This window comes from Carassius gibelio, chromosome A22 (genome assembly GCF_023724105.1).
Source record: "Carassius gibelio isolate Cgi1373 ecotype wild population from Czech Republic chromosome A22, carGib1.2-hapl.c, whole genome shotgun sequence".
Taxonomy (NCBI): Eukaryota; Metazoa; Chordata; class Actinopteri; order Cypriniformes; family Cyprinidae; genus Carassius; species Carassius gibelio.
In genome coordinates, this window is record NC_068392.1 from 18,210,226 (window position 1) to 18,477,708 (window position 267,483).

The 267,483-nt window shown below is 38.2% G+C and overlaps 7 protein-coding genes, 1 long non-coding RNA gene and 1 pseudogene across 25 annotated transcripts in view; 4 read left to right on the forward strand and 5 right to left on the reverse strand.

The window, feature by feature from the left end:
• Positions 1–43,163: 43,163 nt before the first annotated feature.
• Positions 43,164–121,594, reverse strand: LOC127943031 (Fc receptor-like B). 3 transcript variants are annotated; one of them, XM_052539130.1, is made up of 13 exons: positions 121,499–121,594; positions 93,274–93,422; positions 53,629–53,664; positions 52,720–52,992; positions 52,516–52,647; positions 52,180–52,350; positions 49,667–49,948; positions 48,410–48,649; positions 48,209–48,325; positions 45,567–45,668; positions 45,248–45,304; positions 44,552–45,084; positions 43,164–43,369 (listed from the first exon to the last, which is right to left on the reverse strand). In XM_052539130.1, exons 2-12 carry the CDS (start codon positions 93,302–93,304, stop codon positions 44,987–44,989), a joined length of 1,539 nt encoding a protein of 512 aa, XP_052395090.1. In that variant the 5' UTR covers positions 93,305–93,422; positions 121,499–121,594; the 3' UTR covers positions 43,164–43,369; positions 44,552–44,986. The 3 variants fall into 3 exon arrangements, with proteins under 3 accessions (XP_052395090.1, XP_052395091.1, XP_052395093.1); XM_052539131.1 differs by lacking the exons at positions 93,274–93,422; positions 121,499–121,594 and adding an exon at positions 54,226–54,256 and having other exon boundaries at positions 49,718–49,948; XM_052539133.1 differs by lacking the exons at positions 93,274–93,422; positions 121,499–121,594 and adding an exon at positions 54,226–54,256.
• Positions 81,014–81,480, forward strand: LOC127943039 (uncharacterized). Its single transcript, XR_008149531.1, has 2 exons — positions 81,014–81,155; positions 81,242–81,480. It is a non-coding gene; the product is annotated as an uncharacterized LOC127943039 (long non-coding RNA).
• LOC127943028 (Fc receptor-like protein 5) lies at positions 84,363–121,549 on the reverse strand. Of its 8 annotated transcripts, none has more exons than XM_052539123.1 (12): positions 121,350–121,505; positions 120,754–120,789; positions 119,982–120,254; positions 119,778–119,909; positions 119,441–119,611; positions 115,646–115,927; positions 114,448–114,687; positions 114,338–114,363; positions 88,466–88,559; positions 87,221–87,322; positions 86,909–86,965; positions 84,363–86,745 (listed from the first exon to the last, which is right to left on the reverse strand). In XM_052539123.1, the coding sequence occupies exons 1-12, from the start codon at positions 121,378–121,380 to the stop codon at positions 86,648–86,650; spliced, it is 1,542 nt and encodes a 513-aa protein (XP_052395083.1). In that variant the 5' UTR covers positions 121,381–121,505; the 3' UTR covers positions 84,363–86,647. The 8 variants fall into 8 exon arrangements, with proteins under 8 accessions (XP_052395083.1, XP_052395081.1, XP_052395084.1 ...); XM_052539121.1 differs by having other exon boundaries at positions 87,221–87,337; XM_052539124.1 differs by lacking the exon at positions 114,338–114,363 and having other exon boundaries at positions 88,466–88,582; positions 121,350–121,549.
• Positions 121,595–129,846: 8,252 nt separating the features above from the next.
• LOC127943038 (V-type proton ATPase subunit e 2) lies at positions 129,847–131,099 on the forward strand. The gene is made up of 4 exons (XM_052539147.1): positions 129,847–130,046; positions 130,199–130,246; positions 130,452–130,551; positions 130,638–131,099. Exons 1-3 carry the CDS (start codon positions 129,943–129,945, stop codon positions 130,543–130,545), a joined length of 246 nt encoding a protein of 81 aa, XP_052395107.1. The 5' UTR covers positions 129,847–129,942; the 3' UTR covers positions 130,546–130,551; positions 130,638–131,099.
• Positions 131,100–153,445: 22,346 nt separating this feature from the next.
• LOC127943024 (ligand-dependent corepressor) lies at positions 153,446–195,473 on the forward strand. 2 transcript variants are annotated; one of them, XM_052539114.1, is made up of 7 exons: positions 153,446–153,566; positions 168,708–168,773; positions 170,703–170,782; positions 171,301–171,427; positions 172,572–172,880; positions 174,265–174,361; positions 181,458–195,473. In XM_052539114.1, the coding sequence occupies exons 1-7, from the start codon at positions 153,470–153,472 to the stop codon at positions 182,494–182,496; spliced, it is 1,815 nt and encodes a 604-aa protein (XP_052395074.1). In that variant the 5' UTR covers positions 153,446–153,469; the 3' UTR covers positions 182,497–195,473. The 2 variants fall into 2 exon arrangements, with proteins under 2 accessions (XP_052395074.1, XP_052395075.1); XM_052539115.1 differs by having other exon boundaries at positions 172,575–172,880.
• A 4,925-nt stretch (positions 195,474–200,398) lies between these two features.
• slit1b (slit homolog 1b (Drosophila)) lies at positions 200,399–242,561 on the reverse strand. Its single transcript, XM_052539111.1, has 37 exons — positions 241,963–242,561; positions 231,397–231,468; positions 231,073–231,144; positions 229,450–229,521; positions 222,590–222,661; positions 222,393–222,464; positions 222,228–222,299; positions 221,955–222,118; positions 220,101–220,245; positions 219,705–219,776; positions 219,404–219,475; positions 216,750–216,821; positions 216,446–216,589; positions 216,202–216,365; positions 215,359–215,382; positions 215,061–215,205; positions 214,617–214,691; positions 214,384–214,527; positions 212,437–212,580; positions 212,184–212,350; positions 210,988–211,126; positions 210,831–210,899; positions 209,645–209,716; positions 209,431–209,502; positions 209,282–209,353; positions 208,994–209,157; positions 208,792–208,916; positions 207,614–207,708; positions 207,399–207,538; positions 207,220–207,316; positions 205,465–205,602; positions 204,092–204,320; positions 203,251–203,381; positions 203,025–203,179; positions 202,646–202,946; positions 201,448–201,659; positions 200,399–201,376 (listed from the first exon to the last, which is right to left on the reverse strand). The coding sequence occupies exons 1-37, from the start codon at positions 242,166–242,168 to the stop codon at positions 201,132–201,134; spliced, it is 4,626 nt and encodes a 1,541-aa protein (XP_052395071.1). The 5' UTR covers positions 242,169–242,561; the 3' UTR covers positions 200,399–201,131.
• On the forward strand, positions 213,458–213,574 carry LOC127943635 (uncharacterized; annotated as a pseudogene).
• An 11,126-nt stretch (positions 242,562–253,687) lies between the features above and the next one.
• On the reverse strand, positions 253,688–261,982 carry LOC127943035 (Kv channel-interacting protein 2). 6 transcript variants are annotated; one of them, XM_052539142.1, is made up of 10 exons: positions 261,751–261,982; positions 257,540–257,642; positions 257,464–257,471; positions 257,305–257,429; positions 256,603–256,672; positions 256,407–256,477; positions 256,092–256,199; positions 255,890–255,994; positions 255,512–255,574; positions 253,688–254,080 (listed from the first exon to the last, which is right to left on the reverse strand). In XM_052539142.1, the coding sequence occupies exons 1-10, from the start codon at positions 261,827–261,829 to the stop codon at positions 254,033–254,035; spliced, it is 780 nt and encodes a 259-aa protein (XP_052395102.1). In that variant the 5' UTR covers positions 261,830–261,982; the 3' UTR covers positions 253,688–254,032. The 6 variants fall into 6 exon arrangements, with proteins under 6 accessions (XP_052395102.1, XP_052395100.1, XP_052395101.1 ...); XM_052539140.1 differs by lacking the exon at positions 257,464–257,471 and having other exon boundaries at positions 257,544–257,642; positions 261,757–261,982; XM_052539141.1 differs by lacking the exon at positions 257,464–257,471 and having other exon boundaries at positions 257,305–257,425; positions 261,757–261,982.
• A 2,575-nt stretch (positions 261,983–264,557) lies between these two features.
• Positions 264,558–267,483, reverse strand: part of LOC127943042 (armadillo-like helical domain-containing protein 3) — a 17,538-nt gene continuing 14,612 nt past the window's right edge. For all 3 annotated transcript variants that reach the window (XM_052539150.1, XM_052539149.1, XM_052539151.1), the window contains one exon: positions 264,558–266,270. In XM_052539150.1, coding sequence (XP_052395110.1) covers positions 266,178–266,270 — 93 coding nt within the window. In that variant the 3' untranslated portion in view covers positions 264,558–266,177. The remainder of the gene's footprint in view (positions 266,271–267,483) is intronic.

The following is a 267,483-nucleotide window of genomic DNA, read 5'->3' on the forward strand; positions in this document are numbered from 1 at the left end:
CTAGAACTGTATTGCTTGTGTGAGAGTGATTTACTCCGTTCAGGGCTTAACCTCACTGCTCTCACGGCGGGATTTTATACAGTTCCCATATACGTCTTAGCTGACGTAATGTTGAGTTACCGCCTCGAGAGGGAACGTCTCCGGTTACTATCGTAACCTCGGTTCCCTGAGAGGCGGGAACGAGACATTACGTTAGCCGCCGTGGTCGCTGTTTGATCAGCTGTGCTAGCGTTCAGTCGTGATTCTGACGTAATTTTCACGCCCATGCAATTTATACTGCACGCTTACCCGCCAGTATTTGCATGCTTCGCGTCAATTGGCCAGCTGTCCCCAGCTGGCGGTAGCCAATAAGATTTCAGTGAAAGTGGAGAAGGGAAGAGTTCCAATGGTCTCCATGGCCGTGACAGGATAGGACGAGCACTCTGGAAGTTCGGCTGAGACGTGAAAAGGCTCTGGAAGTTCAGCCGAGATGTGACGAGGCTCTGGTAGATCCATGGTGATTGGACTGGGTTCAGGAATATCAACTGTGGCTTGACTTTGTTCAGGAAGATCAACTGTGGCTTGACTTGACTCATGCAAGTTAATGGTGAGCTGACCTTGTTCATGAATATCAACTGTGGCTTCATTTCATTCAAGAAGATCAACTGTGGCTTGACTTGACTCATGAAGATCATTGGTGACCTGACCTTGCTCATGAAGATCATTGGTCACTTGACCTTACTCAGGATGGTCAATGGTAATCTGACTAGACTTTGGGAAATCAGCAGGGCACTGGTCAGTGGGGACATGACTGGACTCTGGAGCGTCCACGGGGACCTGAATGGTCTCTGGAGCATCCACAGGGACCTTACCCGACTCTGGAAAGTCAAAGGGAACCTGATCAACAGGGACCTGACTCAACTCTCGAGCGTCCACTGGGACCTGACTCTACTCTGGCAAGTCAATGGGGACCTGATCAACAGGGACTTGACTTTACTCCGGAGCGTCCACTGGGACTTGACTCGACTCTGGAGTGTCCCCCGGGACCTGACTCGACTCTGGAGTGTCCCCTGGGACCTGTCTCAACTCTGGAACGTCCCCTGGGACCTGACTCGACTCAGGAGCATCCACTGGGACCTGACTCGACTCTGAAGCGTCTACTGGGGCCTGACTCGACTCGATGCTGTAACGCTGGGTTGGCTGTCATCTTGTGTGGTGCCGCTGGTCTGGTGGCCATCTTGTGCAGTGGCACTGGGTTGGCGGCCACCTTGTGCATGGCGCTGGTCTGGCAGCCACCTTGTGCCATGGCGCTAGGCTGGGCGCCATCTTAGGCCATGGCTAATCTTAGGGCGCCATCTTAGGCCATGCTACCCCATATATATATATATATATATATATATATATATATATATATATATATATATAATTAGTCTACAAATAAATCTTATGCATTACAATTCTTTAATTTTTAATACTTGGCATGTTTGTGTGCTGCTGTGCGTCCCTGTGTTTAATTGAATAGTGGTGGCTGGTAACCGATCACGCACTGGAATGTTGATGTAGGGAGTTCTGTGCGTACTCGGCCCACCCTAGGAACTGATTCAAAGAGTCCTGATGGCCATGGCAGAAGGTATGCAGGAAGCGACCAATCTCCTGTATCTTCCTCTCCATCTGCCCATTGGACTGGGGATGGTATCCAGAGGACAGGCTGATGGCCACACCTAGGAGTGAATGGAAAGCTCTCCAAACCCGGGAGATGAACTGGGGGCCTCTGTCGGAGACGATGTCCTCGGGAATGCCAAAGTAACGGAAGATGTGGTTAAAGGGGGGGGGGGGGGGGGGGTGAAATGCTATTTCATGCATACTGAGTTTTTTACACTGTTAAAAAGTTGGATTCCCATGCTAAACATGGACGAAGTTTCAAAAATTAAGTTGTACGTTTGAAGGAGTATTTCTGTTCCAAAAATACTCCTTCCGGTTTGTCACAAGTTTCGGAAAGTTTTTTTCGAGTATGGCTCTGTGTGACGTTAGATGGAGTGGAATTTCCTTATATGGGTCCTAGGGCACGTCTGCCGGAAGAGCGCGCGCTCCCGTATAGCAGAGCACTGAGAGCAGAGTCATTCAGTGATCAGAGCGAGAGCAAAACTGAATCACTGAACAAACACACTGATCTACAACACAACAGAGAGCATTTCTCTTTCACAAACAGCACTAACTGCACACTTCCTCTCTCAAACTCATCTTTCACTCATATTTGAGTTTAGTGAATACATCTTATGTCATGAACTACAGCTGGGTTTGAAACTCTGAGATCAGACAGAAAGGAACACAAAAACACTTGATCATTTACATCATATAATAACTATTCACCTGAAACACATTAAGAGAGAATAATACTCACAGAGCAGAAGAGGAAGTGGACTGAGCTCCATACTGACTGAATGATGTCAGACGCTTAAAGACACAGAGTGTGTTAAAGACTCAAGACTTCCTGAAACCTGCGGTCAGATCTTTAGAAACCTCAGACAGATTGAAGACACACAAGTGTACCTCATGTGTTACAGAAGATCTTTGATAATGTTGATTAATCTTGTTTTCACAAAATGTCACACTGACTAACATGTAAGTTTTCTACAGAAATGTTGTCATGATCTTTTCAGTATTAAACTGAACAGTATTTATTTGCTAATATGAAAAGTTGTATTCTAGTGTGTTTGATGAACAATGGAAATGGAGCTATATACTGATTGCTCTTTTCAAATGGTGGTATTAGCTGGATTTATGTATTTACATGACAATGAAGTGAACAACAACAGCTTCCTCCCTCACTGGTTAGTGTAGTGGAGCTAAAATAAAACAAACCAAAACACAAATATGATCTTATATCCACCTATTTCTATTCTGTCAGGCCTCTGACACTGATATATTTGTACGTGTGAACACAGTTTAATATTCATACAGCAAGGCCAGGGATGAGGATATACCTAAAACCGTCAAACTGGCTGTTATTAAGCCTCTCATTAAAAACAACTTGATCCTACAGAATTAGTTAATTACAGACCTCAAATCTCCCTTTTCTGTCAAAAATACTAGAAAAGGCTGTCTTCCTTCTGAGAGAGAAATCATATCTGGAGGTATCTGAGGATTTCCCATCAGGATTTAGGTAGCATATCATATCATAGTATCATAGTATCACCGTATCTTACAGTTACAGATGACCTGCTCTCTCTGTAAGTGTAACTGGATCTGAGCGCTGTGTTCAACACTAATCAACCATACGTTTAGGCCGATAGACGATGCCATCTTCTGACATCATGTTCCCTCCCCCATCCCCTCTTCCACAATTCACCGCATCCCAGTGTTCGGAAAGGAAATGAAGTGTAGTACGGAAATCCTAAAGGGAATAAATAGCTTAAGTGATGGGAGATTTAATAAAATATACATTTCCAATATTTTTTCTTGGGTAGACTACACTGGTCACTGTATGTTTCACACTGTTGATTGTGTAGTGATTCAATCAGCTAAATCTGAGGAAAGAAAAAGCTGACATCAGACAAGTATCAATATTTAACTGAGAGAGTGATGTGAAAGAGGAAGTACAAGAGAAAGAATACATTTAAGCATTAAGTTTGCATAAAGACGCATTACTAAGAATTTTTAGTTGATGTTGTCGAGATGGCAAGTAAAGCACATGCAATGTGAGGAGAAGCTCATACCGGTGGGTTTCAGATTTTGTTTTTTTGCCTAAATTTGACATACTCAAATTTAAATGTTTGCCCTATACACATACAATGGAGGAAATACATATTTAATTTTAAAGAAAACCCTTTGAACTTCAAAATATTATTATTATTATTATTATTATTATTATTATTATTAATGTCTGTTATTCAGGTTCTATAAGGTCCAGCTCCTTTATTTGATGCCACGAAGAAGAAAAAAATCAAATAATCTTCTAAACAGGAGATATTGCATTATTGAAGCCAGTAAACTATCACTTTTTGCATCTATAAGTCTAATTTTGAGTTTCCTTTGCAAAAACAGGCTTTATAAATCATAATTACCTCAGAATGTACTATAAGCACTTTTTTAGATTTTAGATTGAATTATGTTACCTTTTAGTAGTAATATACAAAATGGCATAAACGAGTTGGACCAAATTTCACATTCTGTGTTTTCTACAATCAGTTTAATTCTTTCAGGAGACACAAGACTGTATAAATAATAAAATATATCTGATCTATCACAATCTAAAATAGAATCCACATCCTTCAGCTTTAAATCATTCCATTTATGTGTATTCTGTATTATTCTACTCTTCGGAGCATCTTTTGACACGTGATTGTCACACAATCAAATAATACATAGTCAAATTTCTAAGAATGAGAGCTTTCTTGTGATATATGACTTGACTGTTTTGTGAAATATATAAAATACACATTCTTAGGAAACTTTATTCACAGTCATTAGGTGGATATTCGTGTGTGGGATGATTACATTTCTAAGCATAATTATCCACCTTAAAACATAAAAATATTCTCTAAGCTTTCAAATTAACCCATATATGATCTGAAACCATATAAAGAAGGCAATGCAAATGAAGCATAAACATCTTTAACAATATTTTGGACCTGAATCCAGGTCTACAGATCTAATAAAGATTATTAATAAAGTGTAATCAAAATAAAATAAAAAAAATTAAAATGTATTCAAGTTTTTCTCAGTTGCTTAGACAGTAAAATACATCATTCAAGCCAAATGTCACAAACACAAAACACATTTTCTAAAATATTTCTCAGAACTATTAAAGCTATTCTTGTTTCACAACTCTATTCAGCATTTGACACCATGTCTTCCTGTTCAGCAGTGTTCACAAACCATTAATGCCACCAAAGCCTGTAGTTCTCACCATGTGTACGCTAACATGCAGCATTTTCACACTGCAGTCAGAACCACAGGATGAGTAAAAAAAGAATCACATGTGCATTCATTGGCTATGAATACAACAACAAACAAACAAAAACAAGAAACAACTCAAGAATTGTTTAAAATTGCATAGTCTTCTTTTTGACGGCATACTAACTGTATAAAATTTATGTCGATTACAGTAGCATTTTGTTCCAAAGAGCAAAACAATGAATACTTGACATTGTTAACGGAGATGATGATTTTGCAATTGTACCGTCTTGATCAATGCTTAATTTGCTTTAAACTGATGTTACCTGATTAGTAATAATGCTTTTGCTTAAGTACAAATATGTAAACCAATTATTAATGCTGTATGGAAAATGTAATGTGTGACTTCACTAACATTAATAAAACCGCTGACTGATTTAGAGTAGAAACATGCATGTATTAGAAATAGTTTTTTATGATAAATGGAAAATGTAGTAGTTAAGGTGTATGTTACAGACGGTTAAGAGACGAAGAAGAGGAAAAAAGGCTCAAAGATACTGAAAAAAATGAAAGCACAGTAAACAACTGAAAGCCTTGGGGAAGGACTTGGCAGCAGTCCAGGTGATGACATCAGAAGAACCAGAACCTTACCTACCTGAGAATAATAAATATAAATAAATAATAAATAAAAAGGTAAAAGGTGTATGGATAAGGAGACACCATAAAACAACATGTAAAACCTGATTTGCTGAAGAAAGTGGTCAAAGTTCATTTGCAAAACTGCAAAAATGTTTTACTGAGGCCCGTCTGTTATGAGGATGGGTTTGGGACGAACTCAGATGCAGACAGGATGTACTGAACACAAGATTTATTATACAAAAAGGGGAAAACAAAACCCACGAGGAGGGGGAAAACAAGGACTAGGGTAGACACTAAATAACTCTACAAAACACAATAAACAAGGTAAACAAAGACTCTGAACACTAACTACTAACAAACACTCACGGTAGTACAACGACTTCTTTGAGGGATTACAAGGACACGATATCTCAGGAGGCTGACAGGTAGAAAGAAAAGAAAGAAAGTGAAGTGACATTCAGCCAAGTATGGTGACCCATACTCAGAATTTGTGCTCTGCATTTAACCCATCCGAAATGCACACACACAGAGCAGTGAACACACACACACACTGTGAACACACACCCAGAGCAGTGGGCAGCCATTTATGCTGCGGCGCCCGGGGAGCAGTTGGGGGTTTGGTGCCTTGCTCAAGGGCACCTAAGTCATGGTATTGAAGATGGAGAGAGAACTGTACATGCACTCCCCCCACCCACAATTCCGTCCGGCCCAAGACTAGAACCCACAACCCTTCGATTGGGAGTCCAACCCTCTAACCATTAGGCCACGACTTCCATTAGGCCACGACTTCCAACGTAGGAACACATAAGTAGAACATTCACAGAGTGGAACAATGAACCGACGAAAGACAGAGCACACTAGGAGATCTAAATATATGGGGTTAGAATTGTTGCATTATTCCAAATAAATAGATTATTATCCATAAATAAATGTAACGAGATTCACAAAAATATATCAAATTCACAAATAAATGTAAAGAGTTTCACAAAAACATATAAAACTCACAAATAAATAAAATGAGATTTGCAAATAAAAAAATATATATTTACAAATGTGTTTAATGTCACAAACACAACTCTACCTGGCATTTATTTGTGAACCGCTGTCTGTGCATTTGTAAATTACTGCACGCATTTGTGGATCGCTTCCTGTGCATTTGTGGATTTGAAACACTTCTAGCGTCGATGTGCAGATAAATCCACAAATAAGTGGACTCCACCCACCGTCTACTTAACCCAATCAGACAACGCCCATGTTGCACTGACCAATCGCAGCACGCTCTCTCTCCAACCAATCACGTTTTGCCTAACAACCAGGGCGGGATCAGACACATGAATGCGAGTCACTCGCTACAGTCTCTTCAACATGGCCGATCAAGAGGAGTAAAGACAGGTGAGTGATGCTAACACAGTAATTAACTGAAGTTTTACCAGGTTCTTGATATGTCATCATTTGTCATAACTAGTGAGGTAGTTTGACAATTTACACCATGATTTAATAAGTTATTATTTGCTCTCAAGCACCATTTCGAAGACTGTCGCATTTGTCTGCCACATACATCAAGGGTGTCTTAATTCTAAAATGGACCATTATTCATTGTGAGGTGTAAATTGTTGTAATTTCTTTACTTTTGAATTTCTTTACTTGTGGCCTACAAAATGCGACCTCCTTGAGGAAGCAGCCATCGAAACAGTCAGCGGATTTATTTTACATTTAGAATTACTGAATTAGTTTATTAGATTAAATAAACTATTACTTAATATTGAGTGCAAGATGAAGAATATGTGAAGCTGCGGGTAGATTCGATGTGCGCCTGTAGTAAGGTTGCCAACTGCCCTAATTATACAGATATACGTTTGGGGTAAGATCTTCCACTGCATATTACATGAGACTCGGTTTTATTCCCCCTTGTCACCCCCTGCAGTGGCATCGTCTCAGATACTACGAGTATGTGTGAACTGAGGGTCATAAGCTGTTGTTACGTTACCTGTAATGCATGACATGTTAATTGAAATTAACTGTCGAAAAGAACCAGTTTTCGAAAAAAGAACCTGACTTCCCATCACTAGTGAAAAGTTGGCTTTCCTCATTATTATGTTCCGTTGTATATAACTGGAACGGTTACTCCATGCACCTTTAAACTACAGTCTGTTCAGTTAAATATTTGGCTGCAGTTTGTGTTTACTTACTGTTTGTTCAGGGCCTTTCTGCACAAGGTGAAAGTGCTGCTCGGGCATTAGTGCAGATCATCGCCAGGGATCTGACACCAGGGCCAAGCCGCTCCACTAATTACTATTATATATAATGCGCATTACTGTAGTAACATCCAAAATAAAACTATAACGTTATTTGTAATTTAACTAGTGTTTCCCAGTTTTCTACCTCTCTGGTGTTTTCTGAACCCATCCGTCCGTCTGTGTTATTAATTTTTTTTTTTTTAAGGTAATTAAATGACCACTTGGTCATGTAGCATGTTACATTTTAAAATATTGTTGGAATATTGGCTATCTGCTAAAAATAAAAAAAAATCTAAAGTACTGTGCTGTATTTACCAATTAGACTAATATTTCATTATGAACAAGGTTTATTGCATTGATCAAAATGTTCTGTGTTTGTTATTATGCATTTTAGGACAGTGAGACAGCAAATGACAGACTAATCCACTTTCTGAAGCTTGGATTACCCCAGGAAAACATCAGTAACATTTTAGGTGTCACTCATACAACTATCGTTCGTTGGATGAGAGAATGTGTTTGGCCAGAGACAGAATCCAATAATTAACCCTGAGGTAATTATTTCTTCTGACAATGCTTTATTGGTTTTGCTCTGTTTGATTAACCCCCCATATTTAAAATGATTTATTTGTTTACCTTTAGATGGAATATTCAGACTCAATGGCAGTTGAACAAGATGGTGGAGATGCTGACCATGTTCACTTTGCAGTCAACGTGCCTGTAATTCACAGGCCACAACTCGCAAATGAGCAAATTGACCCACTGCAAGTGTCTGATTCATTTGGAGTAGATGTATACCTCAAGACTCTCACATATGTACAGACTTTGATTGAATAAAGGGATATTTGAAGGTTTATTTCTGCTGCTCTAATTTTGACAGCAAGGTTGTAAATGTGTATATATAGTTGTATCTTAAGTAAAACTTGTGGAAACAACCTTTTAAGACATGTAAAATAATTAAATTTATTTTAAAATGTTATTGAAGTACTTTTTTTATTATTATTACTTGTACATAGAACCAGTGTCCAGAATTAAATGAGTCCAAATCCAGTGGAGGATGTGTTAGCACAAGCTTGCAATGTAGATGCAAAGTTATCCATTGTGGTTATTTCAGCTGGTATCATCAGGGTCCAGCTGCAGGTAGAAGCCTTGAAGTATCTTCCATTCCAAACATTTACCTGGATATTCTTGGATGGGACTTCCCATCCAGTCCAAAATGATGTAAGCTTTTGTAGCTGGTCTGTAGTAACTGTGTGGAAAAATAATCAGAAGATGCATACAAACAACTCTTAACATTTTAACATTTTATGGAAGGTTGTATGCATTAAAACTGTAAAACTGCAATGAGTCTTAGAATGAGAAGTTTGAAAAATACTTTTTACAGGATTTATATTGTAATTAAGCCATTTATAATACATATTAAAACAATAAATATCGCTAATTTGATTTGCAAAGTATTAATAAAAAATATAATCTTAAGAACATCTAAGTGTACTCTACTGTGCTCTTTTGAGACACCATAAACTAAAATGTGCTTTTAATATACTACCTCTATTTAAAACAATATGTATTTAGTTACCACTTGTAGTACAAGAAGTTCAGTTGGACTATAAGTGGTAACTAAATACATGTTATTAATACTTCCAATCATAGTAACCTGAACGACATACCAATTTTTCCTCAAATGTGCTTTATAATAAATTACAATAAATCTATGAACAGGCTGTGGTCATGTCATGCATTACAGGTAACGTAACAACAGCTTATGACCCTCAGTTCACACATACTCGTAGTATCTGAGACGATGCCATTGCAGGGGGTGACAAGGGGGAATAAAACCGAGTCTCATGTAATATGCAGTGGAAGATCTTACCCCAAACGTATATCTGTATAATTAGGGCAGTTGGCAACCTTACTACAGGCGCACATCGAATCTACCCGCAGCTTCACATATTCTTCATCTTGCACTCAATATTAAGTAATAGTTTATTTAATCTAATAAACTAATTCAGTAATTCTAAATGTAAAATAAATCCGCTGACTGTTTCGATGGCTGCTTCCTCAAGGAGGTCGCATTTTGTAGGCCACAAGTAAAGAAATTCAAAAGTAAAGAAATTACAACAATTTACACCTCACAATGAATAATGGTCCATTTTAGAATTAAGACACCCTTGATGTATGTGGCAGACAAATGCGACAGTCTTCGAAATGGTGCTTGAGAGCAAATAATAACTTATTAAATCATGGTGTAAATTGTCAAACTACCTCACTAGTTATGACAAATGATGACATATCAAGAACCTGGTAAAACTTCAGTTAATTACTGTGTTAGCATCACTCACCTGTCTTTACTCCTCTTGATCGGCCATGTTGAAGAGACTGTAGCGAGTGACTCGCGTTCATGTGTCTGATCCCGCCCTGGTTGTTAGGCAAAACGTGATTGGTTGGAGAGAGAGCGTGCTGCGATTGGTCAGTGCAACATGGGCGTTGTCTGATTGGGTTAAGTAGACGGTGGGTGGAGTCCACTTATTTGTGGATTTATCTGCACATCGACGCTAGAAGTGTTTCAAATCCACAAATGCACTGGAAGCGATCCACAAATGCGTGCAGTAATTTACAAATGCACAGACAGCGGTTCACAAATAAATGCCAGGTAGAGTTGTGTTTGTGACATTAAACACATTTGTAAATATATATTTTTTTTATTTGCAAATCTCATTTTATTTATTTGTGAGTTTTATATTTTTTTGTGAAACTCTTTACATTTATTTGTGAATTTGATATATTTTTGTGAATCTCGTTACATTTATTTATGGATAATAATCTATTTATTTGGAATAATGCAACAATTCTAACCCCATATAAATAGGGGAACAATTAAGACACGACAGGTGGCACAGATACCGCAATCACAACAAGACTAGGATAACAAGGGGGGCGGGGCAAGGGAACGAGACAACACAAGCACATGGCCCAAAGACAAGGCCATGTGCTTGTACACAAAACACGGGTCTGTCATGATCCTGCCTCAAGACTAGAGAAAAGTCGGGACATGAAGGCAGAATCATGACACCGTCTTGATAATAAAATAACCATCTAATCGTGATTATTTGATCTAATTGTGGTTGTTTCAGACAACCGTGATTATTGTGCTTTTTATACGTCACAAGAAGAGAACCAGTTGGGTTTTTATGCACTGTATAGCTTATTTCATCTGAAGTCTTTCAATACCTTAATGTGAGGGACACAATTGTATTTACATTGTTAAATTTAAGTTTACAGAAATTGATCTCCCTTCTGCTGCAGCCGTCAGTCATTCTCCGCTCAGCATTCAAACAGCACGTCACAATCAGTTATGACAGTCACTACTGTAAAACGCTCTCTCCAAGATGATATATTCCTATTATAATACTTGATGTGTAGATAAAGGTCTGGGGATTTGCATAAAATTACTGGAGTTTATTGATTGCTCTCTCAAGAACATCATTCTACACCCTAGATGTGCAGAAGCACTTTGACTCCATGTTGCTTCAAGTGCACCATTCTGCACCCAGGATGTGCATAAGAGCTTTTATCCGAAGGTTGCCGTTTTGAGTCTCGGTGCTGGCAGGAGTTTTAGGTGGCTGGTAGTGAATCAACAGCACTCTGTTCCCTCAATACCCATGGCTGAAGTGCCCCTGGAGCAAGGCACTGAATCCCCAGTTTCTCCCCGGGTGTTGGATATATAGCTGCCCACTGCTCCCGGTGTGTGTTCACTTCTCACTGCTGTGTGTGTGCACTTGGATGGGTTAAATCAAAATCCGACTATGGGTTACCATACATGGCACATGTCACGACTTTCACTAATAAATAAAAACCAGCAAATAGCCACCAGCACCAGGGCAGCAAATGTCCAAACGCTTCCTGAGTTTGTGACGAATAAGACCTGTCCTGGTCGGTGGAGTGACCCATCTGGTGATTAGGACTGTGATCGTGGGCAGTTCTGTCTGGGCTGTTAATTGTTTCGAAGTTGGTGGTAAATTGTGTGTGATTCCGGTTGGCCAGTGGTTTGACTTTGGGATTTGGCAATAACTGGAGCAGTGGTTGGCAGCTCAGAGTTGGCTGTGGGTTGGGATGTGTCGGTTTTCCATGTGGTTGGTTCTGTGTTGTTTTGAGAAGGAAGATATGGATTGGCTATTGGAGTCCAGATAAAATACTCTGTAAATAATGGTAAATAATGTTGAGGAAGCAAGTGCAAGCAAATGAATAGGATTTATTAACAATGAACAGAGAATAATGGCAGGAACAACAAGTATGTAGAGATGTCTGATTGTGATCCAGGAAGTGGCGATGAGTAGAGATATAAGGAGAGCATGACATAGGAACTGAGATGATCGGTCCATGGTGGTGTGGAGTGTATGGGGTTTCAGAGGTGCGAAGATCCAACGACGAGAAACAGAGAAGAAACAGGAACGAGAAACCAGGCATACGATCTGGAAACTTCAAACAACGCTCTGACAAACACAAGACAAAAGACAGGGCAATAAGTAGGGATCAGGTAATACGTGGCAGCTGTGGCTGATGAAAAATTTAAGGAGATACCCACATGAAACGATCGGTCCTGATGAGAGACACACAACACTCCACCAACATACTGCAAAGCAGAGGCGACGGTTTACCAACCGTGACAATATCTTTCAACTAAGGTCCAGGATGTGGTGGAATCGTACAGGTGGGTGTCTTTAGTGGTGTGATATTGAGCAATCAGCGTTTGAGCGCTGGAAATGGGTTTTACTGAGATTGGTGGAAGATCAGCAGTGTATCTAATATCTGGACTATCTGAAAGAACCTGAGTGGGTCTGAAATCCTGGTCTCCTCTGGGGTGGATGGGTGGAGGATAGGTCGGATCTGGTGGATAGAAGTTGTGTTTCTGGTAGTTTAGGAAGCTCTGGAGGTAACCGACAGCACAGCTGCAGACCCGGGGATTGTGGGTCAGATAAACATAAGTCAGCTCAGGTTTGGATGAGAAGAACCAATCAGGCATCAGCGAGACACTTTTATTCTCCAGGTCGAAGGTCTTGAGGCTGCTGGAGGACACATGCACCAGGAGATGCTGAGGCAGCACGGGCAGCTTGTTCTGAGACAGGTTAATGAACTCCAGACACGTCAGGTCACTGAAGGTGCCATCATAAAGGTAACAAATCTGGTTCCTGTCAAAGTAGATCTCCATCAGACCAGGAGTGCAGCAGAACACCAGTCCTCCCAAACCAGTTAACATGTTTCCAGAAAAACGCAGGAAGCTCAGCATCTCCAGCATTGGACCTGAAAGAGACAGAGTTTTTCAGAATGAAAGTTAGTTTAGTTAATTATTTAGTTATTAATTATTAATTATGTAATAAGCCAAAGAGAGCCATCTGACAGTCTTCTGGCTATTGGTTGCTTTTCTCATTAAGTTTCAAGACACTGATGTTTGTGTACAGATCAGCAAAGCTTGCTTGTTGTATTCCTCATTTGTAATTCACTCTGGATAAAAGCACTTATTACATGAATAAATGTACATTTTCCAGAAGAGATCAGATGTGCTAAAACACTAGTCTCATTTAAATCTAGACTTAAAACTCATTTTTTTAGCTGTGCATTTATTGAATGAACACTGTGCAATGGCCAAACTGATTGCATAATAATTTGATTGTTTTTTTTTTTTTTTTTTTTTTTTCATGTAAAATCATTTTCTAACTGTTTTAAATTCATTTTAAATTAGAATTTTTAAAAAAGTTTTAAAATTGCTTGTTTTATTCTTGTTATTATTTTTCTTCATTATTATTTTACTTTCTTTTATGTAAAGCACTTTGAATTACCATTGTGTACGAAATGTGCTATATAAATAAACTTGCCTTGTCTAAATGTGCCATATATGTTAACATTGTATATGTTTAACATTGTAATTACTTTTTTAATTATACGCAAGCTGACCATGTCGAGTATGTTACTCAGTTTGGAAAGATTTAACAAATCTTTGACATTCCATGCATTCACTGACTGATGGATTCTCACCTTTAAATGGAAAAGTCAATTTCTGTCACCACTATGAACCAACCATTACACAAAATATGAAGAATATAAATAAGCTGTCCATGACAGGTCTAAAGACCAGAACAAAAATACACTCTACAAAAAATTGCCTAATTATTATCAGAAAATTCCAGTAAATAGAGATAACTTTTTTTAAAATATATATATTTTTTATCGATATCACACAGCCCTAATTATGATAGTAGAGCAGAACAGAAACACTTTTATTTCTATGATAAACAAATACTAAGATATGCTTTCCATACTTTATGAACAAAAAGGTTTATACAGTCAGTGTCTTATCAAACTCTGCAGGGCACTGAATTTGAAGTTTGGAGACCCCTGCAGTATGCTAATGTATCAAGCCTTTTTAACCATGAGTGCACATTTTGATTTGCCACACTCCTGACTATCTTTTCCTGCACCTTATTTTGATCGACCAGCAAGTGTACCTAGCATGCATTCAAAGCATCGGAAATGAAACACTTATTAATTTATATACAATATATTCATAATTAACGCTAAGAAAAATACATTTAAAATACAATAATACTGTTCAACCAACAAAATTATATTTTATTTTAGTGATGTCAAATGATAGTAAAGAAAAAATTAGAACATGTTACAGTAGGTCACATGCTCTCAAGGCTCCATAGTGAGCTCATTTTAGAATAGAAAATACATATAAATTCAAGATATAAAAAAACTATATAATTGTACATCCAACCCCAAAACGAGGTTTATGTGTTTTTTTTATAAGGGGGTTATTATGCACTTTTATGAAACCAACAACTCAGAGACCAATACATCTGAGCGTCATGCATAACTGACAACGTTCTATTATGTGATGCATATTTTGTGTAGCTGGCATTATTGACCAGCATTGGAGTGTAGTATAATAGCCTTTATGCATGTGCTTTAGGTTCATTTTTGGAGGATTTGTGGAAAATGGAGAGACAAATCTGTACTTATTTCACTAAGTATTGATGACCAGTGACATGAGTGTAACAGAAGATCAGTTGTAGTAGAAAAACAAGTTGTTGAGGACCAAGAAGTATAGAAGCAATGAGGGTGAGGGCAGTGATGAAGAATAGGCAGGGGTGGATTTATTGAATAGGGGGTCTAGGCAAAATATAGGAATGGGGCCCAAAAAGAAGAAAAAGTATACAGTAAAATAATTGTACTCCTATTTGAAAAGCATTTAAGCGGGCCCAAGGTGGTCACCAAGCTTTCCCTAAAGGGTTAGTCCGCCCCTGAGAATAGGTTGTTGTGGAAGTGTTTTCAACAGGTATATATTTATATAATATCTTTAAACTGGGGTCATGGCTTGATGACCATGGGAAAATGTGGGTCCCAAGGCAAAACCAGTTGAAATCCACTGCAAACAGCGCAAATTTGGCACCATTTCACTATGACACTACTGCATTTTCAGAAAATAATGATATTTTGGTCTATCCATAAAGTAAAAGGGGTAATATGGCATTTCTAAAGAGAACATTATTTTGTGTATTTGGTGTAATGCAATATGTTTATGCAGTTTTAAGGTTAAAACTCCCTTCTATGCCCTGCCTTTCTGAAACACACCGATTTCATTGTTCTGAAAGGTGAGGTGTATACTGATTGGCCAGCTATCCAGTGCACATTGATTGGCTGAATGCCTCAAGCTTATGACAGAAATGTTTGCCCCTCATCATATACCATGATGCCATATCCCAGCACAGTGAGACAAAAACAATCAAATCCATTATAAACAAGGCACTTGTTACATCCAGTAAGGACCTAATGACTGTTTATAATGACTTATGTATACTGTGTTTTTTTTACACATTGTGTTGCATATCGCTCTGTGTAAACATAAAACCATGTCTTCATTTGTGATCAGAGAAAAGACAAACAACAAGGTCTACTCTACACTGCTCCAAACCCGCGTTTGAATAGTCAGTGGCAAATTCTTTAAATATTTAAAGTACTTACAGGCTGTGATTCAGAAGCACCAGACTGTCCTTGCTAAGTTGGAATTGCTCCACTTTACAGAAACAGACACAGGCATTGAGGGCTACTCTCACAGGAAACAGTCTTCATCCTCAGTAAAATGTGCTGCACAGATCTGAATATTTTGGTTGGACTGAACTGGAAAAGTGTTGTATATATAACTTAAACACTGATTTCTAGTCATATCCATTTTTGGAAGGCCAAACAAAGTAGGTTCACTTTCACAACAAAACACAGCGGGCCCTATTTTAATGATCTAAATGCAAAGTGTAAAGCGCACGGCGCAGGTGCACTCAGGGCGTGTCCAAATCCACTTTTGCTATTTTAATGACGGAAGAACGGTTGGCGAGCTCGGGTGCATGGTCTAAACGGATTGTCCCTATTCTCTTAATGAGTAATTGGGTGTTTTTTGGGAGTAACGTGCAATATACCAATCAGTCTCATCTTCCATTCCCTTTAAGAGCCAGTTGCGCTCGTGCCAGGACGGATTTGCCAATTACACGGTGGAATTTGGCAAGCGCATAAACAGTACGTGTCTCGGAGATGAAACGGAGCTGCTCGTGTGCGAGCAAATGGATAGCCTAATTTTGATACATGTGATGACTATCCATTATGACATGTACGCATTTATATATATATATATATATATATATATATATATATATATATATATATATATACATATATATACATACACACACACATATATACACACACACACACACACATATATATATATATATATATATATATATATATATATATATATATATATATATATATATTAGGTGTGGCACGGTTCGCTGACAAAACCACACACTGTTCAGCACGCGCTGGGACCGTGGTTCAACTTAAATCACCCAGGAGCTGATGAGACCTGAACTAGAGGTCTTCACAGTGCACCCGAGACCCGTTGACCCATGACCCGTACGGGTTCAGGTCTATATTTTAAATGATCATTCGGGTCCGGGTCCGGTCCGAATGTATTACTTTGGGTCCCAGGTCTGTTTAACATTGTGTGTAATTCCTGTGCGTCATCGGTCTCGGAGAACACCCGTCCGTGATCAGACACTCCTTGTGATTTTTGTAACTTGCAACTTGTAAAATTAGGAAATGAAAAGTGTGAGCCAAAAAAAAAAAACTCAAAAAATCTCTCTCTCTCTCTCTCTGCCCCCAGAGGCAGAGCATGCAGACTCAGAGTTCATGCAAGTGCAGGCACTGTAATAATGCTTGCAGACTTGACACTCATATTTAATATATTTCAAATCAGCAACTAAATCTTAGGTGAACTGTCACAGGAATATTTTCTATTACGCTCAAATTTCGTTAAAAAGCATATATTAGGTTGATCCATCTAGCACGCATGTGCAGTCTTGAGCAGGAGTCATGTTTCTATGGCAACCAGTGAGGGACACAATGAGTTTGACCGCCAAACTGCGCTTTACATTTTCTCCCATTTTATGATAACATAAATTAACCATTTAATCTTAAAGTTTTGTTGGTCAGATTCAGACTTGATGCAGAGCAGAGCAGAGAGCACAGAGATGATAGCAAATAAATAATGCCAGCGGCCATGGCACTGAACGAGCATGTCACGCAGTCTGGTCTCTGTTTCCCTGGGTGTCCACTAGTGGGCTCACTTCCCCTTAGGCACCTCACCGTAGGCACTACAATTCCCACTAGCCTTGTGACAGTAATTGCACCCCTGTTAATTGCACCAGGTGTCTTCACTTATTAGCCATTAGCCTCCCTATATTAACCAGTCTTTTCCTGTTGTCTGCATGGAGTCCTTTCCTTCCGTTTCTTTCTGTACCCAGTATTCTAGTCTTCCGAGATTCCTCACATTCCGAGTTCCTGTTCCTTCCCTTTTTGTTATTTTTTGGATTGTTTTCTGGTTTTGACCCCAGCTTGTTTGGATTACGATTTGGATTACCCTAAATAAACATACCTGCAATTGGATCTCTCTCTCCCTGTGTTTCACTGGGTCACAATCGTCACAGAGCAATGCTTATTATAGTTCAAAACAAACAGTTGAAGTTATTATGCAAGTTGACTCAAGTCAGTATGTACATGTGCACAGCTGCATTTGTCATCCATCACCGTGACATCAAGTGGACTTTTGAAGCTGAAATAATTAGTGGATTAAGCTTGGACTTGGAATAACGAGTGGAATAACGTGGAAAACTTTCTTGTTGGAGAATAGTAATGCATAAGAGTCAGGTACAATGAAGAGAGACTATGGCTCCTTAAATTAGGTAAGCAACAGGTTTATTGACTTGCAATTGCAATGTAATAGCAATTTAAGGTGGAATATGTGACAATCTGGTCCAGGCGGATCTGTGTCTTCCCGGCGGGTTCGGGTCCAGCTTTCAAATAATAGACGGGTCAGGGTTGGTTCTGTGTAGTACATTACGGGTCTCTTTCGGGTTCGGGATCAAATTTTTGGACCCATGAAAACCTCTAACCTAAACATTACATTTAACCTAAACTAATTTAAGCTTTGTCAGTTTAAACATTTAAGAGCCAAAGGACGCAAGCTTGCACACGCAGTGAGAAGAATTGTGCATGCACTTACCCGAAGCGTGCAAACCCGTGCCTCAGAAAGTACGCAAATATAAGCTCTCTCTGAAGTATTGTGTTTAAGTGGACAAATTCAAACAAAAATTATGTCAAAAGGCCCATCTTGGTAAGTATCCTACAGCAAACATAGCCGGCTGAACATAGGCTTGCTGTATCAGTGCATTCTCTTAAAGTGTTTATATTAAACGAACAGCAACAACAAAGAAATCACTCACTGATCTTGATTAAAAAGCTTTTGTAACTTTAATAAAGAATTTATTTTAATTTATACAGTCCAACATGCAATGCTGTTTTACATTTGATTACTTTATTCAGTTTCTGTACCTAAAATCTTATGCTAGACATGCTTTTGCTTGTAGTTGGATAGAATATTCTTCTTCTTTTTTTTAATTAGAATGTATAGTTTTTTTCATAAAAATAGCACATACCGAACTGTACCATAACTCTGAAACCTTGAAATAAAACCGAACCGTGAAACAGTTGAATTAGACAAAAAAAATATTATACATTGCAGTCCTTGGTATATACATTGCAATCCTTGGCGTATTTTGTCTGTAAGGATAAGCAGTGTGTACGCTCTTTAAATAACAAAGAAAAAAAATTGCACCAGACTTTAGACCAAGTTTGAGCTGGTCTATGGCGCAGTCTATTTTCAGCTCCTTAAAATAGCAATGCGTCTGAACACACCTCTTTTTTAGACCAGCACGCCCATGGGCGCAAAAATGAGCGCAAATGCATTTGCTAATTAAACGATGTGGCGCTGGATGGGGAAATGCGAATGGCACCAGACTGAAACTAGCAAACAGACTTGCGCTGCACCTTGTGTCGCATTGTGCCAGGTTAGATAAAAGGGCCCAGCATCTCGTCAACATAGTGGAAGTGGCAACATCAAGAATAAAAGTTAAGCCTTAAGTTAATAAAAGTTAAGGAAGTAGTAAACCGAAAGCGCTCTGCCAACGTGTCAGAATAAAAGTCACCATTTGGTGTTTGCAAAGTTTTTGTTATTTTCTGTTAAATAAATACGTCAGCAGTCTGGCCGACCCCTTTGTCCTCTTCCTTGCCGCACATGAACTTACTACACTGGTGCCGAAACCCGGGAAGGAAGAAGGACCGCCGCCGCCATGCAAAGCCCGTCCTCCACGCCGCTTGCGGATATCATCGCCTCCCTCGCGGTTCTGCACAGCGAACAACACCAGGCCCTGCTGGACCTGAGGACCGATCAGGAGAGATGCTTCCAGGCCATCGTTCAGGCCCAGCAGGAGGACCGCGAGAGGTTCCGGAGCTGGATTGATCGGGAGGTTCACGCAGAGGCCGCCGGGACGCCCACCGCCCCAATGCACCTGCCACTTCACAAGATGGGGCCCCAGGATGATCTGGAGTCCTTCCTGGAGCTGTTCGAAAAGTCGGCGGAGGCCTGCAGGTGACCCCGCGAGCAGTGGCGGGTGCGCCTCATTCCCCTGCTCTCCGGCGAGGCCCAGGTGGCCGCGCAACAACTTCCGGTGGCGAACGCCAGAGCAACATCGCCAGCGCTTCCGTTCCCTGGCAAGGCCCGCCGACCCCTCTGCCGCAAGTGGGTACTGGCCGAGGGAAGTGACGTGGAGCATGTCGTCGATCTGGTGGTGCTGGAGCAGTTCATCGCTCGGCTTCCCAAGAAGACGGTCGAGTGGGTCCAGTGCCACCGCCCCACGTCGCTGGACTCGGCCATCCATCTGGTGGAGGACAACATGGTGGCATGCCCAGGGGTCGGCGAGCCCCTGCCTTCTAACTCTCTATCTCCTTCTCTCTCTCCCCCCTCTCTCTCTCGCCCTGTCCCTCTCCCTCTCCCTAGGTCCCGTCAACCCGGCCCTCCTCGTGTCCGGATCGAACATGGACACTTCGTGAGCCCAAGGGCCCCTGCCTGCCGGAGGGGACAGTGCTTCCGTTTCTCCGCTCTCTCCGGGCCAATTCTCCAATCCACTCCCTGCCACTGGGGCGGCGGGTAGGTCTGGGCTGGCCTGTTCGCGTTGCGGGGACCCCGAGCATTTCGTGGACAGGTGTCCAGTGATGGAGGTGACGTCCCGGACGTCCCACAGGTCACCCCCGGTCAGGCTGGCGAGTACCAAATACCTGTGAGTATCAAGGGGGGTACATATCCGGCCTTGGTGGATTCAGGATGCAACCAAACCTCAATCCATCGAAGCCTGATTCAACCGGGGCATTGGATACAAGCCGCGTGGTTAAGGTGCGGTGCGTATGCGGGGATGTGGTGGAGTATCTGGTTGTCCCAATTATTATTCAATTCTGGGGACAAAAGCATAGTGTAGAGGTGGCGGATAGTCCCCACCTCCGGCATCCGATAATTTTGGGAACGAATTGGCCCGCGTTTACGGTTTTATTGGGGCCGTTATGTGCGGATGCCTCTTGGGGAAATAAGGCACGGAAGGAGACCGCGCGGGTACAGGTGGGAGAAACTGAGCCAGGACCGCTGGGGTCTGCTTCAGAGGAACTGAACGAAATCGGGAGACTGATTCTCTCGGAGCGTGATGACTTTCCTCTGGAGCAGTCTCAGGATGAGACGTTAAAACATGCATTTCAACAGGTCTGCTCCATCGATGGCCAGCCTCTCCAACCTCCCCCCCGCTCACCTATCCGTATTTTGCCATTTTAAAAGACCGGTTGGACAAAAGTGAATACAACCCAATCGTTCATTCCGAAGAGCCACAGGGAAATGCTTTTCCATGCGGCTCATTCTAACCCTATGGCGGGCCATTTGGGACAGGCAGCAACACTAAATCGCCTCATGACCCGTTTCTTTTGGCCGTGCATCCATGACAACGTGCGCAGGTGGTGCGCATCTTGTCTGGAATGTAAGTTGGTGAACCCACCGGCCGCCCCAAAAGCGCCTTTGCGCCCTCTTCCCTTAATGCAGGTCCCCTTCGAGAGCATTGGTATGGACCTCATCGGGCCATTAGAGCGATCGGCACGAGCACATCGCTTTGCATTAGTCATAGTTGATTATGCAACACGATATCCTGAAGCGGTGGCTCTCCGCAACATTTCCGCTAAAAGTGTTGCGGATGTCCTGTTTCGTCTTATCTCCCGGGTGGGGGTTCCAAAAGAAATCCTCACCGGTCAGGGCACCACGTTTATGTCACGTACGCTACGCGAACTGTACAGATTGTTGGGCATTAAATCGATTCGAACTAGCGTCTATCACCCACAAACCGATGGCCTGGTCGAACGATTTAATCGCACACTTAAATCCATGATCCGTAAATTCGTTCATGAAGACACCAAAAATTGGGAAAGGTGGCTAGAGCCCTTGTTATTCGCTGTGCGAGAGGTCCCGCAACCCTCCACTGGGTTTTCCCCCCTCGAGCTTCTCTATGGACGCCAGCCGTGGGGGGTGCTCGATGTACTGAGAGAAACTTGGGAGGAGGGACCATCTCAGGGCAAAAACGAAATTCAGTATGTGCTGGACTTGAGAACAAAACTCCACACATTGGGGCGGCTATCACTGGAGAATTTGTTACAAGCTCAGGACCGCCAGAGCCAGCTGTATAACAAGGGAACTAGGTTACGCAAATTTGCACCGGGAGAGAAAGTACTTGTATTACTCCCAACGTCGAGCTCTAAATTAATGGCTAAGTGGCAGGGACGGTTTGAGGTCGCACGACAGGTCGGAGATCTCGATTATGATGTAATACGGTCCGAAAGGAACGGGTCCCGTCAGACCTACCACCTCAACCTCCTTAAAAAAGTCAATGAGGCGGAATCAGTGATGTTGGCAACGGTGATTGGGGGGGAGGATGATCTCGGGCCAGAGGCGAATATCAAACCACAATCCCTCGCCCTGGCTCCAGGTGGAGATCACCTCTCACCGTCCCAACTCAATGATTTAACGAAATTGCAGGCAGAGTTTGCCGACGTCTTCTCGCCCCTACCAGGCCGTACTAACCTCATTCAGCACCATATCGAGACCGAGCCGGGCGTAGTAGTTTGCAGCCAGCCGTATCATTTACCTGAGCACAAGAAAAAAGTAGTTCAGACCGAATTAGGCGCTATGCTGGACATGGGGGTAATAGAAGAATCTAATAGTAACTGGGCGAGCCCGATGGTTTTAGTTCCGAAAACGGACGGCTCAGTCCGGTTCTGTGTAGATTACCGCAAGGTGGATGCTGTGTCGAAATTCGACGTGTATCCAATGCCGTGGGTTGACGAGTTGCTTGATCGGCTAGGCACGGCTCGTTTTTATTCGACATTGGACTTAACAAAGGGCTGCTGGCAGATCCCCTTGTCTCCATTGTCCAAAGAAAAGACAGCTTTCACAACGCCGTTTGGATTATACCAATTTGTTACCCTTCTGTTTGGCTTGTTCGGGGCCCCAGCTACCTTTCAGCGCCTCATGGATAGGACTCTGCGGCCCCATGCTGCATATGCAGCTGCCTACCTGGATGATATCATTATATTTAGTAATGATTGGCAGCAGCATATGCAGCATCTGAGGGCTGTCCTGAGGTCGCTGAGGGGAGTGGGGCTCACGGCCAACCCAAAGAAGTGTGCGGTTGGGCGTGTGGAAGATATCTGGGCTTCCACTTGGGCATCCCCAAATTGATAAGACAGCCGCTATTGCGACCTGCCCGCGTCCCAAGACCAAAAAGGAGGTAAGGCAGTTCTTGGGGCTGGCGGGATATTATAGACGGTTTATTCCTAATTATTCGGACCTCACCAGCCTTTTGACTGACCTTACTAAAAAGGAGGTGCCAGATACGGTCCAGTGGACGGAGCCGTGTTTGCAGGCCTTTACTCAGGTAAAGGCTGCTCTGTGTGGTGGGCTGTTGTTACACTCTCCTGATTTTTCTCTCCCTTTTCTGTTGCTGACAGACGCGTCGGACAGGGGGCTGGGGGCAGTCCTGTCCTAGGAGATACATTAGCCGGAAGCTCTCGAAGAGAGAGGCTAAGTACAGCACCATCGAAAAAGAATGTCTTGCCATAAGATGGGCCGTCCTCACCCTCCGCTATTATCTTATATTATCTCCACGCTCCGCTGCAGTGGCTCCACCGCATGAAGGATACCAACGCGCAGATGACTCGTTGGTATCTAGCTCTTCAGACTTTTAAGTTCAAGGTGATCCACAGGCCGGGTGTTCAGATGCCGGTGGCCGACTTCCTCTCCAGAAGAGGGGGGGGGGATGGCTCCCCTGCTTGAGATGGGCGGTGGGGGTATGTGGCAGGGGGGGCATGGTTTAGTGAAGTCTGCAGCGGGAGAGAGAATCAGGAGACGAGCAGTAAGTGAGTGGTTTGGGTAAAAATTATCATCACCTGTTTCTGTGTGGAGAGAGTATAAAACGCCAGGAGAGACGGAAGCAAGTGAGAGAGAGACGGGCTGCTGACCCGAACCGGAGACGGAAACCGGAAGTAGTAAACCGAAAGCGCTCTTCCAACGTGTCAGAATAAAACTCACCATTTGGTGTTTGCAAAGTTTTTGTTATTTTCTGTTAAATAAATACGTCAGCAGTGCGGCCGACCCCTTTGTCCTCTTCCTTGCCGCACACAAACTTACTACAGATACACACTGTTCATTGCGTCAGTCATTCATTCTCTGCTATTTCTGTCAATAAACCTGCTTACCCTTTACTTCCTGTTGTCTCCAGCTTGATCTGTGACTGAAGACCAGAACCATAACAGATACCTCCATAGATCCCCGATCACCCACTCCACTCACACCTCTCCAGCACCAACTCCTCAAACTGCCTCTGTCAGTACCATGGCCATGACTCCTTTCTTTGTGGGTACGTTATTGGCCAAGATGGAATTCTGGGGAGGTAAAAAGCCATTACAGAGTGGAATTGTCCCCAGTTGGGGAAAGAGCTCCAGAGCTTCCTAGGATACACACACTTCTATCGATGCTGCATTAAGGATTTCAGTCTGCTCTGAGCTAGATTAACCTCTTTGCTCTGAGGTAAGCCCAAGCCCAAGTCCCTGTCTTGGAACTCCTGCACCCAAGTAGCCTTGGAACAACTCAAGACTGCCTTCAGCATGGCCCCTATTCTTCATCTTCTCGATCCTCTGCTCACATTTTTGGTGGAAGTTGGGGCCATGCTGTCACAACTGTATGACTGTGAGCCTCCACGCCTCCGGCCTTGCGTGTACTACTCCAAGAAACTGACCCAAGCAGAGTAGAATTATGATATTGGTAAAAGAGACCTGCTCGCAATAAAACTGGCCCTGGAAGTGTGGCGGCTCTGGCTGGAGGGAGCTAATCATGCTTTTACAGTTGTCAGCAACCACAAGAACCTGCAATATCTTTGTGAGGTTAAAGGCTCAATACCTGTCAAGCCTGCTGGTTGCTATTATTCTACACCAAGTGTAAATTGGTGAATTGATGTATTCAAGAATGCACTCACCAGATGCACCCGCTAAACCAGAGCCAAATCTACCTCTAGCCCTAATTGCATGGAACATCGACAGAGCCATCCAAGCCACCACTCTCACTGAAACAGTTCTGCTTGGAGGCCCAGAAGGGAAGAGAGGGCTCAGTTCACAACGCACTGGACCCTCTCGCTTCTCCAAGCTTGTTACTGGTGGCCCAGTATGTCTGTAATGTCATCAGACATGTCTGAGGGTGCTCAGTCTGTTCCATGTCTAAATCTATTTTTCACCTACCAATACCTCAGTGGCCCTGGTCTTACATTGGGATCAGTTTTGTTACTGACTAACACCCACGTTCTAATGGCCAGTCGAGTAAATCGTACCTTCATCAGAATGGTATGAAACTTTGTGACTTCTATGGCACATGTTATTTGAACACACACAGACACAAAAATGAGGGCATGATTTGAAAAAGCTAAGTGGTCGTAAAACACACTCATGTTCTTCTGTCAAAAACTACCAACCATAGGAAATTAATACGAAATGAGAAAAATACAGAACATTTTTCTGTGTACAATCTAAAAAGCACCCACAATGTAGGAAAGAATTGCACAGCACTGAAGGGGTGAAACTCTAAAACATCTAGAGTGCAAAATAAACACACCAACTCACACGTGTGGACACACACAAATGTACACACACATACACACACCTATGAACTGGTGTGACTGTACTGCAACTACAGTACAGACCAAAAGTTTGGACACACCTTCTCATTCAAAGAGTTTTCTTTATTTTCATGACTATGAAAATTGTAGAGTCACACTGAAGGCATCAAGGGCTATTTGACCAAGAAGGAGTGTGATGCCTTCAGTGTGACTCTACAATTTTCATAGTCATGAAAATAAAGAAAACTGAAGGTGTGTCCAAACTTTTGTTCTGTACTGTATGTAAAATAAAATCAACAATGCAGTAAAAAAGGTGGACAGCAAGGAAGGGGTTACACTCTAAAACATCAAGCATGTAAAATGGATACATCCACTCACTCACACTTACACACACTCACATAACCATATAGCCAAAATGAGTCAGAAGACTGAAAAAAGGTTAAAATCAGACCAGACCCAGAAGGATTAAGCTCTGATAAAGCATTCCTGTTAATTTTTGTCATATATTTATAGAATGTTAATGTTTTGTGTAACATAGCGCTTTCAGGTTTGAATATAGTAATAATAATGCAAAATATATATCCGTTCAATATATATATATATATATATATATATATATATATATATATATATATATATATATATATATATATATATATATATATATATATATATTAGTGGTGGGCATAGATTAATTTTTTTAATCTAGATTAATCTCACTGTGATCTTGAAATTAATCTAGATTAAAGTGGCTCATTCGAATTCTGCCGAAGGCATTCAGAATATGTGTTACCCAAATAAAATTGACAAACAGTAAGTCTTTGACAAGGGGTTTATCAAGCTAGGTGGTGCATTAGAAAAGGGGCTCATCTCCTGTTTCCAAAATGCATCACAAAGTGCTTGAAAAGGCTATAAACGAATCACATTGCACAAGGTGCAAACAACATTACTCCTCTTTCACACCAATGTTTACATTTTTTTTTTCAAGTTTGTAGGTGTCAAGGTACAGAAACCAAATAATACCACTGGATAGTCTTCAATGTAAAAATGAAATATACAATCAAACCTACATTTATTCAGACACGTTCAATATTTCTCACATTATTACAGTTTTGCTATATATATCAAAAATTATATCTGGTTTCTGAATAATTTTTGGTTTGACTGTTAAAACTACAAAGAAATTCAGTCAAGAGCAGTGAGTGATTTTTATTTTCATTTTCTTGGATTAACATTACAGCAGCCAGCAGCTAAATTAGGCGCGGTCACTTTAAGAGACCATGAACACATCCAATATAATACACATCCCATTTTTTTCCTCAACTGTTTACTTTCACTTCAGAAATAACTAACAGTTTTTTCCGAGCATAGTTTGCAAGGTAGATATTTTGACATATTTTGTATGTATTTGTCGGCACAAGAGCAAAAATAAGCAAATTCGATGTTCAAGTGTTTTGAGACGTCTTTCTCTGCGCGAGCCCTGAACACCAGAACACCGTGGTGTTGAATTGGGCTCTTTCACATCTTTTTGTTTGTTCAAAGTGCGACTTGCATTTGTTCGTTCGGGTGCAGGAGGAACTTCGAGGTGAACTTCGCAGAAGAGAGCTCAGTTCAGTGTCACTGTCTGTAATACGCGGCTCTCTCTCTCTCTCTCTCTCGTGCGCACCTAACGGCACGCACTACTCCGTTCAGCTTTTCCGCGTCTTGTGTTTGGATGCTTTAATGTTTAAATCGACAAGCGGTACGGCTTAACAACACGTGAGAAAGATAAGCTTTCGTGTCGATGCGCAGCAGTGGCCCGTCAACTGTCATGAGCATCTTTTTAGGCTGTCCTCAGCCAGTCAGTTATATAAAATATCAAGGTGAAAGTCATCATAGCTTGCTTAGTATAGACCCAGCTCCCAACCCAACTTTGAGAATAGATTAACGGCGATATTTTTTTTTATCACCCGATAAGAGTCTTGCGATAATGGCCCACCACTAATATATATATATATATATATATATATATATATATATATATATATATATATATATATATATATATATATATATAAACCTTGACAAAAAGTAGTCTTTGAAAATGCCGTAGTATACATTTAAATCCACAACCTAGTAAAAGTCAACAATTATGTATAAAAACAACTTCGGAATTCACAAGCTTCTCTAGAGTCCTTTACAGGAATCTAATGGTTATGATATTACAGGTTTTTCTTTTTTGCTCTCACCAGGAGGTGCTATTCTGCCTACACAAATCGTAATTTAAAGGCATAATCTCTATTTTAATCTGAAATACTGCATTAATAGAAAAATAATTGTTTTCAATGGAAAAAATTTGATCAAGATTATTGCATAAATATTAATTAGTACCATATAATTCTCTCCAAAATATTTTTGAACAAAAATATATTAGATTGATTCTACTGAAGAAAATGCTGGTATCCTTCATGCGGTGGAGCCACTCCAGCAAAGCGTGGTCCGAACAGAGTGTGAATTCCCATCCCAGGAGATAATAGTGGAGGGTGAGGACGGCCCATCTGATGGCAAGACATTCTTTCTCAATGGTGCTGTACTTAGACTCACTCTTCGAGAACTTACGACTAATGTACAGCACAGATCAGTCAAGGGGCTGGTAAGGTCCGAATAATTAGGAACAAACTGTCTATAATATCCCGCCAGCCCCAAGAACTGTCTTACCTCCTGTTTGGTCTTGGGACATGGGCAGGTTGCAATAGTGGCTGTGTTGTTAATTTGGGGATGCACCTGTCCATGCCTCAAGTGGAAGCCCAGATATCTCCACATGCCAAATCGCACACTTCTTCGGGTTGGCCGTGAGTCCAGCCCCCCTCAGCGATCTCAGGACAGCCCTCAGATGCTGCATATGCCGCTGCCAATCATTACTAAATACTGTATAATGATATAATCTAAGTAGGCAGCCACATGTGCAGCATGGGGCCACAGAATCTTATCCATGAGCCGCTGAAAGGTGGCCGGTGCCCCGAACAACCCAAACGGAAGGGTAACAAATTGGTGTAATCCAAACGGCATTGTGAAAGCTGTGTTTTCTTTGGATAATGGAGATAAGGGGATCTGGCAATATCCCTTTGTTAATCCAATGTCGAATAAAAACGAGCTGTGCTTGTGCTCAGGTAAGCGATACAGCCGGCTGCGAACTACCACGCCCGGCTCCGTCTCGATATGGTGCTGAATTAGGTTAGTACAGCCCGGCAAGGGCGAAAACATGTCCGCAAATTCTGCCGGTAATTTCGTTAGATCAGTGAGCAGGGATGGCGAGAGGGATTGTGGTTTGACGTTTGCCTCTGGTCTAAGATCGTCCTCTCCATTAATCACCGTCGCCAACATCAATGATTCTGCCTCATTCCATATTTTTAGGAGATTGAGGTGATAGATCTGACGTGCCCCGTTCCTATCGGACCGTATTACCTTATTTTCGAGCTCTCCAACTTGTCGTGTGACCTCAAACAGTCCCTGTCACTTAGCCATTAACTTAGTGCTTGATGTTGGGATTAATACAAGTACTTTCTCTCCCAGTGCAAATTTGCATAATCTAGTTAGCTTGTTATACGGCTGGTTCTATCGATCCTGGGCTTGTAACAAATTCTCAATTGATAGCCGCCCCATACTGAATTTCATTCTTGCTTTGAGATTGCTACTCCTCCCAAGTATCTCACAGGACATCCAGCACCCCTCGGGCTGACGTCCGTAGAGGAGGTTTGTGGGACCTCTCGCACAGCGAATAACAAGGGCTCTAACCACTTATCCTAATTATTGCCGTCTTCTTGGACGAACTTACGGATCATTGATTTAAGCATGCGATTAAATCGTTCGAAAAGGACGTAGGTCTGTCGGTGAAAGACGCTGGTTCGAATCGATTTAATGCCCAATAATTCGTACAGTTCACGTAGCGTATGTGACATAAATGCTGTGCTTTGATCGGTGAGGATTTCTTTCGGAACCCCCACCCGGGAGATTAGGAACAGTGCCTCCACAACAATCTTAGCGGAAATGTGGCAGAGAGCTACTGCTTCAGGATATCGTGCTGCATAGTCAACTATGACTAATGCAAAGCAATGTCCCCGTGCAGATCGCTCTAATGGCCCGATGAGGTCCATACCAATTCTCTTTCTAGAAGGCAACAGATGGCTATTCGGAAGCCGAACGATGAACTGCTTCAGCACCAGGAGGTCGATGATGTGTTCCATGTCACTTCCCTCGGACAGTAGTCATTTGCCGCAGGAGTCCCGGAGTTGTTGGGCCATCGCGAATGGCCGACCGGATTCCCCCAGGTCCAGGGAACTGAACCGCTGATGATGTAGCTCCATGCTCCTGCTAACACGCTGGATGATGGCCCTCTTCAGGTCATCGAAGACCAGAAGGTTCGCTACCTGTACCTACCAGCCGCAAGCTTCAGAAGATTTTTCAAACAACTCCTCCTGGTAAATCCAGCTCCGGAACCTCTTGCGGTCCTCTTGTTGGGCTTGTAGGATGGCATGGAACCACCTCTCCTTATCCGTTCTGAAGTCCAGCGGGGCCTGATGTTGTTCTTGATGTAGGGCCGTGAGGGATGAAATGAAATGAAGCAAATGGTGTGGAGGATGGGCTCTGCATGGCGGCGGCACTCCTTCCTTTCCCAGGTTTCGGCACCAGTGTAGTAAGTTCGTGGGTGGAAAGGAAGAGGACAAGAGGTCGGCTTGACTGCTGATGACTTTATTAAAGGGGGGGTGAAATGCTCGTTTTCACTCAATATCCTGTTAATCTTGAGTACCTATAGAGTAGTACTGCATCCTTCATAACTCCAAAAAGTCTTTAGTTTTATTATATTCATAAGAGAAAGATAGTCTGTGCCGATTTTTCCCGGAAAAACACAAACGACTGGAGGCGTGACGTGTGGGCGGAGCTAAAAAAATCACTAGCGTTTGGAAGCTGTGACATTATTGTGAGGACAAAACCATAATCCAAAACAAACCATGGCTAACAGTCAGATTCAGCCGTTTATTTATGATCCAGAATCAGATCCTGAGGCTGAAACTGAACGAGAGCAGCAGCAGCAATGACTCGCTCCGAGCGGGGCTCGAACCCCGGTCTCTGGCATGGGAGGCGGACGCACTAACAAGGAGGCAGAAATATTTTAAGCAGTTTTACTCACTGCCTGCGGTTCCAACACACCATCGTGACCCTTTTTCGTTGGGATTGCATCATCCTTAAGAAATAAACGATATGCAAATCCGTCGTCAAACTGGGCCTTGTTTGAAAAACAAGCATCTTCGAAATGCAGGGAACAACTCCCTTGATGCACTGTAAAAATAAACTCCATCCACTGGTCCCTTAATGCTGTTTTTTCTTTGGTAATCTGTGCAGGGTTTTCTTGCCCTGGCAGCCAAAAACACACTCCTTTTGTGACATTTCGCGACGCTCTCGCTCTGATCAGTGTGCTCAGCCTCTCAGTGCTCTGCTATATGGGAGCGCGCGCTCTTCAGGCAGACATGCCCTTAGGACCCATATAAGGAAATTCCGCTCCATCTAACGTCACACAGAGCCATACTCGAAAAAACTTTCCGAAACTTGTGGCAAACCGGAAGGAGTATTTTTGGAACAGAAATACTCCTTCAAACATACAACTTAATTTTTGAAACTTTGTCCATGTTTAGCATGGGAATCCCACTCTTTAACAGTGTAAAAAACTCAGTATGCATGAAATAGCATTTCACCCCCCCTTTAATTAGTGGTGGAAATTATGATTCTTTCTAGAGATTTGTTCATTTTCAGTTCGTTCACCAAAATAATTCATTCAGAATCGTTCACTGATTCATTCAGTGATCATTTCTTCGTATTACACAAAATATGCCAGCAGGTGGCACAAAAAGAGTGTATTATGTGTTATGTCTTTAGTCAATGAACATATACACTTGTTACAAAAACTGATCTGGCTTTATTAAAAAGTGGTTATAATCGCATTCAATATATAAAGTCTAATTAAGTTGTTTAGATGTACAAAGCACAAGGTTTTGTTGCCTAATTAGCATTTTAATTGTTTGGTCAGACAATTTGTATATTATATATTCACATACATAAATCGGGGATTAAACGTGGAGTTGCTAAATATCAAAACAAGCGTATGTGCACAGTACTGTACCTATAACTGCGCTTTGCATTTTCTGAGATTGACATGCTAAATGGCAGACTAATCCGGTTTACTCTCATTCATTTTGTTCACGAACGAGATAAGCTATGTACCAGTTCATTTCATTCACGAACGATGTATCCGTTCATTCAGCTCGTTCACGAATGACATGCAGAGATGTATAGAAACGAAGTAGAACTACTTCACTACTGTACTTAAGTACTAAAAGGCGGTATCTGTACTTTACTAGAGTATTTTTTTTTCTCCTACTTCCACTTTTACTTCAGTACATATTTTCGCTGAGTTTAATACTTTTACTCCAATATTTTTTTTATGTGCTGCATCGTTACTCGTTACAATTATAAAAATGTTACGAATCATTCCATTACAAACCCACATTACCACTGCCAGAACTGTAGATGGCAGGTTTGATGAAGCTGGCACATCATTGAACGAATCAAGCGAGACTGCATGTGCTGACTGAACTGCTGTGAAGAGAGAGATGAATGCCGAGCCGAGCCAATGACTCGTTCCCGAGTCAAGAACCGGTTGCATCGGTTTTCGGATCACCAGTAGTTCTTTCTGACAGTTCGATTCAATAAACCAGTGTAAGAAAACAGTTCAACGATTCTTTAGCGCTCGACGTAATGGCGTCATTGGCGTTGACTGCAAGCCTTCGGTTTACCTGGTCTCATAACATTAGCACAGATTCAGTTCAGAATCAATCACCAAAAGAACTATTGCGGTTCAGACGCTCTGTGTGTCGGTTTGCTTCACGCTAAATCACACATGTACAATATCATCAACTCCTCGGTTCACGAATCGGACGCGTCTGACAAAAACGGTTCTTGACTCATGAACGAGTCAGTCTATCGTTCGTTATCTGGCTCGGCTCGGTGTTCATCTTCAGTTCTCTCTTCACATCAGTTCAGTCAGTGTACTGTTTGAGTCAATTAATTACTCCGGGATATTGGTTTGTTTGAACTCAGAGGGAGTGTCAGCCACATTAAAAAAGTTAACAGCTTAAGTCATTTGTGGATTAATGCGTATTGGAGACGCGAACCGTTTAAAACGATTCAGTTCGATTTGGTGAACGGTTTCAAAAAGATCCGGTTACATCGAATGATTCGTTCGCGAACCGGATATCACAAACTGCTTTGTATTTAACTGTCTTACAACAGAAACGGTAGAGAAGACAATGCTGAATAAAATCATAGTTTTTGCTATTTTTGGACCAAAATGTATTTTCTAACTGACCCTCTGATGTCACACTACTTTGATGATGTTTTTCTTACCTTTCTGGACATGGACAGTATACTGTACACACAGCTTTAATGGAGGGACTGAGAGCTCTCGGACTAAATCTAAAATATCTTAAACCGTATTCCAAAAATAAACGGAGGTCTTACGGGTTTGAAACAACATGAGGGTAAGTTATTAATGACATAATTTTGCAAATTGGGCGAACTAACCCTGTAACCATTTTTTTTTTTTTACAAAAAGTTAGTCAAAGGAATTGTGATTGTCCTTTAGGTTAATCATTTGAAATAGTAAAAACAATATGTTCAAACTTTTGACTACTTTCTTTAATAACTACATAACACAATACTTGTACTTTTACTTTCAGTACTTGAGTAGTACATTTTAAAATATACTACTTGCAATACTTAAGTACAAAAAATGTTGAATACTTTAGTACTTCTACTTAAGTATGGTGCTTAAAGAGCACTTCAACTTCTACTCAAGTCACTTTTTTGATAGAGCACTTGTACTTTTACTCAAGTCTGGGTCTCTAGTACTTTATACATCTCTGATGACATGTGTATCAGTTCAGTCATTTCATTCACGAACGAGATGTAGTAAATCATTCAACTCATTCACGAACGACATGGGTACCAGTTCAGTCATAAGATCTCTAGATCTAGTTCAGTCTCATGAAACTAGTTAATTGAAGGGCGTATTCGTTCATTACATTCAACAAATCACACGCTCTGTCACATCTCATACTCGCTATTGGCTCGAGGTTGAGTAATTCTTTGACAGGATGAAATGGTTCAGTTACCCGGTTCACTGAGCTGCGCATGCGCTGTTTATAGCACCGTGCTGCTGTCGAGGGAGGAACTTCACTGAACGAGAAATATGAGTCAGTGGATTATGTGTATGAGAACGATTCGTTCACCTAAAAGATTCGTTCAAAAAGAATGATTCGTTCACGAACGACACATCACTATTATTAATAAATAATAATATTTTCCAAGCACCAACGGTGACTCTTACACCGACATCAACATACCATCATAATCACTTCCGGGTTATACGTAAGCAGTCCTTAGCTGTGGCCAAATTCAGGGTCTGCATCCTCCTTAGGATCCTTCCTACCCGGTTGAAGGAGGATGGGTCCTCCGACGACCGCAAAAAACGGACGTCGGTGTTTGTGAATTTGGACAGCCTACCCTTCTTTCAGTTCCCTCCCTTAACCGTTGCTCATATCCTGTCGCCTAGTAACCGTGACAGCGCCAAGCAAGACGCGGGTGAAGAGCTCATCGTTCTCTCCCCGGAGCTTTATAAACACTTCTGTCTACTCTTTCGTCCTTAGAAGCGTTAAAAACAGCTTCAATCACTAACAAATAAGCTGTGTGTAAGGGGATATTCACACAGGCAGTAAGGAAGACGCTAGTTTACGAAAGTAAACTTTTTTTTTTTTTTTTTACATATACACGTACAAATGTAAAAAAAAAAAATACTTAACGCTAAAACAAAATGCCTAACTAGAAAACCACTGAAAATATATATTTTTGAAAAGCCAGTTTTTAAAAAACATCGAAAATAATACTCCTCCCCCACTCCGCTACCGCTCGCTTCGTCCTGCCGAAAAGAATTATGGGATAGGTAGGACGCGAAAGGATCCACCACACCCATCCTTCCAATTCGGGGAAAAGGAGGACACATTTGTGGGCCGCATTTGAAGGATCCTACGAATTTGGACAGCCTTCGTCGCGGCGCTGTGACGTAACATCCTTCAAATGCGTCCTCCGAAGGATGTAGACCCTGAATTTGGACACAGCTCTCCTCTCTCTCGACTACTCCTGTTTCTCCTGGCATTATATACCACGCCAATTAATGGAACAAGAGACAGGTGTTGATCATTTCCGTCCAAACCACTCACTCACCGTTCGTCTCCTGAGCCTCTCTCCCGCTGCAGACTTCGCTAAACCAATGCCCCCCCACCACAATAAATTACTTGTCTCATTCTTGATAGTTTATCATCTGAGATATGTCCAGCTTGATGAATTATTAGCCTATCTAACTCTAAAACTCATATTAAATCATAATTTACTTCCACAACTCACTGTGCATCACAGGCTTTGTCTCCAAATATCTAAGTTCTCATTTAAACTTGTTTTAACATATTTGCTATCCTTTATTATAAAAAAGCCCTTTTCTATAATTTCTCTTCCTTTCTTTTCTTGTATAATGTATTACCAATGTGGTAGATTATTATCTGCAGGTGTCTTTGATCCATCTGTTTATGCTGTAATTCCTTTAAACCATGTTATTTTCTTTTTCTGTCATTTTTCTTTTCCTTATTTACTATTCTTAAGTTTGGATCTAAAAGTATATTTACCAACTTTGCCATAGCAAATCTTGGGCTTTCACCAATATCATCATCACGGCAGTCTTCCCAGTATTTTTTCTGTTACAATACTGATCTGATAGAAAATACTTGTATTCACTAAATCCTTCTCACGTCCCAGAGCTACTTCAGCTTCTCTGATGGATTCACTATACCCCTTAAAATAGGAAAAGTTTTTCTTTTCTGATGGTTTCATAAAGAGTATATTTTAATTTTGTGAATTGTTCTTTGCATTCTCCATTTTACTCTTTTTTTTTATCCATTGATGACTTCCTGTTAGGTCCTTGGTTAATATTTTCTTTTTTTTATGTCAATTTCTTTGTTTACCACAAAGGTTGTATCTTTTTCATAGTCAGGATCAATATATTTTTTCCTTTGTGTCAAGACTCATTACAATCAAATTCCTATTGGATTTTGCTAAAATCCAAAATGCTATTAAAAATATAGCTATAACATAATTGTTACCAAAAAGATTGGTTTGGCTAAGCAGACCTTTTTCCATCTTCGCATAATTCCTGCACACCTCTCTGTGAGAGCCCAACATTTAAATTCAGCTTCTATCTCCTACAAAATACAACAGATGAGCATTCTCCAAAGTTTTCCTTAGTCATTAAACACTCAGTTTTCCCCTTCCAACTCTTGTTCCTTCTTCTACTACAGGTGCAGATTTTTAATTGCTCTCATAACTCATTCCATGAGTGAAGATTTTGTTCTCTTTCTATATGCTTTGAATGCAGGTATCTTTGCCTTTGCACATTCTGGACTTTCGCATCTTTATTTTATTTTTAGATGCCCCATTATTGTTTCTTCCGTGTTAATTATTATATTCTGTCCTTGCGCAATACATTATAGACATATGATATTATAGTCGAGACGTACAGTATACCTTTAAGATAATTGTTGATATACTTAAAATTTATTATTTACAGTAAAAGATTTGTATTCTTCACTTATTCTGCTATTGGAATTGACCAAAAATCATTTGCTAAATCTAGTTTTGAGAGAAATCTTCCATCTTTTAATCTTTCAACTGTATCACCAGCGTTGATTACATAGTGTCTATCTGGCTTAGTTATTCTGTTTAATGCTTTATAATTTGTTACTATTCTGTAAGTTTTATCAGGTTTGGCACTAATTGTATGGGACTATTTGTTATTGCAGATTTAACTTCTCTAAGAACTCCTTGTTCCACTAGTTTTTGTATTGTTTGATTGAATTCTTCTTTAGCCATTTTATTGATTGGGAATTGAAGTTGCGGCTTCTATATTCTACCTAATATCTCATGAGCATATTCACCACTATCTTTTCCACAATTATTTTTATATCTTCCATAAGGAGTTTCTCGTAAGAATTGTATTAACTCATCTTTTGCTCCTTGTGACCCTATCATTGTACTATGTATTCTTTTTAGTTCTTGTTCAATATTCACTTCTTTTCATCTTTTCATTTTTTTTAAAACCATGATGAAGCTGAAGTTGAATTTACTTCAAGAAGATCTTGCTGAATGCTCTGAGGAGGAGCACTAGTCTACACTCCATGTCGTTTTATCTGAAATTTAGAATGGTGTAGTAATTTTGGATACATTGTGTAGTTGTTTGGAATTATTCAGTGTTACCATTAAATATGCTATTTTTACACAAATATTATTTTAAATATCTTATATCACTTCTTTCTCCTTATATATGCACACACACACACACACACACACACACACACACAAACAATTAAAATGTCAAGGTGCAGTTTGTTTAGATTGTTTCCTGAAAATGATAGTTTATCAATGCTAGGTAAATAATGGTCAATTTGTCTTTTTCAGAATTTGTGTAACAAATGGAAAACATTCTGAATAGTATTGTAAAATGAATAATTGCATCCAAAATCAAAAGTTATATAAATAAATATAAAAAAGTACACACATTTATTTAAATAAAGGATGACATTAAGGCACAAAACCTGACCTTGACAGCTGAAACTGGTAACGAGTTATGTGCGTACTCAACCCATGAGAGCTGCTGGCTCCAAGAGGAGGGGTTCTGAAAAAAAAAAAAAAAACCTTGCAAAACTTGTTCTAGATCTTGATTGGCCCTCTCCGTCTGACCATTACTCTGAGGATTAAATCCAGAAGAACAGTCGCCCCCAGCAATTTACAAAATTCTCTCCAAAACTCGGAAACAAACTGAGGCCTCCTGTCAGAGTCCACGTCCATCGGGAGGCCATGTAAGCGATAAACGTGATCTATGACAGCAACCACTGTTTCTCTAGCAGAAGGTAATTTAGGCAGAGGAATGAAATGAGTTGCCTTCGAAAACTGATCCACCACGGTCAAAACCTGTAACAAAGGCTGAAGGAGTCCAGCAGGGGGTCGACTGGTAGATCTTCGAAACAGCACAGACAGAGCAAGCCAAAACAAAAAGACGAATGTCGCGATCCATGGCTGGCCACCAAAACCTTTGTTTAACAATAAACTTAGTACGATTAACCCCAGGATGGCAAGCTACCTTGGAATAATTACCCCATTGGATAACTTCAGACCTTAAAGCCTCTGGCACAAACAACCCACCCGGTGGGCATCTGGGCAGGGGCGTTACCCCTTGAGAGGCTGTGCGAACCTTCGACTCAATCTCCCACGTGACCGCAGAAATAAAAAAATAAAAATGGAAAGACGTGCAATCCAAAATATCAAAAATACTGGATAACGCGTCCGGTTTGATATTCTTAGATCCTGGAAGATAAGAAATAGACAAATCAAAACGACCGATAAAAAGAGGCCACCGAGCCTGCCTAGAGTTTCATCTTTTGGCAGGCTTGATGTATTCAAGATTTTTGTGATCGGTCCAAACAACAAAAGGAACCCCCAAACATTCCAACCAATGACACCATTCTTCCAAAGTGAGCTTGACTGCCAACAGCTTTCTGTTAGTAATGTCATAATTACGCTCGGTGGGGGACAACCAGTAAGAAAAATACACGCAAGGATGCACCCTACCGTCCATGAGGTAGCGCTGGGATAGAACCGCGCCAAACTCCACTACGAACTGCCGGGAAGTATCAGGAGCAATAAGGAAACTAAACAGCCTTTTAGTTTGGAAAATGCAGCTTCTGCTGCACTAGACCACCTGAAAGCAGTCTTGATGGAGGTTAAGGAAGTCAAAGGAGCGGCTAACTGGCTGAAATTGCGAATAAACCACCGGTAGAAATTGGCAAAGCCCAGAAACCTCTGCAGGGCCTTACGATTTACCACAGCCTGGATCTTGTCGGAATCCATCCGCACCCCCTCGGCCGAGATGATGTATCGGGCAAAAAAAATATTTATTCGCATTTATCAGTATATAGCAAGCAATGAGAAACATAGGAAGAAGATGGCATAACTCCGGATGAATAATGTCCAGACTGCTCAAGCTGCAGTAACTCTAACCCAGTGCAAGAGTCCCAGATGGGCGAGGAATAAGATCCAGAAAATACCAACTGGAGGAACAGAAACAACAACTAGACAGACAAGAATTTATGAACCAACAACACGAACAGGATTGCCAACCAAACTTAAAGGCAGTGCCTGAGTTGCAGCTGGTGCTCATAGACCGCAGCTGTGGTGCTAATTAACAGAGGCACAAAATCAGACAGAGACTTTTTTTTTTTTGATTTTCTCTATTCCTGTTATTCATTAACAAGTTTATTTCTAATAAATCACTCTCCTGATTTATTTATTATTCCTGTTAACATCCCTTTAATCACTGCTATTTCTGAATGCACAAACTGTCCTGTCCAAATTAAAGTTAAATGCATTATTTTAACCCCTCTTCTTATTGCTATATGAAATAAAGGATGACATTATTGTTTGGGCTTCTAACGATCCAGAGGTTAGTCTCACTGATCTTGGACTTTTTTATTTCTGCTATTTGCCTTTTCTCCTAGTACCTTAAAAATAGCACCCACATTACCTCCTCCTGTCTGCATTAACTGATCTCCATTAAGAACTACCATAACTAGTCTAGTTTCTTCTATTAAACCATCATAATCTATTTTTTTCCATTTTCCTTATTTTTAATCTCTGATTGTTTAGTTCATGTACAGTACTAATTCTGTTCTGTGCTTAATAAATTTTCTCTATCATTGTCATCATCTTCCTGTTGTTCTGAAAGATTCCCCTCAGCATGTTCTAAATTAAATATCTTCACTTCATCCATTTTTATTTGTTCTCTTGGTATTATATTTAACTCTTTTAGCAAGCTATTTTATAATTATATTATACAATACAGTATTTGCCTTAGGTATGTTAGGGGTAACCACAATCGAAAACAGAACCAAGAAGAGATCGGGGCAGGAAATGGAGAATCATAGTCGAAAAAACACAATCCAAGATCAGACACGGGAAGAACAAACACAAGGGAAAACGCTCGGAAATGCAAGACAGGCTAAACAACACTTCATAATGTGGTGGAGTGAGTGTGCTGCTTATATGTGTGTGTAAATGAGGTCCAAGTCAAGTCAAGTCAAGTCTGCTTTATTGTCAATTCTTCCACATGTACAGTACATACTGTACATACAAAGAATCGAAATTGCGTTACTCTCCGACCTCCGGTGCATACCAAAAACATTAAGAGTAGAGCCTAAAAATCTAGATATATAATACAAATATAAAATGTAGATACAACTACACAATAAGGGAATGTAAAAAAAAAAGAAAAAGACATAAAAGAAAATTTAAAATAAAGTTAAATAAAGCAGCGCAAGTGTAGCAGAGCAGGAGGAGATAATATAGAACCCTAGGAATACTAAAACCCTAAGGTGATGTATTAATGCTGACTACGCCAGCCCTTTAAAGTAAGGGGAATTAACAAATTACCAGATTTTTAGACACACAGGCTCGTTACCAGGTAGGGCATAGACTAGGAGGTATTAATGTACATTTTATTAGGTTTTCAATAATCAGAACACTTAAGACTAAAAATTTAGCTCAATAGAGCTAAACAACTACATTCAATACAATACACACAAAACAAAATGACAAACTTACCCGTGGCCAGGTAGGCTAGCTGTAAATTGATTATTCTTAACACCACACACACACACACACACACACGTGAGGCAAGTGATCACAAGGGGCAATACAAACTCAGTGCTCCAAACACCACCAAGGCTCTAGTACAGCCAGCCTCCTGACACGGGCCTAACACACAGAACACCAGTAATATAAAACATGCACAGTGCTTAAAAACAACAAACAATTGTCACAATAGCAAGCAACTAAGCAACAAAACAGCAACGCAGTCTTAATGTTGCTCCATATAGGAAAGGATCGTCCCAACCACCATAAGATGGAGCACTCCCAACAGACATTGTTCGTCCGACAGTTGGTCAGCAAGACAAGTTAAATGGTTGATCACAGAATGAATCTTAGCAGTTTATTCAATTACTTGACAATCATATTCAGGTGAGTAAACCAGGTGGAGGGTAATGACAGCCTTCACACCATCGCGAAGTTGCGAACAATTCCAACTTTTAGGCGGAAATAACGTCAGTTCCATGCTGAATGAGGTAGTGAGCAGACCAATGCTGCAAAAAGTGACTGGTGCATGACATCGTATATTAGTGGGAGTGGAAGGACCTGGGGATGTGGGATCTGGGGGGGGGGGGGGTGTTCATAGTTCAGTGGTGCCTGGGGCAGAAGAGGGGAGAGGGGGCAAGTTCGGGAGCAAGTTCAGCTTCCTAACAGCCTGATGAATGAAGCTGTCCTTCAGTCTGCTGGTCCTGGCCTGGAGACTCCGCAGTCTCCTCCCTGATGGCGTCAGGCTGAAGAAGCTGTGTGATAGGTGGGTGGGATCACCTGTGATGCAGAGGGTTTTGCAGGTGAGACGGGTTCCGTAAATGTCCTGGAGGGAGGGGAGAGAGACACCAATGATCTTCTCAGCTGCTCTCACTATGAGTTGCAGAGTCTTTCGGCAGGACGCGTTGCAGGCACCATACCACAAATTGATGCAGCTCGACAGGATGCTCTCGATGGTGCCTCTGTAGAAGGTGTACATGATGGGGGGGGGGACTCTGGCTCTCCTCAGTTTTCGGAGGAAGTAGAGACACTGTTGTGATTTCTTGGCCAGTGCTGCTGTGTTTTCAGTCCAGGAGAGGTCATGTGTGATGTGCACACCCAGGAACTTGGTGCTGCTGACTCTCTCCACAGTCACACCGTTAATGGTCAGAGGAGCGTGCTGAGTGTGCGTTCTTCTGAAGTCAACAACAATCTTCTCCACGTTCAGAGAGAGATTGTTTTCCCTGCACCACACGGCCAGGCGGCCCACCTCGCTCCTGTAGTTTGTCTCATATCTGTTGCTAATGAGACCCGCCACAGTCGTGTCATCTGCAAACTTAATGAAGAGGTTGGAGTTGTGTGACGGTGTGCAGTCGTGGGTCAGCAGAGTGAAGAGGAGGGGGCTCCATCCTTGGGGGGGCCCCAGTGTTCAGTGTGATGGTGCTGGATGTGTTGCTGCCGACCCGTACTGCCTGAGGTCTTCCAGTCAGAAAGTCCAACTGCCAGTTACACAGCGAAATGTTGAGCCCCAGTTGGACCAGCTTGTAGATGAGCTGTTGAGGGATGATTGTGTTGAATGCTGAACTGAAGTCAATGAACAGCATTCTGACACATGAGTCCTTTTTGTCCAGATGTGTGAGTGCTGAGTGGACGGCAGTGGCGATGGCATCATCGGTCGACCAGTTAGACTGATATGCAAACTGGAAGGGGTCCAGGGAGGGAGGGAGGGCAGACTTGATGTGGTGCATGACTAGCCGTTCAAAGCCCTTCATGAGGATGGTAGTAAGTGCAACAGGACGGTAGTCATTGAAGCAGGATGGAGATGGCTTCTTCGGAACTGAAATGATGGTGGTAGTTTTGAAACGTGGGAACAACAGCCTGACTCAGTGAGATGTTGAAAATGTCTGTAAAGACATAAGTGAGTTCTTCTGAACAGTCTCTCAGTACACGCCCAGGCATGTTGTAAGAACCCGGAGCTTTGTGTGCATTGATCCCGCTGAAGGATGCATTGATCCTGCTCCTCACGCTGTCTGGGGTCAGCTCCATCACCTGGTCGCCGGGAGTGGTGCTGTTTTGTTGCTCAAAGCGAGCGAACAAGGTGTTCAGCTTGTTCAGCAGAGAGATGTTGCTGCTACAGGTCCGACTAAAGGAGGTAGAGCTTTCTCACATTTGGCTCCAAAACTCTGGAATAGCCTTCCTGATAATGTTTGGGGTTCAGACACACTCTCTCTGTTTAAATCTAGATTAAAAACACATCTCTTTCGCCAAGCATTCGAATAATGTATCTCTTAAATTGTGAGTGTAATTGCATCTGATCAAATGCACATTCTTATTCATTAGCTCGGGTTAAACTAATTTTACTTTGTTGGATCAGCAGCTATGCTAATGATGTCTCTATTTTGTTTCTATGTTTTGCCACGGGATGTAACTAGGATTTACACAAGCTCCAGTCGGGATCCAGGACACCTGTGTAGAGATGATGCTGACCCTCAGAGGACCCCAGATGATGCTAACCCTGAATGAACAAACAGAACTAACAATTATTCCTAAATGTGTGACTGCATCATATAACAATTATTAATTAATAATATTAATAATGTTCATCGTCTAGCTGACTACGTCTTGTATTAATCTTTTCAAAAAATCCTGTCAAACGTGCACAAACTGACAGTCACTACCATAAGCTACTACTAAATATTGTAGAAACATTATTTTCTGTAAAGTTGCTTTGTAATGATTTGTATTGTAAAAAGCGCTATACAAATAAACTTGAAATGAATTGAAAAGGTCTGTTCTGCTCAACTTTAGAAATAGAGTCTTTTGGCAGGTGAGCTTCTTAGTTATAGTTAAGCATATGTTTATTGTATAAATACAAAAATACTAAAAAATATATATATATATATATATATATATATATATATATATATATATATATATATATATATATATATATAGTATAAAAAAATAAAAAAATAAAATAAAATAAAAACAAAGATATATAATTTGCTCGTTTGTTTAGAGGCATCGATCTCAAGACCGCTGGCACCGGAGAAGCTGTTCCACAGAACCAGTATCTGGTTTCCTCATTTCACTTCAGTCCCTTGTAGACAGCAGGTGGATTCCAGTGTCTTGTGACGTCATGAGGTCTGGAAATACCCTAAGAAGCTCTCTATAAGAAGCCTTCCATTTTCATTTTTCATATTTCTACTCTTTCTTATTTGATGCCTCCTGCTCTGAGTCTGAACACAGTGTTCAACAGTAGAATCACTTTTCATCATTTTTCTTTAGCAAAGCTCTTACTAATGTTTCATTTATAGCTATAATTTTGCTATTATATGCTATAAATATTTGTTTAATTAATATTTTTAAATAATTATAATGTGTGGTGTCCTTCTTAATAAACCACTTTCCTAATCAAAATAATTGCAATATATACAGATACACATCAATACAAAAGTATTACATATAAAGAAATAGGCAAACGTGCAATAGGACAATTGCATAATTTCCTCAACAACACAATTCCAATTAATAATACATAATTAATATTCAGAAAATTCAATATTAATTATCTTATTAATAAGCATTCCCATACTAAGAAATGAACAAAGACACAGAATCTCTGTAAATGACACTAGACAGATATATACATACTCCAATGCAGAACATTGTCTGCTGAATGCACACATGTGGATAAAGGATGTAAACACTGATAAAAGGGACAGAACACACATTAAAACAATTTTTTTTATGTTTCTCAGTTACTCTTCTCCCAATCCCAAGTAAATGTGTGTATTTCCTTTTGCCAAGGGATGAAGGGATGTGTAATCTGTGTAATAGGAGTGAGTGTGATGCTGTGATGGGACTGGAAGAAACTATAGTCTGCCCCGACCCAGATTACACTCCACAATAGATGTTTAATCCTGCTCATTTCCCAAAATGGCTTATTGTAGAAAGAAGAAAGTCAATCATTATGTTGTTTCTAGATCATTTGAGATGATCACATCCTGAGTAAATGGTGACCAGTTGTATAATGGGAGTGGGTGTGGGACACCGAGAACCATCTCAGACAATTAGGAGTCAGAACGTCATTAATATATATATATATATATATATATATATATATATATATATATATATATATATATATATATATATATACAGTATGAAAACAAAGATATATAATTTGCTCGTTTGTTTAGAGGCATCGATCTCAAGACCGCTGGCACCGGAGAAGCTGTTCCACAGAACCAGTATCTGGTTTCCTCATTTCACTTCAGTCCCTTGTAGACAGCAGGTGGATTCCAGTGTCTTGTGACGTCATGAGGTCTGGAAATACCCTCAGAAGCTCTCTATAAGAACCTTCCATTTTCATTTTTCATATTTCTACTCTTTCTTATTTGATGCCTCCTGCTCTGAGTCTGAACACAGTGTTCTACAGTAGAATCACTTTTCATCATTTTTCTTTAGCAAAGCTCTCACTAATGTTTCATTTATAGCTATAATTTTGCTATTATATGCTATAAATATTTGTTCAATTAATATTTTTAAATAATTATAATGTGTGGTGTCCTTCTTAAGTCTTGAGTAAATGGTGACCAGTTGTATAATGGGAGCGGGTGTGGGACACTGAGAACCATCTCAGACAATTAGGAGTCAGAACGTCATTAACATACAGAGCACAGCTGTTACAACAGGAGCAACTTCATTTATATTAAGGACAGTAAACTATAACTGTGTAAAATGTTTGAGCTTAGGATGTTAGTGGTTCATTTAGACCCAAGGTCTAACCCAAGGTCACATGTACTTTGTCTTTGCTGTGTTGTAATAATCATCTTTATTGAGATCTTCAGTGTCCTGGTTATTTTTTCTTACAGTACGTCCACTTACAATGTCTACAATTCATAACAGAGAAAAGAATAAGACATTTGTTTAAACTGAATTTGCTCCGCAAATATCCCAGTAAAATATAAGATAGATGTGATGATTTATAAAAGAACTACTGCATTATTAAATGATCAACTTGACATAATTACCTTCTGTAACATCATTAGTTACCTGTGCTTATGTCTTTATTTCTTGTGGCATCAAGAGAGTCATAAATATGAGCAGTTCCTGTAATAAATTAATGTATCATAAGAATTTAAGCCCACAGAAAAATACTGCTTTCATGTTGACACAGATTATAGCTCAAGTCAGCTAAATATGTCATGTGCTATTAACATTATAAGTTACATGTGAAATATTTTATGCATTATTGATAATGAAATGAAACTGAATTATATCAAATTGCTTTAGAAGAGGTGGAAACTATTTAATAACCTCATCTTGTAAAGACTAATGGTCAAATATTTAAGGTTAATGAGTAAAGACTGACCAGACGTGAGTGCTGTATATACGTCTTCACTCTGGTTCTTCTCTGATGTCTGACTGCTGTTCTTCTGTTGACTCACTCGAGAGCGAGACTGAGATCTTCCACCTAGACAAACAGAAACTGTTCAGGAGAAAATAAGGGGGTCAAAAATGACTTTAATCTCCTATTATGCAAAGAAGAAAAACACTTTTATAAAGTGTTTGAACACAGTTGTGTGGCTGCAGTGTTTTAAAGCAAAGAGGGCTTAATAAAAGAATGGAAGAGAGGATGGGGAAAGGAAATGAAGGGTAGACATTGTTTTTCTATACAACCAAACAGTAGAAACAGAAGGGCATGTTTTCCTCGAGTGCAAAAAGTATAAAAATAAAAGCACTTTTTGGAGTTGAAGTGGTTTCTGTTACTTCTTTGTTTTATCATAGTGACATTTCTTCAGTTTTTGTAGTAAACAGGACTGTATATAAGAGTTTAGTTCAAACTTTGACCTTTGGAGGGCAGTAATATGTCTAGTAGCATCTACACTGCCAGAAAGCTGACACAGTGCTTACTTTTAATTTTCAAAGGAAATGTCCTGGAAATATATCCACAAAAAAAAATAATAATATTAAAGTCCTATATATTTGTGCCAATCATTTTACTTCGGACAGCCTCACAATCGAGGGTCTGTTCAGAGCTGGAGTTGTGTAAAAATTGCTTCTGGAAGAGGATCAATTAGCTAAATCTAACGCTACAATCATCTCTGTCTGTTTTCAGTGACGCTGACTTCAAATCCTACCAGAATTATCATAAATAGAAGTCCAGCTATATCATTATTTTTTCATCTCTCCATGCTCCCCATCTGTGTATTTCATAAACACACATTTGTTATGCACAGTAAAATCAGATAACCGATTATAAAACAAGTGTGTTTTCTGTAAAGAGCTTGTAATAATAGTTGTTATTTGCAAAGGCCAACATTATTATGCCAGGTGTCCTAACGTTTCATCTTACCCCGTCAGATTGTCTAACCAGGGCTCACTTGCGCATGTGCACATCAGTATTGCATCATTCTTTCCTGCTGAACAACCAGTGTTTGGAATAACGCTGTTTAAAATAACGGCGTTAGGTAACAACGTTATTTTTTCAGTAACGGAGTAATCTAACTAATTACTTTTCCCGTCGTTATAACGCCGTTAACATTACTGGAAGATGAATGCGGTGCGTTACTATGCATTGATTTGTTGATTTCGGATGACGATGTAATCCGAACGCACCCCAGGCTCATGGGGCGGTCGAACTGCACTTTTCTCTCCATCGACTTCCATTCATACGCGTGCGAATGCGTCAGACCGGAAACGCAAGCTTATGTGAAAAATTTCGCATTTCGCTGCATTCCAAAGTTCAAGTTTGGTGAACTCTGACCTGCGAATTCGCATCACGTGAAGATGTGGGACCAGTAGAAGATCGATACGTCACTGCGTGACCTCTCTGTACAGAATTTCAAAAATGAAGGAAGCGCTATATAACTTTAGCTTTAGCGCAGCATCCTATTTTATATAATACATTTTTTAAAAGATTATAAAAAATAAAATAAAAAAGAATCTGCATGGTTTGTAGTGTCAACCGGAACAGATGATACATTTGAATGAAGACGTTTTATAATTTTTTATCGCAGAGAGTACAATATAATAAGACGCTTTCGACGCCGTCGCAAAAGACACAGTACAAGCACATATTAATCCATGTTGTGATAATTGAGGAGAGACCGTTTTATCTTGCTCCCGCCCATATTCGCAGCGGCGTCGGAAATAATTTCGCACGTCTACTGTGACCGCGCCTTCACACAGCGAGTGAGGAGGTGGGTTAATAACGAGATAAGCGATTATAATTGGCTAAGGCAGAGTCATGTGTTTCATGGTAGCCACCGGTGTCCATAGTGGCGTCAAACACACACTCACGCACGCACGCGAGATTCGCAGCAGCAACAGCAGCAGAGATGGCGAGTCAGGAGCAATCCGATGAAAGGTTGGCTTTTTCAAGGTAGAGATATAAGCACTACTTCAAATTCATTGCGGTCAAAGGCAAGAACGTGCATGTAATGTGTACATGTAATGTGATACACACGCATCTACAAAGCTAGTGGCCAAAAACACTTTTCTTACGAAGATAATACGTGGAAGTGCAGGATAAAACTCTTGCTGTCTGTTAACGTGCAATAAATATCGAAAGTTATGTACGAACACCTTTCTTTTCTACTTATTTCAACTGACTTGTGAAATTTTTTTACAGTAACGCAAATAGTTACTTTCCCTGGTAACGAGTTACTTTTATTATAGCGTAATTCAGTTACTAACTCAGTTACTTTTTTGGAACAAGTAGTGAGTAACTATAACTAATTACTTTTTTGAAGTAACGTTCCCAACAGTGTGAACAACACATAATTACTGTTTTTGCATTACTGTAAGGGTACTGTAGGTGTAGGCTTTAATAAAGCAGAATCTGATGGGTAGCATTTTTTTGTTGTCACATTATGTTACCTACTGTTTCAATTGGAGCACAAATCATCAGAACAGGATATTGAAACTACACCCTTTTCTAAAAAGGGAGGTGTGAACACTAGCTCAATATTTAATTGGCTTCAATAATACTTAATCTGGCAGAAGATGAACCTTTGTAGTTTCTGTAGCACCACAGCAGGACCAAGACGACAATGATCAAAACTGTGAGTCCAGCAGTCACTCCAACTATCACAGGATTGAGATCAGATCCTGATGTTCTGGAGGAAGCTGAGATCAACACATTGTACAGTCATATTAGTGCTGTATATTACACAGAAACATTTCAATAGTGTTCACAGTTCCTACTCTCACCTGTGACTGAGATCCAGCTCTCGGGTGACTCTCCTTTCTCTCTGTGTTTGCAGGAGTAGAAACCCTCGTCTGACTTTGATACAGTAGAAATTATCATCTCTGTAGTTTGACTCTGGATGAGTGTCCCATCTTTATAGAAATCAGCTCTGAGGTTTGGAGTTGAGTATTTATCTAAACAGCGTAGAGTCAGAGTCTCTCCTTCAGTCACAGGATGAACAGGACTCTCCAGAATCACATTAACTACAGAAACAGAGCAAACATCAGCTGTTGAATAGTAAGAATCAATGTGGTGACAATAATAATAATAATAATAATAATAATAACAACAACAATAATAATAATAATAATAATAATAACAACAACAATAATAATAATAATAATAACAACAACAACAACAATAATAATAATAATAATAATAATAATAATAATAATGCATTTTCTTTAGAGCTGCCATTCAAAACAAGAACAACTTACAAATGAATGACAATCATAAATTAAAAGGCAGTAATACAATAAAAGCAACATCTATTAAACTTTAAAATAATCCACAAAATAAAATTAATCAGGAAAAGATCATTTAACCCTTGTATGGTGCTTGGGTCTGTGGGACCCGTTTTCACGTTTTATCAAAAGACAAATTATACTATTAATTATTTTTTTCAAATTCAGACTCATTGGCCTTGGATCAAGACACACTGTACACACACCACCAGACCCACAAACACTGGCTGAGTAACAAAAATATGAAGATTTGAAAAGTAAGAAAATAATAACTATCACAAGCACTGTGTGGAAGAGATTTCCAGAGTCGAGGAGCAGCACAGGAGGAAATGAACAGCAGGAATAACAAGAGAAACAGACGAGGAAGATCTAATAGTGTGTGCACACCAAAAGCTAATTTAGTTATTTGCAAGAGTCAATTACACACAAAGTCAAAGCAAAGATGAGAATAGATGCAAATTTTCTTAGTGGAGTGGGGAGGGGGGTTATGAAATACATGTAAACAAATAAACATTTATTTTAGTTTAAATGACATGAGGGTAAATGACCAACAAGGGCTCCATGATTCTGGATAAATTGAGAAACACAATCATTTTTATTTTTTTAATGACAAAACTTAATACTCATAGGGTTAATAGTCTTGTAGACTCGTTGATATTTAGGAATGAGATTGCGTGGGTGAATGAATTGAGACACAATCCATCTATTTCTATTCAGTATTATCTGAACTGAATAAACAAAGAAACACAGACTCACGGTGTACAGTGATATTCACAGGATGAGTTTTCTCTCCAGATTCAGACTCACACCAGTACACTCCAGTGTCATCTGTGCTGGTGGATCTGATTGTACATGTAGATCCTGTTTGTGTTCCCCACACTGATGATGAACAATCTTCCAGCCGCCCACGGTCTGTGTATCTTCTCATTCTCCATCCAGTAGAGTTACTCTTCTTCTCACAGCTCAGAGAGAGAGAGACTAATACGAAGTGTTGAGTTCTGCTGGGACTGACGATCAGAGAGACTGGAGGAGAAACACCTGAGAAGACAATTACAACTACACTTCAGAAATCAACTCAAGACACTTTTATTGATCTAACACTTCACACAGCCTAAATAGTTTCAAAATCAGCTTTTCAGATAAATATTAAAGTTGTAATATCTGAAATCCATAAGTCATCACTGAGTATTTCTTTTTAAAATTCATAATCAAACTTGTATCTTAATATGCCATCAGCCAGGAAGCCGAAGACAACAGTGACAGCCAGCAGAAACCTCCATAAACTGTTACTAGTCATTTTACTAATAACCCATCATTTACCAAGAATCAAGGTCTGGTCAATGACGTACAATTTCATAATGAAAACTCTGTTTATTAAATAGATCAGATTATACATTTAATTATGTTCCCTCAAGTTCACTTGTGTAAGTAACACTTTTTTGGCACGGTAGTTATATTTTAGTTTTTCATGACAATTTTAGATAATGCTTTAGATTCAACACCCAAAGAACTTCGTCAGTAAACAGAATTTACAGTATCATTGTTTCTGTAATTGTAGTGTACCCATTCAGCCCCTCTGTGCAGGTATAAGGGAACAATATGCTAAGTTTGAGGAGTAAAAGGGGAACAGGGTTGACTTAGATTTAGAACAAGTGTATATTTATACAGTAATTACAGAGAAAATGTATTTTATTTATTATTATTATTATTTATTCTATTTTTTTTTTTTTTTTGCTATGACAAAGCACAGTTTACATCCACTGAAATATAAATGTTGTATGTATTTTTCTGCGAACAGCTGGAAAGAGGAAAGCTTGTTTTAAACTGATCCTTGATGGTATATCATACACAGTTATTTGGTGATAGCTGTGTTATGAAGCTGCTCGTGTGAAGTTGCTGAGATCGGTGAATAAGCTTTCATAAGGTAAGTAGACTCGTGAATTATAAATCATAGCAGAAACTCATTAACTCATTTCACTACATGTCCAGTTTTACTGTTCAGTCTCCATCATGTATCCTTTAATAATAGAATGGTTAAAAAAGACAATAATAAAATATGAATATAAAATTATAAAAAACTATATTGTCTTTCTAAATCGATATCAAACATAAGATTGTTGTTTAGGCCTTACATATCATGTAATATTAGAATAGGTTTCAAAATACTTACTGTATAAATGATGAATAATGTTACAGGTTGTTACTCCTTTATTCCCCAAACATCACGTATTATTCCTCTATACCTACACTGAGTTACTGAATAGGTTCACTATAATTACACAAACTCACACTGTAACTTCAGTTTACTTACGCAGTTCTTTGCAGGTTGTATATCTCGTTGTTAGTCCCTTATTCCCCAAATATTGTTCCCTTATACATACACATATGCTCTTTATAGATACACTACTATTACAGAATCACCATAAATACAGTACACTTACGTAGTTCAGACAGGAACCACTTTGGCAAGTTTACTTGAGTTTATTGAACACAATTTATCTTTGGTGGTATGGTTCCTTATGGGGCTTCTTACTCCCAGAATAATTGACATACTAGAGTTTTACCATTAACCCCCCGGGACCATGAATTTTAGAAATACATAACAATTAAGTCTTTAAAGCAAACAGTGATAATCATGTGGATGTGGCAGTGATACGTCTATCCTGTAGCCTGTTTATGAAGATGGGTAACACGCAGCGGTGAGGTCCATACCAGCTAAGATTTTTTGGAAGCCTTAGTGATCTGAAACAAAGAAGACGACAGCCAGAAGGTGCGCAGTAATGTGCTCATGCTCATAATGGGGAGGGAGGGAGGGTTGCGAGCCGTTGAGCATACTTACAGAGCAGTAGTGACACGTATATATATATGTCCCGTGTCTAATAGGAGAGAGGTGGTGATTGGAGCGATTTGACAGCTGACCGCATCAGCTGTTCACAGACTTGCCTCCGTGGCCTGACTGAACTAACGCTACGCTCGATTTCTTAGCGTAGTTCTAATCTAAAGGGTTACCTGATTTTCAGGTATTAGATTTAAACATTTTACATTTTTTACAGCTGACCCATGAATCAAGGTTGTGTTGGTTAGTTTGGTCTGTTTAGACCCTGCTAGTAGATACAGTATCTACACCTGACACCAGAAGCATCTTTCTCCATTGACACCATTAAACAGTAGCTGTATATTATGACAGGACAACATTTCAAGACAAACTCAAAAATATCAATGAAAATCTCCAGAGTGTCTCGTTCATTCTGTGTTCAGTCTGAACTCACCAGTGACCCACAGTAGCTGTGTGTTGCTGACGTCTGTGTTATATGCTGGTTTTCCTCTCTCTGCTGAACACACATAAACTCCTGTGTGTTTTAGATCAGCAGAACTGACAGTGTAGTGTCCTCCAGCTCCTCTTCTGCTGTCTGAGAGACGATTATAATGATTGCTGTTGTCTGTATGAAGTGAAAATGTGCAGTTAGCTCAAGAAATGAGAGTCGTATAAATGACCGTTGTTGGTATTATCAGGTATAATGGTATAATCAATATTTTTAATCTCTCTGTTTCTTTATGAAGCCAGTTTATTCAGATGTTACTACATGAATCTCATGATATCTTACCTGATGAGAGAGTTATAGTGAACCAGCTGAATGTCCAGCCTGTAGAGGAACCATTAACCTGACAGATCAGAGTCACTGAATCTCCTTCAGTCAACCACTTCTGTGGAGAAACACTTAACACTGCTCTGGGAACTGAAGATGAGAAATCACTCATTAATAACATGTTAAACTTGTGTGTGTGTGTGAAGAGATGATCAAACTCACCTGATACTGTCAGTGTAACTTCATCACTGCGGTGTGATGTCCGTGATCCTCCTCTCTCTAATCCATAACAGGAGTATTCACCTGCGTCAGACTCAGTAACAGGACTGAATGTGTGTTCCTGTAGTTCACTGGAAGCATAGCCTGATCTGTCATTATACCAGATGTACAGCCAGTTAGTGACTCCTTCACTATATACATCACATCTGAGAGTGACTGTCTCTCCTCTGAACACATGTTGATCAGGTTTGATGCTCACTGTGGCTTTTGGTTTTTCTGTACAATGACAAAAAAATTCACAATAAAAATAACATACTGCTTTTACTGTATGAACAGATACTTGAGTCTAAAACACACATAACTCAGATGAGACTGAAGTGTTGTTCTCTATGGCTGTTATAGTCTTTCGTCCCCTTGCAATTATAAGGTTCTATCTGACATTTTTGTCAAAATTGAGTTATTTACATATTCTTATTCTGCTACAATTTATTTACATTATGTGATGTTTTATTTTAAGTTGTGTACATTTTGGTATTTTTTATTGAAAAAACAAAAAGGTTCTATCTACAGAAGTCTGTGGAACACAAAAACTTTAAAGCTCAATATCTCAAAACTACTCAGAACGCAGATAGAACCTTATTATTCCAAGGGGACGATTTATGAAAGATCTGTCAATATACAATCATTGAGGATTTGGAAACATGATTTGTGAAAGTTTTGTCTCTCACTGTTTAGATTTTGATTTTACAGTATATAAGAAACATATCTGCTGCTTTTGAGACTGATAATTCAACTTGTGAAAGGACGCATTTATAATCATGATAACATGTAAGTAATTTCTAAACTAGTTGTAAGTTACTGTAGAATCAGTTATGTTGTATGTCATGAAATATATGAATCAAATCGACTCACCTTCAGTATGTTGAGAGAAGATGTTTGAGATCAGCACTAAAAACACAAAGAGAAACCTCATTACAATGTGAACATTGAGATGATAATTATAAAGATAAATTGAGTCTGTATATGTGTCTAGATAAACATGAAATCATCTGACTGGTATTTTATAGATTTGATCACAGCGGAGAAGTGTTTAGGGAACTTCACTCCAACAGTCTGATCACGAGCAGAAGAATAAAGACAAACTCTTACTAACTGTGAACTAGTGAATATTACAACAACAGCAACAATAACTGTAAAACAAACCAACAGAACTGATTCAACAGCATTACACATCACAAAACTGAATCACTGAGCAAACACACTGATCTACAACACAACAGAGAGCATTTCCCTTTCACAAACAGCACTAACTGCACACTTCCTCTCTCAAACTCATCTTTCACTCGTATTTGAGTTTAGTGAATACATCATATATCATGAACTACAGCTGGGTTTGAAACTCTGAGATCAGACAGAAAATACATGAATCTAGGAACACTAAAACATTTGATCATTTACATAATATAATAACTATTCCACTGAAACACATTAAGAGAGAATAATACTCACAGAGCAGAAGAGGAAGTGGACTGAGCTCCATACTGACTGAATGATGTCAGACGCTTAAAGACACAGAGTGTGTTAAAGACTCAAGACTTCCTCAAACCCGTGGTCAGATCTTTAGAAACATCAGACACACAAGTGTACCTCATGTGTTACAGAAGATCTTTGATAATGTTGATTAATCTTGTTTTCACAAAATGTCACACTGACTAACATGCAAGTTTTCTACAGAAATGTTGTCATGATCCTTTCAGTATTAAACTGAACAGTATTTATTTGCTAATATGAAAAGTTGTATTCTAGTGTGTTTGATGAATAAGGGAAATGGAGCAATATATTGATCGCTCTTTTTAAATAGTGGTATTAGCTGTATTTATATTACGAGGCCGTTGAATGCTTGAATCTGATTGGCTGAGGCAAGTTCTGAAGTGTCCAATTATCTTCAGTGAAACACACAGTGAATGTAGTTCCAGGTGGATTTAAAAATCTCTCCCGTCCAACTCCCACAAAAATAAAAAGCGTCCCAATCCCGGAAGAATGACCCCCCGCCCCCCCACTCACTCCCATGTTGTCGTTTTTTGGCAGGAAACTGTCAGTTACAGTAAAAAAAGATAAAAAATACAGTAGTCTACAGATCACTGCATGCCCACTTTAGTTGAGTAAAAATCCAAAATGTGGTATTTTGTTATTTTATTGAACAAAAAGCCATCTTATACATTGCACATTATGCATTGCACACACATTACATTTCATGCAAATCATCCATGCTAACACACACATTATCTACTTTATCTTTTTTTTTTTTTTTTTTGCTCATTTGAAAGTAGACATTTCACTCTCTATAGATTTATTTTTCATAAACACAATTTCAAAGTTTCTTGCTCTAGTTCACATGACCGAAATCTTGTTTGCTTTAATTATTTTACAGAAGCACAACGTTTCTTTGTTATTCTGAATGCACACAAATAAACAGTCTTGACAGATTCAAAAGATTTATTACTTTTATTTGTATGACCAAATATATTTTAAGAGCAAGTGAGAGTTGCCTCCATCTTCGAGCGCCGCTGTTCAGTTTCCACACACACTTCAATAGCACACATTTCTGTTGGTTAACATTAGATTGAGCGACCATGTAAAGTTATTACATCTTTTAGATGAAAAGCTATATTTGAGGTCTATGAATGATAAGTGGGCTTGTGGACGTCCTGCCCGATGTACGCTACTGTATGACATAGACCAGCCAATAATAATCTGTCCATCACATGAACATCATTCACACCAAAGCTAACAAACAGAAGAACATAAAGAGACAGGGCAAGTAGAATTGAGATCAAAATTAAAATAAAGGTCTACAGTTTAGAGATTATTTATTTTGAAGATAAGCTATATTTGTGTATAAAGTTGGGGATCAAAGTGTTATTACGATTCCCTGTCCTGCCCTATCCAGCTGACATTTCCTGTCCCGTCCCAATCCTGTGATTAATATTGATTTTGTTTCCAATCCCGCGTGATTCCTGTGACCCGTGAGAGTCACGAAAACATGTCAGCCTCTAGTTCCAGGCAGCTCTCCTGACCACTTTACAGTTACATATCACTTACACAGTTAACAGTAATAATGGTCACGCAGTTTGCACAAAAAGGCGTCAGCGTTGCCCTGATGATTTTATCAGTAAACCTTTATAGTCTAGCAACTTAAAGGCTAACATTATACATGAAATTTCTCACTAGCGAGGAGACAGAGCTGTTTAGAGATGCACAGAGGTCATGCTCTCTCTCTTTCTCTCTCTCTGTCTCTCTCTCTCTCTCTCTCTCTTGCTCTCTTTCTAATGACTTCATTAATAACTGCATTAGAATGCTATCAACAGCTCAAGCCTCCATTACCAGCTTTAAAATAACATGCTGAAACTAGCACAGGATGCGTTGGATGAGATGCGGAAGAAATAATCCTACTCACATTAGCGATTTAAGTATAAAAACCTAATAAAAAACCTGAATAAATGATCGGCCAATTATTTGTTGTCAATTATTCCTTACTTAAGTATTTACATGGCAATAAAGTGAACAACAACAGCTTCCTCCCTCACTGGTTAGTGTGGTGGAGCGGAAACAGAACAAACCAAACCAAAAATATGATCTTAACATCAACCTATTTCTATTCTGTCAGGCCTCTGACACAGATATATTTATACGTGTGAACACAGTTTAATATTCATACACCAAGGCCAGGGATGAGCATTAAAACTAATTTAATGATTATTTTTTCAATCTTAATGAATCCACCTTCACAGATGCACTATAGATCCCCTGAGGAACAGTTCCACTCATTCTCTGCTATAGGAGAGGAAGAAATGTGTGAATCTTTTAAATCATCTTAATCAACATCATGTATGTTAGACTTAGACCCGAAACCAGCCTCTTGTATAAAAAATAAAAAAATTAAAAAACCCAGAGTTACAGATGACCTGCTCTCTCTGTTAGTGTTACTTTCTCATTAGACTACTGCATGATTGTTGTTGCTAGGAAACTTTGTTTTATTTACTGTGTTTTTACTTTTTTGTGTTACTGCTAATATTAACGCTTAGCTAAATTTAAAGGGTTCATCCAAAACTGAAAATTATGTCATTAATGACTCACCCTCATGTTGTTTCAAACCCGTAAAACCTCTGTTTCTCTTTGGAACACAGTTTAGGATATTTTAGATTTAGTCCGAGAGCTCTCAGTCCCTCCACTGAAACTGTGTACAGTACAGAACAGAAGAGAAGACAATGCTGAATAAAGTTGAAGTTTTTGCTATTTTTGGACCAAAATGTATTTTCGATGCTTCAACAAATTCTAACGGACCCTCTGATGTCACATGGACTACTTTGATGGTGTTTTTCTTACCTTTCTGGACATGGAAAGTAGACCGTACACACAGCTTCAATGGAGGCACTGAGAGCTCTCGGACTAAATCTAAAATATCTTAAACTGTGTTCAGAAGATAAACTGAGGTCTTTTTTTGGGTGAACAAACCCTTTAACCACATAAATGCTGGTTTGGACAGTTTCAGAAATACATTATCTTTTACCATAAAACAATAAACATAATTTTTAGACGGCTTTTAACATTTTTATAATAACTTTTTAAATGAATTTCAACCTTTTTAATCACACTGTTTATATGCTCTGATAATTAAATGATAGGCCTACTACAATCATCACTTATCACCTCGTGCTTTTTTAACCGGGTTATACCTGGGACTCCCCAGTTTTGGTTTGCTAAATAGTGAGGCCTGGCCATAGCCAGTGAAACTACTTAATTAACTGTCGAGCAACAGATAAGGACAGCAGTTTGTAAGTGTTTTGTTCATTTTCTCATTAGACTACTGTGCCATCGTCGCTGCTTGGAAACTTTGTTTCATTTTCTGTGTTTTTTTACCGAGGTAAATACATGCTGAAGTGGCACTTGTTTTTGTTTTTGCCTATCACAGGACTCCCCAGTTTCGATCTGCTAAATAGTGAGGTGTGGTCAGCTGACTTCAATAATAATAACAGGTAAAAATATAAAAGTGGTAGTTTCACAGCGGCAGCTGTCGTGGCAGCCCTCGCATAAAGAGCGACGAGTAAAACCATCGACTCTACCTGCGTGACTCAACCAAGCAAGGACACCGACAAGGCGTATTGCTATTCTCACATTTCTTTACTTTTTGTATAGCTTGTTCTCAAATACTTATTTAGGTCACTTGTACTCACTATGTGCTTTCAGATCTCTACTATCATTACGAGACACTCTAACTCAGAGAGCACGCACTGTACGTAGAAGACAGGCGTATCCCAAAAATCTACGGCCTGTCCTCTACTATGACACTCTCTATTCCAGTTGGTCTCTGGAACTGCCAGTCTGCAGTTAACAAACCAGATTTCATTTATTCTATTGCTATTCATTCCTGTCTCATCCTCATGGCCCTAACTGAGACTTGGATCAAACCTGAAGATACTGCAACTCTAGCAGCCCTCTCCACTAATTTTACTTGTTCCCACACCCCTCGTACGACTGGGAGGTGTAGAGGAATCACATGCCATTACTGTAACCCACCATGTTAAAATCCACTTTGTTGTCATTTATCATTCCCTAGGTCAATTGGGAAATTTCCTGGAGGACTTGGATGTGTTACTGTCAAACTTTCCTGAGGATAGTACTCCTCAGGTACTGCTTGGCTAGATAAACCAGAGGCTGCTGACTATAACATTCACCTTGTTTGATCTCAAGCAAACATCTACTACAGTGAGTCACAAATCAGGTAACAAACTGGACTTCATCTACACATGCTGTTGCTCCATGGACAACTCTTCAGTTGCTCCACTGCACACCTCAGACCACTTCCTCATTACTGCTTACCTCGCACTTACTCCTGAACCAGCTCACTCTCCAACGCTGGTCACCTTTTGATGGAACCTACGCTCACCCTCTCCACATCGCCTATCCTTTATAGTTTCATCCTCACCTCCTTCACCCTCTCAGTTTTCAGCTCTGGACACAAACAGTGCTACTCACACTCTTTGCTCCACTCTAACATCTTGCATGGACAACTTTTGCCCACTGTCTTGTAGACCAGCACGCACCACCCCATCTGCCCCCTGGCTGTCCGATGCTCTCCGTGAACATTGCTCTAAACTCAGGGCTGCAGAGAGGAAATGCCAGAAATCAAAAAACTTTACTGACCTAAGTATGTATCAGTCTCTCCTCTCCTTTTGCACAGTAACCAATCTGGCTTCAAAAGTGGCTACTCAACTGAGACTGCTCTGCTCTCGGTTACTGAAGCCCTGCGACTAGCAAGAGCAGCTTCAAAACCCTCGGTACTCATCTTACTGGACCTGTCTGCTGCTTTTGACAATGTTAATCACCAGATTCTCCTGTCCACCCTCAGAAAGATGGGCATCTCTGGAACCACACTCCTGTGGGTTAAGTCCTACATCTCCGATAGATCCTTCAGCGTGTCTTGGAGGGGTGATGTTTCAAAGTCACACCACCTTGCTACTGGGGTTCCTCAAGGCTCATTACTTGGACCACTTCTCTTCTCCTCTACATGACGCCATTAGGATCTGTCATTCAGAAACATGGCTTTTCTTATCACTGCTACGCCGATGACACCCAACTCTACTTCTCATTCCAACCAGATGACCCAACGGTAGCTGCTCACATTTCAGCCTGTCTGAGTGACATTTCTAGCTGGATGAATGACCATCACCTTCAGCTCAACCTTACTAAGACAGAAGCTAACTCATCATTTCATCACAAATTCTCTATACAGCTGGGTTCGTCAACCATTACTCCTTCCAGGACAGACAGAAACCTAGAAGTTGTGATGGATCATCAGTTAAGCTTCACAGTTCACAGACCATATTGCTGCAATGACCCTGTCCTGTAGATTTGCCTTATACAACATTAGGAAGATTAGACCCTTACTGTTAGAGCAAGCCACCCAACTTCTTGTCCAGGCTCTTATATCTAGATTGGACTCTTGCAATGCTCTCCTGGCGGGTACTTCCTGCATGTACTGTCAAGCCTCTGCAATTGATCCAGGATGCAGCAGCGAGGGTTGTCTTCAATGAGCCAAAAAAGCTCACGTTACTCCTCTCCTCATCTGGTTACACTGGCTACCAGTAGCCGCTCACATCAAATTCAAGGTACTAATGCTTGCCTACAAGACGACCACTGGCATGGCACCAACATACCTAAACTCACTAGTTCAAATTTATGCGCCCTCCAGAAGTTTGTGTTCTGCAAGTGAATGACGCCTTGTGGTGCCATCCCAAAGAAGTTCAAAATCACTCTCACTGAACTTTTCCTGGACTGTGCCCAGCTGGTGGAATGACCTCAATTCGAACAGTCTTTACTCATTTTCAAAAAACACTCATCTTTTTTTTTGCCAGCACTTGACCAACTATTGTCCTCAAACCTTCATTACTCTGTTTATGTGGTAAGTAAACTTTTATGTACTGGCTATCGTTAGCAAGCGGCTACGCTTTTCGTGGCTCCATAGAATGCGTTATTTGTTTCACACTTCAGGCGACAGTGCAGACTACACTGGTCACTGTATGTTTCACACTGTTGTGTAGTGATACAGTCGGGAAAATCTGAGGAAATAAATAGCTGACATCAGACAAACATCAATATTTAACTGAGAGAATGATGTGAAAGAGGAAGTACAAGAGAACGAACAAATAGTTTGCATTAAGACACATTACTAAGAGTTTCTATCTGATGGTGTCAAGATGGCAAATAAACCACATGCAATGTGAGAAGCTCATTTTTTGTGGTCTTCAGATCTTGTTTTGTTAGTGCTTCTTGCAGAATGATAAATGCCAGTAATTTTGAACACATAATAGTTTTAATTTAATTTAAATGTCAATATCACCATCACTCATATTTGGTTAATCCCCTAGGGCCGGTGTTTTTATTTTTATTTTTTGGCTACTTTCACCTAAATTTTTCTAATTCAAATGTTTACCCTACACAGAATGGAGGAAATAATTGAATTGGAGACATTTTTCTTAAAGAAAACCATTTGAACTACAAAATATAAGTGTAATTCTTAATAAATAACATTTTATACATTTCAAATGTTACAATAAACACACACAAAAAAACATAGGCACTTTTTTTTTTTTTTGATGAATAAAGTCTCTTATTCAGGTTCTACAGTCCAGTTTAATATGTTTGATGCCACCACATTCTTCGAAATCATTAGACAGAAATGTGTGTGTGGGACAAATACATTTCTAAGCTTAATTTAACTGCTTTCAGTATCATAAAAATACATACATATTTAAGCTTTCAAATGAACCCATATATGGGCTGTTACCATATAAGGAAGGCTATGTAAATGAAGCATAATAATTTTTAACATGATTTTGGACCTGTATCCGGATCTGCAGTTTATAACGCTTTTTTTTTATTTCTGTTTTTTTTTTATCTCTATTCTTATTCCAGTTTTTCTCAGTTGCTTAGACACTAAAATTTATTATTCAAGCCAAATTTCACAAACACAAAACACATTTTCCTAAATATTTCTCAGAAACAATTAAAGCTATTCTTGTGTTTCACAACTCTATTCATCATTTGACACCATGTCTTCCTGTTGAGCAGTGTTCACAAACCATTAATGCCAACAAAGCCTGTAGTTCTCACCATGTGAACGCTAACATGCAGCATTTTCACACTGCAGTCAGAACCACAGGATGAGTAAAAAAAAGAATCACAAGTGAATTCATTGGCTATGAATTCAAGAACAAAAAACAAAAACAAGAAACAACTCCAGAATTGTTTAAAATTGCATATAACTGCATACTAACTATAATAATTGATGTTGATTACAGTAGCATTTTGTTCCAAAGAGCAAAATATTTAATGCTTGACATGCAAAACCTGATTCAGTAAAGAAAGGTCAAGGTTTGTTTGTTTCTACTGTGACACTGTGAAAATGTTTTACTTAGGCCTGTTGCGTAATTAAATAACCATCTAATAGTGATTATTAGATCTAACCGCGGTTATTTCAGACAAACGTGATTATTGTGCTTTTATACAACACAACACAAGAGGGAGTCATACACCAAAAGAAACAGAAGAGCACCAGTTTGGTTTTCATGCACTACAGTATATAGCTTATATCATCTGAAGTCAAGCAATATCTTAATGTGAGGGACAGAATTGTATTTACATTCTTAAATTTAAGTTTACAGAAATTACAGCACGTCACGTTCAGTTATGACACTCACTACTGTAAAACTCTCTCTCCAACATGATGTTTTTCTATTATAATACTAGGTCTGGGGATTTGTATAAAAGTGCAATGTATTCAAGTGTGATACGTTGTGATGTAAGAGTGTAACGTAAAAAACCACGTGACATGTAAGAACAAAAAGGTAGATAAAGCTCTAGTTCTAGAGCCATAGCGTGTCATCTCATTTATTGGTTATAAAACAACAATACATGGTTTTGCACACAGAAAGATTATTAGAAGCCTTTATTTTTCTCATGATTTATATCTTATTTAATGTATTTTGTGAGAATACAAATAGTTAACAGAATAAACATCTTTAAATTGTATAATGTGTACCAAAGGTTTTTTTTCAAGATATGTTTTGCTGCTAAATTATACAGTCAGCTAGTTTAATTTCATAGCTTATATATTTTTATTCAAATGTAATTTTTCTCTTTTGAGGAAGTGAATATTCAGTGGATTGTGTTTAATGCTAAAATGAACTTTTTGGCTTCACTGATTGTTTTGCAAGTATTCTAATTAAAATAGATAAATGAATAAAAGAGCGAGGGGAAGGTCAATATAGCAGACTCTTTGAATAAGAAAGCCATAATAACACATGAAAAACATATTCATCAACTGTCCAGAAGATGGAAGCAGTGATCCACACATGCTCCTCACATACAGCAGCACTCAAAATGATTTCAATGAAGTTATATTAAAAAATAACATTAAAAAATGGTTTCAATAAAATAACAACCAAACAAAGATAAATTAATGTATAATTTAAATATAAAACAGGAGAAATTCAGTCACAAAGATATTAATTATAATAATACTCTCAACAATTGTTGGTTTTCTGAAGATCAACATTCTGGTATCCTTATAAAATGACATTTGGGTCTACTGTTACGTCAACGTAAAGAGCAGGGATTCGGTTTGGCGAGCAGACTCAGAGCAGCATCGGTCCAATCAGAAGCAGGTGGGCGTGAGCGAAGGATTAGCGACAGATCGGGCTCTGTTGAATCAGACACTGATATCTTTTTATTTTAATCACAGAATAACGTAAGTTATGACTATAACTATGGATCTATGAGACCGAATGATGACCGTCACCACGGTCTTACCTTGAATGACGCCATTCTGCCAGCTCTCCTCGAGACCGAATGTAAACAATGTCAGGTGACTGACCCCTAGTGGTTGGTTCCCTATAAAACATCAGGATGAACCGAACACTTCCTCTTGCCTGGAACGCCTCAGTTCATCCCAAGTGACAAGAAATGGTGACGGTCATCATTCGGTCTCATAGATCCATAGTTATAGTCATAACTTATGATCTATTTCGACCTCACTCAGACCGTCACCACGGTCTTACCTTGGATGACTAGTGCCATCAATGTTCCGAGGGAATGTAAGCCTCTCCTTCTTTACATCCCTGCTTAGCGGCCGAGAGCAGAATTGTGGACCCAAGCGTAACTGGGTCCGCCACATTGACCCGGTAATACTGGGCAAAGGTACAAGGTGAGCTCCATGATGCCGCTGCACATATGTCCGTTAGTGCCACCCCCTTCAGTGCTGCCCAGGATGTGGCAAGACTCCTGGTAGAATGAGCTACCAGGTTCCCTGGGACTGGTAAGCTCTGACTGGAGTATGTGTGTGCAATAGTGTCTACTATCCAATGTGATAGGCGCTGTTTCGAGGCTGGTTTTCCGATACTTTTCTTATCGAAACACAAAAACAACTGAGTGTGTAAATGTCTTAACGACTGTGTCCGCTCAATGTATGTGCGAAGTGCTCGAACTGGACATAAGGTAGCAAGATCAAGTTCTGTACAAGAGAGATCAGGATCAGGTTGAAACGCTGCAAGTTCGATTACTTGATTGATCGTGCAAGTATTAAGAACTTTAGGCAGGAAAGCAGGGTTCGGCCAGAGAGAGACCCCTGAATAGTTTGCCTTCCATCTCAGACAGTCTTCACTTACTGCTAAAGAATGTAACTCACCCACTCTCTTTGCTGAACAGATAGCAAGAAGAAAAACTGTTTTCCACGTCAGTGATTTAAGATCCGCCTGGGCCAATGGTTCAAATGGGGCTCTAGTCAATGACTGTAGAACCATGGGAAGATCCCAGGATGGTGATCTCAGCCTTTTGTTTGGATAGAGGCGACGTGCACCTTTGAGAAATTGAGTAACCAACATGTGTTTACCAACTGATAAACCTTCCACAATACTGTGGAAATGGAAAATAGCCGCCACATAAACTCGTACGGTGTTGACTTTTTTTCCTGAGTCTAAAAGTGACTGAAGAAAGCATAAAATGGAATCGAGACCACAATTCATGGGGTCCAAGTTTTTGTCCTGACACCAGTTAGAGAACACACGCCACTTACTCGAGTAGTTATCCCAAGTGGAAGGCGCTTTAGCATTGTTTATGGTTCTCCTTTCTGCCTCCTCTAGCTGACAAGAGAGGGGCTCAGTAGGGGCCAAACCCAGAGTTGTAATGTGGCTGGGTTTGGGTGCAAGATCTGTCCCTCCACTTGAGAGAGAAGGTCTGTTCTGGTTGGTAGTGGCCATGGATGGCCCTGTACCAGACGTAGGAGAATTGGGAACCAATGTCTCTTTGGCCATTTCGGGGCGATCAGTAAGATCTTGCAACATCCAGATCCACCCTTTTGAGCACATGAAAAAGCGTATAATAAACCTCCCGGCCACTCGTGAGACAGTGCATCCAGTCCCAAAGGCCCTCCTTGGCCACTCAGAGAGAACCACATCTTGCAATGGGTTGTCTCGGCTGATGCAAACAGGTCGGTGTGGGCTCTCCCAAACCGGGTCCAAATGAGATGCACCACCTCCGGGTGTAATCGCCATTCCCCCAGGAGAGGTCCAGTTCGGGAGAGGAAATCCGCTGCCCGGTTCACTTTTCCAGGTATGTAAATTGCCCTGAGAGAGGCGAGTCTCGGGTGAGCCCAAAACAGAAGTCTCCTGGTTTCCTGAAGGCAGCGCAATGACCTGGTGCCTCCTTGGTGATTGATGTAATAAACTGCCGACATATTGTCGGTTCTTACAAGGACATGCCTGTCCTGTAGGAATGGAATCAAGTGTCTCAAAGACAGATAGATTGCTCTCAGCTCCAGCACATTGATGTGTTCCATAGTCCATGGGAACATCCATGAGCCTCTGACTGATCTTCCTTGCCAGACAGCCCCCCAACCTTTCAGAGAAGCATCGGTTGTCACCACCATTCTCCTCGCTGGTATATTTCCCAGAGGAACACCTTGACCCAACCTGCTGCTGCTTATCCATGGACGCAGAGCCTGAACACATTTCTGTGTGACTTTCAACTTCACTTGCCTGTGTAATTTTGGGTGGAGTTGAAATTTGTTGATCCACCATTGCAATGGTCGTGCTTTGAGCAGTCCCAGAGGCACTACCTTTATTGCTGCCAGTAGTACTTATACTATACGTCCTGTCATGATGATTTATGACTTTGACCTTTGACCTTTTGACAGGTTGAACTTCCGGTGACCTTATGATGGATGGGCGGGACAAATGAGATCAAGGGTTAACCTATGACCTTTCCACGCGTCGATCATGTGCTTTTGACAGAAAGTTTTACCCTATTGACCTAGTTAGTTCTAAATTATATTTTTTGACGGCTAGTTTAAACGGAAGATGAAAGACTCCTCACGCATCGATCATGTGCTTTTGACAGAAAGTTTTACCCTATTGACCTGTTAGTTCTAAATTAAAACGGTATATGAAAGACTCCCCACACATCGATCATGTGGTTTTGACAGAATCTGTTTGAACTTTGTGTTAGTTAGGTTGTTTGAAGTTTGTGTCAGTTAGCTTGTTTGAAGTTTGTGCCAGTTAGCTTGTTTGAACTTTTCTGTCAGTTAGCTTGTTTGAACTTTATCATATATGTGACATTCAGTTATTTCACATTTATATAATTCATATAATCTAAAACACATTTTAATTATTTCACATTTATATATATAAAACATTATATAATTTATATAATCTAAAACACATTTTAGTTATTTCACATTTATATATAAAACATTTTATAATTTATATAATCTAAAACACATTTTAGTTATTTCACATTTATATATAAAACATTATATAGTTTATATAATATACATAATCTAAAAACAATTTAACTAAGGTTGAAAAAACATTCTGTTCTTTTAAAAAAGGTTATAAATTAAACTGTATAAAAAATATACTGAAACCGACTGTTTCAGATAAAACAAGATCCAATTTTTTTTTCTTTTTAGAGAGCAGAAAAGAGATGTTTTCACACACCTTTGATCCTGACGCTCTGTGTCCCCACTGTCTGCGTTTGCACGCCACAGTGCACACTCGTCGGAATTTACCAACCAATCATAATATCTTCAAAGCCATTTTTTTATTAAAACCAAACGTATCTCACGCGGGAGTACCATGATTTTGACAGTTTTCTGACGGTTGACCTATGAATTACGGTTGGTGCGCGGCTAGCATCTCTTGTACCTCTCTCTCTCTCTCTCCCTCTCCCTCTAATGCCTGTGTACACACATTCGTCTCCAAGTCTTATTTTCTTCTTTTAATGAATATAAACACATTATACATTCACAAACAATATAAAACAAAACATTTACATTAGTTTTGTTCATCACTAAAAATCTACATTTTACCAGGATCGGGGAAAAAATATGTAATTGAACAGAATGAAGAATATGGTCTATTGAGGAACCCGGACGTGTCATTGACACAATTCAGTTAAATTCATTTCACATTATTTGTTGCAAGACATTTTCTATATTATATTTAAAACCTTTTATATCCATCTTTATATCATATCTTTTTCAAAAAGCTGTTTAATTATTTATTTTAACCGTACACCTACAGTACCACCATACAATAAAATGCTGCATGCACGTACACTTTTAAGCGATCTGAATTATGACTAGCCTATAAATTTCATCATAAGCCACACGTACCTTGTTATATCACTATAATATCCACGGCGCTATACAAATTTGTATTCTGATAAACCGTATAAACAAGCGGACATACGCGTGGACATATCAAGTTAAAAAGAGACTTATCTCTATTTTAAACAATATTAAATTATATATGACGGCATGTAACTAAACCGGAACATACATTTTAAACAAGTATTCATCGTTTTTATAAAACACATCGCAGTAACAGACATGTTACTAAACCAAAACAAATAATTTTATCATACATTTTTCTTTTAATCATGTATTCAATCAATACTTATACAACATATACAAACACATTTTAAACATATTTTAAACTAAAACTAATCATAAACGCAGCCTTCTCAAAATTACAGACATGTACAATCATGCTGATCACATATTATGGGATATTCAGACTTTTAGCCACTAATACGTTTTAGGATAATGAAAAACACCAACGTCTGAGGGGTGTCAAAATATCCCCAGTCCCCAAAACCCACTCAGACTCCAGGGGTTAAAGAATATGAAAATAAATAATTATATAATGACATCGGGCTACTAAAGCAATTCATTAAACGAAAAAAGGTATTCAACATTTAAGTTAATCAAACTTATAAAACACACCATACTCTTCTTTTTTTTAAAAGATAACTTATTTTAAATGTGATAGCATAGTATATATACAATAAACATTTCTGATGATACATATAAAAAATTATCCCTTACAGTTTTAGACCGGTGAGAGATGTCCAAACATGAATGAAATATCCCCAAAATAAAATAATACGACTTAAAAAATAAAATAAAAATGATTAAATCATAAACAGAATCTCACAGGTCCCCGTAGTGAAATGTATGTGAGACCTGAGGGGCTGCTTCACACACACCCTGCGCAGGCGAGGGTGGAGTTCCAGACCGCATGATCTAAGTCAATGGTGTACATTATTTCAAAGCTAACATTAATGTAATGTTTTTTAATAATCAGTACCCCCAGTACATCTGATGTCTGTTGATTCTTAATTCAACAAAATGATGATATATATTACCTAAAATATTTTATATTTTTATATAATATTATATAATAAAAATGATATCATATTATATCATTTCGTATATATGATTATATTATATTAGATGCGTCATGCATTAATCACTTTAGATTCTTTAAAGTTCTTATTTTTAGCACCATCTTCAAAGTTTTCATACCATCTCTCTCTCTCTCTCTCTCTCCCTCACACCCACCCACACACACACACACACACACACACACACACTCTCCCCTCCTCTCTCTCTCTCACACACACTCTCTCTCTCTCTCTCTCTCTATCTCTCTCTCTCTCACACACACACACACACACACACACACACACACACACACTCTCCCCCCCTCTCTCTCTCACACACACACTCTCTCTCTCTCTCTCTCTCTATCTCTCTCTCTCTCACACACACACACACACACACACACTCTCTTTCTCTCTCCCTTTCCCTCTCCCTCTCTCTCTCTCTCTCTCTCTCTCTCTCTCACACACACACACACACACACACACACACAATGAAACATGAAGCCAAAGTCTTTCTGTATGTTTTTTTAAAATAAAACTTAAAATATTGATTTAGCTTTAAATCTATGCTGAGGAGCTCGTTTGTTTGTCACAGTATAGACTGTGAAGTTTAGATGAAGTTGTTTTATCTTTTAGAAGAAAGACCCTCGATCGTATTCAACCATTAAAGATGGTTCAGGAAAGACCCACGCGTCCTAGAGATGTAATTTATGTGCGTTGCTACGGTCGTAAACCTTTCACATATCCACGGTACTTTCAGACACAGAGCAGGAAAGACATTTGCAGGCCCTCTGCTTAGCCGTCCCAAAATACCTCCATTTAAAAGCAAAAATATTAAAATGACCGCCTGTACATCTAACAGGCTGTAGTTCTATTTTATATATTTTGTATTAAAAGTACTTACTTTTGTATTTAAATCCTTATTTAAAACAATATATTTAACCGACAGTATCCCCCCAACGTGTGTTTTCCATCAGTTGTTTGCCCTTCAGCCTTATTACGTTGTGCTTTTCATTTACTGTAAGATCCCTTTACAATAGTGTAATGAAAGTTAACTTTTCTTAAAGTTTATAGTTGTATTTTACTATATCCCCATCCTTCTATCCTGTAGATTGTATGCGTACTGTAAAATAACAAATATACATCTTGCTTATAGTCAGTCAAATAATTACACCTACAATTTGAAACGTGTTTAAACACGTTGTGTGTCACTAAAGCAAGGCACACCGTCTATCGTCTTATTTTTTTTAATAACGCGATGACCGGCATCGTCTCTTCATATAATTTATGCACCCGAGTGCTTTTCTCTCCAGAGAGGAAAACCCTTTCTCTTTGGATATGTTTGGCAGAAACATAATTTCTACATCAGAAATTTTTTTAAATGTACGACTGAACTTTTCTCATTCGACAGAAATACTATTTTCAAATTATTTACCCGGCCTATAACACTCGGTGTAAATGTTCTTACCTAGAACAGAAAACATACGCTTTGACTATTTTGTAGGCATCGTGTAATGTTAAATGGTTTTCTAAAAAACAGTAATCACCAGCAGCTGTGATTTTTCAAAAAGAAAGAAATGTACGAGCTAAGGATGTTTCAACTATTATCATCATTTCCCTTTGACCCGGATAAAGCGGTAATTAATTTTCTATGCGAGTGAAACAATATACAGTTCTCATACTATTTGTGTAAATAGCTGTGCTAAAACATTTATGACTATTTTTTGCGCAGGCCAGCAGATTGTGTCAAGGGTGTTTCACATCTAAGAATCCCAATGTTTTGTAAATGACATTTTTCTTACACTTCGAGATTTAGCCGTATCAAGATTTTGGACGGACGTTCGCAATTTGTTTGTCGGACCGTACGTTTTTATGCGATCTTTGTGCGGCGTCATCGTAATAGGAATAAATGAAAATTAAGAAATTAAGTTACAGTTTTTCTCTTTGAGATATTTATTTTAGCTCAACTTTGTGTCTGTCCAAAAGTGTGATCGCATGAAGCATCGACGCAAAAATGAAGTCTAGCTGTTTTACCCTTAAAACTATTTCAACCTAAACAAATCAAACTGTACACTCGTTTAAGTTTGAGCGCGTTAAAGTTTCCACACTCTTGTGAGATACATTTTATCCATAACCTTTTGTGTATTCGAGCGACCAAATCACTAAGAAAGAGTATAGCAAGAAAACTAACGTTTACAACGCATATAGAATTCAGAATACAATTGTTAAAGTATTTTTTTTTTTTTGTTAAATGTTGATTTGTAAATGATATTTTTATTACTCCGTTAGATTTACTCATCGTGTTCGGATAGCGGATGACACAATTCACATTTTGTTTTAAGACTCCTGTAAGTTCATGCTAACTCTCGCGCGAGAAAGAGAGCGAGGTGAGCGTATTCTATTCATTTAAGAAAAATTATTAAACATTTGCCCAAACTTTTTTATTATTTTGACAAAACACGACACGACGACATTAAAGAATGTTATCAGTTCCTACGGCCATCTTCTTCGATTCAAATAAAGCAACATCTCTTGTGTACGTGTGTATGTGCTAAACATCTTTGCTTCTCCACTTCTCCAGATTTGTTAGATGGGCTACCGTTGTAATACAAACACATTTGAGAACTACGACGTTCTCACTTTTGTAACGGTTATAGAAAAATACCGTACACACTTTTGCATTTCATAATTCAGTGATTTTAGCTGTAATGGTCACATAAGACAAAAATTGTCAATGTGTGACTCGTAAACATGTATAATTTATTTATTTGTTTTTACCAGAGATAGTCGACCGATCTGTTGACACGTTGTTTTGCAGTTTTCCCTGACTTCGGTCAAACATACACTGCCTGTTCATAGGAATTTTACAGCATTGTCACAAGGTGACGATCTTTAGGGGCGGAACCAAAATTCGGGAAGTTTGGTTCCGCCCGGAAGTGTTTCCGCCCGGACCGGAAAAACAGAACACCGGAACTTCCGGTAGCGCCGTAAGAGGGAAAATCAGGGAATTCGATGCACCTGTGCCTAGTTAGGGACAGGGGTTGGTGATTGGAGGATACGCTGGACAAGGCAGTACTTAAGGCCAAGTTATTTCACAGTCTGGGAGCTCTTTCTGGTGTGTGTGAAGCACTGTGTCGTGCCCGTCTTGGTGCGCTGCTGGTGGCTGTCTAACTCTCTCTCCCTCAGGTTGGAATTGTATGATTGTGAAGACATCGCGAACCTTAAAGGTTGAGAAGTGAACGGATTATACGGCGAATTGAGACGACGTGAAAAAGGGGATTGGAAGCGGCATTGATGTGAGTACTAAGAGCAAGCCGAAAGTGCCCTGTATATTGACCTGGCGTTGTGTAGATCTCCCCAGGAGGAGGGCGGCCCTACCCCTAATATAGCGTGGTGGGAGAGCCGAAGGAAAACTTATTGAAGTAGTCACAACGACGACATCACTAGCTAGGCCGCATATTCCATCGCCAGATCCGAACCAAGCGAAGTGAAGGAAGACGGGTGTCCTTTTCGTACACTGAGTGTGGTGGGTGAGTCTTCGTGCTGTGAAAACCTATAATTTTGACGTGGTGCTGTATATTGCTGTGGGTTGCTGTGTATTGCCGTGTGTCCTGTCAGATAAACCCCCGCCTTCACGCACTCCGTCGCGGGAGGACAAGGAGACTGCTGGTTCTAGCCTAGTTCAGTACAGTATATGTTGTGAGCGTGCTTCAGATCTCCGGAGATAGCACGGTACGCTGTGTTCAGCCCAGAGGTGGGAGCTATTCAAAGCAAACTAACTGTGCTTTGTGTCCAATCTGATACCTGTGGAGAGAAAAGGAGAGAGAGTGAATAACACGAGGAGGAATAGAGCGAACCCTGTACTTACAGTACGTTGTGTCCAGCCCAGAGGTGAAAGCCATCCAAAGCAGAGTAACTGTGTTTTGTGTCCAAGTTGATACCTGTAGAGAGGAGGAGAGAGAGTGGATAACGCGAGGAGAAATAGAGCGAAACCTGTACTTACAGTACGCTGTGTCCAGCCCAGAGGTGAGAGCCATTCAAAGCAAACTAACTGTGCTATTGTGCCCAAGTTGATACCTGTGGAGAGAAAAGGAGAGAGAGTGGGTAACGCGAGGAGAGACCGAGGAAACCTGTACTTACGCCGCTGCCTGTGGAGAAAGAGAAAGCGAGTGAGCACCCAAGGAACGAACTGTGTGAACCAGTACTTACTGTGAGCTGCAATCAGTGAAGAGGTGAGAGCAAAACCAAGCCGAATTAACTGTGCCTTTGCGTCCCAGCCGTTGCTTGTGGAGGAAGAGAAAGGGAGCGAGCACCCCGAGAACGAACTGTGTGAACCAGTACTTACCGTGAGTTGTATTCAGCGAAGAGGAGGAAGAAGGAGGGCGCTACGGATACCTAAGACTCTGGCCGGGCCCCGAGTCCCACGCCCCGGATCCCCGTGGCCCCCTTGCTCCCTGACCTCTTCCCGGCCATAGCCCATCTGGAGGGCCGAGTCAGAGTTTAGTTTTAATTGCCCTTTCCCTATTCCCCAAGCTATTTTTAAATATTTAAATAAAGATTGTTTTATCACTTGTTCTCGTGTTGTTTGGCCATTGGGTTGGCTTTGGGGACCTCCTCGAGGTGGAAGTTGAGAAGGGGTGTGGCTTAGTCAAAGCATAGCCGCCCCTGGGTGTGACAGATTGACAATATCGCCCCAACATCGAGAGCTCTTGTTCATATAGCCGATGACCACATTCACATTGTTTCAGCATTTGCCACTTGACATTAAAGAGTAGGCCTATGCGTACTCCCCTTTGGTCGTAAGCATTATCATCTACCGTGCGCTGAGATTTTTCTGCTTTGTCCACTTTTGACGGATTTGACGGAGGGACTGTCACCTTGTTGTAACGTGTTTACGTTTAAGATGCATAAGATTGCACTACATTCAGCTGAAAAGGTTATACTCTTTTATACAGGAAATGTGTATCAGAATAACAATTACCTAATAGTGAAATCCACTCTTCTAAACTATTGTGAAAACTTTTAATGTTGATCTGGCCCAACAGCCATGTATCTTTTTCATTGTTTTTTAGATAAAGACTATTCTCAGAGTTTGGCCAACAGACAAAAACATGAACAAAACAGAGTACAAGATGATTAAATGATTGTCAAGAGTGTTTAAACTGAGATTGTGATGCACTTTAGAGCTTTTTTCTGGTCTACCTGTGTCACAAAGACACATAATAGCCACTACCTCGACTTTTAAAATGAGTCTTACCATCTTCTGTTATGACTGTTACACTTAATACAAACCCATCTACTACACTAAAGTTAGACATTAAAAATCATGGATGTCATGGATGTGGTATTTTCATCGTATGCATCTCTAAACAGTACTTCAATAAATAAACCGCTGTTGATAAGTCTTTCATTTAAGTGAGAGGCGGGATGATTTTGACCGTTTTAGTCATTCATCGCGCTTAAGGTCTGATTTGGAAACCGCGCTACGACTGGAACTGCGCATTGTCGCGTCTAAATGACCGTTCTTCTTTAAGAAAACACGAGGCGAGCAGTTTATGACATCTATTAATTCACTTCATTTTTTCACCACTGCAAATGTTTTGTTTAGCATACGTATTAGTTTTAGTCAGTTACATAGGTGTCACGCATGAAGTGTATAGTTATTTTAAATAATTATGATAGAGTTACAGGTTTAGGTTAGTGGCGTGCCTGTAAGCGGTGAAAACTTCGAGCATCGTAGACGACGGTGTTACTCAAACAGCCCATATCTTTTAACAAACTATTGTATTCCATGTTACTAAGACAAAATCTGTAACAGCGTTCATTAATATGTTGAAATGAAAATAAACATAAAAAACTTTATAATGACCGTGAGTTCAATATAGCCTAACACCGCATAGACAAATGTCTGTTCTAACGCTTTCGCCCTAAAATTGCAAGATTTCTTGACTTTGCCGTGTTATCGGACGCTAGAGCGAACTGTAAACCACACACTTTCTCATCGCATTACGCTACGAAACTGCACATGGTTAAAGCTATTACACCATAAACTGTCTAAAGTTGTTAATGTACAAGCACAGTAAACTATTTCTACAAAAAATATCATTGCACTACTGTTTTTGCATATAATACATCGTTCAACAATACTTTTGCACACTCATTGTACGATCCCTACATTGCATTCATATTTATATTCTGTATATACTCTTATCAATATCGTATATAGCAACTACACTGTATATTCTTTATATCATAGCTTTACTTACTCTGAACTTTTATGTATATAAAACACTATATTCTTGCACTTCTGGTGAGATACTAACTGCATTTTATTAGCTCTGTACTTGTACTCTGCATAATGACAATAATGTTGAATCTAATCTAATCTAAACAAGTACAATCGTACGCTTCCAGGACTTTGCTCATTCTTTCTGTTTAAATTTGTTTAAACGGACTTTCGCATTCTTATCTTATTTTCACCAACTAAGTGTTATTCTTAGGCCTCGCGGATTGTTTTCTAGTTTTGGCCCTCAACCTCTTTGTTCATACGTCGCGATATCTCTGTGAATTTGCTTGATTTCATAAAATATTTTATATTTTACGTTATATCATTATACTATCCTAGTTTATATCAGATACAACTTTGTTTCTTCATATTTCTCGCAGGTCAAACCCTAACCAGGGCCCTTCACCCTCCTCCGCTTTTTGAGCGCAACACCCACAACCTATTTTTAGTTTGAAGGTACAGAAGATCCACCGCTACTTCCTAGTGACTACGGCTAGTCTTTATCCCCTGTGAGCAGCTGACCTCATAAACTCTGCAGTTATCGCAGGTTTTCTTATGATCCGTGAACAAGGGTTTTACAGTGCGGTCGATGGAGTATCTGTCAGTATCTACGTGGACTGACAGAATCGGCTTCAACGATCAAATTTGTCTGAAACTGATGCACTCTCTAATTTTTCAAATAATAAGACTTCGACGGATCTGAACCATTTAAAAAAAAACATTGGATCGTCGTGGATTTTAAAAACACTGGATCATCGTGGATTTTAAAAACGCTCGGTTTACGTCTTTGAACAAATTCTGAAAAGGATGTCCGCCACTACCAGCGCTGCTGCGGATGAGCGAGTGGAGTGCTGCTGTGCCGAGGGAAAGATGTGTCCTGTAAAAGCCAACATAGACTCTATGTTTAAACAATGTTACAGAGAGCAAAAGGTTGATCTGATGCGTAAAATCATAGACGATGCGTCTGATCCAAATCATGATTTTACGACGGATTCCAAGCGAGTAACAAATCTCAAGAAAGAAATGGACGTTGTAAGAAGACTGAAAAATAATCCGTGGCCCGATTTGACGAGCTTGTATACGACCAGCAAGGCACCGATTTGTGTAACGACCAGAAAAATTCTGTATGTGACGGCCGAATGTAGCGACGAGATGTACATTAACGAGACTCTCTGTCTGTGTACGTGCATAACGGATTTGTGTGTGATGTTAGTCGCTAAACATTATGGTTTCGCAATACATGAAATTATTGAAACCGTCGTCAATTTCATAGTAGAACAAAACTTGAGGGCCTGCCGAGATTTTCTTTTCTGGCTAGATAACTTGTGATGTCATGTCATCCCTATTGTTTGTAATAACAATTTGATCACTTTCTTCATTACTTCATTGTAAATTCAACACTGTTTTGTTGAAATAAAAGTTTGAATCCTTTCACCGGATATTCTTTCTCAGAGTTCATTTTTTGGATTTTAATGATTTAGCACATTACAATGAGTAAACTGTTGCGGATACTCTAACGGGGGTAGATGTAAGAGAAATATGAAGAAACAAAGTTGTATCTGATATAAACTAGGATAGTATAATGATATAACGTAAAATATAAAATATTTTATGAAATCAAGCAAATTCACAGAGATATCGCGACGTATGAACAAAGAGGTTGAGGGCCAAAACTAGAAAACAATCCGCGAGGCCTAAGAATAACACTTAGTTGGTGAAAATAAGATAAGAATGCGAAAGTCCGTTTAACCCCTTTGCGTGCAAACATCGCTGACGGCCCCAGTTTATTATTGTTTCACTTTCACAGCACATTAAACATCACTGTCTTACTTCATCTGGACAAACTGTGCATCAATGGAAAGTTTAAAGACTCAAGCTTCGATATTTGACCAATATTTTGATAAAACATTGTTGCAGTGACAGATATTTAGTGATTTATGTCAGGAGTGCAAAATAATAAATCCGTAGTATGCCACATTTTGAATAGAAATTCACAACTCACTCATATTCAGTCACGTCAAGAGCGGTTTATTTGTGTTCACATAGACTCACTGAACAGCGTCAATAAGGATTTACAGACCAAAGATGCATATCTGCGGAGATATATGGATATATTTACTGATGTTTACTTCATATTTCTTCTGACAGAATCGTCATTTCTATTCATTTTCCACGGATTTACGCGATCAGATGATAAACAGCCTCTCCCAGCGATCTCTGTGTGAGTGCAGTAGTCACAGCTCGTGCGGTGTGTGACTCAGACTCTGATTGGGTCTTTCAAACGTCAATCTTAGAGTTTCATATCTGGACACCGCCCCATCGTGTCACATGCTTCCTGCACACTTCCTGGTAGTTATCTGGCCAAAACAACACTGAAACACCTCTGTACACACAAAATATCCGAATAATAAACCCGCGATTACGATAGTAAAGCTTGGTATGAGAATTTCTTGAGATCTGGGGCGTTTTTATAAAAAAAATCGAAAATGTACATCGGAAATGCTAACTTGTGCAGCGATGAAAAAGGCTACAAATAACATATTTTTACAACAGTAAACGACCAAATTCCACCCCTGATCGCTAAAGGAAGTTATTATAAACACTCGATCGGGGTTTAAAGTGAGTTTTGAGTAAAAGTGTACTAATAATTTCATAAATTGTCAGATGTAGCTTGATGCTAATGTTAACACCAATGCTACTAATAGCAGGTGCTTTTCTTCTTCATAATGCATTTTTGTCTCAATAATTCACGTAAGGTCGTAAGAAAATGTTTTGTTGTATTTTTATAGTAAGACTTTTGATAAATAAGGGCTAAATGCAAAGAGAGACTGAAGTGAGATCGCTGCTTTGTTGCTTTGTAAAGCCTGAAAAACCACAATCAAGGCTAATAAAGGTGGAATAAAAACAAAAGAATAATGATAAAAGAATAATGCGGATAATGTGTCATACTTGGCGGAGGTTTAATCGCACATTAAAAACCATGATCCGGAAATTCGTACATGAAGACGCGAAAAATTGGGACCGTTGGCTAGATCCCCTCTTATTTGCTGTGCGCGAAGTCCCCCAAGCCTCCACGGGGTTTTCCCCCTTCGAGCTTCTCTATGGACGTCAGCCCAGGGGGGTGCTAGACGTCCTGAGAGAAACTTGGGAGGACGGACACTCAGATAGCAAAAATGAAATTCAATATGTCCTGGACCTGCGCGCAAAGCTCCATACACTGGGGCGGCTCTCTATGGAGAATTTGCTTCAGGCCCAGGGCAGACAAAGCCAGCTATATAACCGGGGAACTAAGCTGCGAGAATTTGCACCGGGAGATAAAGTGCTCGTTTTACTGCCAACCTCTAGCTCCAAATTGTTAGCCAAGTGGCAAGGACCCTTTGAGGTCACACGGCGGATAGGAGATCTCAATTATGAGGTAGTACGGACAGATAGAGGTGACTCACGGCAAATCTACCACCTCAACCTCCTTAAAAAATGGAGTGGGGAGGAGTCAGTGTTGCTAGCGACGGTAGTGAGTGGGGAGGAGGATCTCGGGCCAGAGGCGATTAATAAAGGAAAACCCCTCGCACTGGCTCTAGGAGGGGATCACCTCTCGCCCTCGCAGCTCACTGACATCGCGCAGTTGCAGGTAGAATTTGCGGACGTGTTTTCGCCCCAACCCGGCTGTACAGACCTGATTCAGCACCACATTGAGACAGAGCCGGGTGTCGTAATTCGCAGCCGGGCGTATAGATTGCCTGAACTCAAAAAAAAGGTAGTTCAGACCGAATTAGAGGCTATGCTGGGGATGGGGGTAATCGAGGAGTCACACAGCAATTGGGCGAGCCCGATAGTTTTGGTGCCCAAAACGGACGGCTCGGTACGGTTCTGTGTAGACTATCGCAGGGTGAATGCACGTGCCAACGGGCCTTTACCCGAGTTAAAGCGGCCCTGTGTGGCGGGCCGCTCCTGCACTCTCCTAACTTTGCTTTCCCTTTTTTTTTGCAGACCGACGCGTCGGACAGGGGGCTGGGCGTGGTCCTGTCCCAGGAGGTGGGGGGGGGGAAGACCGCCCGGTGCTGTACATTAGTCGGAAGCTCTCCAAGAGAGAGACTAAGTACAGCACCATAGAGAAGGAGTGTTTGGCCATCAGGTGGGCAGTTCTCACCCTTCGTTACTACCTCCTGGGGCGGGAGTTCACCCTCTGCTCGGACCACGCGCCCCTCCAGTGGCTCCACCGCATGAAGGATACCAACGCGCGAATCACCCGTTGGTATCTAGCTTTACAGCCATTTAAGTTCAAGGTGATTCACAGGCCGGGGGCGCAGATGGCTGTGGCTGACTTCCTCTCCAGGAATGGGGGGGGTGGGGCTGCAGGCCGGATGGCTCCCCGGCCTGAGTCGGGCGGTGGGGGTATGTGGCGGGGGAGGCGTGGTTTAGCGAAGTCTGCTACGGGAGAGCGAGTGAAGAGACGAGCGGCGGTAAGTGGTTCAGGTGAGAAATTATTAACAGCTGGATCTTGTTGCAGTGATTGGCGTGGGGAACCAGTATTTAAGCAGCGCGACAGCCGGCAGAAGACGAGAGAGACGGGGACTCGTGAGTGTGCGAAGTGGAGGAGCTGTCGAGCCGGACAGACGCAGTAGCGAAGCCGCAGTATATTTATAGAGACGCGCACCTGCCACGCTGGTTTATTTTGTTGTTTGTTTCTTTTGTATAAGAGAATAAAGTCTCTAACAAGCCCCTACGCCGACTCTGGTCTCCTTCCTCTACCCTGAATGAACAATCATTACAAGGTCGTTGCCGGAACTGGATTCTGTATCCGCTTTTTATCATAGCGAGTACCCAACGATCTGAGATTTTCCTCTCCCAGCTGTCCATGCATAGCTGGGAGCAGATTCTGGCAGCTCTTCCAGGATTGCTACGCAGTTCCCCCATAGGGGCCTGAGCCCCTGGGGTTTCGCTTCTTTTGTGGTGCATCTCTAACTGATGTACGAGACCGAGCCATTTGGGAATGCCGTGGTGCTTGTCTGGCACTTTGGCTGCTATCAAACCTCTGAGAATGGGTATTTTGTCTTCTGTTGAACTCCCATGGTCCTGGCCGACTAAAATGGGGATGATGAGGGGGCTGAAAGCCTCGATATGATTGTCTAGCTGCCTTAGCGGGACCAAATGTGCGTTGCACTGATTCTCTTCTCTTCCGCGCTTGCTCAGCTTTATCAAGTGTCGTCTGAGAGTCTGGGTGAAACACACGGCCTGGTGTGACGGGCATGTATGTCAGTTCCTTCCTGATAGTATCAGGTAGGGAAGTCTGTGCTAACCAAATCTGTCTATGAGAAAGGATTGCAGATGACATAGATGCCCCAATGTCTCTAGTGAGCTGGGCGTGCGTAACCAGGGCTGCATCGACCAAACCCATAATGTCCCGATCTTCCGGATTTATAAGTTTCCGTAAAGAAGCCAGAATTATGGCTAAGGCATTACCAGATCGGGCTGCACGTGTGGCTGAGTTGTAGGTTCGACACACTAGGTTATCGGTCTTCTCACACTCTTTCCGGGGACAGCGTGGGTCATCAGTCACCCGGTCTAGACCCAAGGATGTTAAAGATGCCATTTCACGCTCCACCGCTGGCATACCGCCCATGCCGGTTTCGGCAGCATATTACATATTAGCAAAGCGTCTGCAACCAGCATTGAACTGGGGTGCAGCTTTGGGATGATTCCAGGCTTTGCTTAGCATTTGTGAATAGTCCTCAGTAACAGGAATCGAAAAAGATGGTTGAGACTGGGAGACCCCAGCCCACACACCTTGCACCACTGGTGTCGTTGATGCCTCAGCCTGGGTTTCCAAACCTAGAATTCTTGCAGCACTAAGAATTCTGTTACAAATGTCAGGTTGGTTACGGTCTCCATCAATAGCAGAAGACCTGGACTCATCTCCTTGATCTTCCTCACTCACATCCTGATCATTACTACCAAAATGAGAGTCATGAGCATGAAGAGAAATTGTGTCAGGAATGTTACCTCTTCCGCCCTGATTTGGAGGAATATCATCCTCAGAAACAACAGATGAAACGGCATGTTGTTGTCCACCTAACCCCCTATCGTGGGGTCTAAAATTATCCATTTTCCCAGCCAAATCCCGTAAAGTTGCTAGAATTTGCATCTGGGTGTCAACTTGAGGTTCTGAAGCCCTTGACCTTCTTCCATCAGAGCAGCTAGGTCCATCATGGACTTCAACAGGAGAATGTTCCCTTCTCCGTTTAAGAGAGCGTGCATCAAACACTGATCCTGATGCACCTCTAACATGAGCTGGCCATTCAAAAAGGCTAGCTCTCTGCACCCTCTCTTGTAGGGAGAACTCAGCTGCGGCCGGGCATGGTTTTCCAATGTCCTCCAGTAAATGGGCTATACCCAGACATGATGGACACTCGCGATGTCCATCCCGAGGATGCATATTAGCACGACAATAATGGCACAGAGGTTGACTCATGATTGTTAGACAGCTGCGTACAGTTGTAGCTCAGATAACACATAGGAATACTCCTGCGCACAGGAGTTTGCCAATGATATGTAAATGTGTGTATACACAATCAAAATTATATATATATAATATATATATATATATATATATATATATATATATATATATATATATATATATATATATATCCATGCATTATAATGTAACAGTGTTCACAGTGCATTATTCTGTGATTTGTCTGTAGATGCTATATGTAATTTAAATGAACAGTTTGTTTTGAATATTGACTATTATATTCATATCCATTACAGCTGGTTAATAGCCATACTGGCCCAAACAAACCCTCTATTTGGACCTCAGCTCAAAAACGAGACCATATGGTATCTGCGCTACTTCTGGGAGTAGATGGAGGTACACCGGTGTTCATATCAGCTTATGAGTTAAAAACTGGATTTATGAGTGTACAGATGTTTCTGATTCATTCTCGTGTCTTACAGGTGTCATCTGGAAGATTAAAGCCACTATCATAATCAATAAAACCCACAGAATAGTCAAGGATCGACTCCAAGGGAACAATATTGGTGTTATGAAACATGTTTAATGGCTTATTTAGTTTAAACTTGAACATGTTATGTACTTTATGCAACGTAAATAATAGAAAATGTGGAAATGATATACATGTACAAAGAAATGTAATAGTGCTATTCTTGTGATGTTTAAAGAATTAAGGAAATCAGTTTGTGTCCTTTGGATGTCTGAGAGTTGAGTATATGACTATGAGGAAATGCTTTTGTTTGGCATTAAGGCACATTTTAGTCTTTTTTATGATGTTGTCCTCACTTGCATGTGAACCTGTATCCATGTTTACTTGATTAAATTATTCTTTTTTTTTTGTGAAAGATTTTTATTTATAAATGTGGTAGTTTTTCAAAATATATTTAGACGTGTCCGATTTGTCAAAAGTCGGTTTAACAATTCACAGATTCCTTGAACCAAAAACCGAATTCGGAATGAATCATTTAGGCTGAGATTTGTGAACAGGTTCAACTGATTGAATGACTCAACAGAATGATTCATTCATGAATGAATAAAAATCACAAAGAAACAAATAAAAAACAATTTATTACCTGGTGTAGAATTCTAGATATGACTTCCTTTTTCAATATAAGTAATGTGCGATTCATGAATGAAAAATCTTAATGAATCTTTTAATGAATCAACTGAATCAATTTGAGAAATTCATTCACAAATTAGACTGAACTGGACCAAATGGCTCTAAAGTCAACTAAACAATTACTCACAGGACCGAATCTTTTGGAAATGTCAGATTAACAACTCAGTAATTTGTTAAACCAAAAACCAGTTTGTGAATGAAACATTCGAGCAGAGTCTGTGAACCAGTGTCACTGATTCATTCAAAAGATTTGACTCAATTCATTCATGAATCAGATATTTATACTTTCCGAAATAAATGTATTAATTAAAGTCTGATTCTTGAACGAATCACTACTCTGTCCATTCTTTTTAGTCAATGAAAGAGCCGATTAGCAGTAACGAATCAGACCAACTGGATCTAAGTGACTAAATGTTAGTCTATATGTGATTTTAACACCAGTTTTATCAAAAACTTTAAGTTGATTACTTAGAAAAGTCACACACAGCATGGCAGACAATCTGGCATGAAACATTGTTCCCACTGAGCTGAATCGCACACATCCTCCTCACACAATCAAATCATATAAGACATGTATGCTTTTTTATAAAAAAGAATAGCCAAAGCCTCAAGCATCACATTGTAATCTGTAATAAATCTGATTGAAAAAAAAAGGAAATACATTTCAAGTTGAAAATCTTCTCGTCTTAAAATTATTTTTAAGTTTAGGATTTAGGATGGTATTTTGAACCATTTGACTTGCCGTACATCCAGTCGTGCTTCTTGCGCACGCTAGTTCTGCACATACGTATAGTAACCAGACGGCAAGGAAGTCGACCGGAAGTTGAAGTCGGCCGCGTGCCGCCATCTTGTAGCAGAACTTCACTTGCGTTAGCATCCCATTGACATTCATTTTGGCGTCACTTTGACAGCGAATAACTTTACATCTGAGGCATTTAAAGACTCTGTTTGTCCATTATTTATTTCTAAAGATACACAACAGTGTCTAAAGGGCTCCATTACCTTATATGTTACATTATGGCCCCGTAGAAACAGTTTTTGTAAAAATAGGCTAACGATTGTGTCATAACCACTCGACTCTCTGTCACATTACCGTACAGACAGGAGGAGAAGCTCGCAGGCAATTAACTTAATATGGCGTACTGGCGTTACATTTTAAAATACTAAACAAAATAATTAATCAGAATACTTACTCCTGCTCACTCGCGACAAAGAACTCCCCGCTCAAGCTCGCCGTCTCTGCAAGATTAACGATGGCAGTTTGCACACACAGCTACTAGAAGATTTACATCTGTCAGACAGGTTGCTGACGTCATCAAGCTTAGTTTGAGTCTGCGCGTCAGCAACGGAAGTGCTAAAAAACGCTAAAAACGGGCTTCACTTGTCTCAATTGAGTTCCAATGGGGTCACTGTGTCCATTTCTTTTACTGTCTATGACAGTAACTCGGCAACTACGCAAGAATTATAGTATGTTTGCGTAAAGGGGAACTGACATTCCGCGGGGAACAGAATCGACTGCTACGCAGGCCTACACCGCATGGTGTGACATCATACTATCGTACACAATACAACATTAATGAAATGACATCCTTAGAAACAATATATATATATATATATATATATATATATATATATATATATATATATATATATATATATATATGTATATATATATATATGCAGAAATTAAAATATATCCAGAAATTAAAAAAAAATACTATATGTACCCTTGGATGGTCTTAAATATGTCACTGATTACAGAGAGTGCGCATCTCCCCAACGTTGCTCCCTGCACATCACCCAAAAAGGTCTGAAAACAGCACATGCGTATGTCCCATGCAAAATGCACACAGCACCACCTACTGACGACTCAAGGAAAAATGCAGGTATTCACTGTTTCTTCTGACTTGGTAATTTACAGAAAACAGAAAATAAAAATAAAATAAATGCAAAGGGAGAAATAAACTACTATACTTTTTACCACACGGTTACCATATACTCTTGTATGTTTGTGGGCTTTACTACCACCAAGCAGGATGTCCCCCACTTGACAGGGTTATAGCCCCTTAAGACTTCTCCAACCTCAGTAAGCATTTGCATCTAACTTACAAGATTCTTACTTATTATGTGCAAATTTAACCCTTTCTGGGCCTATACAATTTTACTACTCTAATAGTACTCAATTTTAGTCTACTCAAGTTTTTATAGGATCTGTTTCACCTATCAAACACTATAATCTCGTGTCTAGAACTTATTGTCTAGGATGAGCAATTGGTCATTGATCCTGGCCAGTAATCAATGATCTATATTCCCCCCACATGTTGGGCACCGTTTTACAGTGCTAATTCTTCAACACCTTCTACCTTATTTAATTATTCTCAGGTTAAGTAAAGCAAGTCAAATCAGTCAAAACTGGCGAGGCGAGCTTCTTAGTTATAGCTAAGCATAAGTTTATTTTATAAATACAAAAATACAAATATATATACAGTATAAACACACACACACACACACACACACATATATATAAAAACAAAGACCTATAATTTGTCAGCTCGTTTGTTTAGAGGCATCAATGTCAAGGCCGCTAGCACCGGAGAAACTGTTCCACATCTGGTTTCCTCATTTCACTTCAGTCCCTTGTAGACAGCAGGTGGATTTCAGTGTCTTGTGATGTCATGAGGTCTGTAAATACCCTCAGAAGCTCCCTTTAAGAAGCCTTCAATTTTCAATTTTCATATTTCTACTCTTTTTTTTATTTGATGCCTGCTGTTCTGAGTCTGCAACACAGCATTCTACGGTAACATCACTTTTCAACATTTTTCTTTAGCAAAGCTCTTACTAATGTTTCATTTATAGCTATAATTTTGCTATTATATGCTATAAATATTTGCTCAATTAATATTTTTAAATAATTATAATATAACGTGTGGTGTTCTTCTTAATAAACCACTTTACAAATCAAAATACTTACAATATATGCAGATGCAATACAAAAGTATTACATATAAAGAAATAGGCAAACGTGCAATAGGACAATTGCATAATTTCCTCAACAACACAATTCCAATGAATAATACACCATTCAGAATATTCAGAATCCTCCAATGCAGGACATTGTCTGCTGAATGCACATATGTGGATAAAGGATGTACACACTGATAAAAGTGAAAGAACACACATAAAGAAAACAACACATACACACACACACACACACAAACACAATGCCAATGTTTTTACACTTTTGACTTTTGGCTATGTTTGAACTCTCATAATGTTTAGTACATTTAGATAATCCCATTTGCTTTTATAGTTCTCAGTTACTCCACTCCCAATCCCAAGTAAATGTGTGTATTTCCTTTTGCCTAGGGATGAAGGGATGTGTAATCTGTGTGACAGGCAGTGTTGGGCAGTAGCGTCGCTACAAGCAGCGAAGCTACTAGTTTAACTACATTTCTCAGTAGCTTGGTCGTAGCTTCGCTGCTTTCTGAATCAAATAGCTTTTTAGTAGCGAAGCTCTTTTTTTTCCAAGTAGTGCGGTAGCTTCCACACAAGCTACATTTTCGCAAGCATTTATGAAGTTCAAACTCAAATCGGGAAATACAACGGCTAAGATCGCTGATCCTGGATCAGTAGTGACGCGACGGCGCTACTTCATCTTGTTCGTGTTTACGCTGGATAGCAACCAACCATCTTTATGATGCATTACCGCCATCTTCTGCTCCGGATGGTACCACTCCTTGGCCAGTTACGCAAAAAATTATTTGATGAAATGATGGCATAGGATGAGGTCGGAGAACAGTTAATCCCGAGGAGTGAGTTGCCGTGGCCGTACCTCAACAAGTACATGACACTGACCGAGATAACAGAGAGAAAATATGTTTTCAGATGCTGCTTGTAAAAATTATCAGGGTCCAGCCTGGCCAATTTTTTTGTACTGTTTGGAGGTCTTGCATTTTGTTCTGCAAAGTCCTACAGTATATTAAGCATGCCCATGTAACAGCTGCATACACTTACTTGTGCGCACATTGTTAATTACATGTATTTTGATTGTTTTTGTTGCCAAATTGATAAGGAACACAAAAAAACAATTAAACTAAACAATTACACCTGCCTATCTGTTTGACTGACAATTTTGAGCACTGAGATAGCATTAACTTGTAATAAAACGTGTTCAACATAAAAAATGTAATTTTAAAAGTAGCTTAGATGTAGCAAGCTACTGTTGATGTAGCTTAGCTTGCTACATTTCCCAGGGGGGTAGCTTCAGTGTAGTGAAGCTTCATTTACTGTAGAGTAACTGGTAGCTTAGCTCACTACATTTTCCAAGTAGCTTCCCCAACACTGGTAACAGGAGTGAGTGTGATGCTGTGATGGGACTGGAAGAAACTATAGTCTGCCCTGACCCAGATTCTACTCCACAATAGATGTTCAATCCTGCTCATTTCCCAAAAGGGCTCATTGTAGAAAGACAGTCAATCATTATGTTGTTTCTAGATCATTTGAGATGATCACATCCTGAGTAAATGGTGACCAGTTGTATAATGGGAGCGGGTGTGGGACACCGAGAACCATCTCAGACTATTAGGAGTCAGAACGTCATTAACATACAGAGCACAGCTGTTACAACAGGAGCAACTTCATTTATATTAAGGACAGTAAACTATAACTGTGTAAAATATTTGAGCTTAGGATGTTAGTGGTTCATTTAGACCCAAGGTCTAACCCAAGGTCACATGTACTTTGTCTTTGCTGTGTTGTAATAATCATCTTCATTGAGATCTTCAATGTCCTGATAATTCTTTCTTACAGTACGTCCACTTACAATGTCTACAATGAATAACAGAGAAAAGAATAGGACATTTGTTTTAACTGAATTTTCTCTGCAAATATCCCAGTAAAATATAAGATAGATGTGATTATTTATAAAAGAACTACTGCATTATTAAATGATCAACTTGACATAATTACCTTCTGTAACATCATTAGTTACCTGTGCTTATGTCTTTATTTCTTGTGGCATCAAGAGAGTCATAAATATGAGCAGTTCCTGTAATAAATTAATCTATCATAAGAATTAAAGCCCACAGAAAAATACTGCTTTCATGTTGACATTGATTATAGCTCAAGTCAGCTAAATATGTCATGTGCTATTAACATTATAAGTGACGTGAAATATTTTATGCATTATTGATAATGAAATGAAACTGAATTATATCAAATTGCTTTAGAAGAGGTGGAAACTATTTAATAATCTTGTAAAGACTTCTGGTCAAATATTTAAGGTTAATGAGTACAGACTGACCAGACGTGAGTGCTGTATATACGTCTTCACTCTGGTTCTTCTCTGATGTCTGACTGCTGTTCTTCTGTTGACCGACACGAGAGAGAGACTGAGATCTTCCACCTAGACAAACAGAAACTGTTCAGGAGAAAATAAGGGGGACAAAAATGACTTTAATCTCCTATTATGCAAAGAAGAAAAACACTTTTATAAAGTGTTTGAACACAGTTGTGTGGCTGCAGTGTTTTAAAGCAAAGAGGGCTTAATAAAAGAATGGAAGAGAGGATGGGGAAAGGAAATGAAGGGTAGACATTATTTTTCTATACAACCAAACAGTAGAAAAAGAAGGGCATGTTTTCCTGGAGTGCTAAAAGTATCATTTAAAAATAAAAGCACTTTTTGGAGTTGAAGTGGTTTCTGTTACTTCTTTGTTTTATCATAGTGACATTTCTTCAGTTTTTGTATTAAACAGGACTGTATATAAGAGTTTAGTTCAAACTTTAACCTTTGGAGGGCAGTAATATGTCTAGTAGCATCTACACTGACAGATAACTGACACAGTGCTTACTTTTAATTTTCAAAGGATATGTCCTGGAAATATATCCACAAAAAATAATATTAAAGTCTTATATATTTGTGCCAATCATTTTACTTCGGACAGCCTCACAATCGAGGGTCAGTTCAGAGCTGGAGTTGTGCAAAGATTGCTTCTGGAAGAGGATCAATTAGCTAAAGCTAAAGCTACAATCGTCTCTGTCTGTTTTCAGTGACGCTGACTTCACATCCTTCCAGAATTAGCATAAATAGAATAATTTTTTCATCTCTCCATGCTCCCCGTCTGTGTCTTTCATAAACAAGCATTTGTTATGAACAGTACAATAACTGATTATAAAACAAGTGTGTTTTCTGTAAAGAGCTTGTAATAATAGTTGTTATTTGCAAAGGTCAGCATTATTATGCCAGGTGTCCTAACTTTTCATCTTACCCCGTCAGATTGTCCTACCTCATTGGGCATGTTTCATGCTGAACAACACATAATTACTGTATTTGCATTACTGTAAGGGTACTGTAGGTGTAGGCTTTAATAAAGCAGAATCTGATGGGTAGCATGTTTTTGTTGTCACATTGTGTTACCTACTGTTTCAATGGGAGCACAAATCATCAGAACAGGATATTGAAACTACACCCTTTTCTAAAAAGGGAGGTGTGAACACTAGCTCAATATTTAATTGGCTTCAATAATACTTAATCTGGCAGAAGATGAACCTTTGTTGTTTCTGTAGCACCACAGCAGGACCAAGACGACAATGATCAAAACTGTGAGTCCAGCAGTCACTCCAACTATCACAGGATTGAGATCAGATCCTGATGTTCTGGAGGAAGCTGAGATCAACACATTGTACAGTCATATTAGTGCTGTATATTACACAGAAACATTTCAGTAGTGTTTACAGTTCCTACTCTCACCTGTGACTGAGATCCAGCTCTCGGGTGACTCTCCTCTCTCTCTGTGTTTGCAGGAGTAGAAACCCTCGTCTGACTTTGAGACAGTAGAGATGATCATCTCTGTAGTTTGACTCTGGATGAGTGTCCCATCTTTATAGAAATCAGCTCTGAGGTTTGGAGTTGAGTATTTATCTAAACAGTGTAGAGTCAGAGTCTCTCCTTCAGTCACAGGATGAACAGGACTCTCCAGAATCACACCATCTACAGAAACAGAGCAAACATCAGCTGATGAAGAGTAAGAATCAGTGTGGTGACAATAATAATAATAATAATAATAATAATAATAATAATAATAATAATAATAAATAATAATAATAACAACAACAACAATAATAATAATAATAATAATAATAATAATAAAAGCATTTTCTTTAGAGCTGCCATTCAAAAACACTCAAGAACAACTTACAAATGAATGACAATCATAAATTAAAAGGCAGTAATACAATAAAAGCAACATCTATTCAACATTAAAATAATCCACAAAATAAAATTAATCAGGAAAAGATCATTTAACCCTTGTATGGTGCTTGGGTCTGTGGGACCCGTTTTCACTTTTTATCAAAAGACAAATTATACTATTAATTATTTTTTCAAATTCAGACTCATTGTTCTCAAACTCGGGGTTTATGAAATATATGTAAACAAATAACAAATAAACATTTATTTGTTTACATGACATAAGAGTGACCAACAAGAGCTGCACGGTTCTGGATAAACTGAGAATCACAATCATTTTTATTTTTTAAATGACAAAACTCAGAGTTTGAGCAATGGTTTAATACTCAAAGGGTTAATAGTCTTGCAGACTCATTGATATTTAGGAATAAGATCACATGGGTGAATGAATTGAGATCAAAATCTGTCTATTTAAATTTACATTTATGCATTTAGCAGATGCTTTGCGACTTACAATGCATTCAGGCTAACATTTTCTCCTAAAATGTGTTCCTGGGATTCGAACACATTGCTAATGCAATGCTCTACCACTTGAAGAACGCATTTATATCTATTTATAGATATCAATTTTCTTTTATAATAAATATATTTAGTTAATAGAAATTTATACAAATTATATAGAATAGACATTTATATAAGTTTATATAAATTAAGTCTATTTATATCTGAATTATAAAATGAGGGCTTTGTGAACTGAATAAACACAGAAACACAGACTCACGGTGTACAGTGATATTCACAGGATGAGTTTTCTCTCCAGATTCAGACTCACACCAGTACACTCCAGCGTCACCTGTGCTGGTGGATCTGATTGTACATGTAGATCCTGTTTTTGTTCCCCACACTGATGATGAACAATCTTCCAGCCCCCATCCATCTGTGTATCTTCTATTTTACTAATAAGAAACCTCCATAAACTGTAACTAGTAATTTTACTAATAGACTATAATATACCTAGAATCAAGGTCTGGTCAATGACATAAAATTTCATAATGAAAACTCTGTTTATTAAATAGATCAGATTATACATTTAATTATGTTCCCTCAAGTTCACTTGTGTAAGTAACACTTTTGTGGCACGGTAGTCATATTTTAGCTTTTTATGACAATTTTAGGTAATGCTTTAGATTACAAGCTGCAAAGAACTACGTCAGTAAACAGAATTTACTGTATCATTGTTTCTGAAATTATAGTTTACCCATTCAGCCCCTCTATGCAGATATAAGGGAACAATATGCTAAGTTTGGGGAATAAAAGGGGAACAAGGTGGACTTAGACACAGAACAAGGGTATATTTATACAGTAATTACAGAAAAAAATATTACACTAGTTTAATTTAATTAATCGATGGCCAAATCTCCTTTTTATTATTATTATTATTATTATTTATTTATGTTTTTTTTTTTGCTACAAAACATCACAGTTTACATCCACTGAAATATAAATGTTGTATGTATTTTTCTGCGAACAGCTGGAAAGAGGTGAGCTTGTTTTAAACTGAACCTTGATGATATATCATACACAGTTATTTGGTGATAGTTGTGTTATGAAGCTGCTCGTGTGAAGTTGCTGAGATCGGTGAATAAGCTTTCATAAGGTAAGTAGACTCGTGAATTATAAATCATAGCAGAAACTCATTAACTCATTTCACTACATGTCCAGTTTTATTGTTCAGTCTCCATCATGTATCCTTTAATAATAGAATGGATAAAAATGCCTATAATGAAATATCAATATAAAATTATAAAAAGTACATTATCTTTCTAAATCAATATCAAAAACATTGTTGTTTAGGCCATACATACCACGTAATATTAGAAAAGGTAGCCTTAGTTTACTGTATAAATGAGGAGTAATGTTACAGGTTGTTACTCCTTTATTCCCCAAACATCACGTATTATTCCTCTATATCTACACTGAGTTACTGAATAGGTTCACTATAATTACACAAACTCACACTGTAACTTCAGTTTACTTACACAGTTCTTTGCAGGTTGTATATAGGGTTGTTAAGCCCTTATTCCCCAAATTTTGTTCCCTTATACATACACAAATGCTCTTTATTGGTACACTATAATTACAGAGACATACACTGTAAATACAGTATACTTATGTAGTTCTTAACGGGTTGTAATCTAAAGTGTTACCTGATTTTCCAGTATTAGATTTTAATGTTTTACATTTTTTGCAGCTGACCCATGAATCAAGGTTGTGTTGGTTAGTTTGGTCTGTTTAGGCTCTGCTAGTAGATACAGTATCTACACCTGACAGCAGAAGCATCTTTCTCCATTGACACCATTAATCAGTAGCTGTATATTATGACAGGACAACATTTCAAGACAAACTCTATAAAGATCAATGAAAATCTCCAGAGAGTCTCGTTCATTCTGTGTCTCAGTCTGAACTCACCAGTGACCCACAGTAGCTGTTTGTTGCTGATGGTTGAGTTATATGCTGGTTTTCCTCTCTCTGCTGAACACACATAAACCCCTGTGTGTTTTAGATCAGCAGAACTGACCGTGTAGTGTCCTCCAGCTCATCTGCTGCTGTCTGAGAGACGCTTATAATGATTGCTGTTGTCTGTTTGAAGTGAAAATGTGCAGTTAGCTCAAGAAATGAAAGTCGTATAAATGACCATTGTTGGTATAATCAGAGTATTCAGAATGATTCAGTATTTTTAATCTCTCTGTTTCTTTATGAAGTCAGTTTATTCAGATGTTACTACATGAATCACATTATATCTTACCTGATGAGAGAGTTTCAGTGAACCAGCTGAATGTCCAGTCTGTAGAGGAACCATTAACCTGACAGATCAGAGTCACTGAATCTCCTTCAGTCAACCACTTCTGTGGAGAAACACTTAACACTGCTCTGGGAACTGAAGATGAGAAATCACTCATTAACAACATGTTAAACTTGTGTGTGTATGTGAAGAGATGATCAAACTCACCTGATACTATCAGTGTAACTTCATCACTGCGGTGTGAGATGCGTGGTCTGTCTCTCTCTGCTCCATAACAGGAGTATTCACCTGCGTCAGACTCAGTAACAGGACTGAATGTGACTTCCTGTAGTTCACTGAAAACACGGCCTGAAGTGTCTTTAAACCAGACGTACAGCCAGCTAGAGACTCCTTCACTATATACATCACATCTGAGAGTGACTGTCTCTCCTCTGAACACATGTTGAGCAGGTTTGATGCTCACTGTGGCTTTTGGGTTTTCTGTACAGTGACAACAATTCACAATAAAAATAACATACTGCTTTCACTGTATGAACAGATACTTGAGTCTAAAACACACATAAATCAGATGAGACTGAAGTGTTGTTCTCTATTGCTGTAATAGTCATTTATGAAAGATCTGTCTATATACAATCATTGAGGATTTGGAAACATGAAAGTTGTGAAAGTTTTCCAACAGAAGAAGATCTCAATTTAGATTTCACAGAGAATATAAGAAACATATCTGTGTATGTTGTATGTCATGAAATATATGAATCAAATCGACTCACCTTCAGTATGTTGAGAGAAGATGTTTGAGATCAGCACTAAAAACACAAAGAGAAACCTCATTACAATGTGAACATTGAGCTGATAATTATAAAGATAAACTGGGTCTGTATATGTGTCTAGATAAACATGAAATCATCTGACTGGTATTTTATAGATTTGATCACAGCAGAGAAGTGTTTAGGGAACTTCACTCCAACAGTCTGATCACGAGCAGAAGAATAAAGACAAACTCTTACTAACTGTGAACTAGTGAATATTACAACAACAGCAACAATAACTGCAAAACAAACCAACAGAACTGATTCAACAGCATTACACATCACAAAACTGAATCACTGAGCAAACACACTGATCTACAACACAACAGAGAGCATTTCTCTTTCACAAACAGCACTAACTGCACACTTCCTCTCTCAAACTCATCTTTCACTCATATTTGAGTTTAGTGAATACATCTTATATCATGAACTACAGCTGGATCTGAAACTCTGAGATCAGACAGAAAAGACATAAATCTAGGAACACTAAAACACTTGATCATTTACATCATATAATAACTATCCACTGAAACACATTAAGAGAGAATAATACTCACAGAGCAGAAGAGGAAGTGGACTGAGCTCCATACTGACTGAATGATGTCAGACGCTTAAAGACACAGAGTGTGTTAAAGACTCAAGACTTCCTCAAACCTGTGGTCAGATCTTTAGAAACATCAGACAGATTAAAGACACACAAGTGTACCTCATGTGTTACAGAAGATTGTTTGATAATGTTGATAATCTTGTTTTCACAAAATGTCACACTGACTAACATGCAAGTTTTCTACAGAAATGTTGTCATGATCCTTTCAGTATTAAACTGAACAGTGTTTATTTGCTAATATGAAAAGTTGTATTCTAGTGTGTTTAATGAACAAGGGAAATGGAGCGATATATTGATTGCTCTTTTCAAATGTTGGTATTATACTACGAGGCCGTTGAATGCTTGAATCTGATTGGCTGAGGCAAGTTCTGAAGTGTCCAAGACTGGTGCCTCCATCTCCGAGCGCCGCTGTTCAGTTTCCACACACACTTCAATAGCACACATTTCTGTTGGTTAACATTAGATTGAGCGACCATGTAAAGTTATTACATCTTTTAGATGAAAAGCTATATTTGAGGTCTATGAATGATAAGTGGGCTTTTGGACGTCCTGCCCGATGTACGCTACTGTATGACATAGACCAGCCAATAATAATCTGTCCATCACATGAACATCATTCACACCAAAGCTAACAAACAGAAGAACATAAAGAGACAGGGTGATTAGAATTGAGTTCAAAATTAAAATAAAGGCCTACAGTTTAGAGATTATTTATTTAGAAGATAAGCTATATTTGTGTATAAAGTTGGGGATCAAAGTGTTATTATGATTCCCTGTCCTGCTCTCTCCAGCTGACATTTCCTGTCCCGTCCCAATCCTGTGATTAATAGTGATTTTGTTTCCAATCCTGCGTGATTCCTGTGACCCGTGAGAGTCCCGAAAACATGTCAGCCTCTAGTTCCAGGCAGCTCTCCTGACCACTTTACAGTTACATATCACTTACACAGTTAACAGTAATAACGGTTTAAGTACAAAAACCTAATAAAAAACCTGAATAAATCATCGGCCAATTATTTGTAGTCAATTGTTCCTTACTTATGTATTTACATGGCAATAAAGTGAACAACAACAGCTTCCTCCCTCAGTGGTTAGTGTGGAAGAGCTGAAACAGAACAAACCAAACCACAAATATGATCTTAACATCAACCTATTTCTATTCTGTCAGGCCTCTGACACTGATATATTTATACCTGTGAACACAGTTTAATATTCATACACCAAGGCCAGGGATGAGCATTAAAACTAATGCAATGATAATTTTTTTCAATCTTAATGAATCCACCTTCACAGATGCACTATAGATCTCCTGAGGAACAGTTCCACTCATTCTCTGCTATAGGAGAGGAAGAAATGTGTGAATCTTTTAAATCATCTTAATCAACATCATGTATGTTAGACTTAGACCCTAAACCAGCCTCTTGTATAAAAACAAACAAACAAACAAAAAAAAACACTTTTACTCACCTTAAATCTTAAATTTAAGGCAGTCTCCTCTCAGCTATGTTCCTCCTGAGAGAGTATCTGTGAGGATTTCCAGTCAGGATTTAGACCGTATCATAGTACTGAGACTGCTCTCATCAGAGTTACAGATGACCTGCTCTCTCTGTTAGTGTAACTTTCTCATTAGACTACAGCACTATCATGGTTGCTAGGAAACTTTGTTTCATTTACTGTGTTTTTTACTTTTTGTGTTACTGCTAATATTAACGCTTAGCTAAATTTAAAGAGTTAGTTCATCCAAAAATGAAAATTATATCATTAATGACTCACCCTCGTGTCGTTCCAAACCCGTAAAACCTCTGTTCATCTTCAGAACACAGTTTAAGATATTTTATATTTAGTCCGAGAGCTCTCAGTCCCTCCACTGAAACTGTGTACAGTACAGAACAGAAGAGAAGACAATGCTGAATTAAGTCAAAGTTTTTGCTATTTTTGGACCAAAATGTATTTTCGATGGTTCACAAAAATTCTAACTGACCCTCTGATGTCACATGGACTACTTTGAAGATGTTTTTCTTACCTTTCTGGACATGGACAGTATACCGTACACACAGCTTCAATGGAGGGACTGAGAGCTCTCAGACTAAATCTAAAATATCTTAAACTGTGTTCTGAAGATTAACGGAGGTCTATTTTTTGGGTGAACTAACCCTTTAACCACATAAATGGTGGTTTGGACAGTTTTCAGAAATACATTATATTTTACCATAAAACAATAAACATATATTTTAGACGGCTTTTAAATGAATTTCAACCTTTTTAATCACACTGTTTATATGCTCTGATAATTAAATGATAGGCCTACTACAATCATCACTTATCACCTCATGCTTTTTTAACCGGGTTATACCTGGGGCTCCCCAGTTTTGGTTTGCTAAATAGTGAGGCCTGGCCATAGCCAGTGAAACTACTTAATTAGCTGTCGAGCAACAGATAAGGACAGCAGTTTGTAAGTGTTTTGCTCATTTTCTCATTAGACTACTGCGCGATCATCGCTGCTTGGAAACTTTGTTTCATTTACTGTGTTTTTTACCGTGGTAAATACATGCTGAAGTGGCACTTGTTCTTGCTTTTGCCTATCACGGGACTCACTTTAGTTTCAATCTGCTAAATAGTGAGGTGTGGTCAGCTGACTTCAATAACAATAACAGGTACAAATATAAAAGCGGTAGTTTCACAGCGGCAGCTGTCGTGACAGCCCTCGCATAAAGATCGGCGAGTAAAACCATCGACTCTACCTGCGTGACTCAACCAAGCAAGGACACCGACAAGGCATATTGCTTTTCTCCCCTTTCTTTACTTTTTGTATAGCTTGTTCTCAAATACTTATTTAGGTCACTTGTACTCATTATGTCATTAGATCATTTCAGATCTCTACTATCATTACGAGACACTCTAACACAGAGAGCACACACTGTACGTTGAAGGCAGGTGTATCCCAAAAATCTGCGGCCTGTCCTCTACTATGACACTCTCTATTCCAGTTGGTCTCTGGAACTGCCAGTCTGCAGTTAACAAACCAGATTTCGTTTATTCTATTGCTATTCATTCCTGTCTCATCCTCATGGCCCTAACTGAGACTTGGATCAAACCTGAAGATACTGCAACTCTCACAGCCCTCTCCACTAATTTCACTTGTTCCCACACCCCTCGTACGACTGGGAGGTGTAGAGGTGTAGAGGAATCACATGCCATTACTGTAACCCACCCTGTTAAAATCCACTTTGTGGTCATTTATCATTCCCTAGGTCAATTGGGAAATTTCCTGGAGGACTTGGATGTGTTACTGTCAAACTTTCCTGAGGATAGTACTCCTCAGGTACTGCTTGGCTAGATAAACCAGAGGCTGCTGACTATAACACTCACTTTGTTTGATCTCAAGCATGCATTTACAACAGTGAGTCACAAATCAGGTAACAAACTGTACTTCATCTACACATGCTGTTGCTCCATGGAGAACTCTTCAGTTGCTCCACTGCACACCTCAGACCACTTCCTCATTACTGCTTACCTCGCACTTACTCCTGAAGCAGCACACTCTCCAACGCTGGTCACCTATTGACGGAACCTACGCTCACCCTCTCCACATCGCCTATCCTTTATGGTTTCATCCTCACTTCCTTCACCCTCTAAAGGCGGGCGTACACGGTGCGATTTTTGCTGTCGTACGAGTTCGCATGCGATTTTTTTCAGTGGTCTGGAAATCGCGTATTCTCATATGGTCGTGGCTCGTATCATTTGCGATGAATTACGAGCCGAGCAGAGTGGCTTACGAGCACTTCCCGATCTCTCGATCATTTTTTAACATGTCTAAAAAGTTTGTGAGCTATCGGTTTGAATTCGTGACATTGGTGTGGTTGAACGAGCCGATTGTTGATTTATCTGAAGTTGACCAATCACGAACTAGGAAAACCACAGAAGAAGAAAGACGAAGACGGCAGCGCCACGGCGAACCAGGAGGATAAACTCGCTGAAGTCTGACAGGAACAGCGAGCGCTGTATGTTTCTAGCAACGTGTACCATGCTTTTTAGTTACCCATTTCAGATATTTATAAACCATATACAAGAAAACACACACACATGGTGACCAAACGTCTCGGTTTCCTATTGCTGAAAAATAACCTGTACGTATAGGAAACAGTCACGGCTCGTATCAATATTTTATATGCATTTATGAGAGAGGGAGAGCAGTTATATTAGGCGTGTTCGACTTGAAGCAGCGCTGCACAGAATGATCACCTGTATGGCATCAAAGTACCGCGAGAGCGATTTGAAATGCAAGTCGAACGCGTCTATCAACTTTGTGCGATTGCTTCTGGAATTCGCGGGTTGTAAAATCGTGTTGTATATCATCTCGTCCATACGATTTTCAGATAAACTGTAAACTTTTGGCGCTCGCGTCTGGCGGAAGAACATTGTAACCGGAGCTACTTCTCTACGTTTACATCTATGGCGAGTCACGCAGGTACTGACATTATTGTCTTGACATTAAACCGGTCCTTGACGCTAAAAAGGTTGGGAACCGCTGGTCTAGACCACCCCATCTGCCCCCTGGCTGTCCGATGCTCTCCGTGAACATTGCTCTAAACTCAGGGCTGCCGAGAGGAAATGGCATAAATCAAGAAACTTTACTGACCTAAGTATCAGTCTCTCCTCTGCAAATGTCTTCACTGCTAAAACAACATACTACCATAACAAAATTAACATTTGAATCTTGCACAGTTTTCAAAACTTTCTCTTCTCTTTTCTGTCCTCCCCCTCCTCCTTCATCAGTTCTTACAGCGAATGACTTTTCTTCATAAATAATACAAGAACCATAAGTGACAAATTCTCCACACCAGGATAACTTCATAATGACTAATACACACTCACTCTCCTCCTTCTCTCTGAAAACTTATCCTGTCCAATCATCCTACTACTTGTCCACTTGATCCGATGTCCACTCACCTCCCTCAAACAATCTCTTCTTCAGTCATACCTTCGCTTACTCAGATTATCAACTCCTCTCTTCACTCTGGTACATTTCCCTCAGCTTTTAAGCAGGCTCGGGTAAGCCCACTGCTCAAGAAACCATCCAGCGCTTCTTGAAAACTACAGACCGGTATCCCTTCTTGCATTCACTGCAAAGACACTTGAGTGAGTTGGGTTCAACCAGCTTTCTATGTTCCTTGTCCAGAACAACCTCCTGGACAGCAACCAATCTGGCTTCAAAAGTGGCCAATCAACTGAAACTGCCCTTCTCTCGGTTACTGAAGCACTGCGACTGGCAAGAGTAGCTTCAAAATCCTCAGTACTCATCTTGCTGGATCTGCCTGCTGCTTTTGACACCGTTAATCACCAGATTCTCCTGTCCACCCTCAGAAAGATGGGCATCTCTGGAACCACGCTCCTGTGGTTGAAGTCCTACCTCTCCGATAGATCCTTCAGCGTGCCTTGGAGGGGTGATGTTTCTAAGTCACAACAACTTGCTACTGGGGTTCCTCAAGGCTCAGTACTTGGACCACTTCTCTTCTCCATCTACATGATGTCATTAGGATCTTTAATTTAGAAGTATGGCTTTTCTTATGACTGCTAGGCTGATGACACCCAACTCAACTTCTCATTCCAACCAGATGACCCGACGGTAGCTGCTCGCATTTCAGCCTGTCTGAGTGATATTTCTAGCTGGATGAATGACCATCATCTTCAGCTCAACCTTACTAAGCAAGAAGCTAACTCATCATTTCATCAGAATTACTCTAAACAGCAGGGTTCGTCAACCTTTACTCATTCCAGGACAGACAGAAACCTAGGAGTTGTGATGGATCATCAGTTAAGCTTCACAGACCACATTGCTACAACGTCCCGGTCCTGCAGATTTGCCTTATACAACATTAGGAAGGTTAGACCCTTACTGTTAGAGCAATCCACCCAACTTCTTGTCCAAGCTCTTGTTCTCTCCAGACTGGACTATTGTAATGCTCTCCTGGTGGGCCTTCCTGCATGTACTGTCAAGCCTCTGCAATTGATCAATTGAGCAAGCCTCACTAGTTCAAACTTATGCACCCTCCAGAAGTTTGCGTTCTGCAAGTGAACGACGCCTTGTGGTGTCATCCCAAAGAAGTTCAAAATCACTCTCACAGACCTTTTCCTGGACTGTGCCCAGCTGGTGGAATGACCTCAATTCGAACAGTCTTTACTCATTTTAAAAAAAACACACGTTTTTTTGCCAACACTTGACCAGCTATTGTCCACAAACCTTCATTACTCTGTTTATGTGGTAAGTAAACTTTCATGTATCTGGCTATCGTTAGCAAGCGGCTAACCTTTTCGTGGCTCCGTAGAATGCGTTATTTGTTTCACCCTTCAGGCAACAGTGCAGACTACACTGGTCACTGTATGTTTCACACTGTTGATTATGTAGTGATACAGTCGGGAAAATCTGAGGAAATAAATAGCTGACATCAGACAAACATCAATATTTAACTGAGAGAATGATGTGAAAGAGGAAGTACAAGAGAACGAACAAATAGTTTGCATTAAGACACATTACTAAGAGTTTCTATCTGATGGTGTCAAGATGGCAAATAAACCACATGCAGTGTGAGAAGAAGCACATTTTTTTGTGGTTTTAAGATCTTGTTTTGTTAGTGGTTCTTGCAGAATGATAAATGCCAGTAATTTTAAACACATAATAATTTTAATTTAATTTAAATGTCAATATCACCATCACTCATATTTGGTTAATCCCCTAGGGCCGTTTTTTTAATTTTTATTTTTATTTTTTGGCTACTTTCACCTATTTTTTTCTAATTCAAATGTTTACCCTACACACAGAATGGAGGAAATAATTGAATTGGAGACATTTTTTCTTAAAGAAAACCATTTGAACTACAAAATATAAGTGTAATTCTTAATAAATAACATTTTATACATTTCAATTGTTACAATAAACCAAAGCTATTCTTGCGTTTCACAACTCTATTCAGCATTTGACACCATGTCTTCCTCTTCAGTAGTGTTCACAAACCATTAATGCCACCAAAGCCTGTAGTTCTCACCATGTGTACGCTAACATGCAGCATTTTCACACTGCAGTCAGAACCACAGGATGAGTTAAAAAAGAATCACATGTGCATTCATTGGCTATGAATTCAAGAACAAAAAACAAAAACAAGAAACAACTCAAGAATTGTTTAAAATTGCATATAACTGCATACTAACTGTAATAATTGATGTTGATTACAGTAGCATTTTGTTCCAAAGAGCAAAATATTTAATGCTTGACATGCAAAACCTGATTCAGTAAAGAAAGGTCAAGGTTTGTTTGCTTTTACTGTGTCACTGTGAAAATGTTTTACTTAGGCCTGTTGCGTAATTAAATAACCATCTAATAGTGATTATTTGATCTAACCGCGGTTATTTCAGACAACCGTGATTATTGTGCTTTTATACAACACAACACAAGAGGGAGTCATACACCAAAAGAAACAAAAGAGCACCAGTTTTGTTTTCATGCACTACAATATATAGCTTATATCATCTGAAGTCAAGCCCTATCTTAATGTGAGGGACAGAATTGTATTTACATTGTTAAATTTAAGTTTACAGAAATTACAGCACGTCACGTTCAGTTATGACACTCACTACTGTAAAACTGTCTCTCCAACATGATGTTTTTCTATTATAATACTAGGTCTGGGGATTTGTATAAAAGTGTAATGTATTCAAGTGTGATACGTTGTGATGTAAGAGTGTAACGTAAAAAACCACGTGACATGTAAGAACAAAAAGGTAGATAAAGCTTGAGAGTTCTAGAGCCATAGCGTGTCATCTCATTTATTGGTTATAAAACAACAATACATGGTTTTGCACACAGAAAGATTATTAGAAGCCTTTATTTTTCTCATGATTTATATCTTATTTAATGTATATTGTGAGAATACAAATAGTTAACAGAATAAACATCTTTAAATTGTATAATGTGTACCAAAGGTTTTTTTTCAAGATATGTTTTGCTGATAAATTATACAGTCAGCTAGTTTAATTTCATAGCTTATATATTTTTATTCAAATGTAATTTTTCTCTTTTGAGGAAGTGAATATTCAGTGGATTGTGTTTAATGCTAAAATGAACTTTTTGGCTTCACTGATTGTTCTGCAAGTATTCTAATTAAAATAGATAAATGAATAAAAGAGCGAGGGGAAGGTCAATATAGCAGACTCTTTGAATAAGAAAGCCATAATAACGCATGAAAAACATATTCATCAACTGTCCAGAAGATGGAAGCAGTGATCCACACATGCTCCTCACATACAGCAGCACTCAAAATGATTTCAATGAAGTTATATTAAAAAATAACATTAAAAAATGGTTTCAATAAAATAACAACCAAACAAAGATAAATTAATGTATAATTTAAAAATAAAACAGGAGAAATTCACTTACAAAGATATTAATTATAATAATACTCTCAACAATTGTTAGTTTTCTGAAGATCAACATTCTGGAATCCTTATAAAATGACATATGGGTCTACTGTTACGTCAACGTAAAGAGCAGGGATTCGGTTTGGCGAGCAGACTCAGAGCAGCATCGGTCCAATCAGAAGCAGGTGAGCGTGAGCGAAGGATTAGCGACAGATCGGGCTCTGTTGAATCAGACACTGATATCTTTATATTTTAATCACAGAATAACGTAAGTTATGACTATAACTATGGATCTATGAGAGCGAATGATGACCTTCACCACGGTCTTACCTTGAATGACGCCATTCTGCCAGCTCTCCTCGAGACCTAATGTAAACAATGTCAGGTGACTGACCCCTAGTGGTTGGTTCCCTATAAAACATCCGGATGAACCGAACACTTCCTCTTGCCTGGAACGCCTCAGTTCATCCCGAGTGACAAGAAATGGTGACGGTCATCATTCGGTCATAACTTACGATCTATTTCGACCTCACTCAGACCGTCACCACGGTCTTACCTTGGATGACTAGTGCCATCAAGGTCACGAGGGAATGTAAGCCTCTCCTTCTTTACATCCCTGCTTAGCGGCCGAGAGCAGAATTGTGGACCCAAGCGTAACTGGGTCCGCCACATTGACCCGGTAATACTGGGCAAAGGTACAAGGTGAGCTCCATGATGCCGCTGCACATATGTCCGTTAGTGCCACCCCCTTCAGTGCTGCCCAGGATGTGGCAAGACTCCTGGTAGAATGAGCTACCAGGTTCCCTGGGACTGGTAGGCTCTGACTGGAGTATGTGTGTGCAATAGTGTCTACTATCCAATGTGATAGGCGCTGTTTCGAGGCTGGTTTTCCGATACTTTTCTTATCGAAACACAAAAACAACTGAGTGTGTAAATGTCGTAACGACTGTGTCCGCTCAATGTATGTGCGAAGTGCTCGAACTGGACATAAGGTAGCAAGATCAAGTTCTGTACAAGAGAGATCAGGATCAGGTTGAAATGCTGCAAGTTCGATTACTTGATTGATCGTGCAAGTATTAAGAACTTTAGGCAGGAAATTAGGGTTCGGCCAGAGAGAGACCCCTGAATAGTTTGCCTTCCATCTCAGACAGTCTTCACTTACTGCTAAAGAATGTAACTCACCCACTCTCTTTGCTGAACAGATAGCAAGAAGAAAAACAGTTTTCCACGTCAGTGATTTAAGATCCGCCTGGGCCAATGGTTCAAATGGGGCTCTAGTCAATGACTGTAGAACCATGGGAAGATCCCAGGATGGTGATCTCAGCCTTTTGTCTGGATAGAGGCGACGTGCACCTTTGAGAAATTGAGTAACCAACATGTGTTTACCAACTGATAAACCTTCCACAATACTGTGGAAATGGAAAAAATAGCCGCCACATAAACTCGTACGGTGTTGACTTTTTTTCCTGAGTCTAAAAGTGACTGAAGAAAGCATAAAATTGAATCGAGACCACAATTCATGGGGTCCAAGTTTTTGTCCTGACACCAGTTAGAGAACACACGCCACTTACTCGAGTAGTTATCCCAAGTGGAAGGCGCTTTAGCATTGTTTATGGTTCTCCTTACTGCCTCCTCTAGCTGACAAGAGAGGGGCTCAGTAGGGGCCAAACCCAGAGTTGTAATGTGGCTGGGTTTGGGTGCCAGATCTGTCCCTCCACTTGAGAGAGAAGGTCTGTTCTGGTTGGTAGTGGCCATGGATGGCCCTGTACCAGACGTAGGAGAAGTGGAAACCAATGTCTCTTTGGCCATTTCGGGGCGATCAGTAAGATCTTGCAACATCCCAGATCCACCCTTTTGAGCACATGAAAAAGCGTATAATAAACCTCCCGGCCACTCGTGAGACAGTGCATCCAGTCCCAAAGGCCCTCCTTGGCCACTCAGAGAGAACCACATCTTGCAATGGGTTGTCTCGGCTGATGCAAACAGGTCGGTGTGGGCTCTCCCAAACTGGGTCCAAATGAGATGCACCACCTCCGGGTGTAATCGCCATTCCCCCGGGAGAGGTCCAGTTCGGGAGAGGAGATCCGCTGCCCGGTTCACTTTTCCGGGTATGTAAATTGCCCTGAGAGAGGCGAGTCTCGGGTGAGCCCAAAACAGAAGTCTCCTGGTTTCCTGGAGGCAGCGCAATGACCTGGTGCCTCCATGGTGATTGATGTAATAAACTGCCGACATATTGTCAGTTATTACAAGGACATGCCTGTCCTGTAGGAACGGAATCAAGTGTCTCAAAGACAGATAGATTGCTCTCAGCTCCAGCACATTGATGTGTTCCATAGTCCATGGGAACATCCATGAGCCTCTGACTGATCTTCCTTGCCAGACAGCCCCCCAACCTTTCAGAGAAGCATCGGTTGTCACCACCATTCTCCTCGCTGGTATATTTCCCAGAGGAACACCTTGACCCAACCTGCTGCTGCTTATCCATGGACGCAGAGCCTGAACACATTTCTGTGTGACTTTCAACTTCACTCGCCTGTGTAATTTTGGGTGGAGTTGAAATTTGTTGATCCACCATTGCAATGGTCGTGCTTTGAGCAGTCCCAGAGGCACTACCTTTATTGCTGCCGCTATCATCCCCAGTAATCTTTGGAACTGTGCCAACTCCATCCGCTTGCCTAAGCGGAAAGATAGTGCCAGGGCAGATAACCTTGCTACCCTCTGTGGGGACAGATATGCTGTCATTGTTAAGGTGTTCAAAACTAACCCTACAAATACGGTCTCTTGCCGTGGTTCGACATTGCTTTTTTTGAAATTCATGCGGAACCCAAGCTCTTGTACATGGTTGATAACAGCCTCTGTATCTCTTAGAACCTTGTGACTGCTTGGTGCACAGATTAGCCAGTCGTCCAGGTATGGGAGGATCTTTATACCCACTGCCTGAAGAGGGTAAAGAACGGCTGACACCACTCTGGTAAATACACGGGGAGAGAGGGAAAGGCCAAAAGGAAGGACCTCGAATTGATATGCTTGGCCTTGAAAAGCAAAGCGAAGGAACTTCCTGTGATCTGGATGAATGGGCACATGAAAGTATGCATCTTTGAGGTCTAGAGTTGTAAACCACTCGTTTGGCTCTATAACCTCCAAGATTTGGGCGGTGGTCAGCATCTTGAATGGCAACACTTTTATGTATGCATTCAGACGTCTTAGGTCTAAAATGGGTTGGAGACCACCATCTTTTTTTGGGCACAAGGAAATAGTTAGAATAAAACCCAGTGTGCTGTTCGCAGGGTTGTAGCTGAGTAATTGCCTTCTTCCCAAGAATGGTTGTTATTTCTTTGGATAAAATTTCTGCCTGGACTGCGTCTTTGACCACAGTTAAGTGAATCCCTGAAAACGAAGGAGGTCGTTGCCGGAATTGGATTCTGTATCCGCTTTTTATCGTAGCGAGTACCCAACGATCTGAGATTTTCCTCTCCCAGCTGTCCAGGCATAGCTGGGAGCAGATTCTGGCAGCTCTTCCAGGATTGCTACGCAGTTCCCCCATAGGGGCCTGAGCTCCTGGGGTTTCGCTTCTTTTGTGGTGCATCTGTAACTGATGTACGAGACCGAGCCATTTGGGAATGCCGTGGTGCTTGTATGGCACTTTGGCTGCTATCAAACCTCTGAGAATGGGTATTTTGTCTTCTGTTGAACTCCCATGGTCCTGGCCGACTAAAATGGGGATGATGAGGGGGCTGAAAGCCTCGATATGACTGTCTAGCTGCCTTAGCGGGACCAAATGTGCGTTGCACTGATTCTCTTCTCTTCCGCGCTTGCTCAGCTTTATCAAGTGTCGTCTGAGAGTCTGGGTGAAACACACGGCCTGGTGTGACGGGCATGTATGTCAGTTCCTTCCTGATAGTATCAGGTAGGGAAGTCTGTGCTAACCAAATCTGTCTATGAGAAAGGATTGCAGATGACATAGAAGCCCCAATGTCTCTAGTGAGCTGGGCGTGCGTAACCAGGGCTGCATCGACCAAACCCATGTCCCGATCTTCCGGATTTATAAGTTTCCGTAAAGAAGCCAGAATTATGGCTAAAGCATTACCAGATCGGGCTGCACGTGTGGCTGAGTTGTAGGTTCGACACACTAGGTTATCGGTCTTCTCACACTCTTTCCGGGGACAGCGTGGGTCATCAGTCACCCGGTCTAGACCCAAGGATGTTAAAGATGCCATTTCACGCTCCACCGCTGGCATACCACCCATGCCGGTTTCGGCAGCATATTGCATATTAGCAAAGCGTCTGCAACCAGCATTGAACTGGGGTGCAGCTTTGGGATGATTCCAGGCTTTGCTTAGCATTTGTGAATAGTCCTCAGTTACAGGAATCGAAACAGATGGTTGAGACTGGGAGACCCCAGCCCACACACCTTGCACCACTGGTGTCGTTGATGCCTCAGCCTGGGTTTCCAAACCTAGAATTCTTGCAGCACTAAGAATTCTGTTAAAAATGTCAGGTTGGTTACGGTCTCCATCAATAGCAGAAGACCTGGACTCATCTCCTTGATCTTCCTCACTCACATCCTGATCATTACTACAAAAATGAGAGTGATGAGCATGAAGAGAAATTGTGTCAGGAATGTTACCTCTTCCGCCCTGATTTGCAGGAATATCATCCTCAGAAACAACAGATGAAACGGCATGTTGTTGTCCACCTAACCCCCTATCGTGGGGTCTAAAATTATCCATTTTCCCAGCCAAATCCCGTAAAGTTGCTAGAATTTGCATCTGGGTGTCAACTTGAGGTTCTGAAGCCCTTGACCTTCTTCCATCAGAGCAGCTTGGTCCATCATGGACTTCAACAGGAGAATGTTCCCTTCTCCGTTTAAGAGAGTGTGCATCAACCACTGATCCTGATGCACCTCTAACATGAGCTGGCCATTCAAAAAGGCTAGCTCTCTGCACCCTCCCTTGTAGGGAGAACTCAGCTGCGGCCGGGCATGGTTTTCCAATGTCCTCCAGTAAATGGGCTATACCCAGACATGATGGACACTCGCGAAGTCCATCCCGAGGATGCATAGTAGCACGACAATAATGGCACAGAGGTTGTCTCATGATTGTTAGACAGCTGCGTACAGTTGTAGCTCAGATAACACATAGGAATACTCCTGCGCACAGGAGTTTGCCAATGATATGTAAATGTGTGTATACACAATCAAAATTATATATATATATATATATATATATATATATATATATATATATATATATATATATATATATATATATACACATCTACTTAATTTCACCGCTGCGAACAGTGGAGACAGTGTGATAACTAAACTCCTTGATTCCTTTTTTTAAACTCCTTTTTTTTTTTTCTTTTTTTTTTAATGCAACACCTATCTATGCGCGAACGCACAGATAAAGACAGGTGACCGAGTCCCCTCCGCTGCGAACAGCAGATCACCAGGTAAACAAAAAAACCTCCTTTCAACTGATGTGAATATGGAGCAAAAAGTTACTCACCGCATCCGTACGCTTCTTAAGCGTCGGAATACAATCCCTAAAAAACAAATTTTAACATGAATCAAATTCGTTAAATTGTAATGTAAATAATACCAACCACTCACCTGAAAATATAGAAGAAAAATTGTGCTATTCTTGTGATGTTTAAAGAATTAAGGAAATCAGTTTGTGTCCTTTGGATGTCTGAGAGTTGAGTATATGACTATGAGGAAATGCTTTTGTTTTGCATTAAGGCACATGTTAGTCTTTTTTATGATGTTGTCCTCACTTGCATGTGAACCTGTATCCATGTTTACTTGATTAAATTATTCTTTTTTTTTTTTTTGTGAAAGATTTTTATTTATAAATGTGGTAGTTTTTCAAAATATATTTAGACGTGTCCGATTTGTCAAAAGTCGGTTTAACAATTCACAGATTCCTTGAACTAAAAACCGAATTCGGAATGAATCATTTAGGCTGAGATTTGTGAACAGGTTCAACTGATTGAATGACTCAACAGAATGATTCATTCATGAATGAATAAAAATCACAAAGAAACAAATAAAAAACAATTTATTACCTGGTGTAGAATTCTAGATATGACTTCCTTTTTCAATATAAGTATTGTGCGATTCATGAATGAAAAATCTTAATGAATCTTTTAATGAAGCAACTGAATCAATTTGAGAAATTCATTCACAAATTAGACTGAACTGGACCAAATGGCTCTAAAGTCAACTAAACAATTGCTCACAGGACCGAATCTTTTGGAAATGTCAGATTAACAACTCAGTAATTTGTTAAACCAACAGCCAGTTTGTGAATGAAACATTCGGGCAGAGTCTGTGAACCAGTGTCACTGATTCATTCAAAAGATTTGACTCAATTCATTCATGAATCAGATATTTATACTTTCCGAAATAAATGTATTAATTAAAGTCTGATTCTTGAACGAATCACTACTCTGTCCAGTCTTTTTAGTCAATGAAAGAGCCGATTAGCAGTAACGAATCAGACCAACTGGATCTAAGTGACTAAATGTTAGTCTATATGTGATTTTAACACCAGTTTTATCAAAAACTTTAAGTTGATTACTTAGAAAAGTCACACACAGCATGGCAGACAATCTGGCATGAAACATTGTTCCCGCTGAGCTGAATCGCACACATCCTCCTCACACAATCAAATCATATAAGACATGTATGCTTTTTTATAAAAAAGAATAGCCAAAGCCTCAAGCATCACATTGTAATCGGTAATAAATCTGATTGAAAAAAAAAAGGAAATACATTTCAAGTTGAAAATCTTCTCGTCTTAAAATTATTTTTAGGTTTAGGATTTAGGATGGTATTTTGAAACATTTGACTTGCCGTACATCCAGTCGTGCTTCTTGCGCACGCTAGTTCTGCACATACGTATAGTAACCAGACAGCAAGGAAGTCGACCGGAAGTTGAAGTCGGCTGGGGGCTGCCATCTTGTAGCAGAACTTCACTTGCGTTAGCATTCCCATTGACTCACATTCATTTTGGCGTCACTTTGACAGCGACTAACTTTACATCTGAGGCGTTTAAAGACTCCGTTTGTCCATTATTTATTTCTAAAGATACACAACAGTGTCTAAAGGGCTCCATTACCTTCTATGTTACATTATGGCCCCGTAGAAACAGTTTTTGTAAAAATAGGCTAACGATTGTGTCATAACCACTCGACTCTCTGTCACAATACCGTACAGACAGGAGGAGAAGCTCGCAGGCAATTAACTTAATATGGCGTACTGGCGTTACATTTTAAAATACTATACACAATAATTAATCAGAATACTTACTCCTGCTCCCTCACGACAAAGAACTCCCCGCTCAAGCTCGCCGTCTCCGCAAGATTAACGATGGCAGTTTGCACGCACAGCTACTAGAACATTTACATCTGTCAGACAGGTTGCTGACGTCGTCAAGCTTCGTTTGAGTCTGCGCCTCAGAAACGGAAGTGCTAAAAAACGCTAAAAACGGGCTTCACTTGTCTCAATTGAGTTCCAATGGGGTCACTGTGTCCATTTATTTTACTGTCTATGATAGTAACTCGGCAACTACGCAAGAATTATAGTATGTTTGCGTAAAGGGGAACAGACATTCCGCGGGGAACAGAATCGACTGCTACACAGGCCTACACCGCATGGTGTGACATCATACTATCGTACACAATACAACTTTAATGAAATGACATCCTTAGAAGCAATATATATATATATATATATATATATATATATATATGCAGAAATTAAAATATATCCAGAAATTAAAAAAAAAATACTATATGTACCCTTGGATGGTCTTAAATATGTCACTGATTACAGAGAGTGTGCATCTCCCCAACGTTGCTCCCTGCACATCACCCAAAAAGGTCTGAAAACAGCACATGCGTATTTCCCATGCAAAATGCACACAGCACCACCTACTGACGACTCAAGGAAAAATGCAGGTATTCACTGTTTCTTCTGACTTGGTAATTTACAGAAAACAGAAAATAAAAATAAAATAAATGCAAAGGGAGAAATAAACTACTATACTTTTTACCACACGGTTACCATATACTCTTGTATGTTTGTGGGCTTTACTACCACCAAACAGGACGTCCCCCACATGACAGGGTTATAGCCCCTTAAGACTTCTCCAACCTCAGTAAGCATTTGCATCTAACTTACAAGATTCTTACTTATTTTGTACAAATTTAACCCTTTCTGGGCCTAAACAATTTTACTACTCTAATAGTACTCAATTTTAGTCTACTCAAGTTTTTATAGGATCTGTTTCACCTATCAAACACTATAATCTCGTGTCTAGAACTTATTGTCTAGGATGAGCAATTGGTCATTGATCCTGGCCAGTAATCAATGATCTATATTCCCCCCAGTATAAACACACACACACACACACACACACACATATATATATATATATATATATATATATATATATATATATATATATATATATACACACACACACACACACATATATATATATATATATATATATATATATATATATATATAAAAACAAAGACCTATAATTTGTGTTTAGAGGCATCAATGTCAAGGCCGCTAGCACCGGAGAAACTGTTCCACATCTGGTTTCCTCATTTCACTTCAGTCCCTTGTAGACAGCAGGTGGATTTCAGTGTCTTGTGATGTCATGAGGTCTGTAAATACCCTCAGAAGCTCCCTTTAAGAAGCCTTCAATTTTCAATTTTCATATTTCTACTCTTTTTTTTATTTGATGCCTGCTGTTCTGAGTCTGCAACACAGCATTCTACGGTAACATCACTTTTCATCATTTTTCTTTAGCAAAGCTCTTACTAATGTTTCATTTATAGCTATAATTTTGCTATTATATGCTATAAATATTTGCTCAATTAATATTTTTAAATAATTATAATATAACGTGTGGTGTTCTTCTTAATAAACCACTTTACAAATCAAAATACTTACAATATATGCAGATGCAATACAAAAGTATTACATATAAAGAAATAGGCAAACGTGCAATAGGACAATTGCATAATTTCCTCAACAACACAATTCCAATGAATAATACATAATTCAGAATATTCAGAATCCTCCAGTGCAGAACATTGTCTGCTGAATGCACATATGTGGATAAAGGATGTACACACTGATAAAAGTGAAAGAACACACATTAAGAAAACAACACATGAACAGACACACAATGCCAATGTTTTTACACTTTTGACTTTTGGCTATGTTTGAACTCTCATAATGTTTAGTACATTTAGATAATCCCATTTGCTTTTATGGTTCTCAGTTACTCCTCTCCCAATCCCAAGTAAATGTGTGTATTTCTTTTTGCCAATGGATGAAGGGATGTGTAATCTGTGTAACAGGCAGTGTTGGGCAGTAGCGTCGCTACAAGCAGCGAAGCTTCTAGTTTAACTACATTTCTCAGTAGCTTGGTCGTAGCTTCGCTGCTTTCTGAATCAAATAGCTTTTTAGTAGCGAAGCTCTTTTTTTTCCAAGTAGTGCGGTAGCTTCCACACAAGCTACATTTTCGCAAGCATTTCTGAAGCTCAAACTCAAATCGGGAAATACAACTGCTAAGATCGCTGATCCTGGATCAGTAGTGACGCGACGGCGCTACTTCATCTTGTTCGTGTTTACGCTGAATAGCAACCAACCATCTTTATGATGCATTACCACCACCTTCTGCTCCGGATGGTACCACTCCTTGGCCAGTCACGCAAAAAATTATTTGATGAAATGATGGCATAGGATGAGGTCGGAGAACAGTTAATCCCGAGGAGTGAGTCTGTACATGACACTGACCGAGATAACAGAGAGAAAATATGTTTTCAGATTGTAAAAATTATCAGGGTCCAGCCTGGCCATTTTTTTTGTACTGTTTGGAGGTCTTGCATTTTGTTCTGCTAAGGCCTACAGTATATTAAGCATGCCCATACATTGTTAATTACATGTATTTTGATTGTTTTGTTGCCAAATTGATAAGGAACACAAAAAACAATTAAACTAAACAATTACACCTGCCTATCTGTTTGACTGACAGTTTTGAGCACTGAGATAGCATTGACTTGTAATAAAACGTGTTCAACATAAAAAATGTAATTTTAAAAGTAGCTTAGATGTAGCAAGCTACTGTTGGTGTAGCTTAGCTTGCTACATTTCCCAGGGGGGTAGCTTCAGTGTAGTGAAGCTTCATTTACTGTAGAGTAACTGGTAGCTTAGCTCACTACATTTTCCAAGTAGCTTGCCCAACACTGGTAACAGGAGTGAGTGTGATGCTGTGATGGGACTGGAAGAAACTATAGTCTGCCCCGACCCAGATTCTACTCCACAATAGATGTTCGATGTTGCTCATTTCCCAAAAGGGCTCATTGTAGAAAGACAGTCAATCGTTATGTTTCTAGATCATTTGAGATGATCACATCCTGAGTAAATGGTGACCAGTTGTATAATGGGAGCGGGTGTGGGACACCGAGAACCATCTCAGACAATTAGGAGTCAGAACGTCATTAACATACAGAGCACAGCTGTTACAACAGGAGCAACTTCATTTATATTAAGGGTACTAAACTATAACTGTGTAAAATGTTTGAGCTTAGGATGTTCCTTGAACCCAAGCTTCTACATGTACTTTGTCTTTGCTGTGTTGTAATAATCATCTTCATTGAGATCTTCAGTGTCCTGGTTATTTTTTCTTACAGTACGTCCACTTACAATGTCTACAATGAATAACAGAGAAAAGAATAAGACATTTGTTTTAACTGAATCTGCTCTGCAAATATCCCAGTAAAATATAAGATAGATGTGATTATTTATAAAATAACTACTGCCTTATTAAACGATCAACTTGACATAATTACCTTCTGTAACATCATTAGTTACCTGTGCTTATGTCTTTATTTCTTGTGGCATCAAGAGAGTCATAAATATGAGCAGTTCCTGTAATAAATTAATGTATCATAAGAATTAAAGCCCACAGAAAATACTGCTTTCATGTTGACATTGATTATAGCTCAAGTCAGATAAATATGTCATGTGCTATTAACATTATAAGTGACGTGAAATATTTCATGCATTATTGATAATGAAATGAAACTGAATTACATCAAATTGCTTTAGAAGAGGTGGAAACTATTGAATAACCTCATTTTGTAAAGACTAATGATCAAATATTTAAGGTTAATGAGTAAAGACTGACCAGACGTGAGTGCTGTATATACGTCTTCACTCTGGTTCTTCTCTGATGTCTGACTGCTGTTCTTCTGTTGACTCACACGAGAGCGAGACTGAGATCTTCCACCTAGACAAACAGAAACTGTTCAGGAAAAATAAGGGGGTCAAAAATGACTTTAATCTCCTATCATGCAAAGAAGAAAAACACTTTTATAAAGTGTTTGAACACAGTTGTGTGGCTGCAGTGTTTTAAAGCAAAGAGGGCTTAATAAAAGAATGGAAGAGAGGATGGGGAAAGGAAATGAAGGGTAGACATTGTTTTTCTATGCAACCAAACAGTAGAAACAGAAGGGCATGTTTTCCTTGAGTGCTAAAAGTATCATTTAAAAAGAAAAGCACTTTTTTGGAGTTGAAGTGGTTTCTGTTACCTCTTTGTTTTATCATAGTGACAAGCATAGACTGATCTCTGAGGCATTTCTTCAGTTTTTGTATTAAACAGGACTGTATATAAGAGTTTAGTTCAAACTTTGACCTTTGGAGGGCAGTAATATGTCTAGTAGCATCTACACTGCCAGAAAGCTGACACAGTGCTTACTTTTAATTTTCAAAGGAAATGTCCTATTAATATGTAAATGTCCTAAAAATAATATTAAAGTCCTATATATTTTTGCCAATCATTTTACTTCGGACAGCCTCACAATCGAGGGTCAGTTCAGAGCTGGAGTTGTGCAAAGATTGCTTCTGGAAGAGGATCAATTAGCTAAATGTAACGCTACAATCGTCTCTGTCTGTTTTCAGTGACGCTGACTTCACATCCTACCAGAATTAGCATTAATAGAAATCCAGCTATATCATTATTTTTTCATCTCTCCATGCTCCCCATCTGTGTATTTCATAAACACACATTTGTTATGCACAGTAAAATCAGATAACGGATTATAAAGCAAGTGTGTTTTCTGTAAAGAGCTTGTAATAATAGTTGTTATTTGCAAAGGTCAGCATTATTATGTCAGGTGTCCTAACGTTTCATCTTACCCCGTCAGATTGTCCTACCAGGACTCACTGTGCATGTTTCATGCTGAACAACACATAATTACTGTATTTGCATTACTGTAAGGGTACTGTAGGTGTAGGCTTTAATAAAGCAGAATCTGATGGGTAGCATGTTTTGTTGTCACATTGTGTTACCTACTGTTTCAATTGGAGCACAAATCATCAGAACAGGATATTGAAACTACACCCTTTTCTAAAAAGGGAGGTGTGAACACTAGCTCAATATTTAATTGGCTTCAATAATACTTAATCTGGCAGAAGATGAACCTTTGTTGTTTCTGTAGCGCCACAGCATGACCAAGACGACAATGATCAAAACTGTGAGTCCAGCAGTCACTCCAACTATCACAGGATTGAGATCAGATCCTGATGTTCTGGAGGAAGCTGAGATCAACACATTGTACAGTCATATTAGTGCTGTATATTACACAGAAACATTTCAGTAGTGTTTACAGTTCCTACTCTCACCTGTGACTGAGATCCAGCTCTCGGGTGACTCTCCTCTCTCTCTGTGTTTGCAGGAGTAGAAACCCTCGTCTGACTTTGAGACAGTAGAGATGATCATCTCTGTAATATTATTCTGGATGAGTGTCCCATCTTTATAGAAATCAGCTCTGAGGTTTGGAGTTGAGTATTTATCTAAACAGAGTAGAGTCAGAGTCTCTCCTTCAGTCACAGGATGAACAGGACTCTCCAGAATCACAACAACTACAGAAACAGAGCAAACATCAGCTGATGAACAGTAAGAATCAGTGTGGTGACAATAATAATAATAATAATAATAATAATAAATAATAATAATAACAACAACAATAATAATAATAATAATAATAATAATAATAATAAAAGCATTTTCTTTAGAGCTGCCATTCAAAAACACTCAAGAACAACTTACAAATGAATGACAATCATAAATTAAAAGGCAGTAATACAATAAAAGCAACATCTATTCAACATTAAAATAATCCACAAAATAAAATTAATCAGGAAAAGATCATTTAACCCTTGTATGGTGCTTGGGTCTGTGGGATCTGTTTTCACTTTTTATCAAAAGAAAAATTATACTATTAATTATTTTTTCAAATTCAGACTCATTGTTCTCAAACTCGGGGTTTATGAAATATATGTAAACAAATAACAAATAAACATTTATTTGTTTACATGACATAAGAGTGACCAACAAGAGCTGCACGGTTCTGGATAAACTGAGAATCACAATCATTTTTATTTTTTAAATGACAAAACTCAGAGTTTGAGCAATGGTTTAATACTCAAAGGGTTAATAGTCTTGCAGACTCATTGATATTTAGGAATAAGATCACATGGGTGAATGAATTGAGATCAAAATCTGTCTATTTAAATTTACATTTATGCATTTAGCAGATGCTTTGCGACTTACAATGCATTCAGGCTAACATTTTCTCCTAAAATGTGTTCCTGGGATTCGAACACATTGCTAATGCAATGCTCTACCACTTGAAGAACGCATTTATATCTATTTATAGATATCAATTTTCTTTTATAATAAATATATTTAGTTAATAGAAATTTATACAAATTATATAGAATAGACATTTATATAAGTTTATATAAATTAAGTCTATTTATATCTGAATTATAAAATGAGGGCTTTGTGAACTGAATAAACACAGAAACACAGACTCACGGTGTACAGTGATATTAACAGGATGAGTTTTCTCTCCAGATTCAGACTCACACCAGTACACTCCAGCGTCACCTGTGCTGGTGGATCTGATTGTACATGTAGATCCTGCTTGTGATCCCCACAGAGATGATGAACAATCTTCCAGCCCCCATCTGTCTGTGTATCTTCTCATTCTCCACCCACCAGAGTTACTCTGCTCCTCACAGCTCAGAGAGAGAGAGACAGATGTGAAGTGTTGAGTTCTGCTGGGACTGACGATCAGAGAGACTGGAGGAGAAACACCTGAGAAGAAAATTACAACTACACTTCAGAAATCAACTCAAGACACTTTTATTGATTTTACTTCACACAGCCTAAATAGTTTCAGAATCAGCTTTTCAGATAAATATTAAAGTTGTAATATCTGAAATCCATAAGTCATCACTGAGTATTTCAATTTAAAATTCATAATCAAAATTGAACCTTGATAAATCTGTCATTATGCCATCAGAAAGCCAAAGACAACTGTGACAGCCAACAAAAACCTCCATAAGCTGTTACTAGTCATTTTACTAATAACCTTTCATTTACCTAGAATCAAGGTCTGGTCAATGACGTACAATTTCATAATGAAAACTCTGTTTATTAAATAGATCAGATTATACATTTAATTATGTTCCCTCAAGTTCACTTGTGTAAGTAACACTTTTGTGGCACGGTAGTCATATTTTAGCTTTTTATGACAATTTTAGGTAATGCTTTAGATTACAAGCTGCAAAGAACTACGTCAGTAAACAGAATTTACTGTATCATTGTTTCTGAAATTATAGTTTACCCATTCAGCCCCTCTGTGCAGGTATAAGGGAACAATATGCTAAGTTTGGGGAATAAAAGGGGAACAAGGTGGACTTAGACACAGAACAAGGGTATATTTATACAGTAATTACAGAAAAAAATATTACACTAGTTTAATTTAATTAATCGATGGCCAAATCTCCTTTTTATTATTATTATTATTATTATTATTTATTTATGTTATTTTTTTGCTACAAAACATCACAGTTTACATCCACTGAAATATAAATGTTGTATGTATTTTTCTGCGAACAGCTGGAAAGAGGTGAGCTTGTTTCAAACTGAACCTTGATGATATATCATACACAGTTATTTGGTGATAGTTGTGTTATGAAGCTGCTCGTGTGAAGTTGCTGAGATCGGTGAATAAGCTTTCATAAGGTAAGTAGACTCGTGAATTATAAATCATAGCAGAAACTCATTAACTCATTTCACTAGATGTCCAGTTTTATTGTTCAGTCTCCATCATGTCTCCTTTAATAATAGAATGGTTAAAAATGACAATAATAAAATATCAATATAAAATTATAAAAAAGAATATTGTCTTTCTAAATCGATATCAAACATAAGATTGTTGTTTAGGCCTTACATATCATGTAATATTAGAATAGGTTTCAAAATACTTACTGTATAAATGATGAGTAATGTTACAGGTTGTTACTACTTTATTCCCCAAACATCACGTATTATTCCTCTATATCTACACTGAGTTACTGAATAGGTGCACTATAATCACAAAAACTGTAACTTCAGTTTACTTACGCAGTTCTTTGCAGGTTGTATATCTGGTTGTTAACCCCTTATTCCCCAAATTTTGTTCCCTTATACACAGGGTTCTAAATTAACTTTTTTGATCACCAGCCAATGTGGCTGGTAACTTTCTAAAGTTACCAGCCAATCAGAATTTCCACTAGCCATTTTTTTTTTTCGGTAAAAATAACAAATTTTGAGTGCCACTAAATGCATTTGATCATTTTATTAACATTGTTGGCATGAAAAACATCAGTTTATAAACCGTACTCACGAATTCATAAACTGTTACCTTGGTTTAACAAATTGTGCCCACGAATTTCCAGTCCGTGCGCTCAGTTTTTGTAAACCGTACCCTCGGTTTTTGAATCCGTACCCACAAATTCATAATCCGTGCGCACACTTTCGCAATCCGTTCCCACGGATCTGTAAACCGTACTCACGAAATCATGCAGCAAGCTCCTGTTAACATACAGTTTTATTGAATATTATTATGTGGAATAGGTTTAATAATAATAAAGGAATAATCTTATAATAGCAACTGATTATTATTGTACAATAAACCTGGCATTGTGACTAACTCTGGAGTAATTTTTTCCTGTTCCTGTTGTAAATTGTTTTGGATAAAAGATTCTTATGCATAACCTGTATAATAATATATAATAATGATACAAATAAAAATAAAGTTATTTTTATCATTTTAATTTGTAGGCTAAATAAATGATTACAAGAAAATAATTCATGAATTGCTTTATTTTTAAATAAACTTTGACAGTTTTGTAAATGCTTGTCTACAATTCTTTCTTAACATGCATGAAGACTTATTTTTCTGATTTTATTATACCAAGCTCCATCCACCCCACCTGTCGGAGTTAGATGCATGTTTCACTGTTAATGTTATTAATAAATAATGAGGCCGAAAATAACATTGCATTCAGTTAGAGAGAAAAGGAATGAAAACATAACCGGCATATTATTTGTTTTGTATTGCTTTTTACCCTTATTTTCTTTTTCTTTTTAGCGTTTTTTTTTTTTTTTTTTGGTCATAAAACACAGGCGGCTGTGTCTTATCCTATTGGTGATTAATATAATAATCACTATTAAAATAAACGCTAAAAAGAAGACTATTTGTGAATGCTGATCGTGGACTCATTGGATACTATGAAAAATAATGTTTAATAAACAGAAATAAATCTGCCGGTGGGGGCGGAGCTACAAATGCGTGTCAGTTTACAAATACAAATCCGAGGGTACGGATTGTGAAAGTGTGCGCACGGATTATGAATTTGTGGGTACAATTTGTTAAACCGAGGGAACAGTTTATGAATTTGTGAGTACGGTTTATAAACTGAAGGGACGGATTGCAAAACCGTCGTCACGGATTGATTTTTTTTCTCCTACAGGTGACGTGCGGGGCTCTCCGTCATCCCCTGCCTCGTTCCTCTTTTCGCCCCCAGAAATCTGTCCCAACCACCGCCACATTTAGTTTAATCTCAATTTTTTTTTCTTTAATAGCTAACTCCCTCCTCTTTCAGTCTATGCTCCCTGCTCTGGCTCCATTCATTCTTCTTCCTTGTGTTTTCTGATGGACGCTATTCGTTTCCATGTTTTTTCGCGCTGGTTTCACTGCAAACTGCGTGCAGCCAATGAGCATATGAAACGTCATCACGTAGCATTACAGCACAGTGTTCGTGGGAAATGTAGGAAGTGCTGCCAGGGGGATAAATGACCGAGAACAGAGCCTCATGTCATGCATCACCAGCCGAACTGGCTAGTAAGTTTTAATTAACACCCGCAAAAATGAATTTTAACCCGCATTTGGCGGGTTGGCGGGTGTTAATTTAGAACCCTGCTTATACATACACATATGCTCTTTATTGGTACACTATAATTACAGAGACATACACTGTAAATACAGTACACTTATGTAGTTCTTAGCGGGTTGTAATCTAAAGTGTTACCTGATTTTCCAGTATTAGATTTTAATGTTTTACATTTTTGCAGCTGACCCATGAATCAAGGTTGTGTTGGTTAGTTTGGTCTGTTTAGACTCTGCTAGTAGATACAGTATCTACACCTGACAGCAGAAGCATCTTTCTCCATTGACACCATTAATCAGTAGCTGTATATTATGAAAGGAAAACATTTCAAGACAAGCTCTAAAAATATCTCCAGAGTGTCTCATTCATTCTGTGTTCAGTCTGAACTCACCAGTGACACACAGTAGCTGTTTGTTGCTGATGGTTGAGTGATAGGCTGGTTTTCCTCTCTCTGCTGAACACACATACACTCCTGTGTGTTTTAGATCAGCAGAACTGACAGTGTAGTGTCCTCCAGCTCCTCTGCTGCTGTCTGAGAGACGCTTTAAATGCTTTCTGTTGTCTGTATGAAGTGAAAATGTGCAGTTACCTCAAGAAATGAGAGTCTTATAAATGACCATTGTTGGTATAATAAGAGTATTCAGAATGATTCAATATGTTTAATCTCTCTGTTTGTTTATGAAGCCAGTTTATTCAGATGTTACTACATGAATCACATGATATCTTACCTGATGAGAGAGTTTCAGTGAACCAGCTGAATGTCCAGTCTGTAGAGGAACCATTAACCTGACAGATCAGAGTCACTGAATCTCCTTCAGTCAACCACTTCTGTGGAGAAACACTTAACACTGCTCTGGGAACTGAAGATGAGAAATCACTCATTAACAACATGTTAAACTTGTGTGTGTATGTGAAGAGATGATCAATCTCACCTGATACTGTCAGTGTAACATCGTCACTGAGGGGTGAGATGCGTGATCTGTCTCTCTCTACTACATAACAGGAGTATTCACCTGCGTCAGACTCAGTAACAGAACTGAATGTGACTTCCTGTAGTTCACTGAAAACATGGCCTGAACCTTCTTTATACCATCTGTACTCCCAGCTAGAGACTCCTTCACTATATACATCACATCTGAGAGTGACTGTCTCTCCTCTGAACACATGTTGAGCAGGTTTGATGCTCAATGTGGCTTTTGGTTTTTCTGTACAATGACAACAATTCACAATAAAAATAACATACTGCTTTCACTGTATGAACAGATACTTGAGTCTAAAACACACATAAATCAGATGAGACTGAAGTGTTGTTCTCTATGGCTGTTATAGTCTTTCGTCCCCTTGCTATTATAAGGTTCTATCTGACATTTTTGTCAAAATTGAGTTATTTACATATTCTTATTCTGCTAAAATTTATTTACATTATGTGATGTTTTATTTTAAGTTGTGTACATTTTGGTATTTTTTATTGAAAAAACAAAAAGGTTCTATCTACTGAAGTCTATGACTAAAACTACTCAGAACGCAGATAGATTTCACAGAGAATATAAGAAACATATCTGCTGCTTTTGAGACTGATAATTCAACTTGTTAAAAGGGTGCATTTCTAATCATGATAAAATGTAAGTCATTCCTCAACTAGTCTGTAACAGTTACTGTAGAATCAGTTATGTTTCATGAAATATATGAATCAAATCGACTCACCTTCAGTATGTTGAGAGAAGATTTTTGAGATCAGCACTAAAAACACAAAGAGAAACCTCATTACAATGTGAACATTGAGCTGATAATTATAAAGATAAACTGGGTCTGTATATGTGTCTAGATAAACATGAAATCATCTGACTGGTATTTTATAGATTTGATCACAGCAGAGAAGTGTTTAGGGAACTTCACTCCAACAGTCTGATCACGAGCAGAAGAATAAAGACAAACTCTTACTAACTGTGAACTAGTGAATATTACAACAACAGCAACAATAACTGCAAAACAAACCAACAGAACTGATTCAACAGCATTACACATCACAAAACTGAATCACTGAGCAAACACACTGATCTACAACACAACAGAGAGCATTTCTCTTTCACAAACAGCACTAACTGCACACTTCCTCTCTCAAACTCATCTTTCACTCATATTTGAGTTTAGTGAATACATCATATATCATGAACTACAGCTGGGTTTGAAACTCTGAGATCAGACAGAAAAGACATAAATCTAGAAACACAAAAACACTTGATCATTTACATCATATAATAACTATCCACTGAAACACATTAAGAGAGAATAATACTCACAGAGCAGAAGAGGAAGTGGACTGAGCTCCATACTGACTGAATGATGTCAGACGCTTAAAGACACAGAGTGTGTTAAAGACTCAAGACTTCCTCAAACCTGTGGTCAGATCTTTAGAAACCTCAGACAGATTAAAGACACACAAGTGTACCTCATGTGTTACAGAAGATTGTTTGATAATGTTGATAATCTTGTTTTCACAAAATGTCCCACTGAAAAACATCCAAGTTTTCTACAGAAATGTTGTCATGATCCATGGATTTACAAATCTCTCCAGTCCCTCTCCCAAAAAAACAAAAAAAAATCCCGTCCCAATCCCGGAAGAATGATTCCCGCCCCACCCCCCCACTGCAATGTTGTTGTTGTTGTTGTTTTTTGCAGGAATCTGTCAGTTCCAGTAAAAAAATAATTTATTGAACAAAAGCCATCTTATACATTGCACATTGTGCATTGCACACACACATTAAATTTCATGCAAATCATCCATGCTAGCACACACTTTATCTACTTTATCTTTTATTGCTCATTTGAAAGTAGACATTTCACTCTCTATAGATTTATTTTTTCATAAACACAATTTCAAAGTTTCTTGCTCTAGTTCACATGACCGAAATCTTGTTTGCTTTAATTATTTTACAGAAGCACAACGTTTCTTTGTTATTCTGAATGCACACAAATAAACAGTCTTGACAGATTCAAAAGATTTATTACTTTTATTTGTATGACCAAATATATTTTAAGAGCAAGTGAGAGGTGCCTCCATCTTCGAGCGCCGCTGTTCAGTTTCCACACACACTTCAATAGCACACATTTCTGTTGGTTAACATTAGATTGAGCGACCATGTAAAGTTATTACATCTTTTAGATGAAAAGCTATATTTGAGGTCTATGAATGATAAGTGGGCTTGTGGACGTCCTGCCCGATGTACGCTACTGTATGACATAGATCATCCAATAATAATCTGTCCATCACATGAACATCATTCACACCAAAGCTAACAAACAGAAGAACATAAAGAGACAGGGCAATTAAAATTGAGTTCAAAATTAAAATATAGGCCTAAAGTTTAGAGATTATTTATTTAGAAGATAAGCTATATTTGTGTATAAAGTTGGGGATCAAAGTGTTATTATGATTCCCTGTCCTGCCCTCTCCAGCTGACATTTCCTGTCCCGTCCCAATCCTGTGATTAATATTGATTTTGTTTCCAATCCCGCGTGATTCCTGTGACCCGTGAGAGTCACGAAAACATGTCAGCCTCTAGTTCCAGGCAGCTCTCCTGACCACTTTACAGTTACATATCACTTACACAGTTAACAGTAATAATGGTCACGCAGTTTGCACAAAAAGGTGTCATAGCTGCCCTGATGATTTTATCAGTTAGCCTATCTAGTCTAGCAACTTAAAGGCTAACGTTACACATGAAATTTCTCACCAGTGAGGAGACAGAGCTGTTTAGAGATGCACAGAGGTCATGCTCTCTCTCTTTCTCTCTCTCTGTGTATGTCTGTCTCTCTCGCTCTCTTTCTAATGACTTCATTAATAACTGCATTAGAATGCTATCAACAGCTCAAGCCTCCATTACCAGCTTTAAAATAACATGCTGAAACTAGCACAGGATGCGTTGGAGGAGATGCGGAAGAAATAATCCTACTCACAATTGCGATATAAGTTCAAAAACAGGTGGGATCCCTTTAAATAAATCATCTGTCATTTATTTGTAGGCAATTGTTCCTTACTTAAGTATTTACATGCCAATAAAGTGAACAACAACAGCTCCTCTCTCACTGGTTAGTGTGGTGGAGCGGAAACAGAACAAACCAAACCACAAATATGATCTTAACATCAACCTATTTCTATTCTGTCAGGCCTCTGACACTGATATATTTATACGTGTGAACACAGTTTAATATTCATACACCAAGGCCAGGGATGAGCATTAAAACTAATGCAATGATTATTTTTTCAATCTTAATGAATCCACCTTCACAGACAGGTCACTATAGATCTCCTGAGGAACAGTTCCACTCATTCTCTGCTGTAGGAGAAGAAGAAATGTGTGAATCTTTTAAATCAGCTTAATCAACATCATGTATGTTAGACTTAGACCCTAAACCAGCCTCTTGTATAAAAACAAACAAACAAACAAACAAAAAAAAACACTTTTACTCATTTTACTTAAATCTTAAATTTAAGGCAGTCTCCTCTCAGAGAAATGGTATCTGTGAGGATTTCCAGTCAGGATTTAGACCGTATCATAGTACTGAGACTGCTCTCATCAGAGTTACAGATGACCTGCTCTCTCTGTTAGTGTAACTTTCTCATTAGACTACTGCATGATTGTTGTTGCTAGGAAACTTTGTTTCATTTCCTGTGTTTTTTACTTTTTGTGTTACTGCTAATATTAACGCTTAGCTAAATTTAAAGAGTTAGTTCATCCAAAAATGAAAATTATGTCATTAATAACTCACCCTCATGTCGTTCCAAACCCGTAAGACCTCCGTTCATCTTCTGAACACAGTTTAAGATGTACAGTACAGTACGGAAGAGAAGACAATACTGAATTAAGTTGAAGTTTTTGCTATTTTTGGACCAAAATGTATTTTCGTTGCTTCAAAATATTCTAACGGACCCTCTGATGTCACATGGACTACTTTGATGATGTTTTTCTTACATTTCTGGACATGGACAGTAGACCGTACACACAGCTTCAATGGAGGGACTGAGAGCTCTCGGACTAAATCTAAAATATCTTAAACTGTGTTCAGAAGATTAATGGAGGTCTTTTTTTAGGTGAACTAACCCTTTAACCCCATAAATGCTGGTTTGGACAGTTTTCAGAAATACATTATCTTTTACCATAAAACAATAAACATAATTTTTAGACGGCTTTTTAACATTTTTATAATAACTTTTTTAATGAATTTCAACCTTTTTAATCACACTGTTTATATGCTCTGATAATTAAATGATAGGCCTACTACAATCATCACTTATCACCTCATGCTTTTTTAACCGGGTTATACCTTGGACTCCCCAGTTTTGGTTTGCTAAATAGTGAGGCCTGGCCATAGCCAGTGAAACTACTTAATTAACTGTCGAGCAACAGATAAGGACAGCAGTTTGTAAGTGTTTTGCTCATTTTCTCATTAAACTACTGTGCCATCGTTGCTGCTTGGAAACTTTGTTTAATTTTCTGTGTTTTTACTGTGGTAAATACATGCTGAAGTGCCACTTGTTTTCGCTTTTGCCTATCACGGGACTCCCCAGTTTTGATCTGCTAAATAGTGAGGTGTGGTCAGCTGACTTCAATAATAATAACAGGTACAAATATAAAAGTGGTAGTTTCACAGTGGCAGCTGTCGTGGCAGCCCTCGCATAAAGAGCGACGAGTAAAACCATCGACTCTACCTGCGTGACTCAACCAAGCAAGGACACAGACAAGGAGTATTGCTATCCCAAAAATCTGCGGCCTGTCCTCTACTATGACACTCTCTATTCCAGTTGGTCTCTGGAACTGCCAGTCTGCAGTTAAATAACCATATTTCATTTATTCTATTGCTATTCATTCCTGTCTCATCCTCATGGCCCTAACTGAGACTTGGATCAAACCTGAAGATACTGCAACTCTCGCAGCCCTCTCCACTAATTTCACTTGTTCCCACACCCCTCGTACGACTGGGAGGTGTAGAGGAATCACATGCCATTACTGTAACCCACCCTGTTAAAATCCACTTTGTGGTCATTTATCATTCCCTAGGTCAATTGGGAAATTTCCTGAAGGACTTGGATGTGTTACTGTCAAACTTTCCTGAGGATACGGAACCTATGCTCACCCTCTCCACATCGCCTATTCTTTATGGTTTCATCCTCACTTCCTTCACCCTCTCAGTTTTCAGCTCTGGACACAAACAGTGCTACTCACACTCTTTGCTCCACTCTAACATCTTGCATGGACAACTTTTGCCCACTGTCTTGTAGACCAGCACGCACCACCCCATCAGCCCCCTGGCTGTCCGATGCTCTCCGTGAACATTGCTCTAAACTCAGGGCTGCAGAGAGGAAATGGCAGAAATCAAAAAACTTTACTGACCTAAGTATGTATCAGTCTCTCCTCTCCTTAAGAAACCATCTCTAAATTCAGCACTTCTTGAAAATTACAGACCGGTATCCCTTCTTCCATTCATTAAAAAAACACTTGAGTGAGTTGTTAAACCAGCTTTCTATGTTCCTTGTACAGAACAACCCCCTGGACAGCAACCAATCTGGCTTCAAAAGTGGCCACTCAACTGAGACTGCTCTGCTCTCGGTTACTGAAGCCCTGCGACTAGCAAGAGCAGCTTCAAAGTCCTGGGTACTCATCTTACTGGACCTTTCTGCTGCTTTTGACACTGTTAATCACCAGATTCTCCTGTCTACCCTCAGAAAGATGGGCATCTCTGGAACCACACTCCTGTGGGTGAAGTCCTACCTCTCCGATACATCCTTCAGCGTGTCTTGGAGGGGTGAAGTTTCAAGTCAAAACAACTTACTACTGGGGTTCCTCAAGGCTCAGTACTTGGACCACTTCTCTTCTCCATCTACATGACGCCAATAGGATCTGTAATTCAGAAGTATGGCTTTTCTTATCACTGCTACACTGATGACACCCAACTCTACTTCTCATTCCAACCAGATGACCCGACGGTAGCTGCTCACATTTCAGCCTGTCTGAGTGACATTTCTAGCTGGATGAATGACCATAACCTTCAGCTCAACCTTACTAAGACAGAAGCTAACTCATCATTTCATCAGAATTACTCTATACAGCTGGGTTCGTCAACCATAACTCCTTCCAGGACAGCCAGAAACCTAGGAGTTGTGATGGATCATCAGTTAAGCTTCACAGACCACGTTGCTACAATGACCCGGTCCTGCAGTTTTGCCTTAAACAACATTAGGAAGATTAGACCCTTCCTGTCAGAGCAAGCCACCCAACTTCTTGTCCAAGCTCTTGTTCTATCTAGACTGGACTATTGTAATGCTCTCCTGGCGGGTACTTCCTGCATGTACTGTCAAGCCTCTGCAATTGATCCAGAATGCAGCAGGGAGGGTTGTCTGCAATGAGCCAAAAAAGCTCACGTTACTCCTCTCCTCATCAGGTCACACTGGCTACCAGTAGCTGCTCGCATCAAATTCAAGGTACTGATGCTTGCCTACAAGACGACCACTGGCATGGCACCATTATACCTAAACTCACTAGTTCAAATTTATGCGCCCTCCAGAAGTTTGCGTTCTGCAAGTGAATGGCGCCTTGTGGTGCCATCCCAAAGAAGTTCAAAATCACTCTCACAGACCTTTTCCTGGACTGTGCCCAGCTGGTGGAATGACCTCAATTCGAACAGTCTTTACTCATTTTCAAAAAACACTCATTTCTTTTTTTGCCAGCACTTGACCAACTATTGTCCTCAAACCTTCATTACTCTGTTTATGTGGTAAGTAAACTTTCATGTACTGGCTATCGTTAGCAAGCGGCTACGCTTTTCGTGGCTCCATAGAATGCGTTATTTGTTTCACACTTCAGGCGACAGTGCAGACTACACTGGTCACTGAATGTTTCACACTGTTGATTGTGTAGCGATGTAGTCGGGAAAATCTGAAGAAAGATATAGCTGACATCAGACAAGCATTAATATTTAACTGAGAGAATGATGTGAAAGAGGAAGTACAAGAGAACGAACAAATAGTTTGCATTAAGACACATTACTAAGAGTTTCTAGCTGATGGTGTCAAGATGGCAAATAAACCACATGCAATGTGAGAAGCTCATTTTTTGTGGTTTTCAGATCTTGTTTTGTTAGTGCTTCTTGCAGAATGATAAATGCCAGTAATTTTGAACACATAATAGTTTTAATTTAATTTAAATGTCAATATCACCATCACTCATATTTGGTTAATCCCCTAGGGCCGGTGTTTTTATTTTTATTTTTTGGCTTCTTTCACCTAAATTTTTCTAATTCAAATGTTTACCCTACACACAGAATGGAGGAAATAATTGAATTGCAGACATTTTTTCTTAAAGAAAACCATTTGAACTACAAAATATAAGTGTAATTCTTAATAAATAACATTTTATACATTTCAAATGTTACAATAAACACACACAAAAAAACATAGGCACTTTTTTTTTTTTGATGAATAAAGTCTCTTACTCAGGTTCTACAGTCCAGTTTACTTTGTTTGATGCCACTACATTCTTCGAAATCATTAGACAGAAATGTGCGTGTGGGACAAATACATTTCTAAGCTTAATTTAACTGCTTTAAGTATCATAAAAATACATACATATTTAAGCTTTCAAATGAACCCATATATGGGCTGTTCCCATATAAGGAAGGCTATGTAAATGAAGCATAATAATTTTTAACATGATTTTGGACCTGTATCCGGATCTGCAGTTTATAACGCTTTATTTTTATTTCTTTTTTTTTAATCTCTATTCTTATTCCAGTTTTTCTCAGTTGCTTAGACACTAAAATGTATCATTCAAGCCAAATTTCACAAACACATTTTGTAAAATATTTCTCAGAACTTTTAAAGCTATTCTTGTGTTTCACAACTCTATTCATCATTTGACACCATGTCTTCCTGTTCAGCAGTGTTCACAAACCATTAATGCCACCAAAGCCTGTGGTTCTCACCATGTGAACGCTAACATGCAGCATTTCCACACTGCAGTCAGAACCACAGGATGAGTTAAAAAAGAATCACATGTGAATTCATTGGCTATGCATTCAAGAACAAAAAACAAAAACAAGAAACAACTCAAGAATTGTTTAAAATTGCATATAACTGCATACTAACTGTAATAATTGATGTTATAAAAATAAAGGAGTTTGTTTGCTTTTACTGTGACACTGTGAAAATGTTTTACTTAGGCCTGTTGCGTAATTAAATAACCATCTAATAGTGATTATTAGATCTAACCTCGGTTATTTCAGACAAACGTGATTATTGTGCTTTTATACAACACAACACAAGAGGGAGTCATACACCAAAAGAAACAGAAGAACACCAGTTTGGTTTTCATGCACTACAGTATATGGCTTATATCATCTGAAGTCAAGCCCTATCTTAATGTGAGGGACAGAATTGTATTTACATTGTTAAATTTAAGTTTACAGAAATTACAGCACGTCACGTTCAGTTATGACACTCACTACTGTAAAACTCTCTCTCCAACATGATGTTTTTCTAATATAATACTAGGTCTGGGGATTTGTATAAAAGTGTAATGTATTCAAGTGTGATACTCGTGATGTAAGAGTGTAACGTAAAAAAACACGTGACATGTAAGAACAAAAAGGTAGATAAAGCTTGAGAGTTCTAGAGCCATAGCGTGTCATCTCATTTATTGGTTATAAAACAACAATACATGGTTTTGCACACAGAAAGATTATTAGAAGCCTTTATTTTTCTCATGATTTATATCTTATTTAATGTATTTTATGAGAATACAAATAGTTAACAGAATAAACATCTTTAAATTGTATAATGTGTACCAAAGGTTTTTTTTTAAGATATGTTTTGCTTCTAAATTATACAGTCATCTAGTTTAATTTCATAGCTTATATATTTTTATTCAAATGTAGTTTTTCACTTTTGAGGAAGTGAATATTCAGTGGATTGTGTTTAATGCTAAAATGAACTTTTTGGCTTCACTGATTGTTCTGCAAGTATTCTAATTAAAATAGATAAATGAATAAAAGAGCGAGGGGAAGGTCAATATAGCAGACTCTTTGAACAAGAAAGCCATAATAACACATGAAAAACATATTCATCAACTGTCCAGAAGATGGAAGCAGTGATCCACACATGCTCCTCACATACAGCATGATTTCAAATGAAATTTGAAAATAAAAATCAAATGAAATTATATTAAAATAAAATAAAAAAAGTTACAATAAAATAACTAAAAAAAATAAATTAATTAATTAATATATAATCTAAAAATAAAATTCTTATATATATATATATATATATACACACACACACACACACACACACACAATCACAATAATTAAAGTAATTTGGTTTTATCTGTTAACAACTCCTAGATTATGTTTTTTAAAAGCTTTAACAAACAGCGTTAACAGATTTAGAGGAAACATCTTGCAATAATTTAGAAATTATTTTCTCTGGAAATAACCCATTGTTTATATTTATATATGTATATATATATATATTGAAAGTAAAATACCCTAAATGAACAAATACAAACACGGTGTCCAGTTCTTTATTTAAATGTAACACTTTTGCATACAAAGCAAGATATTTAATTTCAAATTCAGAAACATTACATACAAGAAGACTTTTGGAACGGGTGGTTTAATATTTTGAGTGACGTATGGGTCTACTGTTACGTCAACATAACGAGCAGGGATTCGCTTTGAGTGACAGTCCTTCCGACCAATGGCGAGCAGACTCAGAGCAGCATCGGTCCAATCAGAAGCAGGTGGGCGTGAGCGAAGGATTAATAGCGACAGATCGGGCTCTGTTGAATCAGACGCTGATATCTTTATATTTTAATCACAGAATAACGCAGTTGTGTCGCGATGGTGTCGCACTCGCTGGCTCTACCGATGATCTGTTTCACCACGCTGTGGGGTCTGGTCGGGGTCGTGGCCCCGTTTTTTGTACCGAAAGGACCAAACAGAGGGTGAGGAGGACTGATGCTGGAGTAAAGGCCAAGCGATCCATCCATCTTTAAACGCATTCACTATAGTGTCATTCAGATATTATTACTGCAGTATTATTCTCTATTACATCAGGGTTGATTTTTTTACTTATCTGTTTTTTTATTATTATCAGAGTCATCATCACCAGTTTGGTGCTGACCGCAGTTTGCTGCTATTTATTGTGAGTATAATTATATCTAATATAAATAATCAATGTAGTTATTAATATTTGGAGTAACTGTAATAAAAACATAAATACACCTCCATGCATTATAATGTAACAGTGTTCACAGTGCATTTTTCTGTGATTTGTCTGTAGATGCTATATGTAATTTAAATGAACAGTTTGTTTTGAATATTGACTATTATATTCATATCCATCACAGCTGGTTAATAGCCATACTGGCCCAAACAAACCCTCTATTTGGACCTCAGCTCAAAAACGAGACCATATGGTATCTGCGCTACTTCTGGGAGTAGATGGAGGTACACCGGTGTTCATATCAGCTTATGAGTTAAAAACTGGATTTATGAGCGTACAGATGTTTCTGATTCATTCTCGTGTCTTACAGGTGTCATCTGGAAGATTAAAGACACTATCATAATCAATAAAACCCACAGAATAGTCAAGGATCGACTCCAAGGGAACAATATTGGTGTTATGAAACATGTTTAATGGCTTATTTAGTTTAAACTTGAACATGTTATGTACTTTATGCAACGTAAAGAATAGAAAATGTGGAAATGATATACATGTACAAAGAAACGTAATTGTGCTATTCTTGTGATGTTTAAAGAATTAAGGAATCAGTTTGTGTCCTTTGGATGTCTGAGAGTTGAGTATATGACTATGAGGAAATGCTTTTGTTTGGCATTAAGGCACATGTCAGTCTTTTTTATGATGTTGTCCTCACTTGCATGTGCCACTGTATCCATGTTTACTTGATTAAATTATTCTTTTTTTGTGAAAGATTTTTATTTATAAATGTGATGGAAATAACGAACGAAGGAAATAAAGCAAGTTTGGATGTGAATCTATGTACAGTAAGTGAGTAACCATACAAACAGAAGAAAAAGTGCATGTCTCATGTCAGAAGAAGGTTTGCATGAGTCAAGAAGAAGAAATGTAGGCTACAGATTGTAATGTGTGTACAAAAGCACAAATTGACTTAAAACTTATCTTCACTATACAGTGATCAGTTATTAATAATTTGTCAAAGAAAACGAGCAAAAAGACCTTGACAGCATCTGATTCATCTGTATATTGTGTTTTAGGCTGATTAACTGTGACCTGTTTGAAACTGAAAAGCATGCAGCTGATATACAACCACTGTGGGGCATCCTAATTTATGAATACTAACGCTTATTAATTAATGAAACGTTTAGCCTAGAGTACAACAGTGCTGGCCCACTTTTTCAGACTTGGTTCAGAAGTATTTTTCCAAGTAATTACATGTTCTTTAGAGTAAAGCCTGCCATGAGAGTGAATCACACCATCACAAACTTATATAAGAAGCAGAAAGTATGTGAAAATCAGACAAAAAGAAAAATTGAATTAACTAGAGTACCATACAGCACTGTGAACAAAGTAATAAAAGTAAAAAAAAAAGTAAAACTATTGACTTACAGTTTTTTTTTTATTAATAATATACAAACAAACCAACCATATTATGTTGGTAATTTAACCAGATTATAAATCAAATATTAGTAGGCCATAAAAACACAAGTATAGGTCTCTGCTGGAAAGTAATGAGAGTTACAAGATCAAGGTGTTTTTACACCATGATTCCTGATTGGTTGATGTAATAGTGACGTTAGGTTTAGGGGTGGGGTTGGGTAAGGGGGATCATTTAGATTGCATGATTCAGAAACACCCAGCTGTTTGAAAACACCCACATGGTGATAAACGCCCACTTTTGCTCTGCAGAGACCTAAGTCTCTAAAAACATGTAGACCTGCAGGCGGTGCTTTAAGAGTGGGCGGAGCACTGCAGAGCTTCGACTCTCTGATTGGTCGTTAAGTTTCTGTAGGATTATGGGTAATGCAGTTCTTCACCAGTAATCGCGCTGATTAACATTGTTTAATGACTGCTTCAATTTAAGTGTATATCATTCATAATCAATCTCGAAGCTGATGGTTCATCTGTCTTTACAAACTTGTTCAGAGTCAATCCCCTTGAATGAAAAATTAAAATTGATTACTTCCGGAGGTAGACTATTGCACTATTAAGTCTCTAGCAGACATATCTCAAAATAATTATTTACAGTAAGTGACATAACGTTTCAAGAAGGCTTCCGTCAGGACCATATCATTAATATTAAAAAGCTAAACTTGTAAATCGTGGTGTTGCACTCAGAATTGAATCAGTCTGCAGCAACGCAAAACAAAGTCGTCTCAGTATTTATTTATTTATTTATTTCTGCTATTGGCATTTGACAGTTTGAATTCTGTTGATCTACTTTGAAGTAAGTAATTATTTTTTAAGTAGCCTACTTAGTTTTCATGAGGTGTTATTCATTTCAAATGCTCTCACACATACAGGTGAGAAATCATATTTCAGAATCAGAATCAGAATCAGAATGAGCTTTATTGCCAGGTATGTTTACACATACGAGGAATTTGTTTTTGTTTTCTCTCTGTTTTTTGTCACTCTCTTCTATATATCTTCTTTAACCCATCAATTTTTTTTAAATATTAAATATTGATTAATATACTTAACCTATGTTGGAGACGTTGCAGTAGATTTATTCTGTTTGTCCTCTTCCTGAATGTATATTAAGAGTAATCATTTAAACACGACCAGGTGACTGTGTCAAATCATGCAATTTGTCGCCATTCACCCTGAAGGGCAACTGATTAATGTCCTTTCACAGAAATAGCAGTACAAAGACCGGCTAATAGAAACATGTCAGTCCTGATACAATATCCACTGCGATTTTCTCATAGCAACCCGTTCTGATTACTGGGAGACAAAAAACTGAGGTTAATTAAATGCCAATGAGTCTAGGAAACCTGTAAATTAATCAACACAATCAAAGTCACCTGTCATCTGTCAGGAAGAGATACAAGACGTATCATGTGCAAGGGTGCCGTCAGTGTGTTAATCAAGCTGTTGTTTATGTGGGAGCGGTCTAGTATAGTTTGTCAGTCAGAGAGCAGAGGAAAATGAGCAGTATTTAATTTTAGTTTTTCACACGGTCAAATTGAACCATTGGTTGCATGTGTATCTTACAAATGTGTCTTTAAAGAAATAATTAATCCATAAATGAAATTTTGCAGAAAATGTACTCTATCATTTACAATCAAAATCAAATAGACTTTTCACTGGAGGAAGTGTTATTATAAAAAAAAAAAAGCTTGATTTTATGATGGATTTGTTTCTTTTCACAACTCTTGGCTTCACAGGTCATTAACTGATGTACTGGAGTGATGTGGGTTACTTGTACATTATTGTGATGTTTTTATCAGACTGTCATTCTGACGGCACCCATTCACTGCAGAGGATCCACTGGTGAGACAGTGATGCAATGCTACATTTCTCCAAATCTGATGAAGAAGCAAACTCATGGATGGCCTGAGGGCGAGGACATCTCTAACAAATGGTCATTTTTGGGTGAACTGTTCCTTTAAGAGCTAATTTCGCTCTGTGTGTTGTAGGAGCTGTGGGAGGCGTGTCCTGGGTCAGCAGGTGTGTGTTTCAGGACGCTGGGACGATGCCAGAGAGCTCCAGAATCACCTCGTGGAACCCAGCACAGCAGTGAGCATCACATCACCATGGCAACAACACCACGCATTCATACCACAGATACATTCACTGTTATACAGTTATTCATGATAAACACTGGAAGAAACCCTTCCCCCAAGACCTGCTGATCACGAGCTGTGCCTCAAAGGCCATGACAAAGAGTCGCACAATGGTGTAAGAGCACTTTTGAAACAAGAAAAAAATCATTGTCTCATCCTAAAAGGTTTGATCAGAATGAACAGACTCTGAACTATGCCTTTGACCTTGTTTAAAAGAGACTATTCATTAAATTGCAATGTCCCTCCCCCGTTTTTTATTTTTATTTTTATAGGTAACTCGGCAGTATGAGGTTCACGCTTTGAAAGAAGCAGTGGAGTGTGTGTCGATCCCCGCTGAATCTTTATCAAAGATAGATTTAGAGCAGCTTCAGGTCACATTCTCCTCCAGTGTCTGGCTCTAGAAGCAGAATCAAAGAGATACAGAACCATGACATTTTAAACGGAACGTTTGATTATTCTTTCTGTGTTATCATTCATTCAGACTGATTTTATTAAGAGATGTTCCTCATAACATTGCATTAAAATATGATTTGCAAGCTATATTGCAGTTACTTTCACAATATCGTTTCTCCTTTTCACCAAGCATTTCTCCCTGAAGATGTGTGCAGCAGATCTTAGAAAACCTTTCTGAACCATTCTGGATGTGATTTGAAAAAAAAAAGCTATATTTGTAAGATTTTTGACAGTGCAATAATGCTTACAGAATGCTTTTAGTATTTTGACAGGTAAAATGTTATTTATTTATCTTCTGTCGGGTCACAAGAATGTTAATATATTTTATATGTTAATCATAGTTTTGATGAAAACAAGATGCTTTCAATATTTTGAAAGAACAATATTGTCCTTCTAATCTCCAAACTACTTATCCTCTGTATGGTCACTGGACAATCTAATTATATTCTTAATAGAACTATATGTGCAGTTTTTTTTTTTTTTTTCTAATTTCAATACTTATTCTTGTTAAAGAGTTACGTTTATGTTGTTGTTTATTATAAACAAGAACTGTTGGTCTTTCATTTGTGATTTAATCCTGCATGAGGTTTCAGTTTGATGTGTGACCACAAGCGGGTGCTCTTCTGCACCTCAGAGAACTGTTTCATTCTTCTGCTGAGGCACAAACCTGTGGTCTCTTCTAAAACTGATAAAAAGCATTGATATATGAGTCATGCAAAGAGTAGATAGTAGCAGAATGAGTAAATGAGAAGAAAAAAACTCTTTTTCTATGCTACATTTACGACTCTTGCTGGGAGCAAAATGAGAAGAAACTCTATACAGAGAGCAGTCATTATCTTCCCTCTTCACCTCATTCTCGGTCTGTTTAGAGAGCTGTCGCTCTGACATTTCTGCGTTTCCTCTCTAAAGTTCTCGTCTGACTGTCCTTGTTGCCAAACCTTAGTTGAACCATTTTTTCTTCTCGCATCTCCACAACCACTTCTCCAGCACGGGTGCTCACTTCTTTCCTTCTGACATCCACTAACATTTACACATCAGTTAAATTTGAAAACCAGTTTGCAAATGTGATCGATGCGTCCATTCTTTGTTGCAAACCATGTACGCACACTTCCAGAAAAAAAGTACAAGCCATCACTTGGATGGTACCCTTTTAAAAGGTACACAATTGTACCTTATTTAGCTCTAAATGATGCATATAAGCACCTTACAGATGCTCATTAGTACATAAATAATACCTATTTACACCTTTTGAAAAGGTACCGCACTAGTGACAGCTTTAGGACTGCAAAGATTTGGGTCTGAAACCCTCAAACAGGCACAAGACCAAAAGTGTGACTCTAATTGGTCCAATTATTTGCAGTGTGAAAGAAAAGAGAATATAACTCTTACTGACAGCTTGTGATAGTCTAAATAGACACATTGAAGGGTTAGTTCACCCAAAAATGAAAATGCACAGTCAGAAAGCTCTCGGATTTCATCAAAAATATCATTGGGATGACATGAAGGTGAGTGATTAGTGACAGAATGTACATTTTTTTGTGAACTATCCTTTGAACTGCCATTGATGAAAATCTTTTGTAATTTACAACTCGATGCAGTCTGTTTCCGCTGTTATACAGTGTGATGTGCTAGAATACATCTTCTGAAAGAGTACTGAATATATTGATTAAAACACGACGAAGAAGCAAAAATATTAGATCGCGAATGTAAGCAGATGCATATGTAAAATAACGCAATAATCAAGCATTAAACAGCATATGAATCAAAACTGCCTAACATTACCAAATGAAATGTCAACCCGGGAAGTGGTCTACCAAGCGAACACAGAACGTTCCACTAATGTTCGTTTTTGGTCCCCATTCGTGTTTTTAATTTATTATTTATTTTTATAAAAATTTTTGAGAACCAAGAAATAACGTTCTATATTTGTCTTGGTGTAAACAAGTCTAAACTCACAGACTTGAACCATCACAACATCATAGGACATCGAGATTTTGGTTGCGTAATTTCAATGCAATGTAATTTCAACGTCTAATTTCTATGTCAAATTTATGTCCAATACTGACGTCAGCTGACGTTCTTATTTTGTTGTTTTTAGGTTCTCTAACCAAAATCACAGACAACGTCAAAGCAGTGTCAACACGATTTTCATTTTCAACCAAAATGCAACGTCTGTCTTAAGGCATGTCCAACATCAATCTGACATTATATAGATGTCCACAGCCTGCTGGGTGGATGTCAATAAGCATAGTACACTTACAATAATGAGATATCATGATGGTATCGTTTACTGAAATACTGAATGGACTACACATCTGAAACAATGTAGTGAAGTATAGCACTTCTTTAGATATTATAGGGTTTTTCACATATAGGAGGAAATCAGTTATAAGAACCGGCCACCAGGACGGTCATCGAAAACAACATTTTAAGTCAGCAGATAGTGACATCATGTAAGCACGGCATTCAACAATGTCAACAACTGGAGGACGGAGGATGAAGAAGGGTCTGGACTTCACCATCAGCTCATCTATCGCTGTTCTGTATGTCTGTGGCGTTAGTTCATGGAGCAAGTAAATGTAAACTGTGCATTTACACAGTTTTTTAAAAATGAAACTAGAAACTAAAACCTTTCCCAATTCCTGCGGTGCAAACACACTAAAAAGACAGTTCCACCAATCGATATACGAACTATGAAAACGTTTCTCTGGTGTGAAAGCCCCTTATTGCAACATGTGAAAGGAACTTTTTTTTCATCGTTCATCTTCTTAAATGAGCGAATCCTTAGCTGTCCCTACACTTGCATTCACACTTCATTCATTTCAGTCCACGTTTGGTATTTGTTCAATGTCTTTCCAGCAATATTTCACAAATTCCAGCTTTATCTCAGACATCTTATCTTATCTTCATGCAGACACTTGGGGTATTTGAATGTTATTGTGGTGGAGTGTTTTGAAGTGAGTCTGGAGTGAGAGTCTTAAATAAAAAGATAAAAACACTCCTGCTCAAGGCAAAATCACGCAACTCTGCTCTCCATCCATACTCTGATCAGAAATATAGAGCTACCAAAAATTTCGGTCTTGCAAGCTGAAAACAAAGGGGGAAATTAGTATGCAAAATGAATCAAACAAAACAAAAAACAATATATTTTAGAACACTTTGAATGTCAAGTAAAGGCTGAACAGTTCTGAATGCTTCAGTTTTTTGTCATGACAGTCCCTACGCTTGGGAAACTACTGCTACTGTTGCAGCACTGATCGGGTGATGCAAATCATGGCGAGTACAATGTCCCTATGTCAACAGAGCAGGAGAGTTTTGTGATGACAGGGAGATGTAAAATAGCATCCTCAGAAAAACAGATGAACATATTCTTAAATAAACTACTGTAAGTGATTCACTCCCATTATGTGCTCACTTCAGTATAATCCTCTATTCCAGGGTTCCTCAATTAGTTTTCGAAGAGGGCCGTATTCTACCAACAAATATTTACAAAAGTCTTAAAGGGTTAAAATCAGACCTCCTTCATCTTCAAAGTAAAATATATATTTAATTAAATTTATTTTCACATTTAACTGCTGCAGACCCTTTTTGTCTAATTCAAAGGTTGTTTGTGTTTATTTTTTTATTTTTTTTACATAAATGTATAAATATTTTTTCCCACTAAAATTCTTTGATTTTCTTTTGTCTTGTCTTGAAAACGTTAGCCTGTATAGTTTTCTTAAAGACTGTTCGACAGTACCCCAATATCTATCTATCTATATTGGACAACTGTTTAAAATAATACTGACTAATATATTAAGCTGATCCATATCAGGTTTAGTTACCAGCCTTGTTCTGCTTGCTATAACTGGAGTGCTTATGTGAGCCAAAGTGTCTTGCACTGGACACTAATTAATTAACAAATGATTGAGCTAATTAGTCATTCAGCGGATGCTTTTCTCTATAGTGACTCTGAATAAAACAGTTAATACAGGAGCCGTCCCCCTGGAGCAACCTGGGGTTAAGTGCCTTGCTCAATCATGCAATTCTTACTGGATCATCCTAGAAGAGTTTGAACCTGAAAACCTTTCATTTACAAGCTCAGAGATTTAACTACCGCTAGACCACACCATGCACATTGATCACACAATGGCCCGTGGACACATTGGGGCTCTCTGCTGCAGTATAACACTATTAAGCAGCAGCTTTCTATTTCTTCACTTTCATGCCTTATTTTTCACTTTGATAAAATATCAAAGGCTAACACACACTTTCGATTTGGGATACCAATGTGGCCGAAAGTATTATCACAATATATATGAGAAATTAACAATATTAATCACAATATTCATTAACTGTCCAAGTAGTCTAAATCCTTTCCACATGTTTGATCATGAAAATGGATTTAAACATAAATAGTTTGTTCACAGTTACTCAAGTGAGTAAGCTATATTTTACTTTAGGGCCCGATGAAATACAATTTAAATGTTTTCATAAATTGTGTTTTCCAATTTATTACTTTTGTTCTGAATTCAAAGTTTTATGATTTTATAAAATTTTATCATAAACGTCATATTGCATCAATCTTTTAAAATGCAATAAAATTAAAATATAACAATTAATTTACAACAAAAAAATAGATTTTTTTTTCAAGATGCTGCAAAACAGAACTGTATAAATTAATGAATTTAATCTTATTTTAATTAATTTGCTTGTGTAACATATATAATAATATATAATATATAATAATTGACAAGACTAGGGCACAAGACAAATCAGGCAAGGGAAAAGGAACAAATACTCAGCCATATTCACAGACAGAGACAGTGAGGAAGAGAATGACCATGAACCGGCAAAGACAAGAGGGCAAGAGGAACTATAAATAGGGAGAAAGGCAAATGAGGCACAGGTGAGCACAATTTGACCAAAAAGGACTAGACAACAGCTAACAAAAAGGGAGCGGTAAAGGGGAAACAAGGTGAAGGGAACACAAAGACACATGGCTGAAAAAAACAAAGCCATGTGCAGAAACATAAGACATAGACACGAAAACCAAAAAAATTTACAAAACAAACAGAGGGGTATGCACAGTAGAGCTGAAGATCTTCCCGATGGGACCCGACACGTTCGGTCAGGTTATGGCTTAATTTATATCATCTTACGTGGGCTCGGGCTTGCGGTCTGATTTATGAGGTAAATGAGCGGTCATGTGATGTGTTTCGATTACCGTGAGAAAGATGCAAAAATGGATGCTGAGTAGGTGTAACAGAGGCTTGCCTTTGGAGATTACGTTTTGGTTGCACCAGCAACTAAAGCAAACTCTGAGGTGTGGAAAAGTTTTGACCGTGTTTATAATGAGAATAATGAGTGAATAATGACGCACCATCAGTGAGCGCAGAAACGTGCTGAAGACATCTACAGTGGATTCAATAATTTTTCTCCACAAAAACATGTAGGCTTAGCCTTATCTCTGTAAGTAAAGGTTTTTCAAATGATAACTAAATATTCATTGAGCCTTAAATGCATAATTTGGTCAGAGTATTGACGCTAATGTTGGCATTATTATTTTATTAAATGTCATCTGCTAGTGGAGAAACAAATGCAATGGAGCCTTTATCTTAATTTCTTTATTGCCAAATACCCATCTTAATTTAAAATTTATCTTAATTAAATTTGTTAAAAAAGACTAGTTTTATTGGTGCGTTGGTCTATTTATAGGCTAAATGAGTCCTATTTAGAGTGCTGTGATGTTAAGATGTTACAGAGGACTTCTTTTATTTCTTTATTCCAACTTCCAAGCAGTGTTAATTTCGTTGACGAAGACTATGACGAAAAATATTCGTCAACTAACCTTTTTCACGGACGAAAACTAAATAAAAACTAAATAAAAAGTCAGATATGATGACGAAAAACGTGACGAAATATAACTGACACTTTAGTCAACGAATAAAAATGAGACGAAAATATATGGGCGGGACGAATGGAGAAGAGATCCAATCAGAGCGAATCTTTGAGGGTAGGTTGATCTATGCAGAAGCAGCCGAGCCATTTTAAAAAGCCGCGGCAAATGTAAGCGCAACAGCTAAACAAACGCAGCAGCAGTTACACAGAAAAGAGATCAAAGATGAGTTTGCAGAAATTCGCACAGTTTCGAGGACGTTTTCATAACAGTTAAGTTGTTTACACAGGGAACTACACTGCGACCTTTTGAAATGCCATTGCGACCCAAATTTTTATGGGGTCGTAAATGTATCACTGATTATTTTTGTACCTACTTATGTGTAATGCTATGTTTTAATATGAGCATTAATAAAACAGAAATGTGTATTTTAAGAATACGTTTTATAACGTGCTCCGAGCATTCAACACATCAAGTTGGCTTCAGCCCCGCGATGCGGGACAGTAGAACTGAGCAGCTGATGACTCGCGCAACACTGAACCGAGCTCTCTTTCAGGACGTTTGCGTCCTCCTGCACCTGAACGAACAAATACAAATCGCATTTTTAATAAACATACGAAAAAGAGCGAAAAGTGAACGAGCTCAATTCAGCAGCGCGGTGTTCTGGTGTTCAGGGAGCAAGCAGAGACGCGTCTCAAAGTCTTCTTGCTTTTGTACCGACAACAAATACATACTAAATATGTCGAAATACCCGTCTTGGAAAGTGTGTTCGAAAAGGTATGTAGTTATGTCTTCAGTGAAAGTAAAGAGTTGGAAAGAAATCGGATGCGTATCTTTATAATGGATGCATTTGTCTCTTAAAGTGACCGCGCCTAATTTACTAGCTCTGCTGTCAGTGTCTTTAATGTATGAAAATGAAAGTAAATCACTCACTGCTCTTGATTAAATTACTTTGTAGTTTTAACAAGAATTTATCCAAAAATCAGATAGAATAGATTATATTGTTTTACTAGCGACTAAAAAATACCAAAAAAAACCCCAAAAATTAGTGACCTGAGCATGTTTTGCTTAAGTGTTTCTTTCTTTAATTGCTAATGCAACCTTTTCACACCACAGACTGAACCAAATTAAGCATTGCATCAGACATTATCAAGATGAATTTGTTGTTCTGACACAGTTTAACCCTGAGTTATTGTCATATATTATTACCAATTTCTAAACTACAGCAAATAAACTGTGATACTGTGAGAAATGTTGAAGGTGTCTGAATACATTTTGGTTTGATTGTGTATTTTATTTTACAGTGAAGACTATGCAGTGCTATTTTAAATGAACAAAAACAAACTTAAAAAAATGTAAACTTTGTGTAAATATCACAAATAAAGAAATATAATGAACATACAATACAAATATAATATAGGTGGTTGTCTATTTCAATAATACTGTACTTCATCTTGAAAGAATGTCATATGCATTGCATATCATTCAGGACGAATGCATATCTTTTTCAGAGAGCATGTATATTTTTCATTGAGCAGGCCTTATGTTTATTTTATAAATACCATTCCATAACAGACTGATGGAAACATTTAGTCAAGTCAACTAAGTTGACTTTGTTCTACTAAAAAAAAACTAGACTAAGACTAAAAGACTTAAGACTAGACTAAGACTAAAACTCTTATGATATTTAGTCGACTAAGACTAGACTAAGACTAAAACATTTCAGATGACTAAAATGTGACTAAAACTAAATGGTGTGTTATTCAAAAGACTAAGACTGAGACTAAATCCGAATTTGCTGACAAAATTAACACTGCTTCCAAGTGGTCTAGTCTACATTAGTTATGACTAAATTATGTTAAAACATGTATAAATGACTCATTCTCGACAAAAAAGGCAAAAGAGCTTTGTGTGTGTGCACATTTGAATAATATCGGGCAGCAACCGGGTTCGGGCTTTTAAAAAGCTGTCAATCAAAATGTATTTGTCGGGCCCGGGGCAAAATCTGTCGGGCTCAGGTGCTGTCGTGCCTAAATTTAATGACCCGATTACAGCTCTCATGCACAGGGCAGAACCCTGACACTCATATACTGACTTAGCAGTGGCATGCACTGACCAGCTGCTGTTGCCTTAATTTCTCCTGTATGATCAGATGTTAGATTAATTTATAATGAATAAAATTGTCCAGAACTTACCATAGTAACACATAAATTTGTATTGCAATTAAGGCTGTCACTTTTAGTTCAAAAATCGATTGCACAGTCGATCAGACCAACCCAAAAAAGTTTTGAAAGTGAAAATATGGAATAGATTTAAATTAAATATGTTCACTATTAATTTAAAAATAATAAAACAAGAAAAAATATAGATGTAACAAAACTCACAAACAAGCAGATGTGTCATGTGTCAAGGATGCTAATTTTCTAATTTTCAAAGAGAGTGAACTTATGTTTTATTGCTTTTATTTTAGATGTGCATGGACTTTAAAATTTAACACACAATTCACAACAACATGACAACAAAAATAAATATTAAGTAAAAGATTTGCAAAACAACTGAAATTGGCAAAGCAACCAGCAGTATGAATAAAAGCAGACATTAAAACAAACAGTAATTTGCATAATATATTCACATTGTGGTGCATTGCTGAGAACTCAAGTACCACATCTATCACAGTATCATTGTCCACAGATTCCTGGACACAAAATGTTCTACAGAAACATAGAAAATAAGTAAAGCTGGCTTTGTGCCTCAGTGCTTAAATATTCAATGTTCTGTGTGAGAGATTACAGACAAAAATGCATTTTATCAAAAGGACATAAACCATGCTTAATGTCGGCAGTGTTGTCAGTGTTTCTTTTTTGTCTATTTCTTAAAGTAGCAATAACATCATGTAATGTAAAATAAGTACAATTAATCTGCAAACTAAAACCTTAAATAATAGTGCCCTTTCTTCAAAGATATGCTATTTAAATAGTCTGTGTAGGCCATTATATTTATTTTTCAATTGCTTTTATTTTTCAAATATTTATGACCAGTTTTTATTATAAATACAGTATGTTTACAAAATGCCTGCAGTTAAACAGAATGAATGTTATGTTCAGGGGTCGCCCTAAAAAAAAAGACAAACTCAGTCCTTAAAATGTTGAAATACATTAATAGTCTTTTGCCACCAAATGTTAGTTCTCTTAAATATGCTTTTATTTGAGATCATGCAGCTGGGTGAGATGATGGGTCATGATTATGATTATCATCACTGTAGATTTGCAGTACAAAATATAGGTGACAGTTTAGATGAAATGTCTAACACTATGGGCCCTATCTTGCACCCAGCGCAATTGACTTTGTACACCGACGCATGTGTCATTCCTATTTTGCACCCGCGCAAAGCGCGCTTTTCCCTCCACAGAAGCACGTCGCTAAACTAGTGAATGAACTTGCGCTCCCTGGGCGGTTCAGCGCAAAAAAGGAGGCGTGTTCCGGCGCAAACAATCCCTGGTGCTATTTTGCTGTTCCATTAAACAATTGCGCCACTGACCAGAAAAAACCTAGTCTAAAGTCAGTGGCGTGTTGCGCGTTGTTCATTATGCTATTTTAAGGGCGCATGCTTGACCATAATGTATAGCGTGCACAACGCGCATACACTTTGCTCATGTAATCTACACAGATGCAACAGTTATTTTTGCAAATCATAAATTGTTACACTAAAAAAATATTAACACATGAGATGACGGAAATCATTGTGAAATCTTGCTTACAAATTATTCAGGCTAATTGTAGTAATTAAGGATCAGACCTGTTTGCCCGATAGTGGCAAGACATATATGTATATAAGGACATCTGATAAATTTGTTTGTCCGTCAAGAACCAGGAAAAAAAAAATCGATGAAACAATTGTGGCTATTTCCTCCCACGCCTGTTTAACCGACGCTATTTTGGGTGGGTTTCTCCCATCCCCATACAACACAACTTCTCTGTCTTTCACTGCTCTTACAAGAACATCAGTCTCCTCGGCTGTGAACCGCTCCTGGCGTGCGCCTGGTAAATACGCCATAATAATAGCAATCCGTAATGGAACTTGCGCACCTGCTTTTAAAGGGAATGTTGGATGACGCTCTGATTGGTTTATTTCACGTTACGCCCAAACCACACCTATGAATAATGAAGCTACTTCAGACCAACCCATTTTAGATTTGCGCCGGGCGCAAGAGCCATTTATCCCGCCGGGAAAATAGCAACAGCGCCGAGACCCGCCCACAAAGTTACTTGCGCTTCGCGCTTTGACACTTGCGTTTCAGATCGTTAAAATAGGGCCCTAAGACTCTTTAAGTTTCAGTAATTGTGTATTCATAGTATTTACAAATGTAATATATATATATATATATATATATATATATATATACAGAAAAAACAAAAGTGTTACATTTATAATTTTGTTTAGTATATATGTACACAAAAAGCCTATTTCTCTCAAATATTGTTCACAAATCTGTCTAAATCAGTGTTCGTGAGCACTTCTCCTTTGCAGAGATAATCCATCCACCTCACAGGTGTGGCATATCAAGATGCTGATTAGACGGCATGATTATTGCACAGGTGTGCCTTAGGCTGAACACAATACAAGGCCACTCTAAAGTGTGTAGTTTTATTACACAGTAAAATGCCACAGATTTCGCAAGTTTTGAGGGAGCGTGCAATTGGCTTGCTGACTGCAGGAAAGTCCACAAGAGCTGTTGCCCGTGAATTGAATGTTCATTTCTCTACCATAAGCCGTCTCCCAAGGCATTTCAGAGAATTTGGCAGTACATCCAACTGGCCTCACAACCGTAGACCATGTGTAACCACACCAGCCCAGGACCTCCACATCCAGCATCTTCATCTCCAAGATCATCTGAGACCAGCCACCTGGACAGATGCTGCAACAATCAGTTTACATGACCAAAGAATTTCTGCACAAACTGTCAGAAACCTTCTCAGGGAAGCTCATATGCATGTTTGTCATTCTCATCAGGGTCTCGACTGACTGCAGTTCATCGTTGTACCAACTTGAGTGGGCAAATGCTCACATTCGATGGCGTCTGGCACTTTGGAGAAGCTGAAAACCAGGAGTAGACCACCATTCCATAGGCCACGATCAACAACCTGATCAACTCTATGTGAAGGAGATGTGTTGCACTTCACCAGGGATGCGTTTCCCAAAAGCATAGTTGCTAACCTGCTAGCAATTTAGTTGGTTGGCAATGGGAAATTGTATTGCAACCAGCTATGGTTTTGGGAAACGCTCCCCAGGTCGTTGATGATTGCTGTGGGTTGTTTATTTTTTCAGGACATTTTTAAACTGTTGATTTCTCCACGCTCATTATTTTTTAATAGAGCTCTAATTGAGTTCCACTTTTCTGTTAGCATCCAAATTGCTTGCTTAACTCCCTCGTGTTTATCCTGGTTTGTGTGTGTCCTCATCAAATGTGACACAGCTGATCACTTAGAAACAAACACCTGGGAGGCAATTGTCCCAATACTTGTGCTCACATCAGATAGTGGGATGAAAACTGAAAAATATTGCCTTCGGAGGACGCATTCCAGTGTAGGAAGGCATCAAGGCACGTCCGAATTCAATGTTATCTTCAGTTCCTCACTTCCGAGATGCCTTCATCTGGTCGATTTTTGAAGGCAGCATAGATGTATCCGTCGCTGCCTTTGATATCCCACAATCCTGTGTGCTCCATTCTGTGACAATTAAGCCAAAAAATAAAGATGGCATCTGAACAATGCGTTCAGTGGTCAGTTTGTGTGTAAATGTATGTTTTTGATCAACGTTTTCCACTTTTTATGTCATTTCTAACGAGAAATTAATATTGCAGTGATTAATTATCCACTTAGTTATCATCAAAGCTCTCTATATTTTGCTGTAGATCATTAAACCATTACTCTGTTTCACGAGGTGCCTTAAAACATTGCCTGCAAAGTCACCTGCCTGAGACGGCAGCGAGGCAGCAAGTCACCTGCCTAAGTTTTCGGACGCAGCCTAAAAGTGCTGATCTTCTTAATTAGTAAAACATCTATGTGTGTACAGATACATACATAAAGACATTAATAAAGACATTCTGTACTTTGTCTCATATACATCTTTTAATCATACTTACAGTTTTACCTCTACTTTTGAGAGCACAGCCCTTAAAAGAATCACAAACACACTTTGGTGAAGAACATTATAATAATGTAAAGAACATCCTTCAGTTGTAAAGAACCTTTTGTGGAATGGAAAGTTTCTTCATGGAACTGTTGATGACAACAAAGAAACTTTTATTTTTAAGAATGCACGTTACAAATTAATATTACAGATTCCCAGCCCTGTATGTCCTTCCAGCACTGCATATTTTGGATGTCTCCCTAATCTAACACACCTGATTCAACTCATAATCTCATTAGGTTCCATTCTCATGTGCTGGAGAATCTCTTGTGAGAGCGTATTTGCTCAGGGCTTGGGGATGCTCGTTTTTTCCAGCACATAGGGTACCATAACCACTGAAATAAGTGTGTCAGATAAGAGAAACAGGAAGATAGCACTGGAGGGGGCTTCTAGAGACCTAATAATACTGGGAAAGTTTGCAAATATATAGATAGGGAGAGAGAGAGAGAGAGAGAGAGAGAGGGTTTCAATAAAGTAGTGTTTACTCTCAAGAAACATTTCTGATTATTATCAATGTTGAAAACTGTGTTGCTTCATATTTTGTGGAAATTTAGGTACTTTTTTCATGATTCTTTGATGAACAGAACATTTGTCAGGTCAATGTACTGTTGGTTTGACTATTATATACAACTCTATCAGTCTTTTTTCCAAACTGATAGACATACATTTACATAAAGCTGAAATCTGCTCAGCTGTCACATTGTTCATGTTTACTGAAATCAATGACTCTTACTGAAAATGCTTGTCATTGTCTTTCAATGCATGCCTTTCCTTATATATTACCATTTCTGATATATATTTTTAGATTATATTTCAACATCCAGTTGAAGAGCAGAATTTTGCAGATATTCTGATCAGAAAATGCATAAAAGTGGCCAAATATTCTATGTGTTAGTTCACAAGCAGCATGACAATCTTCAGGCCTCGGTGTGTGAGTATTTGAGTGTAGTGGAGGAAGGGAGCTATCGCATTTTTGCCAGCTAATGGTTTACTAAATTAGGCTCCCCATCTGTCAGCTCTTACAGAGCTACCTATTCCATAATCTAGGAAGACATTCTTAGCCAGGAGATTTTGTAGGGGAGAGGGGACTCGAGGGATGAGCGAGAGAGAAACGTAAAGTACAAGCAAGTATTTAATCTAGGAATCACAGGGATAATACACAACGGTAACAGAACATCCAACAAGTAGACCCTAGAGAGACAAACTGAACAGACAAAGACTTTTATACAGGGGATAATAAACACATGTGCATAGATTTAGACAGTTAACATGGGACACTGAACACATGGGGAGGGAAAACACAATACAATGAGTCCAGGGCCGTGACACCTGTTTTAATTTTCAGGGTTTTTTTGTTTTTTGTTTTGTTTTGTTTTTTACACAGAGAGAACTATCTGTGACGTAGTCAACATCAAACCAATATCAAGCGACATTGCCTGATAATTAGGACTTTGTGTGGATTTTGTGTCAATCAGGAGCTTTGATGTTCGTAAGTGAAGAGCAGGAATTTGCAAATGACCCAATTATTTTTAAGAAAACACTTTCAGGTGTAGCTTTTACTCACATGATCTGTCATTATTATATTCATCAGTATGTACATTTGCTTTGAGAGTGTCTTTAAAACAAACTACTTATAATTAAGCAGTTCTTTTTTTTCAAGTATTTATTCTGAGGTTTTGATTGGTGACATATATTAAGACACCAGAATAAAATACAACATTCGTATCAGAGATGTTACTTTTCCCAAATGCTTTTAAAAAACAACATTATTCACTTATGTTTAGTTTCATTTGTTATTAATTATTTGTTTGTTCTGTGTAACTTTTGTAATACATACAAACACAAGTACAATTATTTGATCAAGAAAATACAAGAAGGTTTTATTGTAGCAATTAGCCGTGCAGAGAGCAACGTCTGTTTCTTTGACTGAATTTAAGTTAATACGTCTCCTGCTGCCCAGCTAATTACTGTAACCCACACATTTCCTTGGAATATATTAATTCTGCAGGTACTTACATTAATTGTTAATTTTTTTTAAATATATATATATTTTTTCAGTTAGGAAACTGAGATTGTGTCTGAAAAGCTATTTTGAAATGAATGCAGATCAGGGCAAACATCTCAATCTTTGTTAAATGATTTAATTAGAAAACACCTTACTCAATGTTGATTGAGGTGCTACGAAGCTTGTGATGGAAAATATAGACTACAGAAATTGTCCCTTTTAAATTAATTTGAATTAATCAACTACATAGGTAAAATAATATCAGTTCTGGTTTTGATTCTGTGAGTAATTCATTGACTTAAATCGATCCTAACTGATTGGTATTTTACCATTTCATTAAAATGACCTTTTTGTGTTGTGTGTTGTGTGGTGTGTGTGTTGTGTTTTGTGTGGTGTGTGTGTTGTGTTTTGTGTGGTGTGTGTGTTGTGTTTTGTGTGGTGTGTGTGTTGTGTTTTGTGTGGTGTGTGTGTTGTGTTTTGTGTGGTGTGTGTGTTGTGTTTTATGTGTTGTGTTTTGTGTGGTGTGTGTGTTGTGTTTTGTGTGCTGTGTTTTGTGTGGTGTGTGTGTTGTGTTTTTTGTGGTGTGTGTGTTGTGTTTTGTGTGGTGTGTGTGTTGTGTTTTGTGTGTTGTTTTGTGTGGTGTGTGTGTTGTGTTTTGTGTGGTGTGTGTGTTGTGTTTTGTGTGGTGTGTGTGTTGTGTTTTGTGTGTTGTGTGTGTTGTGTTTTGTGTGTTGTGTGTGTTGTTTTTTGTGTGGTGTGTGTGTTGTGTTTTGTGTGGTGTGTGTGTGTTGTGTTTTGTGTGGTGTGTGTTGTGTTTTGTGTGGTGTGTGTGTGTGTTGTGTTTTGTTTTGTGTGGTGTGTGTGTTGTGTTTTGTGTGGTGTGTGTGTTGTGTTTTGTGTGCCGTGTTTTGTGTGGTGTGTGTGTGTTGTGTTTTGTGTGCTGTGTTTTGTGTGGTGTGTGTGTTGTGTTTTATGTGTTGTGTTTTGTGTGGTGTGTGTGTTGTGTTTTGTGTGGTGTGTGTGTTGTGTTTTGTGTGCCGTGTTTTGTGTGGTGTGTGTGTGTTGTGTTTTGTGTGCTGTGTTTTGTGTGGTGTGTGTGTGTTGTGTTTTGTGTGCTGTGTTTTGTGTGGTGTGTGTGTTGTGTTTTATGTGTTGTGTTTTGTGTGGTGTGTGTGTTGTGTTTTGTGTGCTGTGTTTTGTGTGGTGTGTGTGTTGTGTTTTATGTGTTGTGTTGTGTGTGGTGTGTGTGTTGTGTTTTTGTGGTGTGTGTGTTGTGTTTTGTGTGTTGTGCCTTGTGAGTGTTGTTGAGTTGTGTGTTTTATGTTTTGTTCCAAATCAGGGTACAGGAATATGTGGGATTTGTGGACTACCTTCTTAGATTTGGCTTCAGTATATTGCAAAAATACAAAAGAGACTTAAACTAAGACTGAAACTAAGAAAACAAAATGTTTGGATGTTTCACACAGCCTACCACACATGTGAAAATGTAGAGACTACTTAATCTGAAAATTACATAAAATATGTATTTTACATAAAAAAATCATTCTGCTTGTGTTTCATAAATGATCTTATCATCCTAATATTATTTTGTGGTACACAGTCTTTCTATGCCATCATATCGAATTCAGACTACAAGCTCATATCAGGTGAAATATAATTTGTTTTGGCGTGGTGCTGGAGATTCAGTAACCGAATTCAGTCAGGAAACACTAAGTAGCCTAAACAGATCTATCAAGGTTTACTGAAAGCGTACACTGCGCATTCAGAAGCCTTACATTACATCAATGCCTAATCTTTTGTATTGGCCCCTTTAACTCCCATACTGCGCTCCCAATCTCCAAAGAAACACGGCCTGTGAAGCCCCTCCCCCACCACACTGGTATTTGAACATCAGATTATCCCTAAACGCTTTGAGCGGTACGCATGAGTCCAGGCTAAGGAACGAATTAGGCAGCGAGAGAGTTAAGACACGCTGGCCTTGTGTGCAAGTTGAGTCGGGGGGGGTGGTGGGGGCGGGGGGGGACTGGATAAGTGTTCAATAGTCATTTCTCGGAGACTTAAATGTTAAATGTTCAGAAATGTCTCAAAGGTCATACAGCCAATAACGTTCATAAAAAAAATTTTTAAATAAAAAGATGCAACCAATCAACAGGTCAGACTCAGTTTGGTCTCCATTGGAACGTGCTCCAACAAATCAGTTTCCTGCACTGTTCTGTGTATATAAACACAACAAAACCGTGTCTGTAACGGCACACTATATCATTACCAAAATAGTGTATTCAGATCACTTTGTGAGTGACTGCTTTGTCTTTCCCTGCGGGACTGATGCCTTTTGTTCATACCATACTGCAAAGAAGACCTTGAGGGTCCATGGAGCCCTGGTACATATAGCGCCTCAGTTTGTGTGTGTTTAGCCGTCTCTAAAGATGGAGAAGACACTCTGTGAGATGATCGTTTAGTATCAGCAGACGTTTGGTTTGGAATTTATGATTTACCACGCAACAAAGATCTTTCATTTTCCAAAAACAAAATGCATTGAATATATTTTCGCTCCAATGACTGTCCTGACCTTGGCTGTCAGAATGCACATTTTTCACATTATCTGCCGCTAATTGCAAAGTCTGAATTCACATCGAGCACTTTTTAATCTCTTTTTGACCCATGACTTCCATCTTCTGCTGGGAAAGTAAAGGATCTTATTGTTCGCATCGCTGTGTCCCTGTAACACCAATGGCGAGATACTGAGTGAAAGAAACATTGGTGCAGGTCACTCAATGAAGTATCTTCAGTGCTTATTTGCAGAATACTCAAGTTAAATTTCTGAAATATTTTATGGCTTTTTGCTTTTAAGAGACAAGATCGTGGAGAACTGCAGCTCGGGACAAAAGGTAACATTAATGCTTATTACATTCCAGTTAAATGGATTTGTAGAGGATTTTTACTGAAATAGATGTACACTTTTGGGTGTTACGAAATGTTTCCATCTTTCACCCCACTATAGCTACAGCCCTGCTTGTGCCCGTCTATGAACACATCAATGAGTGCACCCTAAAAACACATCTAGAGTCTCTGGAGTTCCACATATTCTTCCTTTTACTGTATTTTTACAGTTTGATATCCCTTTTCTGTCTTCTTTTGTAGTATGGAAAAGAACAACTTGGACATCCAGCTAATCATCACATTCTCCACGCAAGAAAGAAAAATCATGCAGACGACTGGATGACACAGAGAAAAAAAATACCATTCACTATTCTCAGGTAGCAAAGAATGTATAATCCATTTATATTTTTATTCATTTGCCTTTCTTTTCCCATGCCCGCCTATATAACATTTTCTTCAATTGTTACCACAGTAACTCATAGAAATCTGCAGCGCCGCTGTAAGTACAATAAAAGCTGTCAGTCACTCTATTTCCACTTAACAAACAGCCTACCTTCAACCGTACTGTACTTTTACTGTCAGCGTGAACTGTGAGGGAACAGAAGTCCTTGCTTATTACACAACCAGAGCCAAACGTTAGCAAATCGATTTTTCTCGATTCCCTCACACGGTCTCCACTCGCTCAACATGGCGGTGCGGAAACATTTGGGCGGCGTTATGCTAATCTTCCCACATCGTGATGTAGACATGTGGGGCTTGTTACAATGAGCCGTTTTTTGGGGGTGTGGACAAGTCTTAATTTGATAAAGAATATCTCTTAGGATTTGAGACTTAGGTCTTTGCATCTTTACAGATCTTCTTTATGCACCAAGAGCTTGTAAGACTCCAAAGAGAAAGAAAACTGAAATTGCATCTTATGACCACTTTAATTTAATGTACGCTATTTATAGGTATTCAATTACTTTTGAATATTTTGTCATTTGTATTTTATTTGACCAAAAAAAGTAATTTGTAATCGAATACTTTGTGAGAGACAGTATTTTGTATTTGAAATACTTGAAATACTTTACCAACTTTTTAAATTCTCTATAATTCTCAGATTATACAGTCTATTTCTTACCAGTGGTAAAAGTATACTGCTAACTATAGCATGTGACAGTTTTTGCCTTCGTTCATCCTCGGAACACAAATGAAGATCTTTTTTGATGAAATCCCAGAGCTTTCTGACCCTCTACAGTCATGTCATGCAACTCACAAATTCAAAGGTCCAGAAGGGAAAGACATCATTAATGTAATCCATGTGACTCCAGTGGTTTAACCTCAATTTTATGAACACAACACAGATGCATTATAATGCTCTTGTGAACGCACAATACAGATCAATATTCTCCTAAATAAAGTTGTCAATTATATTTGTAGTGCATACAAAGCACTCAGGTCGCTTAATAAAATTGAGGTCAAACCACTGGAGTCACATGGAGAAATTTACAGATGTGTTTCCTACCATCCACAGTTGTGTCTTAAATGAACATAAGAGATGTGGATCATTGTGCCCATCTCTTTTATTTGTCTTCATAGCAATATCTGGCAACACTGCATCACCGGCACTTAAACTGACAGCCATCAACAAGTGTGTGTCAATGTGGTTTCTGGGGCTCCTGAGCTGCCTCGCCGGGCCCTTGGAATTGTCTTAACCCAACCCCCAAACCCCAACCCAAAAAATTATATATATATAGGCTAGAGCACTAGACAAAGTTATCATTTATGCCTATTAACGAAAACTATCGCCAGTACTGTTGCATTAATAATAAACAAATGATAAAATGATCCACCCCTTATTATAGTAAAGTATTAACAACTTTTGATGCAATGAAAATGGTCTAACATAGAAGTTAACACGAGTTGTATAAGTAGGGGTTATTATAGCACAGTTCTCAAGCCCACCCCAGACCTCACTCATTCAGAGCGAAATGCACTATAAAGCTTTACTCATAGGCTGAATAATATTTGGATATGGGAGGGACATGTCAGTGCTGCAGCACTGAAGACCCCCTTCAGTGCTACCTTCAAAGAGAGAGAGAGAGAGAGAGAGAGAGAGAGAGAGGGAGAGAGAGAGAGAGGAAGGGAGCTGATGACGTCGTCGCCGGGAAGCTCCTGGTAGAAGGCGCGTGCCCGCGGGAGGGGCCGCTAGAAAATGGCGAGTCTGTGCAGAAGGCAGCAATGTACGATCGAGAGGCGCGGCTTTCGGCAGGAGCTTGACTCGTGGAGGCATAAACTCATTCACTGTGTAGGTAAGCTCGTTTAACCTAACATGCAGAACTGTGTATTTGGGCATCGCGTGCTGATTGAATGTGTTTAATTGGTGTGGGGACCTGCGAAAATCTATTGCCTGTAGTGCATTTATTTATTTTTTTCTCGCCACGATTTTTTTCCTTATAGCCGCTCACCACCCGCTGGACCTTATCCAAAAAAAAAAAAAATCGCAGATATGAGTTTAGTTGCGCGGACGATAAATATCTGATTAATACTGGAGCTATATTTGTGTTTTTATTAGAATGTTTAACAGTTGGTGTTCTGGCCCAACGTCATTTCTTTTAAGTTATTATTTTTTTAGAGAAATTTTAGGCGATGTTTATTTATTGTAAGCAGGGCGTGTTACGTGTACAGAGGGAATTGTGCACTGGCCAATCACCGGCGTCCGTTTTGCCAGTGTGCGCGCTCCCTGCTTTATTGTAGGCTACTGTATTATTTGGGGGGGAGGGCTGTGCGCGTCCCCGCCCCACCGCGCGCGTGCCCTCCCTTCCCTCAAATCATCGGCGCTGGGGGAGCGCGCATTGCTGCAATGGGGAAATGTCAGAAAATAATTTTGTATTTTAGGGGAAGGTGGGGGTTGACAAAGAAAATGACACTGCGCATATTGCTTAGTTGTTATCGCGGCCTTGTCAAGGCCACATTCGTCTTTCACTAAACATTTTAACGTAACGCATTGATCTTAAGTCAGGAGATTTTTATGCGCTGATATTTGAGTCAGTTTTGATTTTTTTTTCGTCAATCGATTGCTCGCTTTGAAGCAGAAAGGCAGTCCATGAACGAGATGTTCCAGTGTAGCCAAAATGTCGAGCAGATATCAACAATATTTGGTTTTAAGAAGCCAAGAGTCACGTTTCTTGTTTGTTATTTACTCATTTTTGGTTCTCATTTCCAAAAATATGTCAGAAACTGTTGTTTTCCCGCCCCTCCCCCGTTAAATCTAACGTTTCATTAGCTTTGTTTAATCCCTTTAAATCGCCGTATCTGATGTTATTGGGAGATTATCTGTCGAGTCTTAACCGCCAGGTTTCCTAGTTTTCAACCCTAGATTTGTGTTAATCTCCCTTTTAATGTCAGAAAGAAAACCCGTGGCTTTTGGCATCTGTTAACTGCAGCTTTTGAGTAAATGTTGGTCACTCTTTCTATCAACCACAACATTGTACTGTAGATATAACGATGAATGGTGAGCGTCTAATGCTGCCTTAATATCAGATATTGAATATAATAATAAATGGGACACTAAACATGGGAAAGCTTTTTTGGGAGGGTGAATTCATTGCTATTCTGTGAAGAAAAGGGAAAGATATTTGACTGGGAGCTTTTAACAAGGTCCCCCATGGCGATAATATTGGTGAAATTGAAACATTGTGAGTTTTTAGGCCTGCGAAAGTCATAGAGGTTATTAAATTAATTGCTACCCGATGTAGGCTAGTTAACTGAATAAAGATATTTCCTTGAGAGTACAGTCCCTATAAAATAGTTATGAAATCCAAATCACGAATGACTCGAATGCCATGCAGAAATGTGTGGAACTCTGCTTTAAATATAATTGCTGTGTTGAAGGCTTAAAGATTTGTTTCTAGGGATGCCTAGAATGTAGACTGAATAATTTGGGTTTAGACAATGGAAAGTCTCCAGTGAATTGGAAATGAGAGCTTAGCGTTGGATGTAAAAAACAACCAAAGTCTTTAAACCTCCCATCGCCTTTCTGAAATCTAGAAGTATGTCAAAGTTGATTCACACCTACATGAGAAGAATTTCCGTCCTCGCTCTGCTGATAACGCTTTAGGGAGCATCATAAATCATTCCCACAAACTTTTTTCAAGGGTCAAAGTTCCAAATTCTAAACTCTGTTGTTGTTAACGAACTCTCCTTGAAAGCCAGCAAAGAAGATTTTTTCCCAGTCAGTTTGAAGCTGAATTTGGTCTGTCAATGATATCAGATTTTTGTCATTGGTAATAATTATAATGTAGCTCTAAAGATAAACTAATAATATTTGATAAAGAACACCAACCAATTTGTCACCAAATTCATCGACACTTTTCTGTTCGAGGTAGTGAACAGCTTGGTCATTTATTTTCATTCACTAGAAGAAACCGTCTAGTATATTTCAATTCAATTATTTCCGTTTATTTGTGGCTCAAGGTTTGGTGAAAAGGTTGTTGAATGAGTTGCGTTGGGTTGTTGATGTATTAGTCTTTAATCTTAGTTTAACTCTTGAAGTTGTCTTTTTATCTAGCCTTGAAGCCTCTAAATGCATCAAATGTAGTTTGATCATGTGTGTGTGGAGCTTTCAGTTGGTTAAATAAATAACTCTGGTGAGATGCCGCTGTTTTAATCAAACACTTTATTCGTCTGCTATTTATTTTATACTGGCTGCAAACAGCTTATACATTACATGGATGTGCCAAAACTCATCCTAACCTTGGCTTTCTTGGCTTTTCAGACTCTTTCTGTGTGAATTTGTCACCACACGTTTGGTGTCATGCACGAGAGCGTCACAAATTCAAACAAAACTGAAGGTCAAAGCTGCTTGCTGTGAGAAGCATTACCATCAGGAAAAATGTCACTTTTTATTTTTATCTCTAGTCATCATCTACCTCCCCCTCGCTCTCTTCGAACGCTCCCCTATGCATTCGCCTTTCCTCTCGTTTCATCAAAGATCAGCAACAATCTTATGGCCAATTATGTTTCTTTCAATATCTCGCTCAAATATAGGGCTGGTTTAGATATTCCTTTGATATTTGAAAGCCTCCAGTTGGGTTACCGTCTAGTGCTTTTACAAGTTCTTGTAGTTCTGTTCAAAAAAATATTATTGGTTTCTAAGCATGCATTTTAGTTTTGGTGGGTTGGGAATCTTTTTGGCGCATATTGAGAGTGCCTTTACATTTAATTTTTCTAGCTAGACCATAAACCTCTTCTGGCAGCTCTTGAACATCCACCCCCAAGTGAAGAGGTCGTTAAAGAAGCGTCTGGAGCTATTTGACGACAGTTTCCAGCGGATTTAATTGGCATGTAGGCTGCGAGAAGTTGCATTGATTCGAGTTGCATTCTTTTTGACCATCGCTGAAAATCAACAGCATTTTAAATTGGTAAAAAAAAAATCTGAATTATGTATGGCTCTTTGTCTTGTTGAGAAGCTGCATGTAGTTACAGTATAGGAGGAAAATACTGCATATAATATTTGATTAAATTATTTAGTAGTTAAATAATGAAATAAATGTTAAAAAGCCTGGGTTTGGTAATGTATCATACATTTTACTTAATATTTTATATAAAATATTGAACGATCCACTGAAACATACAAAAACCATTAGGATGCATTGCACTTAAAAAAAAAAAAAAATGTTTAAATGGCCAAGTGAAAATTGTTTTGTTTGCACGTTTGGAAAAAAAGCGTGCATTTTTGTTTGTATCTAAAACTTTGATTCTTCTTGATTTTAGCATTTCTCTAACGTTTACAGCTTGGGTTTCCACCACTTTTATACTGAAGCGCTGAAGCTGTCAGGGCTTCGTTAAACCATGTAAGTGACTATCAGGGAAGTAGCATTATACTCCCACAGAGATAATACTTTTGGTTTTTCGCTGGATTGTTCTCAGCAGTTCAGATCTTAAATGTGTCAGGCTGTCACAAGTATTTTGACATCTGGGAAGTCTGTCTCCATTATTTTCTGCTTTTAAACCCCAGGGACTCTCATTCTGTCAAAGGACATAGATTAAATCCGTATTCATCCCAATTCTGACTTTTTCGACTGATGCTAATCCTAATAATGGTTGTTTGTTAGATGTTGTTCGCCACTAAATTTGCAAATGGAAATGAATAATAATTGTATAATAGTGCTTTATTTTCAAGAACATTGAATTTTGGCCACATTTTGTTCTGTCAGGTTAAGTTTTCTCCTTAAATTCCTAAAAGATTCCAGGTAGACATTCCTTAACAGGCTCTTGCACAAGAACTTTGGGAGTGTTTCTTTTTGATTAACAGTAACCGTTTAAGACAAGATAAGCTAAATTTTCACTCTTCCTCTTTCTTTGCTGTACTTCACATTTTCCTAAACCAATCCCTGCAAATCCAAATGTGTCAAAATCATCCATATGGTTTGCCATTTTTTTGTCTGCCTGCTAGCCTCATGTGACACTCTTTGGTTGTTTTCCATTAAAGCCCCTGAACACTTGCTGTGTTCAGAATGGGTTTAGATTATGCTCAAAGTTGAATGCCCTGAAAAGCTGCCTATGGGGGTTGAAGGATTTTTTTTGTATTTTTGCTGCCTAATGTTTTCAGGGAACTGCTGGAAAGCTGATGCAAATACTGATGATGCAGTTTTAGCATCATTTAGCAAAGTAGTTTTAATCCTGGGCTTAAACACTTAAAATGTGTAGAAAAACATGAAATGTTGTAGACAAATGCATGTTCAAGTGTAGCATACTTTCAGCAGGTTATCTTTTTGCAATTATTAGATTTTACATTTTACAAATGTACCAATTTTTTGAATGCAGTTCCAGTAATATTGTTGCAAATAGTTTGATATGAACATAAGTTGCTCTATTATGAAGTAAATATCACTGTTGATGTCTCAGTCTTCTGTCATTGCTGTCCATGTCATATTGAGTTTTGCAGTTAATGCACAATGTAAAAAAAGTGGTAATCTCCAACTGTTACATTGAAGAGCAATTTCTATTTTATTTAACCCCCCCAAAAATTAGTTTTGTTGGTATGAATGGATAGTTAATTTAGATGTTATCATTTTTTCAGTATATTTTCATGTCTTTTATGGTTCATGATGTTTAGCTATATTGGGGTGCCTTGCCAGTGGTCGACTAGTCCAACAAACTTGTTGATTAGTGAGGTTGACAAATAATTTTTTTAATTTTTTTAGAAACAATGCTTACATTTGCAACTGAATTCATTCTCCAACGACTCAGTCCTACATCCATGTGGATCCCACGTGTGAATGATTTCTTTTGTTTCTCGGTGGTAAAGAGCAGGAATGCATGTGTAAATCACATGATTCGAACAGCCCAAGCCTGCTGAAATCTCATATCAATTACACGCCCCCCTCCCAACTACAGATAATTTTATTCTCTGGTGATCTGAAGACTATTGTCTTAAGTGTCTTTCTGCTATTAAATGAGGATTAAATCGGAGTCACGATGTAAGACTGAATTAGCTGCCAATAATTACAAAAGTAAAATAAACTACATATTATTATTTGGAAAATGGTGAATTATTATGAAGTTATTTCTGTTAATGCATCAGGCTTAGTATAAAAGTCATTTAGTGGAAATGCAAAATAACTGTTATCTCTTCAGCCAAGTTATTACTTTTTGTCTGTTTTTCAACCTAGTCCTAACTAGATTAAATCTCATTAAAAACAAGCCTAGAATTATATTTAAGCAGATATAGAAAGTACATAAAATTATTTGCTGAAGTTTTAGCAGATGCTGTTTGCATTTAAACCTCGGGAAACAACTTCTCATAAATTATGCGAGAAACACAAAACAATAGACTTGGATATATACGGCGAAATAGGTTATTTTAATTTCTGGCTAAATCTCAGCTGTCCGAATAAGACTTTTTGAACATTTGTGTAAAAAGGCAGATTTTGTGTTTGTGTGTGAGTTGATTTGCTGATTTCTGCATTGTCTTAACTAATCTATGGAATGTTTTTGATTTGGATGTTTGATTTTTCAGGGATGGATTCAATAGACAGATTGTTTGGTGGGAAAGAGCATTTTTGAATGGAGTATCATATCACCTGCATTGTATGTCAACTAGAGAGATGAAGTTTTCCTTTCACTCCTGTATTGTTGAATTATGAGAGTGGCATTCAATGGATAACATTCTCTGATGTCTTTATGAAAGGTGTAGCTCAACCCCCCCAAAAAAGGGAAAATTTCATAATTATACGCTCTATTTTTGAAAGTCAGGATTTATTTAACAGAATGTCCAAGCTGCTATTTTACATAAAATGTAAATATTCTCTTTTCACTTTCATATTATGGAAAAGAGCAGCTTGGACATTCTCCTGAATTTCTTCGTTTCACAGAAGAAAGAAAGTTGGGAACAACATTATATTTGACTTCTTAAGGTATCTGCACACAGTTTTCGAAATCCAAAAAAATTGCAACGCACAGAAACCTTGCAACTTGAGTCTGATGCGTATTGATTGATCTGTTGCAGGAAGAAAGAAAGGAAATATTGGGTCCATCCAATCCTGGGATATAGAGAGGACAGAGATTTCCCCCTCAATAGCAGCAGGATAATTCTAGATGATTCAAAGTTTACTTCAGGATGTCAGTGGCTCAGTTTGATATTTTTGCTAGCGATACTAGCGTCACATATGAAAAAGAAGACCACTAATTTATGTGAACTCAGTGTTCAAGGATCTATATCCAGTGTTTTGTGCTGCGAGACGATGTGGATTAACTTCACATAATATCTGGATTTCGGAGTTAGCTTGTACGGTGGCTCTGAACTGTCAAAACACCTCTCAACATGCTTGCAACAGTTGCGAAAAATAAAAAAAATCAATTGCGATCCGATTTTTTTTTTATGACCGACTTCGGAGGCAGTGTAAACGTGATTGACATAATGTGAGGTCATTTTTTTTTTTTTTGCGGACATATATTTTATGTTTGGCAAATATTTATTTTAAACAGTATGTATTGCTCTATTGCTCCTTGAAAATGATTAAATATGATTATTTAAATAATTTTTGGGGGAAAACTCTGTGGCACAATCAACCCTAGTTGTATTTTACTTGCTGCATTAAGCATTTTTTATATATACTTGGCATTTACTGCACTGTATATACTATATGTTACTGTATTGTAAAGACAGAAAATGGAAAGATAGACAGACAGATTAAAAAGATATAATTGATCCAAGGTTCGGGTGAAAAACAAATACAAAGTGGTGCATAGATACGCAAGATGAAGGCCAAGCCTTTTTTGTAGAGTGCTTTCATTCTCAGATTGACCTTAGGCTATAAAAAATGATTTTCTCAAAAACAGATATATTTTTAATCATGCTACAGATGTTCTGTGGGTTTACTTGGAGATCATAACATCAGCTTGACATGTTCCAGTCCTGAAAATAAACCGTTTGTTGTGATTAACTATCACAGAGTGGCTCGCAAACATGAAGTATTGTGGAATATCGACTGAAGAGTACATCTTTTGAAAGCACAGTCAACCAAGTATTGAAAAAAAAATGGTTCCTTTATTCTTTATCACATTTGTTTTGTTTTTTTTGGGGACACTTAACCCTATAAATAACCTGCTTTGCAGCGAACTTAAATCCAGACGTCTACTTTAACCTAATGCTGCACATTTGGTACTAAATGGCCAAGTAAACATTGCTTTTGACACTAATCACCACCATTAAAAGCTTAAAATTGACTTTCTTTGGCCAGTAGTTCCTCTTTATGACGACTGGTGCATGTACGGGATCTACATTCCCTGCAGTTGGAGTTTGGTGACCTAAAAGGTCCTGTCATGGAAGGCTGATGTCCTGATGGGTTAAATGTGATCGGCCGTGCCCTCATAGCACAGCTAAGGGTTTACGGTTTTCCCGCACTCTAATTTAAACTCAATCTAGGTCAAGAGGAGCCCGAATGACATTGTTTAACCTCCTCAACAACAACAAAAAAGAACACTTGCAATGTTCATGCTGGAGTTGAACAAGGGAAAATAAAATGGTTGATGCAGGAAGCAGTTGATTGTGTTTTCTATTTGTTTTTCTCTGTATTTTGCTCACTAGCCTCGTACCTTGTTGCTAGAACATTCATGCAATTTTTTTCCAGGTTTTTATGTTGATGGAAAAGCAAAGTCTTTCAGGTAATAGGACAAAATTATCTGGAAGATGTTATATTCATCTTGTTAACCTTATCAAATATATACGTTAATTAACACAATATGTATTTACTAAATTGAGCCGAAGATAAGGTACAGCAATGAGCGTGTTATTTTTGGATCAGTTGGACCCAAGCAATGTGTATTATTATGGGCGAAAAATTATAATGATAATGATCAAGACATAATCATCCTTGATAAAAACGATTTTGATAAAGATAAAAGGTTTATTCACCAAAAGTGGCCAGAAACAGCACAACACAACTGTATTTTGACAGTATCTTGTGTGATTGTATAGCATTTGTGTATTTATACTAAATCTATTTAGGCTACTGTCTTTTCTGCAGATACCTAGAAACCATATAGTTAAATATTTACCATTGAGGTGTTGTACGCTGTGGTTAACATGATCTAACTGTGAGCTACTCTGGAAGAACAATGGTTAATTTGAATAAAACTCAGAATAATTACCATCTAAAAATAAGGTTGTTTAAAACCACAATTAATGGTCTGATTTCTACAACTTTCACTCAGGAAACTTTATTGTGATAATTTTTTCGGCCATATCGCTCAGCCCTATTTGACTGATAAGTGTGCCAGCTGGTTGATTCCAATGGATAGTTTGGATATTTAGCTGATTTTGAGCTGGGATGTGCAATTATTCAAAATAGAGTAGTTAGTAGGGGTTCCTGGGTGACTCGTTGACTTGGGAGGGCCTGAATGATTAGTCCAGTTTCAGGCTGAATTGATCGTGATGTGTTCTAGTTTTTGTCTTCAAAAGAGCGAAAATCTCAGCACTCTAATTAAAGCAGCATTTAAAATATCAAATATATATTATATTTGTAGTTAAGAAAAGTTTAAAATCGATTAGCCAAACTCACTAAACTACATTAGATGTGTGTACATTTCATATGCAATCATTTAACTGTATATGTATTTAAAAAAAGATCTGTATTACACTGGCCATCTGCCACTCTAATCTCTGAATATCTACATAAAAAAAAAAACTCATCAGTCATTTTCTATTCTTGAAAAACTGTGGATAAAAGTATAAAACCATTTTAGCGGTAATTTTACCCTTTAACCTTTTGCGTTTGCTCTAATGCATCCGCTGTAGATGGTTATGACCATAGGGTTATAAATACCTTCCTAACTTCACCCTAACCACATAATTAGTCATTCATCTGCAAAGAAAGCCGATGAAATGGATGATGGGGGTCACTTTCTTGATTGGATTTTTTCCCACTTTTATACTGCATGTCCTTTAGAAATCAAAAGCCAGACGAGCTGAGTTTTTATAAAGCAACTTTTCAATTGCACACCAAACATATTATATATATATATATATATATATATATATATATATATATATATAGTCCGTGAAATGACTGGCAGGCAGCAGGAGACAAAAAGGTATGGAGGAAAGGCTAATTAGGAAAAGTATAGCGATCTCGCCCAGTGTCACTTAGCAATGTGCCTGAGGTTAGGAAGCACACGTCTGAGAAAAGCCGGTCTGTCGCTACAAATTTCCCTTTTTTGTTCTCTCTTTAATAATAAAATATGTGCACTTTGCGACCTCATAATTAGCTTTTTCTAGAGTCCTTCAAATTAATTAGTTTGATGTCTGTGTATGAAATACGCAGATAGAGGGCATTTAATCGCAGATGCAGTCAAAATGGCAGTAGCGTATGCTTATTTATATCTCACACAGGTGGTGTGCCACTCTTTTGTTTACGCTTCTGCCATAAAATAAAACATTTTTAGTAGTTAGAGGCCTTGAATCCCAAAAATTTAATGTAGGATTTTACTTGAAGACTATTGGCGCTTTTCCACTGTGGAAAACGGCTCGGTTTGAGTTTCAGTGCAGTTTAGTATCTCTTTAGAGAAGGCGGGATTATTCACGTCATTATAGTTGTGCCGCCTCTACTGCCACGACTCCTACTTGATCGTACGTAGGAACGTCTGTACTTGTTTCCGCAACAGACAACAAAACTTTTTTTTTGTTAAAAAAAGGTGTGCTCGTTCGAAACCGATTTATTCGATCCTTCTATGGCTATGCTTAAATTTAGCGATTGTTTTGTGTTTATGTCGCAAGTTCATTGACGCATGTGTTGACGATTCCTCCAGCCAATCAGTGATCAGCAGAGTTTGCACGTCATGTTTTGGTTCGGTTTACTTGGAACTTCAATCAAGGTACCAGGTACAGTACTTAGTGAAAAAAACAAGTGAACCGTACCAAGCCGTACCGTGCAGTAGAAAAGCATTATATCATGCTCATGTGGACGTTGTTGGTTCAAATCCAGCTTGCAACATTTCGCATTTGAAAACTCTCTTCCCTTCATGTCTTTTCACCCTTACATGGTATACATTTGTGCTATTTGTGCATTTAAAAAATGTTTTCTTTTCTATCTGATAAAAAACTCTGTGAGAAGGTCAAACATAAAAAAAAGTTGTATTTGTATGTTTTGAATTCATTGTTTGTGTTGAGCCAAAAATTCTTCACTTTATTTCTGCTACTATGTGTTTTCTTTTAGTTTCCTTTTTTAGAAAAGCATTTGACAAGGTCAGCTGTGCATGGGCTATGCTTTTGTGTCCGTGTTCACAGTTTATTTGGAATTGAAGTAAATTGAATCTGGCAGAACGTGTGAATTGAAGCGTAGGAAACCTATAAAGCACTTTCAGGAAGAGGTCACTGAATAGAGAACTTCAGTCTATAGATATCACATTGTCACCAAGCCCGGTCACATGTGATATCTGCTCTATTCATTCAGCATTCGTTTGTATAGTATGTGTACGCCGTATCTCCCAGGTGACTGAGACAAGAGAAGAAATGCTTCCTAGACAGCTATACGTCTTTAAGAATTCATCTACTTTCTCAAGGGTGAATCTTTACGCCTGCAGTAAAAGCAGTCAAATCTTCTACGGGATCTCTATTACCTTAATATCTGTTCAACTCCAACAATAACAGTATGAGCGCCTTATATACGGAATACAACATATACACTTTTGAATACATTGCTAGCTGCTTTTTTGAGACGCAAAGTGTCACTGCATCAAGAGTTGAAGATAATGGGTAATTTCGCCAGTAACATTTTTTTAAATAGATGTTGAATTAATTACTTTTAACTAAACTACTTAACTACTTTTTACTTTAATTTACAGTGTAAATTCAGAAAGCATCACTTATTTGATTAAATAAAGGAACTTTTATACATTGTTATACCAGTTTGAGCTCATTAAACCAAACATAAAATCAAAGACATCACTAACTTGCTGAAAAAAAAATAGTTGTATGTGTTTTATTCATATTTACATTATAGACAGCATGGTAGTAATCATGATTTTATAATTCATAATAATATGAATTTACTAAATTATTCTGAGCTCAACTTTTAATTTCTTGAGCTTGTTTAAACAAAGCCCAACAGTAAAAAACATATTTTTGTGTGTTTGTATTATGGACATGAATAATATCTCAAATCCTTAAGCTATTTGTTAAGTGTTAAATTTGTAGAGCATTGCTTATCAAGCGCAAGGTTGGGGGTTTGATTCACAGGGAACACATGATAGGTAAAAATTGATAGCCTGAATTCACTGTAAGTCGCTTTGGATAAAATCATCTGCTAAATGCATACATTTATTTTTTTATTTTATTTTATTTTATTTGAGCTTTTTGAGGAGAAGTGTGTTATTACTTGTCTAAATGATGAAACTTAGGGAGTACTTATATAGTGTAAGTCTCTGACTCACATTTTATGTTTAACATTGTTTTCTAGGACAAATTGTAGATATCATCCTTATACATCGGTTCATAATTCTAATTGTCAGCATTTCCAGCATGCATTTCACCTCATATTATTTAGATATGTGTTTTGTTTAATGTTTTGAAAAGGCATTAAACATAGTGAGACCTCTCAAAATGAATTCATATATTATTCTAGCTATGTTACTTGCTGAGTTAATACTGGAGCACATTCAAATCTTATTTCATTTATTTTTATATACAAGGAACAATAGAATTCTTTATCATTTAAGTGGCCTTCAGTTGGATAATTATATAATTGGATAATTAATTAGACGTTCTGCTTTTGGCACATGGCACACTGAATAAATCATTGGCCCCAACAGAATCGTTGAATTGCACAGCGTGACTCCTGCGTGCCGCCACACTGAATTTCAGCCGACGGCTTCCTGTTGGATGATTATCAGGAAAATGTTGCTGCTTTTTTTTTCTTTGAAATTTAAAGAATAGCCGTCAGGGTCACAATGGCAGGTTCTTCACAGATTATGATTGCTTGCTCAGAGACTGAGGCTTTTTTTGTGGGTTAACTCCTTAACCAAACAAAGAGAAATGACCCAGTTTTTTTTGCCCCTCCCCAATTTGAATATGCTTGGAGTGAAATTGGATAAATGCATTTGAAATGTGGAGAAACTACTCTTTAAACACAACAATGGACTGAAAAATTAGGGTGGGGACATTTTTTGGAGTTTTTTTTTTTTTTTTTTTTTGGTGTCTTTTGAATTGCCTAGAGCCGGATAAAGGGCGATCTACTCTTACCATCACAGAGGTTGCCACAGTGACTGTGTGTGTGTGTTGAAGTAGGTGTGTTTTAGACACTTATATTCATTGTATTAGTCAATTTGATCATTGGTTTGTTCTTAAACTCAAAATTAAGTTGTCTTGTCTTAGTTGCCTTTGGCCAGGCTGTTTTGTAGTGTCCGTCTCATGGATTGGCTCTACCAGATAGAGATGGTTGTAGTTGACACAGATTTCCCCTGAAGAACAATCCCAACCCCCTTTCTGCCTCCCATGTATGAAGAATTGGGGGTAGGGAGTTGCCTTAATTTAGGGTTAAGATAAACCACGGGTAGAAAGCATGCACTGTCTTCAATATGCTGATTTTAATGACTTAACCTGAAGGTATTGTCCTCCCCGGAGAGAGAAAGCTCTTTTTTTCCCTTAGTCTTTATGTAAGATGATATTGATCTCTTGGGTGGTGCTTAGTTCCTTAAAATGTTACAGAAGTCGTTTAGAAGACATTGACAATAGCTTAAGGAAAGTGTATATTTGAAAACCTAAATTAGCAACCAATTTGATTGTTTAACATAAATAAAAAAAATAAAATAAATTCTTAGCAACATTCACAAAGCCAAAATCTTAATGAATTTTTGTAATAATAATTCAGAAGCAGTTAATATCCAAGTCCATTTTAAAGGGGCCAAATGGCAAGTGGTGTGCCTCAGGGTTCAGTACTCGATCCAATGTGTGAAAGTCTATAAATTGACATGCAGTCACCACAGCTAAAAAATTATTCTAATGCCAAATTTCATCCTTTGCATAGAGACATTGTTATGTCTTTTTTGCAGTATGCTTATGCTTATTTGATTTAACAACATGGAACATGGACTTGACAAGAACATAGCTTAAGGATACTGTTTAGAAACCCTGGTGTAGTTTATGGATTGAAGCATTTCAAGTTAATTGTATTTAGGCTAATTTCTGCATTAGAAGTAAAAGCATGATTGTTTGTACAGTAACTGTGTCTTCTAAAATCTGTCCACAATATAGATTAAATGTATGCAGTTTGTTAGGTTAGATTTAATTACATTTTACATTGAACAGTTAGCTTATGTGGGAAGCTTGTTTGGAAATAGTGTCCTTCAACCATCTGCAGAACTCAGACTATATCGATCTTATCTACTGGTTAGATTCATTGGTGCTTGTTGCCCAGTGAAAGTAAATTATTCATACATCCACTACACTATATATAGATAATTAATGGTCACCAGGAAGTTCAAACAAAAAGCTGCTAGCGTGACTCCCTGGTGTTGAATTGATTGGCTTGTTTCTGTATGTTCACGCACATTTCAACTGGACCTTTCCTCACCCTGATTGTAAAATTTTTGTGCATGTATGCAATGCATTCTTTATGTGGTCTTGGTGATTTAAGGTTGTGTAGTGTAGTGAATGAATGTTAGTTTTGTTGTGTTGAATGAGTCGCTCTTTTGTGGCGATATCCCACACAGTTCTCCTCCAACAGGCCTCATGCACTAGTGCTTTTCATATTTAACTACACGTCATATGAACAAGCACTGAATTGAATACAATTCAAGCATTTAATACAAACTCAGTATCCCTAAAAATTCAAGTCGATTTAATGAGGGTTTTATGAGTTTTTGGAAGAGCATGATTTCGTGGTTTTTTTATTTTTTATTGTTAGTGTTTCTGAAATGTATAACAATTCTAACGTAAATGGTATGCTTTAACACAAATATCTTTTCATTCTGTGTACAGTACTCAATCATTGTGTACCGATGCAATTATCCACTAGACATTGAAAACCGCTGCAGTTTCAGCAGTAATGCTGTGCATTTAATGGACTGGAATGTTTGAACACTTTGAAGTGCTCATTTTTGTTTTCAAAGCCTCCTTTGTAGCCAGCAACAATTTGGAATGCATGCTTTATAAGCAAACTGCAGCGGGAACAGCTGATGAATAGTGAATCGCACTAACTAAGCCTGGTGGTTTGTGTTTCTGTCAGAAAGAACGCCATATCCTGAAGGACAAAAACTTGTAATCATGTTCTTCTTAATCATTGCGACAGGACGTCATTGAACAAGCTGCAAGGATTTGCCTTAAACAATTCGAGAAAATGCCACTATGATCCTTTCAAGTTTAAGTGTGTAGTTTAGAATAGAGAATGCACAAAAATGTTATTCCGTTCACATTAATTATTTTTATTATAATGACTGCTATAATAAATCTTTTTTTTTTCACTTTTGATATTTGTTTTGCCTTTTTTCTTGATCGTTTTTGTCGTTGTTGATTTAATTAGGAGATTGCTATGTGTTGTGCATTAGCTACTAGCATGGTATAACTCTCAAAAATATTGCGTCTTTAAATTTGTTCCCTTTTTAAAGCACCAAAAATACTGGCATTCACATCTTGACATTCTGATGTCTGCATTGCATTTGATTCGTTTCCAAGAATCCTTACTATAAAACATTTACACAGAGTAGGCTAATACTTGTCTTTTTGTTTCCTATTTTAGCAGATTCTTCAGGGTGTATTCATGCAACGATGCTCTTGAGCTGGTATTTGCAGTTAATTAAACTGAGTGGCAGTATTAAATCGGAAAAGCATTGATTTAGTTCATAAAATTGAAAGCAGTTTGTGCACGTGCGGGGGTGGACGTGGGTGGACATGTGATTTCGACTTATAGACCTTCCACAGAGCTAATAAGAACATACCTTTGTTTTCTTCACAGGGTTTGAAAGCATTTTGGAGGGGCTGTTTGGACCAGGACTCATAAAAGATCTTACCCTCTTTCAAGGTCAGTGTTACATTGGATACGATGAAGGTGAAGATTATACTGATGGTTAGTTTTAGATAAGAAGAATGCTGTTGTTGGAGTAAATTTTTAATTTAAGTCTAAATGATATCATATTTGAATCTGATTTTTTTTAACCTTTCTTGTATGCTATTATTTTATCCTTTTCCCAGACTTTATATTTTAAATTATGAAAATCCATTAAAAAAATCATTTACTACATACATTTAAAACTATATTTTAAATTAAAGTAATTTCCAAATGAACATGCAATTTTAGCAAACTAATAAGTTTGAAAAAATAACTAATTATAAAAAAATTTACAAACTAAGTTAAAAAGTTGGCAGTATTTAAATTTTAAAACTGTCATTTTACTCTAATAATGCTTTAATATGTAATTTAAGATATTGTGGAGTTAGTAAGTAAATCCTGTGTCAAATAAAAATATGGATAATTCACAGTGGAGACTCCTAAGAGGAGCAGCCAAAAGTGAGACGTGTGGGGTGCGTCTCAGTTAGCTTCCTAGCTAGTGAATTGGTATAGTGTGTACATGAATCTGGGCACTGGTAAGGACCCTCGCCTACTACACATTGGACAGTTACATGACTACTTACAATTTTGTAATCACCAGAGGTATTAATCAACAACAGGCAGACATAGTTTTAAATGTTTTTGAACACACTGTTCTGTAACATATTTTTTTTTAACAGCTGAATATTAATTATAGATGTTAACTAGATGTGTTTGCTACCTGTCTAGCTATGTATTTTTGCTTTTCAAATTTTCTATCATGTGTTATTGTGTTGGCACAGCCATTTTATGTTTCACGATTCAGAAATGTGATGTTATTCATTTTATGGGTGCGCAGTGAGCATCTACAATTCTCCCTGTTTTTGCAGTGCGTTATAGGTTTTTTCAGGGAGCAAACCTTTAAATAAAGTAATTTGAGTATGAAATATTATATATATATTTTGTAAACTCAAATAAAATTGCTCATTTGAAAAACATCCATTTTTTTTTCTGGGAGTACCACAGGGCTCTATTCTAAGCCCTTGAGTAATTTTGTGAATTCGCAATATGATGCATCAATCTAATTAGCATATCAACCAGAAATTGTTTAAATTGTCTGTTTCTGAAGTTGTAGACAATGAACTGTGACCCATTCATGAGCTTAAATCATCAAAACTAAATTTAAACATGAATTCTAAACATGGTTTACAATTATAAAAGTGGTTTGCTCTTTTTGCAGAACTTGAAGAGCAAATTAAAGCTTCACACAGTAAACATAATTATGTTGGAGAAAAAGGTCATTTTTTTTCCGAAGTTTTGACTTATGTTGGTAATTATAAAGAGAAATACTTACTTTTGCAAAAACAGTAACCTAAAATTCACACAGCCACAAATTACATGGCCTTCTAGATGGAAGTGTTAATGCACTTTAAATGTTGCTCAAGTTAATAATTTATACACAGATCAGTACAGGTTAGTTCTGGTTATTCATTTTCTTTGATAACACGACAACATCTAGTTGCTTCTAACAGATGTCACAATGTTAATTTTTATAGTCATAACGAATATGCCCCTATGAGACATCTTTTCACCTGGCATAGTTAAAAATGGAAGATTGTCTCATCTCATTTTGCAGTCAAATATATATATATATATATATATATATATATATATATATATATATATATATATATATATATATATATATATATATATATATATATATATAACATTGTATGTGGCACAAACTATTATTTGGGATGCTACTGAAAACTGTCAGTGTAGGAAGAACACAGAATATAAATATGTTAAAATGCATTATTATTTATAATTGTGTGTTGTAATATGTGGATAAAATAAAAGTGTATTTAGTTGTGTTTGTAAAAGAACAGCACTGTTAAAATTCTTCTCTTCTTCTTGCAGATTGTGAGCCAGAGGGTGTGTCAGATTGGTCGTTTAATGAAAACTGTCTCTTTTGCTGCTTGAGACGTGAAAAAGTGAAGGTAATTAATCTTCCTACCTATATGTTTCCACAAACAATGCATTAGCAATTTTACATATCACATTGAGTCATTTAATGTTTTCAACCACGCAGCACTTTAAAGATGTTTGTTGTAGTAGGGTCTTTGGTGTTGAAAGAAAAAAAAATGCTCATTAGCACTTTTAATGTTTACCATTCAAATGACAGGTAATTATTATTCTAACTTAAGTTTTTGTTGAGCTATTACTTGACAACACATCTCCAGACGTGACCAATGACTGTGAAAGAACAATAAATCAGCTTTACTCTTTCTTTGAAACTGAACAGCTTTTGTATTCACAAATTTGCAGACATTTTCACAGGCTAACAACATAATGGTAAACTGGTACATTTTACAGGATCCCCCCACCACCAATGAAATTCATGTACAATTCATAATGATGTATGATTATCAAATGTACGTGCAATTTCAAATATGTTAATGTTTTATTTATTTAATTATTTTTTGTCTCCTATTTTATTGGATTTTTGTCTCTCTAGGAAAATTTTGTTGGTTTGAACAACCAAGTGTTATCAGAAGCGGACAGCTTCAAGCAAGAGCAGTCCAACATTAACAAACTTGAGAAGCAAGCAGAGGATTTCCTCAATGTTGTCTTCTATAGAAAGGGTAAGCCTTGCATTATGTTGTACATTACAAGGGCTGAAACCAAAGTAGTTGACTTTCTATGTAATAATCCTATGTATTTTTCAATTTTTTTTGTAATAAACGAAGGCAATTACATTGGTGAATTAAATTGATTGTTTTTTTTAATAGATTTGTAAGATAAAATTCAAATGGTTATGACATGGTAAAAAATCACTTTTGAAATAACTTAATTTCTAAAAAAATATTTTTTTACAATTTCATATACACACATGAATTATGCACACAGTATATGTATATGGATTTCCAAGAAAAGTGCTTTGATGTTCAGATGTTTTCAGTCTTCTGGTTCTCCGTTTATATTTGTATATTTGATGTTTTTTACTCTAAACGAATATAAGGAAGCGGTCTTTCCTTTTTGGAAGTCTGTTGACTTTACTGCCCTGTAGGAAATGTTTTCAAAGGCTTGTCTGCCAAATCCAGCGCCTTTGATTTTAACAATGGCACTAGCCATGTGTTTTGTGAAACTACTAGTTAAATGATGCATTTATAAGATGTAAAATTCTTAAAAGAGGAAATTTGACTTGAGGTACTTTTAGTCAAATATTAACTTTTATTCAACCCTGGCTGTTCAATAACAATATTGCAAAATACAAGATATATATTTTTTTCAAATGTGTGTGAAGCAGGATTGTTACTTGAAATAAAATAAATGTAAAAATTTTAAAACAAACGTATTTCAGCTAGTTGCCGAAGGAAAGAAAATACTTATTTTCATTCAGTGTAACTTGATAAACTAAAAAAAAAAAAAAAACTAAAACTAAAATAATAAAAAATGGAATTAAAAAACAACAAATGTAATAAAATAATATATATCTAAAATTGAAATTACTAAAACATATTAAAAAACACAACAATAAAATTACTAAAACTTACTCAGATTTAAATGTAAAATATATATAAAAATCAAATTTTAACTATAATAATATCTAAATTATACAAAAATAGTATAAGCAGTAAATATCATTGGAGTGATCAAAATATTTAGAGGGTTGATTTTTTTTATATTTTGTAGCTAAAATCTATTCGGTGTATCTTCAAAAAACAAGTAGTATATATACGCTATAACACAATCATTGGCTCATTCCTTCATATATATTTCCTTCAGCAGACCTCCCGAGATTTACAGACCCCCACATTCCTCTAGTGGCTCGTGAAATCATGCAGCGAATGATCCGACAGTTCGCTGCCGAATATACCTCAAAAACCAGCTCAACTCAGGACGTACCCCAACCCCAGTCCCAGCCCAACGGCACCAAGGACCAAAGCCTGCCGAAAGCGCCCTCGCTGGAGCCGGACGCCTCCACACCCGCTGCCTCCGCACAGAATCCCGTCCTCAGCAAGCTTCTCATGGCAGACCAGGACTCCCCACTGGACCTCACCATCAAGAAACCAGAGACTGAACCCAGAGAACAAGGTGATGAACCGTTCTGCTCATATTTAATATGTTCTATTTTACTTTATGCAAAAAATACTTTCTTTTGAAAAATGTCGAAAAATCCTTAACACAGAATTATATTTCAGAAAAAGCAAAAAACTAACTACTAAAAAAATGTTAATCAAAATTCCTGATGAAGGTCATGTATCCGAAACGTCGTCAATAAATAAATATTTTGATATTTCTTGCATAGTGTGCAGGATTTGTTTTTTCCTCTATATAATAAAAAATAAAAAAGGCAGTTTTTTCTACTACATAAAAGAAATCAGTTGACATATTTATTTGATCTGTATTCACAGAAACATCAAAAAATAATAATAAAAAACAATAAACCTAAATATTTTTTTTGGGTCTAAAAAATATAGCATGTACATTTTGAAGAGGGGAAATCTGTAAAAATTGAGGCAGATTAATTGTTGAATAAGTGGACGAACAGATATGTTCAATTATACAGTTCTGAGACACTAAAATGAATGAAACAAGGTTTGATTTATATTAATATTTGCCTGAAAATGACCTATTCAAGCATGTTTGTTTATTTGGGAAGAATGCACTGATACCGATACCGATAATGTGCTTTTGTACTCGTACTCATTAAAATGCACAGATACCAAAAGCCATTACCACACAATGTGTAAACAGTGATTTGTCCAGACAAAGAAACGCAACAACAGACCAACAGAGATCAGAATGAAGGTATTAGAGATTAAGGATTTATATGAAGTACATGTAATCAATATAAATGTCAAACATTCAATATTCACGCCTGTATAGCTGATGTGCGCGAGCTGATAAGCATAGCATGCGGACTGAATTTTCTTTAGATTGAAGATGAAATATGAAGGGAAAAATAAAATGAACAGTGAAAGTAACAAAAACTTGTACAATAAATTTTAATGGGCATAATTAAGTGTGAAAATAAATAAATAATGGGAAACACCTATTTGTTAAATTAACTAAGTCAAATAACATTATTCATATTCTTTTGGCTTCTGTATTCATTATTTAAAAAAATTGCACATGGCATGAAAATACAGGTATCGGTACTCGCTATCAACAAGTACCAAAAATAAAAATAACAGTAACGGCCTCGTTCTGAAAAAAGTGGTATTGGTGCACCCCTATCATTTAGTTTAAATTCATATACTAAAATAACTAAAATGAAATAATAAAAAAGAAAAAAAAATAACTATAAAGACTTAATACATTTAAAATGTAAAATATAAAATAAAAACAAATTCAATCTCAATAGTGAACTGAAAATAAGATAATATATCTATATTAAAATATGTCTGTAACTTTTGTATTGACAGGGTTTAGAAGATCTGATGACCTGATATTTTATTTTGGAAATGTTTTTCAGATGGAGTCCTTGACCTCTCAACTAAGAAAAACCACAGTCATGGTAGTGTCTCACTGAAAAGCTCTCAAGGTTTCTCAATCATGCCCACAGTTAAGGGGTAAGAAGTCTTTTTTTCCATTGTTAAAATATTACAGCTTTCCGTTTAGGTCTAATCATCCCACATCAAACACTTTGTGGCATTGTAACCGTCGCAGACATGATTGTTTTACACGTCTGTAACAGTGAATAAGAAGCCTTGATGAGACTTTTGTCCAATCACAGATGCTTATTTTGTGTTTCACTATCGTTTGTGGTAGCTCACAAAATGAGCACTGCAGAAGCATCACATGATACGCAAAAATATGCTTTATTTTCTTTTCTGTACTAAGACACTTTAAAGTAAGTAAACTAAGGTACAGACTATCTTTTTCCTCTGGAGAGGCACATTTATTTTACTTAAACTTTTTTTGTTTTCTGAAAGATACAAAATGGTAATGTGAATGATCATCTATGAAACTTTATACAACTTACACATTTAAAAAAACAAAAACAAATGGTAGGTGTTAAAAATTGTAAAATGTTAAGTCAAAACCTCAGGTGGGTCAAACTAAATATTACATGAGCTGTTTTATTCTGCATTTTATCTGTTCATTTTTATGTTGTTTGCATTGTGAAACACGGTTTTTGCTCAATTTTGCCAAAAAAAAAAAAAGAAATATTGCCTATAAAGCCATATACTGATTGGCATCTCCGAGGAGCATGCAGTGTTTAGTTTCCAGGGTGTCCGCGGGGTTTTAAAAAGTATTAAAAAGTGATAAATCAAAATGGTCAAATTTAAGGCCATTAAAAGTGTTAAATGTGGTCTCAGAGGTATTATTTTTTTTCCAAATTAGATATTATTTTTTCCAGACTATCAGGTGTCTTATTCTGATAGAAATTCTATCTGCGTTCGTGTTAGTTCGTTTATATGGGCTTTAGCATATCTGGGCACATAATCAAAGATCTTCCGTCTCCGTCTCACTGTATGTTTGATGCTGACGTCATATTCAGTGGTCGTTCGGCATCATCTCAGAACACTGCGCGCTCATCAGAAGTGGCTGGCTTACGTTTTATTTTAGACTTGCTTCAAGGCATATCTTCAATGACTGGACAACCATCGTCGTCTTCATGGACAAATGCAAGTTTTCTAATAGCTGGGTTAACGACCGGTAGTACCGAGGTCCCGTTCAAACCCGGTTCTTGACGCATACAACGCTATGATTTCCGCGTAGCAGAAAACGAGTACGGAATCTCAAAATCCAGTCATGTAAATGAAACTTACATTTTAATATGGACAGTCATGGAATTTGTGAAATCATAAATTAATCAAATCAAATCTCCATATGGACCAGTATCTGTAAATGTTAAGCCGCAAAAGTTGTTTGAAATATGAATCCGTGTTCTGCGCGTCTCTGTGTGAATTAATTAATGACAGAGACGTGCAGGTTTATTTACTACATAGACTGAAGCGCATGACGCTTGCATTAATTTCAGCATCTGTTGTCTTCTCCTGTCAAAATAATCAAGTTAATTTAGAATTATTCATATTCATTTTCGAAAAAGCAGAAGACATACCGGTTTCTCCGGTAGTGGGCGGAGCTAATGGGCAAATAGAAATTTCAAAATGACAAATATGCATTCATTAGGCCTAAAAGAAAATTTTTACATAAGGACATTGTGCTAGAAATATATACTCAATATAAATCTCAATATTTCTCCCATGTTTTAATTTTAATAGCAAATCCCCTTTATTTACCAAACATAAAATGTGTTTAAATTTGATAAATTAAAAGACAAATTAAATTTGGGTGAAACTTGTTTACTGTTTTTCATAATTATATAACTTGTAGAAAAACTTTAAACACAATTCTAAATAAGTATAAAGAATGGCATTGGTTTTATTTTTAGTGCTAAAAAGTTATTTTTTTTTTATTAGCAAATTTTTGTGTTTTGCTTTGGTACCGAAATTGGTACCGAGAACCGTGGATTTTCACTGGTATCGGTACCGAATACTGAAATATTGGTACCGTGACAACACTAACAGGCAGGCTTATTGTTCGGTCTATCCATTTTCTCCATTGCACATTTTATGGTATTTGTTTTATTTTTATTTACTAAGTGAAATAAATGTGCAATATGCTGTCAACATCTCTAAATCTATTATTTTTTGTATGTTATATATGTCAAAATCTGTGTAAATAATAGAAAGGTCGCTGATTAACACTTGCAATTCAGTGTCGTGATGGTTTTAAAAAATATTCTGAAGGTAGTGAAAAAGGTATTAAAAAGTAGTAAATTTAACTTAAGGATTGCTGTATATACCCTGGTTTCTGAATAATTCCTAATTTTCAACTAATTGTGTGAGCCAATGATTCATTGATTGAGGCCCATAGATAAAGAGAGCTGTTTACTTCAAGGGATACTCCACCCCAAAATGAAAATTGTGTCATTATTCACTTATGGAACCTACACTGTCAAGGTCGTGTATTTACATTGGACTTTGACAGTGTATTTTATTTGGCAGCCAATGGGATGGTCACAAGCCGGTTTTCATCCCAAATATCTTCAATTGTGTTACAAAGATAAAGTTTTTAAGAGTTTGGAACGAAATGGGGAGGGGGGGGGGTAAGTGATTAATGACAAAATGTATATTTTGGGGTGGAGTATCCCCTTTAATTCCTGAATGAATCAGCCGTTTGAATGAATTGAATGAGTAAATTACTTATCACTCATTAGTAAATAAAGACATTTACTGCAATCTGCTGCCAGTTTTAGTTTCTTAAGTAAGTAGAATATAATTTATAAAAAAAACCTTAATTAAAAACTTTAATTATGTCATTTACTCACCCTCATGTTGATTCAAACCTGTACGACTTTCTTTTGCCCAACATAAAAGGTGGTGTTTTTAAAATTGCTGGAACCAAAGCTTGTTCGTTTACCAGTGACTTTCATTGCAAAAAAAAAAAAGTTTCTCAAAGTATCTTCCTTTATGTTGCATACTTTATGTTAGGCCGTTGTAGCCTAAACATTTATGTGTAATAACTTTTATGTTGAATCAAATAAAATATTTATTTATAAAGCTACTCTTTTTAATGTCTACTTGATACTTCCTCATTTAACACAATAATAGCTTTAAATTATCTTTTGTGGGTAATTTCACAGCCAAATTAAATTTGAAATTAATTTGCAAATTTATTGACAAATTTAATTAATTAAAAAAAACAATTATTGACTGACAGCCCTAGTAATTTTGTTGCCTAGCAATAAACATGATACATTTTAAATATATGTCATTTTAATTGGCTACATTTATTAATGAAAAAGGCTAGAATTAGTAGCAGGTTAGCTAATTTATAATAAATGAATCTGTCACTGAATATTTGGTCCCAAACTAGCTAACCTTATTCTTCAGCGACAGAATAACAATCTAAATGGCTTACCTGTTACCCATTCAAAAAGTTTATCAACTGGAAAGTTGATGAACTGATTTACAATTTTTCTTCTTGCAATAATTTGGTAATGGTTAAATGATTGGGGTTGATGTATTCTGTCAACACTGCACTTTGAGAAAAATTGAGGAGAAACTATGCGTTACTTGTCACCATGTGGTAACTGGGGGAAGTGTTAATGGGGTTGACTGTGAAAATTTGGAAACAAAAAAATGTCTTGGTTAAGTATGGTGAATTCATTCCCTGAAGGAGGGAACAGAGATGCCACGTCGGTGACCGATGCAAAATGGGATATCGCTTCGATAGACCAATCTACTTTGAGTGTAAACTAAATGAGCCAATGCACATTGGCATGTAATTATTGCATCCAGCTGCCGCTGATCACAGCGTGACTGTAAGAAGGCAGCAGGTGCAATGCATACCAGCTTTTCACTGAGGAGCTGAGCTGGAGACCTGGCAGCTCAGCGGCGGTACAGCAACCATGGCGACGGGACGTAGGGGGTCCCATATGTAACCGAGACGTTCCCTTTCAGTTGGTCACTCTCGACGCCACGTCGGTGACTGACGCAAAATGGGATCTACCAAAGTGCCATGGGTGCTGCCCCTTCCAGTGCCCTGTGCGAGCCGCCTGCGCCCCTATTAGGTGTAGGCCAGAGCTTGGAACAAGTAGTTCCACTCACCATTGTTTAAGCACTACCTCACTGGGTGAGATTGGATAACACTGGGAAAACGTACCCGTTCCGCTTGGGACAGGGACGCTGCAGAAGCACCATCCTTCCCGAAGCAAATATACATATAGCATCCTTTTAGGTGTATATGGCGAAATTTGAGGTGATTAAAACCCTCTTGGGAAGGCAGAAGTCTGCCGGGGAAACACGGGCTCTAAGGCTATACCGTGGACTATACACATACGAGTACCGCTTTGGTCTCAGTACGGAACCCAGTCTTCCATGGTTCTCACGGATTCTTAATGAAGGCATGACGCCGGATGTTCCGCTGCGTCCAGCTGCCTAAGGTAATGGAGGATATCAACAGGGTCTACAGTATGGACACTGTGGAGCAGTTTAAGCAAGCCGACTCTAACCGGGCCTCTCAGTGCCACTACCGGTTTGAGGTGAGAACACAGGAGGATGCAGGCTCTATACGAAGGCTATAGAACCTAGCGAACGTGTTAGTGGTCACCCAACCGCAGCTCTACAGGTATCTGTCAGTGAGGCGCCACGAGCCAGCGCCCAGTAGGATGCAATACTTCTAGTTGAGTGAGCTCACAACCTGAATGGGCAGGGGACACCCTGAGCCTGATAAGCCAGAGCGATGGCATCCACAATCCAGTTGGCCATCCTCTGCTTAAAGACGGAACTCCCCTTCTTCCGGACTCCGTAAAAGACAAAGAGCTGGTCTGAGGTCCTGAAGCTTTGTGTCCGGTCTACGTAGCACCTCAATGCTCGGATGGGACAGAGCTAAGCCAGGGCTGGGTCTGCCTCCTCTAGGGGCAGCGCTTGCAGGTTCACCACTTGGTCTTTGAAGGGTGTAGTGGGAACCTTGGGCACGTATCCAGGCCGGGGGTAACGGTCGCTGTGTTGTCCGTTCGGACCAGCACATGCTTGCCTCCTAAAAGACCTTTGAGACGGTTCAAGGCAAGGTGCACTGCTAACAAATCCAGGCAACTGATGTGCCACTGCAGCTGCGGGCCCGTCCAAACCCCTGAGACTGCATGCCCGTCATACGTGGCACCCAGCCGGTGGTGGAGGCATCCGTGTAAACCACAGCATGCCTGGAGATCTGCTCTAGGGGCACCCCTGCCCGGAGAAACGCAAGATCTGACCACAGGCTGAGAGTTTGGTGACAGGCCGGTGTAACTTGGACCCGGTGAGTACCGCGCTTCCACGCCCACCTCGGGACTCGGTCATAAAGCCAGTGCTGGAGCAGTCTCATATGTAACAGGCAGAGCGGTGTAAGTGCCGCTGCAGCCGCCATATGCCCCAGGAGCCTCTGAAAAAGTTTCAGTGGGACCGCTGTCCTGCCGTTGAATGTATTCAAGCAGGCTAGCACCGACCGCGCACATTCCTCTGTGTGGTGTGCTTTCTGTTCGACTGAGTACAACTCCATACCAAGAGATCCTCTGCCTCGGCAAGAGTTTGCTCTTTTCCCAGTTGACCCGAAGGCCCAACAGGCTCAGGTGCCGGAGCACCAAATCCCTGTGCTCGCACAACTGATCCCGAGATTGTGCTAGTATCAGCCAATAATCTAGATAGTTGAAAATGCAAACACCCTGCTCTCTGAGGAGAACAAGAGCTGCCTCCTTGACTTTCGTGAGGACACAGGGAGACAGGGACAGCCCAAAGGGCAGGACCTTGTACTGATATGCCCGTTCTTCGAACGCAAACCTCAGAAAGGGTCTGTTGCGCGGAAGGATGGATACATGAAAGTACGCGTCCTTCAGTTCGATCACTACAAACCAATCTTGGGGACGGACACACCCAAAAATACGTTTCTGCATTCTGTGAAGGGCCCGATTCAAAACTCGCAGATGCAAGATCGGTCGTAACCCACCGCCTTTCTTGGGTACAATGAAGTAAGGGCTGTTAAACCCTGTCCTCATATCGGCAGGAGGGACTGGCTCTGTCGCGTCCTTCGCCAGTAGGACTGCGATCTCTTCCCGCAAAACAGGGGCATCGGACGCTTTCACTGTAGTGAAGCGGATACCGCGGTACTTGGGGGGACGGCGGGCGAACTGAATCGCATAGCCGAGGCTGATGGTCCGCAGAAGCCAGCGAGATGGGCTGGGTAGCGCTGACTAGACGCATAAAAAACCATACAATTGGGACCAGCAGGACCACAGCCGCACCCTCAGTGGGGCAGCGAGGTGGAACACAGGGGCCCAACTTAGGACGCAACTGCATCGCTACCGCCTGCGCCACAGACGGGATTCCCGAATACCCCTTCGCTGCATGCTGAGGTGGCTTCCGTGGATGCATCATGCTCTCATTGCGGGACCATGACCATCTGCCGCTGCCGTGATCTGGGGCTCGTTCTGGCAGCCGACAGATGATTATCACTTCCGGCAGTAGCGCGGGTGGTTTGAGGGTCACAGTGATGACAAACCCCGCAGGGAACCTCTGGGGATCATCGCTCCTCCTGCACCTCCGATCCAGTGGAGCAAGCCACGGAACGCACTGGGCCCTCTTCAAGGAGCGTACCAGCGGTATCCAGTGGGCCTCACCCCGACCGGATGTCGATCTCAGCATCGGTACGGATGTCATAATTGCATGCCAATGTGCATTGGCTCGTTTAGTTAACACTCAAAGTAGATTGGTCTATCAAAGCGATAATCCATTTTGCGTCGGTCACCGACAGGGGCGTCGAGAGTGACCAACTGAAAGGGAACAGTGTTTATGGTTATTTAAAATAAAGTTAATCTTTATAATTTAACTACATTTGTTCAGAAATTCATCAGATTATGTGAAAATGACAACGTTTAACTTTAATTGTTGGATCCAGTCAAGAAATCTTAAAATCTAATAGTTCTCATACACACAAAAAAATAGTTTCTTTTTACAAAAAAACATAATGGGATGCTAAAGTGTATCCTATTCATGGAAACTGCCCTATTCACTTTCTAGGAGACAAAGGAATTGCCCCTTTCTGAAGTACTGAAATACAAGACTTCCTTCCAATCGCATACCACATTCTCACATATGAATGTTTTATCTTTCCATAAATTAGGCGTTCCCAGAGAGCTGATCACAACTATCGAGATGATGATGAGGATGGTTTGCCACTGAGAAGCTTGCATGATGGGATTAGGGAGAACTGTATTGGTTCTGAACCCCTCAAGCCACCCTTGGCCCGCTCGCTCCTCATAAAAGAGGAACTCCTGAGTCAAAAACATCGCCTCCTTGGCCAACCTCTATCTTTGGCTAGCTTAGAGTCTGCGGGTCTTCTCAACAGCCAAGCCCAATCCATCCTTTCCCGCGATGGGACATGGGGGAAATCCCATCTAGATGGCCTCCTGAAGCTCAAACAAGTTAGCGGCGACCTCAACGACCTGCCTCTTTTCCAGGAGAACCAAGGCTTGTTCACCAAGGGTACAAAGTCCCATGATAGTGGTTCCATCACAGTAAAGAAAGAACCCGGCCATTCCCCTCCAGTGGACTTGAAAATCCCGCAAGTCAGAGGCATGGATCTGTCTTGGGACTCCCATGGGAATTCCTCGGATCTCTACACTTATAGCTCTATAGTTTTGGGCAATGTGCACTCTGAGAATGCGCTCAGTCGGAAGCTGAGGGCTATCTTGCCAAAGCAGAGTCGCAGGGCCGCTCTCGGAGGTCTTCTCGATGGAGGAGCCGTGGGCGAGTACTGGGGTGCAGACCTCGAACAGCCAACTTTGGGACCTCAGTACCCAACTTCAGATCCAGAGGCAGACCCGACCGGCTCCAAGCAACCCAGAAAGAAAAGGGGACGGTATCGTCAGTACAACAGCGAGATTCTAGAAGAAGCCATTGCTGTGGTGATGAGTGGGAAGATGAGCGTTTCGAAGGCGCAGAACATCTATGGTATTCCCCACAGTACCTTGGAGTACAAGGTGAAAGAGCGGTTGGGCACCCTGAAGAACCCACCAAAGAAAAAGCTTAAACTGATGATGAGGGCAGAGGGACAGGACTCTGGGATCACCGCCGAAACCGAATCCACATCGACGCCCGCCACTACACCCATCGCAATGCAAGTGGATGTCTTGCAGGAGACAGGAGAAAAAGTCGAGTAGATAACACATAACACCTCATAAAACGGAAAACGTTTTAAATTCTGACATTTAAAAAACTAAAATGATTTGGAATTGAGGATGGGGCTTTAATTGTGCCAATTTATACTTGCAGTATCTGGGTGAGCACAACTGCAGGGATTCATGGGAGGATTTAAGCCTGATAACTTGGGATAAGAAAAAAAATTGGCAGTTATCACAGTGGTCGCATTGACACTGCAAACATTTGCTGAAGTTTTTTACAACATAAAGCAACAAATGCGTACTAAAGCCATAAGAGAGTATCGACAGAGACATTTTATTAAAAAAGAAAAGCAAGCAGATTAACCCTTTGTTTGGCCCTTCAGCTGAACTTTGTGAGCTGCGCCATTAGTATTGGACGGCATGCCATTTAGAGAAACAAGAAGCGGGTTTCAAGGGTTACGTGCAAGGCTGGAAATTGACCCTTCAAGGATGAATTTATCTCCTCTGATTAGTAGGTTTATGATATAATTCATGATCTTTAAAACTAATTTATTTCAAATGGAGTTGGATTCTCACCAGGGATCGATCCTTGGCCCGTTTTTCTATTAACAGGTAAAAACTATTTATTTCAGCTCTTTGTAGTTTCCTCCTTTTATATTCTGAAACAGACTAAGAATTAGACACGTCCATTTAAAAAAAAAAATGAAGCTTAAGATTAGTCATTCAGGGATGCATGTTTGTGATGTTGAAAAGATTATTATTTTATTTTATTTTATTTACTTTACTGTAACTAAACTTTTCTTTAACTCTAGCGCTTTCTTTTGCACTACACTTGCAGTCTGGCGCTCGCCAGAGCCTAAATCTGGCAATTAGACCTGATTACCTCAACACTGCTTGCATTACGCACTTACTGTTCTGTCTGGCATACTACATAATACTCATTTTACAGTACTCTACTATTTAACATTTCAACACCCACGAAGGAACAATGCCAACTTAAGCCACACAGGACAGGAACGTGTTTCAGATTCTCATCTTTCTACTAAAATTAATCGAGGGAGGGTGCATGCAGTCCACTTTTGGCTGATTCTGGCTGCTCCCTCGTCGCTGCTTACAGTCAGTCACTTACATATATTTATAAAAAGAAGAGCATTTTCGCAGAGGGTTGGTTTTGGGGAACATAAGTGGGGGGAAATGTAGGTAGGGTTATAACCATATAACCCTGTTATATTATAAATTAGCATTCTTTCAGAGAGCCAGTTCTTGTCTCTGAATATTTTCTTTTCCTCGTGTAAAACTCAGGGCTACTGAGACAAATATAGCGATCATGTTTTTAGAGAAACAATGCATATTACCTACTTGAACTGGAACCTTTGACACAATTCTTAGTCATTGAGTTGGGTCAGGGGCAGGGCTTTATACCAGGCATAGGTTGGGTCAAGCTGAGCCATGAATTGGAGATATCAGTGGGATGTTATTGGAAACACCTGGCCAGTTGGGAATTTTCTGAGATCTCTCTGAAAATAGCACTTTGTATAAAAATAAAAGTGAATATGTTTGGGTGTGTGTTTTAAAGTAGCTTTTGCAGTAGCAGATAGCATAAAGGAGACTTGCAAGATCAAAGGGGGAGCATTTCAATGACCCCCGGCGTCCTGCAGCTCAGACCCAAACATGCTCATTTCGTTTTGAAAAAATTACCTCTTCAATATACAGTGGTCGACAGCTTAAATTCTCAGATTTTACTAGTGTTGCCTCACTGTTTATTGTCACATTGCCCCTTTTTCAAATCTAAACTGTGTAGTCTGATGTATATAAACCCGAAAAAGATCATAGATCTGTGAAGATTTCAAAGAGAAGGCTTTTGGAATGGCATGCTCCACTTTGATGTTGTTCTGAAGGGCATTCTGGTATATATCACTGCCTGGTGCTCACCCAGTCTGTGAAAAAAAATTATACTTCAAACTTCAGGGTTTCTGATGATGAAACTGACTCTTTTAAATGTACCTTTTATTTATTTCATTATTTAATTTGAATCATTTAAGTAAATGGCATGCACCAGTTAAGTGGACGCTGATTTACTATTTATAATCTGACACTTGGTGGCGGGGTTGGCATCAAAGTAGACAACCGGGGACACTGTCCTGGGCTCACCTTTATAATATTAGACCTAGTGAAATCAAGTAATTTTAGTAATTTCCCACATTATATTAGGCTTGAGTATATTGTATATATTTCCTACAGTGCGATACTTGTAAGTCATTTTAATTATTGTTTTGTTAGCTTTGTTTAATGTAGTTGCATTGCAGTTATAAGCCTATGTGAAGACACTACTGAAATTAATGTATTTTAATCAATACAACATACAATAGTAAACCACTGATGTAACATATTTGGTTCAGTTTATAAGTTGATCACATGCTACTGTACTTCTACAAGAAGCAAGTCAAAATAAATAACTATGTATAAAGAGTTATAACTAATTTAGAAAATATTCATACTTATAAGCTCTACTGTGTAAATCCCTTTAGGTCATCTGGCATCAAATGCACCAACACTTTACCAATGCTGAGCGTTTGAAGTGTCTAATTAGAAATTAGTTAGGTTCTTTATCAATCAATCAGTCAATAAGATTTATTTATTAATCAATGTGATGTAAAATACCACTCATTTTGATGACTTTTTCAATTTAAACATTTCTTAACCAGTAATTTTGCCTTGTTTTACAGTAAAAATATCTTAAGATGCATAAGTCAAGATACGTTTTCTTGGTTTCTTAGAAAATGTGAAACCCTTGAATTACATTTTTCTTACCATTATTTTTAATTTGGAAAATTTACGTTTCTCGTTTTAAGAATACGTTTAGTTGGATTCTCCAATAAAATTACTTTAATGTTCACTGTTAAACAAAAGATAAAATATTAGTTTGAAGTGCAACTAGTAAATTAGTAGTAGATCTAGTAGAATTGAATATTTTCCCCTATAATTGGCACTTAAAAATGATTGCACTGATGGCAATGACTGGAAGTTGTTTTGCAGCACTTAAATCTAACCGTTTCAAACGATCACTTCTTTATTTGCTAATCTAGAAAGTTTTGAACTTTCACAAAGCTACTGTACATTCTACAACCTTTATTTATCATCAGCTGTCTGATTCACTATGGTGCATGCCATTTCAACATATTTATTTAATTTGACTTTGATGATTAATGTATTACAGGGTTAACGGCTCCCCCTGTCCAAAACATCCTCCTCTTGAAGAAGTTATACCGTCTTTACTCAAATGAATGTAAACCATTACGAATAACTTTTAACTAGTTGTTTAGAAAATGTCACTTTCACATTTCATACTTTGAACAGACTGTTTTAGTTTTTCTCTTGCTGCTCTCGTTTAAATTATTGTTTGCGTTTCTCTGAAACGTACACTGTAGCCTTCAGTACTTTCTTATCTCAGGATAGATTCAGCAGAAGGGTTTGCAATATTTGTCAGTCGGATAACGATGCAGACATAACTACCTGTACAAGATGTGCATATACATGTTATATTAACTACAGTCTTTGCACAATATACCTCATCCTTGGGAATAAACGCACCTTTCTGTGCCACATCCTTAAATACCATTCAGGGGCACGTGGAAAAGGAGCAGTTGAAACTCTGGGAAATTATTTTCGTTTTCCTATTTCACCCTCTTTTTTTGTCTTCTATGAGAGGGATGGCAAGCGAGGCATTTCATGTGTCTGACTGACCAATATTTACACCCTTTTCATTCAGGTACAGAAAATCGAACTTTTTGAATACAATCAAAAGTTTCGCTTAACATTATTCTCATCTTGCCAATAACAGGTCCCATCCTTTAAGTTAACTTTTAACGTTGATCATCAAGGCAAATATCAGAGGATACTGTAGTACAATACCTTCAATCCCTGTACTCTGAAATATGATTTAACCGTCATTGGTGTTTTTGTGAAAAACACTAATGGAGGTTTTGAAGGGGAGAATATGGGACAGGTGGAAATGTTAACCTTCTGTTGTTTCTGTGCTCTCTGTAAACTTGTTTTTAAACTGCATTCCAAAAATTTCAAGAGATACCTTTATATGGAAGAAAAATCTATACATATACAAATGAATATATATTATATTTATTTTACAGTTTATGTTTTTATTTGTCTTTTTCTCGTTGAAATTGAAATGCTACACTAAGAAATGATGGGAAAACGACGCTGACAGCTACAACCTCAGTTTCTGTACCATATGAAGTGCCATTTGTTTGTCTCAAGTGGCTCATAATGATTTACTTTCTGAAAAGATGCTCAGAAAGCCCTTTTTGTTTCCCTTTTATGACTTTCACTGCATATCCACATAACGGCATTACCTCAGGTGAGATCTCCCAGAGCAGCTGATTCTACATTTACTTGTAGAAATCAGGACCTGTACTTGACTTTTACACGTTTCCAAAAACGCAACTATTACTCTTCAAGGAAGCAGTTTATAAATGACGCTATTCGCATTTTTGTTTTCCTTCTGTGATTTTTTTTTTCTAATATTAATGCTTTGCTTAACTGAACCACGGGTCTCTTTTTGAATGCAACTTTATTGAAGTTAGCACACAAAAGTTCAAATCAGTAGGGCACACATTTGTACATCACAATTAATACACACTCCATACACTCACATGCACACAAAACACCATCAGGTCTTCATCATGTGGGTGGTTATACAGTTTTAGGCTAATGGTTTGATATCTTAATGAGAAAGAAACAGAAAAGGCATATATGGACGCATTCCAAATTAGCTGTCTTTATTATTATTTCAGCTGATGTCTCTTTTCAATGGCATTTAGATACATATTGTTTTGTGACTGTCAACCAACCCCCCTCCCCCCACCATGAATAGGCACACCTTTATTTGACAGAAAACATCTTTGAAATTGGGAGAAACAAATTGTCGGCAAACACTGTAGTCCAATTCAACTGTGGATATCCATCGTACTGTAAATCTATGCACTGGAGAGGGTCAAGTTACTTGCACCATTAACTGTTTTCGGAGTTTGTGATAATGTTAAGTAGTTTTAGAGGCCGTATGGCTTAAAATAGCTGTTGTCCTGGTACAACTTGCAGCACGCCATGGTAAAAGACATGTTTTGAATGTAACCTTCTAGAGAAACATGTCTCAGAGAAAACTGATGGAATGTGCACAGACAGTTTAGCTCAGAATAGAATACACTCCGATATATGTGTTTACTATGATTCTGTGTACTTGATGCTTTTCATTAGAATATCGCTGTCATCCGTAGTGCCTGTTTTGCAGTGTTCAGTCGTCACCGATAGTTCAATAATTCCATTCGATCATCAAATATTAATAATTTTTGTTAACTAATTAATTTAAACGATAATGAGCCAATAATACCTGCCGATAATGGGTAACAACAATCTAAAATCATTAACCAAGGCAACTTACAATCTATATGTTATTTTTATTAAATTTAATCAAATGTCATCTTGATTGCTTTAATGCAATTAAATAAAAATAAATACATGTCTTATATAGATAGATCGATAGATAGATATTGAATTGTTTTAAACACATTTTCCAGCAAATAGATAACTACACCCCCCAACACACTATTGGTTTAGCCAATAATGCTATGCTAGGTTTGGGTGCATTTGGGGACAATTCAGTTGAACTCTGTTGGTAATGACAGGACTTGATAGAAATGCACCTGTAGACAGGATGCTTAAACAAATATTGGTGCGTTTCCTGTAAAATGATGTAACTCGCTGCTTAACCACCATATTATGATGCATCATTGTAATAACTAACTAGGTAGTCACGACTGTTTCCCAAACATAGTCACATCTCCGTCGTTTGAACCACGTTGGTTCAACAATATATACCGTTGTTAAGGGAACACTCCACTTTTTTTTGAAATGGGCTCATTTTCCAACTCCCCTAGAGTTAACCGTTTTCGAATCCATTCAGCCAATGTCCGGATCTGGTGGTAGCACTTTTAGCTTAGTTTAGAATAGATTGTTAAATCTGATTTGACCATTAGCATCTCGCTCAAAAAAAAGACAGACGTAATATGAAAAGTTGTGATTTTCTAGGCCTATATGTCTAGGAACTAGAGTATAGAGAGTATAGTTCCTAACCATTTGGCCTAGATAATCGCAACTTTTCATTTTCCGTCAGTTTTTGTACATGATGTAACTACAGAAGAGTCAAGTTTTAAATAGGAAAACTATGGAAACTCTTTGGTCATTTTTGAGTGAGATGCTAATGGTTTAATCCGATTCAATGATCTATGCCAAGCTAAAATTGCTACTGCCAGACCCGGAGATCGGCTGAATGGATTAAAAAAATGGTAAAACACAACTCTAGGGGAGTTCGAAAATGAGCCTATTTTTTTTAGTGGAGTGTTCCTTTAATGCAAATACATACATGTGGCGACGTAATAGCTTCTGTTAATTCATAGATTTGAGATCTCTGAGATGCTGTTGTATTGAACATGGCATCGAATGACTACTTCACTATTTTTTCGATTCATTCCTGGTTCCCTCTTATGTTCAAACCACAGATAGAGAGCTGTATTTCACACCACATAAGTTTGCTGTTTGTGAATGCTTGTTTGAACTTTGGTTTCAGAAAACACTGAATTGTTGAACTATGTTTGTAACGACAGAACATGCAACCATAGTGGCCTAACATCGCTGTTGGAAACGCACGACTGATCATTTAACAGTATTTATGCTTTTTAGGGGAATCAAACAACTAACTAAACAACTGTTAACAAAAAGTTATTTTCTAGTCAACATCAAAAAACAGGGACAACATAAAGAATTTGAATATCAATAAAATTACACACTTTCTTCAAAGGCTAAACTGTGAATTATATGGAACAGAGCCATGGAAATTCAACACCAGAACGCTATCTCTACTAAAATGAAATATTAACATGGCTGACAATGATGACTTCATTCTTAAGAGGTTCAATGCTAGCTCAGTGAGAGGTCAAATAGAGCTGTGAAAACGCAAATGAAAGTAGAAAGAAGAAAATGGACTTGATCAAATGGCCAACATTCTTCTAGAGATCTTGAGAGCTTTGGGCCATGAAAGGGCTGCCCTTGTGATGCCATGACAATCTTGCAAGATCATTCACAAGTAAAGGTGTGTCTATTCTAATTATGCTTTTATTAAAGCAAAACCCACATTCTTTTCCTGTTTTTTTATTTTATACCAGTATTTTATGTAATTTCTACCATTGAAATGGAGACCTAGTTTGTGTTAATTTGATTTTGTTGCAAATTTGCCGAGACAGAAATGAGGAGAATATTAGTTTGAAAATGTGTGGGGAGTTACAATGTTTCTGCCATTTGTCCTTGTACTGTGCTGGAATTGCATGGTATTTCATGCCTGAATCTGCTCTTGACCATTAACTTCATCCATGACTGTTTCAACCCTGCAGTCCATTGAGTTCTGTGGGATTAGGATTATTAGTTTTGCTACCTCAACGTTCAGATGGTTTTGACATAGGAGCCCTTTGGTAGTAAAGCAAAAATGACTTGTATCTTGAGGGACTGACTGTCCCTACAGGTTTTGTCGATCAGGTTGTGGAAACATATTGGTGGTTTGATCAGCTTACGTGCTGTACCGTATGTAGCATTTCAGATGCACGGATAACACTGGCTTGTCATTCCCAAAGTTGCGGTCCCATTCTGTCAGAAAGCAGTTATACATACTGCATGCACATGTGTGTATCTAATAAGTCACATTTTTGATAGAGGTAATGACTTTTTGGGACCAGAAGTTCCCAAGTTATGCATTCCATCTGCTTTTAGGACCAGTGTTTGGGAAGAATCAGGTTGACCGATCACCTCTAAGGTTTGAAACGCGTTATGTGTATTTCCTCAAGAATCTAGTATAGTCATGCCACACCATATTAGTTTGTGCCCTTGAAATTCAAGCCAAATGCAGTCTGTGGGCAGTATCTTTGTTTGCGAGAAATGCAATTGGTCGCATTTGCATTAATTTGCATACCTTAAAGGTGCGCATCTTATCCCTCGACGGGGTGCTGTGCTTAAACTTTTTGTGGGTTTTTCCATGTGTGGAGTCGTAAGTTTTATGGAGCAAAAATGCCTTTGGCTATCTGTTCAGCTTGTGTTCATATTTTCAAAATACTTTTTTAAAGTTTCGTAAGAATTCTCAGAGTAGAGTCTTAACGTTGTATAGGTTTGGCGTTCAGTGTAGTATGATGATCGGATCCCTTCTCCCGTACCCCCTCAGGTTAATGCATGAGAGTGGAATGATTAGGCTCGGCTAAAGATTGATACCTTTTCTATATTTCTTAATACTATTGATATTGTGAATACTTTAAAAAACGCTTGCCTTTAGGTTCCATTTTATTTTCGCCCATAATTCAAAATCCCACCAGTAAAGTGGTCCAAAAAAAAAAAAAAAATTTTGGTGATTTTATTTTGCAATATTAAGCTATGAGTGTGAAAACGACTGAAGCAAGGCATTACTTGTGATTTAAAGGGATACTCCACCCCAAAATGAAAATTTTGTCATTGATCATTTACCCCCATGTCGTTCCAAACCCGTAAAAGCTTTGTTTCGTCTTAGGGGCACAATTTGAGATATTTAGGATGAAAACTGGGAGGCTTGTGGCTGTCCCATAGACTAACGACAAGTAAGTTACACTGTCAAGGTCCAGTAAAGTATAAAAGACATTGTCAGAATAGTCCATCTGCCATCAGTGGTTCAACCGTAACATTATGAAGCAGCAAAAATACTTTTTGTAAGCAAAGAAAATAAAAATAACAACTTAACGACACGTTTCTATGTGTATCCTTGTGGCGCAGCTGATACAGAAGAGCATACGCAGCATATGGTGATATGGAGAGACACAGGGAAGATTGTTGACAAAGTAGTTATTTTTGTTTTCTTCACTTACAAAAAGCATTCTCGTCGCTTCATAGCTATGGGACAATCACAGGCTTCCCAGTTTTCATCGAGAATATCTTAAATTGTGTTCCAAAAACAAACAAAGATTTTACGGGTTTGGAACAACATGGGGGTAAGTGATTAACGAGGGGTGGAGTATTCTTTTAAGTCAAGTCCCCTTGACTTGAGAAAAGTAAGTTTTTTTGTCACAGGCCCAAGAAAGCAGGGTGCCCAACAGCCGGACAACTCAACTGCATGTCCTTATCAGACCGCCTTTTGCATTTAAAAAGATTCAGCCAAATATCTTTAGTTCAGTGCTTTATAAACGGCGAGGATTGTAAAGTACGAATTTTCTGAAAAAACATAAACGCACTAAGTTGAGACCCACAAGGCCACAAAGACTATTTATTTTGTTTCTGTTGTCTGTACACTATGTGATGTTACAACCTAAAGAAAAAAACCTTACAACACAGAATACCTCAGATAATAAATCCATGTAAATCTTGACAGCCTCCATGTGTAGATAGAAACCTGTTCACTGCCTCACCACCTCTCATGTCTGTCGGACGCCTCTTCTTTCATTTCACTGCCCGTTATATGTTGTGGAGGTATCATTCATTTCTTTTCATGTTTGTTTTGTAGTCCCGGGAACAAATTAACCATTACTTCATTCATCGTTCCTCTGTGCTTGACGTTTAGCGGCGTTCACTCTGAATTCCAATGAGAGTTGGGGATTTGAGGTGACTTGAGCGTCAGACTGTTGTTGATGCAACAAAATTGAGCTAACTTTATGCAAATGCATAGTGATGCGGTGACAACCAATGGGAGTCTAGAATGTGATTTGTCACCTGATTCATTTGGATATTGTGGTTGAGTAGAAACGTCTTCTAGCAACCAACAGTAGAGCAACTTTGTGACCTCCAGTTCTTATCGAAGACTGTGTGAATGGCGTTTTAGGAAGGGAAGACATTGCCTCAGTAGTAGATGCTTATTTTTACAGTCCATTTCAAAGTAACACTGTAGTTACCAAATCAAGTAGTATGTTTCTAATTGAATATTTTGGTCTATTACCATAAATTAAGTTGCAGCTCCAAGTTTGGCCATTGAAAACTCGTTTTTTAAATGAAAAGGTGGGCTTTGTCTTTTTTAGAGGTAGTTTGTTGAGCATAAGCCATAGTTCACTCATTTGACCAATGTAATTTCATCATTCATTGTCATTATCAGCTAAACTGAATGTAGGGGGAAAAAGAATTAAAAAAATGAAACTCTTAACACAGAAACTAACTTTTTATGTAACTATACATACTTTAGGACAAGCTATAGATTATTATATTAATGTGTTCTTATATATATATATATACACTCAAAAGTCACAGTGCATTGTATATAATGTTCTGTATAGTTATATACTTCTGGAAAGAGATGTTTATCTCTTCCTCGTTTGATTCAGGGAACAAACATTTCAGTGCAGTATATTTAGACTCCTGTATACGGCATTTGTATAGTTCGTTTTCATTTGCTCACACGTTTTATCGTCCACATATTGGAAGTTAGTCTTGAAGTAGGCTAAACAAAGAATAAATTACATTATTGTAAGGCATCTACCGCTGCAGTGGTGCAGACCGTTTTTCCACAATACTGTACAAACGAAAATATATATCAAGAAGAAGTACAAACTTTTTAAGGTGGATGTGTATATAGTCTCGTACCCATTCCGCAATTGTATTTTATTTTACCCTTTTAGTTGAACACCATTTTACGTGATTTGAAAGTATTTATTGCGACATCAGTCGGTGATGTAAATTAATTTTCCCCGTGAAAAAAAACAACAAAAAAAGTTAACAGCCAGGTTTTGCGGTATTGCTTGTTATTTTTGCTTGCTAATTGTACGTTAAATTTAACTACAGAAGTAGGATGGTTAAAATCGTTTGTGAACACTGGATCTCTATCGGACGATGTCCTAAAATCATCCTTATTCATTACGATGAGGAAACGCGCCCTCGGTGTGCTTTGCTGCAACTGCTTTTTCTTAAAAATGATGATGTTTATTACTATTATAATTTCTCGTGTGAGCTGAAACGTCTCTGTAGCTGTGAGCTGGTTGTGTATGAGTGTGTTGAATTTCTCTAGGTTTTAATTTTTCGCTTTTTGCTCATGCATTTTGTGGATAAACCATTTTATTACACACTAAATCATATGATTTCCGATAAGACGAGCCTCTGAGTAGTGGTTTTCACGATCATCTGTGAAACGAAAGATGAAAAACGTTCCTTAAAACCATTTCTCTATTTATCTTAAATCAAATTATTAAGCCACAACTACGAATCCCTCAGGGACAAACGACACTGATTCAATCTATTCAGGTACTTTCTCTAGATTCTGCGGCCTAGCTGTTAAAATACGAAAAACAAAATACATATTTTTTGAGAAATTGAGCAAAAGAAAATGGTCGCTCGTGACGAGAGTAATTTTTAACCTGTTGTCGCCTAGTTTCTTTTTCTCTGTCCTTTTTAGTTTTTGTATTCTTTGTATCCAGACTTAAGTACAATATACGAAATGAATGTCAAGCTGAAACTTCAGGTGAAGAGCAACACTCAGCCAGACAGTGCTTTTCATTACAATTTCCTCTGCACACACTGTGCCTCAAATGCCTGAAGACAATAAAACGACACTAAAGCGACAAACACCACATCAGAGCCCTCAATGATAGTGGTCGACCGGTCTCAGCACTCCTATACAGACGTACCTCTACAGCGCAAGGCCTGATCTTTCACATTTGCAGTCAGTAATTGGTAGTTTCGATCTCTGCTTTTAGCATGTAAGTATTTCAGCGAAAAAACTGCCTGAAGAACATGCCTCTCAATATGTGAATGGCTTTACGTTGAGGTCTGTTTGTCTTTTCTCAAGCTTTTAGGTGCCTACTCTTATTGTCAAAAAAGCTCAGATGCCTAATGAAAGATTTATGAACTGGCTGTGTTTTGCTGATTATCATCTATAATTACTATCAGAAAGACGTGAATCGTTTATAATAAAGCGGTCGAGTGAAACAAGGGCGGCATTTACCCCTCATGCAGTGTTGGTGTTGAGTGTTTGTTGTTATTTTCCCATTAGACTTGCAGTTCTTGAAACATTCCTGTTGTCGTTCTGGTCCTCGTGGGTTTTAGTTTGCGATGCCTGATAACAAGCAGTGAGTTTGTTGTTTTCCACACAGGCTTGGATTCAAGAGTTCAGGCTTGATTTAAGGCAAAAAAGAAAAAATGAAATACTTACATGTTAACTATTTTAATACGAGACGGAACAGGTTTTTAAAATGCAGAGGTTTGCCAGTGTGGGATAAGGTGCTGCTTTTTCCGAATCTTATCTGTTTTCGATATACCTCAGACCATCTAGATCGAAACGAGTGCTTTTTTAACGAAATGGCATCTTGACGCTGGTTCCTTAGAGTCGGTCCAATTGGTGGAAGACAGGCGATCCAAAACTGGAATAGACCTCATTTCAATATATACTGTTTACTCTTTGACAAAAACATTGTATAGTTTAATATTTTCTTGTACTGTATGTTTATTTATATTAATTTGTTCTTTTTTTGTACTGTGTTTGACTTTTATTCTAGACTATAATCGATGTCCGTATTCGAGCACTTATAAGGATCACAATTATTTTTGTTTGATTGCACTATTTGTTTAGAGTTTGTTTTGTTTTCCGTTTTAATGCAAAATCTTTGTTTTTGTTTTTTTGAGCTGGGCTAATGAATAATAAGCTGTCTCCTAATGTATGTGATTTTTAATTAAAAAAATTAAAAGGAAAAAACTGATTAGATTTTCTGTGATCTAATTTAAAAACAAACAAAAAAAAAGTTTTCTCTCTCTTTTTATTTGCATTGACCATTAAGCAAAATGCTGGTTAGATCCGTCTTTGTGCATGTGTGGAGTTTAACTGGTTATATTTTACCCATTAAGAAAAAAATGCCATTTTTCAACGCATTTTAATTGTAACATTGTGCAAGTTAGTATTCACTGGATGCTAGAACCTTCTTATGAAAACCACTATTCTTCTAATAAATTTTTGTTGTGAAAAAGTGTTGAGACTGATTTATTGCGCTGTTGCATGTTTCTACTGTTATTTCTGATGAATTATATCTATTTTTAGTCATGTCACTTAAAGTAAACTTAATTCTCAAGATATCGCTGTTTTAAAGTCTTAAACCCCTAGCATTCAACATTTTACAGGGTTTAAGTTTAAAGTGTTGAAGATTGTTGAAGATGTACAACATTGTACATTTTGTACATTTTTAACTACCAAATATAACACCACAGCACATTTTGTTTAGGATTTTCCCCATAGCAGAGTTATATAAATTTTATATAAATGTATCACTAAACTGTCAATATTATCAATATTTCATTTTGCCCATATACTGGCCATTTCGAGCTTGATCGTTCAACTCTGTTATGGAAACTGATCATAGTTATTCTTAATGCATAACAGAGTTGAGCTACAGCGAGTTTAACAAGGCCATGTCAAGTTCAACAGTTCAACTCCGTTATAGAAACAAGTAAGCACTGCTTTATTTTCCTGCATGAGAGTTGAACTATAGAAACATTTTTGCACCTCACCACATTTATTGTTATACGTTGTGGCCCCCCAAAATATCATGATCACTTGTTTATTTCCTCAATTAAAGAGCGAACAAATTGACGAGAGATTGACAAGGCCACTTTAAGTTCAACAGTTAACTCTGTTATGGAAACAATTTATTATTTTCTTCCGACATAACAGAATTGAAATACTCAAACATCGTTGCACTTCACCATGTTTATTGCTGTACTTTGTGCCCCCCAAAAAAATCCTGATCACTGTATTTTCTCCCCCATAACCCAGCTGAACTACTGTAGAGATATTGACAGGAATACATCAACCTCAATAGTTCAACTCTGTTATGGAATCAATGGATCACTGTAAGTAACATTACACACTGTTACATCCTGGGTTTGTAACATAACAAATCCAGATAAACCCCGCCCTTGGGAAAAGGCAGCAAAGGGATCTGGATCTTGACATGCAACTATACAGTATATATATATATATATATATATATATATATATATATGGTATAAACAAATTACATCTATAAATACACTTATATGCACTGACAGCTGCTGTCATCTTGATGTTTTTGTTAAAGCATGTACATACATTATTTAAAAAAAAAGGGTCTATCACTTTTCAAGATGAATGAACTAAGTTTTGATATCTTTCAGACTCGCTTACATATGAAATACATGTTTTCATGAGTTTAAAAACCGATTAACATTTGCGCCGATAGGATTGGGAAGTGATTCAAGAATACAACACTTAAATAATCCATGCTTAACTTCTGCAGAACACAAAAGACGACAATTTGGAGACGACATTGGAGCCATTTGACTGTAAAACTAAGAGACCGTTTTCAAAATACCTTCTTTTACGTTCAACAGAATAAAGAAGTTCCTTTGAATATCAAATATACACGGATATCAAGTTAAGGTTATTAAACTATGCTTCAGTGTCTTCTTAGCAGAAATGAGAACAACAGGTCTGTAATCATTAGACAGCTTGGATTAGATGACTTTGGTGCAGAGGTTAGCACGGCTAATTTGAAGCATTGTGAGTTGCTAAGGTTAAAAATAGCTGTGTATGCTTGAGCAGCAGAGGTGTGGGGTTTAAATGGTGCACGGACATGGATTTGAGCTTCTTCTTGTGGCTGAGGAGGGTGTTTCGATTCATTTATTGCAGAAAGAATAAATGTTTTTATACCGTGTGAATATTGAAGGTTTTTGTTGTTTATACTGTTCTAAAGGTTTGTATATAATACACTGGTTTTATCTACAATCAACCAGTTGGTTCAGTGTGTTCAAAGAGATAATTATCTTAAGGTGTGATCACATTAGTGAAATTTTGTGCCAAACAAATTGCCTACTGTCAAGTGATATATGAAGCAGCTCAAACAAGTCACTTTCAAACCAGCTTTCTGCTGGTCATCATGGTGAATACAGTTGACCATCCTGAACCTAAAATCTGTGTGAAGACATCATTTGCCTTGATGCCCAATTTCCAGTCGCATGGATTAACTTCATTTCACAAATCAAAATCATTTTATATATGAAACTGTAAATTTGTACCTTCATCTTCAGGTGCTGCATCCATATCCAAGTTTCTCATAATAACGACATTGTGGTGAAGTTCATGTGCATTAAATTTTCATAAATACAATCTTCCCAACACGACTTGAATGCAGCATACCACAAGACTAATACTCACCTTCCAACATCTACCTTTTAAGCAGATCAGTATTTTACGAACCTCACATAACGTTAATTAATATTTATGACCCAATCCATGTCAGCTACAGTTTGGCTGCATACACAATCACATACAATTTGACACATATAGGTGAAAAACTGATTGTGAACAAAGCAATGTGTCTGAATAAAAAAAAATTAAGTAAAAAAGTATTCTGAAAAAGAGAGATTCTGAAAAAGTATAAAACCACTAAAATCATTGTTGTGGAATTAGTTTTTGGGGATATTTATACCACGCTCACCATTGAAAATACAGTAAACCTGTAGATTGATTGTCTAAAATCCTTAAGTATGTAGTATTTTTTTAATTAATAATATTTGAATAACAGTAGGTGTAAAGTACCCGGATGAACTACTACTTCTGCCTGGATTCTGAATTGCCCGTTCAACATTTTACTATCCCATGAGGCCACGGGAGAGGATTAATGAATGGCAGTGAAGTGTGTCTTGTGACAGTAACAACATGGTAGATGTAGTATGTCCCATATATATGTACTGTATAGGTAGATGCCAAAACAAAACCCATTTGATTGTACCAAGCATGTAGAAGCATCCGCCATTTGTAACAGTCAACCTGACGTCATTCACCATAATAATCAATGAATATTTGAAGATGTCACAATCCTGCACAGCCGATGGTTGTAAAAACCACAGAGATTTAACACTCCAAAGAAACGGGATAACCTTTTACAGCTGAGAATATTTTACCTTGTGTTTTTAAATGCATTAACTCAATATTACAAGTTTTTAAACATTGGTAACTTATGTTACTGTTATGGTTTAAGACCCACTGAACTTGGTAAAAACGTCATCTGTTTACCGTCTTGACTGGAAAATATTGCTTTCATGGTCAGCTTCTTATTACTTACTGACTAAATGTTTATGACGAGTGCACGTCAGGTGGGAAGGAAGTCGACGTTGAAGTCGAAGTCGAAGAAGTGGAAGTTGAAGTCGACCACGTGCCACCATCTTGTAGCAGAACTTCACTTGCGTTAGCATTCCCATTGACTCCCATTCATTTTGGCATCACTTTGACAGCGAATAACTTTACATCTGAGGCGTTTAAAGACTCCATTTGTCCATTATTTATTTCTAAAGATACAAGACAATGTATAAAGGGCTCCATTACCTTCTATGTTACATTATGGCCCCGTAGAAACAGTTTTTGTAAAAATAGTCTAACGATTGCGTCATAACCACTCGACTCTCTGTCGCATTACCGTACAGACAGGAGGAGAAGCTCGCAGGCAATTAACTTAATATGGCGTATACGGGCGTTACATTTTAAAATACTATACACAATAATTAATCATAATACTTACTCCTGCTCACTCACGACAAAGAACTCCCCGCTCAAGCTCGCCGTCTCTGCAAGATTAACGATGGCAGTTTGCACGCACAGCTACTAGAAGATTTACATCTGTCAGACAGGTTGCTGACGTCGTCAAGCTTCGTTTGAGTCTGCGCCTCAGAAACGGAAGTGCTAAAAAATATCTAAAAATGGGCTTCACTTGTCTCAATTGAGTTCCAATGGGGTCGCTGTGTCCATTTCTTTTACTGTCTATGGTGCACGTCCTAGTGCACTGTAATTAATATGGTGAGCGGCTGGAAACTATAGCGCCCTCTCCTGTTTGGAGACAGTATTAACATCATAAACTAAAAGCAATCGTTACGTGACCTACTTTTCAAATGTTTTAACATTGATCATCCGAGTCTAATATAATCCAGCGGGCCGCCAGTTGCCCATCCCTGATATAGAACATACTTTTTTAACTGTCACGAAGTTAATTCAAATGTAGTACCTACTAAGACATTACAACGTTTCGGGAGGACCGTACAGTAAGTCTACCTCTCACAGATTCGTTTCATCTGTAAAATTCAATTTGGCGTCTTACCTGCCTAAGGTCAATGTGACATATTGTGATAGCTTGCAGCCCACCTTCCCTGGCGGCTTGTTCGCGTTTAACGTTTCCTGACAAATTTCCTGTGGTTTAGTTATTTTTAAATCGTCTTATTTCTGTCCTCTGAGCTAGAAGCGCGCACACACTCTCTGTTCCTCGTTAAAGGGTTAGTTCACCCAAAATTTTAAATTAGCCCATAAATTACTCACCCTAAGTATTACTCACACATCCTAAGTGTATACGATATTCTTTTTTCATAAGAATCCAGTCATTTTAAAAACTGAATTTGATCTTTTAAGCTGTAAAGTAAGGAAACATTGCTTCCTTTGCTCCAGTTAACAAACGGTTTCACAAGACTCACCGACGATTGCACAAAGCTGACCTCATACGTCATCCGCCCGGAACTGATTCGTTTACAATTGTGAGTACAAGCTAGATTAAAGTCATTATTACATTTTCAATATGGATATTGTATATATATATATATATATATATATATATATATATATATATATATATTGTAACTAGCAAGCTGCAGCACTAGATTTTGGCACTGTCTTTTAGTTTTAGGACAGACCAGGTTCAATGTTAGCTTATAGACCAAGATATTGATATTTACAATGCTCTGTGGCTGAATGTACAAACACAGTTTTTTTTAATCTTTTTTCTGACGACACACAATTGATATTGCAATTGTATATATCACAATGGGGTTCGGTAAAAATCACATAAAAAGACCTAAGAAAATAAAAGACACTGTAGGGTAAAACCAGCCTTTTTAATAGGCAAAAAACCTTTAATGAAATAAATAGAAACACTTGCAAACACAAAAACACTTATGAGATGACATTAAATGAAAAGAAGCTGCTTAAACTACTTTGTCAAACAATTGTGGGCAGAAAACAGACTAAAAGTTAAAAAAAAAAAAAATGTACATCACCAATGTCGGTGTTCAACATACAAAAATACTATATGGAAATTAAAAACCGTATATATTACAATCAAAATGAATGTTGAGCAAATATTTTACAATTATATTAAATACTATAAATCCTGTATAACATGCTGTCCGTTAAACCAGTGGTTCCCAACCCTGGTCCTTGAGGCACCCCATCACTGCACATTTTGCATGTCTCTTTTCTCTGACACACCAGTTTCAGGTCTTGAAGTGATGAGCTAATGAGATAATGACCTGAATCAGGTGTGTTAGATTAAGGAAACATGGAAAACGTGCAGTGTTGGGGTGCCTCAAGGACCAAGGTTGGGAACCACTGCGTTAAACTATACTCTTAAATCTATGTTCCAATTGTTAGATTTTAACTTTCGACATTAATAATTCCTCATCTGACAGCACAAAATACTCATAATTCGTCATTCACATGCAAGGGTTATCTTTTATTAAATAGTTCCTCAAGCTACCTCACAGATGTTATGGTCCACAGTTACAAATGCACACTATTTTAGCTTTTCAATGTCTTCTGTGGTCTCTGATGACTACACACACTTTCCACAGCCGCATTCGACCGTCTTTTCTACTTCCTGTGTGAAGGAACTTCCGTCGTCACATTCGAAGCTGTAGCGTCTGCGTCGTACTCTGGTGCCGCCGCAGCAGAAGCCCGAATCCGGCCTGCAGCCGCCGCGACACTCCACCCAGGACAGCGGCTGTGTGCTGCGACACTGGACCTCGCCGCGCCTCATGCGATGGAAGTCCCGTACGGACTCGCCCTGACACGGAGCCACTGGAGGCAAAGCACACAGTCAGATAATGGCTTTATGACAGTCGTTTGCTGTGTCAATGAGCACTGTTCACCTGTGTCACATAACTGTCCGCTGTAGCCGCTGTCGCAAACACACTGCGCCTGTCCTGTAGGTGATACCTCGCAGAAGCCGTGCTGGCATGAGAGCGCCGCACAGGGGCCGGGGGACTCTTCCTCTTGAGCGCACAGGGGCCCCTGGAAACCGTCCGCACACTCGCAGCGATACGACTGCAGGTCTACCGGGACACAGGTGCCATGAACACACCTTACAGGAAGAGAAAGGAGGCTTAGAATATGTTTAGAAACTCTGTAAGTAAGGGTTTGTCGAACACTAGTGGTTTGTGTCATAATAATGGAATATTTTCCTGGTTAATAATGCTTTTATATTATAAAATTAAATTACCACACCACACTCATGGGTTCAATGAATGCATGAACTTGACAAAATGAATACCTTGAATGCAACTTAAGTCACTTTGGAAAGAAACGTCTGCTCTATCCATAAATGTACGTACAAAAAATGTAGGAAAATATGTATATAATATGTAAAATTTAATTTTATCTGTAAAGAAATGTATAAACATTTTTAGCTATATTATATTTTTATATAAAAATACATATGTAAAAATTGATAGCCTGAATGCAATGTAAGTCGCTTTTGGAAAAAAGTTTTGCTAAATGCATACATTTAATTTAATGTAATTTAATGTAATTTAATTTAATTTAATTTAATTTAAAAATAATAACATTTTTAGATTGGCTTTTATGTTACATTTGTTTTATATGAACAACATTTATCAACATTTTTATTTAGCTTTTTATATTATAGTATATTATATTACATTTTATTACATTATATTATATTATAGTGTGGTATATACATATGAGTGTTTTTAAACAAAAATGAAGTATTTTCATAGACAACATTAAAAATGCTTTATATCTCATAAATATATATATATATATATATATATATATATATATATATATATATATATATATATATATAAAATAGAAAAAAAATATTATGTTTTATCTAAATTATATAAGATTTTTATTTTATCTCTACAAAATATTTAAACCTTCTTTTTTTTCTTTTTTTACCATGTTTGTATGATATGATAAAAAAACATCATCAGTATATTTAAAGTGTCAGATAATGTATCTTGTGCTTTCATATTAAATAACCTTCACACAAACATGTTCAGTCTTTTGATTTAGAGCGAGTCCCATGAACACACAGGTACGCACTTGTGTTTCTGGCAGGGGTTGGTAGCGGCTGCGAGCAGGGCCTGATGGCAGTGTTTGCCGGTCCATCCCGGCTGACAGTGACACACGGGGCCGACGGTGGAGTCCGGCAGACACAGGCCGTTCACACAGCGCAGCTCCTGACAGGCCCTGCAGCCCGGCACCACTCCAGGCTTCATCTGCGTGCGCGTGAAGTCCTGCAGCTCATTATTGATGTACAGGTTTCGGATGCAGCCCTGAAAACTGGAGCCGTTGAGAGACGGCCACTGGTTGGAAGACAGCGACTGGGCGTTTTCAGGCATACCTGATGAGAAAAACACACATCTAGAGATGGATTCAGACAAGTAGGATCATTATTCATGATTATGGGTGACAATCATACCCCCGACGTATAGTGGGGCGTCTCTGGTGAGGGGCTGGACGTGTCCCGAGCTGTCCAGAGTCGTAGGAAGCCCTCCGTCCACAGACAGGTTGACCATTTGGTCATAAGTCACCAGCTCGACGGTATGAAACTGTCCGTCGTTCACTATCTCAGAGCTGAGGAGACAGGCAGAGAATCAGAGCAAGTATAGGTTCATGTTTAAAGAGGAGCGTGATCTTTAATGTACCTGTAAATGGTGCTCCCCGGCTGCTGTCCCGCGTCGTAGGTCACTTTGACTCGGCCGTCGTGTAACTCGACTGCGATGTGATCATTGACGCCGTTGTAGAGAAGAATCCCATTTTCTTCAGCTGTGGAGACCTGAAAATACAATTATTGATATATCTTTTAATATTAACCATGTGGTAATATACATATATACTAGTGATAATTTATTTTGTGCTTTCCGTAATGCATTTTTCTGCAAAGCAGCTGTAAATGAGAGTGTTTAGTGTCTGGTGTGTTTCACTCTATAGTTTATATTGCATACTTGAATCTTACAATTGTACAAACATAAAAAAAAAAAACATGAGAATTACTCATATGACATATGGCTGTTAAAATTACATTTACATTTACTCGTTTAGCAGATGCTGCATGTGTCAAGGTCAGGGGAAATGAATGTGAAGCATATGCTTGGACCGAAATAATTTCTTTAGGGAGCTGTTTTTCCTTTTATATTTTGGGCATATGGTGGAGGTCTTCGTCTCTCGCATTATCATAAATTAAAGAGTGCTTCTAACAACACTAATGCACATGTTTGGTGGATAAACGTGAGTAGTAGTTGACATAAGTGCTGCCACAGAATTTATTTTGTGTCATTTACACACACCACAATTACAGGAAACGCATCACACGCTCCAAATTTGGTTGTTGATTGTCCTTAACAACCGAGAGAATAAATGACAACATCAAAGTTCAACATGCATGGCGGGAAAGGTGGACTTGATCGACTGAGACGTTCATGTAGTGATTCATTCCTGTGTTTAACTGGCATGCTGATGATTTCTTGTTTGTTGAGTGGACTGCACCTGAAGCGTGATGTTGGTCTGGGGCCAGTTCTTGACGTCGTCCAGCAGCAGGTAAGAGTCTCTGTCGATGAAGTTGACGCTGAGGAGCTTCTCGCAGCGCGGGCCGCCGAACCCGGACAGGCACTGACACGCTGCAGTACCATCGCTCTCCACACAGGGGGCGCCATTCTCACAGAGCAGCTGCTCACAGCCGGCCGGAGCCCAGAGAGACACTTCACACAGACGACCGCTGCCACACACACACACACACACACACACACACACACACACACATCAACAACAGATCACACACGAGAGTGTCCGGAATAAAGACAAGGACAAATCTAGCTCCTGAAAGTGTGCTCTTTGTAAAAAATGTTGGTTTCGTACGGTTCTCTAGCACTTTTTATATGATTTTAAATAAAATATCACATTTATTTACTCAAAAAAATGTGTTGTGGTGTAATCAAAGAGTAAAAAGTAATAGCATACTTCAGCACAAGTGTTCAAATGTAACAATTTAATAAAAAAATCCTTTTTTAATGTGAAACCGTATATTTTACAAATATCATGAAGTATTAATTCATCATTGGGTTTTTGGGAAGTCGCACCACCTGATATCTGACTCGTCATTAAAAAGGTGACATTATTATTTATTTTATAATTTAGTTAATACAATTTAAGGTCAAATTATTATTATTATTAGTATTAGTGCAGATCTTATCAGAATATCAATATTATAATTTTGGTTGTAATTTATTTATTTAGCTTTTTCCTCCTGCATGTTAGGTGCACAATATGACTTTGATTTAGTGGACAGTTTCTATATTGATGCTATTATTATTAATATTTTATAATATATAATAGAATAATATAAATATTATATATAAATATTACCTTCAAAATAATTAAGATTTTTCTATTCTTATTAATCAAATTATCCATTTCTAATATTGTATAATATCTAAATATTATTGAATTAATATAGATGTTATATGTAAAAATAATATAATATTTTAACAAAATACAAATAATATATGAACTTTATAACAACAAACTATATAAGCACCACATTAAAAATGTATTTAAGTCATTGAATGTATTAACTGCATTTTAATTTTTTTTTTATTATTTCATATAATAAATTAGTCAGATTTTATATTTTTACAGGGAAAAATAAACAATTTGAGTAATGTGAAAAATCTATATTAAAAAAAAAACCTGTAGTAATCTGAAAACATTTTATAATTAAATATTTATTTCTTAAAAAAAAAACATTTTCAAAAGCCATGTGGTGGTGCCTACTGAATATTTAAAATAAGAGAAAAAATATATATCTTTTATAGATAAATTTAAAAAAAAAATAGTGCGGCATTGACTCGGCATTGACTCACCTGTAGCCCTGAGGACACACACACGTGTATCCCGCCACATGATCCACACAGCGCGCCCCGTTCTGACAGTAATGACCCTCACATTCATTATAATCCACACTGCAGTCGTCTCCCACGAACCCCGGCGGACAGATGCATCTGCACACAAACACACACGTTCACAAATCTCTCTCATTTCATTATCTGAATGACCTTAAACGCCGCTTTTCAGCTCAAAGCCCTATTCACACACCACAGCAAATATTTGCCATAAACAGCAGCCTGAATAGAAACGACATTCCTGTGGAGCCTTTCAGAAGAGCACAACTCATCAGCGCAAAGGACAAGGTTTTATCAAAGTTAGCGCAATTCTCTTTCATCAGAAACATGTTCTATTCCCTTTAAAAAGAGAAGAAATGTGAATAGATAGATTTTAGTCACCAAACACCTGATTTTGTACACAAACACACATATATACACACACACACACGCATGTTTGTTTTTGTGAAAAGTGGGTTCATCCCATAGGTGTAATGGTTTTTATACTGTAGAAACTGTATATTCTATGGCCCTACACCAACCCTACTCCTAACCTTAACCCTCACAGGAAACTTTGTGCAGTTTTACTTTCTCAAAAAAACTCATTCTGTATGATTTATAAGCGTTTTGAAAAATGGGGACATGGGTTATGTCCTCATAAGTCACCCTCTCCTTGTAATACCTGTGTCATACCCATGTCATTATACAGAGTTGTATAATGCATTATACATTATACCTGATATGTCACAAAAACATGCCCACACATACAAACACACACACATACACACACACATATATATATACAAACACACACACACACACACAAACATACACACACACACACACACACATACAAACACACACACACACACACACACAGACAAACACACACACACACACACACACACACAGACAAACACACACAAACACACACACACACACACATACACACACACAGACAAACACACACATACACACACACACATACAAAAACACACACACACACACACACACAGACAAACAAACACACACACACACACACATACACACACACAGACAAACACACACATACACACACACACATACAAAAACACACACACACACACACACACACAGACTTATATATATATATTGTGCAACTTGATTTACTGTATTAATGTTAATATGAATAATCTTTATATTTATATTAATATTTTGTAATATAATAATTTATGATGGTTAATATATATATATATATATATATATATATATATATATATAAACTTTATTTTTAAGTAACATTTTTTATTTAATATAAATAATAAATACCTTTTATGTGTCATTTATATTTAATATAAAATATTTAAACATTGCACTGCTTTGGTGTCAGTGTTAGCAAGAATGCAAGAAATTGTTCAAAAGTGATAGTAAATAATTTTCTAAACTTATAAAATGTTTCCATTTCAAATAAATGCAGACTTGGTGAGCAAAAGAGACTTTAAGAAACAAAAAAATTATCACTGACCCAAAACATTTAAATGGTATTGCATGATATATATATATATATATGTGTGTGTGTGTGTGTGTGTGTATTATCATTATTTTTTTATATATATATTTTATATAAAGTGCAGGTTTTTTATAATTTGCATTTTATACTGAGTTTTCCCCATCTATAACCATGTGAGTAATGACCGATCTTCCTCCAGTATTTACAGTAACGATGCAGACACAGCTCTGATCAGGTGTGGTACTCACTTAGGTCCGGTGACGGTGGGTATACAGGTGGACCCCCGATGACAGGGGTTCTGTCCCGGATAACACAGATCCTCCTCATACTCCTCACACCTCTGTCCTGTAACACACACCAACACCTCCCTTCAATCCAAGCAGGACACCAGCGCAGCTCTCGTGAAGCGCCCGCTCCGAACACTGACCTGAGAAGGGCCGAGGACACACGCAGCTGTAGTTCCCCACTCCGTCCACACAGATGGTGCCATTCTCACACTGGCTCTCCACACAGTCATCGATGTCCAGCTCACAGAACTGACCGGAGAAGCCCACGGGACACCGGCAGCTGGAGAGAGAGCGAGGCAGCGTCATCACATGTGTGTGTGTGTGTGTGTGTGTGTGTGTGTGTGTGTGTGCTCACCTGAAGCCTTTCCTGGCCTCGTCGCTGTGACAGGTTCCTCCGTTCACACATGGACTGCCTTCACAAGCGCTGACAGACACCTCACAGTTCCTCCCCTGGAGACAGCAGCAGTAGACCTTTAACACTCAATACAACCAACACACGCCTCACTGACCGAGAAAATCATGCTGGAGTCTGCTTTGGTTTGAAAACACAAGCAAACACGGTTGTCCTGAAAATACAAGCTACATAAAAGTGTGCATAAATACTAAAAAGTATATTATTTATATGTGCTCCTGTAGCTCAAGTGGTAGAGCACTGCGCAATCAAGCGCAAGGTTGTGGGTTCGATTCCCCGGGAACACATGATAGCTAAAAATTGATAGCATGAATGCACTGTAAGTCGCTCCGGATAAAAGCGTCTGCTAAATGCATAAATGTAATGTATGTAAATGTAATTTATACTTAAATATGAAATGGTCACGGGTTCAATTCCCATTGAACACACATACTTGTAAAAAAAAATGAATAGGCTGAATGCACTGTAAGTCGCTTTGGATAAATGCATCTGCTAAATGCATAAATGTAAATAGCAAAGAATGCAAATGTGTAAAAATAAATTATTTAGAATTGTAAAAAGAAATTGTGAATTTAGCTGAAATGCAAAGAACCCCAAAACTCAGATTTGCTGATAGTTCACCCTCAGGCCATCGAAGATGTGTATGAGCCTGTTTCTTCACTCATTCATGGGTACAAACAGCTGCTAAAAACATCACAAGGTCTGGTTAATACCATTGTTGCTCGTAAACGGTTCTTGATCTGTGCAGATTTCTCTCCTGATTCAGACGAGGCAAGTTTTTCAATTTATTAAGCATTATTATGAATAGAGGACTCGTGTTTAAGCCAGAAGTAATCTTAACGATGGCTTTGTTTCTTACGAACACTTCACCAGACATTAACTGATGGACTGGGGTGGTGAAATCTTGTTCTGACGGCACCCATCCACTGGTGAACAAGTGATGCAATGCTACATTTCTCCAGATCTGATGAAGAAACAAACTCCTCTATATCTTGGATGGCCTGAGGGTGAGATGTTCATGTTTAGTGTGAGCTATCATTGCTGTAGTTATGTCCCGTATCCGGTGCATGTATTGATCCTGTGATGTTTTTGGTGGTATGCTGAGTAAAGGATGTCGGGACCTTGTAACCCTGCGGACAGCTGCACTTGTACTGAAGGACGGGGTCGCTGTGGCACAGGCCTCGATTCTGGCAGGGCTTGGACGAACACGGGCTGCACTTCTCAGACACGGACGGATCCACAGGACCTGAGGGAGAGCAGACTCAAGCTGAGTGGTCAAAGGAAAGGGCGTTCCTCTCCGAGCGGGGGGTCTCGGTCACGCACCTGTGCACTGGAAGCTGGCGCCTGGCGTGGTGAGCAGCAGTTTCCCCTCCATGCCCTGCGGGGCGGCGCAGCGGGCGATCCCGGGCTCCTTGTAGCCGCTCTTCACCCAGTCAGACAGCCAGCGCAGCCCACAGTCACAGTACAACGGGTTTGCTCCGATCGCACTGGAGAGATGCAAGGAAACACGCGTGCAGATGAGCGCACCGACTTCATGAGGATTTGTCGGACAGTAAATGCATGCATTCACAATCAGATGCTGCGTGTGGATGTGAGACAGGTGAGACTCACAGGTGCGAGAGCGACGCGGCGTCTCTGAAGACTTCCTGGTGTAGTTCAGAAATGTTGTTCCCATGGAGAGATCTGCGGTAAACAGGTGTGGGTTGAGAGATCTGTGTGCTGCGTGAGAGACGGTAAGAGTGTGTTCAGAGGAAACTCACAGCAGGCGGAGAGACGACAGGCCTCCAAACACCAGACGAGGAATACAGCGCAGAGCGTTATAACTCAAGATCCTGTGAAACACCACAACACACGTTCAGAGCCGGCAGTCAGTGTGTGTGTGTGTGTGTGTGAGAGTGTGTGTGTGTGTGTGTGTGTGAGAGTGTGTGAGAGAGTGTGTGAGAGTGTGTGTGTCTGTGTGTGAGAGACACTTACAGTGTGGTGAGTTGACTCATGTTGGCAAAAGACGAATTGGACAAGAAACTGATTTTATTGTTGCTCAAGTCTCTGAAATAAAACACAAAAAGTACTTTCATTATATAATAATAATAATGTTTTTATTTTCATTTACTGTACATATATAATACACAGAAAAATCCTTTCGTTATACATACTATAACAACAACAGAAACAATTGTGATAATAATAATAATACGCAATGTTAATAATATTGTTATTCTTTATATATTTATATTTTTCTATTCTTAATTTTCTTATAACTTTCAATTATTAAATAACATAATAATAATAATATATTATTATTATTATTATTATTATTATTAATATTATCATCTTTTATTTTTATGATGTTAATAATGTTAATTATTATTACTGTTATTGTTATTTATTTTATCATGTCATTATTTGTACTCTACCAAGTGAAACAATGTACAATAATAATAACAGATTTTTATTAATATAATATATAATATTATAGAAGATTGCAACATTTTATTATTATATAAAACATCAACGGCAACAATAATACTCATTAGCAATAATAATAATAATAATAATAATAATTATTATTATTATTATTATTATTATTATTATTAAATATTTATACAATATTATAAATAATAATATTTTAATAATTTATTTTTCTTTTATTATTATATTATTTTATTATTAATTATATGTAGCAACAACAATAAACAATAATAATCATAGATTTTATTATTGTCATAAATGTATATTATATAATATAGTAATATTATAATATTATTTGACAATAATAACTATTAAAAGTATTCTATTGTTTCTTAAATTGTTTACATTGTTTCTTATTCATTAGTTTTAGTATTAGGATCCATTTTTATAATTTAGCAACATTGTACTATTATCAAGTAAGACATTATGCAACAATAATAATAACAGATTATTGTTGTTATTATTATTGTTGCTGTTGCTGTTTTTAACCAATATAATATATGTTGCACACAATCTATTATTATTATTATTATTATTATTATTATTATTATTATTATTATTATTATTACTATGCTATTTCCTATAATACACCTATTCCTATTAATCTGCTGGTGTGGTAGTGTATATATATTAAAGCAGTGGATGTAAGTGAAGATGAAGCAGGCACACACTCAGCAGGTCTGACACTCACACCAGCTGTAAATGTTTGAACGCTGAGAGCTCTTTAGGCACCGCAACAAACAGATTCCCATCCAGGTATCTGTGACAGACAGAGAGAGAGAGTTGATCAGACACTCAACCACAGGCAGACAGCATGAAGCCATCATCCGGCCGAGTGTGTGACTCACAGTTCAGTGACATTGTGTGGGACGCCGCGGGGTAAAGCCGACAGGTGCTTGTTGCTGCAGCGCACCACTGTATCCAGACACGTGCACTGCTCAGGACACGCCGGCTTAGGCACACAACTCACATCGTCTTCAATCAGAGCTGAACGTGTTTAGAGACAGTCACAGACAGGATGACACTTGTGGACTTTGATGAATAATCATAAACAGCAGATGAGTATGGAAGCACATTTACGCCGAGGAATAAAACAAAAAGCAAATGTGATTGTCACAATTCACTTTAATTGCTTTATTTTCTTGAAGAGAATTGCAAGAAATAAACAATTCTGAAAAAGCTAAATCAGATTTATTAGATTTTTAAAAAAGTCGCAATTACCTTCTTTTTTTATTATTATTCTATGGCGGAAAAAAATTATTTTATCATGCAGTTCTGGTAAACTCAGACTTGCAAGTTAAGAAGTCTGGGTTATGAGAAAAAAAGTTGCAATTACTTTTTTCCTTTTTTTTATGTGGCAGAAACAAAAAACTAACTCTGAATTGCAGAAAAACAACAAAAAAAAGTAAAAAATGCCTAGATATTAACTAAGAAGACTACAAACTAATCAGTTATGTTTTGGATCATATAGGCTTTCAGTGTTTTCCAGTAAAAAATATATATATTTAAGCAGTTCCATTTTACTGTAGCTGAAAAATATATATATAAAAAACGCAATATTTGATAAAAAAAAAAAATTGAATATTACATTTACATTTAGTTATTTTGCAGACGCTTTTATGTATTACTTGTAAATATATTAAAATATAACAATATATTATTAGTAGTAAATATAGAAATAAAATAAGAGCCAGAGAAAATGTTGGAAATAAGAAATCCTTACTGTTGTGCCCCGAATACATAAATTACTTCAGCAAATTCAGACTGAAATTAGGGCACCATTTATTTATTTGTTTTTTAATAGTCTGCACCTAGACAGAATTGTTGTATTATTTGAAACTTGAAATCACATGCCTTTTGCAGCTCGGGCGATAAAGTTAAAGAAGAAATCAGTTCTGGGTTTTATTGTAAATTGTGTTCTGGAAAAAAACATTTAATCAAACTAGCATAGCTAAAAGGATCTGCGTTCGCATATTTAGGTATGTTTTGGCCTTCCAAATGATAAAGTCAACTCAAATCTTAAAACCTGAAAGCGTTCACTTACCCTTGTCACAGATGAAGTCCGGCCTTGCCACGTCCTGCAGTGGGATCTCTCGGAGGAAGGCTGGGTTCTGGCAGCGAGGGTTTCCCGTCACGATCTGCCGAGATCGCAGCCACTCGCCCAACCAGGACAGACGACAATCGCAGTTAAAAGGGTTTGCCAGAAGGTTTCTGAAAAAGACCATTAAGATTAAACAGAGTTACCATATTCAGATCAGACACATTAGTAACTGGCAGCGCGAACTGCAGGTGTTTACAGGGTGGAGAGGTTTGGCAGCGTGTCGAAGGCTCCAGGCATGATGGTGGTAAGCTGGTTGTCGTAGAGCGAGAGCAGACGTACGTTCTGCAGGCCTGAGAAGCTGCTGTTGTGGATGCAGCGGATGCGATTATTCCTCAGCATCCTAACAAAGACAGAACAAACGTTTCAGGGCTTCGGAGTGACTGTGAGGAACCATGAAAATGGCTGAGCTTGCTTTGATTGTGCTTGAGTCATGATGCATTTGCACAATCCTGCAGTGATACATTTAAATATAATGAGACATTTAAATAAATGAACAGCTTCACCATAAATATATGAACATCCTGGACTGTTGTGAGAATTCATTCAATACCAGCACTGAACCAATCAATCAGTCAGTTATCCCATCAATCACCAATACTACCAATCAACTTGTTAAACATCTAATCAATCAGTCAGACAATCTACTGTACCAATCTGTTATTTAATCCAACCAACCAATCAACCACCCATCATGTCAGTCATTCACTCATACTACCAGTCAATCCAGTAACCAGGAACCAACCAATCAGTCATTCAACCCACTAATCTGTTGATCAACCAACCAACCAATCTATTAACCATCAGTCAGTCAGTCATCCAAGCAACCAATCAATCAAACTGTTAATCAAACGACCAGTTAATCAGAAATCATACCAGTCAATCACTCATACTACATATCAATCAGTTAACCAAATAATCAATCAGTCAGCCTACCAATCAATCAGTTAACCAACTATTCAATCAACCAACTAATCTATTAAACAAGCAACCAACCAGTCATCCTAACAGTCACTCATGCTACCAATCAATCTATTAATCAACCAATCACCAATCCTATCAGCCAATCACTAATACTAACATTCAGTCAGTTAAGCAAGTAATCAAGCAATCTATTAAGCAACCAATCAGTCAGTCCACCAACTAATCTGTCAATCAACCAACCAATCAGTCATCCTATCAATCAATCGGTCAACCAACCAATCTATTAATCAACCAATGCCAGCAGCCATATCACCCTGGAGCCCAAGACCGGTTTCACACTGAAGCTAAGCAGGGCTGAGCCTGGTCAGTACCTGGATGGGAGACCTCCTGAGAAAACTAGGTTGCTGCTGGAAGAGGTGCTAGTGAGGCCAGCAGGGGGTGCTCACCCTGTGGTCTGTGTGGGTCCCAACGCCCCAGTGTAGTGATGGGGACACTATACTGTCAACAAGCACCGTCCTTCGGATGAGACGTTAAACCGAGGTCCTGACTCTCTGTGGTCATTAAAAATCCCAGGATGTCTTTCGGAAAGAGTAGAGGTGTGACCTCGGCATCCTGGCTAAATTCGCCCATTGGTCTCTGACCATCATGGCCTCCTAACAATCCCCATGTCTACTGATTGGCTTCATCACTCCGTCTCCTCTCCACCGGTAAGCTGGTGTGTGGTGGGCGTTCTGGCGCACTATGGCTGCCGTCGCATCATCCAGGTGGATGCTGCACACTGGTGGTGGATGAGGAGATACCCCCTGTCTATGTAAAGCGCTTTGAGTATCTAGAAAAGCGCTATATAAATGTAAAGAATTATTATTAATTATTATTATTAATAAGCCCAAAAAATCTGAAATCCTATAAGTCAATCAGTCATACTACCATTACACTACCATTCCATCAGTTGACCAACTAATCAATCAATCAATCAACATACCAACCAATCATTTTCATAATACCAATCATTTGGCCAATTAACCAATCCAATAATCAATCATCCAATAAATCAGTCATCCTAGGTCAATCAGTCAACCAACTGAATAGTAGAACAACTAAAGACTTACAAATTACTTGAAACTGTTTTAATTATGTAAAACCACAACTAGTTATTCAATAGCCATGCTTCTCAGAGTACTAGAAATGCTGTGGTAGAAATGATGGTGAAAAGGAGACTTGCAGCATGCGTAATCCGTCCATTCCCCGGAACATTCCTCCACGTACAGACACCAGGTGGTTGGCGGTCAGGTGAAGTTCAACCACAGACGACGCGCCGTCAAAAGCTCCGTCCTCAATCTCAGTGATTTTATTGTTGCTGAGGTTTCTGTGAGAGAAATGCACCAAAACTGGTTTACTGACCATTCAGTTGACTTTGTTTCATCATAATATGTAGAACAGAGATGTCAATCTCACATTTTCTTGAGATGTGTGAGGGACCGAAAGAGTCCTGTTGCCTCCAGGATGGACAAGTCATTGTTATTGAGACGTCTGGAAGAATGCAGTAAAGACAATGAAATAAACAAAGAATGTTGCTTAGCTAACAATGTTCGACTACAGCACAAAACTATTTTTTATCAAACTGTTACTAAAAGAATAGTTTAACATCAACTTTTCTGTTGCTTCAGCCGCCATATTGGACAGATTTGTTTCACAGAGCTTGTCGCAATGCAATCTGGTATTGACTTTTCACACAAAAGAAATGGACAAAAGAATAGTATATTAATACAGTCTACTTTAGGCAACTGAGAGCACACACACACACACGATGCTGTAAAATATCCCTTATGTAAGCAGCTCACTCAATTTTAGATAAGAGCTACAGTATAGAGTAATTGTTGTATGTGTATATCTTCTTACAGTTCGGTTGTAGAAATGGGAAGGTGCTCTGGGAACTTGGTTAGGCGTAAATTTGAGCAGTCCACCACAGTGGCTTCACAGCGACATTTGGGTGGACAAACTGGCTTGCTGTTACAGTCCTTATTCAAACGCGTGTCTTCTGAGCCTGAGACAAATATAAAGATGCTTTCAGAGAACCACCATTAGTCAAAGGAGAGTATAAATGGGCCATTTTTTTTTTTTTTTGTATGACATAAACTTTTTCCATTCATTTAAAAAACTGATTCAATGAGATACTTAAAAGATATAAACAACTCACCTGGAATGTGGTACTGTTCCTTGGCTGCTATGACAACACATGCAAGTAAACAGAAAATATGTATCTATGAAAGTGTAGATAAACATGGAGCCAGCCATGATCTAAAACTGTTTGGATTTATTCACTTAAACAAGTGACTGTCTATATAAGTGAGTCACTGAAGCATTCTTTTAACAAAATAGTGATTCAATCGTTCACTTAACCAATTTGTTCAACAGTGCTGTTTTATTCAGGAACTACACACAGTTATTAACTCAATTCGTTCAGAAAAAAAAATGAATTAAACAAGTTACTGTTTTTATGAGTGACTCATTAATTCATTCACTCAAATGATTTGTTCAATAACACTGATTAATTTAGGAATTAAACAAATTACTGTATATATCACTGAATAATTCATTCAGCTTTTTTTGTACGAAAACAGATTAATTCAAAAACTAAACAAGTAGCTGTCTTGAGAAACGAATCAGTAAATAATTAATTTAAATGATTTGTTCAACAACACAGATTCATTCGGGAATGAAACCAGTGACTGTCTTCATGAGTTAATCATTAAATCATTAATTTAACTGATTTGTTGAAAAACATTTATTTATTCAGGAACAAAACGAATAACTTTTTCGTTCGAGAGAACTGATTTGATTCGTTTAGGAACAGCTACTAGTGTGCTGGCTGGAGAAACAGTTACAACACAATAACTTGGAATTGTACACAGTCATCCCAATTAAAGCTTATGTGCATACTTTTAAATAAATAAATGTATGCAAATACATTGAAAAAACCTAAAGGGTTGTGTTTATAATTGTGTTCAGTGTAATTGCACGGTGCGTTTGTGTGTTCTACCTGAACAGCGGAACTTCTTGCTCTTGATCTGACTGATGCGCTTGTTGGCGAGCCGTCGAGGACTGGCGCATCGTGTGCCACTGGTCTCAATCGGGTTGGAGCGCAAAAAGTCCGCCAGCCACTTCAAACCACAATCACAGACGAACGGATTCTGAGCTAAGTGACTGAAAGAAAGCCAACAATAAAACGTCTTAGTTACAGTAAATGCCCATATCAACTGTTTATAATATATAAGATCTCTTACAGGGTCTGGATGGATTTCAGCGGAGTAAATGTGCCTTTGGCTAGAGTCTGGATCTTATTGTCATACAGGGACAATAGAGACAGGTTCTCAAGGTCCTGGAACACGTTGACGCGAACACAGTGGATTTTATTGGCATTTAATAGTCTAAAAGAGAGAACGACAGAAATCTCAGACATTACAAAGACTGTCTGGATGTTGCTGTTTCAGTGTGCTACTTTATTTATGGACCATTAAGCAACGTCATTGTGACATTTGTCAAATGTGGGTGGTAATTTTGCATTGGCATAAGCTTTTCTGTACTTACAGTAACTCTAATGCAATCAATCCATCAAAAACGCCTCGAGGCAAATCTGTAATCTTATTTCCATAAAGGACCCTGTGAAACAAAACACAATCATGAGATACAATGGTGCTGAGGGCTACAGGGATTAGAAAATTGACCATTCGGACACAAGGTTACGCATACATTTAAATACAAATGTCACAAACACAAAGTTAAAAAGATTTTATTTTATTTTACACATTCTATTCACATTTTATCAATCTTTCTGAATTTATGATTTTACATTTTACTGGCCAAATCATCAAGTCTCTATGATATTCTTGTCTCTTTTCTTCAGCATAAGCAATGCATTATAATGAATCAGTTGAACAAAATCAATATGATTCAAGCTTTTCACAAATCGGCAACTCTTAAAACCAAAATATATTTAGACATTTCAACAATTCACAGATTCCTTGAACCAAAAACCAAATTTGGAATGAGTCATTTAGGCTGAGATTTGTGAACAGGTTCAACTGATTGAATGACTCAACAGAATGATTCATTCATGAATAAATAAAAAAACACAAACAAAGAAACAAATAAAACAATTTATTACCTGGTGTAGAGTTCTAGATATGACTTCCTTTTTCAATATAAGTAATGTGCGATTCATGAATGAAACATCTTAATGAATCTTTTAATGAATCAACTGAATCAATTTGAGAAATTCATTCACAAATTAGACTGAACTGGACCAAATGGCTCTAAAGTCAACTAAACAATTACTCACAGGACCGAATCTTTTGGAAATGTCAGATTAACATTTTAGTAAATTGTTAAACCAACAACCAGTTTGTGAATGAAACATTCGAGCAGAGTCTGTGAACCAGTGTCACTGATTCATTCAAAAGATTTGACTCAATTCATTCATGAATCAGATATTTACACTTTCCGAAATAAATGTATTAATTAAAGTCTGATTCTTGAACGAATCACTACTCTGTCCAGTCTTTTCAGTCAATGAAAGAGCCGATTAGCAGTAACGAATCAGACCAACTGGATCTAAGTGACTAAATGTTAGTCTATGTGATTTTAACACCAGTTTTATCAAAAACTTTAAGTTGATTACTTAGAAAAGTCACACACAGCATGGCAGACAATCTGGCATGAAACATTGTTCCAGCTGAGCTGAATCGCACACATCCTCCTCACACAATCAAATCATATAAGACATGTATGCTAGAGACGACTAGCGCTGGAGGCCAGACACACACTCATATATTTACACACACCACACACAATCACATCAGAGCCCTGCTGAGATTGTCTCAGAACAGATGTCTACAAAGAGCTCTTCATGCTACATGATGCATAATTCAACACAGCTATTAAGCGCGCATGTATGAACATGTTGGAAATACGTGCTGATTAAATGACTGTATACTATAAGTGCTGTGAAAATGTACACCACAGGCATCTTGTTTACAGATTTGAATAAATGGAAATGTAATTCTCAAAACAATATTGTAAGCAGAGCTGATTTTACAAATAATAATTAAATACAAATTATTCTTTGTGATTAAATGTTGTTGAATTTTTTTATTCAAGTGCAAAATTCTATTATGGATACATTTAATTATTCATTTATATCACTGTTGCTGGGGATTTATTAAAGGCTTTACTCTCCTGTAAATATATAAATAGTTGAAAATATCATTTCCTGCTGTGAAAAAAATAAGTATTTGCTCCAAACGCTGTTGGAAATCATTTCTTTTAGGTCCGGGTTGTTTAAAGGAACATTAGCAGTAATGCCTACATCAACATTTCTGTAGCAGAATGATTTTATCAGTGATGTCTGAGGCCTTTATGAAACCCTCTGCAGCATTTTTATGAGTTTATGACTTGGTCATTTCATATAATACCTCCATTTTCTTCTTTGTTCTATCAAATATTTTTTTTTGGGGGGTCATTTTCTTGTAAGGTCTATTTCTAGCACCGCTTCAGCTTTATGACACACAGCATGTTTGAAATTGTGACTCTACAGGGTTTTAAATCCATTGAAGGGTTGAGAGCTTTCCATTTGTTTGATTTGTTCTGGGTTTTTTTTATTTATTTATTTATTTATTTTCAGCATGCTATAGTGAAACATCTGAATTGCTAAATCTATTCAGTAGAATTTTTTTTTTTTAAATAAGTCTCTCCTGCTCACCAATGCTGAATTTGTTTGATGTTAAATACAATAAAAGCTGTAAATATTGTTGATTAATTAATATTTCTGCGATCAAAGCTGAATTTTCAGCACCATTTCTCAGAAATATTTAATTTGCTGCTCAAGCAAGACTTTTTTTTATTATTATCAATATATTTAGGATGCTTTATATTTCTTCATAACCTTTTTGAATGGAAAAAGCGGAATAAAGTTATTCGAATAAAGAATATTGCCATCAAGAATGTATTTACTGTTACTTTTGATAAATTTAATGCATTCATGCTCAAGTTATTAATTTCTTTAAAAATAAAAATATATCATATTATGCATTATAATATAATATAATAGTATATAATATAATGTTTGTTTGTACATTTAAAATGTGGAAATATGCTGTGAATCCCTTTATTTTCTCTAATGTAAATCTGTAAAACAGCCCCAGTAAGAGTGAATGAATTGTATTGAATTATAAATGCACACTTACAGTGAGTTGAGTGAGCGCAGGCCTTGAAACGCATCGGGGGCGATTTCAGAGATTTGGTTATTACTCAGATCACTGCAGAGCAAATTAAAAAAGAAGGATGAAATGTAATAATCATAAATATAAGGGAAAACATCTGTTTCATAAAAAATGCAGCAGATCCTAAAGCAATTTCTTTCTTAATTGGAATAAATTCTATGACAATTACATGTTTAGCAAATACTGCATGTATAGTGATTCTAGTAAATGTATGTAACTAATGAAGCTTATTTGTGTCACAGTTTATATAAATGTAATGACTCACATTCTGCGCAGTCTCTTGTAGGAAGCGAACGCTCCTGGAGGAACAGACTTTATACCGTTCTGCTCCAAACGTCTGAAAGACAGAAGAGCAGTTCAACTAAATGTCAAGGGTGGATGGTTAGCTTTACAGTTCAGCTCTGTTACTTCTAGCGTCTCCTTGGTTCCCTTATTATCATGCAGACTGCTCTCTGAAGGGCACGACCTTTAGCCCTAGTCAAACAGTCGACCGCACCAACACGGGTCAAGAAAGGGTAAACCCAGGTCAAGGGTAAATGTAATTAAAGAGTCTGAAAATATTATATTCTGTTCATACTCAAGTATATCAAGTACTCTTTTTAAAAGTGTGCTAAAGTGAACTTATTTTTCACAGTATATTCGTAGTAAAAGACACACTCACATCTCAGTCATGCCTTCAGGCATGTTGGCTGGAATCGCTGTCAGACCTTTTCCTCTGCAGTCCACGATATTGTTCATGCAGGAGCACATCGGTGGACAGGAACCAGACGCAAGACCACAGGGCTGAGGACCGGAATCAAAAACACCTCAGGAGAAGAAGGAAACATTACAGATATTAGTATTAGGCATGCAGCTGATTGGTTTAAAGTTAGCTCGGTATCGGTCTGGGTTTTTCTTTAGATTTGGAACAGTGTTGTTTTCAGAAAACATCATGTTTCTAAATAATAATAAAAAAGAATAATAATAATTAATAAAAAACATTACATTTTCAAATCATCATTTAATTTGTTGTGGAAATGACATTTTTGTCATTGAATAAAATGGCGGAATTATTTGTCTTGCTGAGAGCAATTTCACAGCAAGCATTTCATTTATCCAAAATTTGCAAAACAATTTTGGTGATTGTTTTTTATATAATATTCAACTTAATTAGAAATAATACATAATAATAAAAATATTCTTTAGTCTCCGTGGTAAACAAGTTCACTGATATTTAAAAATCCATATTTTACAAATAGTAAAATTGATAGCAAAATTATAAATATCTTTCACACAATAAATGTTAAAATGGTTTATTATTGTTTTACACTGTTTTGAGATTATAATAACGAAAAAGGGTGACATTTTTATGACGTATTTTCATATTCTTAAATCTGGGGCTGGAACAAAATCAATTCCTTAAAGTTAGTCAGAAAATAGCAACAAAAAAAATTATCACACTGTTCATGTGAACTTCATAATACTATTTATATATAAAAAAAGCAAAAAGTCAAAATCTCATAATAAATTTTTTTAAATTTAAATTCCGATTTACTAAGCATTTTAGAAATGTTGCAAAAAAATTTAACCTGGGACATAAAAGTTAAAGAAGCAGCCTATCATGTGACCATCTAAAGAAATAAAAAGTCGAAAATCTCTTTATAATATTTTTTTTCCATTATTTCACTTTTAATTTAATTAAAGTTTTAAAGATGTTTTAACCTGTTAAATGTCACCCCGTCCCGTATACGGGACGCCTACGTTGACTATACTATATTACAATCAAATTTAATCTAATCTTGACAAACTATATATCGTTGGAAAGGTCTAAGACTCCCAAATATATATTTTACCAATATTTTTTGTTAAAAATTATGTAGGAAAAGTAATAGATGAATTTATGACAAGAGTGCACCCTCAGAAATCTACATTACAAAAGGAGCTTTTACCTTTGTTTAAAAAAAAGACTTCCTCGTTGCCTTTTTCCCTATCACTTTTTAGAAATCATCAGAAGTTATATATCACTTGAAAACATAAAATCTCAAAATTCATCCTTCAAAACCCATTTTAAAATCAGACATTGCATTACCATGTAAATGGTACATCAAAATCATGTTACAAAATGTTTTCAGTCATGAATTATAAAAATTTAGGTTTGTATCATGCACATTCATGTCCATCTTCAAAAACGTGAGTGACAGTTAACAGGTTAAAAAATAACCCCAAAACATTCAAGTTGAAGAAAAATGTGACCTTCATACTACATATCAAAGAGAAATTAAAGAGTTAAATCTATTTTAAATATGTTTTGTTGGAATTTCATTAATGTTAAAATGTGATATTATATATAATTTTTGATAGAAATTAACAAAAAAGGAAAAATCTACAAAAACTGTAAAAATGTATCTTGTAATTGTATTATTTAATTGCATTATTAAATTGCAAAATAATAATAATAATAATAATAAAAAATTATTACAAAAAATTTGCAAAAAGTGTCCAAACTACATCCCATATCCCAAGAGGCCAGATTTACCGGAGCATGTGAAGTCTTTCTTCTGCAATTCGGCCAGGTTGAGGCCATGTAGGTTTGGTGGTGCACTGCACTGAGTGTATAGACCCAGTGTCGGTCTCTGTCTGAGCCACTGAGACAGCCATGACAAATGACAGTCACACCGCAGACTGTTAGAGTGTAGCCGGCTAGGAAAACAAAAGTAGATAACTGCTGACAACGGACTGTGCAAGCATCACTATTGTCAATCCTCATACTCCTGTGTGAGGAGAAATGTGGAAAAGGCTCTGGACTCACAAGGTACGTAACTTGGGCATGTGATTAAAGCTGGAAATGGGGATGGTGCTGATATTATTGTTGTTCAGTGTGCTGTGAAGGAGAACCAAAGAAAAGGAACAGATATAGTCTGAAATATACGCAAACCAAACAATAAACATAAACTTTTTAAATAAAACTACATACAGGACCTCCAGGATTCTCATGGCACGAAACGCTCCGTCCTCAATGCAGCTGATGTGATTCTTATCCAGCTGTCTGAGATCAACAGAAACACAATGGCACACGACACATTTTGATTATTTAAAGGTTACGTTTAAATAATTTTATTGGACAAATTAAAGTAAACATTTATAGATAAAGTTGTGTGAACTTTAACTCACAAGTTCTTGATGTTCGTAGCTCCTCTAAATGCTCTTCTCGGTATCATGTGGATGGCATTTTCACTTAAGTCCCTAATTGAAAGAATTGTTAAGAGATCTTATTAAATTAAATCAATATTTAGAACTGAACTGATGCCGAAATGTAAGTTTAGGTTAGAAACCATCAGCAACCAAGTCAAGATGCAACATTTATTGCTCTTTTACAGTTGGGGAGAATGTAAAATTTTACATTTTTGGGTGAACTACTCCTCTAGTAGACTATAGTATTTCATTTATCAGCTTTGTCTCAGATTTATTAAATGATGCATAATGTTTTTAAACTATTTAATTTTCTTTCTGTATCTCACATAAAAAAAATAAAAAAACCTTGGATAAACAAACTACTTTTGTTGTCTGGGTTTTTTCAAAATAAACTGTTAAAAAGTTACATGAAGATTATTCTTTATTGTTTTAAAAAGAATAATAAATACAATAAAAATACAAAAGAAATGTTTTTCCTTATTATATGTAACTTTCTATTTAGAATTTAATTGTGTCCTTTATTATTTTATTATTTAGGTAAAAATTGGTAGCTGAATGCACTGTAAGTCGCTTTGGATAAAAACGTCTGCTAAATGTATAAATAATATTAATATAAATATAAATATAATATTTATTTTCATTGACAATTATTTTTAATCATGCAAAATAAAGCCTCTGCATGAATAACATTTCCAATTTGGCGGAAAACAAAATGTGTGTGACACAATCTCACAGCCATGGATATGAAAAGTGTCTATATTTCATATCTAGTCATGCTCTGTGCTGTTCTTCAGGAAATTGACATTTAATAAAAGGAGATCTGGATTCCCAAATGTCATTTCATCTGTTTTCTCTGCATGTGAAAGCAATTGGTGACCTTTTCCTAATGCATGTGATTTTTGCTGCAATTTCAAACTGTTGTTAAGTTCCCCGCAATTGGTTCAAGCTACAGTAAGCATTTGATGGAAGCCTTTTAAGTTCCATCAGAACGAACAAAGAGTTCATCAAATTAAAGCTCATTTTTTTGTTTAAAGAGTAAAAAGCAGTAAAAAGCTAACAGCAGATGTCAGTTGCTAAGGTGCTATTTCCAGTAGCCAGACAATGAACCAGACACAAAATAAGACATCTGTAATCAAGTGGGAAATGGAATGAGAAAAGAGTGAGAAAATGCTGAATATTTTTTATTTTAACAAATAGTAAGGAGTCTTTTTTTTACTGTAAATAAGTATAGAAATGAACACAAAACCACCAGCTGTTTGAGTCAGAAATGTGAATGTGGGTCTAAAATGGCATGTGCTTTCAAATGCTTCTTGTACTTTTCTGTGCAAATATGGGCAAATAGGTCTTTTTCACCTCACATTCCAGAGATGGTTAATTTTTTATATTAGATTTTCATTCTAAAAACCATTTTCCTTCTATAAGGTATCATTATTCCCGGAATGCTTAAGTAGGTCAAAATGACATACATTTTCTATGTATTTTAATGCATTCCACTGGTAATTTTTTCAACTGAAATTATATATGTAATAAATGTGATTTAAATATAAGAGTCATGATATTTCAATATCATACTTGAATTAAGAAAATGTTAACAAAAATATTGTTTTACACTTATAAAACATATTTATTGTCACATAATGCAGTTTTATAAAGTAAAATAAATGACATCGGTCATATTTGACCCACATATGCATTCAGTGGGGCTAGTTTAATTGCACATACCTACTAGGGCTAATTAAATTAATTTGTCATTCATGTAAATGTAAGCAATAATTTATTCTCTGTGTTATCTTCTACTTTACAGCTTATTACCTGTGAATGCTAGTCACTGGTTACTGGTCAACTCTGGTCAACTCTGGTCAACTCTGGTCAACTCTATCATCCCAATGATATCACGTATTAATGAGTCAAAGTCAGGGATATCAATATGAACTCAACGTTTCTCATTGGATTCAGGAGTGAAGTTGCTCTATATTTGTATTGTGTGTATCAATTGCAACCTCAGGGCAACAAAACCGTACTCTAGGTTAGATAAGTGTTTAATTGAGTCCAATTGTTTGATAAAATGCTAACATTTTCAAAACATCGTTTTCTTATCAAATTTGGGTCATAATGAGACCCTTACAACGGAAAGGAAAATATTGTTTTAATAGCATAACCTTCAGTGTAAACGTACATTAAATTTTACAACTTTGTTGCTACGGCAGTTCTAAAATGATTGTAAAAATGACTAGATAAACTTTTAAGCTCAAATAATTCTGAAGTTTTAACATATAAGTTAATGAAATATATACGTTAACATTTTTGCTCCTCCACAAATTGGCTTAATTCACTTACATTGTGACTTCCTCCCCACAACTTTGATATTTACTTTTTTTGTTTATATCAAACAATTAATGAGTCTAATTTATTTTTGTGGTAATCAGCATTACTTAAATAAGTATTTCTGTTTGTTTTTAACTTGTTTTACTGACTCCTGAATATATACAGAACTCAAGAAGCATCGTGATAATGTAATGCAGGCTTGCATTATTTACATGTAACACTGCCAATTGTCTATCACATCAAACTAATTTAAACACATTCTAACTTCATATCCGTCTTATCCATCTTTAAAAACTAAGGGAAACCTGAAAAACCTCCTAAACTCTGGGAAGAAAAGCCTGCAGTGCTCTCAGTGTGAGCACAGGGTTTCCTGGTAACCCCCTTTAATTAAAGCTGTTGCCAAAGATGTTCAGTTTGCATTTGCTGTGGTCCCAACCTGGCTGACATACAGAGGTGAAGGCAAACAGTACGGCTAGTAAGACTGCTCAACCTCTGCAAATATTACACTCCAGATCTTTTATTTGAAAACCCTTGAAAGAGGGCAAGAAGAAGAAGACAAAAGAGACCTGAGTGGGAAAAACGAGCAACAAGTTGTGGGATCTGAGAGACTGCGACTAACCACACTGGTTTCCTTTTGTTAGCCGTCGTCTTTCTTACATTTGTCTTTTTGTGTTTGACATACTGTTTACTGAGGGATATTAAATGTTAGCAAAGGCAAAACTCATTCATCAGAGCTCAAAGACAGTGAAGAAAGTAAACCGAGAGAAAATGGATGAACGAATAAGAGACTGAAAAAAATCCAACACTGTGCCTTTTAAATTGTTACACATATTATATACAACCAGATCTATAGATAGTTAAACTTACTATGTTTTTTTTTAGTTAGCTTATGTTTTGTAAGATAAACATTAAACACTCTATGTAATAGTTAGCATTAGCTTATCATAGCTAGCTGATTATCATGCCAGCCTACATGTCTTCCATGTAATTACCAAAACCTGAACTCTGCTTCACATTACAACCTCGGGTGTGCAGTTATTTTCAATAATTCAAGGTACTATCATAAATAATTCCTCATGTCACCACTTGCACTACAACTAGGCAGACGTCTGACTCAAGCACATTTTGTGTGACCGGCCAGTGAACTGTAAGAGGTGGTTAATTGTGCCATTATTGCATAACTTTACAAGGAACGCCTCCAAAATGACCATTATATTACCATGTAGAATAATCATTCAGCATAATGATTCCTTCAAGACCAGCAACATATTTAAAGCAACAACAAACCACAGATCTTTGTAAGTTGAAAAGCAAAAAACGTTCTAGTAAAATAACCAGTTAGCATAACATGTACTACTAGCACTACAAAACACTTTAGAAATACACTATATGCTTTTAAAGTTTGGGCTAGGTCATCTGCTCACATGAACTTTGTCAATAGTATGTTGCAAAGCTAACAATGAGATGCATACTGTACTGTACATACAACATAACTTTAAAAACATACACACAACTCAAACATGTTTTATCTTCAAGGATCTCTGCAATTAACATTTTGGATTAAAAAAAAAATCCCTCAATTTTCAGAGAAGTGCATTTAATTGTATTGAATGTGATCTTGAACTCTACTTGAAAATAATATATTATATATTATTTCTCAAAAAAGGTGCTCAATTCATTTTGCATTTTTAGTTCAACTAACAAGCTGTTCCAAAGCAGTGTGCCTTTAACAGAAAATGTGGATTGAGATAATTTTGTTTTACTCTTAGGCACTATGCAGTTTTGTGTAGAGATGCCTATACTACTCTATTTTACTACTAATTGGTAAATGATATCTGGAGCAAGCTTACTGGTACAATTTAAAACCATTTTAATAAGAGACAGATTCATAAAATTGTCAAAACTAAGCAAACTGTCTTTTTGTACAATTTTGTAATGATGCCATCTGATTGATTTCTTGTCAAAATGTTTAAGGTTTGTTTATATAGGGATCCAACAGGTTTGATAGTAAATTTAGATACTGTTCCATTGCATTCATATATAACTTAGCTGATTTAAATGATCTAATCATATAAAAGCAATTCAGGTTTGTTCTGATGGTTTTACAAAGCCTCTTTACATGCACATCAAATTTTAATTGAGAATATAAGATAACGCCTAAAGATTTAAAATCACTAACTCTTTCTATTGCATTGAAACTCTAATTAATTCAAAGTCTAGCAGTTATTTTGGCACCACAGTGAAACACCAGTCATTTCATTTGTTAATAAATCTGCTGCTGATATATAAATTACTGTGTCATCTGCATGAAACTGACGTTTAGTTTCCTTTCAACAATTTGGTAAGTCATATAAGTATTGTAATGTATAAGGAAAACAATAAAGGACCTAAAATTGAAATATTTTAATGTGTTGACTAACATATTAAAACACATGTAAAGTATTTAATTACAGTTCTAACTGTAGTGTTAATATTACATTTAAATGATTACATTTAAAATTGCAACTTCATTACACATGTATAATTAAAATATATTTAAAGACACAACTATGCACTTCAATAGAATTTACATTAAAGTATTTTGTATTTTAGAAAAGATGCTTAAAATAAATACTTTGAATTAACATTCTGAAATAATTTGAAATAGCATAAAAATTTACTTAAATCCAACTTAAATGGGTCAAAAAAGGACTCTAAACTACTACACATTTGCATTCAGTTCACACTTAAATATATTATTTTAAAGTATATTATTTTCATAATAATTACGCTTTTAAATAGTATGTTAAAGTGTACTTTTTTGCAAATGAATTCCAATTGATTTCTGTATTAGTATGTTTGCTAAGCTAACAACGGGATATGATAATAAACATAGCACACAAAACACATCACAAAAAATATTGGGTGAAACAATATAGTCAACTGTTTTTATCAATACATCAAAGTACTGAACAAACTTTGCTGTTGTTTTTTAACTGAGCTTGTTGGATGTTGCTGTTCATGCTTTTGTCCTAAATGAGATTTGAGGCAATATCATTTTAATTCCTACAATTCAAGAGTGCACTTATACTCTTTAAAATGCTGTCTTCATATGCAGCTCACTAGTTTTTGGAATAAAGCTGTTCACACTACAGCATCCTGTCAAATGAAATCAGTTTCTGAGCGTTCCTGGAGAGAGACTAAATAACTTGAATACTGAAGAATAATTAGTCTTTTCTGTCATCATCATTGGTTCTTAACATACACATTCTAAGCTAAGTTCACACATCGTTAGCGCAAAATAAAACTTTTGCTACCTACAGTGACAGAGTTGAGAAAAAAAATCGACATACCAATCATAATTAGCAATCACCCCTGTTATTTCCCCTCTTGATTAAATGTGTTAATTAATTGTGCATGGAGAACACCACCGTGGTGCCAATTAGCAAAGCTATCCTAATGAATCTTCGAGTATTAGGAAACTATTACTTGTTTTAATGAACTAGCTCTTGCTTTGTTTTAATTGTTCACCACAAAATTCAAACACAGAGCAAGAAAAAATCCACATGACCCACATTATCATAAACCAATATTCCTGAGGTTACCAAAACGAGTGTCTCCCTATGAATTCCATTTATAATAGCAGACATCTTTCCCTAAAGGCATGTGTGGGTGGTTGGGGGTGTTCGCAGGCAGATTGACTGAACGCACCACATCCATATGGCAACTCACTAATGAGACAACGTGTGAAATGGCATGAACAAACAACCAAATAACAAGCAAACACAGCTGTCCTTAACTATTTGTTCGCACCCATTATGCCTCTTTCCGTACTCCCACACATTCCTACATAGTTTCTTTTTTGACCCACTGCCCCCAACAGAGGAGACTTCACCAACTGTATTTGTATTCAATGATAAAAACCCTTGGCCAAACAACAGCTCACTAACCTAAGCTCTTATTTGGACAAGAATGTCCAGGAAGATGCAACAAAAATACATCAAAGGTGTTTTGAAGCAAATTCATTGGTAGAAACTAGGCTAGGCAAATTAGCTAGATACTATATTTTTGTCATGTTCATTGTCATATTTCAAAGACAATAAATTTATGAAATTGCCTAGAAATTGCAAGTACCATGCAATTAAGTGTGTGAAAACATTACATTTAGTTCCCACTTAAGTATATTCCTTCCGCAGTAATCTTTTCTAAAGTTTACTTCTTTTTCACAAAGGTTGATTCCACTTGAGAATGGTATTAGCATGTTAATGCATGTACAATAGGATATGATAGTAAACATAGCATAATAAACACAGAACACAAAAAATAAATGGTAAAACATTTTGACTAACCACAGCTAACTAACCTCAGCACTTATTAAGATGATATTTTCCAGGAAGTCGCTACACAGAATGTTTTGGTGAATATTTATTAGCAGAAGCTATTGCTAGAGTTATTGTTATGTTGTTGTGTGAAATTTCTATGGTTCCATCTCAACAAGCATTTCCTGATGTTTCTGATAAGGAGCAGTCACTCACAGTCTGGAGAGAGTGGGATTTTTCAGGAACAGGAGCTCTGGGAGTTGCTGGAGACGGTTTCGGTTGAGACGTCTACAGGAAGCACAAAGACATACAGCTCACAGTTAAACCCAGTTTAAAGATTATTAACTAATTGTCCTTACAGAGTGTAGCTTTCAAAGAAATTAATTTTGTGCCCGATTCTAATTAGTTCCACAAATTGTAGGGTTGTATTAGTCAACCCTGTTACCAAAATCATTGCTCTTGTAAAGTTATTTAAATTCAAATATTTTCTTAATTTGTGGTAAACTTAAAGCCAATATTTGGCCACAGACTAGCTTAATTTTGAAACTTTCAACCCTGTTTCCCATTCTGATATTGGCTTAGATGCCTGAGGGGAGCACATAGATATACTGCTCAGTAAACCCAATTTGGGAAACGATATAAGACATGAATAGATGCAGTTCATTTGAAAAGTCAAATTTGATCCAAAGAAAAACTCTGTTACTATTATTGGATTCCAGGCACAGTGCGGAATCATCCAAGATTCTTTTGTGAAATCTGGATTTTATTAGGTCAGAGGAACATATCAAAAATATGTAAAAAGGAAAATGAAGGTTAATTTCAAAATTACTATGATTAATTTTACACATACAGCTCTGGGGACTCATGGAGCCCAGATATTAGGAAAGTGGTCAATTCCAACAGATGATAGTTAAAGATAGTTAAATGCTACACATTTTATATTAACCCTATCCCTATTAATCTTACTGTAACATTTTTGATCTGAACATTTCTAAGGCCTTTAAATTATCAACATGATTGTCTGATTGCTAGTTACTTTTTAGCAAGTAAAAGTCCTTTTAGTACAAATTTAAAACGTTCACCTTCAGGTAGTGGCTCACATGCCCATTTGCTTATACAGTCTTATACAGAGCTTACACCAATAAAATTAAGCATTTAAATATCACCTTAAGACATATTATTGGTAGAGATAGAGTGATGATGACTAACATTTATTTTATTTTATGAACGTAGTCTCCTAAACTGTTATAAAAAAATTCTGATTGATTTACTTTACATGCATTCAGAATTTCATCTTATGTTTGCCCATATAAATATCAGCATCTGCACCAAATTGCATATGTGTTTGGGCCTTTGAATAAAACTGAGATGCTTTTCTTCCTACATTATGAGCTTCATATTCTCATTTTATCATATTTATACAAGTCATAATAGTCTGATCCATCAAATATAATTATTGTCTCAACATGCTCAAGGATATTATATTGTACCAGTTTCTAACTAGTTGCACAAATTGTGGCCAATTCTGTTACCAACGTTATTGTTATAATGAATTTATAGTAAGTACCTAACAAACATTTTCATAATTTATGGTAAACTACAAGCCAATATTTGTCTCAAACTAGCTTAGTTTAGACATTTTCAACCCTGTTATCTATTCTGAAATATATCTATATATAGAAAGAGAGACTTCTGTTTTTAGAATTTGTCTAAAGGTTTAATAACTATTTCATTTCAAATGATATGAATCATATAAATATAATTTCATATGTCATGCTTTACAATGTTAAAATCTTCAAAACAGAATACTGTATTACAAAGAGAATTATTTAAACTCACAGTCTGTCCAACTCCTTCAGATCACTGAAGGCTGCTCTATCAATATTGACAATCTGGTTATCCATGAGGTGCCTGTATAAATTCATAAAGTAATGCACAGTGAGAGTTAAAAAGAAACAAACATTCATCACAAAGTGGAGAAAGTGAAGTGTTGAAGAACGGCCACACATTCCATTCCAAACTGTTGCTTACATGTTCAAATGTGCTCTTGCCTGCTTTCTAGTTATAGTTGTGGCATATATAAAACTATTTTAATGCCCGGATCTCTATACATTACAAAATACAAATCAGATTGATGTGAAAAAATAAATGGATAAAACTCACAGAATTCGGAGGTGCTTTAGGCCAGCGAAGTCATCCTTGCCAATATGTGTGAGGTTATTTGTGTTCAAGTCTCTTTAAAAGAAAGATGAAAGAGGTATTGTTAATCACAAGTGAAATAGTAATTATAACTTACTATTTTAAATAACAGCCAATGAGTTAATAAATCAACGGCAATAAAAAAAAAGTCAACCCTGTTACCAACATTTTTGTTATTGTAATGTTAAGAAAAGTACCTAACAAATATTTTCTTAATTTATGCTAAACTACAAAAGTCAACATTTGACTCCAAACTAGCTTATTTTATATATTTTCAACCATGTTACCCATTCTGATATATTATATTATTCATATTTATATTAAATGGGGGTTGGACAGAGAAGAAATATGATATGGAAAGAAATACATGAAATGGAATGAAAGGAGGTGGACAAGGTGAGGCTTAAATAAGTGATAATTCAGTTTGTGCATTTCAAAAGGAAGTGATGCAACAGCAATGATTAAACAAAAGTCAGCTAGGTAATTTAATTAATATCTCAATAGTTTGTCCTTGACATTCATGAGATTAATGTAGGCATTAATCTAATTTTTTGGACACCAGCACACAGGCGTGAATGAACTGAAACCAAAGAAATGGATATATAATTCTATAAAGACTGCAATTTGTGCATGCAAAGCAGGGTTACATTCATTGTTTAGAGGTGAACGCTGACAGGCCGCCCCTTTTGTAGTGGAAATATACATTTACACACACGTAGACTAGTGTCACCTGGGACATGGGTTGTAATGGCACTATTGTGGAAAAGAGCCCAGGTGTGACCAATCAAGGCAGTGAATGAGGCGACTCCTTTAATCCTTTAATTAGGCCTGCATCTGCGGCCAACACTGGGACCATTAATGTGGAAAATTGGACACAAAAGCAGCTTGATCTCTTTATCTGCTATACACCCCTACAGTTACAATGAGAGCTTGAAAAAGAAGCTAATGGCTTGACACAAAGATATACATAACCAAAAGACCTTAAGTTCTGCAAGCGCAGTCATGTGGCAATAAAGAGTCTATATATAATGCATGCATTTGCAAGGGTTCATTATCAGGCCCAATTAACGTTGAGAAAATATATTAGGAAAATAATAATTAATTTAATAAAAAGCAGTTAAGACTACTCCTAATAATTTATGTAATTATTAATTTTAAAGCATATTCTCAGCGCAAATACCCTTTTGGGTGGTTTATTTTGGACTTTTTTTTTCTCAGAGAAATAAAATTGAGCAGATTGAATTATTTACAATTTATTAGTTTTCAGGGCTAATAACTATCACTAGGCCTTCAAAGTCAAATTTGTTGGTGTTGCAGAAAAACAATTTTGAATATTAATAACGTTTTAAGTAATTTTCATAGCAATATAGTGAAAATTGAAAAGTTTGAAAAACTACTCAAATGGAATCTAGATATGTGTTGGGGAATATCTATCTTATATGTCTGTCTGTCTGTCTGTCCGTCTCTCTGTCTGTTGTTCCCTGTTACACAAGTTACTGACCAATGAATGACCCTAAATTAACAAGAAAAAACTATTTAGCCTCAAACTAGTAAAGATCAGAGACAAATCGTAAACAGATTATAGGCTACATTTTCAATCCTGTTACTTGCAACCCTATTACCCATGCTGCTAAATGAACTCTGGGGAGCTAAAATAGAGAAAAAGATGGGACAATTCTTCAGGCCCTGGTCAAATTAGGGAGACTGGAAATTTCAGCATTAACCTGCAAAATGATTGTTAGGGGAGCCCAAATCCATGTTCAAATTGTTCCCTTACAATTTCAACCCAGTAACTTGCTACCCTTTTACCCACTCTGGCATACATATACAAATGGGGGCAATGTGACACGGGGGAGGTTGGGATGAGTATGACGGCACTGGTCAGATGAGGGACCCAGCAATCTCAGCATTCCCCCAGAGTATGATTTTAAGGGGAGCCCAGAATGATATCCGGTGCACTATTAGTACTCCTGCACAGATATCTATGAACCTTCAGAGTTTGTTGCATACCAATTTACCATAAATCAGATGTGGTCTCTTGTGAATAGCTAAGTTTATATTAAACACTACTAATAGATTGGTTTAGGCTAGAATTTTGGTGTTTTACAGGTTACATTGAACATATATTTAATTTAATGGAATGTTTTTGTTTTTTTTTGGACTCAAACTAGCTAAGATCGACTGAGTGGCAGATTAATGTAGGCTACATCTTCAAAACCTGTTACCCATTCTGCTATACACATAAACACAGGGGGAATGGTTGGGACAATTCTATGGGCCCTGATCAGACAGAAGGCGAAGCAATTTTTAGCCTTACCCCTGGAACACGATTTTAAGGGGAATCTGAGTCCATAACCTGTCCAGGAGGCCCATGAGCCCTATTAACGCTCCTAAATAAGCACCTACACACCTTCAAAGTTTGGTCCTTAACAATCATCCATCCCATACTTCCAATTCAGCCTCTTCTAAACATTTTACACTAAACATATATTTCATGTAATGGACTTTCTTTTTCTAGAAACCATCATCCAGTCTCATGTAGGTTACATTTTCAACCCTGTTACTCATTCTGGTATATACCTTCGCACCTTCAGTGTTCGGCCACTACCAATCACTAATCACAAATTAAGGGTCTTCAATGTTTTTCACGGTGAGAAAGAACTCTGATACCAAATGTGTGAAGCAGAGCAATATATTAAGCGTACAGCCTTTGGTGTTAATAGAAAATTATATAGCCTCAAAAGTGCGAAAAGCTGCTTACTTTACAACTACTAAGTTTGTGATCAATATATAAAAATCAATAAATTACTCTACACTGCGTAATGAATCTCCTACTTAGTCTCGTTGTTTACTAATTAAGCGGATTCAAAAAAACGTAAACGTTTTGAGCGGTGAGTGGATTCCAACTTACACACCTCTGATTGGCCATTGCATTCAGGAGATCAACAAACCTTGTCTTTCATTAGCTAGATTTCTCACTGCTGCAAAAACACACTGTACATAGGAACATTTCACATTCTCCAAAGCTCAAACTCAAAGGAGTATTTTCTAAATCTTGCTTTAGTTTTACGGTGCTTACATTTAAAAATGACTATGGGTTTTTTGTTGTTGTATTTGTTGCTTGTTTACCTATGTTTTCATTTTTGAAACCAAAAATGATTTGTGTTCAAACATTGATTGGTGGACCCCCTGCAGTACCGCTGCAGATCCCCGGTTAAAGACCCTTGCACTAGATATTTAATACAATGGTCTCATCAATCAGTTTACATTCATGTTCAATTCATTTCATTCAAAAGGCAAAAACAGCTTGTACAGATATATCCTGTCCGTTCTCAACTCTATAATTGGCTAGTGATATCATGTAGAGCCGTTTGAGTGCTGCAAGCCTCAGCAGCCTTTTGCCCTCCTTCCCGACCCTCGCCTCCCCCAGCCAACTCAAATAACGGCGCCTCCGCAGCTCCATTCTTTACCACTGCTTGGGCAAAGCTCAGGGGACCATGGGGGATATTATTTGGCTAGTGCAGTCTCCTTGATAAATGACTCTGTTTGCTGTGCATCGCCTAGGGAATGTCCTCCTCACTATAGAGCCGCTGGCTGTTATCAATATTGCTTTCACTGCTAATTGTTCAACAGGGTTGAACACATTGAACCTCATCTAAATGCCTTTTCATTGTTCTTTGCGGCACTTTCCTGAATTGTTTGTTTGTCCTGAAACATCATTCCTGTTGGGGAAAGGGTCTGGTCACATTTGCAGTCAAGGATGAAATCCAGTAATTGGGAATTAAGGGCGAAAGATTTCCTTAAGCATATTTCGCAATGGGTTCAAGCTGGTCACATGGATTTTCCCCAATGACCAACAGAAGTTTGTTTGGTTTGACTTCTGTTTGAGTTCGGCTTCATACATTATTACACTGTTGACAACAGACGATGCAAAATTTCGCTGACCACAACTTATATGTTACTCACAAGTCGTCATTTTTGATTTGGGGCTCTGAATATACAAGTTAATGAATGTTTTGATTTAATTTGTGAATTAACTACTTCAGTTTGTTCTGGTCAGAAGGCTTGGACATAGTCACTAGAGTAGTATGGATTACTTTTCCAATACTTTTTTGTTGTAGAAAACTTTCAGGCATTTTAATTATATCTATGGAAACTTGTGCAGAAGAAAGAAAGTCATACAGGTTCGGCATGACATGACAGAATTAAACGATTTTTAGTTGAACAATTCTTTTAAATGCAACATATTGCAATTGGAGGCACTGCTATGCAATACAACAATCTTAGGAAACAAACACATGATACATCTCAGTATGATCTGAAAGTGCACTCGAGGAGGATGATAACCGGAATCACGTCCTCCGAATCAATGGACATTATGTCCTGCAGTATCAGTTACTTTTGACATCTCTTGAGCTGCATGGAGGGTTTGATGGACATGCTCTGAGAGCTCTAACATAAGGTACTCTAACCTCTGAGACACACAAACATGCTCATATACAGAGCTGGTGCATAATTTAAAGGCCGACACTGTAAACACAACCAGAAAACAACAACTGTGTTGTACATTCTCTGAATAAAATATAACTGTCACAGTGTCTGGGTTGTTGTTCCCCGGGGTTCCACTAGATGTCCTCCTTCTCACGGTGCCTGTCCCAGATCACTTCCTGTTCCCTTATATGGTCACCTTCCTCCTTGTTACCTGATTGATTGTTCACCCCACCTGTCTCCTGTTTCCCAATTATCCTTCTGTGTATAAATACCCAGTCTGTCTTAGTCTATGTCACGGAGTCCTTGTCTGATGTCATTGTGTTTCAGGTCCATCAGTCTTGCTTTGTCTTACCCTATGTGTCTCATTCTCTCGTTCCACCAGACTTCCTCTACCTTGCCGTTCTTCCGAGTTCCCCGTTTCATCCGGTTCCCTTTTTGTTTGATTTGTCTCTCATGACTGTTTATTTTGTATTTACCCCTCTGTTTAAATAAAACCCTTACCTGCATTTGGATCTACCCTCTCTTTGTGTTTTTCCCCAATACCTGTCGTGACAGAAGGACTCCGTCATGCCTAGATCCAGCGGTGTGGGATTTCGAATCGGTTCCCCAGCCACCATGGAGGAACGGAGGGGGAGATACCAGAACTTAATCACCCTTCATCAAGAGGGAAGTGAGGTGGGTGGTCTGGCGCAATTGTTTTGGACTATGGCAGTCGGGCTAGGTTACAATGATGCAGCACTAAAGGATTTATTTAATAATTGCCTGGATGATCCTTTACCTTCATGGGAGATGAAGGGGTTAGAGATACTGGACTTTTGGGGGTTTACCAATTACCTGCACCATCGTGCCCAGTGGAATGCAACAACCACACCAGAGTGTCCAGACAAGGCTGCCAGCTCAGCCCCACAGCACAAGATGGGCGCCAGCCCAACCCCACAGCACAGGATGGCCGCCAACCCAGCCCCACAACCCAAGATGGCCACCAGCCCAGCCCCACAGCCCAAGATGGCCGCCAACCTAGCGTCACAGCCCAAGATGGCCGCCAGCCCAGCACCACAGCACAAGATGGCCGACTCAACGCCACCGACTCCCCATCGTAGAGGGCGGAGGAGGAGAAAGGCAGCTGCTATTCCCGAGGCGGAGCCCGAGGCAGTTCCCGAGGCGGAGCCCGATGCAGTTCCCGAGGCGGTGCCCGATGCAGTTCCCGAGGCGGTTCCCGATGCTGTTTCCGAGGCGGTGCCCGATGCAGTTCCCGAGGCGAAGCCCGATGCAGTTCCCGAGGCGGTGCCCGATGCTGTTTCCGAGGCGGTGCCCTATGCAGTTCCCGAGGCGGAGCCCGATGCAGTTCCCGAGGCGGAGCCCGATGCAGTTCCCGAGGCGGTGCTCGATGCAGTTTCCGAGGCGGTGCCCGATGCAGTTTCCGAGGCGGTGCCCGATGCAGTTTCCGAGGCGGTGCCCGATGCAGTTTCCGAGGCGGTGCCCGATGCAGTTCCCGAGGCGGTGCCCGATGCAGTTCCCGAGGCGGAGCCCGATGCAGTTCCCGAGGCGGAGCCCGATGCAGTTCCCGAGGCGGTGCCCGATGCTGTTCCCGAGGCCGAGGTCGTTCCCGAGGTGGTGCCCGATGCTGTTCCCGAGGCGAAGCCCGATGCAGTTCCCGAGGCAGTGCCCGATGCTGTTCCCGAGGCGGTGCCCGATGCTGTTTCCGAGGCGGTGCCCGATGCAATTCCCGAGGCGGAGCCCGATGCAGTTCCCGAGGCGGAGCCCGATGCAGTTCCCGAGGCGGTGCCCGATGCTGTTTCCGAGGCGGTGCCCGATGCAGTTCCCGAGGCGGAGCCCGATGCAGTTCCCGAGGCGGTGCCCGATGCAGTTCCCGAGGCGAAGCCCGATGCAGTTCCCGATGCAGTTCCCGAGGCGGTGCCCGATGCTGTTTCCGAGGCGGTGCCCTATGCAGTTCCCGAGGCGGAGCCCGATGCAGTTCCCGAGGCGGTGCTCGATGCAGTTCCCGAGGCGGTGCTCGATGCAGTTCCCGAGGCGGTGCCCGATGCAGTTCCCGAGGCGGAGCCCGAGGCAGTTCCCGAGGCGGAGCCCGATGCAGTTCCCGAGGCGGTGCTCGATGCAGTTCCCGAGGCGGTGCCCGATGCAGTTTCCGAGGCGGTGCTCGATGCAGTTCCCGAGGCGGTGCCCGATGCAGTTTCCGAGGCGGTGCCCGATGCAGTTCCCGAGGCGGTGCCCGATGCTGTTCCCGAGGCGAAGCCCGATGCAGTTCCCGATGCAGTTCCCGAGGCGGTGCCCGATGCTGTTTCCGAGGCGGTGCCCTATGCAGTTCCCGAGGCGGAGCCCGATGCAGTTCCCGAGGCGGTGCTCGATGCAGTTCCCGAGGCGGTGCTCGATGCAGTTCCCGAGGCGGTGCCCGATGCAGTTCCCGAGGCGGTGCCCGATGCAGTGCCCGAGGCGGTGCCCGAGGCGGAGCCCGATGCTGTTCCCGAGGCGGAGCCCGATGCTGTTCCCGAGGCGGAGCCCGATGCTGTTCCCGAGGCGGAGCCCGATGCTGTTCCCGAGGCGGTGCCCGATGCTGTTTCCGAGGCGGTGCCCGATGCTGTTTCCGAGGCGGTGCCCGATGCAGTTCCCGAGGCGGAGCCCGATGCAGTTCCCGAGGCGGAGCCCGATGCAGTTCCCGAGGCGGTGCCCGATGCTGTTTCCGAGGCGGTGCCCGATGCAGTTCCCGAGGCGGAGCCCGATGCTGTTTCCGAGGCGGAGCCCGATGCAGTTCCCGAGGCGGAGCCCGATGCAGTTCCCGAGGCGGTGCTCGATGCAGTTCCCGAGGCGGTGCCCGATGCAGTTCCCGAGGCGGTGCCCGATGCAGTTCCCGAGGCGGTGCCCGAGGCGGAGCCCGATGCTGTTCCCGAGGCGGAGCCCGATGCTGTTCCCGAGGCGGAGCCCGATGCAGTTCCCGAGGCGGTGCCCGATGCTGTTCCCGAGGCGGTGCCCGATGCTGTTTCCGAGGCGGTGCCCGATGCAGTTCCCGAGGCGGAGCCCGATGCAGTTCCCGAGGCGGAGCCCGATGCAGTTCCCGAGGCGGAGCCCGATGCTGTTCCCGAGGCGGTGCCCGATGCTGTTTCCGAGGCGGAGCCCGATGCTGTTTCCGAGGCGGAGCCCGATGCTGTTTCCGAGGCGGAGCCCGATGCAGTTCCCGAGGCGGAGCCCGATGCAGTTCCCGAGGCGGAGCCCGATGCAGTTCCCGAGGCGGTGCCCGATGCAGTTCCCGAGGCGGTGCCCGATGCAGTTCCCGAGGCGGTGCCCGATGCAGTTCCCGAGGCGGTGCCCGATGCAGTTCCCGAGGCGAAGCCCGATGCGGTTCCCGATGCAGTTCCCGAGGCGGTGCCCGATGCTGCTTCCGAGGCGGAGCCCGATGCAGTTCCCGAGGCGGTGCTCGATGCAGTTCCCGAGGCGGTGCTCGATGCAGTTCCCGAGGCGGTGCCCGATGCTGTTCCCGAGGCGGAGCCCGATGCTGTTCCCGAGGCGGAGCCCGATGCAGTTCCCGAGGCGGTGCCCGATGCTGTTCCCGAGGCCGAGGTCGTTCCCGAGGCGGTGCCCGATGCAGTTCCCGAGGCGGAGCCCGATGCAGTTCCCGAGGCGGAGCCCGATGCAGTTCCCGAGGCGGAGCCCGATGCTGTTCCCGAGGCGGTGCCCGATGCTGTTCCCGAGGCGGTGCCCGAGGTTGTTCCCGAGGCGGTGCCCGATGTTGTTCCCGAGGCGGTGTCCGTTACAGTTCCCGAGGCGGTGACCACAAGGCCGTGGTGGTCTTCGGCTCCGCCCTGGGAGACTCTGGCGGTGACCACGAGGACGTGGTGGTCATCCGCTCCGCCCTGGGGGACTCTGGCGGTGACCACGAGGACGTGGTGGTCGTCCACTCCACCCTGGGGGACTCTGGTGATGACCATGAGGACGTGGTGGTCTTCTGCTCCGACCTACTGGACTCCGGCCTCGACCACAGAGACGTGGTGGTCTTCCGCTCCGCCCTGGAGGGCTCTGGCCTTGACCACACGGCTGTGGTGGTCATCTGCTCCGTCCTATTGGACGCCTCAACATGTCCTTCATGGACTTATGTTTTGTGTTTTTTGAGTTCTGTTTCTGTCTGTTCTCTTTAGTTTAGTCTGGCCCTCCGTCCCTCCCCTTGTACCTCCTCCGGTCCTCCTCCCTCCTGATCTCCCGGTTTTATGTATCATTTCTGGTGTTTGTCCCCCATGTGTTCCTTTTCTGGCCCTCCGTCCCTCCCCCTGAGCCTCCACCTGTCCGCCTCCCTCCTGGTCTCTGTGTCATGTTTTGTCTTTAAGCGTCTGGTAGCCGCTCCGTAGAGGGGGGGTACTGTCACAGTGTCTGGGTTGTTGTTCCCCGGGGTTCCACTAGATGTCCTCCTTCTCACGGTGCCTGTCCCAGATCACTTCCTGTTCCCTTATATGGTCACCTTCCTCCTTGTTACCTGATTGATTGTTCACCCCACCTGTCTCCTGTTTCCCAATTATCCTTCTGTGTATAAATACCCAGTCTGTCTTAGTCTATGTCACGGAGTCCTTGTCTGATGTCATTGTGTTTCAGGTCCATCAGTCTTGCTTTGTCTTACCCTATGTGTCTCATTCTCTCGTTCCACCAGACTTCCTCTACCTTGCCGTTCTTCCGAGTTCCCCGTTTCATCCGGTTCCCTTTTTGTTTGATTTGTCTCTCATGACTGTTTATTTTGTATTTACCCCTCTGTTTAAATAAAACCCTTACCTGCATTTGGATCTACCCTCTCTTTGTGTTTTTCCCCAATACCTGTCGTGACAATAACTGACTGTGCACATCTATCTATCTATCTATCTATCTATCTGTCTGTCTGTCTGTCTGTCTGTCTGTGTTACTAACATAATTCCTATAAACAGATTTTTTTTTTCTATGTAAACAGTATATTTCTAGTCCACATTAAATATATCATGCAAATGTTATTGGGTTTACCATACCATTATCTTGATCTTGACCTGACTTACATGATCAGGAGTTTTGGGTTTCATTGGGTTTCATTCTGTACAGACAAGCTCAGTGAGCTATACTTAAACAGCAATGCACCGATAATTTAGCCAATACCGATAAACCGATAATAGTACTTATTCCTAGTTATTTTTCCTAGTTACTTTTATTTTTTAGTTTTACTCGTTAATTTATTTAGTTTTATTGTATTCCTTTTGTATATTTATATGAAATTTGTTTGTTTTAGTTATAGTAATTTTAGTACTTCAACTTATTTTATTTCAGTTCAATTAGTTGTCAACATAAATTTTCTAATTGTAAAGTTTATGTAATATTTATATTTTTACCTAATTTCAGCTTTATTTTAATTGCAGAAAATGATGTTAAACAAATTTCATTAGCAATATCAAACAATCAATTATATCTGATGAATGTCAAATATTAAATGTAACTGTATACTCCAGTCCAGTTTAAATAAAAGTAAACAATTAAAAAAAAAAATTATATATATTGAAAAAAACGTAAAAACTTTTTTTAAGTGAATTTATTTGGCAAAGAACTGTATGAAAAATTTATATTTATATCAATATTTAGATTTGTTAACGGTGTAAACATTAGTATTGATTTTAAAGATTATCTTTGACAGAGTCTGAGATTATGGCAAAGATAATCTAAATAACCAAGTGATACCGATAATTTACGGCACTGATATATTGTGCATTCCAAATGCATCACTAAACTTATATTCCATGTTTTTACAAACTAAGTGGCAAGTCAATATCATTATGTAGTTATTGTTTTGAACACAGAACATTCCTTAAATTGCCAGATATAATTTTTGGATAAAATTGGATCTAAACTATCCCTAGACATACTTTACAGATTCAGAATGTAAGTATCAAGCACATAAAATACATCCTGTTAAAGCCAAGCAAGGTGATGAGTGTCAGCCTACGCCATTCACAAATCCACAATCATGCACATACATTAGAGTGACGTCTCGTGACACAGCTGCAGTCAGCAGATCATACTCACAGTCGTTCTGTGTTCTTTGGTATATTTCGTGGCACGTTTTTGAAGGCAAGTCCATGGCAGTCCACAGTGGTGCCTGTGCAGGAGCAGTGAGGAGGACATGCTCCAGACTGACCCGTCAGGAGAAGGGCGCACAGCAAACCCCAGATCCACCAACCACAGCTGGGAAGCATCAGTTCAGCATTCAGACAGCCAGTCCTGACCGGCATCTCTAACCCAAAGCTCAAAGAAGTGCGTCTGAACCTCTATGGATGCTGCAAATGCCCAAACATGTACTACAGGACCGTTATCACTTCTTGAAACACTCAAAATGTCAAAAACAAAGAGTGAAAGTAAAGCCAACAGACCGCAGATCCCTCAGGAATAACAGAACTTGTTATTTTCTTCTCTCCAGACTGTTTTTTTGGCTGGTCTTTGTGTGATGCTTGTCTTTCTACAGTGATCCCCTCTCTCTCTCTCTCTCTCTCTCTCTCTCTCTCTCTCTCCCCTTCTGTCTTTCTTGCTCTTTCTTTCCTCCAGGGTAGAGCTCTGGAAAAAAAAAAAGACAGACTCGTGCAATCTCCCACACTCGTCCTCCCTCATTCACATATAGGCATCGTCCATCAAAGGATCTACAAATCACAGCTTCTAACTCCTCCCAGTCAATATTACACCCTCCAACGGTTTCTAACGGTCACACACACACACACACAGTAATGGGAGACCTGCAGATGTCCTGCTCTCTCTCTCTCTCTCTCTCTCTCTCTCTCTCTCTCTCTCTCTGGGTAATTACAGTCTCTGGCTGCGTGGGGTCTGGACGAGGAAGAGGGAGGAGGACGAGGCTCTACAAACACAAGAACTGAGCATTTATGTGCACACAAGTATAACTTTATGGAAGAATATGTTTAGGGAAAGATATATAAAATGTATTATTTACAGCGCAATCGATAGTTATTTTTTGTAAACGGAAAGGCTGTACTAAGTACATGTTGTAAACTCTAAGCTAGGTTTAATAAGTTATTTGTTTTAACTTGGACATTTCTCATTCCATAGACAAATTACCCAATCAAGCAATGGACCATGAATATAAACTATAATTATATATATACATTGCTCTCTTTATACTTTATTTATTTATATTCATAGTATACTTATATAGTATGTATATATACTACTTATATTCATAGTATACTTATATAGTATGTATATATACTACTGTATGTGTGTGTGTGTGTGTATATATAATACAGTATATGAATTAGTGACTGAATATATATATATATATATATATATATATATATATATATATATATATATATATATATAAGCATCACACTGCCTCCGCCGGCTTGCCTTCTTCCCAAAGTGCACCTTCCCATCAGAACCAGTATTAATTGTCTTGAGTTTGCTGAATTGGACCACATACATGCCTATGGGACATGCCCCCCCCCCCCCCCCCCCATCATATGAAACCTAACACTGAATGTGAGTGAAGAGTGTAAGATATTAATGTAAACAGCTTTAGAGATTATTATGAGAGTTATTGAGAGAGCTTGAAGTCGCTAGACTGATCTGAAATTGTTCTTTGCTCTCTCTCTGTACAACAAAAGTGTTATGGGCTAATTAGTTACTTGTAACAATGTTTTAAATAAATTCACATTAAATACAAAGTCAATCGTATAAAACATTTTCGTAAAAACAATTTTGGTATAACACCGATATCTGGCACGGATTTTTATGCAAAGTCCTAATGGAATATGTCCCAAAACACACTACAACAAACCATTTTTAATGGTTTTAATGGGTAAAAGTTGGTGGTTTGTATTTTTTATTTATTTATTTATTTATTTATTTTAGTGGAAACCAAGAACAATTTCTTTGAAGGGTTCAAGGGTTTTTTTTTTGTTGTTGTTTTTTTCTCAGTAGGGACATAAGCCTATATCAGTTATACAGTGGTACAGTGGCTGCTGTGTCAAGATAAGCATGATATTTTTTTTCTGATATTATTACCTGTGATGTAGCGCCTCCTAGTGGTCAAAACTACCGCACAAACAGTTTTAACTACTATAAAAATAAATGTAAAAAAAAAATGAATAAAAAAATGAGACCGTGTCAAATCAATGATTTTCCAAACGTTACATCACATCTCTTCCAACAGACACCTGCGCACGTGTATGTTCAGTAATATTAAACTTGAAAACTCGCGTGCATGCAAAAGATGTTTCTAAAATATTTCCAGCCATTTCAACAATCTAACCACCCCGTTTGCATAATTTTAGGCTTAAAATATAGATTTATAGAAAAAACATTTAAGTTTGAGCACTAAAATTGGAGGAAAAAATTCATCAGTCAGATATAAAACCCACAGTAGTCGAGGGAATGTGCATTTGGACAGCGCCTGTAACCAAACACATCTATAAATGATGGACAATGAAAGGAAGTGACATCACATACACACTGACCTTATGAACACAGAGCAACCATTGCATCCTTCCCATGATCCTCTCCACCTCACTTGTAACATATAAAACCTCCCAAACACCTCGCCAAGACCCTTGACACGCACCCAAAACCCTCAAAATCAACCCTGAAACAACAGTCAGTAAAGAAACATGGCTGCTTTGTGCACTTCTCAATATAAAAACACAAATTTATCATACACTGAAATGAATTTTTATACAAAAATACACAAACCTTCTTGACTTAGTGGTTAAACAACATGGAAACTTTCTTAAGCTGATGATTTACACCAGTAAAGCAAGCTCAGGTTTTAAAATAGGCACATTTATGGAAACAAATACCAGTTTATACACAGACCTCTAAATGATAATAATACACTTTTGAAAGTAAATTTTGTCCATCGTTCCCTTAAAATCAGATTAAAGCATAAACTGAGTGATTTATGCAAGTTATATGGTCCAGACATCAGCACACACTTCCACACACACAAATATATTACACCTCGACAATATGAATGAGCTGAGTGAGTTAATCTGGTCATGGGTCAGTTATACACATCCAGTGGTTTACCCATCAACACCTGAACAGCTTAAAAACATACAACGAATAATAATAATAATAATAATAATAATAATGATAATGATAATAATTCACATATCAAATTAAGTTAGTCTCAACTTCTAGTATGTTACAACAATACCAAAACAAAGGCTGAGATACACTACAATACTTTTGCCCCATTTCCCTGCTTTACTGAAATCTGTTACAGAATCTGTAAAAGTCGTTTAGTTAAAGGTGCAGTGTGTAGATTTTAGCGTCATCTAGCGGTGAGGTTGTGAATTGCAACCAACGTCTCAGTCCCCCGCTCACCCCTCCCCTGAGAGAGCTAATTATTCAAAACATCGATGCTATTGCTATTATAACTGTTTTTAATATATTAATATATTGTTATATAAACCCACACAATGTAATTATTGTAAAAATGAATGGCAACATAATAAAAAAAAGCCACCTAAAGAGGTCTGTGGCTATTAAAATAACCTAAACTTGGAGAACCTAAATGAAAAACATTTGAATTAACTAACCGAAATATGTTTAAGCTGAAGAAGTACATTTCTTCAAATAAAACACTGAAATGAAAATAAAGCTAAATAAAAATTACAAATGTTTCCGTGGCAAGTCATTGAAATAAAAATAATGAAGTACTAAATTCACTAAAACTAGAGCTGAAATAAAAATAAAGCTATATGTTATGAAAGTAACAAAAGCACATGTATAATGTGATCTGCTCTCTCAGACTGTCCCCAGGGACCCGAAACAGACCCTGCACATGCAGATCTACAGGAACACAACATCTCTTCACTCTTTACTTTGAAGAAAGTCATGATATTCATTCAAAAACTGCAAAATACAGTTGAATTTCATAGTGGATGTTTAAAAAAAAGCATTGTGCTTATAAAGACACATTTAGCCTAGTTTGGCAACATTTTGTGAGCAAAATCCAGTCATTTCAATAGAAATCCATGCAATCAGGAAACTTGAAGTGATATTGATAATAATACATATCACAATAATGTCAAAAACAATGACAGTAAAAAGCATGATTTATTTTTAATAAATCACACACACACATAAATAATAAATATGATAACTAATATTAAATCTCACCAATTATAGCAAAAATGTATGTAGTGCAGTGATAATATAATAATAAATTATTTAATTAATTAATTTTTTATATCGCAAAAATGTACATAATATATTATCATAGTGTTAATAATAATAATTAATAATAATGCATGATTTTATATATATATATATATATATATATATATATATATATATATATATATATATATATATATATATATATATATATTTCATTATAACAAAAAATGTATATAATAAACAATAATAATAATTATTTTATTTTGCAGAATATCCACACAATCAGGAACTTGGCATCAGGTTGAAGATGGTAACTTGAAATTATCAAAATCTTTGTAACACCTGAATTTATGTATATTAAAATGAATTTATGTTATATTTACAGCTGAACTTATTCTATAGAAGTGTCTTCAATTTATTTGGGAACCAAATACTTCTGAAGACACCAATCAGTTCCTGACATTAGTTTCGGTCATTACTGTCGACTGCAATGAATCTAGAGCCGTCCAGTCGATAGCAAAACCCAGCGGCAGGAAACTAACGAAGAGCAATAGGAAAACTTCAGAAAACTTCCCAAAACAGATGATGTCATTCTCACACTGACGGTTATTCAATAGTTTTTGTCAATAGCGTCTGAAATCTTCCCACAGAAGAATCACAGATGAATCCACCACTAACTCAAAGGTATACTGACAACAGCCTGGTTGTAAATTTGTAGGAAGCATGAAGACGAATTAATGTTCACAGCAGGATGAAACAGAGAAAGCAAAGGAAAAGGAATGCATTAAAAAAAAACATGCAATTAAACATACAGTGACTTAAATACATATTTGTCATAATAATAAAGTTTTTAATTTCTGTATTAAAATGTAACTTTTATATTTTTTGAGAGGCATAAGGTAATAAAATGTCAGGGTTATATAATTGTACTATTATCACATTAAATTAAAAAAAAAAAAAGTAATTTGTCAACTCTTATTATTATTTCTGAAATATATATTTAAACAAAACTGCATCACTTTTCATTAATATCTTTTGTCATGTGGTGCAACCAACCTGCAAAAAAAGTCAATAAATCTCTTAGAATATCCAATAATTTTAATAAACTAAGCCAAAGGTTGGTTCAGGTTTAAAATGTCATGTGGTGCGACTCAAAAACTCAATATTTATGAATTAATAATTCATGATATTTGTAAAAAATACTTTTCAAAATACACTGAAAAACATATTTTAAAAAAAGTTGAAAATAATGACTAAGATGTGACACATATATTCAGGATGTAAGAAAAATATGTTATTTCTTTTTACTTGGGAGTTACACCAAATGACATCAAAATGAATCATTACTTTTCTTTAGTTTTATATGCTCTGATAGTGGCCTTCAGCTCTTCTGCATCCTTGGGTCTGGCATATCACATCTTCCTCTTCACCATATAACATAGATTTTTCTATGGGGTTAAGGTCAGATGAGTTTGCTGGCCAATTAAGAACAGTGATACAATGGTCCTTAAACCAGGTACTGGTAGCTTTGACACTGTGTGCAGGTGCCAAGTCCTGTTGGAAAATGAAATCTGCAACTCCATAAAGTTGGTCAGCAGCAGGAAGCATGAAGTGCTCTAAAACTTCCTGGTATACGGCTGTGTTGATCTTGGACCTAAAAAAACACAGTGGACCAACACCAGCAGATGGCATGTGGTACATGTGTTTTGCATTTTGTCGTTGATGCGGATTTAGATTCTCCTTGTAACTCTGTTTGCCTGATCTTGTAAATAGTTGTATATTATTGTAAATATAGAGGGTTGGGAGGAAGTAAGGAGTTTGACGCCATCTTGTTTATTGTTACAGTTTGATCTCTGTTTTGGTTAGGAAGTTAGGTTAAAATATTGTACTTTTATTTTATTTTATTTTATTTTATTTTATTTTGATTAGGGTTTAGGAAAGAAATCTTAAACTAAATTTTTTTTTTCTATTATTTTGACCTGGTCAACTCCTGAAGGAAATTCCCTATTTACTTATTTTCGTGGTTGTATTTTTGTTTGGTTCAATTTAAACCCCTCAAAAGAATCCACATGGCACCCCAAACCATCACTGACCAGGGAAACTTTACACTGGATCTCAAGCAACATGGATTGTGTGCCTCTCCTCTCTTCCTCCAGACTCTAGGACCCTGATTTCCAAAGGAAATACAAAATTTACTTTCATCAGAGAACATAACTGTGGACCACTCAGCTCCAGTCCAGTCCTTTTTGTCTTGAGATGCTTCTGATGCTGTCTGATGTTCAAGAGTGGCTTGACACAAGGAATGAGAAGCTGAAACCCATGTCTTGCATACGTCTGTGTGTAGTGGTTCTTGAAGCACTGACTCCAGCTGCAGTCCACTCTTTGTGAATCTCCCCCACATTTTTGAATGGGTTTTGTTTCACAATCCTCTCCAGGGTGAAGTTATCCCTGTTGCTTGTACACTTTTTTCTATCACATCTTTTCCTTCACATCCCCTCTCTATTAATGTGCTTGAATACAGAGATCTGTGAACAGCCAGCCTCTTTTGCAATGACCTTTTGTGTCTTGCCCTCCTTGTGCAAGGTGTCAATGGTCATCTTTTGGACCACTGTCAAGTCAGCAGTCTTCCCCATGATTGTGTAGCCTACAGAACTAGACTGAGAGAACATTTAAAGGCCTTTGCAGGTGTTTTGAGTTAATTAGCTGATTAGAGTGCGGCACAATATTCTAATCTTCTGAGATACTGAATTTGGGTTCCTCTTCAGGAACTCGAGCTGCGACGAAACGCTTTGGGGAATGCGTTTAGCGTGAGCGACTCTGAATATGATATCTAATCTGTCTTATAGAAGAGTGTGACATCACAGGCTGGGTGACGAAAGCAACCAGGAAGCTAATAGGCACGAGCCGCGCAGTTGGCTTCAGCTTCTGCGTTTTCAGCAAGCGCTCTGTGTGTGCATGTCATTCTGACTTGTCAGTCTTATTTATTGTTATTTGTCACTATTAGCTCCTCAAAGAGTAAGCAATAGTCAAAGAGCAAAGCTAAGACGAGACATCTGAAAGGCGAATCCAGATCACGTTTCAGATTGTGTGTTCATCACGAGTGAGAATACACGGTCTGTGCACGGTCTGCCTGGGATTGAGGCACGCTGTTTCGGCTCTTGAGGCAGCCGACTGCCTGCACTGGTACAAGTCTTCGCCAGCGTTCCTCGCGGTGTCGGTCCTGCTTTCGCCGAGGCAGAGCAGCGCCTGCACTCGCTGGGTTCGCAGATAAGATCTGCTGGAGGGTAGGGAGATGGGCGCATCCCTATTTCCTACCTCACCCGCCAGATCTGCCCTATCTCTAGGTGTGGAAGCCCGAGTGCTGCGGTCCTTCCCCCCCAAGTGACGGCCGTGACGCACCGCCTTTTTTTCTCCGAGGAGATTGAAACGGAGGGCGTCGATGGGCTCGCAGTTGCACAAACATAAGCTGCATAAACATCATTTGCACAGACAAACAGTTACACAAGCATCAGTTTCACAAACATATTATGCCTAACTGTATAACAAGCAGCATTAATGAGGAGCGCAGCTCACGCAGTCAGCTCTCGAAAAAAAATAATAATAAAGGGGCTGACTGTGCTTCTCGCGTATCTAAGGACGGGGCGAAGACGGCTCTGCCTATCTCCACCCGTATTCCTTAGATTCAAAGTTCATTCTCGAGGTTCGGAAGCACGCGAAACGGTTCCTTCCCCCTCTGTGAACTCAAAGCACACAGTAGAAAAAGCTACCGTATTAAGTTCGGCTCTGTACCGTCGATATTCAACGGGGTCATTGCGACGATGGTCGGCCCCGGGCAGAGTCTGGTTATGGAACAAGAAGAGAAATCCTATTATAGAAGGAGGCCATCGAGGCGGTCCCTCCTCAAGATAGGGATTCCAGGTTCTACAGCCGGTATTTCACAGTTCCAAAGAAGGATGGGTGGGTTGCGTCCGATTATAGACTTGAGGGTCTTAAATCATTCGGTTACGAGATTGAAGTTCAAAATGCTTACGATCAAGCACGTTGTAGGTCAGATCAGGTCCGAGGATACAATATATCTCAAAGATGCATACTTCCACATTTCCATCCTTCCACAACATAGGAAGTTTCTGAGGTTCGCTTTCGGGGGCGAAGCCTACCAATATCGAGTACTTCCCTTCGGCCTTGCACTCTCACCCCGCACGTTCACAAAATGTGTAGACGCGGCTCTGGTTCCCCTGCACATGCAGAGCATCCGCATTTTCAACCACATCGACGATTGGTTGATTTTAGCTCAGTCAAGAGCAGGTTGCAGCTCGGCATCGAGATGTCGTTCTCGCCCATATGGGGGAGCTGGGTTTGAGGCTGAACGCCAAGAAGAGTGTACTTTCTCTGGTTCAGAGAATCACCTATCTAGGCGTAGTATGGGATTCGACCACGATGCAGGCACGATTGTCCCCTGTTCGTATCGAGTTGATCCTCATCTCAGTCGAGAGAGTCAAAGAAGGCCAGTCACTTACTGTCAAACAATTTCAGAGATTGTTGGGTCTGATGGCAGCTGCGTCCAACCTGATACCTCTTGGCCTGCTGTACATGACACCCCTACAGTGGTGGCTCAAGACCAAGGGATTTTCCCCGAGGGGCGGCGCTGCCTCCGTGCCTTAAACATGTGGAAGAAACCTTGGTTCTTGAATCAGGGCCCGGTGCTGGGAGCTCCTTGTCGCCGTGTAATACTAGCGACGGACACATCTCTCACCGGCTGGGGTGCGGTCATGAGTGGCCACCCTGCCCGTGGTCTGTGGAACGGTCGCCATCTAACATGGCATATCAATTGTCTAGAAATGCTATCAGTTTATCGTGCACTGAAGCACTTCCTCCCAGATCTAAGGGGTCACCATGTGTTGGTGCGCACCGACAACACATCGGTGGTCTCTTACATCAACCACCAGGGAGGTCTGCGTTCGCGCCCTTTATACAAGCTGGCGCACCAGATCCTGGTGTGGTCCCAGAGCAAACTCCTCTCATTAAGAGCAGTATATATTCCTGGGAAACTAAATATGGGAGCAGACATACTGTCGAGGCAGGGACTGAGGCCCGGGGAATGGAGACTTCACCCAGAGGTGGTGAAGCAGATATGGAGAGTATTTGGCAGGGCTCAAGTAGACCAATTTGCAACTCAAGAGACATCACAATGTCCCCTTTGGTTCTCTCTAGTTTATCCAGCTCCTCCGGGACTGAACGCTATGGTACAGACCTGGCCGAGGCTTCGTCTGTACGCCTTTCCCCATTGCTCTGCTCTCGGGAGCTCTGGCGAGAGTACGCCGGGATGGGGTCTGTCTGTTATTAGTAGCCCCGTTCTGGCTGGGCCGAGTATGGTTCGCATATCTGGTCTCGCTCTTTGACGGCTCTCCATGGGAGATACCGATCAGGACAGACCTACTCTCACAGGCGCAGGGTATGATAATTCACCCTCGCTCAGAGTTGTGGAAGCTGTGGATGTGGCCCCTGAGGGGGCACAACTGTTAGCAGCTGGTCTCTCAACTGAGGTTGTTGAGACCCTCCTCCAATCCAGAGCTCCCTCAACGAGGAAACTGTACGCCCTGAGGTGGAAACTCTTCACCTCATGGTGCAGAGACCGCCAGCTAGACCCAGCAAACTGCCCAGTTGGTACAGTTCTGGAGTTTCTACAGGCCAGGCTCTCTGCAGGGTTGACCCACTCCACGCTGAAGGTCTACGTGGCGGCCATTGCGGCCTACCATGCCCTTCTTGATGGCCAGTCTTTGGGAAGACACCCCTTAGTTACATGTTTCCTCCGCGGTGCGCTGAGGCTGAGACCTCCAGTACAGTCTCGTGTTCCCCCCGGGACTTGGGTGTGGTGTTAGAGGCTCTTTGCAAATATCCATTCAACCGATTCAAGATATCTCAGACAGACATCTGACTCTTAAAACCGCCTTTCTGTTGGCCATTACCTTTCTGAGGAGAATAGGAGATTTACAGGCCCTCTCAGTGGCCCCTACCTATCTTGATTTTGCACCTGGCAATGACCAAAGTGTTCATATATCCTTGAGCGGGATATGTTCCTAAGGTGCCCTCTATCACACCACAACCTGTAGTGCTGCAGGCCTTCTGTCCTCCTCCCTTTCGGGAGCCCAACCAAGAGAAGCTAAATTGTGTGTGTCCAGCTCGAGTGCTGGATGCATACGCCCACAGAGCTGCCCTGTGGAGAAAAATGTACCAATTGCTTGCATGCTGCAGTCCCCCCAAGAGGGGTTTTCCTGCTTCTAAGCAGACTATTAGTCGTTGGATAGTTGAGACTATCAATGCCACTTTGAGTCCTCTGGTCGTCCCCCGCTGTCGGGAGCCAAGGCTCACTCTACATGGGGTATGGCGGCCTCCAAGGCCTTTCTAGCAGGTGCGTCCATGCTGGACATCTGTAATGCTGCAGGTTGGTCCACGCCTTCTACTTTTGCAAGATTCTATGGCTTAGACATGTCACTCCAGGCACTTCATTCCTTTCGTCCTAAGCTGTGCTCTTCGTGTACACACTAGGCAGTGGTTTGGTAGTCTGGCAGCGTTGGTACTCAATCCCCAAAGCGTTTCGACGCAGCTCGAGTTCCTGAAGAGGAACGTCTCTAGGTTACGTATGTAACCCTAGTTCCTCGAGGGAACGAGATGCTGCGTCTCGAAGGCCAGACCCCCATCACCCCTGCTGGCACTTGCTGGTACTCGAAGCTGAAGCCAGCTGCGCGGCTCGTGCCTTTATAGCTTCCTGGTCACTTACGTCACCCCGCCTGTGACATCACACTCTTCTATAAGACAGATTAGATATCATATTCAGAGTCTCTCACGCTAAACGCATTCCCCAAAGCGTTTCGACGCAGCGTCTCGTTCCCTCGAGGAACTAGGGTTACATACGTAACCTAGAGATGATTTTCCTTAGTTGTCAGTTATAATCATCAAAATGAAAAGAAATAAACATTTGAAATATATCAGTATGTGTGTAATGAATGAATATAATATACAAGTTTCACATATTGAATGGAATTAGTGAAATAAATCAACTTTTTGATGATATTCTAATTATATGACCAGCACCTATATATATATCTCAGGTGTGAAGTATATTTAGGCTAAATTATGATTTTGCTTATAGAAATACATTTAACACTTTTGTGCATAGCAATCATGAATCTGTTTGTTAACATAAACAAATCTATAAAATAAACTTGAAAAGATTTACCAAGCTTAAAAATCTTAGCAAACACATGAAAAGTCCACATATGCTTCATCTACTCAAAATATTATAGTAGTTTATAAATATTTAATATCTCTCTCTCTCTATATATATATATATATATATATATATATTATCTACATAAATCAATTCCACTTTTGCATAGTTTGTCACATCAAATTCCACCAATTCCATAACCTTTCCCATTAGGGAAATTGATTTTAAATTGTTGTGCATATACCTATATTTTAAAGTAGCATGTCAGAACACAATCTAAATAAATTACATCTGACGTGAATAATTTATGTAGATCTATAGAATTTTCACACATTCTGTTCTCTGGGAAACATAACAGTGATATAAGGTTTTAGTGCACTTAAAATTGTGCATTTATTTGAAAACAATTGGCAAAACAAATTTAAAACAGAACAAATAAAAAAAATATTGTTGAATTGGCTTAATATATCTCTTTCTATCAATTATATTAACATAAAAAAAGAATGCAAAGACAGTGGCATATAACAGCTGATCTTCAAAGACGTCATTTCATCCTCAGGGTGTACAATAGCATGGCATGCTCGTATTGTACCTGTTCAGGTGTTCACTGTCAGTCTTTTAGGTGTTCACTGTCAGTCTTTTTTTTTGTAGGTGTAAGATGAAGTCATCCAGCAGACGCCACAACAGTTCAAACACTGCTGCTGTTGAGAAATATTTGCCAAAGATCATCATGCAGAGCTAAATTACGTGATCCAACATCTGCATGGACTCCATGATGGCCTCATCCTGAACAAAAATAGTTAGTAAAACAAAGAACATATTAAAGGAATAGTTGATCGAGGCTGACAAAATTTAAAATGTGCTGAAAATCTCCTCATCCTCAGTAGGGATGCAACGATACCACTTTTTCAGAACAGATCCGATCCAATACCGAAAATTCTGAGTATCTGCCGATACCGATCCAATCCGATACAGCACAGTTTTTTTTAAATCAATGTAGAATTTCTATACTTCTCTGTGTTGACCTGATCATCACTCTTTTGTGTGTTAAACACAATCGACTACATATACTGTACACAACTTCATTTTAATGAAAAATAACTAATGAAAAAATAATAATTATTATTATATAATAATATATTATAATACTGTTATAAACTAGGTCAGTGGATTATTCAGCAGCAAAAGATACTCTAGATTCTAGAAAAATCACAGGTGCACAATAATTTTATAAAATCTAGTAAAATAAAAGTCTAAAATCTGGTAAAATGTTACACATTGCTCTTTGTATTGATGTAAAAAAACATTCATGTAAGAACAAGTATATACATTTATATAGAAATATGAAATATGTTTTTTTATGTATAGCAAAGTAGTAAAGGCAGCAACATATCATAGATAGGACAGAACAAGAAAGACTATTAATGATCTTTGATTGTGCAGAAAGGTATTATAAAACTAAAGGCGCCCATATAGAGTGACACAGAGCGCTTATGCATCCCGAGTTTCGGATTTCGATGCATCCCTAAATCCTCAGGAAATCCAAGATGTAGATGAGTTTGTTTTTTCATCAGATTTAAAGAAATATAGCATCACATCACTTGTTCACCAGTGGATCCTGTGCAGTGAATGGGTGCCGTCAGAATGAGAGTCCAAACAGCTGATACAAACATCACAATAATCCACACAACTCCAGTCCATCAGTTAACATCTTGTGAAGTGAAAAGCTGAGTTTATAACAAATCCAGAACCTTTGCTTCTTGTTCAAATGTCTGTATTTCGATGCGAGAGACTACAGAGGATGGACTGCTTCACTGGAGGAAGCGGTATTATGGATTATGGACTCGTATTTTGGCCAGAAGTGACAGTTTCAAGTTAAACCTGATTAATGAGGAATTTTTATTTCTTACAAACATGCAGCTTTTGGCTTCACAAGACGTTAATTCTTGTGTGGTTGACGGCACCCATTGGATCCATTGTAGAGACAGTGATGCAATGCTACATTTCTACAAAGAAAAACTCTGGAAGGTCCAAGGGTGAGAACATCTTCAGCAAATGTTCATTTTTGGGTGAACTATCCCTTTAAATATCATTGCAGGTCTCCACCTAAACGGTTTCTAATGCATCTTTAATCACATTCTAAAAACAAGTTATTTACACTTTATACCAAAATCAAAACAATGATAGAGATAATTAGTTTTCATGCCAGCCTTGTACCTTTTGACACGACTCCAGGAACTCCTCCATTGTGACGACGCCATCATTGTTGCGATCCATTTTCTGAGTGCAAACAGATAAACAATCAATAAATGAATAATTTGAGACCTGTTCTACTAGAAACATGACAAGCATTAGCAGTTTAAAAGAAAGAATAATGAGAATAAATGCTAGTTTTCATTTTATGTTTTTTTCTTCTCATCTTGCGTTTATTTGATCAAAAATACACTAAAAACAGTAATATTGTGAAATATTATTACAATACAAGATAACTGGTTTCTATTTGAATATATAGTAAAATGTAATTTATTCCTGTGATCAAAGCTGAATTTCCAGCATCATTATATCACTCTGATATGCTGATCTGGAGTTTATGACCTGGAAGAAACTTTCGACATGTTCTCTAGGTGCGCTGTCCTCCATACACGGATATGTGTACTTCCCCATCAAATCATAAATAGACTGCATAATATCATTCATCTCCTAAAACAGACAGAACAAATGAATGAATACAGTAATGGCTCCACATAAATGGCCAGATTCTGCACTAGAATAAATGTTCAAATGCACAGTTTAGTACCTCTTTAGTGATGCATCCATCTTTGTTGAGATCATACAAACTAAAGGCCCAACACAGTCTATCAGTGACGGTGCCACGCAAGATGATTGACAGGCCAACCACAAAGTCCTGAAGCCAATGAGAAATACACCAGTAAGTGTAAACGAAAGAACGATCTTAATGTGCAACTTTATGATACATGATAAAATACATGCAAATGATTTTCTTTTCAACTTTTACATAGTTATTATACATTACTATATGCTTTTGAATCAATTAAGTAAATGGTATATTAATTATGTTTATTCATATTAAGTATATGAACAGCAAACTGACCTCAAAATTAACTGCTCCGTTTTTGTGTCTGTCAAAAGCCTCAAACAGGAAATGAGCGTATGCGCTAGAATCTTCAAAAGAATTTAGTGAAACACAGAGGGATTCATAAAGGTCTCTTTAAATTCAGTTAATTAATGGGAGTTGGAACATAGAATTTCACTGGAATTTATAAAGTTGGAACAAATGGAACACTCACCTCCTTGGGGAAAAAAATGAGAGTAGATTAACTTTAAAGTCTCTTCATTCACTAATCCAGTGGGACATTCCTACAGTACATAAAAATAGTCATACACAAAACTATAATCTAAATATTTCAGTATTTCAACTATATTTAATAGCAATAAAACGATTTGAGGAAACAATGGTAAACAAGGATCTTCGATATGTATCCAACACAGAAAAGAAGAAAAATTTGTAAGCGTAAAAAAGCCACATCACGGAAAACCCATCCCGGTTTAATGATAAAAACGTTAAGTATTTGACGAAGTTTTAATTTCGTACAAATTCATACAACATGGAAAACACATTATTTGTATATTTGTACAATAAAAAACCCATGGCTATGAGCTGCTCGTACAAAAATATCACATAAAATAGTTGCGAATTATCACGCGACTTTTCGGAAAAGCACATTTTTGCGAAGAGACTGTCAACAAACCCACAAACTACGAGTAGTCTTTCTTCGTTCACATGTGGCGAAGCTAGCCAATCACAACAGAGCTGATTTACATTTAGAAGTCTTAAAGGTACAGTAACGTTTTTCTGCTCGTTTAATTCTTTAGTGCCGTAGAGAAGAAGAAACACACTTGTATTATAAATATATAAACTTATTGTAGAGTCCATTAATAAATCAAACCCGTAGAGAGCTTACAAAGTCATTAAGGGAAAAGCTTCTCACGTTTTTAAAACCTCTATAGAGGATCTGTAGCTCTGTTTTGGTGAACTTGGTCTGTTCCAGAATTTTTTCCAGACTATCCGGCCTGCAGCACACAGTGGCAAGCTCAAAATCCTCCTCTATACTGTCTAAATGACAGATGAAAACATAAAAATAAATTACACATTAAACTAAAAACAATACTTAATTAATTTCAGAGATATATGCGGAAAGAACGTGCATAAAGTGAGTGGGTCACTTGCTTTGCCTGACTGTTGGCGTGGAGTCCACATGACAGCAGGGCAGAAGTTTGAGGAAGCGCTGTTTCATGCTCTTTCTGCTCGGGCCTGAGGGAGGGTTACCTGCAAAATCATCGGGAAACTGCTTAGCTATGCAGAAAATCATTTAAATTCAATCACAAGGACACAAAACCATTTGCAAAACACGCGGTCTGTCTCAGTCAGTTGGCCCAGTTGGCTGCTCTGGCTTTGATTCAAAAATGAATCGGATCACTGAATCTGGAGAACTGGATTTCACCCAATCATAAGATGAAGGAATATGAGCACATACTTTTCTTTGACCCTTTTGAGTTTACTGGACATGGCATTTGATTTTAGTACGAAAATACCATTAAAGTCGCGTTCACATTTGAGCATTATTAGATGTCAGTTTTACATTCATTCTAAATCATAAACATCTTGAAGACATCTTCTGAACATCTATTTGACCTCTAACAGATGCCAACTTCTTCCAGAAGTAAACACCCACATCAAATAGACGTCTCTGAGATGTACGTGTCAGACGCTTGTTTTATTCCTGATCAGCGTTTTGAAAGAATCGGTTGAATGAATGATTCATGACTGATAAACACAGTCATTTGTCGCCACCTACTAATGTAACCTGCAAAAAACGTTCACGAAAAAATCCCCAAGAATCGTCTTGAAGGCGCAAACAGATAATTATGCCCATGAAAGTATTAAAGTGGCCCATCGAAAACAAACTCTTAAATCAAAACTAATGTGTCATGAAAAAAACATCAAAGTAAAAGTCAGAAACAAAAAGAAAATAATATTCAGAACAGCTTAGATCTTAGATCAGTTTCATTGGGTGTTATTATTACTTACTCCGGATCGTGGTGACAATATGCACTGTATCCCAGTAAACTAGGCTTCATGTTAAAAATACTTTTTCCACTGTGCATAAAAATGTCTAAAATGCAGCTCAATTGGATCTTAAAACACTTAGAAAGCCATGTTTTTCATACGTGTGGTTTCAATTGTTTCTACACATGTTAGTTTGAAAGCTGATCACGATTAATCCATTAAAACACATGTATGTTAGTGAATGAGACTCTAATTTCATTATTTGTGCTATTCCATTTGGTGACGCGAAGAGGCACTGCAATTACAGTCTTCTGCTTTAAATACCAGCTCAGTTCAGGAGTGATTTTGGTCCATTTGTCCATTCTGATCAGGTTTTTTTTAATAGTGATCCATTTTAAAATAGTCCTTCAGGTTGTCAGTTGGATGAGAAGTTGCAAAGACATTTGTTTTTTTTTGTTTGTTTGTTTTTTTTCTCAGTCTCTCATTTGAAGCTACTGAGAGTATTGACAGACAGAAAGGAACGCATGAAGGTCGAAACCAAGATGGACGCAACAACAAAATTAGCTAGCTTATCCGAATCCTCAGAAAGAGCAGAGAGGTGACTAAGATCCTGGAAAAAGATAGCACTAGATTTAGTTTATTAGCTACTTACCTTGTTAATCAACTGGGAAAGTCACATAACCAGATGACTTTTACTAGTTTATAAATCACTCAGAGACCTAGGAGCTACATACAGTATTGTTCAAAATAATAGCAGTACAATGTGACTAACCAGAATAATCAAGGTTTTTCGTATATTTTTTTATTGCTACGTGGCAAACAAGTTACCAGTAGGTTCAGTAGATTCTCAGAAAACAAATGAGACCCAGCATTCATGATATGCACGCTCTTAAGGCTGTGCAATTGGGCAATTAGTTGAATTAGTTGAAAGGGGTGTGTTCAAAAAAATAGCAGTGTGGCATTCAATCACTGAGGTCATCAATTTTGTGAAGAAACAGGTGTGAATCAGGTGGCCCCTATTTAAGGATGAAGCCAACACTTGTTGAACATGCATTTGAAAGCTGAGGAAAATGGGTCGTTCAAGACATTGTTCAGAAGAACAGCGTACTTTGATTAAAAAGTTGATTAGAGAGGGGAAAACCTATAAAGAGGTGCAAAAAATGATAGGCTGTTCAGCTAAAATGATCTCCAATGCCTTAAAATGGAGAGCAAAACCAGAGAGACGTGGAAGAAAACGGAAGACAACCATCAAAATGGATAGAAGAATAACCAGAATGGCAAAGGTTCAGCCAATGATCACCTCCAGGATGATCAAAGACAGTCTGGAGTTACCTGTAAGTACTGTGACAGTTAGAAGACGTCTGTGTGAAGCTAATCTATTTTCAAGAATCCCCCGCAAAGTCCCTCTGTTAAAAAAAAGGCATGTGCAGAAGAGGTTACAATTTGCCAAAGAACACATCAACTGGCCTAAAGAGAAATGGAGGAACATTTTGTGGACTGATGAGAGTAAAATTGTTCTTTTTGGGTCCAAGGGCCACAGGCAGTTTGTGAGACGACCCCCAAACTCTGAATTCAAGCCACAGTACACAGTGAAGACAGTGAAGCATGGAGGTGCAAGCATCATGATATGGGCATGTTTCTCCTACTATGGTGTTGGGCCTATTTATCGCATACCAGGGATCATGGATCAGTTTGCATATGTTAAAATACTTGAAGAGGTCATGTTGCCCTATGCTGAAGAGGACATGCCCTTGAAATGGTTGTTTCAACAAGACAATGACCCAAAACACACTAGTAAACGGGCAAAGTCTTGGTTCCAAACCAACAAAATTAATGTTATGGAGTGGCCAGCCCAATCTCCAGACCTTAATCCAATTGAGAACTTGTGGGGTGATATCAAAAATGCTGTTTCTGAAGCAAAACCAAGAAATGTGAATGAATTGTGGAATGTTGTTAAAGAATCATGGAGTGGAATAACAGCTGAGAGGTGCCACAAGTTGGTTGACTCCATGCCACACAGATGTCAAGCAGTTTTAAAAAACTGTGGTCATACAACTAAATATTAGTTTAGTGATTCACAGGATTGCTAAATCCCAGAAGAAAAAAATGTTTGTACAAAATAGTTTTGAGTTTGTACAGTCAAAGGTAGACACCGCTATTTTTTTGAACACACCCCTTTCAACTAATTGCCCAATTGCACAGCCTTAAGAGCGTCCATATCATGAATGCTGGGTCTTGTTTGTTTTCTGACAATCTACTGAACCTACTGGTAACTTGTTTGCCACGTAGCAATAAAAAATATACTAAAAACCTTGATTATTCTGGTTAGTCACATTGTACTGCTATTATTTTGAACAATACTGTACATTACAGATGTTCATCTATCAAACCAAAAGTCTATCTATCCATCTATCAAGGGCCACCATAGTATTTTTTATAAGGTCTTCATTAACATGCATCAACATGTTTTATACAAATTGGATTAAACAAAGGCAACTGAACAGCTGTGACACTGACAAAGAGGAAGCATGACTCTAAAATGAAACTTCATCAATTATTCACGCATATTACAAAGAGTTGTTATGACAAGATGTGAAATTCAGTTAGCATGAAATGAGCGTGAAAAACCATCAAAAGATGAACCAGATGTAGCTGTGTTGGTATTTTTGACAAGGTCAATATTTTTATATTAATATCCCTGATAGCACATCACAAAGACGTCTATTAGACGTATTGTTAGTGTTTGCTCATCTGCAGTACATCTATTGGATGTTTCCTATCAGATGTCAAATAGACGTTTAGAAGATGTCTTTAAGATGTTCATTATGTAAAACTGACTTGTGAAAGATGTCTTTCATGCTGTGAAAGCAGTATCAGACCTATTGCAAATATTCCCTGCACTGAACCGTGGTCATAAAAACTGTAGACATAACTAGGCTATATAAAATAATTAGCAAAAAGCTTATTAAAATAGCTTGAGTTTAACGTCAACAGTAGCCTCAGCTGTGTATAATGTAGCTTATGTCATTTCTTTAAAAACTTAAACATGAAACGTGACGGTTTAACTCACTGACAATGAATCCAAATCCTGTCAGGAGGAGGCTATATTATATGCAGAAATAATGTGGTAAATAAACATCGAGAACACTGTTTCTTCTTCATGGTATAATAGAAGAGATAGTTGCTGCTTGTAAATATGCAGACGTCGGAAAATATGTCCTGTAAAAGTCATTCTGAAAACGAAAAGCTAAATTTCAGTCAGCGAGAGTTTAGCGAACATACATAATCTACAAGCAAGGGCTGGCAACTTCATTTGAGAGCATACAAAAAATACCATACGCTGATAAAAGTCTCGTCATTTGAGAGCCCTCACCCGTCAGCAGGTCACTGGATCCGTCACATTCTCCAGAAGTATTCACGCTCTCATCTCTAGAAGTCACCTTCATGATGCAGTCAGAAGAAAACACCTTTAATCCCGATAGAGTGATACTGAATTATCTGTCTGACAGAAAATGTATAAGTGCAAGGCTTTAGAGAGTTAGTAATGTTGTTATATTTCCATTAGAAGTTCCCGTCGGTCGTGTTTGAATTCGCTCCAGTATCTGAAGAACGTGTGTAGACGGACTGTAGGCTACTAACAAAGTCAGTTCTTCTCTGTCTCCGCTTCGCCTCACTGCCATCTGTTCTGCTCTGCTGCGTAATGAATAACCTGCTCGGTGAATCAGGACAGCGCGTTTGGACATCATCATTGGCACGGTCCAGATCACTGCCCATTAGAAAACTTCAAATCAAGTTATGTGGCACTCCAGCATCAGCAGTAGTTATTTGAACACACTCCAACGTATTGTTGGCATTTTCCACATCAGATAATTTTGTTTCTCAAATCTAAAGCATATAACGTTTTCTGATTTAAAAACTTTTCTTTGTTACAACAAATAACAACAAATTCCAATTATTTTTCGGCATGTTTTCAAATCGAATTTTTTTTGTGCATTCCGAATCAAAAATCATTTTGTTTATTCTGAATCAAAATCATTTTTGGTGCACTCTGAATCAAAATAATTTTTGTTCATTCCGAATCAAAATCATGTTTGCACTTTTGAAACAATTTTTTTTCCTTCAACATCCCAGAATTATCTTTACGAATACCAAATACATTTTTACAAATTCCGAAACAAATTAATTTTTACACATTCTGAATCAAAAGCACTTTTGTCCAATTATTTTTCCAAATAATAAGTTTGTGGACACTGCAAAGCAAAAGTTTTTTTTTTTTTTTGAACTCAAAAACATTTTGTAAAATTCCAAATCAGAAGCATTTTTACACATTCCGAATCAAAGGAATATTTAAATATTCCAAATCAAAGGCTTTTTAATGAACAAATTCTGAATCAAAATAAATAAAAAATCACTTTTGAAATCAAAGATGTTTTTAACATTCTGAATCAAAAGTTTTAAACTTTTGTTTTTTATTTTAAAAAAATTACAACATTTTTTATGCATTCTTATTCACTGCATTCTAATTCTAATCACTGTTTGAAAATCTGAAAAATCCAACCTGATCTCACGGGAAAACCTAACTATGTTTAAGGGATATTTTTTGCGATGTGAATCATACAAAAACATACAATTCTGAGGACCTTGAAGGATCACCCCTCAACATAACCACCACTGGAAGATAAGATCATATAAAAACATAGGAATAATCCACCAGTTTGCCCAAATGTAAAGTAGTTTTGTGAGGTGGTGTTTGTTCAGTATGGGTTTTGAGACGTAGTCCATGATTCATGAATCAGTCTTCAGTAACTGATGCTCTCATACATGGGCACGCAACGCACTGCTTACTGAATCTCCCAAATATCTGTTCTCTTCAAATGAGTCTTCCAAATGCCTTATTAATAATAATTCATTAATTTCCTGTGGTTCGAAATTTGGCACATATTTAATATTTCACAGACCAGAGCCACTAGTTCAAGGATGAAAGACTTATATTTAGTTTTTGTCTTGAACTATTTTTAAACCACACATCTCCAAAAAAAGAATTATCTTATCTTCTATAGAAAAAACATAATGACACAATACTGTTAGGATGTATATATAACTGTTAGGATCTGTATACGCATCTTCTGATATAATATTGGGTTTATATTTATCCGTCTAAAAATCATGAAAGCGACGAAAAGGACATGGGCTGACAACACCCATTCAAGATCAGAGCATTTCAGATGCTCTAATAATACAACAGAAGACAATCCTCCTTTCATGTGCGGAAAATAACTTTTGAACACATTTTGACACGATGTGATCAAACTCAGACGAGAGTTATTTGAGATACTTTTCATGGACATTATGTATTGTGATATTAAAAAGTGAAATCAAAGGTATGTATCAGAGGGATTTCAGTTGAGGTTTGTCAGTTAATTCATGATTTAACATAAAAAAAACAACAACTGTTCATTCTTGGCCACAGTTTACTAAAACGAGGAAACAAGGGAACAAATTCTTAATTCATGGCGACTATACAGTGTTTGGTGTAACGCATTACAAGTAACGTGAGTTATGTAATCGGATTACTTTTTTCAAGTAACTAGTGAGGTAACGCATTACTTTTGAATTTAAGAGAAACTATCAGAGTTATTTTTTTAATATAAGTAATGCCCGTTACTTAGTTTCCCCATGTATTGACGGACAGATCTCCTGTCCACATGTTGAGAGTAATCTGGAGTGAGTTCAGATGTGTTGTGTGCGCTGTGTGAACATGATGTTACTGTACTTCCAGAGTAAATGTGAACATGTGTTTACTCATCTCACCTGAACAAAACAAGATTCACTACACAATATGTCCTCATAGTCGCCAAAACTTGTATTTAAGCAGATAATGTTCTCTTTATTTAGCATATGTCCTTCTGAAGGGGAAAGTAAAAGCCCTCTCATCTCTCCGCCACACAAACTATTCCCCTTAATGCAAGTTTAACTTACTAACTGCTTTGTGAGAATTAATAATAGTAAAGGATAAAAAGTTAAACCAGATTTTTAGAAGACTACCACAACTGTTAATGGGAAAATTCACTACCGGGATGCCAGAGCATTATAGGGTTAACATTGAAGTGTGTAACACAAACAAAGACACTGGCCATAATAGTGTTTTACAAAAACACTACAAAAGAAAAAAAAGTTTTACAAAATAAGATTTAATAAGGAAACAAACACCCATAAATAATAACACTAAGGCATAGAAAGCCAGATACTCATTTAGAACCAAACCCAGAAAGGATGTCTTTGAAATGTGTTTGTTTTATTCAGTTATCATCCTCCAGGTGTTGGTTTAAATCTGATGAATTAGTAGCAGAACTGGTTTAGATTTAATAATGTTATAAATACAGACCAACACAGACAGCCGCTTCTCTTCAGTGCTGTGGCAAATTAATACTTTGCTTTAATTGTTTCTTAATTCTTCTTTCTGTTCATGATACCACACTGAAACATCTTGCAATACTGGGAAATACTGAGAGAGAGCAACATGAAGAGACCGTCTGAATGCACTCATACCAAAGGATGAATCTCATGAAAACCAACAAGAAATGTCCAGGTCACATATGATATTTTGCTTTAAAATAAAGCCTAACCATTTTTTAATGACAAGACAATTTTCTCCTCAAGTTATCATTACCGTAATAATTATATATATATATATAACTGAAATTTGAATTATTCACTGAAATTATGTTTTTAATAAAAAAGGATATGATAGTTATCTTTACTGTTTTAATGTTACAATAAGGATATATTTTTTTAAACATTCCTCTAAGATTTTGAGAGGAAATGTGCGGAAATGTTTTAGGAATATTAATATTTACTTACATATATTATTGATATAATTGTACACCCAAATTATCATTACCATAACAATCAAAATGTATATTATATTCAAAATTGTATATAAATGCTATGTAAATGGTGTTTTTGATAAAAAACAAAAAAGACAAAATATATGATTCCTGTATTACAGTAATGGGAATGAGTTTTTGGCACATTAAGGTAATGAGAAGCCAATTAAGGAAATTTCACAAATCCTCATTACCGTTATATATAAAAAACATTTAGAAATGTAAGTATGCATTATGTAGTATGCATTCAACTGAATTTATGAAGTTTTTAATAATAAAAAAGAAAGATATCACGGTAATGAGAATGATATTTTTGGTGCATTATGGTAATGAGAATCTTGTCCTTTTTTTGCATTACAATAATGACAATTTGGAGAAAATGTGTTTGTCATGAAAATATGTCAGAATGCAAATCTTAATGGCTTTATTTGACTAATACAAATTATGATTTTCTTTCTTTCGAATACATGGTGAATTGTGACCCAGACATTTCTTTTTCAGGTTCATGCGGATTGGATGTTTTTTCTATATTCAGAGTGAATGCAGACGAGAACTGAAAATCAGCGGTTATTCTGTGCGAGCACATTGGTTTTCATCCGTTATGGTACTAAGGCAATGAAGAATACGCGACAGAATCAACAGAAACAGCACTGGACTGCCAATAAAAGGAAGAAAAAAATCAGGAACCAGTAACACCGGGGATTCAGGATCCAAATTCACATTGTGCAAAGTTGGCCTGATTGCTTTGTGAAGCCAATCAGAGTCTGTTCTGAGCACGACCGCATCAGTACACAGCCTGAAGATCAGATCCAGTCCTGTCCGGTTCTAGATGGGCTGGTGTGACGTGGAGGAGCCTCAGATGTGGGGCGATGGATGCGTCAGTATGAAGGTCAAAGGTCCCGTGGTTTCAGGATATAGAGGAGAACTCCTTCAGCAGGACGTCCTGACTCATGGTACTCAGAGACACGTTCTTCCTCACGTTCAGACTGATGGAGCGAACCTGCAAACACAAAACAAGGACACAAACTGGTTTCCTGACAGCCACCATCATGAACGCATGTGAAGACAAGAAATATGGTCATATCAATTTCACGCAAGAACTAACAGGTATCGATTATTAACTAAATATATTAAATTGTTTAGGCTCATGTCTCACTTCTCCAAATATATTCTTCAAATATTTCCATAACATAAATGCGGCTATATGTAATCAGTTTTATTTTTCTCTAAATTCAGTTTTTTTCTTATATTTTGTTTCAATAGTTTTAAAGGATGTCAAATCGTAATATTAATTAATAATTCATTTAAATTTTAACAATAGCATAAAAAAAAGTTAATTTTTTTCTGGATTCTGTGTTTTATGATTTAATACAAGTTATTAAAACAATGATTGAAATCAAACGAATGAATAAACAAACAATTTAATAAATATCGCGAAATGTAATTTGGACAATTTCGAAATATATAAATAAATGTGCAAAAAAAAGTGTTGCATAATAAAGTTTTACGGCAAATGTAAAGAAAATTTGATTACAATTTGTTCAATATTACGTAATATTGTTAAAAAAAATAATGTTTTAACCTGTTAAATGTCATCCCCGTCCCGTATACGGGACGCCTACGTTTACTTCACTATATTACAATCAAATTTAATCTAATCTTGACAAACTATATATCGTTGGAAAGGTCTAAGACTCCCAAATATATATTATACCAATATTTTTTGTAACAAAATATGTAGGAAAAGTAATAGACCTTTTGACCTTTGACCTTTGTTAAAAAAAAAAAAAAGACTTCCTCGCTGCCTTTTTCTCTATCACATTTTAGAAATCATCAGAAGTTATATATCACTTGAAAACATAAAATCTCAAAATTCATCCTTTAAAACCCATTTTAAAATCAGACATTGCATTACCATGTAAACAAAATCATGTTACAAAATGTTTTCATTCATGAATTATAAAAATTTAGGTTTGTATCATGCACATTCAAGTCTATCTTCAAAAACGTGTGTGACAGTTAACAGGTTAATAAACTATATTTTTACTCTTATATTACATTCTACTGTACAATAGTAATATATTTCTGTCATAATTTCTGGTTCATGTTAAACCAAACGTTTATTTTGGCGGCTGTAGCCGAACAGTTTCATCAGATGTAATGGTGAAGTGTTGCTGAAGTCACTCTCTCCTGGAGATGAAGTACACAAGCAA

Bases quoted from the DNA above. Each gene is read 5' to 3' on its own strand.
- slit1b (XM_052539111.1), bottom strand. From the start codon at position 242,168: ATGCCGGTCAGGACTGGCTGTCTGAATGCTGAACTGATGCTTCCCAGC. The intron at 215,383-216,201 runs GTAGAACACACA...TTGTCATAGCAG, and splicing joins CAAGAAGTTCCGCTGTTCAG to CCAAGGAACAGTACCACATT. The intron at 204,321-205,464 runs GTGAGTCAATGC...TGTGTGTGGCAG, and splicing joins GTGTGTCCTCAGGGCTACAG to CGGTCGTCTGTGTGAAGTGT.
- LOC127943035 (XM_052539139.1), bottom strand. From the start codon at position 260,007: ATGATGCTTGCACCTCCATGCTTCACTGTCTTCACTGTGTACTGTGGC. The intron at 255,575-255,889 runs GTCATAAACTCC...GTTTGCACTCAG, and splicing joins ATGTCGAAAGTTTCTTCCAG to AAAATGGATCGCAACAATGA. The intron at 254,081-255,511 runs GTACAAGGCTGG...ATTTTTGTTCAG, and splicing joins TCCTGGAGTCGTGTCAAAAG to GATGAGGCCATCATGGAGTC.
- LOC127943031 (XM_052539130.1), bottom strand. From the start codon at position 93,304: ATGGAGCTCAGTCCACTTCCTCTTCTGCTCT. The intron at 52,351-52,515 runs GTAAGATATCAT...CACTTCATACAG, and splicing joins CACTATAACTCTCTCATCAG to ACAACAGCAATCATTATAAT. The intron at 48,650-49,666 runs GTGAGTCTGTGT...CTGTTTCTGTAG, and splicing joins TGTGAATATCACTGTACACC to TTAATGTGATTCTGGAGAGT.
- LOC127943024 (XM_052539114.1), top strand. From the start codon at position 153,470: ATGGCGAGTCTGTGCAGAAGGCAGCAATGTACGATCGAGAGGCGCGGC. The intron at 168,774-170,702 runs GTCAGTGTTACA...TTCTTCTTGCAG, and splicing joins AGATCTTACCCTCTTTCAAG to ATTGTGAGCCAGAGGGTGTG. The intron at 174,362-181,457 runs GTAAGAAGTCTT...TCCATAAATTAG, and splicing joins ATCATGCCCACAGTTAAGGG to GCGTTCCCAGAGAGCTGATC.
- LOC127943038 (XM_052539147.1), top strand. From the start codon at position 129,943: ATGGTGTCGCACTCGCTGGCTCTACCGATGATCTGTTTCACCACGCTG. The intron at 130,047-130,198 runs GTGAGGAGGACT...TATTATTATCAG, and splicing joins CCGAAAGGACCAAACAGAGG to AGTCATCATCACCAGTTTGG. The intron at 130,247-130,451 runs GTGAGTATAATT...TATCCATCACAG, and splicing joins GCAGTTTGCTGCTATTTATT to CTGGTTAATAGCCATACTGG.
- LOC127943028 (XM_052539121.1), bottom strand. From the start codon at position 121,380: ATGGAGCTCAGTCCACTTCCTCTTCTGCTCT. The intron at 120,790-121,349 runs GTGAGTATTATT...TTGTGTTTTTAG, and splicing joins TCCACTTCCTCTTCTGCTCT to TGCTGATCTCAAAAATCTTC. The intron at 120,255-120,753 runs GTGAGTCGATTT...GTCATTGTACAG, and splicing joins CTTCTCTCAACATACTGAAG to AAAAACCAAAAGCCACATTG.